The sequence below is a fragment of the Myotis myotis genome, unplaced genomic scaffold (assembly GCF_014108235.1).
Source record: "Myotis myotis isolate mMyoMyo1 unplaced genomic scaffold, mMyoMyo1.p scaffold_m19_p_8, whole genome shotgun sequence".
NCBI lineage: Eukaryota > Metazoa > Chordata > Mammalia > Chiroptera > Vespertilionidae > Myotis > Myotis myotis.
In genome coordinates, this window is record NW_023416390.1 from 90558681 (window position 1) to 90847038 (window position 288358).

Sequence of the window (288358 nt, forward strand, 5' to 3'; positions counted from 1 at the left end):
AATATGCAAATTGTCCCCTGAACCAGGAGTTTGACCAGGGGGTGGGGCTGGCCAGTCACCCCCCCCCCCCCACAGTCCCTCCCTGCAGCCAGCACAGCCTAATTGACCAGATCAGGGAGGGCAAGCCAGACCCCACCTGTGCATGAATTTGTGCACCGGGCCTCTAGTATGTATATGTACTCTGGTAGACAAAGCATGGTATCAAAAAATTTACTTGCATTTCTTTGCTTGTGAAGGTGAATATCTATTCACATGTATTTTTTTATATATTCCTCACTTTTGTGAGGACTCCACTAATTCTCTCAACCCATTTTTACTACTGTTATTTTCTTTTCTTACTGATTTATAAAAAAAAAAAAAAGTTTTAAATATTAAAGATAGTGATCCTTTGCTATCATATGTGAATCAATTATACACTACTCTTACTAGTTCACTATTTCATGTTTACTGTTACTTATGTTTATAATTAAGAAATATAACCTTTATACATAGCTATAACTATTGTTTTTCCTTTGTGCTTTTTACTTCGTCAGTCTTAAAAGAAACTTCTCTAATACCATAAACTTATTATTGAGTGTTTGTATGTTTGTGTGTGTTCCAGTCTAAATTGTACTTTTGTAGATATGGAATGTTATTTAACACTTTTAAATGTACAGTCCATCAACAATTTATTTTGGTGAAAATTATAAAGCAGATATAAAACTTTTGTTTTTATAAAACATTGACCTAAATATTTTTAAATAACAAATCCTTTTTCTAGTAGCTTAATATGGAATCTTTATTATAGTGTAAATTATTTTTAGATGACTCCGTTTCTAAATTGTGTACTTTGTCCTTTCCATTTTATTACTACCACTCTGCTTTACTACTTAATATATGGTTATAACATAACTTAGAATATCTCTAAGGTAAATATTGTCAAGTTATTCTTTTAAAATTACTTTATATATATATTATAGAACTTGTTCTTAAAATTTTTGATTAATTTAGGAGAGAATCCAAAAACACAGAATGCTTCCCCATTTTTTCTAATTTTCTTTATGTTCTTAGTAATTTATATTTGTCTTACAGTTCTTCAAAATTATTGTTTGCTTCCTCATATGAAATTTATATTACAGCCGGGGACTTGCATTTTTTATGACTTACTGCTGATAGAGACCCAGCCCTGATATATCTGTGGTTATATTTGGGTACTGTCCCCTTAGATGATACAAAGACACACATTTGCCCATCATGCAATTACATCTTTATTTCTAATACTTATATGTCTCTGACTTGTCAGGGAGACAATTATTCCACTACTATTAAGAGTTATTTCTCCTTGTTTTCCTATTATTTATGCTGTCAGAGACATGAACTTTCAATGATGAATAATATTGGCAAGGCCAGCTTATTTTATTTATTTATTTTTTGGTTTCTGACTTTAAAGCAATTGGTTCTACCATTTCGCTTTTAGTAAATATATCTGCTTCATTTTCTAAAGACTGTCTTAGCTATTCCTGTTTTATTAAGACTATAAAAACTGGCCTTAAATCTTAGGACAGTTTGAAGCTTCAGTCTAGATGTGATGTTCAACCAGAGACAACAGCCACCTCCCACAGGAAGTGTTTGAATGTCCTGTGAAAGGCGAGTCTGTCTTGTGGGTCACTTCCTTAGCAGAACGCCTTAGTAGGAATGGCCATGGTTCTGCCATACACAGCAGCATCCTGCTTGGCTGCAGTAGCTGTCCCTTGAGAGAGGGACAAGGATTGAGATCCTTATCCAGCTTAGTTTTCTTCTTGAATATATTAACATCATGGGTTACATTAATAAATTTCATGTTTTTTCAAAAGGAAATTACATTCCCATATGATATTGTAATTGATCATGACATGCTAGAATAGAATTGATAATATTTTATTTCAAAAATTTACATCTACAATCATAAAAGAGATTGAGCTAAAATTTTACAAGATCACATATGTACACATATGTATCTTATGAATTGAAAAATTCATAAGTCAGTGTTGTTTCTTCTTTTCCTATGTTCTCTATTTATTATGTTTTCTTGCAAATTTTCTTCTCTGGCTTCATTGATCATATCTCCCTTCATTCCCTTATGTATTTGAAAGATATTAACCCTGCTTTTATTCTGCCAACGGCTTAATTATGTATTTGTATCTAAATTTCTGAGTTAAGTTTTAAAACAAAAAGAATTGCATGGAGTCAAATATTTTACACTTTCTTCCTTCTGACACACAAATATAACTCAGAAAATGTTGATTGGAAAGGAGGAAAGGTAAAGTGTGTGGATGGACACAGGTCTGGGAAGAGACCCCTGGCAGTTATAGGAGATTGGTCAATGGAGGACATTAAGTTAGCCTCCAGTTTGCCTCTATCTACCCTCACCTCTAGTCCTTCATGACCAGTGTCTTTGAGGAGCCCATCATTGTTTTCAGCCTTGTGGGATGGGTTTCTTCTCATGTGAATGGATTATTTCAACAGAGGAAGGCACAGGAGCAGTTCTGTTCCCATGTGTTAGCTCATTCAGAGTGTGAAAAGAATGCTCATCGAACTTCAAATAAGGAAAGCATATGGTGAAGTAACAGCAGTGTTTTAAATCATGGACTGTTCATCCTTATCTTTATTCATTTATTTTTGAAATAATACTAATGCACATGTGTGTTAAAAACTACAAATGATAGTGAAAGTTGTGATTAGAAAATGTCTTTCTTCTTACTTGGACCATGGATTTATTTCCCTTAGTAAATCAGGAATTATTTTTAGATAAATAAATACACACATAGGAGGCACACACACCTATTTGCATTATAGGATAATAATATACAGGTAATATTTTCTTTCTTTAATAAAACCTACCTAATTCTTATCAACTTCTATAGAATATTTTGTCATTATAGTTGTAGCATAAAGTAATTAAACCATCCACTACTGTCAGTAAACATTAAAGGTATTTAATTTTATTTTCTATTAGAAATAATACTATGCTGGATTTTTTTCTACAATTATCTGGAGATTGTTTTCTTAAATTCTATCAAGAGAATTTTATTATTTAAAGATATGTTATTTCTGATTTTAGGAGATAGTCCTAACTTTTCTCAAAAAGGTTGCTCAAAGATTTTATTTATTCATTTTTTGTATCCCTAGTTCCTGGCATAATTATTGGAACACAGTGGGCATATGATTAAATTAATGGATGAAATATTTTATACCTATTTCTATCAATAATATTGATAGATTCTATGCCTGCCCAAATTTGTAATATTACCAGTCTTTCAAATTCTCAAATGGTTTTCTTGAACTGATCCTCATTATAATCAAAGATATATCATGGTGGATGCAATTCTACTATAAGGTCATATAATATTATCAAGACTCAGTGTAAAAATTTAAATAAAAATAATAAGGTCAGCACTAACACATATTTTACCATGTAACCACATTTAAGTAAAATTTTTCATAATATTTATATTTTCTACAAAATAAAGGTTACCACATCTAAATGTGCTGGGGGCTACATAAATTGGAGCCATCATTTGACTTCTATAAAACTTCATCTTCAAGTATTTGTTTAAGTCTAAGTTTTTGTTTCTTTATTCCCACTCTGTCTCATTGAAACTATTCCTCTAGCAAACAAGAAAAGATTTCCTTATCAGGATGCCTCTGACAGTGTGTTGTGAGGTATGGCTCATGCTTATTCTGTAAGTGAGGAAAATATGGCTTAGATTCACTTTATGCCCAAATGAAGCAGCTATTGAAAGATAGACTGAGATTCCAATTCAGACCCAAACCTGATCTTTCCTATGAAAGCCCACAACTTGTTTGGTTTTGCCAATATATTGCCCTAGTAATTCACTGCTGTGTTTCTATTATTTTCACCAATGTTATCACTTAATAGAAAGATTAGCTACTAAGTTTAAGCATTGTGATCATTCACTGTCCGTTTCACTCCTCAGCATCATAGAATATCAAATTTTGTGCCCTGGCAACTTACTTCTTCAAAACAAGTCCTTTAAAAATATGCATTTACATCTTGTTGTGGCTGATATAATATGGTTCAATACAGTTTTTATTAGATAAGTGAATGCCATTAAATTTGATGTTCTTATTTCAACATCATTGAGTTATCTAATTCTCAAAGATAAAATGAATTTTGTACTGATTTAAAATGAGCCCCTCCCCTCTTTTTTGAAATACCAAGTCTTGTTAGAAAGAAAGCTGGGAACTATATTTAAAATCTGACACTAGACCCCTTTTCTGTGTGAAAGTGAAATCCCTTTAGAGAGTGAAAATATGCCAGCCCTGGCGGAAGGGAATCTAAGCACTAAGAGCTTCTCCCTGCAGTGCTGAGAAATTTATACCACTTCCCTCCTAGGATGCAATTTCTGCCTCTAGATAGTTTGAGGAGTTCATAGTTAATCTCCCAAGTTCTCTTTTTCTCTACTATCCTATGTGCTTGTAAATGTAAGACTGGCTAAAAGACTTGGATGAAACTAGATAATATTACATAAAAGGGAGGTAATATAACAAAAACGACCCTTTTCTTCAAGAAATGGCTGATTTGTCACAGGAAACAAGGAAAATGCAAGATGAGACTAGAAAGTCTTGCACCAGAAGGTAAGGAAGTTCTCAAAGAATCATAAGGGTATGTGCGAATGTGCATCCCCTAGCTACATATGGGACAATTTGAGCACAGAAATAAATGATGGCATCAGCCCCAGCACCCCGCACTGCCGCCTTCTCCACCCCCGCTGCCTCAGCCCAGCTGCCGCCGCCACCGCCCCAGCCCCGCCAGTGGGAGAACTTCTGTGCTGGAGACACCCTTCTGGGGCAAGACTTGCTTCCTGAGGCTTTAGTGCTCACTGAGTCTGCCCCCTAAGTGTGTCCCTTATGGATCTGAGGAGTTGTAATCTGGATGGTCCCACTCTGATCACTGGGTACACTGGCTCTTGGATCTCTAAGGAGGTGCTAATTTAGCCTCTGCCTGAGGCTACCCAGCAGGAGCTATGGAGAGTTCTGTAGAATCCTCTTCTTTGTTTGGGGTTTGGAGGTGTCCAGATGAGGCCCAGCTGTGAAGCAATGTAAGCTGCTGCGGGGCCTTGGGCTTTCTTATGTAGGTTAAGGGTGATTGTTCATAATTAAAGTGATTAACTACCCGCCTGGCATTTAGTTAAGGGTTTTTATTCCCTCCCTAACTTCAGGGAAAAATCCCTACCTGGGGAAACAACCTTGGTTAAAACACATAGCGCCAAGAAGGTGAGCAAACATATTAAGAACAGTATGCCATATACGCCAGGTCCCTTGAAACATGCTGTGCAGATGTTTCTTCCCTGCAGTGACTGTGTCAAGCAGCAAGGATGGACCGGCTTCAGGCAGCCTTCCTGTGGTTCTGGATGATGTCCGTTTTGTCTTTTAGTTGTATTTTTGAAGTAGTTGTGCGAGGCAGCAATTTCCAGTGTTTACCTATGCCGCCATCTTGGTTCTCCCGGTACTTACTTTCTGCATTGCAGTTCCCTACATCAGAGTGCTCCCACATGTCTTGCTTTGTATTAGGAAATGACGTTGTGATCCATTTCACTACAATATTACAAAATGTTTACAAGAAAATATTAAAACACAAAAGGCAAGATAGAGCAAAAGAAACTGCTTCCTTCCCCCAAAAAATCTCTACTCCAGAGCCCATAGCACACAGGAGAATCAAAAACAAATATGCCCCAGATCACAAGTTCCAGAGGATTGGAGGGGAAAAAATGAGACGGAAGTGGTGGTATGAAAGGAAATGGACGTTTGCAGCAGAACTGCTTCAGTAACCAACCGAGCCTGAGTGAAATACCCTTTCTTGTATGCAGTGAATTCCAAACAGGCTAAACTTTAAGATATTCCTTCAACTGAAATTAGAAAATACCCTGACAATAAAAGTAGCTCTTTTGCCTAAGTTTCCTAAGAGCCTCTTTTCCCACGAACCAGTGATATGAACAGAAGTGTGTCACAGCAGCCCTTCCATTTCTTTCATAAAAGCTTCATATGCATCATCCTTAGTTTGTACTGAGATGGGAACAGTTGGACCAGATTTGGGGGCTGCTTTGGCAAGAGGCACAGTAGAATCATCCTTCGACTTTCTCTGTGGAGCAGCAGTAGCCCCTTTATTCTCCCGACGGACCCTCAGTGCGGTGGGCACGAATAGAGTAATCTCTGCCTTGGGATTAGTGATTTGTGGCTTGGCACTGATGGTTGCTGTGGCTTTCTTCTCAATGGTGGCTGCACTGGTGCCATCCGCCTTGGGTCGCTGGATCAAGTTGGGTGGAGCACTTAACACTCCTGGGTTTGGCAAGGGAGCCGGTGGGAAAATCCCAGGTGGGGCAGGTCCGAGTGGAAGCACCAAAGGTGGGTGCATCATGCCTGGACGAGGTTGAGGGATACCTGGAGGTGCAGGGGGAGGTAGCCTTGGTGGGGGTCCCCGAGGAGGAGGACCAGGAAGCAGACCTGGAGGAAGACGTGGAGGAGGGCCAGGGGGTCAGCCTGGTGGTGGTCCTGGAGGTAAAAGTCGGGGTAAAGGCCCTCGGAGTCCTGGCATTCTGGGTGGTCTCAGGAATGGAGGAGCTCCTGGAGGTGGTCCAGGAGGAAGGCCTGTAGGTGGTCCAGGTGGCCGTAAACTTGGAGCAGGAGGTGGTCCAAGAGGAGGTGGTTCTGGCATGGGAGGTTCTTGTATCTGAGAAGGGGGAACAGAGTGAGGGGGAGCTTGCTGCTGTGAAGAAGCAGATGTGCCATCAGAAAGAGATTCCTCTTTATGCTGCTTTTGTAACTGCTTTTCTGCTTCAGAATCTTCATAATCACCTTCATCATTGTCCGCTGAAAATTCCTCAACTTCTTGTCCCTCCTCGGGGATTTCCTGACCTGCTATTCGAAGCATCATGGCTTGAAGAGGAGTTAGCTCCTTAATGTTCTTCTTCTTCTTCCTGGATTTCCCAGGCATATCTGCAAATCGTACACTCAGACCTGACTTTTTTTCTTCATTGTTATTTCTTTCATTATCATCACGGTGCACAAATTCATCTCCGTCACTTTCTCCATCTGATCTGTCAGTGTCGCTGTCATCATGCTTATCTTGATCCATGTCCTCAGGATAGCCATCATCTCCACTGGTGCTGGAAACATCATCATCATGGTCCCGTTGAGCAAGTTTAGGACTACATAACATGTCTTCATCTCGTCCGCGAGGGGGAAGATCCAGGGCAAAGCCCACTTTATGGCGGCCATACATTTGCAAGACTTGAGGAGGACGTGGACCAGGGGGTGGACCCGGAGGTTTTCTACCAGGGGGCAAACGTGGAACACCATGCCCAAGAAGAGGAAGAATAGATACTGCCCTAGTTGGAGGTCCATAGGCTGAGGTCTTCTTAAGGATGGAGGGTGGTTGGGCACCAGGAAGTGGAATGTCCTGGATCAAGACGTTGGAAGGAGCATGAGGCATATCTGGCAAAGGGATACTATCCACTTCCACATGCTGAGCATTCTTCACAGCATCAAAATATTGGCTAAGTTGAGCCCTTTTCTGTTCACATTCTACTTCTAGCTTTCTCAATTCTTTGTAAATTTCTGGATTCTCTTTGTCATAGAGTCGTAGAATACGTTCAAAGGTCTCACGCAGCTTTTTACGCTTGTCTTTCAGCACCTTCTCATTTAATTGTGGCTGTTGCACTGGGTTAAACTCCATTTCATCCAATCTCTCCATGTCCCGGGTAATTTGTTTGGGATCCTTCATCTTCAAAACTGCAGCTCATACCATCATGCGCTGTTTTTTGTTCTTCTTTAATTCTCTCTTCCGGGCTTCTTTTCGGGCTTGGTCTGTGGGGTTCATAAATTTTCCACCCTTGGTGGATGTTGTGGATCTTCGTCCCATGTTGACAATCTGTATGGTTCACTTGTTTATTAAAAAAAAACCAAAGAACAAAACAAAACAAAAAAAAAACCACCAAAGCTACCAGGATCAACATAAGAATGTCCAAATGCTTCTGCTGGGCTCTGGGACTGTGAGATACAGGGGGGGCGGGGGGGGTGGGATTCTCGGCCTCTTTCCCTTCATAGGGGCCTTCACCGCGGCTCCGGGTCAGTTATACAACAACTGCCATCTTGAAACCTCGCGCCCCGCCACAGGCCCATATTTTTAATTATTAGCTGTATGGTCGGTGCAGGCCCTCTTCCAATTGCAGACTTCTGACTTCTTGTATTCTCACTTGGGAATGTGGCAAGCAGCTCTCAGGCCTCCTTTATAAGGGGACAAATCTCATCATGAGGACTCCACCCCCAGGACCTAATCCCCTCCCAAAGCTCCAGCTCCTAATCCCATTGGCTGGGGCAATAGGATTTCAACTTATGATTTTTTTTTTTTCAGATCATCATCATAGTTGGCTCTTTCCTAAACGTGCCTTAACATACAAAGAATGACCAGGTGTTGTTCATTTAAAATATCTTTTAAAGTCATTTCCCAGAATTACAGGGTAGATGAGTTAGTGATTAAAGCACTTTGGAAATAAAATATTATCAATGCAAATTAACATCATTAAGCATTCTTATTCACTGTATGTGCTGTTATAAAGAAAAGCTTAATAAACTCAACACATTCAAAAAAGAAAGTAACCTTTTCTGATTTTTTAATACTTTTGAAAATGTTTCAAAAGGTTTGCCATTCAATCAGGTCACAAAGCTCTGGGGGAAGTGTCATCTTTGAGGATAAGACTAAATATGATCTTAGCAATAAATAACACCTCTCAATTTTTTTAAAGTCAACAAGGTAGTTCGGAGGGAAAATAATTATTTCTTTTCTTTATTCCTTAACTTTAAAACTTAGTTTAATGTCATTTGCCATAAGATTCTCTTTCTGTACATTTAAACCCAAGGTACTTTTCTGATCATAAAAAGATAACATGTTTATACATTATCAGGAATTCAGAGGATCATGGGGTAGAACATTTCTTTATTAAAACACTCAAAGTTTAGGTCAGTGGGAAATAATCTTAATTAAAAAGTTGTACATTTTCTTTCCAAATGTCTTGTTTTTGTTTTTTTTTTTTAACTTAAAACTTTTTTGTTCAGATTATTACAGTTGTTCCTCTTTTTTCCCCCCATAGCTCCCCTCCACCTGGTTCCTACCCCACCCTCTGCCCTTACCCCCGCCCATGTCCTCATCCATAGGTGTACGATTTTTGTCCAGTCTCTTCATGCACCCCCCTCACCCCTTTCTCCCCCAAGAATAGTCAGTCCACTCCCTTTCTCTGCCCCTGATTCTATTATATTCACCAGTTTATTCTGTTCATCAGATTATTTATTCACTTGATTTTTATATTCACTTATTGATAGATGTGTATTTGTTGTTCATAATTTGTATCTTTACTTTTTTCTTCTTCTTCCTCTTCTTAAAGGATTCCTTTCAGCATTTCATATAATACTGGTTTGGTGGTGATGAACTCCTTTAGCCTTTTCTTATCTGTGAAGCTCTTTATCTGACCTTCAATTCTGAATGATAGCTTTGTTGGGTAATCTTGGTTGTAGGTTCTTGCTATTCATCACTTTGAATATTTCTTGCCACTCCCTTCTGTCCTGCATAGTTTCTGTTGAGAAATCTGCTGATAATTGTATGGGTACTCCCTTGTAGCTAACTGACTTTTTTTCTCTTGCTGCTTTTAAGATTTTCTCTTTGTCTTTTGCTCTTGGCATTTTAATTATGATGTGTGTTGGTGTGGTCCTCTTTGGATTCCTTTTGTTTGGGGTTCTCTGCGCTTCCTGGACTTGTAAGTGTATTTCTTTCAGCAGGTAGGAGAAGTTTTCTGTCAATATTTCTTCAAGTAGGTTTTCAATATCTTGCTCTCTCTCTTCTCCTGGCACCCTCATAATTCGGATGTTGGTGCGCTTGAAATTGTCTCAGAGGCTCCTTACACTATCTTCATATTTTTGAATTCTTTTTTCTTTTTGTTTTTCCGGTTGGGTGTTTTTTGCTTCTTCGTATTTCAAATATTTGACTTGATTCTTGCGATCCTCTAGTCTGCTGTTGAAACTCTGCATAATATCCTTTATTTCAGTCAGTGTATCCTTAATTTCTAGTTGGTCCTTTTTCTTAACCTCGAGGGTCTTACTAGATTTCTTGAAGGCCTCACTACATTTATCGGCGGTCTCAGGAAACTTTTTGAGGGTCTTACTAAATTTATCAGCGGTTTCTAGAAAATTCTTGAAAAGCCTTAAAAGTGTGGTTTTGAACTCTATATCCAGTCATTTGCTTTCCTCTATTTCTGTCATTTGTGACCTGTTTCTTTGTCTCCGCATTTCTTATGCTTCCCTGTGTTGCTAGAGTGGCTTTCTGTGCTAGGTGTTTTATAGGGCCCAGTGGCTCAGCCTCCCCAATTACCTGTGGTGGACACTCTTGGTCCTCCCCTTTGTGGGCTTTGTGCACAGATTTATAGTTAAGCCTGACTGTTGTAGGTATCACTGGGAGGAATTGACCTCCAGGCCAATTGGCTGTGGGAATCAGCTGTGAGAATCAGTGGGAGAACTTCTTTTTTTTTTTTTTTCATTTCAAAAACTTTTATTGGCATAAAAATAAGAATTGGAAATAAGTTGGCACCAAATAATTCACTTAAATGCATATTACAGTATTGGGGTCAAGAAACTATTTTATCCCTCTTTGCTGTTTTTCCCCCTTCTGCCCACTTTCCTGGGTGTTGGGGAGGTCGCTGACAACAGTCACAAATCCAGCGACCTGATGGGAAAGCACTGAGGCCCACACAGAACGTGTGGTAGCCTCTGTCACACACATCACAGAACATCATTTCCTCTTCATGGTGGGGCTGTGCACACACAATGCAAGTTTTATATTCCATGCACTGCCATGGGTAGGTCTTAATCATAGAAACAAGCTCCATGGTCATATCCAGGCAAGAAGGATGGCCGCTGTTCTCACACTGGGAGCAGTGTATAAGAGGTTCAGCCTTCCCTTTCTTGTTGGACTCCTTACCCTTCAGGCAAACTCCACATAGAGCATTGGGAATGACCTTTGGAGAAGTGCCCTTGTTCCTCCTCTTCTCGTCCCCACGCCTGTCCTCGGCATCGTCCAAGTCGCCCTCGCTGTCGAGCGCAGTCATCTCGGGATCCAGTGGCAGCTCATAAAGAGCCGTGTTCAATAGCAAGTAGCGCAGTTCATCCGGCGAGTACCTTTTGTAATATTCCTGAAACTGTCCAGGGATGAGGGCCACGGGGTAGGAGCTGACCTTGGTCCACTCTGTTGGTAACACCTTGTACTTCCCTTGAGACACCTGGATGACGTGTGTCTGTAAGTCGAAGTATGCCCTCCTCTCTTCCATGAGCTTCTGGTTCAGGCTGCTGTTGAACTCCGCTGCTTCCTTGGCAGCTTTCCTGATAAACTCGGGCACTTTGCTGGCTTTCACTTTCTGCCTATTCTGCTGCTGCATTTGCGAGTACTCTTTGTAGTGGTCCATGATGCGCTGGCGTTCTTTCTCTTGCAGAATAACTGAATACTCAGCATATTTTGCTGGATATTCTTTAATCATTAAATCAATCACTTCATCACTGCGTAATGCTGTTAAACCTAGGGTGCACTGCGTCTCCGTGATGACGTTCAGCTCTCGCAGGTAGAGTTTCTCCTTATGAGACAAATCTCGTCACTCTGGGTACTTCCGTTTGAAGGAGGTCACCCCCAGGTACTCGCTGACCTGCTCCTGAAGCATGCAGTACTCCCCCGTCTCATCGGGCGGCCATTTGTACTCGATCAAGTTTTCTGCTGGGTAGTAGCTAAAGCCGAGGTCCTGGCTGGAGGTCTCGAAGCTCCAGGAGCTGTCTCCAGAGCGCATCCACCTCCTTTTCCATGGCTGGGTCCTGTCATTTGAATTGTCTTCATTGTCATCCTTCAGGGACTGTGCCCTAGGGGTGGCCGGGTTGCTGTCGCACGGCTGCAGGGACAGGGCCGCCCAGGGTCCTGCCACCACCATCAGCCCCAGCGCCCCACACCACCGCCTCCTCAGCGCTGCCCCAGCCCCGCCAGTGGGAGAACTTCTGTGCTGGAGACACCCTTCTGGGGCAAGACTTGCTTCCTGAGGCTTTAGTGCTCACTGAGTCTGCCCCTAAGTGTGTCCCTTATGGATCTGAGGAGTTGTAATCTGGATGGTCCCACTCTGATCACTGGGTACACTGGCTCTTGGATCTCTAAGGAGGTGCTAATTTAGCCTCTGCCTGAGGCTACCCAGCAGGAGCTATGGAGAGATCTGTAGAATCCTCTTCTTTGTTTGGGGTTTGGAGGTGTCCAGATGAGGCCCAGCTATGAAGCAATGTAAGCTGCTGTGGGGCCTTGGGCTTTCTTTTGGAAGTTCTGTTTCTCTCTGACCCAGCTGCAGTTTGTTAGGTAGTTTTCAGATTGCAAAGGGCCAGGCCTTTCATATGCAAAAGCCTCTGCCACAGTTTGGGTGGGGCTGGGTCTCCAGGGATTAACAGGGTGGGGCAAACAGCTATGGCTGACACTCAGTTCTACCCTAAGAGGCCCTGAGTCTCAGTGTCCTGATAATCCCTGCATGCACCTCTGAGAGAAAGCCGCCCTCGAGTTCCACTTGCTGCCAGTCAGCCCAGTTTCTCCCCGTATGAGTCTGGGTCCCCAGAGACTAGCCCGGAACTGGAGTTCAGAGCAGTTGGGAGCTTGAGACTCCCTCCCGATTTGTTGGGGTCCAACCTCAACAGGTCCAGGGGTCCCCGAAGGTGTGGACGGAGTCGACAAAGAAGTAATGACATGGAGACAGCGTTCAGTTGATCAGCAGCCTAGCCAGGATCTCCAGCCAAATTCTGTCTTTTATTTTCTTGTGACATCTGTATTTATACCAGTTGATTTTAATCCTGTCGATTTCTATTCCAAAGGTTAGAGCATTTTCTATCTCCATTCCAGGGAGTAAAGATTATGTAGCTTAAGGGTGATTGTTCATAGTTAATGTGATTAACTACCTGCCTGGCATTTAGTTAAGGGTTTTTATTCCCTCCCTAACTTCAGGGAAAAATCCCTACCTGGGGAAACAACCTTTCTCGGAGAGGTGACCTTGGTTAAAACACATAGCACCAAGAAGGTGAGCAAACATATTAAGAACAGTATGCCATATACGCCAGGTCCCTTGAAACATATGCTGTGCAGATGTTTCTTCCCTGAAGCGAAATGAAATGGATGCAGGAGAGCCCATCTGTTATTGACAGTCTTCTGACTCTTAGCAGGCCCAGATTTCATGTCCATGGGCTTCTGTGAGTTCCACATCCTGAAAATAACTACTCTCCCCTCTTTTAAATTGTTAGCTGGGTTGAGCTGGGCTGATCTTTTTCATGAGTCTTGATTAGAACAGCCTCTGATTGCAGAAAAGTGTGGCTTCGGGTGGGATATTCTCTTGCTCCATAACTTTCCATTGCTAATTATTGCCTTTAGGTTCAAGTCCATTCCTTTTTCTAAAAAGCTCCAAATGCAGGCTGTAAAGGTTCAACTAGACAGCTGCATCCTTCTCTCTCACTTCTACTCAGGATCCAGCCAGGATCATCTCAGACCTGGTCTCAGTTAGCTATTGCTGTATAAAAATTCCTCAGGGCTCAGTGACTTGAAGAGATAAGCATGAGTTATAGGATCCTACTGAGTCTATAGGATTTAGCTGGGGGTGGGGGGTTCTGGCCTCAACTGAGCTCACTCCAGCCAGCTGGGGTTGGGTAGGTGGCTTTGGGCTTTGTCATGTATGGGAGGGTAGGGATCAACTGGTCTAGAATGGTCTGGCCTGGGACAGCTGGGCTGCTTGGTCTTTCTGTCATCCTCTAGCAGGCTGGCTTGGATTCACTCACATGGTGGTAGCATGCCCTCTGCACTCTTTAGACTCTGCTTTAGACTCTAGCTACAGGGAAGTAGGAGATGCCATAGTGTACCACCCAGATCTTTCTGGACAAAAGCTTCCTTCCTCAGGTGCTGTGAGTTTGGGCTGCTGATGACTCACCCATCAGTTGCTCTCTGGGAACTGCTCTCTGCTGAAGTTAATCACTTCACTCAGCATGCTCCCTTCCCATGGGCTACCTGCATTCAATGGTTAGTCTATGAAGGTGTGAAGCTCATCTCTCCTCACTCCACTGTGGAGCTGGGATGGGCTTGGAGCATTGTCCCAAGGCTCTCCATGGGTCAGCAGAGGCCTGTTTCAGCTGCATTGCAGTTCAGTTTCTCCCGGAAGCCCAATTCTCCTCCCTCAGTTCCCACAGGTGCTGTTTCTGAAGACCCTCCCTAGTAAACCCATCTTCATGCAAACCTTGGGAAACTCACCTCCAGCATGTGACTTTGTTACTGTGGGTTGAAAGAATTGGACCCACACCTTGAATGTTCACCAGCATACCACTAGGGACATGTCAACAAGCAGCTCTCCAGGGGAAATAGTTTTCATTTGTATGTTTGCCAATTACCATGGTGTAAATACTCCCACCATGACCTAATTCAAACCATTGAAGTCATTGAATGTGGAAGTGGGAAGAGATGTGCCAGATGGACTTACAGGTTGGCTGAAGCAAGTCTTTAAAATAGATAAATACAAGGAAACAGAGAACACTTATTAGATGTTTTAGTAGGATGCAATCTATAAATAGTGAAGGAATAAAAGAGTTAGAAAATCACTATTAGTAACTATCCTATATAATAAAGAGGTAATATGCAAATTGATCCTCACTCTATCACAGCATCACAAGATGGCTATGCCCAAAGCGGAGGTGGGGTTCCCATAACAAGCCATAATGAACAACAGCAGGGACCTGAGGGTGCTCTCCCTGCCTAGTGGTGCTTGATAGGAGACTTCAGGCAACACTCCCCACCCAGTGGGGTTTGATGGGGGTGGTGCTGGCCATGTCGGGATCTCACCCAATGGGGGAGGGGCCGGCCAGATCTGGGTCTGGGTCTCACGCAAATTCAAGGTGCATGTGGGAGTGTGGGGACTTAACTCTGGGTCCCGCGGGATGTCCCAGACTCTGACACAGGGAAGATTTCCATATACATTTTACTAATTTTCTTTAATCTCTGACACTTCTATTATAGAGAAAGGGCAAATAGCAATATTAAAATATATCCTCTAATTAATTCCCTTTTAATGTGCATGAATTTCGTGCACTGGGCCACTAGTCATAATAAGTACCATCAATGGATGCTAGATTTGGGTGTGAAATTTTGAGAAGTAAAAAGATATTTGTGTGGTCTGATAGTGTCATCTTACAAATTACTTGTAATTGCAAACAGAGAAATTGAAACTTTATAGATTTTAAACCTGGCACAAACCACTGAAACCAGGGCTCAAAGCTAACAGCTCCAGAACTGGGTCAAGTCTGCATCATGTGGCTCCTCATATAATGAAATGAAAAGAACCAACAGCAGAGCCAACAGCAAGTCCTGAGTATTACCACAAAAATTCTTACCCAAAACTGAACATCAAGAAATTAGAAGAAAAACACAACGGGGGAAATTTTTAAAATATAAATGATATGTTGATCAATATTAATGGCAAGATAGCCAATATAGATGAGGGAATGTTCTGATTAAAAGAGGCTAATGAGATATTGCAAGTCAGTGCAACACATTAATTGGGATCTTCTTTAGCAATAAAGCACAAAATTGGGACAATTAATAAAATCAGAATAAGTCTGGAGATTAGATAATGTTATTCTTTCTATGTGAATGTCTGGATTTTAATAACCATTGGTTTTATATAAGAAAATTAATATTTTAGTTCCAGGAAAATCACTCTGAAGTATTAAAGAATAAAGTAACATGACATTTTGCAACTTATGTAGATCTACAGAGTGTGCCCTTTGATTCTGGGCTGGGGTAGACTTCTGATACACCCCTGTCTAGACCTGCAGGACCTGTGAGGGGTTATGGAAACATTCCACAAGAAAGCATTTTACTAATGGTGCAGAGAACCCTCTGTACTTTTGAATACTTTATGCCCACACTTTCCTTTTTAATTTATAGACTTTGCTATTTTTCTGAATGGAAGAGGTATGCGGGCAGGATAAATAGCCATCTCAATGGTGATTTAAGAAAATTGACTTTATTTAAGAGAAGAGGCTGGGAGATAGGGTACCCAAAGGGAAGGGCTGCACAGCACCTAGCCAAGGGGGCATGGGGTCCCGGAGCTGGAGTTTCATCCTTATGCACAGTCACTGGCAGGAAGCTTTTGTGGTCGGTGGGTCTGGGAGCTGAGTTGGTGGAATGGGAATGCGAATCAAGTGTCATCAGGACAGTTTTCATTCCTTATATGGTCTGATTCCTTGTGTCCCTCAAGTTTTTCCTGGTCTTTGTCCTTCTGTGGTGAGAAGCTTATAAATGGCTATTAAAGCCTGGCCACAGTGGTTCAGTGGTTGAATGTTGATCTCTGAACCAAGAGATCATGGTTTGATTTTCAGTTGGGGCACATGGCCAGGTTGTAGGCTTGAGCCCCAGTGTGGGACATACAGAAGGCAGCCCATCAATGATTCTCTCTCAGCATTGATGTTTCTATTTTTCTCTCCCTCTCCCTGCCTCTCTGAAATCAATAAAATTATCTTTTAAAAACTAGCCATTAAGGATCATATTGCCCTACAGTCTGAACACTAAACACTTCCTATATAAGATCCTCCTCACTTTCCTATTTAAACCCTCTTTTTATGCTTAGGGGAAAATCATGAAGGAGAAAATACTTCGTTTTGTATTCTGAAAGAAGGGGTATGTGTTTAACTCTGCAGAAGGGTCAAATTTTACCCCACTTGCCACTGAGAAAGAACCACTGTAAATGTTTTACAAGAATTGAGTGCCTGGGGGGATTGTTCTTTTTTTGTTAATACATGTAATCCATTTTTCTCTAAATATAAAACATACTTTTGTTCTAGGCTTTTAAACATATCAGAAAAACTCAAAATGGTTTAAAGTGCTTGCAAAATGGCATTTTGATAATATAAGTGTAAATTAACTCACACTACTTAGCTAAATTTTTTAAAGTTACCTTTGATTCAAAAAAAGTAAAGTGAAAATATATTTGCAAATATGCTTGATGGCTCAATGGATCTTGGATATTTTGGAATTCAGTGGGAGTTGCTTGATGCATTCTTATCTGTCTGTGCCCAGCAACTGGCGAGATGCACCTGGAATTTCAAATAGATCTTTTCTCTTCAGAGGAGTCTTAACATGTCACTTCATTCACTATCACTCACATTCCTCACTATGCTATGAAGTGTCAGGAGAGAAGAAATGACATACTTACTGTACGTCTCTGCTTGACACAAAATCACTCTGATTTTGAAACAACAAACCTCTCCCCCGAATTAAGAGGCTCAGAAATATGCCATAGGGCTTTTGTCTAAAGACATTTGTAGAAGAAAAGTAGGAAGCTAATATTTATTTAATGTAAAGCATCTAACCAGAGATGTAAGGCATTTCCTATTTGATCCTAGCACAACATAACATTTCCTCAGGGCACAGATGAAGAATTTCAGGCTACAGCGATGATGGAACCTGCTCAAAGTCCAAGTGTTTAGAATTGATGAAAGGTTGAGGATGAATCTGTTTTGCATGACAAATGACTACTGTGAATTACATCATAGTGATTCTTGCCATCACGTTACCTGTAGAGGAAGTATAAAAGTTGATTTTAGTCTCTTCTGTCTCCATGACATTCTTTCCACTCCTTCAGTATTCTTCTCTGACAACCAGAGAGCAGGAATTTTTTCTAATTTTCTGAATGAAACTTGAGTCAGAATAGGATTTAACATCATCACATCTTAATATGTTACACTGTAAAAACCTGCGCTTTTCTTCATTTGTCTTTTTCATTTACTTTCACACAAAACACTTCACTTCTGAAACTTCTGGTCACCAAGGGTGTGGGGGATTTTCCCACACCAGCTGGGTGTCCCTATAACCCTCAGATACTACCTACCTGGAGATAGCATCAAATCTCACTAATTAAGAGCTCAGTTCCAAAACATGCAAGAAGTGGGTCACCAGGTTACATACGTCTGTCCAAATTGTTACAAATGGGAGGTTCCTGTGACTTCTTCCCCTTGGATTTGATATTTTGCTAGAACAGCTTACAAACTCAGCAAACACTTATGCTTACCAGTTTATTAAAGAATGTGACAAAAGGCACAGATAAACAGCAGGAAGAGGTACATAGGGTGAGTCTGGGAAGGTCCTGAGTGCAGGAGATTTTGTCCCTGTGGGTTTGGGGTGTGTCACCCACCTAATATGTGGATGTGTTCACTAATCTAGAAGCTCTTCAAATTCTATATCATTGGGATATTGTGGGAGCTTCCTCACTTAGACATGATCAATCATAAACTCCATTTTCACCCTCTCCCCCCTTTTTGAGGATGAGGAATAGGGCTGAAAATTCTAAACTTTTGATCATGACTTTGTCTTTCTGGTGACCAACTTCTATCCTACGAGGCATACAAAAGCTCACCCAGAGTCACCTCAATAAAGCAAAGACACTGCTCCTGATCTGATCACCTAGGAATCTACAAGAGTTTTAGGAACACGCTGTCAGGAAGAGCGCAGAGACCAATGTATGTATTTTTTATTATTTCATACTAGAGTCCTGGTGCACAAAATTTGTACATGGGGAGGTGGGTCCCTCAGCCCAGCCTGCACCCATCTCCAATCTGAGACCCCTCAGAGGATGTCGAACTGCCAGTTTAGGCCCGATCCATCAGTCTAAACCAGCAGTTGGGCATCCCTCACACAATCTGGGACTGCTGGCTCCTAATTGCTCACTTGCCTGCCTGATTGTCCCTAACCACTTCCACCTGCTAGCCTGATCACCCCCTCACAACTCCCCTGCCAGCCTGATTGATGCCTAATTGCTCCCCCGATGGCCCAATAGCCCCCAAATGCCCTACCCTGCAGTCCTGGTTCCCCCCCAACTGCCCTCTCCTGCTGGCCTGGTTTCCCCTAACTGCCTTCCCCAGGAGGCCTGGTCCCCCCAAACTGCCCTCCCCTGCTGGCCATATTGTGGCAGCCATCTTGTGACAACATGGGGGCAGCCATCTTGTTCTAGGACATGATGGTCAATTTGCATATTACCTCTTTATTATACAGGACTAGAGGCCCAATGCACAAACATTTGTGCACTCAGGGGGGTTTTCCCTCAGCCCAGCCTGTGCCCTCTCGCAGTCTGGGACCCCTCGGGGGATGACCACCTGCTGGCTTATATTGCATAGGATAGAGGCCAGGTGCACGGGTGGGGGACAGCTGGTTTGCCTTGAAGGGTGTCCCGGATCAGGGTGGGGGTCCCCGCTGAGGTCTGGCCAGCCTGGGTGAGGGGCTAATGGCTGTTTTCTGGGTGGTCACACCCTCTTTAGGGTGGGGGTCCCCACTGGGTTTCCTGGCCAGTCTGGGTGAGGGGCTGAGGGCCATTTTCAGGCTGGCCAAGCCCATTGGCAAAGGGTGCTCCCAGCCTCTCCTTTTTTTTTTTTTAATTCTGGGATTTATTTACCTTCTATAATTGTTGGCTTCAGTGGAGCTGAGAGCCGGCTCCTGCTCCCGCCAGTTCCATGGCCACAGCCGGCTGAAAGCAGGTATCTGGGGTTTATTTATCTTCTATAACTGCAACTTTGTTGCTTTTGAGTGGAGCTGAGAGCCGACCGCAGGCTGGCTTCCTCCATCACTGGAGCAAGCAAGCCTCCTGCTCACTTCAGCTCCGTGGCTGCCAGCCGCCATCTTGGTTGGGTTATTTTGCATACAGTCGCTCTGATTGGCTGGTGGGCGTGGCTTAAGGCATAGCAAAGGTATGGCCAATTTGCATATTTGTCTTTTATTAGATTAGATGTGTATTTAATAAGTATTTCATTTCTGACTTTGCAATAACTTAAAATAAAATATTAGTGAAGGAGAAACCTGGAGATAAAGTATTCTTGCTTCTGTCAAACTAATATATTCCAGCTTGTATTGAATGAATATTTAGCCTAGATATATACACTAATAAAAGAGAAACACCCAAATTTGTGTCACTCCACTATGCCCACCAGCCAGTCAGAATGACTATGCAAATTAACCCAACAATGATGGTGGTTAATTTGCATATGCAGGCACCGAACAAAGACCTAAGGCTCTGGCTGGAGTGAAGACTGAAGACTGAAGAGGCTTGGCTTCTCTGCTGCAGCCAGACCAAAGGCCTGGGTCCCAGGTGCCAGAGGAAAACCGGTGCCAGCAGCCAGGGGAAGGAAGGCTTATTGCGCAAATCTTTGTGCAACAGGCTTCTAGTTTATTATAAAAACCATGAAGAAATAACATTTTAATTTCTAATACTTTTTCTAATTGGTACCACAATTGAACTGAATATTTTAAAACTCAAGTGTGCTAATGTGGGTCATACTGAAAAATATTTAAGATTACATCACTGTCACAACCATATTACTTCAGAAATCTCTAATCACCTACACCCTGTTGATATGTAAATGTAATGTAAGCCAAAAAAATATAAAACATCTTAGAATTTGTAATGTAGTTTTGAGTGATCATTTCTGTATCTAATGGCAACTTTTAATAACCAATAGTTATTTGGAAATACTGAATTATGTTAAACATAATTTATTTAAGTAATCATAAATTTATACTGTTTAATTTATAATCCATTCATATAAATAATTAATTTTTTAGAAATAAAAATGTTTAATTTCATAGAAAAATCTTCTACTTATTTTACATTTTAAGATGCATCTATATTGCCTAACATCTGCCTTGTGATTTTCAGTTTGAACAGAAGAATTTGGACTATATAATTTAAAAAAAATATTTTCCAATTTTTAAAGATAATGTGAGGTCATCACTCTATTTTGAAAACTACCTACTCTTGAAAGAGCCTGTTGAGAAATCCATTTATTTATTCACAAATACATTTCATATAAGCAACAGCTCTATACAAGACACTATTTTTAGATAATTGAGAAACTGATTAAGAAAACAAATTTAGCCGAAACCGGTTTGGCTCAGTGGATAGAGCATCGGCTTGCGGACTGAAGGGTCCCAGGTTCGATTCCGGTCAGGGGCATGTACCTGGGTTGCGGGCACTTCCCCAGTGGGAGATGTGCAGGAGGCAGCTGATCGATGTTTCTCTCTCATCGATGTTTCTAACTCTCTATCTCTCTCCCTTCCTCTCTGTAAAAAATCAATAAAAAATATTAAAAAAAAAAAAAAAAGAAAACAAATTTAAATTTTTCCATGCATATTTTATAGTGTTGGTAGGTTTATAAATAAATGTGACTATTTCAATCCTTGATCCACAAACAAATGAAAGTAAGAGAAAAGAGAATACAAAGAGGTTGCCAAGGGCTAATATTTAGTTTTTAATGAGGTGACCTTTGAGTAGAGACTGACTATGTGGGTAAGCACACTTTGGTAAAAAAGTAGCACATGTAAAGAGCCAGAGATAGGGCATGCTTGGGATATTTAAACAATGGTAAGGAGGCCAGTTTGGTAAGGGGTACAGTGACTCCTCACTTTATTCAGTCAATAGATTATTGGAAACTGTGACTTTAACGAAACAGCATATAATGAACCAATTTTTACCATAGACTAATTGATGTAAACAAGGTTTAAGTTCCTAAGATGCAATTCTGATCACAAAAACATCAACAACTCCTGAATAAGACCCAAACCACTTCTAATATTAACATAAATGTGAGGTATTCTTACATGAAAGAGAAATTAATTAAAAAATAAGGCAGTTATAGCCCTAGCCAATTTTGCTTAGTGGATAGAGCATCGGCCTGCAGATTGAAGGGCCCCAGGTTCTATTCCAGTCAAGGTCACATGCCCGAGTTGCAGACTTGATCCCCAGTAGGGGGCGCGCAGGAAGCAGCCAATCAATGATTCTCTCTCATCATTGATGTTTATATCTCTCTATTCCTCTCCCTTCCTCTCTGAAATCAATAAAAATATCTTTTTAAAAATAAAAATAAGACAGTTATTTTACAACCCACTTATTCTAGTTTAGGGTTGAGGGTATCTGGAACCTATCCAAATAGTTGAGGTTGCAAAGTAGGAACCCACCCCAGATAGGATGCTCTTCCATTGGAAGGTGCACTTACACACACACACACACACACACACACACACACACACACACATACACACACACTGAGACAATTTAGACATGCCAATTTATGTCACATGCATATTTTAGGGATGTGAGAGGAAACTAGTATACCCAGAAGAGAAAGTGTCCCAGACATAAGCAGGATAAGCTGACTCCACACAGATGGTGGTTCCAACTGGAAATTGATATTTTCTTCTCATCAATATAATAATGAAACAATGTTGAATGAAGCATTATTAGAGGACCTGATGTAGTTGGAAGGGGGAGGGGGGGTTGTAAGAGATGAGATCCATAGGAAATAAGGGTGTGGTAATAACTGGTCTGTAGGCCATTGTAAGAGTCTATTTCTTTCAGTGAAATGAGACACCAATAAGAACAACATGTTCGTATGTTCTATAATTATTCTGGATGCTCAGTGGAGTATAGACTGTGAGAGATAGAAAGAAAATATGTAGGCAATTACAAACATGGCAAGAAATAATGGCAGATTAGACCAAGTGTTGCACTAATATATGTATACTAGAGGCCCAATGCATGAAATTCATGCAAGAGTAGGCCTTCACAGCTGTGGTGGCTGCCTTGATCCCTCCTTCACAGCAGCAGTGGCTGCCTCAGTCCTATCCTTCCCTCTTAGATGTGGCACCTGCCTCGATACCATGGGTGAAGTCCCGGCTTCATCCAGAAGGTCATCTGGAAGGATGTCTGGACAGCCATTTGGTCAATTTGCAAATTACACTTTTATAATTATAGATGAATATATGCTATATACAATTTGTATGCATATGTACATATATGTATATTTTTAATAGTTTTTTTAAAGGCTTTAGATTTGCTAATGAATTGGAAATACAGCAAATAGAAAAATAAAAACTGAGGATGATATCAAGGTTGATTTTTTTGGCATTAATGATGCAAGAGAAAAATGAATTTGCCACTTACTTTGGTAGATGAAATTAAATGAAACTGGTTTGTGGAAGGCTAAAATATTTTATTTTGTGTATGTTATTTTTGAGATTACATTGTAACTTGTTAAAAGTAAAATTCAACTGAGTAAATGTGAAGATCTAATTGACTTTATTAAGCAATTCATGAAGCAAACACCATCTCATGTAGCAACTAGAAGGCCTTTAGAGGGGTTTTACCAAATAGAAGGATTTATAGGCAGAGGAGAGTGTTTTTACCAGAGAGCTACCTGAGTTGGACAGGGCTCTTCCTTCCTCCACTTTTGTCAAGCTAGTGAAAAATAATTTAAAAGGGTGACAGAAAACAATGTTGAAGCCAAGCAAATGGATTTGTTAAGGAAGCAAAGTGAGCAAATTTATTAAGAATACACTTGGCATGTCCTAGCCTGTTTGACTCAGTGGATAGAGTGTTGGCCTGCAGGTTGAAGGGTCCTGGGTTCAATTCCAGTCAAGCCTGGGTTGCAGGTTCGATACCCAGTGGGATCATGCAGGAGGCAGCTGATCAATAATTCTCTCTCATCATTGACGTTTCTCTCTCTCTCTCTCTCTCTCTCTCTCTCTCTCTCTCTCTCTCTCTCTCTCCCCCTTCCTCTCTGAAATCAATAAAAATATATTTTAAAAAAACTTGGTATAAAGCACAAGTGAGCAACTCAGCTAGTCTGAGTGCCCACCTGGTGGGGGTTCAAGGATTTTATACTTTTTCCCACTATCAGTTTCCAGGTTCCCCTGCTGGATATGTTGGGCAACAAACTAGATTTCAGAATCTTCCTTTTACATTATTGTGGCTTTTCCCAGAATTTATGAGAACAGCTGATGATTTTTTCTTGGCAGGTCCCAAGGCTGCTAACTTCTTTGTTCACAGGGTAAGATAAATGTCCCCTTTTCCTTCCATTCTCTTCATCCTGCCCTAGTAGCTATTTATACAGCCTAGTAGATATCTATCCCCTCAAGTGAGACTATCCAAATGTTTTTTGGGGCTTTGAGGGTCGATGGTCAATTTTCATATCTTCTCCCCACTAATGAAGGACATAGGGCTGGTTCTCGGGTGGTATCACTTGTTCCCTGTCTGGGAAGGTAAGGGTTAGGGTTCTGTATAGATTTTTTTCAGCAGTCTGGTATAGGGGGTTGAGCAATATGTTCTAATATCCTTGTTGGACAACGATTTGTAGGCGCACTGCCTCTAGCCTGGAAGACACAAAACAGATAAGGGTATTGAAAAGACAAGGTCCAAAAAGAAGTAGGAGAAGCAGAGAAACAAGAGAGCCTAGAAATGGTAGCAGCCAAGATCTCCATGATCAAATGCTGGACAAGGAACTCCACCCTTGTTAAGCCTCAGCATAGATTTATTTGGCCTTGTCTAGAAAATACTGGGTATGATCCTATAATTGGCCTGTTTGCTTGACTAAAAACCAATATTCCTCTCTCTCTCTCTTTCTCTCTCTCTCTCTTTTTTTTTTTTTGGGGGGGGGGGACAACTGATGAGGAGTTGATTTGATTCTGGAAGTTAGAGAAGCTGTAATTGGGGTATTAAATTGAGCTAATTCAGAAGAGAGGTTAACATAGATATTGTTTGCTGAGACTATTCAAGTGGTCCCAGTGGCAGTTCCTGCTATTCCAACCAAGTTGCTGATTCCTATTAGAATGGGAATTAGGGGACCTCCTCTTTTAGAGATTGAAGAGTGGTGCTCAATAGAATGTGTATAGGAATTGTAGTGTCTGAAACAGATATAGGGGGCAAAACATATCCTAAAGTGCAAAGTCCTATCCAGTTGGTGGGCAGACTCTGATAAAGTGGAATATCCACACATCTATAATAATAAAAGCATAATATTCTAATTAGACCTAATAGTCAAATGACCTTCCAGATGAACCCTGGGCTGTGAGGGCTGAGCCCTTTACACAAATTTTGTGCATCAGGCCTCTAGTTAAATATAATCCCCTTTGAGGAGGGAGACATCTTGACATTTGATATATATTGAATTGGGTTTTATCCTTAAGAGTGCACTTCCATAAGTAGATATTGGCAAAAACCACTGTAGTTAAGGAGCTAAGACAAGGGATGTTACCGTGGGAAGCATTACTACTTTTGTCCTCCCTAAACATGACCTGTTGGGTGGTGTCAATAAAGGTGTTTCCCTGGGAATTATTATGAATGTGGGAGCAGTTGTCTGCTCCTATACTTCCCCAATAGGAATTGACCATTAAAGCCAGGTGGGAATAATATAATGTTTTTCCCCAACAGAATCCTCTAGAGAAATGGTCGGCAAACTGCGGCTCGTGAGTCACATGCGGCCCTTTGGCCCCTTGAGTGTGGCCACGAAGTTTCAATCGTGCTGTATGTGTGTGCCCACACGTGGTATTTTGTGGAAGAGCGACACTCAAGGGGCAGCAGTTTGCCAACCACTGCTCTAGAGTAATTTTGTCTTTGAGAAACATATATTTGGTGGAGAAGTAAGTTGAGACATGTATAAGGGAGGGTCTAATAAAGGAGAGAACTTTTGTAGTTGATGTATATCTGAACAGCAAAGTTGCAAGATGTTAGAGATCACATGGGTCAAGAAAATAAGGGAAATGACTACAGAGTAGGACCTGAGTTTTGAGTCCATTTTTGTTACTGGATACATATAATTCCTGGGACCCAGAAGGAGTCAGTATATGAATCCCTGCATTTGAGCCCAAAGTTGTAGAGAAACTAGACATGCCTCTCCAGGCTGGCCTATGGCCTGCAGATATATCCAACAAGAGTGATTGTAGGGAGTATTAGCTAGTAAGTTAACAGCAGCTTGTAGGGGTTTAATAAAAAGAGAGGTATTGGTTGTAGGTTTAAGACAGTCTGAAAGGGAGAGGATAGTCCATGGGATGATTTAAGTCAGAAGTCCTATCATTATTTATATTATGTAGTCAAGGTTTTCAAAAGAAATAATTCCACCCAGAAGGAAGTGAACAATTCCTCATGCATTGGTCTAGTTTTATAAAGGAAATGCAAAGAAGAACAATAAGCCAGAACAAAGGTAATTCAAGACATCATTATCAATCATTGCTTATCTAGAATTCTTAAAGAGCGGCCGTAGGTCTTCTATGGGTTCACTTGCTGTCTCTCGATTCATTTGTCTCTTGTTCAGTTGATTAATGAACCCAACTAGCTCTTCCTGGTGCCTTAACTGCCATGAGGGTGGTGAGGAAACTGGATAGGCTCCTTTCAGTTAGGGGTGAGCAGGGATGCAAGAATCCCTCTTTCCAAGTCTTTATCATAACTTTGGTTGTGGTGGTTGTAGGTAGTGACTCTAACCCAAGTTTTTTAATAGCCAAGTAGGTGACAGATTTTACAACCTGATTCAGCTCTTCATCTAACAAGAGAACAGCACTAATAAAGGGCCTTCCATATAGGGTCTTATATGAACTTAATCCTGAAAGTGGAGTTGGATTTCTCCTCATTCTTAGTGAGATTAGGAGTATTTGAACCTTGTTTTGAAGGGTCTCCTGGCACAGTTTTGTGATTTCTCTCTTTAGAGTATGGTTCACTCTTTCAACCTTGCCTAATGGCTGAGGCCTCCAAGCAGTATGTAGATGGCAGGCATTGCCTAGAGCTTTACTAACCCATTGGCTTGTATGCTAAGTGAAAGCTGGACACTGTGGTCACTTTTCAAAGATCAAAAGAAACCCAAATCATTTCAAAAGCTCCTTTAACAACATTTTAGCTACTTCCTGTGCCTTTTCTGTGTTAGTGGGGAACACCTCAACCCACTCCATAAAGGTATGTATAAAAACCAATAGATATTTGAATTCTTGACATAAAGGCATTGAGTGAAGTTCAGCTTCCAGTCATCCCCTGGGTAAGACCCTCTCCTTTGTATTGATTCAACTAAAGCAGGAGGTTGTCGTGAACCTTGAGGGTTATTTATAGCACAAAAAGGACAGCCTTGACATATTTATCTGACAGTTTTCTCTAGCCCATTCCCAGTAAATTGGTGTGAAGAGAATTGTGTTAGTTCATCTCTACCAAAGTGGCAATCTTGTAAGGCTTTAATAACTTTCCATTGGATATTTTGGGGAAGGTGCATGAGGCCTTCCTTCTAATACCATCTCCTTTTATCTTTGGTATATTCATTTTGGTCAGCTCAGTCTATCTCCTCCTTTGTGTACTGAGGTAGAAGGTTATTCAAGTTTATTGAGGGTATCAAGACTCCCAATATTGGGCTTTTTGTCGTGCCTGCAGTAATAGAAGTGTGCTCAGTGAGCTTATTTCCTATCATAATATCACTAGAGGCCCAGTGCACAAAATTCATGCATGGGGATGCGGGGGGAGGGGGGGTTCCCTCAGCCCAGCCTGCACCCTTTTCAATCTGGGACCCTCAGAGGATGTCTGATTGCTAGTTTAGGCCCAATCCCAGCTGTCAGACATCCCTCTCACAATCCAGGACTGCTGGCTCCTAACCACTCGCCTGCCTGCTTGCCTAATTGCTCCTAACTTTTTTGCCTGCCAGCCTGATCCCCCCTAACCTCTCCCCTGCTGGCCTGATTGACATCTAACTCCTCACCTGCCAGTCTGATCACCCCCAACTGCCCTCCCCTGCAGGCCTGATTCCCCCTAACTGTCCTCCCCTGCTGGACATCTTGTGGCAACGTGGGGGTGACCATCTTGTGATGCGAGGGTGTGATGGTCAATTTACATATTACCTCTTTATTATATAGGATATGTGCCCATTTGATACCCCTGACGGTGTATTTATGCTATTTCCTTGGGCAGTTGTACTGATTCAAGGAGCTTCAAGCTATTTCTTCCATATCCTATTGGGCTTTGTTTGGCATTTAAATGATCCCTTTCCTTCCAAATAGCTGCATGGGCATGCAGTAGTAAGAATGCATATTTAGAATCAATATACAGATTCAACATTTTTCCTTTCCCTAATTCCAAGGTTCTTGTTAGAACTATTAATTCTGCCAGTTGTGCTGAGGTTCTGGGTGGTAAATCTTGGGCCTCTTTTATTTTATGTGAAGAGACCATAGCATAGCCAGCATAATGTATCCTTTCTTACATCCCAAACCAAACATCATCTGGATGTAGAAGAGGTTGATCTTGAGATCTGATCTGCTTGCATAGACTTGATCTATGACCTCACAGCAGTTATATTCCATTTTTGAATTGAATGCAGGAACTAGGGTAACTTCATTCAGGACTGTGCAATTCTCTATTTTCACTTGAGGATTTTAAACCAAGATGATTTAATAACATGCAATTTTTAGTAAGCCAATGGAGCCTTTTGGTATTTAATAAGCATCCTATTTGATGAGAGGCATATGGGGTAATTTCTTGTCCTAAGGATATTTTAAAAGCTTCCTCTAAGAGCAGGGCAGCTGCCTTGACTCCCCCCAGATGGTGGAGCCAGCCCCAGGCATTTTGAGAAGTAGCCACATGGTCTCTTGGTAGGTCCCAAGGCCTGTATTAAAACCCCTAATGCAATCCTTTGCCATTCAGTGTCATACAATTGGAAGGTTTTTCAAAGTCCTGCAAACTCAAAGCCAGAGATTATGTCAGGGCCTTTAGGTCTTCTAAGGCCCTTTGTTGGTCTTTTCCCCATTGTGAGTTAGGTGATTCCTGCTGATTGCTTTCTTATAGGGTCTCATAAAGGGATCAGGCTTTTTCTCCATATGTTACGATCCATAGTCCACAGTACCCCCTAGCCCTAGAAAGGCCCACAGCTGTATTTGGGTAGTAGACTCAATAAAACCCAGGATAGCCTAGATTCTTTCTGGAGACAGAAGCATTCTTTTCCCAGGAGTTAGCACAAAGCCTAATATTTTACTCTTTGTTTGAGGATCTGAGCCTAATTTTTAGAGATTGTGTAGCCTCTCTCAGCCAGAAATGTAGGGTTTGCATTACATGCTGTACCACAGTTCTTCAGTAGGAGAACAGAGTAGTACGTAATCCATATATTTGATGACCTGTCCACCCCCTTCAAGTGATAGGTCTCTTAAAACCTCTGTCAAGGCCTGTCCGAGTAAGTGTGGGCTATCATTGACCTTTGGGGAAAAACTGTCCATGGAAGCCTCATTTCCCTGGCATCTGACCATTAAGACAATCAAGAATTGGCAATTTGGGCCTAATGGGATACAAAAGAATGCATCTTTCAAGTGGAATGCTGAGAACCATAGAGTTTTCCCCCAAGACTGTATATAGATTTGGCACCATAGGGCATATAGGAATTGCAACATCATTGATAGCTTACAAATCTTGGACCAACCTATATGTTTAATCTTTTTCCTAACAGGTAGGATAGGGGTGCTGCATGAGGAATTATAAGGAACCAGCCACCTGTAACCAAGAAATATTCTAATAATCTTTTGCAGGCCTTCTCTTGCTTTAGGGTTTATAGGATATTTCATTTATTTGGAAATTTGTTGGGATCCTCCAGCCTGATTATAGCTGGCTTTGCCCTATGGATTTGGCATGGAGTTCCCATGGCCCACATGGGGGTTAAACTCCTGGTCTATGTCTATATCTATTTCAGCTGTTCCTCTTTTTACAAGCAAGGCCATAATTGTAAAAAGTGGGACATTGTCTCATAACTAGTCACTACCCATAGGAAATTGAAAGGTTGTGTAAAGTATTTTCCCTTGGATTTTCTGTCTATCCCTTGTATAATGTTTCTGACAGAAGAGAGAAATGGCAGAAAGAGGTCAGCATAGAGAAGGCGGCTCCTGTGTCCAAAAGGAAATTGCCGGGCCTTTCTGCCACTTCAAGGGTTACCCTTGGCTCTGTCCTTTCAATTATGATGTTCTTAGGGGGAACTGACTGGAGAATAGGGCCCCTTCAGTTCATGGCCATCATGTGGGTAGGTTCTAGTCTGGGGACCTTCTGCCCTTGGGACATTCCCTCTTCCACTGACCAAATTTGTGGCAGAGGGAGCACAGTTTTTGACGAGGCCGCTCCCAGGGCAGTTATCCAGGCTGCCTGCATTTATGCCAATTGCCTTGTGAGAAGAAGCACTTTGGGCTTTCCCTTCCATGGCATCACCCTTTATAGGGTGGTGAGAAGTTGGGCCTGCCTTTTCTCTTTGTGTTTTTCCTTTTCTAAAGCCCTCTCTTCCTCCTCCCTATTATACAAAACACTGAAGATGCTACTTCTAACATCTCTTCCTAATATCTGGGGCAAATTGGGTCATAAATTTCTCTTTCAGAACAATAAGTTCAGCTGGATCATTAGGATCCAGGTTGGTGAACTTATTAAAAACTTCCCTTAGCCTCTCTATGAAGGAGGTAGTATTTTATTGTGGGTCTTGGTCAATGGATGCCAGTTTGTTATAATTAACAGGTTAGTTTTGGGAGGTTTTCATTCCCTACAAGTGGCAAAAGAGCATGTGATCTCTGGCCCATCTCCCATCCTCCAAATCATAGTCCCAATTAGTAAAAGAATATGGGATGGAACTCATTTGCCTAGTCCGTGGTTGGCAAACTGCGGCTCGCGAGCCACATGTGTCTCTTTGGCCCCTTGAGTGTGCCTTAAAAGTACCCTAATTAAGTTAATAACAATGTACCTACCTATATAGTTTAAGCTTTAAAAATTTGGCTCTCTAAAGAAATTTCAATAGTTGTACTGTTGATTTTTGGCTCTGTTGGCTAATGAGTTTGCCGACCACTGGCCTAGCTCAATGCCTTTCCTTAATGCTATAATTTTATGAGGTGGTCAGGGCTTGTTGGAATATTAGGTTAACATCCCTACAAAATAAGTCATACATTACGGTGAGCTTTTTCCATTGGATAAATTTGCCATGGTCATGTATAAACTCCCCAACCTCTCCTTTATGTCCATTTAGTCTTGTTTGCTAAATGGAACCTGAATTCTTATTATTCCCCCTGTCCTGGGGCTTCCCTGAAAGGGAAGAGTTAAGGTGGTATTCTTTGTTTGTCTTTGGAATTTATTGTTTTATCCTTCCTCCCACTGGCTGATTCAGTACCAGGTGGTACAGGTTTTGGGGCAGGTGGTTGTTGAGGCACCATGGGTGGAAATGAACATTCACCCTCAAGATTTAGTTCTTTCTTTGCTATGGCTCCTAAGAGTGCAGGATCTACCTTACAGTTTTTGCACATTTTAGAGTTATTCTTCTGGGCTATGAAGACTGGACATATGGTATTTCAGTCCACTTGCCCTGCCCAAAACAGAATAAGTTTAGTTGTGAGATTGTATTATAGTTTAGGCTTTCATTTCTAGGCCAAACTTGAGCATCTTCTAATTTATATTGGCCCAAGCTATATTACAAGAGTAAATTAATCTTTTTCTTTTTTAAGGCCTCAGGGTCATATTTTGTAGTTTTTAGGATGCATCCCAGAGGTGAATCTCATGGTATTGAATTTTGGTTTCCCATCTAAAAGAGAATAGAGGAGATCATCAGAGAGAATGGGCATCCTTGTTCCTTCTCTTATGCTGTTTCCACTGTCTGGAGAAGGCATCCCTTCTCAGGCATGGATTTATGAAATTACTAGTCTTACTCTGTAACCAAAATTTCTGGCTCAGTTGTTCATGGACTTGTTTACCCCATGCCCTGGGGGTGGCCTAGATTCCAACGTCCCTCTGTCTCACATGGATGAAATTCCCACTTATTTTCACAACCTCATGCTGTGGGGACTCCTTTTTTTAGCATTTGTTGTCCAAGGTGGGGAGTCCTGAATGGGGCTAGAGCCACTCCCTCCTCAGTGGCAACTTCCACAACTGAGATATCCTTACCAGTTATTTACTGCCACCCATGGGTATGGGACCAACCTGTTTTGTAACTCCACTTCTCGTATCAGTCAAGTGCCCTCTACTTTATATCCTTAGTTATAAAGGTTCTGTTCATGTGTTTCTCTTGGATGGTTGTTCTATAATTTAGTTTTTATTTTTATGTGTTTGTGGGAGGAGATGAGCAGTGTTTACCTACTTTGCCATCTTGACCAGAAGTTTCCTTTCTAGCTTACTCACAAATAGTGATGAATAGACAGCTATAAGTTTATGCCTATAGTTTTAGGAAAGATTTGGTTGTATAGAAAACTGGTATAGTCTCAGGGAGGGCTCATGCATTGCAGTTGGAACAAAGGTAGATTATATAGTTGGAAAGTTCAGAATGGAGGAAATGAATGTTTTCTTTCTTTTAAAAAATATATATTTTATTGATTTTTTACAGGGAAGAAAGGAGAGGGATAGAGAGTTAGAAACATCGATGAGAGAGAAACATCAATCAGTTGCCTCCTGCACACCCCCTACTGGAGATGTGCCCCCAACCAAGATACATGCCCTTGACTGGAATTGAACCTGGGATGCTTCACTCCACAGGCCAACACTATCCACTGAGCCAAACCAGCAAGAGCTGAATGTTTCCTTGTAATAGCTCACAGCATCTCAGTGGAGAAAAAAAATGTCACTACCTAAATGTGACTGTTGAGGAAGAAAGTCTAAAGGATTGAGAGAGGAAAAGGGGGCAAAAGTATTCCAGGAGAGCATGATATTGATAAACACAATGAGTGTTTAGAGGCTTGCTGTAGAGCATTGAAATGCCTTCTTGTAGCTGAAATCCATATATTTAAAGTAAAAAGTGTTTGGAGAAGGATATGGTAAATAAGTATACCTTCTATTTGTATAAAAATGGAATAAACCACTGGAAGATCAACATCTCATTTGGAGGAATGGATAGTAAGTAATTGTGTTATTATCAGGAAGGGGATAATATCTAAATGAGATTAATGTGACAAAGATTTACCAGATCATGAATGAAGGTGGTTTTCTCCTCATGACCTATTTTTCTTATACTGGTGATTTTCCAGCTTCTTTTATTAAAAAATAAGTAAATAATTGAGGCAAATATCAAGAAGTTATGGTATATTAAGGCAAAACCAACTCCTGGGTAAATTTTTCATCTGCAGTAGAGTCTCTAATAAGATAGCAGAAGTTTTCCAGTTTTAGGAAATGCAGGATGATATGATGAATGCTTATGTGTATTTAAATGTATCTGCACAGTTCTTCACACTACCAATGTCAATCGTTTGTTTCCTTGACTGTAAAGATAAAAGAGGTAATGAGTGTTTCATTGTTCACTAATTGTGCACTTTAATTAAGTCACAGGCAGCAATCGTAAATTGCTGCTTTCCTCCAGTGTTTGGGTATTTCAGTGCAAATAATCACACATACATCTGTTCTCACATAAAGCAAACTACTTCTGCTAAGAAAATAAACGGATGCAATGAGCATAAAAATCATCTTGGTGAATTTGGTTGATTAAAATTTTGCGGCTTCTGCTTTTTATATAAAGTTTCTTTAAACATTCATATCTATATGTTGGTTTTTTTAATGAAGATGCTGAATGTTTTATTATTAAACTTTCCTGTTTCCTTGCAAGGTTGCTGCTTCACTGTATAAAAATGGCACAAACAATTTATAACTATCTCTTGATAATGTTAAAACCATAAGCCCAAAATAGTGTCACTCAGGTAAAGGCTCATGGTATCAAACTTAGGTTTCATGCCTGACCTAATTACATTTCAATAATCTCAGTCAACCAGTCTGAAATGTTCTGGGTAAGCCCCAGCAGGTAATCTGTCTTGGGCCCTTTCCATCTCCCAAAGGAGCAGGACTGCATGACAGAACTCTTGTTTCCCTTCCACCCAAAAGAAGATGTTTTAGTCTAAAATTAATCTTTCCTTTTCTTTTTCTAAAGATGTCCCTGCTATATCCTTTGTCCCATAAAAACCTTATATTTTTCACAAGCCTCAGATTGCCTACTACTTGCTGGATGGGATGCTGCCTGATTCATGAATCACTTATTAAGGTCAATTAGATCTTACATTTACTTGGTTGAATTTTGTTTTTAATATCATCAGTATAATTCTATGCCTACAAGCATAAGGTTGTGAGGCAAAGATATGGAAGTTGTACTGCCCACACTGAGACCCCAAACCACTCTTTTCCAGAGGCTAAATGTTTTAAAAGAAATGTTTTAAAAATGTGTAGCTTAGAGTCACATAAGAAAAATGATGTAAATAGCTCCCAACGTTTATCCTTCCACAGAAATTTCAAAAAGCAAACAACACTGACAGGACCAACTCTGTCACAACCCTGGAAATCAGCCAAAAGTTCACAACAAACAAACAAACACTGAATCAACCAAAAGAAACTTGAAATCATTTGACAAACTTTGTGACATTTCTACTTGTCTTCTTACCACTTTGAGTAATGGGAGGCACATCAGACTGAGATTCACCCACACAAGTGGGTCTGAGACTATATTCCGTTTTTAAGTGACGTATGGGATAGCGCTCTCCCCCGACAACAGCAGAATGTGCACCTGGCCTATTGCACAGGGAACATTGTCCGGGCAGCTGTTAGTCAACAAAACAAGCTTACATTTATTTCAGGAGAATAAAATTCCACAAAGTATATTTTCTGGCCACACTTAATAAAAAGAAATAAAACTGGAGAATTCAGAATTCAGTGTTTTGGAGTTTAAACAATACACTTTTATTTTTTGTCTAAAGTTTTACATATGTCTCCTTTTTCCCCAATTGACCACCCATCTCCTCCCCCCCACCCCAATCTCCCTCCCCAGCTATTCCCAACCAGGTCACTCTTAATCACACAATAGGTGAAAAAGGGAGAGATACAAGAGAATTTAAAATATACATATAGATGAATTAAAATGAAAACATAAAGTACACAAACTTATGAGAAATCAGACCTCAGAGAGAAATTTATAGCAGTATCCACTTACATTTAAAAAGAAATCTCAGCCAAAACCGGTTTGGCTCAGTGGATAGAGCGTCAGCCTGCGGACTGAGAGATCCCAGGTTCGATTCCGGTCAAGGGCATGTGCCTGGGTTGCGGGCACATCCCCAGTAGGAGATGTGCAGGAGGCAGCTGATCGATGTTTCTCTCTCATCGATGTTTCTAACTCTCTATCTCTCTCCCTTCCTCTCTGTAAAAGATCAATAAAATATATTTAAAAAAAAAAGAAAAAATAAAAAAAAATAAAAAGAAATCTCAAATCAATAAGCTAACTATAAAACCTAGGAACTAAAAAAGTTGAAGAAAAACAAAACACAAAGCTAACAAAAGGAAGAGGATAATAAAGATTAGAGCAAAGATAAATGAAATAGGTATTAGAACATAACAGATAATCAGCAAAACAGAAAGATGACTCTCTGAAAAGATTAACAAAATTAAAAGCCTTAATCCAGACTATGAAAGAAAAAAAGAAAGAAGATATACTAAAATTAGAAATAAAACTGGGAACATTACCACTGACTTTATAGAAATAATAATAATAAAGAAGATTATAAAGCCCTGGCCAGGTTGCTCAGTTGTTTGGAGCGTCATCATGGACACCAAAAGGCTGTGGGTTCAGTTCCCAGTCAGGGCACATACCTATGTCACAGCTGGATCCTCAGATGGGGCATGTGAGGAGGCAACCAGTCAATGGTTGTCTCTCACTATAATGTTTCTCTCTTTCTCTCCTTTCTGCTTTCTCTCAAATCAATAAAAACATATTCTTGGGTGAGGATTTAAAAAAATGTATAGAAAAATACTATGAATATTTCTATTTCAGTAATCAAATAAGCCAGATGAAAAGGTTCTTAGAAATACACAAATTACAAAATCTAAATAAATAATAAATAGAAAATTTTATATTTTTTAAAGAGATGAATGATAGTTTTGAATTTATATTGTTTCTTTCCATGTATAAAAATATTTTTCCTACAAATAATATTGTGTGTGCATGTGTGTGTGTGTGTGTGTGTGTGTGTGTGTGTGTGTGTTGGAAGGCGTAAAGGAAAGCAGAATACTTTATCATGATTTTGCTTCAATAACTTTGGGGCATATTAAAAGTCCTAAACTCTGGTGCTTCCTCCCCCCCAAAAATTAAAAACTAAAAAGAATTAAAATTTAAAAGTAAAGTTCTTAAAAAGTGAAGCTCAGGTCCAGATGACTTTACTGTTGAATAATTTGCATAACAATAACACCATTCCTCTTCAAAATCTTCTAAAAAATATATTAAGTCATTCTATTAAGTCACCATTCCTTAATACCAAACCCCAATAATGATATTATAAGAAAATATAATTGCAGATGTAAAAGGTCTCAAAAAAAAAAAACAAAAAACGAACAAAAAACAAAAACACCTCTAACAAAACCACACAATGTCAGGTATTAAGTCCAGGTGTGTAATGTTGCTTTAATATTTTTTTAAAAATCTGTGTAATATTCTACATTAATCAAATAAGAAAAAGCACACACAGGACCATCTCAGTACATGCAGATAAAGCATTTGATGAAAGTCAACACTTTTTAAAATTAGGTAGATAGATAGATAGATAGATGATAGATAGATAGATAGATAGATAGATAGATAGATAGATATAGATAGATAGATAGATTTCAGAGAGGAAGGGAGAGGAAGTTGAGAGAATCGTTGATTGGCTGCCTCCTGCCTGCCCTATATCAGGATATGAAGCCTGCAGCCTGGCATGTGCCCTGACTGGGAATGGAACTTTGACATACTGGTTCATAGGTGGATGCTCAACCACTGAGCCAAACTGGCCAGGCACAAGTCCACTTTTCATGATAAAAACCTTAAATTAGTAATACAAGGAAATTTACCTACATGATTAATTACACTGATGACAAATTCACAGCTAACATCACACTCATGATGAAGACTGAAATAGTTCTTTCTAAGGTTAGGAGCAATACAAGAATTTCTGTTTTCACAACTGATAACCATCATTGTACAGGGAGTATTAACCATAGTGATTAGACATTCAGTATAATAAAATATATTTAAATTTGAAATGAAGGAATAAAATCATTTCTATTCACAGAAAACATGCTATATACAGATAATCTCAGATAATTCACATGACAATAACAAAGTCATAAAATCTGCAGGATACAAAATATGCAAAAATTAGTTGAATTTCTACACATCTGCAATGAACAATCTGAAAATGAAATTGAAAAGCAATTTCATTTGCAATGGCTTATGTTACAATTAAATACCCAGGAATAAACTTAGCTACAATAAATAATAAAAAAATTGCTTGCTGAACTATAAAACAATTACCGAAAGTAATTAAATAATAGCTAAATAAAAAGACATGCTTTGCTCATAAAATGGAAGTTTTAATATTGTAAAAAGGTCAGTGCTCTCCAATTAATGCAGAGATTTAATAAAATTTCAACAAAATTTCCATTGTCCTTTTATGCAGAAATGAAAGAGCCAATCCTTAAATGTGAATGTATTGTAAGGTGCAACAATTAGCCAAAAAGATATTGACAAGAAACAAAGTCAGAGGACTCACACATTACAACTTCAAAAATCACCATCAAGCTACAGTAACCAAAACAGTGTGGTGCTGGTATACAGACAGACATATATACAATGAAATAGATTTTAAAGAACAGAAATAAACCATACATCTGTGGCCAGCTAATTTCAACAGGGATTCCAAGATTAGCAAATAATAGTCTCCTTAACAAATGGTGCTGAGACAAGTGGATACCCACATGCAAAGGAATTTCTCCAAAGAGGATATACAAATAGCCAAAAAACACATAGAAAAATGCTAAACCTCATTAATTATTAGAAAATGTAAATTAAAAAATCACAATGAGGTAGCACTTGTAAGAAGAAATGGAAAAAAAATTCCTTTTGCAGTTGCAACCAAAATAATAAAATAGACAAGAATAAACTTAAAGAATGTGAAAGACCTATATACTGAAAATTTCAAAGCATTATTAAAAGAGATTGAACAAGACACAAAAAAGTGGAAAACTATTCCATGTTCATGGATTGGAAGAATCAACATAGTTAAAATTGCCATATTACCCAAAATAATACCCAGATTTCATGCAAGCCCCATCAATGTCATTGATGTCATTTTTTAAAGAAATAGAATGAGAAATCATCAGATTTGTATGGAACCACAAAAGACCTTGAATAGCTAAGGCAATGCTGAGAAAAAAAAGAACGAAGATAGAGGTATCATGCTACTTGACTTCAAGTTATACTACAGAACTACTATAATCAAAACAGCATGGTATTGGCAGAGAAACAGGCACACAGATGAATGGAACAGAATAGAGAGCCCAGGTATAAAACCGCATGTAATTTTCAACATAAGATCCAGAAATACACGATGGAGTAAAGATAGTTTCTTCAATAAATGGTTCTGGGAAAAATGGAAAACTATACACAAATGAATGAAACTGGATTACAGTTTGTCCCTATGTATAAAAATTAATTCAAAATGGATCAAAGACCTAAATATAAGACCCAAAACATTAAGTTACATAGGAGAAAATACAGGTACCAAACTTATGGACCCTGGTCATAGAGAACATTTTGTGAACTTGAACCCAGAGGCAAGGGAAGTAAAGGCAAAAATAAATGAATGGGACTCTATCAAATTAGAAAGCTACTGCACACTAAAATAAACTGACAACAAAACACAGAGCCAGCCAGCCAGATGGGAGATGATATCTGTAAACAGTAGTTCCAACAAAGGTTTAATTTCCAAAATATATAAAGAACTCATAAGATTTAACATCAAACAAACAACCCAATCAAAAAGTGGCAAAGGACCTGAAAATACACCTCTCCCAAGAAAATATATAAATAGCCAACAGATATATGAAAAGATGTTCAATTTCACTAGCAATTAGGAAAATGAAAATCAAAATTACAATGAAATACCATGTTACAGGTGGTATTATCAACAAGACAAGTAATACCAAGTGTTGGAGAGGATGTGGGAACCCTCATTCACTGCTGGCAGGAATGTAGAATGGTACAACCACTATGGAAAACAGTCTGGTGATTCCTCAAAAAATTAAGAATGGAGCTACCATACAACCTAGCAATCCCTCTCCTGGGTATATACCCACAGATGTTGAAATCATATATTCGCAAAGATATATGCACCCCTATGTTCATTGCAGCATCATTAATGGTGGCCAAGACAGGGAAAACCATAGTGACCCATGATAGAGGACTGGACAAAGAAAATGTGGTACAATACACAATGGAATACTGCTCAGCCATAAGAAAGAATGAAATAGGGTCATTTGTAACAACATGGATGGACCTTGGGAACATTATGCTAAGTGAAATAAGTCAGTCAGGAAAAGCTAAGAACCATATGATTTCACTAATATTTTGGATATAAAACTGAATCTCATGAACACGAACAGTAGTGTGGTGGTTGCCAGAGGGAAGGGGTGGAGGAAGAGGGACTCCTAATATATGGTGACTGGAAAAGACCTGACTTTGGGTGGTGGGCACATGGTATAATATACAGATCTTGTAACATAGAAACCCACCCTGAAACCTGTATGTTCATGTTGAACAATGTCACCCCAATCAATTTAATGAAAATAAATATTTTTTTGTTTGTTTTTTAATTATTGAATTCATTAAGGTAAGTTTGGTTAATAAAATTATATAGGTTTCAAGTGTACAATTCTAAAATACATCATCTGTATACTGTATTATGTGTTTACCACCCCAAGTCATTTCTTTCTGTCAGCATTTACCTTCCTCTACCTCCCCTACCCCCTTTTTCCTCTTGTAATCATCATTCTGTTGTCTGTGTCCATGAGTTTGTTTGTTTTTTGCTTAATCTTTTCACCTTTTTCACCCAGCTCCCCTCTGACAGCTATTTGTCTGTTCTCTGCATCTATAAGTCTGTTTCTATTTTGTTTGTTCATTAGATTCCACATATAAGTGAAATCATATGATATTTGTCTTTCTCTGACTGGCTTATTTCACTTAGCATAATACTCTCCAGGTCCATCCATTCTGTCACAAAAGGTAAGATTTGCTTCTTTTTTTTTTTATGACCAAGTACATTTTTTAAAAAGAAAATGAAATCAAATTCTGGATTATCTCTGATTACCAAAATTGAGTTCAATAGAGATTCTGCAAGTTTATCAAGGATAGTTTCAAACTAAATTTTACTTACCATTTTTCTTTGCTTATATAGATACTAGGGGCTCAGTGCACAAATTCATACATCTTGAAGGGAACTGTGGGCCATGAGGCTGAAAAAGGCCCATTTTCCATGCCCCTGACCAGCCCCTCCTGCCGTGGCCCCTGGTACCCTGTCTACTGTCAGCCCCTGCTCCCGCTGCCTCTCCCATGCACTGACAGCATTGGCCCCACTCACACCTGCTGATGGCGCGGGGCAATTGGGGCTGGTGCCAGCATCGGTTGCTGCCCTGATTGCCCCTCAGGAGGAGGGGGGTGGAGAAGCCCTCAGGGAGAACAGGGCTAGCAGCGGCTGCTCCACCTGCTGGTGGCACCAAGTGATTGGGATGGACACTGGGCACTGGCAGTGGGTGCGAAAAGTGGCTCTGGCGCTGGCTGTGGGTGTGAGTGGGGCCAGTGCTGGCAGTGGGTGTGAGTGCCAGGCAGGACCACAACATGTGGGAGCAAAGAATTTTCAGTAACCAGTAGGTGCTCGCCCCGATGACAGCGACCGGCGCCCTGCCTTGGTGTAGCACCCCTGCTCACCTGCTCCACCATCCTGCCATGGCCAATGCCCGCCATGTTCCACGCATGCCCCCTGGTGGTCAGCACATGTCATAGCAACTGGTTGTTCAGTTGTTCGGTTGTTCCGGTTGTTCTGCCGTCTGGTCTATTTGCATATTAGCCTTTTATTACATAGGATATATTAGAAATACATAAATACGTTGTGGAAAGAATTCTTTACAGCTGTCAAGAACACAAACATATACATATACACATCACTTTCTGAGCAAACTAGCCTAAATTTATTTAGATGCAAATATTTAAGTTGACTATAAAATCACTGAGAATAGAAAAGAGGTAGAGCTCCAAATAAATTACTAAGTCATATATCAATTTGAAGCCCCCAAAAATCAAATGTGTAATTTTTTCTTTTCCATTCATTGTATTTGTAAGCAGTGCATTTCATAGGGAGGAAGAAAAGGTGTTCTTTCACCACAAACACATCTCCGCTGCGTCCTCGACAGATGAGCTGTTCTGCATGCTGATGCCGACATATCACGGTGTGCTCACACTTGTCACGTTTTAGACTTCCTTTATGTCCACAGAAAACCAACCTATTTTGGTCTAGTACTATTCAGCTTCCATTTCTCAAATTGTAGTTCCCTGAAACTTATTTTTAATTTTATGGGTGAAGGAGTGTTGTCGCATTTGAAAGAAAGGATGGACAGAGGCTTCAGAGTTTATATAAACGTTTGTGTTTCCTTCGGAGCCTGTGATGCCCTGAGAGGCTGGCAGTGCATGCCGGGCACTCTTGTAGGGCTGCCGCAGCAGCCATCCTTCTGCCTGACCTGGGATTGTAGCCATATGAGTTGTTATCTGAACTGACAACAAAGGTGTTTTGTTTGGTTTTCGCTTTGTTGTTTTCTGTGCTGTTTTTTGTTTTGTTTTGTTTTGTTTTTTTGTGTTTTTTTTTTCCCAGAACACCCCTAAGATATATGCAAAGAACAATATTGTAAAGAATAAGTGGTGGTAAGAATAAGGGGGACAAGGCAGTGAAAATAGGAAACACACAGGATGTGAGGAGAGAAAATAGAAGGAAAATGCAGTGAGAAAATCACAGAAAGAAAAGAAAACATTGAAAAGAGTGAAGAAAAGAGAAATTATAGAGATTAATTAAAACATAAAAAGTAACAATACATTATGGTTATCCCACAGCCCCCTTATTTTCCATTGATTTTTCTTTACTGGCTCTTCTTAGAATTGTTTTTTCTTACTTTCTTTTTATTTTAAATTTACTTTCTTTTGCAAATATCCCCTAGAATAAAATACAATTAATAGTTTTGATAGAGAATGGTTATATTTTTCCCAACTTGCTTTTTTGTTTGTTCATAAAGCCAGGTTACATTTTCAGCTTTCTTTAGTCAGTGTGGACATATGACTACATTATAGCTAGTAGCGTGTGGAGGGAATAATGCGTGTCACTTCTGGACTGAAGTGGTAAGGCGTATGTATAATTTATCTGCTTATTCATTCCAAAACTATGCAGAAAGCAGAAAACTAAGACAAAAAGGGCCCATGAGCCACAAAACAGGAGACAAGTGATTTCCTAACAAACTACAAAACCAGAAATACCTATGAGATGAGATGAATTGTTATGTGATTATGAAATAAGATTTCCCCTATGCTGAGATGTGGGGATTTACATCTCAGCTAGAATTACCCAAAATCATACAGAAGCCAACATCCCAAAGCCCGCTACTCTGCACTGTAACAGCTCTCTTCTCTTTCTCATTTAGCATAGTTGCCTTGTTTACATTTGGACTTATGAGACCTCAGACTGGGCAGGGAGAGGATGACTCCCGGGGACAGCTTTTTAAATTGTTCCCAACTTCCTCCTACGCTGCATATGTGCACTAGTTGATGGCTATTTAAAAACACACTCCAAGGGCATGGATGGAACTGGAGAGCATTATGCTAAGTGAAATAAGCCAGTCAATGAAGGAGAAATACCACATGATCTCACTCATTCATGGATAATAGAGACCGTTATAAACTTTTGAACAATAATAGATACAGAGGCAGAGCTGCCTCAAACAGATTGTCAAACTGCAACGGGAAGGCAGAGGAGGGTTGGGGGGCAGGGAGGAGGGGGGTAAGAGATAAAATGAAGGACTTGTATGCATGCATATAAGCATAACCAATGGACATAAGACACTGTGGGGTACGGAAGGCCAGGGTACTGTCAAGGGCGGGAGGGGGGGGGAAGGACACATATGTAATACCCTTTGTAATACTTTAAGCAAAAATAAATAAATAAATAAATAAATAAATAAATAAATAAATAAATAAATATTATAATGATAGTGAAAAGGAAAAAAACACCTATCCTAACGTTATATAAATAGACACTATAGTTTAGCATAAAATTACATTGATAGCATCCTATACAGATTAGAAGATGGTTGAAGCACCCTCAATTTGCTGAGAAACAACCTTGATTCATAACAGACATATTAAAGAGAAACACATTTTTTGTTGTTGTTAAGCTACTAAGATTCAGGGTTATGTTTTTTTATTTTTTTAAACAAAGCATAATCTAGACAATACTTACAAATACAACGATCTACTGTACACTATAACCTTGAATTTCAATATAAAATCTAAAGGCAGGTTCATTTAGTTTATTTATATCTTTTTGTTCTTCCCTACATTCTGTTAGGAACAAAGCAATGTGTAAAATGATTCTCTCTCTCTCTCTCTCTATATATATATATATAGATAGATAGATAGATAGATAGATAGATAGATAGATAGATAGATATAGATATGTATAAAATTTAAAAACTATTGTTTTTTAAAAAATAAAAATAATTTCTTAATTTCATCAATCAAAAAAACAACAAAAAAATAAAAATAAAAAAAATAAAAACACACTCATAGGCATGAACGTGTGTGCATGCACACACACACACACACAATCAGTCAATTCATTATAGATTAAATGATTTTACTTCTTTTGCTATTTAAATGATATAGCTCAACAACATGTTTAAATTACTATTTGTCTTGGTGCCATAGAAATCCAAACATTTGCTTTTTACTCTGTTTATTTGATTTGGATTTTAAGCAACTTGATGAGCAGAAATTCTTTTTTTTATTAAACTTATTGGGGTGACATCAGTTAGTAAAATCATATGTTTTAAATGTGCAATTCTATAATACATCATCTGTATAATTCATTGTATGTTCACCATCCAAAGTTGAATCTTTTTCTATAACCATATATCTGACCCCCTTTACCGTTTACTAACTACTCACATCCCCCTTTCCGTCCTGTAATAGCCAAACTGTTTTTTGTATCTATGAGTTTTTTGTTGTTGTTTTTTTTTATGTCTTGTTTGTTCATTTGTTGTTTTCATTTTTATATCTCACATAGGCTGAAATCCTATAGTTCTTGTCTTTTTCTATCTTAATTATATTGCTTGGCATGATATTCTCAAGATCCATCATGTTACCACAAATGCCAGCATTTCATTTTTCCTTACGGCTGAGCAGAATTCCACTGTATATACAGACTACATCTTCCTTATCCAGTCATCTATTGAAGGATACTTCGGTTGTTTCCATGTCTTGGCCACCAAGAATAATGCTGCAATGAGCATAGGGGTACATATCCTATACTAATAAAATATAAACATGCAAATTGACCATACTTTCGCTATACCTTAAGCCATGCCCACCAGCCAATCAGAGTGAGAATATGCAAATTAACCCAACCAAGATGGCGGCCAGCAGCCACGGAGCTGTAGCGAGCAGGAGGCTTGCTTGCTCCAGTGATGGAGGAAGCCAAGCTTCCCTGCCTGCTGTGGCCCAGCTCTGAGCTCCACTAAAAGCAACCAAGTTTCAATTATAGAAGATAAATAAACCCCAGATACCTGCTTTCAACCAGTCATGGCCACGGAGCTGGAGCAAGCAGGAGCTGCCTCTGAGCTCCACTGAAAGCAAAAGTTTCAATTATAGAAGGTAAATAAACCCCAGATACCTGCTTTCAGCCAGCCATGGCCACAGAGCTGGATCGAGAAGGAGTGGGTTGCTCCTGGCGATGGAGGAAGCCAAGCTTTCTGCAGGGCTTCACTAAAGGCAACAAAGTTTCAATTATAGAAGGTAAATAAATCCCAGAATAAACAAAAAAAAGAAAAAAAGGAGACGCTGGGAGCTTACATTGCCAGGGTGCTTGGCCAGCGTGAAAATGGCCCTCAGCCCCTCACCCAAACTGGCCAGGCACCCCAGTGGGGACCCCCCACCCTAAAGGGCGTGTGACCAACCTGAAAACAGCCATCAGCCCCTCACCCAGGATGGCCAAACCTCCATGAGGTGAGGGTCCCCACTGGGGTGGACATCCTCCAAGGGGTCCCACACTGCAAGAGGGCATAGGCCGGGCTGAGGGATGCCCCGAGTGCACAAATTTTTGTGCACTGGGCCTCTAGTATACATATATCTTTACAAATGAATGTTTTCAAATATTTTTAGTAGACACACAAAAGACACCAAAAGAGGGGTTGGTAGGTAATACAGTAACTAATTCTTTTTAGGAACTACCATAATATTTTCCATAGGGGTTGTACGAGATTACATTCCCATTAGCAGTGAATGAGAGTTCCCTTTTCTCCACAACCTCTCCAACACTTGTTATTGCTTGTCTTGTTGATAATAGCCATTCTAACAGGTAAAACATGATATCTCATTGTAGTTTTGATTTCATTTTCCTAATAGCTAGTGAAGTTGAGCATCTTTTCATATATCTGTTGACCGTTTGCATGTTTTCTTGGAAGAAGTTTCTGTTCAGGTCCTCTGCCCATTTTGTAATTGGATTGTTTGTATTTTGTTGTTGGGTTGTATGAGTTCTTTATATGTTTTGGAGATTAATCCCTTATTGGCTATGTTGTTTGCAAATATCTTCTCCTATTTGATTGGTTGAATTTTTGTTTTGTTAATGGTTTTTCTGCTGGGCAGAAATTCAATAAGAAAACTCCATTATATTTCAAAAATATTTATTGTGATGGAAATATATCAGCAATTCAGTAAAAATGATTTCCTTTCATGCACTTCCAATGTAAAAAAAATATATATATTGTGTCTGAGATAAAACAAACCACTAAAGCAATTTAGTGTTAGCTCCAGTATAAGACTGGAGCTATAGTACTTTATCTAATTATCATTTAATGTTTGCTATTTATACGTGTATAATAAGATACCTGTCACTATTTGGAATTGTTGCATAACCCAATCATTTTAAATAAATTAAAGTTTTGGAGATTTTAATTAAAATATATTCAATAAGAATAGATAAAAGATTTAAATCCATGTAATTAAGTTAGTTCACACTAACACAGTAAGTGACTATTATTAGCCAATGTTTGGAATTGGAGTTTCAGTTTACATAAAACAATATTTATATATTAAGATAGTTTATAAATCTGTGGGGGGAATGAAATACAGGTAAATGGATACTTCTTCTATAATGTAATACATTAAAAAATTAGTTCAATTATCATGGTTCATTGAAAATTTGGTCCCATATAAATAAAATGTAAAATGAAGGTTTTCTACACTGTTTTTGTTTGTTTGTTTGTTTTTTTGTTTGTTTTTTAGCACGTAGACTAATATGTGTCCATACTTTGATTTCTAAACAGGAGAAAATTTAGTTAGAGATACTTAACTAATAACATAAGTGGTGTTTAAAAAATGGCTAACATCACTTACAGTTAATCTATATAATGAGACAATATTTTCCAAAGGACATACAACAGGGCTAGATCGAATACTTTGCCTTTGTCTTGCTTTGTTATATGTTGCATGGCAAATTACTATGGAAATAAGATCTCTATTTCTTTAGAGTTTATTTTCTTGTGCTGCTTCATCCATTCCTCAACTTGTAATCTTCCATTTGTGACAGCAGTGAAGTAGCTGAGGAAAGGATTTTGTGTTTGTAGATACAAGATAGGGATTTCAAATAAGTAAAATAAATAAGAAACATCATAGCTTAAGAATAACAATATAGGAAAATCCCTTGGAATGAAAGGTCCTATTAAAAGAGTCAGATTATCTTATAATTTGTCAAAAAGTCATGTCATAATAGGCTTGTTTATAGATTTTATTGGCCAAGCTAGTCAAGAGGTGGCATGATATTGGTATAATGTGTCAAAATCAGAAATATTTGGGTTCTAATCTCATACTTCTGCTATTTTAATTATCTAAATTCTTTTTTCTAAATCATCAGCAGAAAATGTGTTTATTGATTTTAGAGAGGGAGAGAGAAAGAGAGAGGAATGTAGATTGGCTGCCCCTTGCATTACCCCAACCGGGACTGAACCCACCACCTAGGTATTGCCCTGACCAGAACTTGAACCCATGACTTTTCAGTGTACCAGACAACTCTCCAACCAATTGAGCCAGGGCGAATTACCTACATCCAGAGCCTTAGCTTCATCACCTGAATCACAGCATTACTAAACTCCTTACTGAGACAATTTGTATATGTAAGGTACATTAATTAATAGTGGCCATTATTAATGGGATTCTTTTCTGCCATGGTGATGTGTGTAACATATAATTGTATTCCCCCCCCCCTCTGTTTAAAGAAAAGGAAATATGACCAAGTGTCATAAACCAAGATTATACTGTTCAGGAAGTAATTTTGTTGATATGCCCAGCGACTCTCTATTAATAAACATTGTAAAACCATTATGGCCAGACATTTTTCAAAATAAAGTAATCACATCAACATAGTCCTGCCAAAAAGCCCTAACTCCAATTTTGTGTCCATTAGGCAAAGTCAAGCAGAGTATAGTTTTTTTCCTATATTTTTATGTTCTATCTAATGGTGTCAAATTAAATAAATGTTAAAGTCAAATCTATAAAGTATGAATCTTATTTGTCTACTATTCAATCAGTTAGAAGTATTTATTCAACTCTGGCTAGGTGTGAGGTCTACTGATAGTTGCCAAAGGGGATAAAAAAAGGTTATTGTGAACCACTGTCCCTATAATATGACCTAAGATGTTTTATATATTGAAGACAGATATCATCATCCTCACATGCCCAGCATAGATACTTAGTACTCAAAGATTAAGTAAAATGACCAAGGAATGTCTGACACAAAATGAGGGGCTGTTATTGAGTTCAAACCCAGCATTATCTGACTCCAAACTGTGTCCTTCTATACCATCCACTCACAACCCAGGTGTAAAGCAATATATCTCCCCAAAAAGAGTTTATAATCCAGTAGGTAAGATACCTATATTGACACAAAAAAGATAACATTGCTTAGGAATGGCTTCGATTCAGGAGACATTTCAGAGGAAAGACAAAGATGATTTTAAGTCTGGATGATTAGTGAGACTTTATAAATTGAGTTTTGAAGAATGTGTAGGATTTCTTCATTGAAAGAAGATGTGGGGTCTGCAAGTATTCCAGGTGTGAAGAGGGGTTAGAGCATAGGTACAGGAAAGCCCAAGGTATGTTACAATGGGTAGTGAATAGAGCAATTTGATTTTAACAGCTATATATTTTGAGAAACTAGTTTAAAAAATAATACTGGGAACAAAAGCTCTGATTTGAATGTTTCTATTTTTATTTTAGGCCTTTTTGAGATTTTCTCTGACTTTAAAATTGTTATTTGAGTCCTCAAACAGTGTATACTTTATTTCAAAAATCAAGCATTAATAAAACAAGTGACACAAATGCAAAGCAACACATGACAACTTGGTCTTGCGTGACCAGGACCTGTTCCTTTGCACAACACCATTCAAATAAATCCCTAGTATATGGTGGTAATATGGCTGAGGCCAGGCTAATCATAACACACACTCCTTGTAATACATTGGCCATCCTGGGTGGCACAGAAAATAAGCAAGACAATAACATTACTTCCCTGGAACTGCTATGTACAGAGTGGGGATTCTCTATCCACTGAGATTGCTTTTGGCCACAAGGAAAGTGTAAGTGTAAGAGGAGAGAAGGAAGCCAATACAGAGGGGCGTGAAGAGGCAGAGTCAAGGGATAACAATGAAATGGGAGGGACACACACACACACACACACACACACACACACACACACACAGACAAACTATTTTTTAGGAACCCTGGACCCAGCGGTACTTAAAACTAAAAATTCAAATACATAAGCAATAATTTTCTTTTTTCCACTGATATAGTTTGAGCTGGGTATCTATTATTTACATTTTATAAGTGGAAAATAAAACCTATTTTTTAAAACTTATTAAGTTCTAATTGTGTAACTCAAGTACATATTTTAAGATACTTTAAAATAAAAACATTAAAGTGAGCAGTCTGGGAATTCTGACAAAGACAGGAGAGTGAACATCACACAATTCTACACAACTCTAAACACAGGGTGAGAGATAAAATATTTTTTGCCTGGTGGGCATGGTTCAATGGTTGAGTGTTGACCTATGAACCAGGAGGTCATGGTGCAATAACAGGTCAGGGCACATGCCCAGGTTGTGGACTCTGTCCCCAGGAAGGGGCATGCAGGAGGCAGCTGATCAATGATTCTCTCTCATCATTGATGTTTCCATCTCTCTCTCTCCCTCTCCCTTCCTCTCTGAAACCAATAATAATATTTTTAAAAGAAAAGTAAAATATTTTTAAATGTACTTAACAGATCACATAACCCTGATTAAAAAGGAGAGAACACGTGGGAGAATTTCTGTTCTTTAGCCATGAAGAAGAAATAAGATGTTCTAAAATTGCCCTAGCACTATAACAACTAAACAACTGGGGGAAATATAGGAAGCAACTATTTTTAGACATAACTCCACAAGCAGCACAGGGCTGTAATTCACAAGAAAAGGGAAAGAAACTTAATTAGGCAAAATACAGCCTAGATGTTCTGACTAGAGGTAATTTCCATACTACAGCAAAGGGCAAAGGAACTTCAAATCATGCTTGAAAATATCCTGGAATTCAGAAAACAACTTTTGTAATTTGTAGAGTCCAAGGCAACTGGAAATTGTGCAGAAGGTAGAGAGAACTAGGGAACTAAAGCTACAGAAAGATAAAGTTCTGCCCTGGCCAGTGTTTCTTGGTGATTAGAGTTTTGGCCCAAATAACCAAAAGGTCCAGGTTCGATTCCCGGTGAAGGGCAGGTACCTGGGTTGTGGGTAGGCTCATGCCCCAGGTTGGGGCATGTGGGGGAGGCAACCAGTCCATGTGTCTCTCTCACATTGACCACTCTCTCTGAAAAGCAATGGAAAAATATCCTCAAGGGAGAATTAACAAAAAAAAAAAAGAAGAAGAAATATAATCCTCCAGAAATCTACATAAGGGCCATGAGTCTTTCCTGGATACAATATGCAAATCCATAGTATGAAATCTCATAAGACTAAACAAAACAACTTCTAAGAAAAGAATAATTCTACGAATTAATAAGATGAACAATTCTTAAAGGTCACACAGGGCCAGGAATTTATGAATTTCCTTTAAACATATAGAGACTTCATGGAATATACAGTACCTTCAGTCAATGCTTTAAAAAAAATTAAATTAGCTCCAGAATACAGTCCACTCTAATTCTGCCCAAGACAAGCTAAAAACATGAACTTCAACAGCATTAAACTAATCCAAAAGCATCTTTAGAACCTACTAAGAAAAATCTAACACTTTTTTACTCTTCAGAGAAATACAAAAAGTATAGGATTCAAAATATAAAATTTCTAATATCCAACATTCAATCCAAAATTACTAAGTGAAGAAGAAGAAGAAGAAAACAGGAAAAAACCTCATCAATGGAAACTGACTTAGAACTTTCAGAGATAATAGAATTAACAGAAAAGGCCATAATGCAATGTTATGTTATGAAAATGATCCATATTTTTACTGATATAAGAAAAAAAAAAACATGAAGAGAAACAAAGGGTGCAAAAATAACTGCCTAGAACATGAGACATGAAAACAAAATACCTGTAGGGGGGTGGGGTCTAGAAGTGATCTAAGGGGGGAAAGGGAGGACGTGGTTAATACTTTCAATAATAAAGCTTTAACAAACTACTGGAAATGATTAATAGCAGTTTGCAAACTGAAGGAGAGAAACCCCAGTGAACTCTGAGGTTTTCTTGTTTTTTGGTTTTTTTTATGTTTTGTATCTTAATATGTTATCTCACATGGTAACAATACAAACTATCCAAATCAATTACAGAGAGAGGGAAAAAAAAAGACTTAAAACAAAAACAAACAAACAAACAAACACTTTTGGCCTGTGGGACATTAACAAATGATCTGCCATATCTAACTTCTTTGGACTGAATATTTATATCCCTCCCCCCAAATCATATGGTGTACTCTAAATTCAAAATATTATTTTTGATTTGAAGGTGGGGCCTTTAGGAGGTATTTAAGTCTGGGAGTGGAGCTTGCACGAATGGAACTCAGGCTCACATAAGGGATGACGAGACCAGTGCTCCCTCTTCACCATATGAATACAAAAAAATAAGAGGACTGTCTAAATCTAGAGAGCGATCCCCATCAGACAATGAATCTGCCTACACCATGATCTTCAACATCTGAGTATCTAAAATTGGGAAAAATAAATGTTTGTTGGCATCCACACTGACTAAAACACTAATCCTATCTAATAATAGACAAACATGGCAATTAACCAAACCTCCGACACGCTTCCCATTGGCTAATCAGCAGGATATGCAAATTAACTGCCAACCAAGATGGCAACCAGCAGCCACACAACTGAAGCAAACATGAGGCTTGCTTGTTCCAGTGATGGAGGAACCCAAGGTTCCCTGCCTGCCACAGCCAAGTTCTGAGCTCCAGTCTAAGCAACAATGTTGCAATTATAGAAGCTAAACAAACCCCAGATACCTGCTTTCAGCCAGCCACAGCCTCAGAGCTCTCAGCTCCAGTGACAGCTACAGAAGGTAAATAAATCTACACTAATAAAAGAGAAACATGGTAATTGGTGTACAACCGCTACCCTTTTCATTGGCTAATCAGCGAGATATGCAAATTAACTGTCAGCCAAGATGGCGGCAGGCAGCCAGGCAGCTTGAAACTAACATGAGGCTTGGTTGCCTCAGTGATGGAGGATCATTGGAGGAAACCAACGTTCCCCGCCTGCGGCTGCAGGCCTCTGAGCCGGCAGTTTAAGAAACATTGTAACAAATACCGCCAGACTTCAGCCAGCAGATTCGCAACATTGTATGCAAAGGCCAGAAACCTACTTTCACTGCGGAGGCCTAAGAGCTAGAGCCAAGCCTCAAGCTAAAGCTGGCCCAGAATAAAAAAAAAAAAAAAAAAAAAAAAAAAAAAAAAAAAAAAAAAAGGAAAAAAGGAGCGTTTGGGAGTTCAGTCACCCCCAGCCTGAAAACAGCCCTCAGCCCCTCCCCCAGACTGGCCAGGCACCCCAGTGGGGACCCCCACCCTGATCCAGAACACCCTTCAGGGCAAACCAGCGGGCCCCACCCATGCACCAGGCCTCTACCCTATATAGTAAAAGGGTAATATGCCTCCCAGCACCGGGATCAGTGGAGCCGTGAGGCCTCCCAGCACCGGGATCAGCATGACAGGGGGCAGTGCCCAAACACCCTGATCGGCCCTGCTCTGTGTGTGACAGGGTGCAGCACCCCAACCCCCACCCCCCCTGGCCCTGCTCTGTGTGTGACAGGGTAGAGCCATAACCTCCCCATCGGCCCTGCCCTGAGTGTGACAGTGGCAGCGCCCCAACCCACTGATCCGCCCTGTTCTGTGTGTGATAGAGGGTGGCGCTCCAACCCCCTGATCCGCCCTGCTCTGTGTGTGACAGGGGATGGTGCCCCAACTCCCCTATCGGACCTACTCTGTGAGTGACAGGGGGTAGCTCCTCAACCCCCTGATGGGCCCTGCTCTGTGAGTGACAGGGGGCAGTAGGTCGTTATCTCCCGAGGGGTCCCAGACTGCTAAAGGGCACAGGCCGGGCTGAGGGACCCCCCCTTCCCCCCGAGTGCACAAATTTTTGTGCACCGGGCCTCTAGTTTCAGAATAAAAAAAAAAAAAAAAAAAAGAGGCTTGGAGCTTCAATCGCCCGCCAGCCTGAAAACGGCCCTCCGCCCCTCACCCAGAATGGCCAGGCACCCCAGTGGGAACCCCCACACTGAAAGGGTGTGTCCAGCTGCAAACAGCCATCAGCCCCTCACCCAGGCTGGCCAGGCACCCAAACGGGATCCCCACCCTGATCCGGGACACCCTTCAGGGCAAACCAGCCAGCCCCCACCAGAGCACTAGGCCTCTATTCTATATAATAAAAGGGTAATATGACCCTTTTATTAGGCAAACTGACCCTAACAGCAGAGCGACTGGGAATGACTGGTCACTATGACACACACTGACCACCAGGGGGCAGACGCTCAATGTAGGAGCTGACCCCTGGTGGTCAGGCGCTCCCACAGGGGGAGCTCTGCTCAGCCACAAGCCAGGCTGATGGCTGCCAGCACAGCGGTGTTGGTGGGAGCCTCTCCTGCCTCCTCAGCAGTGCTAAGGATGTCTGACTGCAGCTTAGGTCTGCTTCCCGCTGGCAAGTAGACATCCCCCGAGGGCTGCCGGGCTGCCAGAGGGATGTCTGACTGCCATGTTAGGATCAATCCCCCGGGGATCGGGCCTAAGCCAGCAAGTGGTCACCCCTGAGGGGTCCCAGACTGCAAAAGGGCACAGGCCAGGCTGAGGGACCCACTACCCCCGAGTGCACAAATTTTTGTGCACCGGGCCTCTAGTCCTATATAATAAAAGGCTAATATGCAAATTGACCAAACGGCAGAACCACTGGTTGCTATGACACGTACTGACCATCAGGGGGCAGACACTCAAAGCAGGAGTTGCCCCCTGGTGGTCAGTGTGCCACTCAGCCAGAAGCCGAGCTCACGGCTGGTGAGCGCAGTGTTGGTGGCAGGAGCCTCTCCCACCTCTGCAGCAGCGCTAAGGATGTCCCACTAATCCTGGCCATCAAATATGAGCTGATGTGATGTGAATCATCAGTGTGCTTCCTCAGCTGATTTGCTGCCATGCTGCCGTGGGTTTGGAAGAGTTGTCTTTCAGATGGAGTAGTGAAAAGATGAAGAAAGTTTCCTGGAACACTTTAGAGTTTAGTTGAGCCAGAAATAAACCTGTGTTATGTTAAAAAAAATGCAATTTCAAGGTTCATACTATTGCAGCAGAACCAAGATAATTTGCAGTAATATGCACCTAAATGTCTAACAAGGGAAAGAGATTTAAATTAAATGTAGTCTATCCATGTATCAAAAATTAGAAATAATTATCTAGATGCATGTAATGTATAAATATTAAATTAATAGATGAGCAAATAAAGTATTTACCAAACAAATACATGCAATATACTCTAAATATTGTTTTATGGATATATAAAATGTATATTAAAATACAAGTGAAGTTAATCTCAGTCATTGGCTCTGGGAGTGAGATTTTATGGTAGGAGTCCATAACTTCATCTATAAGGTTTCATTTATTTTATGCAAAAATAACATGAAAACTATGGACATAGTATTTTTAACAAGAGATAAAAAATCCATAAAGAATACATAGAAATAACATTTCTAGGTATCTTTTACATTATTTTTTGTACTTTCTGCAGTGCTTAAATTTTGTGTAAAAATAATAGCATACTAAAGAGAAAAATAAATGGAAAAGCATAAAAGAAAACAACAACACAGTTAAGAGGTTAGTGAAAAGATTTTCATGTATTGATTGATTCTTCAAGCAATTTACTGAAAACAACTATAAGTCATGGCGAATACAAACCTCTGGTTCTTATCCCCAAGCACTCTGCTGTCAAGTGGGGTCCACACACATGAAATAACCTTGAAGAAGTGTCGTTCGTCATGAGTGTGTTATTTACAGAATGAGGTGGGAGCCCAGAGACCAACATTAAATTGGTGCTGTGGTTGTTCACAAGAGCACGTCCTGGAAAAAGGAGGCAGCCTGTGACGTCTGTGCTGTGGGAAGCTGGCCTCGGGGTAGAAAGACATGTCAGCTTGAAGTTGCATCTTTCAAAGACATGAATCTATGAGGTAAATTATTGAAGGAATTCCAAATCAGTCAATATGACCAGTGATGAGAGTCGTCCCTAAAAGCATTTACCCCCATCTTAACCTATTTGATTATTTTCTTTCCTACAAAAAAAAGTTATCTTACTAATAAAAGCCTAGGTGGTCCTCAGCCCCTCAGGAGTGATGCCCTCATGCCATCACAGGAGGGCTGCGCGCACAGCAGGTGCGCCCAGGTGGGTGGGCCTGGCTTGATGCTGCGAGTGCAAGGGCCTGGAGGGAAGTTGACAGGAGGTGCACTGGGGGAGTCCTGCAGGCGCTGGCCGTGGGACGGGACTAGGGGGAGTCACCTGCAGCCCCGTGGGGCATCGGCCATGCAGGCTAAACATCAGGGCAAAGGGCACCAACCACCTTCCATCTCCACCCCTCCTCCACCTCTCTCTTCCCTCCACCTCCCCCCAGGGGAAATGAGATTCAGCTCCAGTGTCGGGATAAACCTGGGGTAGTGGAAGCTGCCCACACTCCACGTCCACCCCGCAGCCTTGACCTGAGGTATGAACATGGCAGAAAACCTCCCTGGTTACTGCCTGGTCCCTGACTCTGAGCTTCTCCCCACACAAGAGCAGGGATTTCATTTCCTAACAAGAGCAGTGACCTCACTTCCTGAGGATGGAACCCAACAGAACCTGGAACCCTGGTAGCCAGGCAGCCACATTCTAAAACAGCCCCTACCCGGCTCATCTGATACAGACATTCCCACCAAGGCATCTTCTGATGTTTGCCGCAGACCCACCACCATGATAGGCAAAGAGCCAGCCACGACAGCTTCTTCCACCGCTGTCACCTCAGGCCTTTTTCACGGGGGAACCCACAGGTAACCCAGGGAGGCCCAGGGCAGTTTTCTTAAAACCAGGCCACCACTCATCCCCCTCACCAGCCCTGTGTCCCCTGGGGCCGGCACTGGGAGCTGAGGGACTCTGGGATTCAGGGGAGTCCTGCAGCCCCTTGGGTGCCGGCTTTGACCCTGCCTTCTCACAGGCACCATCACAGACTCTTAGAGGAGAGAGCCGGATACTCGCACCCAGGACTTGGCAAATAGTGATATTAAAATATTTCTTCTAATTCCCTTTCAATGTGCACAAAGTCATGCACCGGGCCACTAGTTTTAATATAAACATCCATTCTAACACCTATTCAACTTCATGGCAGTCATTTCCTACTGGGAAGAGCATTTTGGGGCCAGACACATGATTTGAACCTAGGACTGTCCTCCACTCCTAGCATAAGCTGCGGTGCATCCAAAGGGCTCCATCAATTTGAGCTACACAGCCAAATATAGACTTGTTTGACTAAGAAATATCTGACTCTGTAAGACAGTTTAAATCTTTAGTTGAGGGCTAAAGGAGACACAAATTCAGGAGAAGAGCTGAAATGTGCTCCAGGGAAGAAAAGCCAGCACTTACAAAGGCAAAACCCACATGCTGAAACAGAAGTAACTGCTCCCACTGGCTCCGTAACATGGTGTGATGGCTAGTTAAACACAAAGCTGGTCAAGACCGGTGATGAAACTCGGAGGTAACCAACACATGAAAACAAGGGTGAGGCACGTCCAAGGGTGTACTTGTACAGCCAGCACAAAGTCCAAAGGTTCAAATGTCCAGACCTCATCTGGGTATTGTAGTGCCTAAGTCTGATTTCCCCAGTGACCTCCCAACTCTAATTTAGGGCCCTCCATTTTAGATATTTCGGCTTATATCTTCCCCATTTGTTTGAGAACTTTTCTTGGAAAAGAGTGATAATCAACCATTCTAGCATGGAGTTAATCAGGAATGTCTGGTCCCTCGTTGCCAGGGAATCTCATTCCTGCTGTGTCATGACCTGCCTAGGAGGAAAGAGGTTCTATTATGGAAGAAATAAGCAGCATAGGGACAGCATTCACATCTGAGCACCAAGGAGGCCCCAGGGAAGTGAACCTTAGGCATAGTCTTCACCAGGAGTTGTCTTTATTGAGGATCTCAAGCTATTCTGCTGGGGAGGAAGGTTGATTAATTATCTCTACTCTTAAGCAAATGTTATCTGAGTTTTTACAAGAGACTAAAACCACTTGGTTGTATAAAGCATAAACAATTTGATGATACAGTACAGTAAGCAAGTCAGAACAGAAACGAGTAAAAAAATATTAAATCCAGACCTTAAAATAGCCTGGATCCAGTTGGGAGATAGTTGAAAATATTTAAGAAATTATATTATAATTAGTTACTAGCATTCATGGCAAAACAGGAATGTTCCTTAAGGGACTGTAAGAATTTAAGACGCTTAGCTTTTCTAATTTGACCTGGAAAGATATATTTAACCAGGTACAAGAAGGGTTCACTGTGGCACAAACTCCTTGGGCTGCAAGCAGATAATCAAAGGCCACTCTCTTGTTGAAGACTATCTGAGATAGAATGTAAGGATCTTTCTTGATCTCTGAAAGCACTAGAGGCTGAGTGGGCTATTCCTTTAACAGTTCTTCTTAGATTCTGCATAATCATATCTAACAGTGCAGTGTCGAGGCCAGCACATGAACCTATAATTCTAAGAAAGTGGCTGCCCTCATCTCCTGCCTGGTAAGTCATATCCAACAGAAAGGCCCCAGGAGCTATCATCATGTTCAGAAGGGTTCTCACCAGAGTAGTCATCTATTATTGATCAGACCCTTTTGTGAATGAGTCTTCAGAGTAGTGGCTGCAATTACTTCAAGAAGAGTAAAACAGATGTCAAGTGGCCCAGGAGACATTATCCAGTTAGTCTCCCACTGTCTAGGCAATCAAATGCCCACGGCTGATTTTCATATGTGCAAATGATAGTATTACTGTGGGGGCACACGCGTACCTGAGAGGGTTTGGTTATTTATGGACTCATTTGCAAGTCCTTCCTGGTACCTTTGTATTCTGAAAGGTGAACCACTAGGTTTCCACAGTATGGGCTGTGTGCTGCCATCTGGCCTTACAGAAGGGGATTCTACAATGGTAACACTTGCAATAGGTGCAGCCTACTTGGTGTCCAAGACCTCTATCATATGAAAAGGCATGCAAAAAGGGTGGCAAGATACCACCTCAATTGTAGGAGGTGCCTGGGGTCCACCAGGGAAGAGAGTGTATGCATATATGGAGACCACCATATAGGGGAAGTAGATGGGTGTTAGGTAGTAGCTTAACCCAGTAAATATCAGGAGAGTGTTCTGTAAAATCAACAGCAAAGCTATGGATGGTTGAGAAATTGCCAAATCAATTTCACCAAAAGTAGAGGTAGGCATCAAAGGACAAATGCAGCAGTCAGACAGGTTCACTGCAAAGGCCAAGGTTTAAGAATAGTGTATCTTAATATTTCTATGCCAAGCTTTCCCATTTCAAGGGTCAAAACAAGAATCAGGAAGTATTGCATAGGCAGAAATTAATGATATGAAAGATCATTCATATACCCTGGAATATAATCATTATGACATTATAACATAAACATAGAATTATGCATATCAGGAATCACTTTTACTGGCCTGCTCCCAGATGAGGAAGAAGCCATCTGTTCTGGATATTGTATGCTTCTTGTCTGAGTGATTGTCTGCTCTGGATAACAATCATTTGATGTTTCCTATAGGTTGGGAGTTCCAATCAGGCAAATCAGATGTGAAGGAGCAGCATAAATCCCTGAGTCAAAACCCTTGAACTTTGTGATACAGTGTGTGATACAGTGATTAGTTAACACTGGTAAGGCTCCTTCCAGTGAGACTAGCTGGAATCTTCATAGAGATATCTTTTCCAATAGACCATATTTCTGGCTTATAGGCCCTGGTGTGTGGTGATTTTGCCTCTCAGAAACACACTGGAAATATTTCTCTACAGCCTTGAATTTCAAGGGCTATTACAAGTTCTTCACAAGTCAGAAGCTCTCTTTAACAGGCCCAACTTGTACATTCTTTGATCTAGTCTCATATGTTTTTAGGTAATGATTTCAAAAGGAGAAAAGTGATGTTTGCCAAAGAGAGAAGATCTGATGTTAAGAAATACCAAAGAATGAACTTTAGGTTAAGTCATATTAAAAGATCCAACGAGGTTTGCCTATTGAGATTTTTTTGTTATTGTTTGTTTATTTTTAATTTGGGTCCTCTTCACTCTCTCTTTTATTTATTTACTAGAGGTCTGGTGCACGAAATTCGTGCACAGGTAGGGTCCCTAGGTCTAGCTGGCGATCAAGGCTGATTGGGGCCTTCTGACTGCCAGCAGAAGCCTTCCTTCCCCAGCTGCCAGCTGCTGGCCAGGGCCTTCCTTCATTCTGCACTGCCCCCTAGTGGTGATCACATGTCATAGCAAGCAATCGAACTTCTGGTCAAACTCCCAAGGGGACACTTTGCATATTAGCCTTTTATATATGTAGATTTGAGTCTGGTTACAATCTTGTAACAGGTGTATCAATCTTGTGTATATTTTCAAAGAACTAGCTTTTGGTTTCTTCCACCTTTTGTATCTTTTTAGACTCTGTTATGTTTATTTCTGCACTGATCTTTATTATTTCCTTCCTTCTACTCACTTTTGGAATTGTTAGTTGTTATTTTCTAGTTTAGGTGTAAATTTAGATTGTTTATTTGAGATTTTTCTTCTCTTGAGATAGGCCTGTAATGCTATTAATTTTACTCACAGAACTGCTTTCTTTGTGTTATGCAGATTTGGGTTGTTGGGTTCTCATTTTCACTTGTCTTAAGATATGTTTTGATTTCTTCCTTAATCCCATTGTTGACTTATTCATTGTTTGGTAACATGTCATTTAGTCTCCATGTGTTTGTGTGTTTCTCTTGTGATTGATTTCTAGATTCATAGTATTATGGTCAGAGAAGATGCTTGATGTGATTTTAATCTTTTTACATTTATTGAGACTTGCTTTGTAGCCTAACATGTGGTCTATCCTAGAAAATGCTCAAGTGTATTTGAAAACAAAGTATATTCTGTTGCTTTGGAATAAAATGCTCTAAAATTATCAATTAAATCAATCTTATCTAATGTGCCATTTAAAGCTACTGTTTTCTTGTTGATTTTCTGTCTGAAAGATTTACCTAGTGATGTCAATAGGCTCTTAAAGTCCCCTACTATGAATGTATTACTGCTATCATCTCCATTTATGTATAGCAATATTTACTTCAGATCTTTAGATGGTCCTGTGTTGGGTGCATAAATGTTTACAAGGATTATATACTCCTGCTGGATTTATCTCTTTATTACTATGTATTCTCCTTCTGTGTCTCTTATCACAGTCTTTGTTTTATAGCCTATTTTATAATATGTAAGTATTGCTGTCTCAGCTTTTTTTGTTGTTTTGTTTTTATTTGCATGAAATAAAATTTTCCGTCTCTTTATTTTCAGTTTGTGTATGTCTTTTGATCTGAAGTGGGTCTATTGTAAGCAGCATAGATGGGTCTCATTTTCTTATCCATTCACCTACTCTACATCTTTTGATTGGAGCATTTAGTCCATTTATATTTAAATGAGTATTGATAGGTATAAAGTTATTACCATTGTATTATTCATACTTATGTTCTTTTCCCCCTCTTATTCTTAAAGAAATCCATTTAGTATTTCTTGCAATAATGGTTTAGTGATAATGAACTCCTTTAACTTTTCCTTGTCTGGAAGCTCTTTATCTCTTCTTCAATTTTAAATTATATTCTTGCTACATAGAGAGTCTTGGTTGTAGGATTTTGCTTTCCATCACTTTTATTATTCTGTACCAATCTCTTCTTGCCTTAAAATTTCTTAAGAATGTAGCTGATAGTCTTATGCATGCTCCCTTGTATGTAACTCTTTTTCTCTTTGGCATTTTAATGATGATGTATCTTGGTGTTGGCCTCTTTGGGTTTATCTTGCTTGGGACTATCTGTGCTTCCTGGGCTTCTGTTTCTTTTTCCTTCACCAGGTGTAGACATTTTCAGTCATATTTCTTCAAATAGGTTATTAATCCCTTGATATTTCCTTTCTCCTTCTAGTACCACTACTGCATACATTCTTATGCTTAATGTTGTCCAAGATGTCTCAAACTATTCTCATTTATTTTCTTTTTTTTCTTCTTTTTGCTACTCTTATTGGATATTTTCTGTGATCTTATTTTCCAAATCACTGATTTGATTCTCTGCTTTATCTAATCTGCTGTTGATTTCTTCTGGAGTATTTATCATTTCAGTTGCTGTATTCTACATTTCTGACTGGTTCATTTTATGTTATGTCCTCTTTATGCTTGCTAACTCTTTAAGTTGTCACTGAGTTCTTATTTCCATCCCCTAAGTTCCTTTAGCATCCTTAGAGTCATTGTTTTCAACTCTGTATCTGGTAGATTGTTTGACTCCAATTAATTTTTTTTTTCTGGATATTATTCCTGTTCTCTCTTTTGGGGCATGTTTCTTTGTCTACCAATATTGGCTGCCTCTTTGTGTCTGTGTCTGTGCACTAAGTAGATATGCAATGTCTCCCAGTATTGGTAGGGTGGCCTTATGTAGTAGGTGTTCTGTGGAGCCCGGTGGCACAGACTTTCCTAACACCTGAGTTATGAACTCCAGGAGCGTTGCTTGTCTGGATTTTGTGTGCCCTCATTTGTTATTTAGCTTTGATTGCCGTTGGCTCATTCCCTAATTGAGTGTTAATCACCCCATTCATCCTTTCCTAAAGGTTGGGGATGGTGTGATATTGTCCAAATATCACATATTTGTTGTAGAATTTGTGCCATAAAATGAGTTCCCACTCACTATAGAGTTCAAATGAAAATTCCACAAATGGAAAAAAAGGAATATTTTAGTAACTGCTGTGGTTGTAGCCCTCTGGGAGACCCTCTACTCAGTAAGAATACCTACCATCATTAGTACATATATACTAAGAGGGAAGTAACTGGATAAAATTCATTTGGTAAACCTTAAAATTTTTGTATATCACTAAGCCTAATTATTTTCATATCCCCCCCACTCTGTTATAAAGAAAGAGAGAGATTTCCCTTGAAATGCTTTTGAATAATGCCAGTTATTTTTCAGGTTAAAAGCATTTTATTTAGTTAGTTAATTAGTTAGTGAAATTTGAGAAGGTTATCAAATATATCAAAAGTGTAAAACATCTCATCAAATAGAATCATAGGTCACTGTGAAATGGTACTTAGTTGTCATTGAAACAAATAAAAAATGAAAGCAAAATTTAATTCCTTTAGTATTAATATTTTTTTTTTTACCTAAGCAATCAAAGATCTGATGATACAGAGCACAGAAATCATTTCAATAAGTGGAACAATCATTAGCTTTAGGACAAAATTGCTTTCTTCTTCTCCAGTAAAAATGCATTTCCATCCCTCAGATCATCTTTTACCAAACACACATGTACAGCTCCCTTTTCATATACAACCATTTTAATCACCATAATATCCTCTTTGCATTTCACTCCTTTCCCAGGTTCCGCCTCTCAGCATCTTATTCAGGTTTCCTCACTATTGTCTATCTGGGGCAGCTTGTGCTCTCCTAGCCTTGCAAAATGGCACGTGCAGGCCACAAGTTTATCACTCTGCTTCCCCACCCTGTCTCTAGCCCAAAGCTAACAGAGTGACTCTCTAATCTCAACTCCACTTAAAGTTTTATTTAATTTGTCATTTAAGTTAACTTAGCAAACTTTAAGGTTTGAGGAGTCAAATAATTTTGAGAAAACTATTTGCTGAAAAATTCAACTAGGTACTCTTTTCCCATTTCTCTATAATTAAACCATTTGTTTTTAAAAATCATAGTTAAATTACTCCTGAAGATTTTATGAGACTTTAGTGATTAGCCATTATCTTGTCTCTTTCCTTTACTAACATATTTGGTAATAGAGAAAACCTAAGCTTATTTGACTAATAAGCCCAGGTAGAACAAAAGCTGTATGTGTGCATTATTTTGCAGCAGTGATAAATCTAAAGACGTGACTATTTTAATTAAGCCAACAAGCTTAAGCTAGCTTTTATTTACTAAAGATTAATACTAGATCACATGCATCTGAAAAGCATTTGGGTTAGTTTCTGTTATATTTCTTTGATTCATATAGTGCTCATTTGTTTTTAAGCTGAGTGAATAGGGCAACTTTACAATCTAATTTTAGGTTTACAAATTAATTTTGGACATATAGTCCATAGCTAGAAAAACAACATATCTATAATATTCATATATAGACACAAACATAAGACAGACACAAACAGAGCTCTCATAGCTTTCATTTAAAAGATTTTTATGTTTTAAATACAGCAATACAAAACTCAAAGAAAAATTGGATCCAAATTGTTTTTCTTTATAGCTGCTTTTAAAGTTAATCTGTCTTTTAGCAGCTCCTTCATATAAATCAAAGAATGATTCCATTGTCTCTAAGATTTTTAGATCCTCTCTTTTAAGGGAGCCATTTAAGGTAAACCTGTAAGAAAATACAAACAGAAAGTAACAGAAAGGAGCGTGCATATTAAATACAGCTGGGAAGCTCAGACTACAAAAGCAGCCTGGAAGGCCTGCGGTTAAAGGAGCCGGCATCCCTAAAGGAGCAAGTTGGTATCGGCGGTGACGACTGTGCGGACTCCCGACTCCTCTCCAGACAAACAAGACAGGGGGGAAAGAGGCCTCAGGAGCCCTTTTCACTTTCTCTTTTCCCAAGTGTCCTTTCACCCAGTTTAATTAGAGCCCTAAATGAGTTTGGAAGCTTCAAGGTACCTGTTAAAATAAGTGTACTATTTAGTATGTTTTATTTTAGAGCCAGGGTTTTCCAATTTAGTTTAAAAACCAAGAAAAAAGTTTGGCCTCAGCCAACATGGCTCAGTGGTTCAAGTGCAATTGGAGTTACCACATGAATCAGGGCCACCAAGGAGACAGCAATGATTCCAGGTCCCTTACTCAGTCTCACGGCAGCGCCAGAGGAAGAGGCAAGGTGCTCTGGATCCGACAGACCTCACACCATGAAATGTCAACCAGTAAAGATCTGAGGTGTGAAACAGTTTAAAAGTTTATTCCGGGTCTAACGTCCTGGAATTCAGGAGACAGGTATTTACGGGCAAACCTGAGATGTGCTCTGGGTTAGACAACAAAAGCCAGAGTTGCACAGGCAAAACCCGGAAACTGGAATAAAGGCTTTCCTCCTGGCTCCCTAACAGGGTGTGAGTTTTAGTTCAAGAAGGATTGGTCAGGTCTGGGTGGTGCAACTACAAGGTAAGTGTTAGCATGAAAATGGGGCCGGGCAGCAGGATCCAAAATGTACTTCTATGGCAAACAGGAAAAAGTCCCAGCCTCCTCTGGTTTTGGGGGTGTGTAAGCCTGACTTCCATAAGGGATTTATAACTCCATCTTAGGGCCCCCTGATGTTAGTACTTCATTTTACACATTTTGGTTCATGAATTCAATTTCAGAATGTTCTAAATAAAAATAATTTAACATAAGTAGAAATTATTTTACTTTACTAGTATATATGTTACCATAGACAGGCAGTCAGAACCCTCAGTGTCTCCCCCATTGGATAAGATGATGGCAGGGGAGGTTCTTACACTGAGCATCTCAAACTGGAAATATGAATGGATAGGGTCTAAGCACATGTAAACTGGAAATATGAATGGATAGACCCCAGTGCACCAAAAGCTAGCAAGATAATTGATTTAAAGAGCACCCCCCCATCCCTATAAGAATGGTGGGCTTGAGGAGAAAGACACATTGGTCTTTGAGACAAGAGTCCAGCATCTCCCAGGTCGCCGTAGCTCTTGAATGCACTTTTTTTTTTTTTTTTTTGCCTTGCCTCAGTGAGTTTGGCTTGGCTTTTGTTGCAGCAGGCAGCTGAACATCCATTTTGGGGTTTTATTGATAGTTTTGTGACAACTCCACCAGGACAGCGTGAACCTAGGGAAGCCCTGGAGGGCGCAGGCTGGGTCCCTGCTGCCTGTGACAGGTCTTCCCGGACCGCAGGACTGTGAGGATTTCCCAGAAGCTGCCCAGAGCTTCCCTCCGGGGATTTCCCTGCAATCCTTCTCAAGGCATTGGCTGCCTGAAATGCCTGCCTGGTGAAAGGAAATGGGTTTTTGAGGAGCAGGCGAATTCTATGACTGGGTAAGTCGAACCAATATGCACATTGGGAATTCGAGAATACCTGCCGCCTGGGCTCTGTGCCACTTGAACTTTGTGCCACTGGAGCTTTGTGCCACTGGGTCCGGTTAGGCAGCACCAGTTGGCAGGCTATCCCTGCCGCTTGGGGTCTGTGCTACTTGGGCTGCCTGCCATCTGGGTCCAGTTAGGATGGCTGGCTGTGTCGGTGGGCAGGAGGTAAGATGCTGAGACGTGCCTGTGAGCACTTGTTTGGAATAATGGAATTATGTATCCAAGTGTTGTTCATAAGTTCCACTTTCCCTGGGGTCTTTCTATGGTTAGGGTTTTAGGTTTGTACTCATGCCATCAGGGGTTGTTCTGTTTTGACTCCTGTTGAGAGCCCACTGGGCCGAATATTAGCAGATTGGTCCATGTACAACTGTGCTCCAATGACTAAGAAGGAATTGGTTTCTGCTGTAATACAGCTTGGCCTATGTATACTTTAGACCAGGGGTGGGCAAACTTTTTGACTTGAGGGCCACAATGGGTTCTTAAACTGGACCGGAGGGCCGGAACAAAAGCATGGATGGAGTGTTTGTGTGAACTAATATAAATTCAAAGTAAACATAATTACATAAAAGGGTACGGTCTTTTTTTATTTTTTTTAGTTTTATTCATTTCAAAAGGGCCGGATCCAGCCCACGGGCCGTAGTTTGCCCACGGCTGCTTTAGACTCTACAGGGAAATGGCCCCTCACTTACTGCACCATCGTATAGTTGGAATTGTTTTACCAACAGTCGGAGAAAAGGGAAAAATCCCTTATATTCAAGCATTTATGTCTTTACACAATAAGGATTCAGCAAAGAAAGGGAACAACCTACTGATGCAGAGAAGGAATTGGCTTCAAAACCTCTCCTGATAGTAAGACACAGGACAGAAAGGCAAATGAGGAAATGAGTTTCTTTAATGCCCTGAGCCCAGGGGAACCAGGACTAGCAGCAGGAAGATTTCCCTCGCCACCACCCCTTCTGCTAGGTACCCCTGAAATAGGGCCCAGGGGGGTGACAACCCACCCCTGTATGATGAAGGAATTATCTCCCCCTCAAAGACCTGGCAGTGTACCGAGTTTGGCCAGGGAGACTACTTATGCAGAACAGGGAAATTCCCTTCAGTGGTTCTCAACCTTCTGGCCCTTTAAATACAGTTCCTCATGTTGTGACCCAACCATAAAATTATTTCCGTTGCTACTTCATAACTGTAATGTTGCTACTGTTATGAATCGTAATGTAAATATCTGATAAGCAGGATGGTCTTAGGCAACCCCCATGAAATGGTCATTTGACCGCCAAAGGGGTCGCGACCCACAGGTTGAGAACCGCTGCCTTAGAGGCAATACATTACAGGCAGCATAAACCGGGAGGGCCAGCCCACTGGCTTCTGTTGGATTTTCCACTTCAGATTTACCGAATTGGAAGAATGTCCACCCCTCATATAGGGAGGATCCTCAGAAAATGGAAGATCTTATCACCTCCGTTTTTGCTACTCACAATCCAAATTGGGCAGATGTACAGTCTCTCCTTAACATCCTGCTAACGGCAGAGGACAGACGGGCAGTTATAACTAAGGTTAAGGAAGAGGCTCATCGCCTCCATGGAGAGAATCCTAGCGGGACCCTGAACCCAGCCATGGCAGTTTCCTTACAGAACCCACTGGGGCCTGAATGGCAGGGACCTAGCCTTCCTAGAACGTTACTAAGCCTGCGTATTGGGAGGGCTTAGGAAAGTAGTGCCTAAGCAAAAGAGGCTGGAGATGATACAGGCCATTCAACAGAAACCAAGTGAAGACCTTGAGAAAGGATCTATCAGGCTTATTGAAAGCACATTGATGCTGACCCACAGGCACCAGAGAATGTCCTGATGGTAAACATGACTGTTATCGGGCAAAGTGCCCCGAGATCAGAAGGAAGCTCCAATGTTTAGGCGGGAAGTAGGAATAAATCCCTCTCAACTGGTGGACGTAGCCTTTAAAGTTTACCGCTCCCAGGAAATAAGGAAATCGCAGCAGGTGGCTGTTTTCTTAGAAGCAGCGCTGGGAAGCCAGAAGGAGAGGCGGGGCCTGAGAGGAAGGTGGAAAGCCCTGCCAGGTGCTATTCAATGTGCCTGTTACAAGGAGGAGGGCCAATGGAGAAAGGACTGCCCAGAACTCAAAATAAACAATTAAATAAAAAGGATAGAAAACATCTCCAAGAAATGGTAGAAAGGGATTATGAATCTGGAGGCCCAGGGGGTCCCTAGACACCTCCCGATATAAAAAGTGCAAAAGAGATTTAAAAATCGCTAGGGAATGCCTTGGCCTGTGTTGTCAGTTGATTGGGTGACCTCCTGTGCTCCAGGAGGTTGCTGGCTCAATTCCCCGTCAAGAGCACATGCCTGAGTTACAGGCTCGGTAAGGGACAGCTGATTGGTGTTGCACTCTCACAATGTGTCTCTACCCGTCTCCCTTCCCTCTCTATAAAAATCAATAAACTAGTCTTTAAAAACAAACAAACAAGAAAAAAAAAAAAAAACTGCCAGAGGCAGTGAATCTACTGATCCAGATTGACAGGATGCACTGCCCAGGACAACAGAACGACGGTTCCCAAACAAGCCAGGGAAACCAACCTGCTGATAAACACCAGGACAAGCTGCCTGAGGGCCACCACTTCTTGGGGCTTTAATTCTCCACCTGAACTTGTCACAATTTAAACCCCATTGCACAGAATGAAACGAGGAATGGGCCGTGAATGGCGGTTCTCTAACACTGATCCTAATTTATATGGAAGAGCTACACTCCCTGAAGCTCTTGTATATCCTATCCTCAAGCACCTATAAGAAAGGACCCACTATGGGAAGATGCTGCAATGCACCTCATTAGACCACTTTTGAAGGCCCTCATTTACAAAGGACCACTCAGGAGATTAGCCAAGCTTGTCCTCTCAGACATGCACCAAACACAAATCTAAGACAGAACGAGCCCGGACTGCAAAGGGACTGCAATCTAAAGGGATATGCCCATTTGAGGACAGGCAAGTTGACTACACTGATGCCTAAAACCACAGGAAACTTTAATTTTTTAGTACTTTTTTGTAGACACCTTTTCTGGATGGGTACAGGCATTCCCCACTAGAACAGAGAAGGCATCTGAGAGAGCAAAACTTCTACTCAAAGCAATAATCCCTAGATTTGGAATTCCTTGTAGCATTCAAAACAACAATGGACCATCGTTCACTTCAGAAATCTCCCAGAAGATAGAATGGGAACTACAGATTCAATGAAAACTATGTGCATCTTGGAGACCCCAATCTAAGGAGAAGACTGAGAAAAAACACACAATAAGGAGATCCTGGCAAAGAATATTCTAGGAAGCACATTTGAAATGGGACCAGGCACTCCTTACGCCTTGCTCTGAGATTAGGGTAGCATTCCTAGACCCTTCCAAGTTTTTGTTTTAGAAACACCCTCTTTAGACTTAGCACATGGATCAAAAAGCAAGCAATATTCACATCTAGAACAAACACTAACAACTTTGCACAAGTTTGCTCATGCAGGTCTTTCTACTCATCTGACCAGCCCTGACACCTGTTCCAGCTGGGAAACCGAGTCTTTCTAAAGACCTAGAAGACTCAAGGTCCTGAACAGCAGTTAGATAAGCAATGGACCAGTCCTGATGACATCCTGCTGACAGCACACTCTTCCCTAAAGCTCAGAGGAATCAAGCCTTAGACTCACCACACACTGATCAAGTGGGTGCCACCTGAGGACTAGGCTCTGGCTGCTGCTGTTACTACAGCAAGGGAAAGCTGGGCCTGCACTCCCAGAGCAGACTTAGAATTCCTCTTTCGGAAAGGAACAGTGCCTCCCAAAGCTAAGTGGCAATGTTTCTTTCCTTTTTTATTTTATTTTTTTTAATTTTAGAAAGGAGAGAGAGAGGGAAACATCAATGTGAGAGAGAAACATAGATCAGTTGCCTCCCACAGTGACCCCACCAGGCATTGAACCCCAACCTGGGTATGTGTCCTGACCAGGAATTAAAACCACCACCTTTTGGTGTGTGGGACAATGTTCCAAACAACTGAGCCACCCAATCAGAGGAACAATATTTTTATTTTATTCTGCATTTCCTAGACAGTGGCTTCCTGGGCAAATCTATCCAGCTGCTGCATGTGACACCCCACGTCCAGCTCTGGATTAAATCATGGTGTCCTTAGGTCTCTCCAGTTTTGGACTTCTCTAAAGTTTCCCCGGCACTACTAGGCATAGCCCACCAAATACTTGATTTGTTATCTAAACAAGAGGACTGCCTTGGAAGCTCACCTGCAACATCAATGAAACATGAAGCAGTCTACCAGCTGTGCTTGTCCAGCAGCGCTATCCCCTAGACACCCCATACGCCGTCTTCCGAAGGCAGCAGTCCTCCTCCCTCATGCAAATGCTTCCCCCCATTCTTTTTTTTCTTTAATATTTTTATTGATTTCAGAGAGAAAGGGAGAGGAAGAGAGAGAGAGAGAAACATCAATGATGAGAATCATTGATTGGTTGCCTCCTGCATACCCGCTACTGGGGATTGAACCTGCAACCCGGGCATGTGCCCTTGACCAGAATCGAACCCAGGGCCTTTCAGTCCACAGGACAACACTCTACCCACTGAGCCAAACTGGCTAGGGCAGCTTCCTTCCATTCTTGACCCCTCTCTTCTTTCTGTAGATAGTAAGAACCTCTGGACCCAGGGAAAGGTAAGACTACACCCTTTGACAGCAAGATGATGAGGCCTCCATCCATTTGCCCTGTAAGATTACAAGGGTCCAGGGTTTTGAAGGGCGAAGTTGTTTCAGTAGACAGTCAGCCAGAGGGCCAGGAGCCTCCCTGATGGGCCAAGACTGGTCCAGGGGTGGTTCTTCCACTGACTGCACCAAAAGCTAGAAAGATGAAGAGACCAACCCAGGTGAGTCAAAAGCTAGCAAGTTAATTAGATAGGAAAGAAGCCCCCCCCCCGCCCTCGCTCCCATCCTTATAAGAATGGCAGGGGTGTGAGCAGGCGGGGGAGAAGGTATTTGAGACGGGAGTCCACCATTCTCTCAGGCCATGTTTCTCCTGAATTAAACTCTTTCCTGTTGCACTAGCACCGGCCTCACTAGTTTTGCATTCATCTGTTTGGTTACATATATGTATGAGATATTTACCAGCATAACTTCACTGTTGCAGACTAGGTAGTGAAAAGTCTTAGAAGAAAATAAATTTGTCTTTAAATATTGTTTTGGATCATTTTCTTGCTCTGTGATATTGTTCAGGTTATTTAGTTTTTTGAATCTCAATGTGTCCACAAAATTTAGGTTAATCATATATACCTTTAAGTTTAATAATGAGATTCTATGAAATATTGTATGAAATAAACTGTAAAACATTGGTGTTTAGTAAATACAGGAAATAAAAATGTGAGCTACCTATCACAGACACCTCCCAACTTTTAATAGAAACTGAATAATTTTCTTCAATATGTGTGGAAAAATAATAACAGTTGAAATGAACAATGCATATTTGTAAGCCAGTCAGGAATGATATCTGATAAAAGTAGAGAATTTTAAGTAGGTTGAATGCAGAGGTTTTATCAAGAGACAACCTGATGCTTTGAGAAGGCAATGTCTGTTTTTTGAGAGTTACTGATGCCAGTGGGATAAATAACATCCTGTTTCCAATTAATTAAAGAAGCTCTGAGCACTTTTTCTCATTTATGATAGCCACGAAGGCCGCCATTCTCCTTATCATGGTGCGAGCAGACACTGATGGCCGGCTGCTGCTGTCCTCAGGCCTGGGGAGGAAAGCAGCTGTTTTACCAACAGAGTTGAACTTAGGGCCTTGTTTATTCCCAGCAAAGTATTGCCTCCCTGAGGGAGGAAATTAGGTGAAACTTATTAGTAACGCTCAAAGACATTCTCCAACATCCCATAACCTTTCAACAACTTTAATTTCTATGGCATCAAATAAAAACAGTGTACTCAAAGACCTAGAGCAGTGATGGTGAACCTATGACATGCGTGTCAGAGGTGACACGCGAACTCATTTTTTTGGGTGATTTTTCTTTGTTAAATGGCATTTAAATATATAAAATAAATATCAAAAATATACATCTTTGTTTTACTATGGTTGCAAATATCAAAAACAATTCTATATGTGACATGGCACCAAAGTTAAGTTAGGGTTTTTCAAAATGCTGACACACTGAGCTCAAAAGGTTCGCCATCACTGACCTAGAACATATGCAGTCTACTTGCTTTCTAAAGAACAAATATGGGAAAATAGAAAATAAAAACTAAGAAAGGTAAATTTATTTCAAGGGATATTATGAGAGTTAACATTAGAAGGTGGCTGAGCCCTAACCGGTTTGGCTCAGTGGATAGAGCATCAGCCTGCGGACTGAAAGGTCCCAGGTTCAATTCTGGTCAAGGGTATATACTGTGGTTGCGGGCACATCCCCAGTAGGGGGTGTGCGGGAGGCAGCTGATCGATGTTTCTCTCTCATGGATGTTTCTGACTCTCTGTCCCTCTCCCTTCCTCTCTGTAAAAAATCAACAATATATATATATTTAAAAAGAAGGTGGCTGATAGAATATATCAGAAGATTGAGAAAGCCTGCTACTGAGGTAATTGAATTGCAAGTCGTTGTATATCAGGGATTGAGAAGATGAAAGAGATGCTAGAAGAGCTATCAAGCCACAGAATACATGTTGGGAATTTAAATGCATATTTTAAAGTGAATAAAGCCAATCTGAAATGGTTGCATATTTTATGATGACTATTGTAAGGCATTTTGGAAAAGGCAAACCATGTAGAGATCAGTGATTCCCAGGGGTTCCAGGTGATGGGGAGAGGGTCAGACAGGTGGGATATGATTTTTATGAAAGTGGAACTATTTTGTATCATCTGTAATGGTAGAAACATGCCATTATTCATTTAACAAATCTCACAGTGATATATGACAATCTCACAAAATTTACAACAGGTAGAGTGGACCCTATATAAACTATAGACTGTAGTAAATAATAATCCTACATAATAAAACCCTAATATGCAAATCAACTGAACTGGGGAACGACCGATCACTATGACATGTAGTGACCACCAGGGGGCAGGCACTCAACGCAAGAACTGCATCTGGTGGTCAGTGTGCTTCCACTGGGGGGGCACCACTCAGCCAGAAGCCGGGCTCACAGCTGGTGAGCAGAAAGCCTGGCTTCTGGCTGAGTGGCGGTCCCCCTGTGGTCTAAGCCAGAAGGTGGACATCTTTCCAGCCTGAGGGATTCCCCCCAACCCCAGTGAAGAATTTTTGCACCAGGCCTCTAGTGTATCAATATTATTGGAACATAAATTGTAACAAAAATACTACACTAACACAAATGTTATTAATTGGGGAAAGGAAGAGGGAACATGTGGGTATTCTACTTTCCACTCCATTTTCCTGTAAACCCAGAAACTGTTCCAAAAAAATCCTCTTCTTTCATTGTTGTTAATCATCACCCAAGGATACTTTTCCATTGATTTTTCTAAAGAGACAGAGAAAGAGAGAAACATCAATGTGAAAGAGATGCACTGATTGGTCGCCTCTGGCACACACCCTGACCAGGGCCAGGGGTTGAGTGAGGCTTCAACTGAGGTATGTGCCCTTGACTGGAATTGAACCCATGACCCTTTAGTCTGTGGGCAAATGCTCTATCCACTGAGCCAAACCTGCCAGAACAAAAAAAGAGCATTTTTTTTAAAGAGGTTAGAGGAATGCAGAACAGCAAATGTTATGGTGATGGTGATGATGATTTAAAAAAAAAAAAAAATACTTTGCAACTACAGACCTGTACATTAGATTAGAGGAAAAAAACAAAACAGTCAAAACAAACATTAACAATTCAAACAGCAATTGTTTAGAAAGTATAAATACCCAGAAAATAACTTATTATAAAAAAGAAACAAAATATCAAAATGAGAGAGGGGAAGGACATGTAATGAGAATAGAGCCATAGTTGTCTAATAATTATTCACCTTACTAACTATAGGTAAAAAGTTTTCTTACAGAACCTGGAAACTGGAGGATGAATCAAGGCTGTAAAAAGATAAGATGCCTTGATGGGCCCATAACTCAGAAATAAGAGTACATTTTGAGAACAGACAAGGACAGGACACACTTTGATTTGGTTGCTGTGCCCAGACCCCGACCCCCTCGGGAGTTTTTCTCAGGATGCTGGCCATTAGCGGGTCCCAAGAACAGGCTGAGTTTGTAACATCACAGAAGATTAGCCACCTTGTTATCTGATTTTGAGCTTCTGAAGACCAGACTGTAGACTCTACTCTCCTCTTTCCATGTTACATTTGTAGCTCACAGCTGCCTGTAGCTGTCTTCTCCCTTATGTGTATATAACCAGCCACTGGCAAGGGGAGTCAGAGCAGATTTTTGTAGGTGACCGACTGCTCTCCCACACTGCCGCCAGTATTGGAGTAAATGCTCATATATGATTCAGATCTGTCTCTGCTTCATTGGCTCAAGTGGTGACAGGCAGTCCGGACCCCTTGGTTGTCTGGGCACATAGGAGCATCTGGAAGTTGAAACACAGGGTCCAATATAATGGATCAAATAAAGAACAAATGAGCTTCAATTAATCTTTTGACAAGGTCACTGAGCCTGGCTAACTTAAAAATAGATGATACATGTAATGTTTTTCAGTTTTAATAATTTGACAAAATATATATAATTTTTTTCACGATTGAGAAATGGGTGAATTAATTACCAGCAGTATTAATAGTTAATGGATTTATAACAAATTTTAAAGTGACAACTCTGATTTCTGTTCTGTCAAGTAACAAAATGGCATTAACATATGAGACATCAAATAAATTGGACTAAACATATCAATCTAAATAGATACTGACATACTGGTGCGAGGGATATATCCAATAAAATAATATTCATTACAGATAAAGCAGACACATCATACCAGTATCCAGAATTCAGGTTTATTTGCAAAAAATGGGGCAATTGGACTCCATGGAAACAATAACTTAAAATGTGTGTGTTTGTGTGTGTATAATATCCTATCTAATAATAGACAAACATGGTAATTAACCATAACTCTGGCCCCCATCCCATTGGCTAATCAGCGAGATATGCAAGTTAACTGCCAACAAAAATGGGGGCCGGCAGCCAGGCAGCTGAAGAGAACAGGAGGCTTGCTTGCTCCAGTGATGGAGGAAGCCAAGGTTCCCCGCCTGCCGCTGCCGGCCTCTGAGCTGCACTCTAAGAAACAATGTTGCAATTATAGAAGCTAAACAAACCCCAGAAACCTGCTTTCAGCCAGCCAGGCCTCAGAGCTGGAGTTGCAACAGTGTTTCAATTATAGAAGCCAAACAAACCCAGATACCTGCTTTCAGCTTCGGAGGTCTCAGAGCTGGAGCCGAGCCTCAGAGCTAAAGCCAGCTCTCAGCTCCAGTGACAGCCATAGAAGGTAAATAAATCCCAGAATAAAAAACAAAAGAAAACAAGGAGAGGTTGGGAGATTCAGCCACCCACCAGCCTGAAAACGGCCCTCAGCCCTTCACCCAGACTGGCAAGGCACCCCAGTGGGGATGGCCACCCTGAAGGGGGTGTGACCAACTGCAAACAGCCATCATACCCTCATCCAGGCTGGCCAGGCACCCCAGCAGGACCCCTACCCTGATCCGGGACACCCTTCAGGGCAAACCAGCTGGCCCCCACCCGTGCACCAGGCCTCTATCCTATATAGTAAAAGGGTAATATGCAAACTGACCCTAACAGCAGAGCGACTGGGAATGACTGGTCACTATGACACACACTGACCCCCAGGGGGCAGATGCTCAATGCCGGAGCTGCCCACTGGTGGTCAGGGTGCTCTCACATGGGAGGAGCTCTGCTCAGCCACAAGCCAGGCTGATGGCTGCCAGTACAGCGGTGGTGGTGGGAGCCTCTCCTGCCACCTCAGCAATGCTAAGGATGTCTGACTGCAGTTTAGGCCTGCTCCCCGCTGGCAAGTCGACATCCCTCGAGGGCTGCCGGGCTGCCAGAGGGATGTCTGACTGCCATCTTAGGCCCAATCCCCTGGGGACCAGGCCTAAGCCAGCAGGTGGTCATCCCCTGAGGGGTCCCAGACTGCGAGAGGGCACAGGCCGGGCTGAGGGATCCCCCCCCCCGAGTGCACAAATTATTGCGCACCGGGCCTCTAGTCCTATCTAATAAAAGAGAAACATGCAAATTGACTGTACCTCTGCTATGCCCACTAGCCAAGTCCACCAGCCAATCAGGAGTGAGTATGCAAATTAACCCTGCTTGGGCAGGGCCCTCCGGCTCCGATAAAGCTTCTGCCAAAGCTTGGGCAGGCCCCCCCCCAGCTCCGATCAAGCCTCTGCCAGGGTTGTGCAGGGCCCCCCACTCCTCTCTGGCCCTGCTCAGGCCTCTGCTCCCCTGTCCCCACAGTGCCAAGGCCAGTAGGCCAGGGGTGGCCAGGGGTGTTCTGGGACTGAGGCCTCTCAGGGCCTACATGGGGGCCTGCAGGCTCTGAGCTGCCTGGGTCCCTAGGATGTTCCCGGGACCTAGGCCACTGGACACCTGCGTATACAAATTAACCCACCATCTTTGTCGGGTTAATTTGATCAAAATTTATAGTAAGTTTAAAAATTGCATATCCGTGGGGAGGGAATGGGAGTGAAGAGGAGGGTAGTAAATGGGGAAAAAAGGAACATCTGTAACACTTTCAACAATAAAGATAAATGTTTTTAAAATTGCATATGTTTTACATAATATTGAAGAAAATAATTAAGATTTCATCAATGGTCAGAAACACACTCCAGGATTTGAAATAGAAAATTTGGGGGCTCTATAAGATAATATAAAGCTTCAAGGGGTAGGAGGTCAGTGGAGAAAAGAAACAGTGATAAATGAAACCAATTAAAGATATTTCAACTTTGTGATAAATATGGCATTGACTACATGGCCGGGTAGCTCAGTTGGTTAGAGCAGTGGTCGGCAAACTGAAGCTCGCGAGCCACATGCGGCTCTTTGGCCCCTTGAGTGTGGCTCTTCCTAAGCCTTAGGAGTACCCTAATTAAGTTAATAACAATGTACCTACCTATATAGTTTAAGTAAAAAATTTGGCTCTCAAAAGAAATTTCAATCATTGTACTGTTGATATTTGGCTCTGTTGACTAATGAGTTTGCCGACCACTGGGTTAGAGTGTTATCCTGATACAACAAGGTTGTGGGTCTGATCCTCTGCCAAGTCAATAAAAGAATTAACCAATGAATGCATAAATAAGTGGAACAACAAATCCCCCCCAACTCTCCTCCCTTCACCGCTCTAACATTAATTGATAAATTAAAAAAAAAAAATTAAAAGTATGACACCAATAGGAAACAGAAAAGCAGAAGAAATAATGTTGTAAAACATAGCTAGAATTCCACAGCTTACTCAGATTTGAGTATCAGGTTTTCTTATGGCACATAGTAGACTCATGAAAGTTTATCATTCATTAACAATCACTTTACTAGTAAAGTCACTCACTTTAATTTAAACCTGTGAGTCCTCTGCTCTTTAATCTGATATCTTATGATACCTCTCATTGGTACTGGCTTGAAACTACTTTTATCCTATACATTAACCCAGAGGATAATAAAGAATAGCTTTATCAAGGTCACGGTCCTTACTAGAATATATCTTAAATTTAGTCTGTCTCCCTAATCTGGATATAAAACATAGTGAATTGAGGAATTGCACAATTCGTATTTCATGACTATGTCTTCAGATTTTGCCAATGAATCCTTGACCCAATGATCCCAAATATTTATCAACAATCCCACTGTGTTCTTGACTTAATGCACCTACATTTCCAGGCATTACATCTATAGAAAATTCACAAGGATTTTAGCATCTGCTAAAAAAAAATAATGATTTTTAATGACTAATATGATATTATTCCCCTCTCCTACAAAAAACATTAGCACTGATAGGACACAAGATTCCAATTAATTTTTATTTTATGAATGGAACTACTCATGGTCCAAAGATATTGTAGTTAGTGTGTGTATGTGTGTAAAAATTTTTCATGGCTCTAAATCTCAAGAGAAATGGAAGAAAATTGTAATAATTATCATCTCTTTTAGATATTTAAGTAAATGTGACTTGTGTTTTGTTTTATATAATGTTATTCATTTAATAAATATTGTGCAATGAACATTCATATTTGTATAATGAAAAAGAATGACCAACGATCCTTATAGCAAAATCATAGACACCTATATTTATGGATAGGTATAACTACAGGTATTGGAATAATATATATATAGATATCTGTAGCTATAGATAGTGACTTGGACACATTTGTGTCATATCATAGCTATATGACACAAATGCATCCAACTCACTAAAAGCAATAATTTTAGGCATGGGAATTTGGTTCATTTTTTAACCTATGTCTGATTTAGCTAAAATGTGACTATATTGCTAATATTAAATGGTGGATGAGTCTATGGATGAGTCTACCAAGAATATAAGAGAATTGTGCTGCTATCAGGCAAGAAAACACTATTTAGAAAATGCAAAAGCATTGAGAAAATAATATAGAAGAATCGTCTCTTCATAAGATCATTCTCTTTCACAAGATACATCTATCTATCATCTATCTATCTATCTATCTATCTATCTATCTATCTATCTATCTATCATCTATTATCTATCTATGTATCATCATCATCTGTCTGTCATTTATCTACCTCTAAAAGTGGATCTAGAACATTTATTTGTCATATAAGTAAACATTTCTATAGATACACAGGGTGTTAAAAAAATCCAAATGCACACTTAAGCTGCTGTTCATTTCTCACCAGAAAATGAAGGAGAAGATAAGTAGCCAGGGAAAAGCATAAAGGTGTTCAGATTCTGACCTGTCCCAAGCAAGTTCTGGAAGTGTTGAGACAGAGAGGGGAAATCTTCAGAATGCTGAGACCTTTCTCTCTGCGGCCGAAAGTGGGCCAGCACTTCCATCAGTGGGGTCATGGCAGCACTGACTTGTCACATGTCTGTTTGCCTAAGGCTTGGCCTTTACTGGGGGTGACCAGGTAGGCAAGACCAGGCAGTATAATCCAACTGAGGATGCCAGGTGTTCAGGGAAGTTCTGCTGAAGCTTATAAGGGTCTAGGCCAGCAGTTCTCAACCTGTGGGTCGAGTCCCATTTGGTGGTCGAACAACCCTTTCACAGGGGTCGCCTAAGACCATCCTGCATATCAGATATTTACATTATGTCTCATAACAGTAGCAACATTACAGTTATGAAGTAGCAATGAAAATAATTTTATGGTTGGGTCACAACATAAGGAACTGTATTTAAAGGGCCAGAAGGTTGAGAACCACTGGTGCAGTGGTCAGCAAACTCATTAGTCAACAGAGCCAAATATCAATAGTACAACAATTTAAATTTCTTTGAAAGCCAAATTTTTTAAACTTAAACTATATAGGTAGGTACATTATTAATAACTTAATTAGGGTACTCCTAAGGCTTAGGAAGAGCCACACTCAAGGGGCCAAAGAGCCACATGTGGCTCGTGAGCCTCAGTTTGCTGACCATAGGTAGGCCCTTGGAAAAGGCTTATTTAAGCAATTTTCAACAAAATAGAAAAAAGGCACACAAGGGGTTAAGTGTCCAAGTACAATAGATGGATAGATATGTAAAGAGATAGATAGATGAGAGAGAGAGATGAGAGAGAGAGAGAGAGAGAGAGAGAGAGAGAGAGAGAGAGAGAGAGAGAGAAACATATAGTTCTATCAATCTCTTCAAAAGCATAACTTGGCCCTTCAATGTATATGATCGGGTAATAAGGGCCACGGGTTATATTGAGGAGTATCTGTGGGTAGTCTTAGGTCAAATGCTGTTCTTAAATCAGACCATAGCCCAATTCAAATTCAGAAAATAAATAAGACAGCACTACACAATATATATGTTATATGATAATTATGAACTGGTGTGCATTCTGGATAAAGTGTTTATCTGAGAATCAATAAATATCAGTTTAGTTCTAGCAATAAGTAGCACATGCAAAACACAGAAATGTCTCACAATGTTTTGCGGGAAGCCAGTCCACCCTTGCTGCTTGACACAGTCGCTGCAGGGCAGAAACATCTGCATAGCTTATGTTTCAAGGGACCTGGCATACTGTTCTTAATATGTTTGCTCCCCTTCTTAGCGCTATGTGTTCTAGCCAAGGCAACCTCCCCAAGGAAGGACTTATGAAGAACTTGGACTAAGACTGTTGGCAATAAATTTGGGACTTGTTGGGCCCACATCTGCCCACCAGGGAAAGCACCAAAGCCTATACCCCTGGAGGTCCACCAACACAGGGCAGTCCCAGGGAAGGCAAGCAGCTAGTCTGAGAGGACATAACCTTTACTGGGTAGGAGAATCTCCTTTAGTCACTTCCTTGTAGTTTATCAGTACAGCAGCAACCTTGGAATAGCCCTTATAATGGAACACAGAGATTAACCTAGATAAGATTAAAATTAACAGAACTAGATAGAGACAGGATTTTTGTTAAAGGTTAGATAAGAAACTATGGAAATGAAACAAGGAACTCTAGAAGGTTACCCAAAACATACCATGATGTGATTATAGAGGCATGCTTATAGGATCAAATGGTATAAATACAGATGTAACAGGACAATAAAGAGAGAACCTGGCTATGCTGATCAACTGACTGCTGCCTCCGTGTCATTCCTTCTTCTCTCACTCTGTCCACACCTTTGGGAATGCCTGGACCTGCTGGGGCTAGACCCCAACAATGTTTTTGTTTATTGTATTTAGCAAGGCAAAGTTCAGTTTTTTCTCTGTAAAATATAGAGAAAGAACCAATTTAAGTAAAACAAAACACGATAATTTAGTACTTAAAACTTGGGGAGTGTATGATTCTGTTACTCTAAAATGTGATTTTTTTAAAGTCCAATCAATATATTTAACCTCTTAAAGCTTTAATATTTTATATGCTCTGAAAACATGTGAGAGGATGGACAATAAACATATAAGCAAATGAAGACAAACAAATAAAGGAATTACATACACATTTTATACCATGCAGAGCAGATAGAAAAAAAATTAATTTCCAATGCATATTAAATAAAGAAAACTGCATTTTTAAAACACAATGTATTACTGAAACAAAACACTAGTCTTTTTTTTTTTTAACAGAAGAAAATTATTCCTCAAGTCAAGCTAAGGGAAAATGTAGTGCTTTCAAACACTTTAATTTCCCAGATAAAAGTGTTGCAGGTGGCTCATTGAGATCTAATGGCAGCAATCCTGGCTGCTGTGGCTCAGTTGGTTGGGCCACATGGACCAAAAGGTAGCAGTTCAATGCCAGTCAAGGCACATGCCCAGGTTGTGAGTTGATTCCTGGTTAATGTGTGTACAGGAGGCAAACAATTGATGTTTCTCTTTCTCTCTCCTATTGTCCCTTCCTCTCTCTCTAAAATCAATAAAAACATATTTTTTAAAAAATGAGATGCCATTTTAAAAAATAGATCTAATGGCAGCAGTCTGGTATTCATGCACAACTTCTTCCAGTGAGAAGAGGAACATAACACATCCACATCATGGGTTAACCCTAATCCTTTTCAGAAGGATTGTGGGGCTGAAAAGCAGAAGCCTGTTGGAAGAGAAAAAAAAAAAAAAAAAAATATATATATATATATATATATATATATATATATATATATATATATATATATATATATTACCAGAAAAGAAAAATCAGGACAAATAGGAATAAGTGAAAAGAATGGTGATCTTATCCTATAGTCTTCATAGTCACCAACATGGAGATTATAGGAGTTTCATTTACCACTTAAACGAAGTACCAATAACTGCTTGGCTTGAAACAACACAGATATATACTATCTTACAGTTCCGCATGCCAGGAGTCCACATCAGTCTCACTGGGTTAAACTGAAGGGTTTGCAGTGGAACCATGTCCTTGCTCAGGACTCTGGAGGAGTCTCTGTTTCCTCACCTCTTCTAGCTTCTCAAAGTCGCCAGCATTCCTTGGGTTATGGACCCTTCCCTTCATCTCCAAAACTAGCCACAACACTTTGAGTCCTTCTTATGCTGTTATCTCTACGAAACTGTTCTGTGGTCACATTTCTCATCCTGACCACAGCCAGGAAAGGCCTCCTGCTTTTAAGGGTCCATGCAATTAGGTTGGGCCTATATAGATACATAGGTAACCTAGGATAATTTCCACATCTCAAGGTCCTTACCTTACCTGGAATTGTGAAAGTCCCTTTTGCCCGTAAGATACTATATTTTCAGTTTCCAAGGAAACCATTATTCTGCCTACTTCGGTGACATTACACCATATTATTTTGCTTAGCTCCATACTGACTTTACAGTCTCCATTTATCACTCTTCCTATTACCCACAGAGTGTTAAGGAGTAATCTTTTCACCTCATTCAGAGACACACCCACTTATTTAGTCACATTCACTCATTCAACACACCTGTCCCAAGCTTCCCACCTTGTGCTCTCAATGCACTTAGTAGCACTCATTCATTTATACATTCATTTCATTAATATTTGTCTCCTCCACTCGAATCTGGAGAATGAAAATCTTGTTTCTTTCATTTAGTGTTCTATTCTCAGTCACTAAAACAATATCTAGCAACAAATTTGGCTCAATGTATATTGGTTAAAAAATGAGTAGGTACACCAATATTTGTAGTACCAAAGCTATTTGCTAGGGCTCAACACTTACATACATGAAGGCAGGCAAGTGAAAAATCACCCAGAAAAGAGGAAGAATGAGGCCCACATGCTGGTGTTATGAGGGTTATTTACAGAAAGTCAGCAGGGCCTGTTCTCCCTGCCTGGAGTCACCTCAGCGCCCCTGGCCAACAGCGCCCCTTAGAGGACTTGTAACACATTGAAAAGTCAAGGAGGACAAAATTAACTCCAGGAGCTGGGAGGTAACAGCAGGAACACTTCAACTAGAGATGAGCAAACATACAATTCTGTTTTTAACTCTGTCACATACCAACTTTGCCCCCTTGGGTCTGGTTGTGTTTGCTACTCCAGAAAGGAATGCATCTGCAGGCACAGAACTGGAGGTGTCCCCAACCTTCGCCCCTTTTCAAGAGGGACTCTATAACGCTGGACGCAGTGATGCGTTCTCTGTGACTTGACTCTTACCATTTTACTTGGAGGGCAGAAAGCCAGAACTAGCCATGCAAGACCCAGGCCAGAGAGGGAAGAAGGTTGAGAAGTGAGCTCAGACAGATGATACGATGTCACTGGAGTAACAATCTTTCTCTGGGCTGTGTGTTTGTCTCTGCACATAATATACATATGCGCGTGCATCCGCTGGATACTAAAACTTTATTTTGTATGGCACCTCTCATACTGTGCCCCTAAATATTTAATAGAGTTAAATAATGCAGTTCCTAAGGAGAGTAACAGCAGGGGAGATTAAAAACAGTGACAAACAGTAAGAGTTATGTTTTGGGAAGAGTCTAAGAATGATCTCTTCTTTTCTACACTGACTTCCCAGAAAGCAGTCCTGAAGCCAGAACGGATCGCAGGCAACAGTACTTGGAGAAAGCACGGAGCAGTCCCTGGGGGTCAGGGCTGCCTCTGACAGCCCATGTGGCCTGGGCTGGGACGGGTGAGCCCTCTGAGCCTTGGTTTTCCGACTTGGAAAGTAGAACGATACGTCGTGGCAGTTGTGAAGATAAACTTGCGAAGACATGTACAATGGCTTTGCAGTATGTAGCATGCCAAGTAAATCCCCTCACGGGAAAAGGAAGTCAGGTGAGGAGGACAGGCCAAGAGGAGGCACGTAAGCCTTGAGGAGATTGGACTGGCAGCTCTGATGATGGGCAAACTGTGGGTTAAGATCGATTTCCATGGCAGCAAACCAGGAGATCAATTATTCCGGAGTTTAGAGTTTCCTTGTGAAACAAGAGGTGGAAGACAAGCGGTAATGTGGGGTGAGTGGGGATAAACTGCCCCGTTTTCCTCCGTAGCCTCTATTTTCTGCTGCTGCTCAACAGCACCTTCATGTCAGAACAGCGTTTCTCACAGCCTCCCTGGCCCTCACCAGCCGAATCCACACATTCTAGCTCTCATCACGCAGTTTTTAACTGGCTTGCAATCTTTTTATTACCCACTATTTCTTTTTAAAAATCTCTTTACTGTTGTGGCTCAAACCTCACCTCATTGAAGGCTTCACAGGTGTCAGCTCCTCCTCCAGGCTTCCCTGACCTCCGAGAAAGGTACCTTGTGTCTCTAGTCATATAATGCACTAGGCAGTGACGGCGAACCTTTTGAGCTCGCCGTGTCAGCATTTTGAAAAACCCTAACTTAACTCTGGTGCCGTGTCACATATAGAATTTTTTTGATATTTGCAACCATAGTAAAACAAAGACTTATATTTTTGATATTTATTTTATATATTTAAATGCCATTTAACAAAGAAAAATCAACCAAAAAAATGAGTTTGCGTGTCACCTCTGACACATGTGTCATAGGTTCGCCATCACTGACCTAGAGGACCAGTGCATGGATTCATGCACCAGTGGGGTCCCTCGGCCTGGTCTGCAGGGATCAGGCCAAAACTGGCTCTCCCAACATCCCCCGAGGGGTCCTGGATTGTGAGAGGGCACAGGCCAGGCCAAGGGGCCCCATCGGTGCACGATCGGGGCCTGGGAGGGACGCGGGAGGGCTCCCGGGCATGTCAGGCCTGTCTTGCCTAGTCTCAATCGGCCGGACTCCAGCAGCGAGCTAACCTACCAGTAGGAACATCTGCCCCCTGGTGGTCAGTGCATGGCATAGCTACTGGTTGAACAGGTTGAATAGTCGATTGGTTGGACACTCAGCATATTGGGCTTTCATTATATAGGATGATAGAAGTTGACCCTCTAGAGCAGCAGTTCTCAACCGCTTTGGGGGTCGAAGGACCCTTTCACAGGGGTCGCCTAAGACCACTGGAAAACACATATATAATTACATATTGTTTTTGTGATTAATCACTAGGCTTTAATTATGTTCAATTTGTAACAATGAAAATATATCCTGCATATCAGATATTTACAGTACGATTCATAACAGTAGCAAAATTACAGTTATGAAGTAGCAACGAAAATAGTTTTATGGTTGGGGGTCACCACAACATGAGGAGCTGTATTAAAGGGTCACATCATTAGGAAGGTTGAGAACCACTGCTCTAGAGGGAAGAGCTGAATCTTGTAGCTTTGACCATTTTTGCCTTGAGAATACCTTTTCCCTTTAAGCCCTGGTTCTCAAACCTCAGGGTACAGTGTTACTTTGAAGGCTATGTCTTTTGTTTTATATGTTGTTATTGATTGTAGAGAGAAAGAAAGGGAGAGGAGAGAGAGAGAGAAACATTGATCAGTTGCCTCCTGTATGCACCCTGACCTGGGATCAAACCTGCCACCTGGTATTTGCCCTGACTGGGGGTCAAAGAGCTGACCTTTCAGCACATGGACAATGCTCCAACCAACCAAGCCGCACCAGCCAGAGTTTGTGTTTGAAACACAAATGACAAGCACCAGAGTTTCTGACTCGGCAGGTGTGGGTGAGGTTTGAGAATGTCTGTTTATAATGAGCTCCCAGGTGAAGCCGATCCTTCAGTTCCTGGGACTACACTCTGAGTACACAGCCCCCGAAGATGCTCCCCACATGTTCCATCTCCCAACACTCATTCACGCCTCAATGGGCACGCGAGTGTGGTCCATGCAAGGACAAAGACCCTCCTCCATCTCCCTCTGGCATGACTGAGAATAAAGTGCAACCATGTTAAAGGGCAAGGGAAGCAATAAAACAGGAAAAGTGCACCTTGCTCAATAATTCAACTGCCCACTTTCAGCTTAGTTTCCCTGCAGGGTGGCTCCCAGCTTAGCTCTTGGTCGGTGCTCTTTACACAAAGGCCATGTCTTCTCTACAGGCTGGGCACCTCCAGGCCTGTCCAACACCTCCATGCGTGGGTGAGTGCCCTTTTACATCTGCTTCTACTCCCTGTTCTTTTTTTCAGCTCCTGCTTCTTTTCTTCATAACACCTACTACTCTGTATTTTTATTGAGATACAACTAACATAAAGTACATCGCACAGATACTTCACGTTCTATATTCAGTTGTTAGAGGCACCTCTCACCAATACCAGAGAGGTGGTACCAGACGGCCCCCTGAGCCAGTGGGAGAGGCTGTCCCCAACCTTGATCATTGTCTTCTCATAGAAGTGAATTTAAAGGAGAGACCTTGACTGCATTATGGAAGCCAATTTATTAAAGCATGCCCCTTTATTGAAAAAGCAAAGCAAGCAAACCTATGCATCTGGACTCTCAGCTAATCTGAAGAGTGTGTTGGGTGAGGGTCCGAGGCGTTATATGCCCTCCTGTCTATAGGTCTCAACATTCCTCTGCTGACTATTTTGGTGCAGATCAATTCTCAAGGGCCCTTTTATTTTACTGTGGCCTTCCCAAAATTCATGAGAAGCACCTGGCAACTTTATCTCGCCCAGCCTGAGGCTGCTGGCTTCTCTGCTTAGGGAGTAAAATGCCCCCCTTTTTCTTTCTTTCCCCTTTGCCCGCTCCATTTCTGCATTCTCTCATTAGGGAGGTTTTTAACCATTTGCTCTGTGTCCGCGGCTGGGGAAGATAATGGCTTGTTAGTTACAAGCTGGCTGCAAATTGCCCACACTGCTTGGCCTTGTTTTAACATGCCTGTCTCAGTGTCCCCATTCCTCCTGCCCTGGAGTCCATAACACAATGACATTAGGCAACTGTATGCTCCTCTATAGGCACTACCAAAAATAATAAATAGAACATTTTCACCCCCCTGGAAACTTCTGTCTTACTTATTTCCAGTCAATAGTAACCTCCTTTTTGGTGACTCTCTGATGTTTATTACTGTTTATTATTATTGCTTGTAGTTATATTTAATATGAATAATATTGTTATCATAGGTATTCTATTGTGCCAAAAAGGCTACTTTCTCTTTATGTGATATTTTCATACTCATCTCTGTGATAAGTTGCTTGAGAAATTGTGTAATTGCTATGAAGTATTCAACTATATGTAGATATAACAGAGTTTGTTTACTGTTCACAGGCAGAGGAATTTTCTTTCATATTTGAATCTATTGTGATGAAACTTGCTATGACCATTCTAGACCAGTCATTTTCTTGATGTATGTTTGTACTTTTGTTGAATAAATACTTGGGAGTAAAATCACTGTGTCACAAGGTAGATTTATGTTTAACTTTATAAAATCTTCACATAGTTTAAAATGTTTGAACTATTTTTGCCCCATGAGCAATGTATCAAAGTTCTAGTTATTCTATATTCCTAGAAATATTTGTCATTCATTTTTTAAAATTTATCCATTTTAGTGAGTATGAAATAAAATATGGTTGAGTATCTTTTCAAGTGCTTATCTGCCATTTGTATAGTTTTTGAGAAAAGTTTAAGTATTTTGCATAGTAATTATTATGTTGTCAATTGTTGATTTTAAAGATAAGATTCTATGTATATTCTGGACAAAATCCTTTTTCATATATGGCTGCAATATTTTCCCAGGTAGTAGCTTGTCTATTCATAGTTTTACTGATTTCTTTTGATACATAGATTTTTTTAATTTTGAGAAAATCTAATTTAACATTTTTTTTCCCTTTATGTTTTGTCTATTATTCTGTCTAGTCCATTAAATCTTTATTTAACATAAAATTGCAATTTACCCATTTAAATATTTAAAAGTTTTCTGATACTGGATTTAATTTTAAGTCTATGATCCATTTCAAAGTAAATCTTGTATATGGAGAGAAAAAGGTATTAATGTTCATATAAAAACACAAAAGACAACTTTTTTTAGCATATTTATATTTTTCCCACTGAATTATCCTAATTTAATGGCTGAACATGAATTGTCCATATATGTATGTGTGTATATATATATATATATATATATATATATATATAGTTCCTGGGCTTTCTATATTCTTGCAATAACAAATTTTCTATCTTTATGACAATGTCAAACTGATTTGATTATTATCTTATATAATAAAAGGCTAATATGCAAATCAACCGAACAGCAGAACGACTATTCACTATAATGCACACTGACCACCAGGGCACAGACGCTCAACACAGGAGCTGCCCCCTGGTGGTCAGTGCACTCCCACAGGGGGAACGCCACCCAGCCAGAAGCCAGCCTCATGGCTGCTGAGAACAGTGGTGGTGGCGAGAGCCTCTTCTGCCTCCGTGGCAGTGCTAAGGATGTCCAACTGCCAGCTTAGGTCCGCTACTCACAGAGAGTAGGCCTAAGCCATCAGTCAGACATCCCCAAGGGCTCCTGGACTGTGAGAGGGTGCAGGCTGGGCTGAGGGACCCCCACCCCTGAAAGCTCAGATTTCATGCACCAGGCCTCTAGTAGCTTTATATTAAGCTTTGAAATCATGTAGTTTACATCTTACAACTTAATTGTTTGTATTCAAAATGAGTTCTACTAAATCAGATCTTAGTTTTTCCAAATTATATATATATATATATATATATATATATATATATATATATATATATATATATATATATATATAGCAATATGCTAAATGTCTGACTATCTGACTGGTCACTATGATGTGCACTGACCACCAGGGGCAGACACTCAATGCAGGAGCTGCTGTGACACTCACTGGCCATTTTCAGAGAAATGGCACCATAGACCTGGTGCCCATAAAGCAACACTCGGCTTCCCCCAAGTGGGACACAGGCCCTGCCACCACCCCATAGTGACAGCCCACCAAATCACAGCCAACACTGCCAAGACCCCATGGCACAAAATGTGACCCAGCCCAGAAATGGTGGCTGTGGGTGCCAGGTAATTATGTGACATAGGAACACCCGGCTTTCTCTCCCTAGCGACTAGCCTCCTTGGAGTTTCTTCAGCCTAGGAACATGACTTGCTTTATAGCCAGGTGCAAACATTTTACACTTTAACCAAATGTCTATAAAGCATTTTCCCATGCTTCATCTCATTTGATCCTCACAGAAGTCGTGGAATAGGTAGATAGGAAACTTGGTGGAATCCTATTTTCTTTTCATTAGCTAAAAAAACGGAAATTTAGACACCTTACATACTAGACCCAACTGAAAAGAAGAAATGGTGTCCCTTGAAAATGACTTCAGGTTTTCTCACTGCACAGAATATAGTCAAACACTGCTGCAGTTAAATATTGTACCCTTGGTTCTCTTTGTTGTGATCTATAATAATAATCTGCTTTGTGTTGATATTTACTGCCATGTTGCTGACAATTATCTGAAAGAGAAGTTGGGGTGCTACACTGGGCTGGAAAAAGTTTAGCTAAATCAGAAGGTAGGTCTAATTAAGCACGTTTATTCTACATATATAAAAGGCTATGTTGACTCACACATGTGTGATACATATAACGCTCTCGCTGGTGCCAGTTGCACAAGTGTGTTTTCATCAGTCACTGTCGATCGTGAATTTGGTTGACACTTCTATTATAGAGAAAGGGCAAATAGCGATATTAAAATATTTCTTCTAATTACTTTTCTTTCAATGTGCACAAATTCGTGCACCAGGACACTAGTTTAAAAATAAAAAGCTGTGAAATTTTTGACAAAAAAATTATTTAATCTATAGATCAATCTGGAAATTGTCTTCAAATCCTTGACCATATTATATTAACCATTTGTTTATTTCAATAAAATTGTATAATTATTCAGCCTTAAGGGCACATGAAAAAAAATGCTAAGTTTCACTAATTACCAGATAAATTAAAGTTGAAACTACATACAATATCAACTCACACCTGTTACAATGGCTACCATTTTGGGCAAAGACGTGGAGAATAGGAATGCTTGTCCACTGCTGAAGGAACTATAAGTTGTTTCAGCTCCTATGAAAAACAGTAGGATGTTCCTCAAAAATGTACAAATAGAACTATCATATGATCCATCAATCCTATTTCTGGGTAAATATAAAAATAGTAAAAGTGGAGTATTAAAAAATTCTGCACTCTAATGTTTAATGTAGTCACAATAGCCAAGATACAGAAAAAACCTGTTGTAAATGGATGAAAAAAAGTAAATAAAAATGATGTGGTATTTTGTAGAATGACATGTTATTCAGTCCTGAGAGAAAAAATAAATCTTGCCATTTGGATGGAACTTGGGGGCATTATCCTACATGACATATGTCAGACACAGAAGGACCAACATCGTACGGTATCACTTATGTGTGGAATAAAAAATTCTGCATTTGTAGAAATAGAGGATAAAATAGTGGTTTAAATTGTATAAATGCACAGTTAGAAGATGAATAGATTCTGAGGATATAATGCACAGCATTTTGATTATTGTTAACAACAATATTGTATTATAAACTTAAAAATTGCTAAGAGACTAGATCTCAAATGTTCTCACCACAAAAAAAAAAAAAAAATTGATACTGACCTGAATTCATGGAGGTGTTCACTACAGCGGTAATTACATTGCAATATATAAGTGTATCAAATTAACATGATGTATGCCTTAAATTTGCACAATTCTAAATGCCAATTATATATCAGTAAAAAGAGTGCTTTATCAAATTTACAATTGTTTTGAAAACATGCAAATCACAGAATGTAGAATGTACAGACAAATCTGTAGTAGTTTCATAGGTGATATGAGAAATCATCATCTAAGTCTTTTAAAGTAAGCACATTTTGTAAATTTTTAATATATTTTATTGACTTTTTACAGAGAGGAAGGGAGAGGGATAGAGAGTTAGAAACATCGATGAGAGAGAAACATTGATCAACTGCCTCCTGCATACCCCCTACTGGGGATGTGCCCGCAACCATGGTACATGCCCTTTACTGGAATCGAACCTGGGACCTTTCAGTCTGCAAGCCAACGCTCTATCCACTGAGCCAAACTGGTCAGGATAGCACATATTTTTTTATACAAACTGTCAAACCTCAGAGGGAAGGCATGGAGGGTGGGAGAGGGGAGGGTAAGAGATCAACCAAAGGACTTGTATGCATACATATAAGCATTAACAATGAACACAGACAGTAGGGGGTGAGGGCATGTGCTGGGGAATGGGAGTGAGCTGGGAGAGGTCAATGGGGGGGAAAGGAGACACAGTAAAGAATTAAATTTCAAAAAAACTATTTCTCTAAAAACCACTATAGTTAACAGCTTCCTTCATCCCATTGCCTATTAACATTCCGACAAGCCGTTTCGTCCTTTGTAAGATAATATAATTTCTTAGTCTTCAAAAGAGAAGTAGAACACTAACACCCCTAGGCTTCTCCCCATTGTGCATGAAATAGGTGTGTGAATTCTAAAGTGAGATTAATGTTCTGGAGAAGAAAAAATTAGGAAGGTTAAGGCTATCTTGATAATGATGACCCTTTTTGGATCAGAGAAAGCACTCCTTTAAGATGACTTGAGTAATTCTAATTAGACAGGTAAAGAAGAGAATGATAGGGGAATATTTCTGTTTGTCTTTCTTGATGTAGATTTAAAACCACACTACAATGAATCAGGCTTAAACTTTTTCTTTCTTGAATGATCTATTTGTAATACACAGTTTCTTACCTGAAGCAGATGCCATGGCCTACATACAGCAAACATCAAAGAGTAACTTTAAAAAAAAATCTTTCCCATTGCCACATGGATCTGAACAAATTCCAAAATTACTTTCTTCACTGACAATGATGCCCAGCTGAGGTAAGGTAACTATAAACTATTTTGATGAGGAAATAAATTAAAGTTTGGTATTTTTGAGACACAATATGTTCAGTTTTAGTTCATACCCTACAAATCCCTTCTTTTATGAGAAAATGACACTGATCTCCAGATATCAGATTCTCCTTAAACCTGTTTCCTTACATCACATAGCAGCAAGATTCACCTGGTATCATCAAGTTATATCCAATAACTGGACTTCAGTTACATTCAATGAAAGTGACACTAGGAATCCACTGGGACCAATAGGAGCAGAGTTTACCCAAAGCGGCCTGGACTGTGCGCGACAGAACAAGTGCGGAGAGTGCCCTTTAGAGAGCTGACTGCTGCAACTCAGTCCATTAACAGCAAAAACACACACAGAGGACCAGGTCAGAGAGAAAACTTGTCCAGAAAAAAAGCTTCTGAGAAATGTAGCGAGGATAATGCCTCCGCCCCTTTTATTTTTAATGAAATCCAAACTCTTCCATCTGACAAAGAAGCCCTTTATTATCTACTTTCCTCTTCAGCTTCAGCGCCCATTAAAAAATGCAGACATGTATTCTGCACACACTCTCACCCTCCATAGTTACCGTTGTTGCTCCACTGGACCATCCTCCTGTTCTGGACTTCCTACCTTATTTAGTGTTCAAAGCTCAGCTCAGGCATTCCTTATTCTAGGAAATCTTGCCTGATTCTTTTGTGATTTTGTTTTGTTGTTATAGGACTTCCTATATGCTATGGTAGACTGATGTACTAAAAAAAGCATATGAAGAGCTTACCTTTAACATAGAATGGGTTCCTCCTTTTTTCCAGCAGGGTTGCTGAGGCCTCCATGAATTCCCTAACTCTGATCTTGACTGTATCTAAAAAGTCAAGTCTTTTTTTTTTTAACTGAATCAGTAGCCTGAGACTCACTGGAAATACTTTTTCCATAGCCATCCTCAGCATCCACATATCATCAATTCTTAGGAGAAAAAAAATTGAATAATATGAAAAATGAAAAATAGAAACAAATCAAAATTTAAAAGAATAAACTCAATGGATTGTCGGTGTATTCAATTGCCAGAAATAAGTTATGAGTTAACCTCCCAGAGATACCAACCAACAATAAAACACCACTTGGTTAATCCATTCTCACAGCTATTTGCAGTAATCTATCTTGTAGATTATGTTTAAGAGCTTTTTTAAAGAGTTTTTAAGAATAGATTACATTTTTTTCAGAGAGACTTTAAATACACAAATCACAATGGGACTCCCGGTAGACTCTTCATTTTTAAGGGAGAATTATTTGAACTATTGAAGGCGGTTTACTAAAGCAGATTACTGTATGATGAGAATTGCTGATTTCTAAGTTGAAATTTGAATCTGTTTTCAGTATATTTTCCTTAAAAAAAGAAAGCCCAAATTTCTTAACTATACTTTTTTATGCAGGAAATTTTGCATTACTAGCCATGAATGTATCTCTCAAGGTTGCTGTGACAAATGAATAAAAAATGTGGCTGTTTCTATATAAGATACAAATTTATAATAGTATCACATTCTCTCCCTTGGCTATAGAAAGACAAGAAAATATTTCAGGAAATTGGGAAGCAGACAATCAGATTCTGAATAAATTGAAACTATGTCTCAAAATAATCAGAAACTACCAAAAGGCCAAATTTAACAAGTTAAGATTTTTAAAATATCTTGATAAATGTTTCAATTGATTTCTTCTTTTCCTGGACTCGAGTTTGGTGGATCATCTCAAAAATCCCATACTCCTGTTGGATACTCTACTTCTGCGCATACTCCTGTTGGCACTCTACTTCTGAGTGTTTGCTAATTCTAAAACCAAGTTTTCTCTTCTTATTATTTCCAGAATAATGTAAAATGAGGGTAGAAAACTAAAGTGGTTGCAGGGACAAATACGGCTTTTATGTTTTCTTTAGACTCTTGAGATCGAGTTATACCAACAAGTAAGTTATGTCGCAACTTCTTAAAATTATTATTTTTCATTTTTAAAAGACTTCTTACAAAATAACTGCATTTTATCAGTATTTTTTATTTATTTGTTTAAAAATGTGAAGTTATTAATGATGATTATGGATTGAGAAATAAGGAACACATGGTATAAAGGTCAAATGCTTGAGATAGAGAATTATCTTCTCCTTTAATAACAACCAACTCAATAAAAATGACATGTTCTGCAGTTTCCAAGGTCAAATTAACCCAGCATGGGAGTGCTGTGTGCTTAGTTGGTTGAGACAAAAATAAGAAAAGGATGGCAATTTGGGTGAATAAACAATTTAAAAATAAGTTAAGTCAACCCTGGCTGGCACCATCCCATGTTTCATTGATTAATTAATGTTTTTTCTGCTTCTTTAATAGATATACTAAGCAAAAAAAAAATAATTTCTTATGATTAGACACATTTTAAAAAATTAAAATTAGCTTTGGTTACTATGCAATCCTTCTGTCACTTATATCATCTCTCTCTCTCTCTCTCTCTCTCTCTCTCTCTCTCTCTCTCTCTTTCTCTCTCTTTTATTAATACTCACCAGAGGATAGCTTTTCCTTTGATTTTTAGAGAGTGGGAAAGAGAAAGGGAAAGGGAGAGAGAGAGGGAAAAAGAGAGAGAGAGAGAGAGAGAGAGAGAGAGAGAGAGAGAGAGAGACATCAACACATGAGAGACACAGCTATCAGTTGCCTTCCACAGGTGCACTGCCCCTACTGGGGCCAGGAATTGAACCTGCAACCCAAATATATGCCCTTGACCAGGAACCCAACCCACAACCCTTCCGTGCAGGGGCCAATACCTCAACCACTCACTGACCAGAGCTAGATAATCCCTTAAGGATATAATTGTATCAACATTTGTTGATACAAGTTTCCTAACGAACAATGAATACTTACTTAGCAAATGCACACAAAAAATTTAGGCAGAATTTTCTAAATATCATTTCTCCAAAGGTTTCTTCATTCTGCTTTTATTTATTCTTATCCAAACTATGGTCTATTGTCCTTGTTTTACACATAATTCAGCTGAAGCTTGTGAAGTATAAAGCATTTCTAATACCACTGACATGTATAGAAGCTGGGATTTAAACCCAAAAAATCCAATTCCAAAAAAACTAATTCTTTACCATTACCTGCATGATAAGCATTTAAAATGCTAACTGTTTTTTATCACTGTCTTATATATAAGGGCATTAAAAAGTAGAGATTGGTTGATTTGTCCAAAGCCTCACAATTAAAATGTGCTGGAATGAACAATAAAATAAATTCCAGGGTCTTTCTATGCTACCACACAGCTGCCAACATGGAGAATGCTGATAACACAGACATTGCCCAAGACTCATGGTACCTCTGAAACTCACTGGTCACTATCCAAACATAGTCTCTGGGAATACAGTTTTTTGCACAGGTAAGCTCCAGAGAAAGGTATTATATTTTAAAAATCCATGAATGTAACTAGGTAAGAATTCTGGGATATAGGACTATGTAAGACTAGCGGTCCAGTGCACAAAATTTGTGCACAGGTAGGGTCCCTAGCAGCTGCTAGCTTCCAGTCAGGACCTCCTTTCCCCCAGCTGCCTGCCTGCCACCGCCACCAGTCAGGGCCTCCCTTCGCACCCGCCTTGATGCTGCCTGCTCACCTGCTCCACCATCCTGCTGAGTTCCAGCTCTCCTCAGGCCCGTTAGGGCCTGCAGCACCTCCACTGATGCCCACTGCCAGTACTGCATTGCCAACGCCCACCATGTACAATGCTGCCCCCTGGTGGTCAGCACACATCTAACTCCCGGACAGTCGAACTCCTGCCCATGGGGACAATTTGTATATTAGCCTTCTATTATATAGAACTAGAGCCGTGGTTCTCAACCTTAGCTGCACATTAGAATCACCTGGGAATCTTTTTAAAATCCTGATTTCTGAGCCTCATCCTCAGGAAATTTTTTCTTTGTTACTAATGTTGTGGCCCCACCCCATAACAAAGAAACAAAATTTCCGGAGGGTAAGGCCCAGAAATCAGGATTTTAAAAAGATTCCCAGGTGAGTCTAATGTGCAGCCAAGGTTGAGAGCCACTGGACTAGAGACGCAGAACATATAGAGCTTGGGATTCCCTGAGAACCTCGCCTCAGCCCTGGAAGGCATTGGCACCACATTGGTCCTGCAGCTGGGTCTCCAAGTGGACATTGCACCATTCTATCGAGTCATCTGCTTCAGGATGGGGGAAACATGTATTAGATGATCAGTGTGTTCCATGTGTAGGGCCCAATGCTGCATTTTATGTGGTGTGAAGAGTTTCTTGATCAGAAGCAGTGTTGTGTGATGTAACATGCCAGTGGATAAGGCTCTGTAAGTTCATGAATGGTAGTGTGGACAGCAACAGTGCATGTAATAAAGTCAAATCTGTATGCAGTGCTTATTTCAGTAATGACAAAAGTCTGCCCACCTCATGAGGAAAGAGTCGATGTAATCCGTTTGCCGCCAGGTTTCTGGCTGTTCATCCTGGAACAGGGTGCCCTGCACAGCAGTGGCTCTATGTGCATGGCAGATTGGAAGCTCAGCAGTGGCTGCAGCCAGATTCGCTTTGGTGAGTGGAAGGCAGTGTTGCTGCGCTGATGTACAATCTCCATTCCTACCCCTGTGGCCACTTTGTTCATAAGCCCAGTAGAGGACAGCAAAGGTGATTGGAAAAGGGGGTTGACTGGGATCCACATGATGAGGCAGCCTATCGGCTTGTTAAAATGTTCTGCTAAAATGGACACATATCTTAAAATTTTCACCCATTTAGAGAGGTTATTCATACACCTGTTCTCCAGATTTCCTTGTCACCAATTTTTCAGTCATGTTCCTGTCAAGTTCCTAATCATCTCGACAAATGGCCATAGCCATCAATATATCATCATGCAACTGACCATTTCTAATTTTAATCTAGTGAACAACCAGGTTCAAGGATCAAAGCTCTGGCCACTTGGTAGGTTTCCCTTTACTAATGTCCTTCAGGAAAGGGCTGTAGCATCTCTCAGATAGTGTTTGTATATCATGTGGAACAAACTTGTAGACCAGGTTCAACTTTTCTCTTGTTCTAGCCATCACCTCAAAATTAGCAGCTTTTCTTTTGTTGTTGCTCAGTAAATGTCGCTCAGTAAATGACCCATTTACTGATTGCCGGAGGGGCCATATGAACAACTTATACTTTGCCTTCAGAAGGGTATCTCCACACGCTGCCCTCCAGCAGGCCGAAGCAGTTTTTCTGAAGTAGAAGACCCCTGAATTATTTTAGGCTTATCCCCCCCTTTTTGAGATGCCAGTGTCTTCACAAGAAGGCTAAAGTGGTTGGTGCTTCTTTTTTACTGTACCTAATAAGCATAATGTCATCAATATGATGCCTTGTGTAATGGAAAGATGATCACAATACCTGTAAACAAAATTATTACAAAAAGTTGGAGCCTCAGTATGTCCCTATGTTCATCGCTGGCCTTGTCTGCTGAAAGCAAACCTCTTCTGATGATTTTTATTTCTTAACAGGGATGAAGAAAAGAAAGAATTGCCAGATCAATAACTGCCTACCAGGCACCTGGAAATGTGCCAATTTGCTCAAGCAATGAAACTACATCTGGTACAACAGCTGCAATTGCAGTCAACACCTATATAAGCCTACAATACTCCATTGTTATTCCCCGAGATCCATCTGCCTTCTGCAGAGACCAAATAAGAGAGTCGGATGAAAATGTGGTGGGATTTTTTCAAGCCCTTTTTTTTTAATTAAATCTTTATTGTTCAGATTATTACATTAGTTACTCTTTTTTCCCCCCATAACTCTCCTCCACCCAGTTCCCACCCCACCCTCCGCCCTCACTCCCCACCCACTATCGTCATCCATAGGTGCACGATTATTGCCAATCTCTTCCCTCACCCCACACCCCTTCCCCTCCCCCCCCCAAGAATAGTCCATTCCCTTTCTATGTCCCTGATTCTATTACAATCGCCAGTTCATACTGATCATCAGATTATTTATTCCCTTGATTTTTAGATTCACTTGTTAATAGATGTGTATTTGTTGTTCATAATGTGTATCTTTACCTTTTTCTTCTTCTTCCTCTTCTTAAAGGATACCTTTCAGCATTTCATATAATACTGGTTTGGTGGTGATGAACTCCTTTAGCTTTTTCTTATCTGTGAAGCTCTTTATCTGGCCTTCACTTCTGAATGATAGTTTTGCTGGATAAAGTAGTCTTGGTTGTAGGTTCTTGGTATTCATCACTTTGAATATTTCTTGCCACTCCCTTCTGGCCTGCAAAGTTTCTGTTGAGAAATCAGCTGACAGTCATATGGGTACTCCCTTGTAGGTAACTGATTTTCTTTCTCTTGCTTCTTTTAGGATTCTCTCTTTGTCTTTTGCTCTTGGCATTTTAATTATGATGTGTCTTGGTGTGGTCCTCTTTGGATTCCTTTTGTTTGGGGTTCTCTGCGCTTCCTGGAGTTGTAAGTCTATTTCTTTCACCAGGTAGGGGAAGTTTTCTGTCATTATTTCTTCAAATAGGTTTTCAATATCTTGCTCTCTCTCATCTTCTGGCACCCCTATAATTCGGATGTTGTTATGCTTGAAGCTGTCCCAGAGGCTCCTTACACTATCTTCGTATTTTTGGATTCTTTTTTCATTTTGCTTTTCTGGTTGGGTGTTTTTTGTTTCTTCGTATTTCAAATCTTTGACTTGATTCTTGCGATCCTCTGGTCTGTTGTTGGGAGTCTGTATAATGTTCTTTATTTCAGTCGGTGTATGCTCAATTTCTAGTTGGTTCTTTATCACAACATCAAAGGTCTCATTAGATTTCTTGAGGATCTCACTACATTTATCTGCGGTCTCACCAGTCTTCTTGAAGATCTCACTACATTTATCGGCAGTCTCACCAGTCTTTTCGAGGGCCTTATTAAGTTTATCGGTGGCTTCTAGACAGTTCTTTAAAGACCTTAAAAGTGTGGTTTTGAACTCTATATCCAGCAGTTTGCTTTCCTCCAATTCTGTCATTTGTGTCCTGTTTCTTTGTCTCGGCATTTTTTATGCTTCGCTGTGTCGATAGAGTGCCTTTCTGTGCCAAGTGTCCCAATTACCTGAGGTAGACACTCTTGGTGAACCCCCTTTTGGGCTTTGTGCACAGTCTTTTTGTAATTAAGCCTTGATTGTTGTAAGTATCACTGTGAGGAATTGACCTCCAGGCCAATTGGCTGTGAGAATCAGCTGTGTCTGCAGTGGGAGAACTTCTGTGCTGGAGACACCCCTCTGGGGCAAGACTTGCTTTGATGGGGCTTTGGTGCTCACTGAGTCTGCCCCCTGAGTGTGTCTATTATGGTTCCACAGAGCTGCAAACTGAATGGTCCCACTCTGACCTCTGGGCTTCCTGGCTCATGGATCTCTAAGGAGGTGCTAATCTAGCCTTTGCTGCACAAGTCAGGGAATCAATCTGAGGATTCTTCCAGCTGCTCGGTATGTCGATTCCTGTTATGCAACCTAGAGCTGGGGAAATAATCACAGGGTGGGTTTGGAGACCCACTGGAACCACAGAAAAATGGAGCTGAGCTAAAACTCAACCTTTGAAAGTTTCTACTCTGACTAGTGGAATGCAAGCTCTTAAGATGAAAACTACCATTTCTCCTAGAGACAGGATTTATGAATCCAGGAATCAAGAGGTGGACATGGAAGTGACATTACTCACTAGAACCTCTAGTGACTCAACAGCAAAATCGTTATTTACTGTCTCTGTGATCTGATGTTCTGCTGACTTAGAGGTCTTATCTCCAAAGAAGGAATATTACCATCAGGATACACCACAATGATTCCACTGAACTGGAAGTTCAGACTGCCTCCACGTCACTTTGGGTGCTTCATGCTTCCAGAGCAACAGGAAAAAAGGAACTTAAAGTGTTGTCTGGGACAGTTGATTCTGAATGCCCAGGAGAAATTGGACTGTTTCTCCATAATGAACTATATTTGTAGTACAGAAGATCCCTTAGGAGGTCTCTCAGTATAACTATGCCCTGTGATTAAAGTCAATGTAAAACTCAAATAATTCAACCCAGGTATAGCTACTAATTGCCTAGACCCTCCAGGAATAAAATTCTTCATCATCCCACCACATAAAGAACCATGACTAGCTAAGGTACTTGCTGAGGTCAAGGGGAATACAGGGTAGTAGGTAGTGAAAGAAGGTAGTTATAAATATCAGTTTCAAATGTGCTGGGCTGCATATCTGGCGCTTTGGCCAGACAGGTCATGCTGTGCTGTCTGTTCCTAAAACACATAGATAGGAAGGTACTGACATCAGGCCAGGCCTTGAGATATGGTCTCATGGCCCCTTCCCGGCACTCAGGCCTTCTTTCTCAGAAGGCCCGGAAGTCTCATTCCAAATTTGGGAGACAAAGGACTGGAAAAAGTATAAATAAAGAGAGTTTCCTCCATATTGGGGGCCCAGAATTTGAAAGACACATTTTTCTCTGGGACTAAAGAATTTAATAATAAATTTTAACTCCTGTAGTTGGCGCTGCAGTTCAGCCTCTGCTTCAGCAGGGTGCTGTAACTGTAGTCATTGGCCATGGAAGTCAGCGCTGCAGTTCGGCTTCTGCTTCGGAAGGGTGCTGTGACTGTAGTCAGCTGGCCAGCTTAATAAAAGCTCTTAAATTTAAATTCTGAGTCAGTGGTCTATCTCGCTGAGTGAACACATAACATTTGGAGGCCCCAGCGAGATCCCTGGCAGGAGTGAGAGGGACCCCTTATTTAGGGCAGGAGGCTCTCCCCCATTTATCGCCAGGCACACAGCGAGATATTCCACATCCCTGTGGGGAATGACTACCAAGGAGGCCTCCAGTCTCCATCCTGGGTTACAGGGAGGCAGAAGAGACTCCACCCGAAACTTTCAATTTGGAAACCGAGCCACCTGGACTCTCGAGAGAGGTAAGGAAGACCAGTCGTTAATCTGGAATTGGTACGTCCCATGGAAGGACCTATATGAAGGGCTGGACTCAGCGGTACTCCTGGTCCTGACCCGCGGCCACGATGGTGGCTGGGGTCCCTGGTTTGTGCGGCTTTAGGCTGCACCAGGTTTGTCTGTCTGGAGTTTGTTGACTTTGTTCTTTGTTGTCTTTGTCTTTGTCAAAATGGGTCAGGGTCAGTCGTCTTCATCGACCCCCTACTAGTTTGACCCACTCAGAGTGAGTGGAAGGGGAGCTTGATCACCTCCCGGGAAGCCATAGAGCTCCCTTAGGCAATTAGTCAGGAATTGGTAGAAGTCAAAAACTCAGACTGTCTGGCGTATGAATGTAAATGTGAGAGTCTGTGTGAAGCGAAAGCTACTTTGTGCTGTCTGGGTATACACGTGAGAGTATTTGTTATCTCTTTAGGTTGTTTATTTAAAGATGGGACAAATCCTGCTTTAAGGGGAAGACAGTAGAGAACTTTTAATTGCTTTTCCCTGAGGTATATTTTTTGCTGTGTTAGGTTAACATTTTAAAAGTCTAATGTTAATTTAAAGGTAGTACATTTTCTCATGGCCTGAGTAGGGTGAGGGAGAGGGACTGCTGGATTTTTATCATGTGGTCCTGAGACCTGTGACTTGCCTGCCCTTGCTGATAGATTTACAGTAGGTCTCTGTTGGGGACAGCATCTGCTCTGACTGAGGGAGGAAGACAGCCAAAAACTGCTTCTGAGCTGGTGTGAGATGGGGTAGTGGTGGTAGGATTCGCTAGATAGGGTGGTAGGCTCTCAGCCTGCTGAGATGGAGGAGCCCTGGGCTGGGGGACAGGAGGCTAGTCAGAGAAGTCAAAAGTGGTAAAAGAGGAGAAGGATTTGAGCCTCTGGGGCTTAGAGTAAAGAAGGGAAAATATAGGAGAGAGAGAGCAGCTAAGGAAATTGTTAATACAGAAAAGAGGGGGGCCGTCGGCAGGGAAAGCAGACCGGAAGTTTTGTTGATTTTTACTTATCTGAATTATGCTGGACTCAAGGCCGCAAGATGCTATTAAGCACAGTAAGTTTTTCTCTGCCCCGTTTTGTTCTCTTTAACCCTTCCAAGACTAAATTAGACTGATACAGTATACTTAAAATTGCATAAGGAAGGAAGCACCTGCTCTTAGTAATCTAAGAAATACTGGCTGTAAAGGATTGAGGTTTCTCAGAATAAGGAATTACTGAATAGAAGGTCTGAGGCATGGTTATGCATTTTAAAGGACATAGAAAGAAGGTTTAAAGGCTAATTTGAAAGTATGAAATTTATAAAGGTTGTGTATGTGATAAGAAGGAGAAGATAAATGTTGAAAGGAAATTAATCAAATGGTACAGGCCAGTAAGCCAGAGAGAGTAAATAATTTACATTCTGCCTCCCTAAACAGAGGGTAAATAGTTATGCCAAAGTACTTAGGGGGGGAATGATAAAATAAATCTAACAGTTACTGTTTTGTTATAACTCTGGAGAGTCCATAAAAAGGACTGACAAGGAAAATCAGAATATCTTAAGGCAGGTCAGTGGCTTTTTCTCCTTACGTAATTCCGCCGAAATTTGGCAATGCTAAATAAATCATGGCAATACATTTCTTTGAATAAATTCAATAAGACCGGTTTTCAATAGTGGTTTTATTGACCAGAAACTTTGACTGGAGTCTCATGTTTTAAAGAGCCCTGTCTGAGCTCTGAAGACTTGAAGCCAATAGGAGTGCTGTAGAGAAAGCCTGGTATCTTGCTTGGTAGCCCTGAAAATAGCTGGTGCTGGAGCATCAGGCCCATGCCCTACCATCACTGGCGGTTGGTCAGAGTAGAAGGGGAGCAAGGAACCCCCACGCACTCTGGGCCACAACAAGTAGGAGATCTATTGAGATGAGCCTTAAAGTAAGGAAAATGGGCAGCAGATACTGCAGGCAGGCCTGATGGCAGCTAGATGTCTTGGCTTCCTGGCCCTATGGGGCACATTAAGATTCAATCATGAAGTTCCAGCAAAAGTAGTCAGTTACCATTCTTGTTGTCTTTATGCAAACAATCAGGGCAAACTGAATACAGTAAATAAATTAGGATTTTAATAAACAAAGGGATAATTTTAAGGATAAAAACTCTCAATAGAGGTTATTAAAACTGAAATGTTTTCTTTCCTTCCCACCAGACCATTTGTTACAGTTTGTCTTTGCCAGGTCACAAGCCCACCTACTTCTATACCCAGGCCTCATCGTCCCTCTGACAGACAGCAAGGATCTCTTGGCTCTGAGAGAAACTTCTGACTCTCCTCAGCAAGAAGCAGTTACAGAAGAAAATTCAGCACCCATTTTCCCTGAAAGAATTCAGAGCCAGGATCCTTGAGGTAATAGAGTAGGCAGTTAGACAGACATGAGCAGAGCAAGGACGATGGGCCAGCTGGCACTGACTCCCCAGAAGCAGGAGGGTACTAGGCTGCAGATGAAGCATCCCGGGAGGCTGCCCTAAAACCAGTGTGGCCTCTACAGAGTCTCGCTAGAAAAGCTGAAATCCACAACTAATCGTTACTCAAGTTCTTACAGGCTTTACAGTCTACCCAGAAAGCAGACCAGAAGCACATCCGAGATGCTCTGCCTGTGTCCGGTTCATTACTTCCAACCTGGTGACTCTGTTTGGGTAAAGAAATTTGCCACCCATGGACTGACTCCTGCCTGGAAAAGACCACTCCCACGGCAGTCAAGGTCGACGGGATCCTGATGTGACTTCATCATACCTGGCTTAAGACAGCTCAGGGAAAATAGAGAGTCCAGGACTCTTCATACCCTCTAAAGATTACTCCTGCCTTTTATCTTATAAACAGGCCCACTGACTTTATTCGGCAAAGAATTAATTCTCCTCGGGGGTCAATATAACTCCCTCCCCAACAATGACCCAAAAGAGTCAATGATTTGACTCATGTACATAAAACCAGTGGGGAATGTGCTAGGCTGCATATCTGGCGCTTTGGCCAGACGGGTCATGCTGTGCTGTCTGTTCCTAAAACACATAGATAGGAAGGTACTGACATCAGGCCAGGCCTTGAGATATGGTCTCATGGCCCCTTCCCGGCACTCAGGCCTTCTTTCTCAGAAGGCCCGGAAGTCTCATTCCAAATTTGGGAGACAAAGGACTGGAAAAAGTATAAATAAAGAGAGTTTCCGCCATATTGGGGGCCCAGAATTTGAAAGACACATTTTTCTCTGGGCCTAAAGAATTTAATAATAAAATGTAACTCCTGTAGTTGGCGCTGCAGTTCAGCCTCTGTTTCAGCAGGGTGCTGTAACTGTAGTCAGCTGTCCAGCTTAATAAAGACTCTTAAATTTAAATTCTGAGTCGGTGGTCTATCTCGCTGAGTGAACCCATAACACAAACATGTGACCAACTACAGAAATAAGGACTATAATTTTTATAAGAATTTCTTTTATTGTTATATTATCAATATGTGTGTGCATAAATATTCTCTCTTGAGTAATAGAAGGTGTATTAACTTTATATTGTAGTATTTTAAGTATTGTTGTCTTTTCATTATAGCAGTTAAGTTACAGGATTTCAAGCAGAAAAGTAAACATCACCAATGGGCTTTGCATCCTATTCTTGAAAAATAGCTAGGGCATTTTTTTTTAAACAATAGTTGAATCTTGTTAGGCTGCTGTATGACCTTGTTATAGTCTTTATTTGGAGATTAAGTATGAGTGAAGGAGATACTTGTAGGTGTCAGTTTGACAAGGGGTAGACTTATGATGATTAATTTTATGTCAATTTTGCTAGGCCACTGTGCCAAGTTATGTGATTAAACAGTATTTTGGTTGTTTCTGTGAGAGTATTTTTAGATGAGATTAACATTTAAATAGATAAACTTTGAATAAAGCAGATTGACCTTCATAACATTGGCAGGCCTTATCCAATCAGTTGACAGCATGAATAGAACAAAAGACATGAACAGAACAAAAACTGACCTTCCACTAGTGAGAGGGAATTATGTTGGAGAGAGTCTTTAGACTTGAACTGAAACACCAGCCTGGCAGCTTTCTAACTTGAACTACAACATTGTCTCTTTCCTGGGTCTTCAGCCTGATGGCTTTGAACATGATCTAAAGCATCAGTTCTTCTCTGGATCTCCTGCCAGTGCAAGCTAGCATTTTGGATTTGCCAGCCTCCATAATTGCATAAGCCTATAGAAGCGCATGCACACACGCAAACACACACACACACACACACACACACACACACACACACATATCCCACTGGTTCTGTTTCTCTAGGGAATCCTGACTAATAGAGAAATTATGACAATCTGGGGTTATCTCAAAAAGCTCCTAAAGAAGGCATTATATGCATTAAATTTTAAAGTTGACAGGATAACATAAGACTCTCCTTAGAAGAGATACTTAAATAATACATCATTAATTGATTCGAAATTTTTATTGAATGTTTGGTTACAGAAAAAAACAAAAAAATCAAATCACTTTAAGTTATTATAATGTGGGAATGCTGAGAAAATGATAACTACTGAGAAAGGGTCTTGGTGGATAACTAAGTTCAAATTTGTAAACAGTACAGAGCGGCTGTTACTAAACAAGGGCCTCTCACACAAACTGCCTCTGGGAGAAGTCTGCACTGAGCTGCCTGCCTCTTCCACAGAACTGCCTGCCTGCAAGATGCTGCTACCAGCTGAGCAACCCTTATAAAAGAGTTAGTTCCTTGAATAGTATTTCAACCTGTAGGATTGAGGCTTTCCTCATCCAATTGGAGCTATGCTGCTAAATAGCCCCATTAACATCTTTAACCAATCAGAGAAGTTCCATTGTGACCAATCAGGACAGGGGGTTTTGAATCAATCAAATGGCAAGGATTTGGAGTCCTTACTTGCATGAGAATGGACTAATCAGGGGCTGCTAGCAGGGGCTTCTGTCTATATGTCAGCTATCCTCTGGCTACACTTTCCCTTTCCACCAAAGACTGAAGACTGCATTTCCCCTGCTGGAGCTGAACCAGTGAAGATGAAACAGAAGGATGTCTTCCCAGTGCAGGAGCACAGTGAACAGACTGGACAACAGCCTGGATGGGAGTAGGAGGTGCAGACTGCACAGAGCAGAGCTGGATAGCCAGAGAGCCGCCTGGTCCCAGGGCCACCAGTAAGTAGTGCTTTTCCACGGCTGTGCTGTGTCATTCTTAAGCTGTAATCATTGAGCTGTTCCACAGCTGTGCTGTTTCCACAGTTGAGTTCTTTGTACTCGTTTGCTGTCTCCACCTAACCCCAAGTTGTGGATGCCTATTGCTATTGAATTTGTGCCAACAACCATTGGTTGACAAATGTTACAGATACTTACTACATTTTAGCCCCTTATGAAGTAAATTATATATGCTCATTTCATTAATTTAATTGTTGTGGTAACACCTGATGGGTTTTCTATGGCCTGCATCTAGGAATAATGAAAAAACTTGATCTTCTGTCATTATTCTAGACCAGGGGTGGGCAAACTTTTTGACTTGAGGGCCACAATGGGTTCTTAAACTGGGCCGGAGGGCAGGAACAAAAGCATGGATGGAGTGTTTGTGTGAACTAATATAAATTCAAAGTAAACATCATTACATAAAAGGGTACGGTCTTTTTTTTTTAGTTTTATTCATTTCAAACGGGCCGGATCCGGCCCGCAGGCCGTAGTTTGCCCACGGCTGTGCTAGACAATGTTTACCATCTTTACTAATTCAAGTGTTCTGTTCATTGAGATGATGCTAAAACCTACCTATAATAATAAAAGCGTAATATGCTAATTAGACCGTACAGCTGAAAGACCTTATGGATCTCCTTCTGGATGAGCCACCGGAGCCGAGGCAGAGGCATTAGGGGCGATCAGGCCGGCAGGCAGAGTGGTTGTTATCAGGCAGGCATGACTTTCAAGAAGCAGGTGACAAATACAGATTAGAAATATGAGTTAGTGGAGGCGGGAGGTGGGGAGCAGAAGCCGCTGAGAGCCTTCACACCCAAGGCAGGTCTGCAAACTGTGTGAGGCGGAAAGGAAGGAGGACTGGGAGAAAGCATCTGGAGCTGCCGCATATTCCAAGAAAGCCAGCCAAGTGACTGGAGAGCCACAGCTTCCTCCTGAGCGAGTTTTGTGCGGCCTCAAATGGGTCTGCGTGAGGAGCCGCGCGCTCAGTCCCTGACCAGGGAGCCGGCCACAAAGGGGACTCCATGTGAACTTGGTGGCAGCTGCGAGAGCTGTCAGGTGACTGTGCTCCCCACAACTGAGCAGCGAGCAGCCCATTTTCATGGCCACCACAACGCTCTAGGTTTCAGCACATGATTCATACCACATGCTCGTTTCTCGACGTCTCCACATTTATCCCACATCTGCTCAAATCAATCTTTCTCTTCCCCTTGCACACTTGGATTCCCTGCCCCCCTCTTCTTTTCTCCTTTACTTCTCATTTTTTTTTGTTTTGTTAATTTCTGATAGTTTTGAATTGTATAGTTTTCAGAAAGAATACATTTTCTGAGTATACTTATTTTGAAATGGCTTTAGTATTGATGGTATATCTAATGATTAAAAATGGAAAATAATAACTGCAAAAATTTCTCAGTAATTGAAAGTAAAATTATTACTCCTTTTCTGAGGTGCCATAATTTCGCATCTGTCTTTACCTTTCCGTATTGATCTTACCTACCTGTTTGACCCTATCACTCATGCCCTCGTCTCCATTCCTGACCCTCTGCAACTGGGGAAAGAGCACAAGCATTGCTCATGTCCACATAGCTCCTGAGCGTCCAAACATACTCATTCATAAGGAAGCAATATGAAGAAGTTCCATCCTGTAGAAACCCAGTAGGTAAATCTTTATTCTCACACATGGACACTTGGGATATATGATAGTGCTATAATTTATCCAATCAACTTGCCACTTTCACTCCAATTGTTACTAAATTTAAATTACTTTTGTTTTTGCATTATTTCTTGCTGGCCCTACTAATGCATACGTTTTCTCCACTGAGATACTTTATTGAGCATCCTGTTTGGATTTGCCAGCTGGGATTGATTAATTACCTCTGCCAGGACATAACCTTTGTTTATGTTTCTTTTGTTGCTTCTATTTTTTCTTCTGCCTCCAACTTCAGGTAGGAAATACTGCTATCCTGCACTGGCCTCTCACCACCCACCTCACACACATGCTCCTTATCCCACTCCAGCTCCACTGAATGGACAGTTAGGCAGGATCTGTCACACTCTGTCTGATGAGGTTAATGAGATGCCCAACCACACTACGCTGCCATAGTGGAGATCATGGATTTTCAGTCCTATGGACCACAGTTTAAATACTACCTTTTATTAATTTGATGTAAAAATTCCAAGAAAGTACTAATGTATTTAAAACACTAACAAAATGGTAAAATAGAATATCAAACTCAGCGGTTAACTATGAGAATGAAATTTACATATATTGGAGACCATATAAATATATATATAATGAGGCAGATTATAGGTGTTTAATAAATTATAACTATTATTAATAGAAAATATCCTCAACCCCTGCTTACATATTTATAATTGGATATATCTATATGAGAATTCATTGGTAGCTGACATTGATGATCTTGATACTCTTAATGACTTTCTTTTTTATATACTACTGCATTTTTGTGTGTATATAGAATTATCCTTTTAAGTAGCTCCTTTGAAACTGAGTATTAGAAACAGGTATTTTAATTTTGAGCTGCTGATAAGTAAGCTCTGTTCTAGACTGAGAAAGGAACACAAGTCTGTGTGCCAAAGAATTTTTTTATCATGTAGAGGAAATCTTTTTTAAAAAAAATTAAAGCAGCACAAGGCATAATGATTAGAACATGCTGAGTAAATGCAATGGAATCAAAGGTTAATTTTAGTGAATTTACTGTAAAATGGTCAAAGAAGGCTTTAGGCAGTTATGGTGCATTAGAGACAGTTTGTTACATTTTCAGGAACTTTGAGAGCTAGATTAAAAATAGCCATTATAAAGGTGAAGGGATTAAGCAGGGATGGGAGGGAACCCTCACAGACACAACAGTGTAGTGCTTTCCAGAGGGAAAGCAAAGGGAAAGGGGGTGGGGAAGGTAGCAGAGGGTAAGTGGTGATGGAAGGAGACTTGGCTTGGAGTGGTGGGCACACAATATAATGTACAGATGATGTGTTAAGAATTGTACCCCTGAAACCTATAGAATTTTATTGACCACCTAGGGGCCCAGTGCACGTATTCGTGCACCTTGAAAGGAACTGTGGGCCACAAGACTGTGGTGGCACAGGGGCAGGTCTTGGCCCATCCTCCGTGCCCCCGCCCAGCCCCTCCTTCTGCGGCCCCAGTCCCCTCTCTGCCAGCAGCCCTGCTCCTGCCGCCACAAAGTGATTGGGGACCGTGTCAGCAGTGGGTGTGAGCGGTGGCCACTACCTCGATCGATCACCCCTCAGGACCAAGGGGAGGTGCAGAAGCCCTGAGGGGCAATCAGGGCCAGCACCTGCCGCTCACACTCGCTGATAGTGCCAAGCGACCAGGGCCAGTCCCAGGTGCTGGCAGCAGGTGTGAGCACCATCTTCAGTAACTACCAAAGCCTCAAACAGATGACAGCAACCAGCAACTTGCCTTGGTCTGGTGTCCCCACTCACCTGCTCCACCATTCCGCCATGGCCAACGCCCACCATGTTCCATGCTCTGCTGCCTGCTGCCGATGCCCGCTTTGTTCTGTGCACGACCCCTGGTGGTCAGCGCACATCATAGTGACCAGTTGTTTTGTTGTTCAGTTGTTCTGCCATTCGGTCTATTAGCATATTAGGGATATATATATATATATATATATATATATATATATATATATATATGGCCCGGTGCACAAAATTTTGTGCAGTCGGGGGGAAGGGGAGGCCCCTCCGCCTGGCCTGTGCCCTCTCGCAGTCTGGGACCCCTCGGGAAATAACGCCCTGCTGGCTTAGGCCTGCTCCTGGGTGGCAGAGGGCAGGCCCAATCCCTAGGTGCAGCCCCTGGTCAGGCTCAGAGCAGGGATGATTGGGGAGTTGGGGCGCCGCCCCCTGTCATGCACAGAGCAGGCCGGATTGGGAGCTTGTGATGCCACCTTCAGTCATGCTCAGGGTAGGGCCAATTGGGGGGTTGGGGCACCGCCCCCTGACACACTCAGGGCAGGGCAGATCAGGGGGTTGGGGAGCTGCCACTGTCACACTCAGGGCGGGGCCGATTTGGAGGTTATGGCTCTACCCCGTCACACACAGAGCAGGACCCGTGGGGGGGGGGGGGTGTTGGGGCACCGCACCCTATCACACACAGAGCAGGGCCGATCAGGGGATTGAGGCGCCGCACCCTGTCACACACAGAGCTGCACGGTGATCAGGGGGTTAGGGAGCTCCCCCCTATCAGGCACAGAGCAGGGCTGATCAGGGGGTTGGGGTGCCTTCCCCTGTCACAAACAGAGCAGGGCAGATAGGGAGGTTGTGGCACCACCCCCTGTCACGCACAGAGCAGTGCCAATCTGGGGGTTGGGGCGCTGCCCCCTGTCACGCACAGAGCAGGGCCCTTCAGGGGGTTGAGGAGCTCCCTCCTGTCACTCAGAGAGTAGGGCCGACAGGGGAGTTGGGGCACCGCCCCCTGTCACACACAGAGCAAGGCGGATCAGGGGGTTGGGGCACCGCCCTCTATCACCCACAGAGCAGGGCAGATCAGGGGGTTGGGATGCCACCACTCTCACACTCAGGGCAGGGCCGATGGGGAGGTTATGGCTCTACCTCATCATACACAGAGCAAGGCCCGTGGGAGGGGTGGGGGTTGTGGCACCACCCTCTATCACCCACAGAGCAGAGCCGATCAGGGGGTTGGGGCGCCGCCACTCTCACACTCAGAGCAGGGCCGATGGGGAGGTTATGGCTCTACCCTGTCACACACAGAGCAGGGCCAATCAGGGGGTTGGGGCGCCTTCCCCTGTCACAAACAGAGCAGGGCGGATAGGGAGGTTGTGGCCCCACCCCCTGTCACACACAGAGCTGCAGGGCGATCAGGGGGGTTGGGCGCTGCCCCCTGTCACGCTGATCCCGGTGCCGGGAGGCCTCTTGGCTCTGCTGATCCCAGTGCTGGGAGGCATATTACCCTTTTACTATATAGGATAGAGGCCTGGTGCATGGGTGGGGCTGGCTGTTTGCTCTGAAGGGTGTTCTGGATCAGGGTGGGGGTCCCCACTGGAGTGCCTGGCCAGCCTGGGTGAGGGGATGAGGGCTGTTTTCAGGCTGATGGGTGACGGAAGCTCCCAACCACTCCTTTTTTTCTTTTTCTTTTTTTAATTCTGGGCCAGCTTTAGCTCTGAGGCTCCAGCTCTTAGGCCTCTGCTGCTGAAAGTAGGTAATCTGACTCTAGCTCTGAGATTCCAGCTCGCTTAAAGCTGGTTTCTGGGGTTTTGCTTAGCTTCTATATTTGTTAAAATGTTTCAAACTGCAGGCTCAGACGCCGGCAAGGCAGGCGGGGAACGTTGGAGTCCTCCATCACTGAAGCAAGCAAGCCTCATGTTAGTTTCAAGCTGCCTGGCTGCCGGCCGCCATCTTGGCTGACAGTTAATTTGCATATCTCCCTGATTAGCCAATGGGAAGGGTAGCGGTCGTACGCCAATTACCATGTTTCTCTTTTATTAGATTAGATATATATATATATGTATTAGAGGCCCAGTGCATGAATTAATGCACGGGTGGGGTCCCTTGGCCTGGCTGGTGATTGGGGCCAATTGAGGATGGCCGGCGAGGGGGAAGGACCGCATGAGGTTGGCTGACTGTGGGAAGTTGGCTGTGGGAGCACACTGGCCACCAAGGGGCAGCTCCTGCATTGAGCATCTTCCGTCTGGTTGTCAGTGGACATCATAGTGACCGGTCGACCGACTGGTTGTTAGGTTGATCGGTCATAACAGTTGCTTAGGCCTATATATATATTACCCCAATATATAAATAATTAATTAAATTGCATTTTTATAATTCAGTTATAAACAAACATAACTTTCAGAGCTTATTACTTCCCAGTTGTTTTACTGCATTTTCTACTATCTATACTTTTAAAGTTGTTTGCATCCACTTTACCTCTGTACAGGATCTATAATAATAAAAGTGTAATATGCTAATTAGACCAGACATCCTTCAGGACTTCCTACTATCCTTCTGGATGAAGCCAGGGCTGTGAGGGAAGCCCAGGTCTTGGGTGCCAGAGAAGCTGGTGCCAGCAGCTGGGGGAAGGAAGGCCTACTCATGCACAAATTTTGTATATCAGGCCTCTAGTATAAAATATAATGGGTTACTGTCCCTCTCTTCCCAAATCCACACTCATTACCTTAGTAGCTTTCAATCAGCCCAGCAAAAATCAACCAAAGCATTTACTAAGAATTAATAGGCTATATGAAATTTATAAGAAACAATACCGTAAGGTTATAATAATAATCCTAATATATAAAAACCCAGGGTCCATAACAGCCAAAATGACCAAAGGCTCGGCCCACCGGAGGTCAGTACTGCAGTCAGTGCTGTGTTGCCACAGTGACCCAGCACTGACTGCCACAGCTGCGAGTACAGTAACCCAGCACTGACTGCTAAGGGGGCTGCAGATCAGGCCTGGAGTGAGGCCTGGAGAGAAAAGCAAGGTCTGATCCATAGCCTCCGTGGCAACTGTTGATCAGCCCTTCCCTCTATCTTTCTCTCCAGGCCTGGCCAGCAGCCGTGCCTCTTTTTCTCTCCAGGCCACTATGGGGGCTGCTGATCAGCCCTGCCTCTCTGATAAGGTCCAGAGATAGGCCCGGAGACGCTGACTGGCATAGAAACCAATCAATCAGAACCAAATCTGGGTGAGGTGTGAGGAGCCAATGGCTGCCTAGGAGGCAGAGCTTTTGATGCTGACTGGCATAGTAACCAACCAATCAGAACCTAATCTAGGTGAGTTGTGAAGGCAGAACCTAAGGTGGGGGCTGAGGAGGGGTTTTAAGGGCAACAGCTCTTTGGTGTAAGGTGCAAGAAAGTGGTTCAATTTTTTAATGCCTGGTTTGGCAGTATAGTGCATACATTTGGTTATCAGTCCAGATATAGGGATTATGTATTTTTGTCTGCCAAGAGCATCTCCTCCTGCTGAAAAAGGCTCCCTTCCCCCCCCCCTTTTAAGCAATACTATCCTATCTGATCTATTTATACTAATAAAAGAGTAATATGCTAATTAGACAAGGTCAACTGGCCATCTTCCAGATGTCCGACTTCCTTCCAGACAAAGCCATGGTGGTGGGGGCCGAGGCAGAGGCAGTTAGGGGTGATCAGGCCAGCAGAGGAGGGCAGTTGAGGGTGAGATCAGGCCGGCAGGGGAGGGCAGTTGGGGGTGAGATCAGTCCAGCAGGGGAGAGAAGTTAGGGGTGATCAGGCAGGCAGAGGCAGTTGGGGGCAAGATCAGGCCAGCAGGGGAGAGCAGTTGGAGGTGATCAGGCAGGCAGGCAGAGACAGTTAGGGGTGGTCAGGCAGGCAGGCAGAGAGGTTAGGGGCAATCAGGCAGGCAGATAGAGGCAGTTTAGGGTTGATCAGCCAGGCAGGCAGGTGAGTGGTTAGGAGCCAACAGTCCCAGATTGTGAGAGGGATGTCTGACTGCCAGTTAAGGCCCAATCCCAGGGTACATTAATAGGGATTGCATTGAATCTATAGATTGTTTTGGGTAGCTTGGACATTTTAATTATGTTAATTCTACCAATCCATGAACACATTATATTCTTCCACTTGTTTATATCTTTATCTCTTTTTTCAACATCCTATAGTTTTTTTTAATTCAAGTCTTTTACATCCTTGGTTAAATTCATTCCTAATTTTTTTTTATTTTATTTATTTATTTATTTATTTATTTATTTATTTATTTGCTTTGGTAAATGGGACTGTTTGTTTAGCTTCTCTTTCTGAGAATTCATTATTGATGTGTAAAAATGCCATCGATTTCTGGTTATTGTTTTAGCCTGCTACATTGCCAAATTCCTTTGTTAAAGCTAGTAGTTTTTTATGGTGGAGTCTAGGGTTTTATAAGTTGCCTATCAGAGGCTCCTCTTCTTCCAGATGCCATTTTTACACACTTCAGGAGGTGTAATATTTTAAAGAAACATGCCCATCGTGGTTTGCTTGTGTTGCTTTCATGGAGTTTTATGTTTGTTTGTCTTTTAATCAGAGATTTGCTTATAAACAAACACGTGGCATTAGCATTACTCTCTAATAAAATCCTTTCATATCAGGGTCCTTTGCAAAGTTTTTAAGGATCTTGATAAAGTCTGCAAAACATTCTGCTAAACTTCACTGTGAATGTTCTTGTGGGTTACTCTTTTTCTTTTTTTTCAGTTTTCTTTTCTCTTCAGTTATACATTTCTATTTCAGTTCTAACAACCCTTCATTAGTCAATTCTTCAGGAAAGACCTTTAGAAGTTTCCTATTGTCATCGCCATCCACTAACTGGTTAAAGATGTTTGCCATCTCAACCACAGCTTCTTGGGTCTTGCAGCCTCATTATCCTTTGCAAGTCTTTTAAATGCATGGGCCAGCCTCTTCTGTGTCATCTTCCAGATGCCATTTGTACACACTATTATGGCATCACTTCAAGCCCAGCAAGATTATATTGGCAGATGTAGTCACACGTGTTATACTATTGCCAGAATTGCATCTCTGTACCCCCTCAGTTGCAGGAATAGCCTGGACAAAGGCCTTAAAAGCTGCTATAACTCATTGATTTACTGGATGGTTCAATGAGTTGGTATTTGCAGGGAGAAACACTATTTTGACATTGGGATAAAAATCACCATTAAAAAAATGATGACCAGGAGCATTAACAACAATAAGCAAAATATTAAAAGGTATTTATTCTCCAAATAGTATTTCTTCACTTTGCTGGCATAACAATTCAGGAAGGTTTCTTAAAACAGAAGCTAGGTCATCCATGACTTCTTATTGCGCACGTAGGACACTAGCAGATGGTGCTTATTAATATGTTTGAGGCCCTGGTGTTAGCACAGTGACAAATCACAGAGGGTTTCAATTTGCACCCCATGACATTGCCCCCCCCCCCAAAAGATTGTCATCCTCTCCTTAAAAGCCTAGAAATTTGATAATGACTCATCCTCCCTATGGATGAAAGTCCTTTCAGGCATTCATTTCCAGAATAGTGAGGTTTCATCCATATTGAAAATTGTCTTTGGCACATAATTTTCCTCCACAATCAGTTTATCTTAATTTTTCAAAAAAAATTATATCTTGCAGATTCAACACTCACTTTCACATTATGCAATAAATAAATCTTGAATGGTTTAAACCACTCTGAGCCACCAGTAAACTCAACATTGTAACTGGGTTTGGCCTTTTCTTTAAACATTGGAACACATTTTTTGCTTTGGTCATGATTAGCATAGTGCTAGAGCAATACATGTCTGTCTTTAATCCAGGTCATCCGAAGTTTCTCTATTTCTGATATAGGACCTTCTTGAATTTTTGTTGGTCTCATTGCTTCAGTGGGGCAGATCCTTTAGCAGTTCCCATTTCTTTATTTGTGTGCTTCAGGATTATAGTTATGACCAAATGAGACATGCCTGGCAGGTGAGAAAAAACATTACTGATTGTTCACCTTTATCTTTCTTAATCACTTTTAATTTTGTTTTTATGTCAATCAGTCAACATAGCCTCTTACTGGCAACATTAACAGTGGATGGCAGTGGATGGTGTATGCTTAGGCACCATGATGAACAAACCAACATGAGATTAAATCAGGAACAAGATAAAATGATGCAATCAGCAGAGGTGCTAAATAAGATTTTGTAAAAGCTACTGTTTTACAACAAATATTTTTATAACTAGAAAGAGAACCTCTAAAATAATGATAAAAGTATAATCGTTATTATGAATTGCTATCATTATCAAGTATTTTGTACTTGATAATGTAACAGTCATTTGCTATCATTATCAAGTATTTTGTACCATATGTAATTGAATGATCCATGCTGGCACTGCAATAGGCTTGTTTACATCAGCATCCTCACAAACACGTGAGTAATGTATTGACTTACAGTGTTAGGATGGCTATGATGTCATCAGGTGATAGGAATTTTTCAGCTTTATCATCAGCTATGAGACCATCATCATACATGCAGTCCATCACAGACTCTAAGGTCATTATGTAACGCATGGCTGTCTTTTTCCTGTAAGATTTAAAACAGTATTTCTTTTTTATTTTCTTTTTTTTCTTTTTTTTAAAATATATTTTATTGATTTTTTACAGAGATGAAGGGAGAGAGATAGAGAGCCAGAAACATCGATGGGAGAGAAACATCGATCAGCCGCCTCCTGCACATCTCCCACTGGGGATATGCCCGCAACCCAGGTACATGCCCTTGACCGGAATTGAACCCAGGACCCTTCAGTCCACAGGCCAACGCTCTATCCACTGAGCCAAACCGGTTTCGGCTAAAACAGTATTTCTGTATACATTTATAATTTTGCTATATGGTTATTTTTAATCATCTTTTAGATTTTAATAACTATTAAATATATTCTTTAGCTCTGTTGATGTATTTATTTTATTTTATATTTTTTCTATTTTGTTAATTTCTGAACTTGGTAAAATATTTATATTCCTCTACATTGTTAGCTTTTTTTGTTTTATGTGCCTTGGTTTTTTTAAATATATTTTTATTGATTTCAGAGAGGAAGGAAGAGAGAGAGGGGGAGAGAGACAGAGAGAAAGAGAGAGAGAGACATCAATGATGAGAGAGAATCATTGATCGGCTGCCTCCTGCAGGCCCCACACTGGGTACTGAGCCCACAACCCAGGCATGTGCCCTTGACCAAATCAAACCTGGCACCCTTCAGTCTATAGGCCAATTCTCTATCCACTGAGCCAAACCAGCTAGGGTTTATGTGCCTATTAAAACAGATGCCTGGAGCATAGATTTCCAACTTTATTTTGTTTTGTACATGTATTAAAGACTATAAAAAACTGACTTAGATTTACACCACAAATTTTAAAGTATCATAAATTTGTTATCATTGGAAGTTGTTTTTACTTTGAATTTTTGTTTGCCATTATAAGTAATGCTATTATAACTATTTTTAAATATCTCCCTGTAATTGTGTGTGAATCTTATTAGGATACTAGGATACTAGTGCACAAATTCGTGCACCTTGAAAAGAACTGTGGGCAGCAAGGCTGTTGTGGACACAGGGGTGGGTCTTGGCCCATCCTCCACACCCCCACCCAGCCCCTCCTGGTGCTGTCCCCGGTCCCCTGTCTGCCAGCAGCCCCAACTCCTGCCTCTGCTCCCACCTCTGCCGCTCCCACTCTCTGACTGTGCTGGCCTCAATTGTTCTGTGCCATTAGCATCAGCGGCTGCGAGCAGCTGCTGCTGCCCTGATTGCCCCTCAGGAGCAGGGGGAGGTAAAGAAGCCCTCAGGGGCGATTGGGGCTGGTAGCCACTGCTCACACCCACTGACAGCACCAAGCAATTGGGACCAATGCTGGGCTCCAGCAGCAGGTTCCAGTGGTGGCTCTGGTGCCAGCAGTGGGTGCAAGCACGACTGGCATTGGCAACAGGTGCGAGCACCTAGCAGAACCGCAGCATGCGGAAGCAAAGACTTCAGTAACCACCACAGGCTCACCCAGATGACAGCGACCAGCGCCCCACCTTGTTCTGGTGTCCCCGCTCACCTGCTCCACCATCCCGCCACAGCTGACACCCACCATGTTCCAAGCTCTGCCACCTGCTGCCGACACCTGCCATGTTCTGTGGGCGCCCCCTGGTGGTCAGCGAACAACATAGCGACCAGTTGTTCAGTTGTTCCACTGTTTGGACTGTTTGCATGTTAGCCTTTTATTATATAGGATAGATCTAATTACATTGAAGATGTGTGCTACTTCAAACCTGTTAGTGCCACTGTTGTTTTTTTAAGTCTTCCTATATTACTCTTATAAACATATTATTTTAATCCCTCTTGCTTCATCTCCTAAAAAACACTTGATTTTGACATATTTATTACGTTAATTTAATTTATTTAAGAATGCATATTTTATAAGTAAATAATAGATGTAGTTTTGTGATATTAATTTTAATTGTCTGATTATTCGTAAAAGTTGGGAATTTTTATTTATTTAAAATGAAACTAATTATTTGCCTGATGTATTTCCTTCAATCACCCTCTTCAATTATGTACTCTGCTTTTTTCTGCTCATATATTTTAAAGACATAAACTCTTTAACATAATCAAAATAACTTATGTGGGAATATTTTATTAAAATTAATTTACAAAATTCAAAAACAATTTTCCAATATTTTATTACTGAAGCTTTAAAAAATTGTACTTTTAACTTCTATTTTTTAGCTCATGTAAAATTGATATTGTGTGGTAGTGTGCAGGGAACTGAGAATCTTTCCATGTGGGTAACTACATATTTAAAATGTATTGAATGATGAATTCTTTCCCTGTGGTCTACATTGCCACATTTTCCCAAATTATGTTTCTGTTTAATATGTTCCTGACCCATTAATATATGGAACTATACTTTTGACAATTTATTAATATTATTTTTATTACATTTGATGCCATGTTTTACTTTCTTGAGTTTATGTTGGCTAATATTTTTTCATGTCTCTACCTTAAATGTGTTAGAATTAGCTAGTCCATTTTTATAATAGTTTCACAATTGTTTTGAAGAAATTCATTAAAATTACTTTGACTAAATATGTTAATTAGGTGATAACTTACATCTTTATAAAATTCATTTGTTCTACCTATAAACATGCTACCTTTCTTCAGTTATTTATATCAACTCTAATGTTTTTAATAATATTTATACTATTTTATTAATCTTTATGCACATGTATTCTAAAATTTTTGCATAAGCACTTTGTCTCTTTGAAATTGATATCTGTTTACTTATGTTTAATCTGTTTTGTTGATTTTAATGAGAAAGCAAGGGAGAGGGAGAGAGAGAGTGAGTGAGAGAGAGAGAGAGAGACATCTATGTGAGAGAGAAACATTGATGGTTGCCTGTACTAGTATGTGCCCCAACAGTGTACCAAACCTACATACAATCTGGGAATGTGCCTCAACCAGGAATTGAACTGGTGACCTTTCCATTTAAGGCAGTGGTTCTCAACCTGTGGGTCGCGACCCCTTTGGGGGTTGAACGACCCTTTCACAGGGGTCGTCTAAGACCATTGGAAAACACATCTATAATTACATATTGTTTTTGCGATTAATCACTGTGCTTTAATTATGTTCAATTTGGTTTTTTTGTTTTTTTTTTAAATATATTTTATTGATTTTTTACAGAGAGGAAGGGAGAGAGATAGAGAGCCAGAAACATCGATGAGAGAGAAACATCGATCAGCTGCCTCCTGCACGCCCCCCACTGGGGATGTGCCTGCAACCCAGGTACATGACCTTGACCGGAATCGAACCTGGGACCTTTCAGTCCGCAAGCCGACGCTCTATCCACTGAGCCAAACCGGTTTTGGCAATTATGTTCAATTTGTAACAATGAAAATACATCCTGCATATCAGATATTTACATTATGATTCATAATAGTAGCAAAATTACAGTTATGAAGTAGCAACGAAAATAATTTTATGGTTGGGGGTCACCACAACATGAGGAACTGTATTAAAAGGTCTCAGCATTAGGAAGGTTGAGAACCACTTGTTTAAGGGATGACACTCGACCAACTGAGCCAGCAGCCAAGGCAATGGTATCTATTTAAAACTTCATGTCCTGCTATATCATTGTTAATAGCAATGTGGTTATTAAATATATTAATCTATGTCAATCAAGGGTGATGTTTTTGTATTTTCAAAGAAAGATAATGAGAGTATTCTTTCTATGTAAGAAATGGACTTACCGTATGACAGCTCTGAAACAAGGAATCACCCCCCACCCCCAGTGAAACTATTGAAAATAACTTTTAAAAAACAAAGTCTCTGGAAAAGCACACAACAAATAAAAAACACAACACCCGCCCAGGAAAACCTAGGAAAGTTCACCTAGGTTGGTCAGTGCATTTTAGCCAAGGCCGACCCAGCCCAGCTGGGGGAAAGCCCTCTCCAGGCTGAGCGCAGAGCAACGGCTGCTCTCCTCCGGGCCCAGGTGCAGTGTGTCCTCAGGAGGCCACGCTTTCAGCACCCCTAATGCTGCCTCGGCTGCCTGTTGCACAAGAGTCAGGGGTCACTTCTTTCTGGACTTTCAGTAGTAAAATGGGACCTCTGTTTTGAACAGGACACTGAGAGTACCAAGGCCCTGATCACTCCTGCCCAGCTTGGTTCCATTCCAGGAGAAGCAAGCAGTTTCCTTCTTGGCCCAGTGCTTAGCTCTTGAAAAGCAGAGCAGTAACTCAGAGAGAAGATGCTATTTTCTTCACCCCAGCACTAAAGCCTGCCTTGGAGATCTGGCGGGATGAAAAGCAGTCTGTATCACAGACATTTCCCAGTCCACTCAAAAATGTTAGCAATAACAAATGAACACAGCATGGGTGCTGGCTACAAAATTAATATAAAATCAATTTTATTTTTATTTTTTTCTATTTTTTTTAAAATTTATCTTTGTTGTTAAAATTATTAACTATGTCTTGTTTTTTCCCCATTGATATACATTGGCAGCAAACAAACTTAAAACTTAATAAACGAATTTATTTTATAATAGTGTCCAAAAGTAAAATACTTAGAAAAACTTTATTTCAATTTTTTAATTAAAATGCACATACAATATTATATTAGCTTCAGGTTTACAACAGAGTGATGAGAAATGTTTATAACTACAAATAATCCCAATAAGTCTAGTATGCATCTAACACCATATGTGCTCTTTATTATACTACAGTCCAGTCTGTATTCCCTATGCTGTACTTTATATCCTGTGACTTGTTTTGTTATTTTTTTATAATCCCCACCCTAAGATATGTTTATTATTGATTTTTAGAGAGATACAAAAGGAGGGAAATAGAGAGAAACATCAACGTGAGAGAGAAACATCAATTGGTTGCCTCCCACATGCACCCCTACCAGGAATCGAACCCACAGTCTAGCTATGTTCCTGACCGGGAATTGAACCCACAATCTTTTGGTGTACAGAGCAACACTCCGACCAAGTGAATCGCTTGAACAGGGCCCCTGACTAGTTTTTTTGGCTTGTTATTTATCTGATAGTTAGTGTATATTAATTCCTTCCACTTTTCCACTCACCTTTTTAACCCTTCTCCCATCTGGTAACCATCAATTGGTTCTATGTATTTATGAGTTTGTTTGTGTATTGTTTGTTCATTTATTCTGTTTTTGAGATTTCACATATAAGTTAAATCATATGGTATTTGTCTTTCTCTGTTTGACCTAATTCTCATTTAACATTATTTTTGAAAAGATCTTAAAAGTTATACTATCAAAACTATAAAATAGTCTTGAAATAAATTAAATAATATGTAACTAAATAGAAAATTATCCCACATCATGAATCAGAAATCTGAATATTGTGTGGATATTATTTTCCAAATAGAACTACTGATTCAACACAATTAATAGAAATCCCAGGTGGCATTTAGACAGATATTGGTAAGCAGAATTTAAAATTTATACACAAATTCAAGGGACTTATAATTTCTAAAATAGTCTTGAAAATAAAAACAAAGTTGGAAGATTCACATTAATTCAAAACTTACAATACAATCATAATTAAGCCACTCTAATACTGTAATTCAGTGTAATTGTTCAGAAATAATCATATATATATATATATATATATATATACTGTCAATTTTTGACAAGGGTCAAAGTCATTCAATGTGGAAAGGTAGACTTTTCAATAAATGGACAACTGGATAGCCACAAGCTAAAGAATAAAATTGAACATTATCTTATGCTTTTTAATAAAAATAACTCAGAATGAATAAAATAATTATATGTAAGAACTATACCATGAAACTATTAAAATATTTAAATATATTTTAATGGAAAAATATCGTAATAGAAATTTCTCTAAGATGCCCTACAAATGGCCAATACAGTCCTGAAAACAATGTTTAGCACTTTCTGACAGTTGTGAAATGCAAATCAAGGTCACAAATGGTATATGATTCTTGTAACAAGATGTTGGGTTCAATCTGATATCATTTTGTTGAAGATTATTGCATTTATATCCTTCAGGGATATTGGCCTTTAATTTTCTTTTAATGTGATATATTTTTCTGGCTTGGTATAAGGTTACTCTTAGCCTTATAAAATGTGTTTAGAAATGGTTTTTCATTTTGTAGAAAAGAGTCAGAAGAATTGGCATTATTTTTTCTTTAATATTTGGTATAATTCTCCAGTGAAGTCATCTGTACTTAGGCCTTTAATTTTGGGGAGGTATTAATTACTGATGTATAATTTTATAAAAAATAATATATATTAATTAATAAACTTAACCAAGTATATGCAAGATATTTTTACAGAAATCTATAAAATATTAATGAAAGAAATTAAGACAGATACAAACAAATGGAAAGACACCCATATTCATGGACTTAATATGGTTAAAGGGTTTGTATTAGCTAAAGGAATATACAGATTCAATGCAATCTCTATAAATATCCCACATATTTTTCACAGAAATAGAATAAAAACAATTCTACAACTAAAAATTAAAAAAACAACATTAATTGTCCAACCAATCCTATATTTTAAAAAGCTGTGAGAATTACAATTCCTGATTGTGAAATTACAGTAATTTACAGAGTATAGTACTGAGATAAAGACAGCTATAGAGACCAATGGAACAAAATAGAAAGTACAAAAATAAATACAGATATGACTGATCAGTTTATTTTTGACAATAGTGCCAAGAGTAAACAATAGAGAAAGAATAGTTTCAAAAAGAGTGTTAGAGAAACTGGACATCTACATATTTTTAAAAATGAAACCTATCTTTTACAGAACAGGCAAATCAACTCAAAATGGGTTAAAGACTTAAAATCTGAATTGATAAAAATACAAAAGTAAAACAGAAAAGAAGCTTTATGATATTGTTCTTGGCAATAATTTCATAGGCAACACTGGCTATACCAACTTAAAAGCTTCTGCAAATAAAGGTAACAACAGAGTGAAGCAGCAGCCTATGGAGTGGAAGTATTTGAAAACTATATAACTGGTAAAGGGTTGATATCCAAAATAATAAGGAATTCATTAAATTCAATAACAATAAACTAATCATTTGATCTAAAAATAGATGAAGGGCATAAATACATAATTCTTCAACGAAGACACGTAAATGGTCTATGATATATAAAAATGTGCATCATCACTCTTTATTGGTAAAATGCAAATATAATACCAGGGTTAGATATACCTCACTCCTATCAGTATGGAAATTACAAAAGAAAAAAGTACAACGTGTTGACAAAGATGTGAAGAAAATGGAATCAATGCACACTATTGGGGAAATGTAAAATGCTGCATCATCCATGGAGAACAGTATTAAGTTTTTTTTTTTTAATTTAAATTAAAATCATCATATAACCTAGCAATCTCATTATTTTGTTAATATGAAAAAAAATGAAATCAGGATATTGAGGCGATAGTAACACTCCATGTTTACTGTAGTGCTATTCATAGCAGTCAAAATGTAAAAGCAAATTAAATGCACAGTTACAGACCAAAGAATAAAGCAAAGCTGTTTGAAATAAGGAAATGACATCAGATTGTAACTTAAATCTATAGGAAGAAATAAAAATAAGCAGAAATGTTAAATAGAAAAATTAATATAACAAACTCTATAAATATAAATGTGTTCTTTATTCTCCTGGCTTTGAAAGACAAAAAATATATAGAGAAAGTAATAAGTTTAACTTTTTTGGTTTGTAACCTATATACATCAATCATGTAATGCAAAGAGAAACCATGCGAAAGCTGGAATGACTTTATTATTATCAGATGGAAATCAAAACAACAATGAGGTACCATCTCACACCTGTCAGAATGGCTATCATCAACAAATCAACAAATGACAAGTGCTGGTGAGGATGTGGAGAAAAAGGAACCCTCGTGAACTACTGGTGGAAATGCAGACTGGTGCAGCCACTGTGGAGAACAGTATGGAGTTTCCTCAAAAAACTAAAAATGGAACTCCCATTTGACCCAGTGATCCCACTTCTAGGAATATATCCCAAGAAAACAGAAACACCAATCAGAAAGGATATATGCACCCCTATGTTCATAGCAGCATAATTTACCATAGCTAAGATCTTGAAACGGCCTAAGTGCCCATCAGCAGATGAATGGATTAGAAAACTGTGGTACATTTACATAATGGAATACTATGCTGCTGTAAAAAAGAAGGAACTCTTACCATTTGCAACAGCATGGATGGGCCTGGAGAGCATTGTGCTAAGCCAAATAAGCCAGTCAAAGATAATGATCACATGATCTCACTCATTTGTGGAATATAATGAACAACATAAACTGATGAACAAAAACAGATCCAGAGACAGAGAAGCATCAATCAGACCATCCAACCTCAGAGGGAAGGTAGGGGAGAGTGGGGGTAAGGGGGAGAGATCAACAAAAGACTTGTATGCAAGCATATAAGCCTAACTGATAAACAGACACCATGGGGGTGAGGGCATGAGTTGGGGCGGGGGGGGGGCACATTTGAGGGATATGGACACATATATAGTACCTTAATCAATAAAGAAAAAAAAATCAAAATGAACTTTAAAACAAACAAATAATACTAGAGACAAAGAACATGTTGTAATGATGGGCAGGATAAAGTCATTAGATATATAAGTTATATACATTTTTGGACCTAAAAACAGAGCACATAAATACATGATTCAAAAACTGACAAAACTAAAAGGAGAAAAAGCAAAACTATTCAAGAATAATTGCTGGAGACTTAAATATCCACTTTCAGTAACAGGTAGAACATGTAGGAATAATATCTGCAAGAAAAAGACTTAAACCATTGTAAACAAGTAGATCTAACAGATTGCTATAGAACCCTCCACATCAATACAGAAATATATATATTTTTGACAAGTGCACATGCAATATTTTCCATAATTGGCTATATGCACAGATATGCAACATATCACAATAAATTTAAAATGATTAAATTTGTACAAAATATGATGACCAAACAATAAAATTAAAACAGTAGAAATAATTTTAGTATATTTACAAATATGTTGAAATTGATGGACACAAAGGGATAGATTAACAGTGTTATAGTCATAGCAGGGAATTTTAACACCATATTGACATCAATGGATGAATCTGCCAGACAGAAAATCAGTAATTAAACAGTGATCTTAAATGACACACTAGATCACATGGATTTAATTGATCTCTTCAGAGCATTTCATACAAAAGCAGCAGAATATACATTCTTTCCCAAGTGCACATGGAACATGTTCTAGGCTAGACTACATGTTAGGATACAAAACAAGTCTCAATAAACTTATGAAGATTGAAATCATCTTCTCTGAGCATAATGCTAAGAAAATAGAAATCAATTACAAGATAAAAACTGAAAAACACTCAAAACTATGGCAGCTAAACAGGGTACTAAAAAAAAAAAGGGTTAACAATGAGATAAAGGAAAAAATCAAAAGACACCATAAAACAAATAGAAATAAGACCACAATAACCCAAAATCTATGGGACACACAAAAGCAGTCCTTAAGAGGAAAGTTCATCCCCTTATAGGCCTACTTCAAGAAACAAGAAAAATCTCAAATAACTAATGTAAATTTACATTTAAAGGAACTTGAAAAAGTTCAACAAAGCCCAAAGTGAGTAAAAGAAAGGAAATTATAAAGATCAATGAAACCAGAAGATGGTCCATTGACAAGATAAATAAGATTGACAAACATTTAACCAGAATGTTAACTCATCAAGAAAAAAAGAGAATGGACCCAAATAAATAAAATCTGAAGTAAAACAGGAGAAGTAACAACTGACCACACAGAAACACAAGGCATTGTGAAAATATATGCCGACAAATTGGAAAATTTAGGTGAAATGGATAAATCATTAGAAACATATAATCTTCCAAAACTGAATCAGGAAGAATCAGAAAATCTGAATAGACTGATTATAAGTAATGAAATTGAAGCAGTAAACCAAACAAACAAAAACAACAAAAAAGCTCCCAACAAACAAAAGTCCTGGACCAGATGCCTTCACAGGTGAATTTTACAAAACATTCAAATAACTAAATCATTCTTAAACTACTCCAAAAAAATCAAGAGGAGGGAAGACTCCTAAGTTAATTCTACAAGGCCATCATTATCCTATTCTAAAACCAAATAAGGCCACTACAATGAAAGGAAAGCCAATATACCTGATGAATATAGATGCTAAAATCCTCAACAACATTTCAAACTAGATCAAGAAATACATTAAAAAGATCATACACCATGATCAAGTTGGTTTTATTCCAAGGACTCAAGGATGGTGTATAATATCTGAAAATCAATAAACTTGATATATTATATAGATAAAATAAAATAAAAATCAGATGATCATATTAATAGATTCAGAAAAAGAACTTAATAAAAATATCAAACCCATTTATGATTAAAAAAAAAAACCACCTCTCAGCAACATGAGAATAGAGGGGATATGCCTCAATATACTAAAGGCCACATATGAGAAATACACAGTCAACATCATACTCAATGAGCAAAAAATAAAAGCATGTTCCTTAAGATTAGGAACAAGACAGGGATGTCTGCTTTCACCACTCTTATTAAACACAGTACTGAAAGTCTTAGCCACGATAATCAGACAAGAAGAAATAAAAGGCATCCAAATTGGAAAGGAGGAAATTAGGAAGTAAAACTATCATTATTGGCAGAACACATGATATTATATATATTGAGAACCCTAAGTATTCCACCAAAAAAACTAGAACTGATAAATAATTTCAGTAGAGCAGTAGCATACAATACAAATATCCAGAAGTTAGTTGCATTTTTATACACCAATAATGAACTATCAGAAAGGGAAACTAAGAAATTCCCATTTATAACTGCATTAAAAAATACCTAGGAATGAATTTAACTAAGGATGTAAAAGAACTGTACTTGGAAAATTATAAGGCACTGAAGAAAGAAAGTAAAGAAAATATAAATAAGTTGAAGTATATACCATGTTCATGCATAAGAAGAATTAATATCATTAAAATGTCGATACTACCCAAAGTAATTTATCAATTCAGTGCAATTCCTATCAAGATACCAGTGGCTTCTAAACAGAACTAGACCAGATATTTATACGGAACCACAAAAGACCCAGAATAGCCAAAGCAATCTTGAGAAAGAAGAACAAAGTTGGAGGAATCATACTACCTGATATTAAACTATACTACAAGGCCATAGTTATTAAAACAGCATGGTACTGGCATAAAAAGAGACATATAGGTCAATGGAACAGAGTAGAGAGCCCAGAAATAAACCCACGCTCTTATGGTCAATTAATATTTGACAAAAGAGGTAAGAATATATAATAGGGTAAAGATAATCTGTTCAATAAATGGTGCTGAGAACATTGGATAAATATATGCAGAACATGAAGTAAGACCATTTTCTTAAACCATACACCATATGCAAGAATACACTAAAAATGGATTAAAGACTTAAATGTAAGACTTGAAACCATAAAAGTCCTAAAAAAAACATAGGCAGTAAATTCTTAAAGATTTCTTAGCAACATTTTTTATGATATGCCTCCTCAGGAAAAGAAAACAAACAAACAAAAAGTAAACAAATGGGACTACATGAAACTAAAAAGTTTTGCATAGCAAAGTAAACCATCAACAAAATGAAAGGACAACCTACTGAATGGAAGAACATATTTACCAATGGTACATTTATTAAGATCAGAATCAGTCCTTTTTAGGGAGTCTGTAGGCCTATGGTAAACATTGAGTCAATTCTAATGTACCTTTCATGCCACTATCTAGCTCTTGCGATCTAACAAGAGAACTGATGTTCAGACGGATGACCTGAAGACCCTCCAGTAATTTCAGGGAGAAATGAAATAATGTATGTGAATAATATTTCAAGTGAATGAAGGGAATTAAAATTATTTAGGTGATTAAAAATTATTTACTCAGAATATCTTTTCATTAGAAATATATTTTGTTGATCTCTTTAGATTTTGCTGAATCAATGGCATTAAATGTATCTAATATTATACATATGTATATGTATGTGTGTATCTATATATTCCAAATAATTGAAAATAATATGATACCAAAGGGTAGTATAGTAGATGTCAAGTGAGGCATTAGAGATGGTGTTATTTTTATAACACTTTTAAAGCATCCGCTGCACCTGCTGTCCATATGCGTCCTGTAATTCTGCAGCAAGTAGTGAGCCGCAGTGGGAGGTGGAGGAACTGCTCTGGGTCATACGTTACCCTGAGTGAAAATCACATGGGAGGCATGTCACCCCGTTATTTTACTGCACAAACAGAGAAAGACCCAGGGGATCGTCAAAACAGGGTAGCATTGCATTCATGTGCTAAATGGAAAGTGACAATAAAGAAAATAATTATGCATGTTTAATGACACAATAAATTTTATAAAATAAATAATTAAGAATTCACACTTCAATGTCTTAGAAATATTACAGTCTCTCAATTTCCCACCTCTTACCACACATCAGATTTTTAAGATCCTGAAGACTAATGCTACTGCTTTGCTATTACAGTCACCATATCATTGTCTATGAGAAATAGCTTTTAGAATAGATAGATCAGGTGATGTCAGAGAACACCGAACTGACAGATTGCCCCCCAAATATCTGCCCACCCACTCTGGCAACAGGCATCATTTTGAATCTTAAAGCCTATTCAGTTTTCCAAATTTACAGAGATTTCATCAGAATTAAAACATGATAGATTATATTGTCTTTAGTTCATTGTGTATGGGCTCAATAATTTCAACATTTACCTACTTTACTGAATCTTCTACCTTAATAATTTATATTTTAATAAAGAGAATTATTAAAATTATCAGTTTGGTTCAGACATATATTTATTCCTGAATAGGTAATTATTTACTTCTGTATCACTATAAATTAAGATAGCTTTTTTCATAACTAGATTATATAGACAGATAAATAAAATAAATATTTTGAAGAATATTTTAAAATATTAATCTTCATTCCACCTCACACATAAAATCTTTTCTCATGACTTTCTTTTTGCCATTCCAAATACTATAAATAAATTAGCTACTGATTTTGGAATAAGGGGCCCTAGTAGAATCTGAAAGTAAATGAGGCATACCTCAACATAAGTTTCAAAAGCATGGTCTAAATAATGACCGCATTTAGATGCACAGCTGAAGATAAACTTATTTTTCCGTTAGTACACGCCGGCACACAGTGGATGGGGGGAAAGAGGGCCAGGCAAATGGAAACTGCATGGAGGACCAATGAAGCACCTGCCCCGGGGAGGGCCAGGGTGCTGTGCAGGGCTCAGTCAGCACCCGGTTTTCTTTCTGGAAGCTGTTGGAAGAGGACATGAAGCATCCATTAATCGGGAACCTTGCAGAAGGGAATGAGGCTCCTCTGTTGTCCAAGACGAATTCCCAGTGGACCAGCCTCAGAGCTAATAGTGTAAGAGAGCAGAGATCTCTCCTAACAGAGGCCGGGCCTGAACACCTGCACGGTCAAGTACTGAAAGAAAAAAGGACCCTGGGCTCCATCTGACACCTTGGGACTGAGCCACCTGCTGGAAATCTCAGCCAGGACGGTGATGATGGACCTGCAGAGCAAGGGAGCCTGTTCTTTTTTAGACTAATAAGCAGTATGGTCATCTGAAACTTTAATTTTATCACTTCTTGAGCAGTGGGAAAATACTAGCTGAGAACCATCAACTGAAGGCTCAGGACCTCTAATGCTGGGCACTGTAACTGTCTTCTTTCAAACCAAAGGGTTGCCATCTTCAAACCAGCATGTCTTAAGTTGTTTTGTAAATCATATGATGTCCTCATAACATTCATAAAATATAAAAAAGCTGTTTTTGAAATGTCACTAAGATGTCCGTACTGGTTGCAACAAAGCTGAGGTGAGGAAGGGTCTCAGAGATGGGGCTTATAAAGACACCAGGCCCTCACTCTGCACGTGAGCACCTCTGCTTCAGATTACCCACGTTAAATCCCAGGGCAGACTACAAATCTAACCAACTATGAAAACCATGGAAATAATAACTCATGGATAAGATGTAATAAAATTCTCTTTAAATTTCTCTATAAAATGGAAATGACAAGAGTCCTACAAATTATCATAAGAGAACTTTATGGGTTAAATAAAATACTGGGTTCAAAGGGTTTTGAAAAGGCAAAGCTCCATGTTCATGTAAGTGCTTCCTTTCTGTTGTGTTCTCTAGGCCCCCTACTGGTCACTACGTGCTGTGACTGGCTGGCTTGGAATTGCTTTCGAAGTGCTCACAGTTTTAGTTTTATCTTATTTACTGGCAGATACTAGATGCAGATCTCCAAATTTCTAATTTTGAAATATGTCATTTAATTGGAGTCCCGTAGCTAAGTCACCACACACAGAAGTGCAAAGTCGTGTGTGTGTGTGTATGTGTGTGCACATGCATGCATGTAGTTTTCAAATTCTACATATACATTGCCATGCTACCTGGAGCTTTGAACTTTGAAGAAAAATCCTATGTGATACAAAATAATACTATTAATTCTTCTGCAGCAGTTGTCTCAATTGATCAGATTAGATGTCTAATGTACCAACATCAAGTATTTACTCCTCCAAATATTTGTTAACCTTGAAGACTTGATCTTATCTACAACTGCATTTATCTGTCTCTAAACACTAATCAATGAACCAGAACCCACAAACAGAAGAGGAGAGAGATTATGGCTTTCCACACATAGAAAATTCCATTTGGCAAATGTTTAAAAAAATACATAGCTCTAAGTGTTTCTGTGGCACTCTTCATAGAAAATAAACATATTAAAATATAAAATTCCCATAACTGTGTATGAAAAAATATATATTTAGGAAGGGGGACATACTCTACCAGCTAACAATCATTATGATGTTTAAATGAACCAATGCATACAAAGACATTTTGATATAGTCACATGCTGCATAAGGACATTTTGCTCAATGACAGACCACATCCATGATGATATCAGATTATAGGGGTGCTGAATTTCCAGTAAAAAATTGAACACCATGTGGTACAGAGGATTTTTTTTTTTAAATATCTGATGAAACCATATGGGGCTTGGCAATAGACCCCCTCTCACTTACAGCACCTCGATTCTGAGTGCATAGATTACATCCCAGTCAGCCCCTGACCTGTCAGGGCAGACGTGCCTCTCCCCACAGTGCTGTATATTAAGAGGGCACTACAGCCCTTCCAGGTCTACTTTGATGGTGCTCAGAGTACATGTCTGTAAACCCTAAGATCCTGTACAAGGACACAGGTCCACAGAGCTGCCGTAACAAGTACTAAGTGTCACTGTCACTTTAGTAAAAAGCATCCGTGATGGTGGTCCTTTGGAAATGCTTTCAGATTGTAATAATGTCAAACATAAATAAGTTTTATTTGTTACCAAAGAGAGCCCTTTGTGCCAGGGTCAATAGAACCAAAAACAAATTTCCACAGTAAAAATATTGAGTCCTCAGTTCTACTCTCTCCATGTTAAACACCTCTTTAAAAAAAAATCACAAAATTCCTTAATCTGACCACTGCTCCAACATGTGATAGACAAAACCGCATTGTCATGACAATCCCGATGTTCCTTATCTCTTCATCTTAATTTCTTATTCCTGCTGATCCTCAGGCTACTTTTCACTTCCTATTCTCACTATTGTGGTGATGATGCCTTAACTAGCTAGTTTCTTCCCAATATTTCCAAGGAATTAAGTCCACCTTCTATTCATGAAGCAGCCTAGACAACTTTGATGGTGTGTTTCTCAACCCTTTTAAAAGTAAATGGGGAGGGATTCTGGAACAGTGTGTATAAAGTCTCCAGTAGTGTACAGACATGTTCTAAGAGTTCACATTCACCACTGCTCTCCCACCCACACTCTCCCACCCTCCACTCTATCACTCACCCAGAACAACTTCCAGTGTTGTGAGTTCACTCATGCTAAGTGCCTACACACATGCATTACTTCTAAATCATTTATACTCTACTAGAGGCCCAGTGCACAAAAATTTGAGCACTGGGGGGGGGGGCAGTATCCCTCAGCCCGGCCTGTGCCCTCTCTCAGTCTGGGACCCCTCGGGGGATGGCCACCTGCTGGCTGGGCCTGCTCCCCAGGGGATTGGGCCTAAGATGGCAATCAGACATCCCTCTGGCAGCCTGGCAGCCCTCGGGGGATGTCCAATTGCCAGCGGGGAGCAGACCTAAGCTGCAGTCAGACATCCTTAGCGCTGCTGAGGAGGCAGAAGAGGATCCCACCACCACCGCTGTACTGGCAGCCATCAGCCTGGCTTGTGGCTGAGCAGAGTTCCCCCATGTGGGAGCACACTGACCACCAAAGGGCAGTGCCTGAATTGAGCGTCTGCCCCCTGGTGGACAGTGTGTGTCATAGTGACGAGTCATTCCCAGTCTTTCTGCAGTTAGGGTCAGTTTGCATATTACCCTTTTACTATATAGGATAGAGGCCTGGTGCATGGGTGGGGGTCAGCTGGTTTGCCCTGAATGGTGTCCCGGATCAGGGTGGGGGTCCCACTTGGGTGCCTAGCCAGCCTGGGTGAGAGGCTGATGGCTGTTTTCAGGCAGGCCAAGCCTGCAACTAAAGCTCCCAGTCTCTCCTTTTTTTGCTTTTTTATTTTTTTTTTTTATCCTGGGATTTATTTACCTCCTGTAATTGAAACTTTGTTGCAGCTCCAGCTCAGAGGCTGGCTGGCTGAAAGCAGTTATCTGAGGTTTGTTTAGCTTCTATAATTGCAACATAGTTGCTTAGACTGGAGCTCAGAGCCCGGCTGCGGCAGGCACAGGCAGGGAACCTTGGCTTCCTCCATCACTGGAGCAAGCAAGCCTTCTGTTCACTTCAGCTGCCTGGCTGCTGGCCACCATCTTTGTTGTCAGTTAATTTGCATATCTCCCTGATTAGCCAATGGGAAGCATATCAGAGGTATGGTTAATTACCATGTTTGTCTATTATTAGATAGGATTTTTACTGTAGCTTTTCTACTTTTAGATACACAAATACTTACCACTGTGTTCCAGTTTCCTATATATTCAGTATATTAATGGAATGTACATCTTTGTGGTCTCGGAGCAATAGACTATATTATCTAGGGGTTTTTAAGTAAACTTTATGTGTAGTAGGTGATACCACCTACGTTTGTGTAAATGTGCTCTATGATGTTTGGACAACATCAAAATTGCCTGATAACGAGTTTTTCCAAAATTATTTCCATCATTAAGTAATACGTGACTGTATATCATTCACTTTAAAAATGAAAAGTATTCATATTATGATTACTTCAGATCTAGTTATGCTGCAAAATAGCCATTTTCTAGCGTGCTCTTTGGATTATAAGAACAGAATTACAATATTTGTTAAATTATTAATTTATGATATTTAATTTATTTTGAGGCTATTTATCAAATCCAGTATTATAAACCTATGATGCTAACCAAGATTTTCTTTTAAAGACTTGGTTGTGCTACTGCACCATTTGAGTACATCCTTCCAATTTCAAATGCTCACGCACTATGTATGACCTATCTTTTGAGCTTCCATATAATTCATCATTTGATCTGGGTTACTTTTGATATACTTTTGGCAAAACTGTTAAAAAAACAACTTGAGAATATGTCCCAGATATAAACTGGGACAGTCCTGGGAAGTCATAGGCATGTGGTTTACTTAATTATAGCAGAAGGTTCCAGAGTCTGCTGTAATCTTTCTAAGGCTCTAGCTTGTATCAAACTCAGTGGTCTGGCTAAGCAAGTGGTGCTCTTGTAGCTAACCTTGGGAATACAGAAACCTGCCTTGGGAATACGGGACCAAAGGACCAAAGCTGAGGAGCTGCACCAACAACTATTAGTCTTCCTGAAAAGTCTTGCCTACTCACCAGTACTATTTTCAGTGACTGATCCAATCAATGTGTTTCCTTGAGTTTAGGCGCTTTCCATGATCAGTCACTTCATGAGTCTGAGGTGGTAGAGAGCAAACTCATTGAACTCCTGAACCCCATAGTTTTACTAACTCTCCTTAAAGCTACTCAGTAACAAAGTGACCACCAATAGGTCTCCCTGCTGTAAGATAAGAAGTAGTTTGGAGAAGGTACAACAATAGTTTCTTAAGCAGGATATTTGGGCTGCTGCAAGGTGACTAACTGCCCATCAGCAAAGCTAGCCTTAAATCTGGGCCAACTCTAATTAAAGGACTTGGGAGAAAATTTTTTAATTTTTTAAAAATAAATTGACCTTTGCCATGTGATTGGTTAATTCAGAAAATCATATTGTGGGCCAATTGCAATAGGCAAGTGCGGGTAATAATATGGACACATGTGGTTGTGAATATGGGGAGATGAGAGGAATAAAAGCATGTTGGGATTACACTGGGCTAGATAGTGTGAAGGAGTGAATCCTGTAATCACAAATAAATCATAGGATTCTTCCTTAGCCACCTGGATGGATAACGATGTCATTGAATATCATGGGGATGACTGAGGAGGAACACGTTTGGTAATGGGTAAACAAAATAAAAGTTTAATTTTTGAAATGTTAAATTTGAGGTGTCTGTGGAACACTCCAGGAGAAATCTCATATAACAGGCTCCCTATATTACTGGGAAGTACAAGGGAGGAAACGGGAATGGACTAATTAACCTGCAGCTGCACTTTATTTAGGATGTCTTACATCAGGGAGCCAAGATCCTTTTCTTACCTGAATTATCTCCAGAAACTCTTTTAATAAATAAGAAAATATATGTATGTAATCTCTGGTGGGGCAGCTGTTCCTAAGACATTCCACTATACATATTTATGTGAGAGGTGCAACTTCAGCTGCCTTCCCAATTACTTGTGCAAGAGTTACCAATAATTACAGTAAGCATCAAAAATTCAAAGCAAAGGTGGGTTTTAGGATAGCATGAGCACATAAACATCATTAGGGGATGGCTTTGAAGGCTTTTCTGTTTGATTTATTCACCTATCTGTCTGTCTACGGCGCTGATTAGTCAGGAACAGGAATGAAACGTGACAGCTGAAGTGCCTAAATATGCCCCTCTTTGTTCTCAGTAGATCGCTCCAAGAGAACCTGCCATGAAGAGGAGAGGTGACTCCCACTGCTGCACCTTTACATCTGGGATGAGGCTCACACTGAGGTGACACCTCCCCTAGGCTGATGCAGTCAGTGAGTGAATATGGTGGGAGCACCATTTCTTCCTGAAGAAGGACAGTGCATCCTGCAATCTTTGCATAGGGCACCGCCATCATCCTAGCCAGAACTTGCAGAGGTCTGCTGCTGTTTGAAATCCTCCTCATGTCTCTGTCTTCTCATAGATGTCAGTCCTGCACCTTGTCTGAAGAATCAATTCAACTTCTCCTGCTCCCTTCTACTTTATCATTCACATATAGATCAATGGAACAAAAAAGAGACCGCAGAAATTGACCCAACTCATTATGCTCAATTAATATTTGACAAAAGAGGCAAGAGCATATAATGGAGTCAATACAGTCTCTTCAATGGATAGTGTTTGGAAAACTGGACAAGTACATGCAAAAAAAAAAAATGAACCCAAACCACTAACTTACACTATACACAAGAATAAACTCAAGATGATAAAAAACCTAAATATAAGTCATGAAACCATAAAAATCTTAGAAGAAACCATAGACAACAAAATATCAGACATCTCTCATAGCAATATGTTTACAGATACATCTCCTAGGGCAGTGATGGTGAACCTATGACACGCGAACTCATTTTTTTGGTTGATTTTTCTTTGTTAAATGGCATTTAAATATATAAAATAAATATCAAAAATATAAGTCTTTGTTTTACTATGGTTGCAAATATCAAAAAATTTCTATATGTGACACGGCACCAGAGTTAAGTTAGGGTTTTTCAAAATGCTGACAGGCCGAGCTCAAAAAGTTCGCCATCACTGCTCTAGTCAGTGGATAAGTGGATAAAGTACCTTTACTATGCAGCGTTAAAAAAAGGATCTTTTACCATTTGCAACAGCATGAATGGACCTGGAGAATATTATACTAAGCAAAATAAGGCAGTCAGAGAAGGATAAGTATCACTTGATCTCACTAATATGTGAATCTAATGAACAAAAATAAACTGATGAACACAATAGATCTATAGACATAGAAGCATGGAACAAACAGTGTAATCTCAGAGGGAATGCATGGGTGAGGGGAGGGTAGGAAGAGATGAACTGGGGCACCTATGTGCATGTATGTATATCCCATAGACATAGACAATAGTGTGGCAAAGTCTTGGGAGGGGCAGGTGCAGGGAGGAGAGGGTCATTGAGGGGAAAAAGCCAGACATGCCCCAAAACAAAACAAAAAATCCAGTTGTTAAAGTGAATAACTAAAGTAAAAAAAAAAAAAAAAATGAGAGAAGTAAGTGTGTATAACACAAGGGAGAAGTTAGGGATGGTGGAGAGATGAAGCATGAAAGCCCTATACAACACACACAGATTCGTCATAAGAAAATAAAAATAAATTTGTGACAACAAAATCATTCAGTCAAACAAAATACATCTGTGGGCTCTGTGGTGCTTTTATGACTCTTACTCATGCCTCTCATATGTGACCTCTTTCAGGCTGAGATTGTCAATATTTTCCTATCAAAAGCCAGATGGTAAATATATTAAGCTTTGTCCGTCATATGATCTCTGTGACAGCCACTCAGTTCTACTATTGTAGTGCAAAGGAAACCATGCACAACATGTAAATAAATGAGTGTGGACATGTTCCAATGAAATTATATTTATGAAAAGAGCGATACCCAGTTTTGGCTCGTGAGTGACAGTTTGCCAGCCTTTGTAATAAATAAATCAATAGAATAAAAGTTACGGATTAGTGTTCTAGTTCAAATTGTTGTTCATGCCCCAAACTTTCCAATCGTGTACTTCAGTTATGTGACACAATTTATTTGTAAGTCATTTCTGCTCAGGTAGTGTGGATGTCTTTTAAATATTGGTCCACAGAAAGAACTATTATTTTTTAAAATTAATGGTCCAAATGGATTCTTTCCAGGAAAATTATTTTCACTCACACGCTGGGCTGAACAGAAACATCTACGAAGCCAGTTATTGGATTCTGTTCTCTTATCAGAGCTTATGATTGAGAGTGTGCATTTGTCTGTGGCTTCCATGTTAAAATGTGAAGGATCAATTTGGGACACACAATAGAGGAGCAAGGGAGCAGCAAAAGTTCACAGGATCGGGTAAATAAACCTCTTTTCAACAATATTGAAAAGTTAGTAAAACTGCAGGGGGGGGGGGGGGGCATAAACCCTGCAGACCTGTAAGAATGGAAATAAAAGACAAGAGCTTTAAAATAGGCACTTAACTTTAGCCATGAGGAAGCTGTCTGTGGTGTGATTTTTGTGTGATTGTTCTTTCGTGTTTTGTTTTGTTTTGAGTTTGGCTTTTAGGCACTCATTTCTATAGCAAGTAAATGATTGGTCTTGGAAAAGACTCATCTGCAAAATTTTGAGTGGCTCATGCAAACATTGATTTGAACAAATGGCTGTTATATTCATGCCTAACCTTCCCTTTACTCCCTCTTAAAATAAATAAATAAAATAAATAAAAACATGTTGCATGGATTAAGTTTAATTGTTCTTTTGTCAATTTGGATTAATATTTTCAAAACTGGAAAAGGCATTCTCTTTACTTCCTCTTCACTCAGTGAAGATCCCAGACTATATATCTGATAATATAAAAAGATCTGTTTTCCAATTAGGCAGGTTAATTATTTATTAATTTAGTTGTTTGACTTTTTTGCAATGAAGAGGAAATGGATTTTTATTGTACATTTCTTCTCACAAGGCAACAATGTGTTCTTTATAAGCAGCAAGAAATCTGTTCCAGCAATTTTTGAAAAAAGTGTTTATGCATATTTTAAATCATTAGTTAATCCAGGGAAAACTGAACTAATGTTAAGAAGATCTTATATTCATTGCCTTTAGCTATCACATTTTGTAAAATACTAAAGAAGCTAAGAATTTTTAAAAAGAACAAGTATCTTGAAAATGACTTATTATATGGAAAGACCTTCAGCTTTTGTAGACCTAGATACCTAAATAATTGTGAAACTTAAATTCAAATTACATTCTACTGTTGATAATGTTCTCGTGAGTGTGTTTGAAATGGATGGGCTGTTATCTGTTTCTGCCACATTCCTTCTCATTGTATAACATTCCATCCCCTAGCAACAGTTGCATGCCTTGTTACCTTCAGTTCTAGTTTATTCCATTGTTTACAGCAGTGAATGACACAAGTAGTGCTGCAATAGTGCGTCTCTTATAACTATTTTTAGTTTGATTCTTCTAATATGCATTCTCCACAATAAGTATGTCCTGTGTATATTTAAGAACAATCTCCTTTTGCCCTCATCCCCCGCTCTTAGTTCCTACTGTTGGGTTCAGGGTGAAGGGCAGCTCTATTGTTGACAGGTACATTCCATCTATCTTGATCACATCCTGACCATCTGGTGTATTTCCTCCTTATCCACCATCTTCCCTCCCCAGGGTCCTTACCCTAAACCACCCATCCCATCTAATCCTCAACATTTTACCTCAACAACAATAGCAACAGAAGGAAGAAGAAAAGAGGAGGGAGGTCCAAACCCTCAGAGGGCTACATAGTCAATGATAAAACGGTCCATGGAAACTGTGAGACCAAAGAGGTTCTGTAGGTCCGTTCCTAGTTCCAGGTGACGCAAGTTCATGAAGGTGAGAGCACTTTAGATCCCACTCCTTACATCAGACATAATAAACTAAACATAAGAGGCCAAAGGTAGAGGCAACAAGCATTTATTTGAGATTTATAAATTAATAATAGCTACTCAGGATAATACATTTTCAGGCAGAACCCAAATTGTATTCTAATTAGGAGAAGAAGGCAAGGGGTGTTTACCAGAAAGGCAAAGGTGGACAGTTACATCAACAGAAGGAAGGCGTTTCTATTGGTGCAGATGAGCCAACATAGTGACCCTGATCCTAAACAATGTTTTTTATTTTGTTTTGTTTATCGATTTATTCAGCCTAGTAGCCATCAGTCTTATACTCATAATATTTGTTTTCTTGTTATATTTGCAAACAGTTTTTTGTTTTTAAATGTTGCTATAGGCCCAGGCAAAAGGTATTTCCAGGATGGCAGCTTCATATTAATTTTAAAATGGATTCTCTGATTATTTTTTATGATGTTATGATTTCTATCGTTGTTTCTCCCAGAGGCTTCAAATTTTTCTAAGTCCTTGTCTCTGCTTCCCCTCTTGATTTTGGGTTTCTCTCTGTACTGCTCAGTAATGGCCTATGCCTTGCAATTCTTTCAGCTTCAATCCACTATTGTTGTTAGTGGTGAAATGGCTTCAGGTTGTTACTGGACCTGGGTTCAGCAACCTCAGGACTAGAGTTCTGGCTCAGAAAGAATTCAGAGGCAAGATTCAAATACAAGCAAAGAGTTATTTAGGAAGTCAGAGAGATAAAAGAAGTGATCTATGGAAGGGGTGAGCCACCTAGGCTTCGTGGGCTCCGGAAACAAGTTATAGAGACAAAAGAAGGGACCTTGGAGCTTAAGAAAAAGAACAGCAGAAAGAACATACCAGGGGGAAAAAAGAAGAAAGGCACCGGTGTGCTCCAGAGGGAAAAAGAGTGAGTCCTTTGTTTAAAGGGTTTTATCTGTTTCCCAAAGTCAGTGATATTAGGGGAAATCTCAAGGGAGGATCTTAATAGAATACTTATTGGCTTTCCAGGTGTATCCTTTCAGGTTTGTGGTCTAAAACTGACTGGTTGGCACCAGGGCTAGGGGTCATTAGTCATTCATTGCAGATGGTCCTGATTTAAGCCCTGGCATCACTGCCTGGTCTTAATGCTTTACTGGGCCTGGATACATCATGCTGAAACACAACTGAGGCCAAGATGTTATCTCTAGTTTGACCAAAACTCTGACTCTCAGGTCAGCCGAATGGAGGCTTTGTCCCTAAGATTATTTGATGTGGATGAGAACCTCATTCTTGAGGGCTTAAAGCTTAAGGGAGAGGTTGTGCGAGGGAGTCATATGAGGCTATTCTTCAGCCCCCCTGCTCTTCCTCTAAAGGGGTCTGCCACATGCCTATGGCATGCCAGGGGAGGATCCAAACTATGAGGTCCGCAATATGAAAGGTCGGGGATCTTCCTGGATGGTGTGGCTCAGTTGGTTGAGCATTATCCCTTGCACCAAGAGGATTAGCTCCAGGTTGTGGGCTAAATCCCCAGGAGGGGGCATTCGGCAGGCAGCCAATTAATGTCTCTCTCTCTCTCTCTCCTTCTCCTTTCTTCTCTCTTTCAAATCAACAAAAACATATTTTTTTTTAAAAAAAAGGTTAAGAAGTCTAAACTGCATGATCAGCAATATTCGAGGGGAGGAAAGTTCACCCTAGAGGTCCCAGCCTGCAATTGTCTCTTGCTGGACACTGAGGGACTCCTCCTGGGAGACCTTTCATACCTGGCCTATCATCCTACTCTGTTCACGTCTTTCTAACTGTCTATCAATCAATATGGAGAGGAATAACAGGCTAAGGAAAGTGCTTCCTAGCCTTTTAATTCAATCCTTTTTGTGTGTGGCCAGTGTCTTTCACCTCTTAATATAGGAGAGAGGCATGAAATCCAAACAAATAGAATGAAATGAAGCTATGTTAGACTAGAGATTGCTATTAGTCAACAGATAAGAAACTTGACTAATCAGTCATGAGATAAGATTACAATCAAGAGCTTGGCAACACCACAAAAGTTACTCCTACCATAAAAGAAAAACAGACCACAAACTCTCCTTTGTAAAGGTTAAAGTTAAACCCAACATTGTTTTTTCACCCTCAATTTCCCCATACTGGCAAATGTTTTCACGGACACTACAAACAGATATAAGCTCAACCTCTAGAGACAATTAGAGTCTCTCTCCCAGCTCTTTTGAGAAAAGACCACTCTTCTGTGAAGCGGCTTTTCTTGCTTGTCCTCTCTGCTCAGTAAACGCTAATTTCCCACATCACTCCAAGGCTTGACCTTGAATTTTTCTTCCTTGAAATCAAGAATCTTCTTGACTCAAGGCTGAAGACCCACTGAGACAGACCCCATTGACACTCACCCCTTTGGGACCCAGCTTACTTCTAACTGTTGCTGTTTCTTGTGCAATTTCTCCCACATTTCTAAGACGAGGGTGAGAATGAGAGTGATACCTTCCCTAATTGCTCTGTGGCATGATTTTGGAAAAGCTTTCCTCTGGAGTAACGGCTTTGTAAGGGAAAAGGCTCTAGGTTGACTTCACCAGGACTGCTCTTTCCTTCTTCCCAGAGTAAGCTTATTAAAGCTGAAGAACCCCAAAATCTGCCTGTCTAAAGCTGCTTTTTGGGTTATTAGTTTTAAGGTCTTTCTTAAGAAACAAAAAACTCAGAATCTCCCTTTCTGGCCCAAGAGATTCAGACAGAAAACTGCTTTAGGAAGATCTTAGGATGATTTCCTTAGCCCAAGACTGTCAAACTCAGAGGCAAATGAGGCATGTGGCCCACAGGCCTTGAGTTTGACATGCTTGCCTTAGCTGCCCCCTCATGATCAGTGCTCTCCCACAGGGGGAATGCCACTGAGCCAGAAGTTGGGCTCACAGCTGGTGAGCACAGGCTTCTCCCTCCATGGCGCTAAGGATGTCCGAATGACATCCTATGGGGAGTGGCCCTAAGCCGTCGTTTGGACATCCCCCAAGGGCTCCCAGAGGACTGTGAGAGGAAGCAGGCTGGGCTGAGGGACCCTCCCTCCCACACACACTCCAGTGCACGAATCTCGTGCACTGGGCCTCTAGCATTATATAAAAATTCATATGTATACTTAATACCTAAAATTATAATACCTTAAAATAACATATCAAATGATTGTTTGGACAGCTGATTGAAGAGAAAAAAAAATAGAGAAGTTAGCTAGCAATTATGGCAGAATACTAATATTCAGGTTGAAACGGCATAGATTGGGAAATTGGTTATTTTGAAACAGTGCCTGGTCCTTCCCAAGCCTGACGTAATATAACCCAAGCTTAACTAAAAACTCTCTCTCATCTATCTCTCTCTTTTCTCTGTGCTCCCAAAGTTGTTTGCAAGTTCTTTCTCTAGAGTAGCCAGAGAGCCTTAGCAGCTGCCTTGGGCCAAGGCTCCAAGCCTGAGCCTGGAAACAGACTGAGCTAGCCAGATGAGTGCAGGCACTGAACTGGACTGAACCAAATGGGCAGGATTTACGGACTCTGGCCTTCGCCATGGGCCTAATGAAGAACAGCTGGACTTTTCCAGGATGGACCAAGATGTGACACTGGGAACCCCAGGACAATCCTTTAATTTTGCTTGCATGCCTAAAGCTTATCCTCCCATACATGACTCCCTGGAATGATGTCCTTGGGATTCATGAAAGGGTCTCATTTCTACTGGCAGCATCTGGCAACCACGAAGGGATGGAAAGAGCTGTGGATTGCGGTAAGAACTGGTATCCCAGTGGCCCAGCGCTCAGTGACAGCCCAGTTTCCATCCGCCCACTTGAGGAGTCCTTTATGCCCAGCACTGCCACAGACACATGGGCTTGGCATTCTCCCTCACTCAGTCCTGTGCACAAATCAGTACTGTGGGTCCCTGTGGGGCAATGTGCTGAGGGGCGCCAGGGGAAGCAGAATGTGGGAAGTGCACAAGCACCTGCTGATGCTGTGAGTTCTACTCCTGGAGCACAAGACCCCAAGCATGCCCAGCTACCCCTTCCCCATCTCAGCTGCAAGTGTCTAGGTGAGCAGCCCAGAGACACCCGCAGCTGCTGCAAACCCAGCTGAGCTGGGTGCCACATGAGCATACATTCTTTACCTCCTCTCCACCTACATCCTGCCTTACTGGAGAAACGCTAAGGCCATTCTGGGGAGCCATTCCTGGAAATCTCATGCCTAGTGGCATGACAGGGGAGACATTACTAATGTTAGTCTACTTAGTTTTAGCTTTTCTGGGACATGCAAAATGTCTTCACATTTACGCTCTGGAAAATGTACCGGGGAGCCATTCCTGGAAATCTCGCCTCACTAGTGTGGTCTGACACTGTGCTCCTGCTTCCTACAGCAAACACAGGGCACCAAGTTCCCCCACCTATGCAGTATGCATGGGAGGTTTATATTAAGCCAATTGGGAATTCGTAATTTTAGGAAAACCTCTGCAAAAGGAAACTCATCTGGGCACTGAATGAATTGTTGTTAATCTCTCCCACAGCTCTTCAACCCTCATACTCAGGGGTATTAGCAATGCATGATCCTCCTGGAGAAGGCTGGAGATTTTGCCTGCAAGGTGCTATCTCTGCCTGGCTGGCACATCCAATCTGCAGGATGGCTTAACAAAGATGCTCTCTCTCACATTAAGGGAGACTGCCCCAATATTACTGGTCCTCGTGAAGGATCAGGGCTGTTGGAAATTAAAAGGCAGGGAAAGCTGATATTTGCCCAAATACTAAAGGCTACAGTCATTGGACAAGTTTCCATCTGAGGCAGCAGAGGTACTAGACACCCCTTGTACCTACAGATGTGAGCGTGGGAGCCTTTGGCAAGGCTGGCAAGGCCAAAGGCCATCAAAATCACCTGTGTGAAGTTAAACTCAACGAGCAGTACCTGATCACCACTGACTGTTGGTAAGACTCCACACCTGGACATCCTTATACTGTAATCATTATCAGGAAGGTCTCCACTCCAGCCAAGGGAAGGGAGAGGTGTGGGCTGTGGGGTGGACACCATGGTCAGCACGGGCAGGAATGCACCTTGGGATGCAGTAGCCAGTAAAGAAGGGGTCGCATGCCATCCTGGGCTTTGGTTGTGTGACTCAGGGCTGAGGAACACGGAGGATGCTCAGGCCTCCTTCACTACCCAATTTTTTCCTCTTTTCAAAGAAGAAAATAGTCTCTCCCCAAAGACAGTAGGAAACACTGTCTTATCCACAGGCTTCTAGAGACCCCTTTTTGATGCATCCTCGCTACCTGGCAGAAATTTATCTCTGGGTCCCTCAAGGAAAAGGGTTATAGATAATTGGGCTTATGAAAACTAAGTTTATACCTTTGAAATGCAAATACTTGGTCTCCTAGAATTCTTATCTGGACCATTTTTAAAAATGCAAATTTCTTGAAGGGAAATTTTATCAAAAGAGAAAAACCTTAACTTATTTCAACTCTTTCTTTCTAAATCAGTGAGTTTTGCTTTGTAATACCTGGAAGTCTTCTCGACTGACAGGTCCTACAGACTCAGAAACTGGTTGATGATTTGGTGTGTTCATTAACCTGTGTGTGTGTGTTTCCTTCTGTTTTCAGCGGGTGAAGGCCTCTGAACTTATTTACCTAACTGTTTATTTACACAGTGTAGCTTCACTTCAGAAGACCATCTGCATCACCTACTCCTAAAATGAAACTCAGTGGTCTGACTGGATTGTCCCGCTCTTGGGATTCGAAGGTTACGTTGGGGCTATATAAAGTGGTCTATCGGCTTTGCTTGAAGCTGCTTTCCCTTCTCTGCCCAACTGGTCTACTTCAGAGGCCTTCTTCAGGAGGGAAATTTTAGAACGTTCCCCTTAGCCTAATGCGGACTAAGTATCATAAACAAAAGGGTCACACACTCCCTCCTCCACTTTAATGTGGGACACTGCAAAACGTGTCGCTTGCTCTATTACTTCGTTTTTACTTCTCACTAGACCTTTAGTTGTTATAATTCTCAACATTTTTGGACTATACCTTTTTAACTTTCTTGTCCAACTTGTCACCTCTAGAACACAAGAACGCCCGCTTGGTTAGCAGTGCCCTCCTCTGGACAGTGCCATCCTCTCAGCATTGGGTATGCCACCTCCCAGAGACAGCACCAGGCGGAGCTGGGCTTTGAGAAATGCCTCTTGCCTGGTGAAGCCCCCCCTTCCCTTTTCCTCCCTTTTCCTTTGGCAAATAAGAAGAATCTCTGGGCCCAGGGATAGACAGGGCTATGTTCCTTCACAACAAGAAAAGGCTACAAAGGAAAAGATCCTCATCCATTTACCCTTATAAGATTGCAAGACCCAAAGCTCTTCAAGAAGGAAATATGTTAGCCTACGTAGCTAGATATTAATAAAGGGAGGGAGCAAAGGGAATGGCATTATGAAACATAATCAACTAGGACGCATAAGCCGGTTTCACTTGGAAGTCACAGCATTCATAGGCACCCCAGAGGATCACAGCATCACCTCACCAATGGATTGACACCCTTAGTCTTTCCATGTAGGGAAGGAGGACCACCTTTAAATATCCCCAGGGTACAACTGATCCATTTGTTCAGGCTATGGGTGGGGGAGGAATAAACAGGAAAAGGGAACTTTCTCTGCTGGGAGAAATCAAAATGATGCAAGGAAAGTTCCTTCTGCTTTGAGGAACATGCAGTAGAAACTACAATGGCAACCAAAGGAGACAGAGCCTAGCCTGGGAAAAGAATCTGATTGGTTATGGGAAACAGACTCCCAGAAGATCCTGCAAATGAATTGATTAGGGGGAGAAAACAGTGACAGCCTGGGAAGGATTGCGGAATTGATTGTTTATTTTGAAACATTGTTTGGTCCTTCCCAAGCCTGAGATGATATAACCCAAGCTTAACAAAGAACTTGCTCTATCTCGGTCTTTCTCGGTAGCATGAGCCCATCCTGTTGGTTCACTTCCACGTTCTCTCTCCGTAGCAGCCATGACGCCCTAGCAGCCGCTTGGGGCCTGGACTTTAAGCATAAGCCTAGATACAGCAACACAGCACCTGCCAGGACACAGCCAGAAACGGACTGAGCTGCTGGATGGGGACAGGGACTGAATGAATTGAAGGAATGGCACTGAACTGATGGGCACTGGCCTTTGTCTTGGGCTTAATGGAGATCTGTTGGGATTTTCTACACTAAGACAGATCAAGATGAGACACTGGGAATCCAGGAACAGTCCTTTAATTTTGCTTTTACCACTAAACCTTATATTCCCACATGTGGTTCCCTGAAATGCTTTCCTTGCGACTTCATGAAAGGGCCTCATTTCCACTGACAGCTGCAGCACTGGTAGACTGATTCAAAATATTAAGCAGGAAATAAAGTTAATATGACTTTTACCTCAAAATCTGTTTCTCTGTACATTTGGAAATATATACAAAGAAATCAGACAATAGAAAAATATTGAATTATTGTATATAGGTTTCAACAAAGACCTATGATGCCAAAAAACATATGAGAAGGTGCTCATTTTCATTTGTTATCAGAGATATAAAAAGGAAATGAAATGTGAAACCATTTTGCATGTTCCAGAAAAGCTAAAACTAAGTAGACCAACATTAGTAAATTTTGGTAAATATTTGAAGATAATGAAATTCTATAAAATTGAGAGTGAAAATTTGTATTACCGCTTTGGAAAATCCTTTGATGGTGCTTACTAAAGTAAATATATGCAAAATACTTTTTCATTTTCTGTTGTAAGTATGTAGATAACAGAAATGCATATGCATTTGTCCCACAAAAATACACAATATGTGTGTGCAATTGCCATGAAAGACAAAATTCAAATATTCACCAACATATAAGTTATGGGGGCTAAAAAAATTAATACTTTTACTCCCACCTTTTAAGTTCTTTTAGACTGGGTTAATAACTGAATTAACAGAGACTGATTAATAGGAGAAAATCAAAGTTTAAACACATCCACATGGGGAATTCACATAGACATGATAAATCCATGAAAATTTCAAAGACAATGAGGCAACATTGGGCAAATAAGACATTTTGAGACAAAAGAAAAAGGGGAGGAGAATGGGGTCTTATATTTCAGAAGTGAGAATGGGCAATTTATGGGTAGTTGAGGAAGAATGAAGCATGCATGGCAGGGAGCCCCTTGCAGGTGACTCAGAAGCAGTGGGGCACAGGTGCTATCTAGGTAACAGGCAAGTGCTGGAAATACTCATGTTTTACCACACTTAATTCTAATTAGGCTAAGGCAGCATGGGAACTCTGTTCTAAAGCAGGTTTCTCTGTATCTCTTGGAAAGAATAAGAGGAGGATCAAAGGTCCTTTCTTAATAAACAGCTTAAAATCAATGTCCCAAAAAGCATCTTCAGGGTGGCAGAATTTTGATTCCTTCAGTAGAAGAATTAGGAGAAAGTTTGATTTTCTGCAATTAAAAAAAAAAAATCAAAACATGTTTTAAGAACCAGAATGTAGTTGACTGTGTTGAATATTTCTGTGACTTTGTGAAAGGCACACAGAAACTTGAAAGTGTGGAGTTATTGTAGTTGTAAGAATGTAGGAACAAATAGAAAATCTTAGAGATTTTGCTCTAAAAAAATTCAGAATCTTTCATTAAATCAGATTAGGCCTCCCATTCATTGTGTGTTGTCAGTGAGTCCACATAAAGGAAACGTGCGTGTGGTTTGTTGCAGTTAGTTGATATCACTGAAGACCGGATTCCCAACCTTCCTGTCGGCCATGCCCCACCTTCGCATCTCTAAAATCCCGATGCCCCCGCCCCGTGACACACAATCCTTATTATTCAAAAAGTGAGCTCCTATTCACATGGAGGAGGCCTAAAAGGCCATTAACTTGGTCTGAACAAGCTTCCAAAGAACATGGCATCCATGAAAGAGAAATAAAAGAATGAAAGGACAGTTGAAGTACTGAGGACAAAATCACTAAGAAATTGTTTAAAAAATAATAATAATATGAAGTGATATAAAAATAGCAAATAAGTTTCAAAACTTATAATAGAGAACTAAAATGCATAAATATGTTGCAATATATATTTATATACTGTATATGAGGCTCCTAGAACCATAAGACATGCATAAAATCTTGAATTGCCCCCGTTAAAAATCAAATTACCCCCCTGTGGGATGTGGGCCCCACATTGGAAACCACTGTTGTAGACAAAGAAGGGACGTTCTATGGAACGTTATCTTAGAGGGTGATCTGATCATATCTCCCTAACTGGGCAGGTCATAGTGGTTAGTCATGTCCCAGGCATATCACTTTTAAGTAAAAGATGTATATTTGCTGTAATCAAGCCCAGTTTATTGTTTCTGGACATCTACGTTAACACACCTTTTGAGGCAAGGTAGTAAGAAGCTTGGAAAATTCCTGGGCAAGTGGAATGGGAAAACTGAGACAAGCAAATTAAACAAGTCCAAACAATTTGAACAGCTTGCAGCAGCTAGTGAATCACAAGACCTTCTCTCCCCTCACCAAGAAGACTTGAGAGCAATTGGTTTATACCCTCCTCCCTATCCCCTGGCCTGGGAGATAGAGGACAGAGACCCAGTTAATGCCATTTGTGCCAGCCAGACCCAAGAACAGATGCAGTCAGGGGAACAAATAAAACCCCATTAGAGCCAAGATAAAAGTAAAACAGTAAAGCACACCAAAGAATAATCCCAAACTCCACTCATTTTGATGCATCAGCATATTAATAATGCACCTGGAAAGTATCCCCTAAGATTCTCACCCACAGAAGAGGTAAAACCCCAAAACAAAGGATTGCAGTATAGTCCAACTCTAGAAAACAATCACACCCTGTCTTAAGCATGAACTTTTTATTTGCCCCTAAATTCTAATGACCAGCTTGAGATTTACAACCAGAGGAGCAGCAGGCAGTGGCAGCTCACCCAGGGCTGGTCCAGCCTCCAAGCCTCCTTTTTCCCTGTGAGCTAACAGCTGCCCCACCTTGGCTCACTTCTTTCCTATAATGTTTCTAGGGAGCCAAAGCAGATAATGTCTTAGGCTCTCTTCTATTGCTTCTTCTACCCAAGTCCTTTCTTTGTTTCACTGACCCCAGCTTTAATAAATGTGCTCTCAAAATCGCCTGGTCTCATGTTGTGAAATTTTTCCTGCATGGAATCAAGAACCCAAACACTACACATGGGCCTGAGGCAGACCTTCTCTGAGTCATTCCCTTTCCAGTAACACTTTGAAATAAAGACCATCAAGACAGCACAAAATCTTGTTAATAAATTTATAATTGAATCTCCTCCTTGATTTCTCCCACCTCCATGTAATTTTTCTTACCTTCTGTCTTTAATTTCAAATGCATAAAAAAGTCCACACACAAATCTGCATAACTGCTATTCTCCTGAGCATTTCAGAACTTGAAAAATGGCATATGTCAGCTTGGCTCAAATAAACTTATAAAAATTATCTAAATATCTGCATGATTTTTACATGAACATCACAATGCATTCTGGTGAGATCATCAGTTTAAATGCTAATAGAAGAAAGGTGACAAAAAATACACAATAATTTTGTTTTAAGCAATTGAGTTGTGCTCAGACATCTTATATCAGGGGTCCTCAAACTTTTTAAACAGGGGGCCAGTTCACTGTCCCTCAGACCGTTGGAGGCCGGACTATAGTTTAAAAGAAACTATGAACAAATTCCTATGCACACGGCACATATCTTATTTTGAAGTAAAAAAAACAAAACGGAAACAAATACAATATTTATATTTGCATGTGGCCCGCGGGCCGTAGTTTGAGGACCCCTGTCCTATATAATAAAAAACAAATATGCTAAATGTCCAGTAATCCATTCAACCAATCAAAGCGTAATATGCTAATGATATGCTAAGGCAACTCAACCACTCATTATGACATGCACTGACCACCAGGGGGCAGACAGTTGACTGGTAGGCCAGTTGCTATGACGTGCACTGACCACCAAGGGGCAGGCGCTCTGACCAGTAGGTTAGCTTGGTGCTGGGGTTCTGGCCAATTGAGACTGAATGAGATAGACCAGACATACCCTGGAACCCTCCCGCAGTCCCCCCTGGTTGGCCAACATTCCATGCCCCTCCCTGGCCCTGATCATGCACCAGTGGGATTTCTCAGCCTGGCCTGCACCCTCTCACAATCTGGGCTGAGGGACACCCCCCTGACTACACAAATTTCATGCACCGGGACTCTAGCCTATAATAATAAAAGCATAATATGCTAATTAGACTGGACGTCCTTCCTGACGACCTTCTGGACAAAGCCAGGGCTACAAGGGAAGCTTGGGTCCCAGGTGCCAGAGGGAAGCCGATGCCGGCAGCCAGGGGAAGGAAGGCCTACTCTTGCATGAATTTCATGCATTGGGCCTCTAGTATAAATATAATTAAAATTAATTAATATATGGACATTTCTAAAACATGTAATATAGAACACAGTATTTAGTCTATGTCAAAAAATAACTGGCATGTTTATTGATCATTTATTAATGAATATGACTAAAACTTTAAACTTTAACGGCCCGTTAATTTTTTTTATTTTTTTTTAGTTTTAAAAATGATGATTGGGGAATCTAAATCTTGTTTTATTTCTAATATTTAAAATTTATAAACTTATGACTATTTGTCTACTTATCTAGTTATCCTATATCAGTAATGGTGAACCTTCTGAGCTCGGCGTGTCAGCATTTTGAAAAACCCTAACTTAACTCTGGTACTGTATCACATATAGAAAGTTTTTGATATTTGCAACCATAGTAAAACAAAGATTTATATTTTTGATATTGATTTTATATATATTAAAGGCCATTTAACAAAGAAAAATCAACCAAAAAAATGAGTTCGTGTGTCACCTCTGACACGCGTATCATAGGTTCACCATCACTGTCCTATATAATAAAAGGGTGATATGCAAATTGAGTGAATGGTGAAACAACCAGAACACCTGTGGCCCCTCTCCCTGGCTGGCCCTGCCCACGGCACCTTGCCCCAGCCAGCCTGCTCCTGACGGCCCCCATTGGGACGGGACAGCTGGACCCCACCAGTGCACCAATTTGTGCACCGGGCCCCTAGTATAAGTATAAAAGATTATATGGCAAAAACATGTACAGCAAACCTGGTAGAGAGTTTTCACAAAGTGAATTATTAATAAACAGCTTATGATGACAGCAGACCAAAGATTATAAAATTAACATTTCTGTAGTCAGATTTTTTTTTCTATCCAAGATAGAGACTACTTTCTAAACCAACTTGTTTCAACACATTTTTCTCTCCCTTAGGATACAATAATGGTTTTTTTAACCTGTATCCTGAATTAGATACAGAGTTTTATTTTTACCCAAAGGCTTTTCATTTTTTATTTTGTTCTTGTGAACATGTATGTGATTTCCTAAATAGGAGACCATTACTAACGCATCAGAAAATCAAGAAAAAACATCTATGTCTTTGAGATTACCTGGTCTATGAGCCAAATCAAACATAAAGTGTTGATTATTTCATTATGATTCTGCTTTGAAAACATGCATCTAAATTTGTCTTCTTGCCCTACTCTTCCAATTTCTCAATGATATAACTTAGTTTTCCTAGATCATCTTGTGATTTATTAACAATGTCTGATGGACTTAGGAAACCTTTATTAATAAGTAGCATTTTTAAATTATTATGTTTCCATTAGCCAAGATAAACATAGATTTGCAAAATTGGTACGTATAAATACTCCTTTCACAATATATGTAACTTAAGAGAAAATTTAAAGATGAAATTTGAAAACTTTTGTTTCAAGTCAAGACTTCTTTTGCAAGATTAATTAATAAATTAATTAATTACTTTTTATGTCATCTGCCAACCTCTCTTCTGTGTCAATCATCAGCTTGCTGTTTATATATCTGGATGTGTTTCTGTCTTGTTTTATTTCTTCATTTATTTTTTCTTTATTTTAGTTCTTTTAGACTTTACCTCTAAGTGAGATTACACATATTTGTATTTCTCTTTATGACTTATTTCACTTGGCATAATACCCTCTATGTTCATTCATGTTATCTCACATGGCAAGATATTATCCTTTGTATTGCTGAATAATATTATATACATATATTCCACATCTTCTTTATCCATTCATCTATTGCTGAATATTGAGTTTGCTTCCATATCTTTGCAATTATAAATAATGGTGCAATGACATAGGGTGCATATATCTTTTCAAATTAATGTTTTTGTATTAATATTTGGAAAAATACCCAGAAGTGAAATTGATGGATTATATGGTAACTTTATTTTTAATCTTTTAACGAATCTTGATACTGTTTTTCATAGTTGTGGCAGCAATTTAACTTTCCACCAACAATATATGAGGTTACCTTAGCACTTGACATTTGTTAATTTATTGATGATAGCCATTCTGCAGGTGTGAGGTGCTTTCTCATTTTAATTTTCCTTTCCTTGATGATTGAACATTTTTTATATATCTATTGGCCACATGTATTTTTTTTTTTGCAAAATAATGTATATTTATGTCCTCTGCCCATTTTTAAATAGAATTGTTTATATTTTTTTGTATTTAATTTAATGACTTTTTAATATATATTTTGAATATCAATCCCTAATTGACAATTATCTTCTTCCATTCAGTAGGTTCTGTTTTTGTGATGATTTCCTTTACTGTGACAAAATTTTTAGTTATGTAGACCAAGATTTTTCTTTTGTTTTCCTTGATTGCATAGACATACACAAGATATTATTATTAAGAATAATGTTGCGCTAACCGGTTTGGCTCAGTGGATAGAGAACGTTGGCCTGCGGACTGAAGTGTCCCAGGTTCGATTCCGGTCAAGGGCATGTACTTTGGTTGTGGGTACATCCCCATTAGGGGGTGTGCAAGAGGCAGCTGATCGATGTTTCTCTCTCATTGATGTTTCTAACTCTCTATCCCTCTCCCTTCCTCTCTGTAAAAAATCAATAAAATATATTTTTTTAAAAAAAGAATAATGTCAAAGAGTTTACTGCCTGTTTTCTTCTTAGAGTTTTATGGTTTTATGTCTTACATTTAAGTCTTTAATCAATTTTGAGTATACATTTCTATCTGGTGAAATGCAGTGGTCTACATTTTTTTAATGTGTTGTATAGTTTCCCCAAGAGCATTTATTAAAGAGACTGTCTTTACATTATTAAATATTCTTGCTTCCTTTGTTCTTGATTAATTGACCATTTAAGCAGGGATTTATTTCTTACTTCTATTTTTTCCGTTGATCTATATATCTGCTTTTAGGCCACTACTATACTGTTTTGATTCTGTAGCTTTGTAGTATAGTTTCATATCCGGGACTTTGATACCGCCCACTTTGTTGTGTCTTAATATTTCTTTGGTTATTTGGGGACTCTTGATTTCATGTAAATTTTAGAATTAGGTGTTCTAATTATGAGAAAAATGTCAATGATATTTTAAGTGGGGTTGCATTGAATCTGTATATTACTTTAGGTAGTAAAGATATTGTAACAATTCAAATTCTTTTAGTTTATGAGCAAGGCATATATATCCTTCCATTTTGTGTGTGTGTCTTGTTCAATTTCTTTCTTCAATGTTTTTTAGTTTTTAGTGTACAGGTTCTTACACCTCTTTGGTTAAATATACTCCCAGGTATTTTATACTTTTTTAAATTTATTTTATTGATTTCAGAGAGGAATATTAATGGTAAGAGAAAAATCATTGATCAGTTGCCTCCTGCATGCCCCCTACTGGGGATCGAGCCCACAACCTGGGCATGTGCCCTTGACAGGAATCGGACTGGGGACCCTTCAGTCCGCAGACTGACACTGTATCCACTGAGCTAAACAAGCTAGGGCTATTTTATACTTTTTGATGCAATTATGAATGCAATTGTTTTATTAAATTCTTCTCCCTGTTATTTTCTGCTGGTGTATAGAAATTCAGCTGATTTTTGTACATTGATTCTGTTTTCTTCCATTTTACTGAAGTCATATTAATTCTAATAGTTTCACTTTTGATGGTATATTTAGAGTTTATATATATATATATATATATATATATATATATATATATATACATACACACACACTGAGTGGTCAGATTATTATGACCACCTGAAATTTGTAGACAAATTAGCTATAATTTTGCGCTAAAGTTGCTAGAGGGCCAGATCATTACAAACTTCTGAATAGCACAACAAACCTAAGTATCATTGCTGATCAAGTTCATCCTATCATGTTGATGGCGTATCCCAATGGAGATGGCTTCTTCCAACAAGACAATGCGCCATGCCACAGTGCTCATATTGTGCAGGAGTAGTTTCAAGAACATGAAGGAGACCTTACCTTGCTTAGGTGCCCCCCACAATCACCAGATCTCAATCCAATTGAGCATTTGTGGGACGAAGTGAAAAGAGCCATCAGGCAGCTGGTTCCACAACCATCAAATCTCACAGATCTGGACAGTGCTATTCATCAGGCATGGTGTCAAATTCCTCACATCACCTTTCAACATCTCATGGAGTTAATGCCAAGAAGAATCGCCGCAGTATTGAAGGTAAAAGGTGGCCCAACGAAGGACTGATGGGGTGCTCATACTAATCTGGCTGGTCATAATAATCTGGCCATTCAGTGTATATACAAGAGACCTGGTGCATGAAATTCATACATGGGGGGCGGGGGGGGGGTGTTGTATCCCTCAGCCCAGCCGGCACCCTCTCCAATTTGGGACTCCTCAAGGGATGTCTGACTGCCCATTTAGGCCCAATCCCACTAAACAGGCAGTTGGACATCCCTCTCACAATCTGGGACTGCTGACTCCCAACCACTCGCCTGCCTGCCTGATTTCCCCTAACCGCTTCTGCCTGCCAGCCTGATTACCCCCTAACTACTCCCCTGACAGCCTGATTGATGCCTAACTGCTCCCCTGCTGGCCCAATTGCCCCTAAATGCCCTCCCTTGCCAGCCTGGTTGCCCCTACCTGCCCTTCCCTACAGGCCTGGTCACCCCCAACTGCCCTCCCCTGCAGCCTTGGTTCCCCCCAACTGCCCTCCCCTGCAGGCCTGGTCCCCCTCCAACTGCCCTCCCCTGCAGGCCTGGTCACCCCCAACTGCCCTCCCTTGCAGGCCCAGTCACACTTAACTGCCCTTCCTTGAAGGCCTGGTCCCTCCCAACTGCCATCTCCTGCTGGCCATCTTGTAGGGCCATCTTTGCCCACATAGGGGCGGCCATCTTGTGTGTTGGACTGATGATCAATTTGCATATTACCTCTTTATTATAAAGGATATATTATGTAGGATGTAAATATAAATATTGTTTATATATTATTATAAAACATTATACTCTAAATATAAATATATATTATTATGTCATCTGCAAATAATGACAGTTTTACTTCTTCTTTTTTTAATTTGAATGCCTTATATTTCTTTATTAGAGGCCCATTACATGAAATTTTTGCACAGGTGGGGTGGTGTCCCTCAGCCTGGCCTGAGCTCTCTCACAATATGGGACCCCTCGGGTAGGGTCCCTAGGCCTGGTCAGTGATCAGGGAATATTGGGACTTTCCTTCCCCCAGCTGCTGGCAGCTGGTCCCACCCCCACCACTGCCACTGCTTTCCATCTGTGCGGTGTTGCCTCCCGTCCACTGCCTCTGGTCGCCTCTCTCTGCAGGTGACAGGTGCGGGGTGCAATCGCTTGGCTGGCCTGGGCATCCCTCTGTGAGGTGATCGCTGGCCGGCCCCACACACCCGCCACAGCATTGCTGGCTAGTGGCCTGGGCCTCACTATTTGGGGTGATCAATCACAGATCCCATTGATCGATCAAGGGTCTGTCATTGATCACCCAGCAGAGGGAGGCCCCGCCCATCTGGCAAGGGCTCTGTGATCATTCACCACACAGAGAGTGGCCTGGACCTCCCTCTTTGGGGTGATCAATTGTGGAGCCTCCCCATCAACTGCCCCACTGAGGGTGGTCTGGGCCTCCCTCTGTGGGGAAATCATGGGGCAACAGCAGAACTTCCCAACCAATCACATTGCACCTGTTTGGGCTGGCCTGTCGCCAGTGCATGTTATAGCATGGTCGTGTGGAAGGTCATCTGGATGGTCGTTCTGCTGTTCAGTCTTTCAGTAGATTTGCATATTACACTTTTATTATTATAGATTTTGTCTGATTGCTGTGCTTAGGACTTCCAATACTATCCTATCTAATAAAGAGGGAATATGCTAATTGACCCTCACACCATCGCAAAGATGGTGGCGGCCTCAGCCAATAAGGAGGGAATATGCTAATTGACTGCCCCGCCCTCAAAGATGGCAGTGCCCACAGCCACAAGATGGCAGTGCCCAGTCCCCTCAGACCTGCCAGTACAGTAGGCACGTGGCAAGGCAGGGCCCACTGCTCTGCGCACCTGCCTCCAGAGTCCCCCAGTCTCCTCAGCCCCCCAGCTGCCTCAGATGTTGGCTGCCCAGCCTCCCAAGGCGGCCTTAGGCTCAACTAACCAGGGCTGGCTGAGGCTTGAGCTTCCGGCAGTGGCAGCAGCAGAGGTGTGATGGGGCATCACCTTCCCCTCATCCCCGGTTGCCTCTCGTCCCTGAGGGCTTCCCGACAGTGAGAGGGGGCAGGCCGGGCTGAGGGACCCCCCCTCCAGTGCATGAGTTTTCATGCACTGGGCCTCTAGTGTTGAATAAAAATGATGACAGTGTCTATTCTTATCTTGTTCTTGATCTCAAAGGAACAGCTTTCGCCTTTTTACCACCGAGTATGATATTAGCTAAAAGTTTCTCATATATGGCCTTTATTTTATTGAGATTTTTTTTCCTCCTATACCCACTATGTTGAGGGTTTGTATGTAAAGGAATATTGAATTTTGTTAAACTTTTTCTGCATCTACTATGATGATTACATCATATTTATCTTTTTATTCATTAGTCATTAATACATTAATTGATTTATGGATGTTGAATAGTCCTTGCATCCCTAGAATAACACCACGTGGTCATTGTTTACAATCCTTTTAATACACTGAGTCCAGTTTGCTAATATTTTTGTTGAAAATCTCCCATCTGTTTATGAAAGATATTGGTCTGTAAATTTTTAAAAAAATATTTTTATCTGGTCTTGGTCAGGGTAATGCTGTTTCTATAAAATAGGTTTAGAAATGTTCCTTTATCTATAATTATTAAAAATAGTTTATGAAGAATAAGCATTAATTCTTTGAATGTTGAGTAGAATTCACCTGTGAAGCCCCATGTGTTTTTAAACTTTCATTTATTGGGATGTTTGTTTGTTTTCTTAATATTGCTTCAATTTTGTCACTAGTGATTGGTCTGTTTAGATTTTTTTTCTACTTGATTCAGTCTTGGAAGGTTATATACTTCTAGAAATTTACCCATTTCTTTTAGATTGTCAACATATAATTGCTCATAGTATTCTTTAACAATTCTTCGCATTTATGTGGTATTAGTTGTAACTTCCCCTCTGTCATTGATATTTTTATTTAGCTAAGATTTCTCCTTCTCTTTTTTTCTTAATTAATTTGGCTAACAGTTTGTCTGATTTATCTTTTCAAAGAACCAGCTCTTAGTTTTATTAACCTTTTTTATTTTGTTATTTTTATTTCTGTTCTAATCTTAACAATTTCTTTCCTTATGATTACTTTGGGTTTTGTTTGTTCCGCTTTTTCTTGTCCTTTTATGTGTATAGTTATATTATTTATTTGGAATTGTTAATGTTTCATTAACAACATTTCATTAGGTAAGCCTATACAGCTATGAACTTCCCATGTAGAACCTCTTTGGCCACATCCAAAATTTTGAAAACTTCTGTTTGCTTTTTTGTTTGTTTTATTTTGACACTTAGTTTGATTTCCTTTTGATCCATTGGTTGTTTAGTAGTATCTTATTTAATTTCCATATATTTGTATGTTTTTTTAGTTTTCTCCCTCTATTTCAGGGGTTCTCAACCTTCCTAACGTCACAACCCTTTAATAGAGTTCCTCATGTTGTGTTGACCCCCAATTTCATTTTTACAAATTGAACATAATTAAAGCATAGTGATTAATCACAAAAACAATATGTAATTATGTATGTGTTTTACGATGGTCTTAGGTGACCCCTGTGAAAGGGTCGTTCTACCCCCAAAGGGGTCACAACCCACAGGTTGAGAACTGCTGCTGTATTTGATTTCTAGTTTCATGCCATTGTGGTCAGAAAAGATTCTTGATATGATTTCCTTTTCTTTTAATTTATTGAGGCTTGTTTTGTAGTCTAATATGTGATCTAGTCTGGAGAACACATTGAAAAAATGTGTATTCAGTAGTTTATAGATAAATACACTATAAATGTTTATTAAGTTGATCTTGTCTAATGTGGCATACTAGATAAAAATTGGAGATACCAGTATAAATTCATGTTTAGCTTAATATCTACACTAATAAAAGACAAACATGCAAATTGAGCATACCTTTGCTAGTCCTTAAGCTAAGCCCACCAGCCAATCAGAGTGACTATATGCAAATTAACCCAACCAAGATGGTGGCCAGCAGCCATGGAGCTGGAGCAAGCAGGAGGCTTGGTTGCCCCAAAGATGGGAGAAGCCAAGCTTCCCACCTGCTGTGGCCGGCTCTGAGCTCCACTCAAAGCAACAAAGTTTCAATTATTGAAGTTAAATAAACCCCAGATACCTGCTTTCAGCTGGCCATGGCCATGGAGCTGGAGCGAGCAGGAGGCTTGGGTTGCCCCTGGTGATGGAGGAAGACAAGCTTCTCTTCTGCCTGCCCTGGCCGGCTCTGAGCTCCTCTCAAGGCTACAAAGTTTCAATTATAGAAGGTAAATAAATCCCAGAATAAAAAGGAAAAAAAGGAAAGGCTGGGAGCTTCCGTTGCCAAGGGGGTTTGACCAGCCTGAAAATGGCCCTCAGCCCCTCACCCAGACTGGCCAGGCACCCCAGTGGGGACCCCTCATCCTAAAGGAGGTGTGGCCAGCCTGAAAACAGCCATCAGCCCCTCACCCAGGCTGGGCAGGCACCTCAGTGGGACCCCCACCCTGATCTGGGACACCCTTCAGGGCAAACCAGCTGGCCACCAGCCATGCAACAGGCCTCTATCCTATTTAATAAAAAGGTGATATGCAAATTGACCCTAACAGCAGAACCACTGGTAATCACTGGTCACTATGACACACACTGACCACCCGGGGCCAGACGCTCCATGCAGGAGCTGCCCCCTGGTTGTCAGTGTGCTCCCACAGAGGGAGCTCTGCTCAGCCACAAGCCAGGCTGATGGCTGCCAGTACAGTGGTGGTGGTGGGAGTCTCTCCCGCCTCCTCAGCAGCACTAAGGATGTCTGACTGCAGCTTAGGCCTGCTCCCCGCTGGCAAGTGGACATCCCCCGAGGGCTCCTGGGCTGCCAAAGGGATGTCTTACTGCCAGCTTAGGCCCAATCCCCCAGGGAGCAGGCCTAAGCCAGCAGGTGGTCATCCCCCGAGGTGTCCCAGACTGCGAGAGGCACAGGCCGGGCTGAGGGACCCTCCCCCCCCCCCCCCGCCCATGTGTGCGCAAATTTTTGTGCACCGGGCCTCTAGTATGTATATATGTGTCATGATGTGATGTGATGAAAATGGCACTTGTGTGATCTTCTCCCCAAAAACATATTACCCCAGTAATCATAAGGGAAAAATGAGAGAAATCTGAATTAAAGGACATTCTGCAGAACACCTAATCAGTATCCCTTGAATCTATAAATGTTATAAAAATTAAAAATAAGCTAAGAGACTGACAGTCTACATGAACCTAAGGAATATAACTTTAGGAACCACTAGACTGAATTCTGCAACAGAAGAAAACAGGTATAATTAAAGAAGTATAAAAATGTCAGCATTAGTTAATAAAGTATATAATTATGATTAATTATTTGTGAAAAATGCACTAAGGTGATGTTAACAAAGAGAAAACTGGATGAGAGACATACAGGAACTCTGTTGTATTCTTGCTTTCTTTTTAAATCTAAAGTGCTTCTAAAATAGAACAATTATTTTTAAAATGCAACTGTTAATTATTGGCTTTGTGATCCTAGAGAAATTGCTTATCTTCTCAGTATTTCAGTTTTTCAACCAGAAAACTGGAGACACTTTTATAAAACTTATGGGACTGCAGTGGAGTACAGTGGAGCACATTTTTGTAAATGCTTTTTAAATTCATAATAATGGTGAGCATTTGGTATTCAAGAAAAAATGGAAAATGTTCATGCTTTACTAGGAGACTTGACATTAAGGGTTCCTAAATATTTTTTCAAAATGTGTTCATAAGGGAATATTCCACGTAGTACATGCATATCTCTAAGTGTGTGCGTGTGTACGTGTATAACTGATATTTACAGAGGGAAATTATAGGTCCCAATATAGGTCCAGTCCTATTATAAGCATATTTATTTAGAACAATAAGTGACATAATAACAAAATGCAAATGTTATAAAAATAAAAGAAATCTTAAGCTGTTTACTGGATCTACTCAAATCTACTTGTAGTTTTTCCAGAAACCACAGAATGACGCAGCATCCCTTAGTTCACACAGGAGAGCACTTAAGCAGATTTAACAAATAATTTGAAATAGAAATGAGGATTTTGTTATAATTGTTCTTCATGACCATAAAGACAATATAGAGTTAAAAAAAAAGGCAAGTCTATGTTAAGAAATTATTTTTCTTAGCTACATATTATAAAGAAGTGTAAAGGGAAAAATACTTAATGAGCTAAAATAGATATATTTTTATCTATACATGGAGAGAATGGGGTGTTCCAAGCTAACATTTGTGCTCTATTTTCTGAGCAAACAAATCCAGCTTCTTAATTAATCCACAAAATTAGTGGTTTCTAAAGCTTTGGGGTATAAAATATTTCTTTCTTTCTTTTTTTTTTTTTAAATATATTTTTTTTGATTTTTCTACAGAGAGGAAGGGGGAGAGATAGAGAGCTAGAAACATCGATGAGAGAGAAACATCGATCAGCTGCCTCCCGCATATCTCCCACTGGGGATGTGCCCGCAACCCAGGTACATGCCCTTGACCGGAATCGAACCTGGGACCCCTCAGTCCGCAGGCCGACGCTCCATCCACTGAGCCAAACCGGCTTCGGCATAAAATATTTCTTAAGTGCTTGTTAGAAATACTCCTTTTCTCTGCCACAGCCAGTTAGTTCAGTTGGTTGGAGTGTCTTTCAATACAGCAAAAGGTTGAGGGCTCAATTCCTGATCAGAGTCCATACCTAAATTGTGGGTTCCATCCTGCTCAGGCACGTAGGGGAGGCAACTGATCCATGTTTCTGTCTCACATTGGCATTTATCTCCCCCCCCCCCCGCCACCCCCATCAAACCCATGAACATATCTTCAGGTGAAGATTAAAAGAAAATATTCCTTGGCTCCTATCATCAAAGTTTATAATTTAGTAGGACTTCTTCAGCTCAGGAATCTGCATTTTAATTAAGTAACTTAGGAGATTCCCATGGTTTCCATTCTGACCTTCAGTAATAAAAATATATACATACGCACATATCCTAATATATATAAAAAGCCAGGTGCCATCACGACCAGATGGATGACCAAACAACAGGCTAGGGAGCTGAGGGAGTAGGAGCTGTGGGCCCCCAGCTGCCTGAGGTGTGGTGATGGGAGGAGGAAGCTGTGGGCACCGAATGACCAAAGGAATGATCCAGCTCTCACTGCATGGCGGGGCGGTGCTGCAGAGGCTGAGGAGCCTCGCGGGAGGGAGGCTGTGAGCATGGAGCTTCCCAGGGTGAATTAGGTAGAGGAGCATCATGGGGCAGGGGCAGTGAACGTGGAGGAGCAGGGTGGGGGCTGTGAGTATGGAGCTTCGCAGGGCGGTGAGGCGAAGGAGTGTGGCAATGGTGGCTGAGGCTGAGGAGCCTTGCGGGGTGGGGGCTGTTAGCGTGGAGCTTCGCAGAGTGGCTGAGGCAGATGAGCATTGAGGGGTGGGGGCGGCGAGCGTGGAGCGTCGCGGGGCGGTGGAGGCGGGGCAGGGACTGTGAGCATGGAGCTTTGGGGGAGGGGTGGCGGACTGTCGCAGGCCTTGGGCAGCTGAGGCCAAGGAGCCTCACAGGGCAGGGGCTGTGAGCATGGAGGTTCACAGGGCAAGGGCCATGGAAGTGCAGGAGCGATGCTGGGTGGCAGACATGGCCCTGATTACAGCTAGGCCTAGGGACCCTAACTGTGCATGATTTAATCATGCGCTGGGCCTCTAGTATTAATAGAATCCTCAATGAAGCAAAGAAAGATCAACAAATTCACTTTTGCTAAGATTGGCTAAGACTTTTCAGTAGTTACACAAATATAGATTCTACTAGGGGCCTGGTGCACAAAAATGCATGCACTGCGGGGGTCCCTCAGCCCCGGTCTGTACCCTCAAAGTCTGGGAGCCCTCAGGGGTGTCCAACTGATGGAAGCAGGCCTAAGCCCTGCCCCCCGATTGCCCCCCCCCCATCGTCCCTCTGCTGCTGCTGGCTGCCACTGCCCCCCCCCCCCAATCACTGCTCCCTCCCTCTGACCACTAGCATGAGCCTTGGCTGGCCTGGTGCCACCTGCTTGCTGGCCCTGCCCCCCACCGACCAGTCATTCCACCATTCAGTCTATTTTGCATATTATGCTTTTATTATATAGGAAGTATTTCCAGACTTGTGACCTTTTTGATAATTAACAAACTGTCACTCCTATGAGAAATCTATATATATAAAAGACCAGTGACCGGAACAGCAGAACGACCAGAACAGTCAGAATGAAAGGTGGCTGTGAGATGCACTGCGACAGCCAACCAGCCTGATCCAGCCCCCTATTGGTCCCCTCTGGATGGCCCGACCCCCAATCAGCCCCCAACACCCCAATTGGGGGCACGCCCAGCCACCAACCACCCGCAGCTCCTCCCCCCGACTGGCCTGGCCCGATGGGCCCCCATCAAAGGTGGGCTAGCTGGACCCCACCCATGCACAAATTTGTGCACCTGGCCTCTAGTCAACTTATATGTAGCAAAACCCACATAGAGATAGATGATGCGTTCTGAGAATTGCTTTCCAGAAAGAATGAGGGAATTCAGTTGTTGAAAGCTTGCAGTCTAAACTATATGGCATATGTGTTAGCTGGCCACACTACATTTATTATTTCCTTTACAGTCCTTGTTCAATTCAGAAATAATTTGGTGATTCACTTTTCTCCATGTGCTTTGCGGAAGCTGACTTTAAAGTCTCAAAGAAGGACATAGTTGGGACATGTGCCTGGATATATTTATGAGTAAACATGAGAGGAAAACTAGAGCACTTCAGATAGACTGGAATTCTTCTGCTTTGAATGTTGTTTAGAAGCACTCTCCTTCCTAACAAATGTGAATGGGAAAAACCAGACACTTCAATTATAAGTGGTCTAATACCAGGACCCACAGGGAAGCTCGTTTTAGGCTGCAGCTGCAAGGGAAGAGGTATACAGAAGGAAAATGAACAAAATAGAACTTTGAGAACACTGATGAACCACACAAGGTAATTCTAAAGCTTGTCTTACCTCTGAGCTTTCCCAATATCTACTCTCTTTGACATGTGACTTCGAAACTCCACTCTTCAAAACGTTGGGATCTATTTACCTTCTGCTTGGTTCTGAATTCAGCCATGCTGCTTTCTTTGGCCAATGAGATGTTGACAGCTGTGCCATTGTACAAGCTTAAAAATATACTTTAAAATATACAAGGTTTTATTCTTTCTCCACCATAAGATCGTGCCTAAGCTAGCCTGCTGGAGAATAAAGCACCTAGAGCAGGACCAAGGGGACTTACTTATTCTCACAGAAGCCGTTCCAAATCATCCACCAGTTAGATGGCCCCCAAATATGTGCGAAAGCCCACCAAGAGCAGCACACCTGCCTAATTGTACTCCACCCGAACCCATATGCATAGGAGAGCCCAGCCAAGACTAAAATCAACCAACCATCAAGCACACAATCACCCAGATTTATGAACTAAAAGAAAGCAGCGAACTTATAAACTAAACATTTACTTACATCTTACGCACTGAGTTTTGGGATAGTTGGTGTGCAGGACCATTGTGACAATAGATGACTATTGTATACATTGATACTAAAAGTGAGATTTTGCCAGAATGGAAACCTAACATAAGTGGCATTAGTTTGGGGACTAGGTAGTGAAGAAACTCTTACAGCAGTTGAGGACTGATGAGGAAACTGCCACAGTGGGGCTGGAAAAATAGTGATTCATGTTACATGGTAGAAAAATATTTGATAGCACTTTTGCCAATGGCAACTTAGAAGATAAAAACATGACCAAGGTAACTCGGCCACCTGGCTCAGTAGGTGAGCATTGAGCCATGAACCAGGAGGTCAGGATTTGATTCCCAGTCAGGGCACATATCTTGGTTGCAGGCTAGAGCATGCAGGAGGCAGACAATAAATGATTCTCTTTCATCATTGATGTTTCTATCTCTCACTCCCTTTTTCTTCCTCTGAATCTATTTTACAAAATTAAAAAAACAAAGAAACAACAACAACAACAAAAATGACCAAGGTATTAAATGTTATAAAGGTTATTCCCCAGCAGTATGCCGAACGTACATCTATCCTTTACTAGCTATGTAAGAGATAGATGAGAGAGATGAAATCAGAAAATAAACAATATTTTGCAAATCCAAATTAGAAGAAATACACAAGGGGTCGGAATTTGCCTTGGTGAAAAATAAAACTTCTTAATTTCCAGTTTCTTCACTGGCAACATAGTTTCAAAGTATGATGCCTCCAAGGAACATAGGCAAAATCAAGAGCATGACTGTTAGATTCTTATTAAAATTTAATGGAAAAAGGTGGCGCCTAGTGTTCTCAGGAATCTTGTCATGTAGAAGCTTGGCGTCCCTCCAATAGTAGTGAATAAATTAAGAGTGAAAGGCCTGTATAGAAAAGAAGTGAAGTATTGATGTGACTTTCTGATTCATTAAAATTGAATAGACTAAAATTTGTAAGAAACACATACAATTTCTGACAGTTTTATCAGAGTGGACCTGAGTTTAAAACACACTGAAAATTCTCAAGATGTTATTAAGGTCTTGGGGTCCTCAACGATTTGGCAAGAAGTAGGCTGAGGATTCTGTTCAAAGGGCACATTTTCTAATTTCCTCCTCTGAGGTAATGGGGTGTTCCAAAAGTAGATCCAATAGGCATGGCAAACAAGGAGCTGTGAACCACCCCCAGTGGACAGAACCCGGGCCTCACCAGAGAAGTGCATGCCAGAATGCGGAGACCGGCTACATTTGCTCAGTGGGATTTCAGAGTTATGATCAATTACTTCTCTTTATGTCATTGTCTTCCTCTTTCGGGAATGGGAATGTTTATCACCATGATCTTATCTCTGCTTAACAACTATTCTAATTATATTCGTGCATGAGTGTGTTGGGTGAGGTGAATGGAAGCAGCTACTTTGTCTTCTTGTTCGTAGATCTCCAAATCCAGAGGTCAAGGGGTCCTGGACTTAGAGCCTGGTGATGTGACTGGATAAGATTTGTGGGGTTCTAGGGTAACAGTGAGCATATAAGAGAGTGTGTACATTCATGATCACAAGAAGGACTAGTCACTAGGGCATATTGATTGCATACTCATTTTTTATGCTTCCCTGTATCCATATGTTTGCAGTATGACTTGTAGCTTCTCCCTTCAAGAAGTAGTCTATGACCCTGGCCCTTGTTCCTGAGTTTAGCCACATGGCTTGCTTTTTTTGGGCAATGAGATTTTAGCAGTATTGACTAAGGAGGGAATAGTAAAAACATTAGCTTGTTTCTGGGGTTTTGTTGTTGTTGTTTATTTGTTTGGTTGGTTTTTTATCTTTTGCCTTTTCCATGGGAAGTTGTTTAGACAAGCCTACTATAAGATGAGACACTTTGGCACAGAAACGTATTCCCACCTTTCCCACCACAGACCTGCTAGAACAGCTAATAGCCAATCAATCTCCAGACGTTAGAATGAGCTTAGATAAAATTTGAAGAGATGTCTTACCATCTGCAACTGACTCCAGAAAAATGAATGAACCCTGCTGAGATGAGCCAACCCACAGGAATGAACAAAATGACTGCTTACTTATTGTTAAACCTAGGAGAGCTAGGGAGGTATGTTACACAGAATTAATGTGGCAATAGGTACAGACCTTAAGAACTAGGTTGAAAGTAAATACTTGGAAAGCTTGTGTGGAATTGATTTGGGTATGGAAATATTCTCCAATTGAGAGCATGCTGAGTGCTCTTATTTTCCTGGCTCTGACATTAATAATGGTATTTGCATGTTCTCATACAAATATATTTACTTGTAGTTTCTTTCTTTTTTAATTTAGGACTTTCCTAATTTCTTTAAGGATGCATGATGCTTCTGCCGTGCTCTTGTTAGTACATAGCACTGTGGTAGGCTGATGACATAAGTCAATGATACGCTTGTGAGCTAACCCCAAGGACCTGAGAATGCTACCTTATTTGGAAAAAGGATCTTAGCAGATGTAAATAAATTAAGGATATCGAGATAGGGAGAGTGTTTTGGGATTCCTGGATGGATCTATAGTCATAAGAAATGTCATTATAAAAGAGAAGTAGAGGGAGATTATACTGTCCAGAGAGGACAAGGCAATGGGAGACAGAAGTAGAGATTCTTGTTATACAGCCCGAGCCAAGGATTTCCAAGGAGTCCAGCAGCTACTAGAAATAAAACAGGCAAGAGATGGCTTCTGTATATTTAACCTATACTCCGTCCAGGTATCACAGCATGGCCAGCACCTTGATTTGAACTTCCGACTTCCAGGTATGTGAGAGAATAAACTTCTGTTTCTTTAAACCACTAAGTTTGTGGTAAATATTATAGCAGCCACCAGAAACCAATCTATCACAATTAAAACAGGTATCTCACTGTAACAGTTTATTTTCATCTTTTTCTCATAATCCACCAGATTTAAAGTAAAGTAGATAAATCTCTCATTATTCTATCTTTACTGTTTTGGCAGACCTTACCTCAAAACCATACCAAAATAAAATCTGTTCAAGTAATTAACTATTTTTTAAAATCTTTGTTGTTGAAAGTATTACATATATCCCAATTTTTCTCCCCTTAAGCCCTTATAGTCCACCTCTGTCACCAACCCCAGGCCTCACCACCCTGCTGTCTGTGTCCATGGGTTAATGCGTATTTGCATACAAGTTCTTTGGTTGATCTCTTTACACCCACCTACCCTCCCCCACCTTCCCACTGAGATTTGACAATTCATTCGATGCTTCTATGTCTCTGTATCTATTTTGTTAATTAAATTCCATATATGAGTGAGATCAGAAGTTCATGTGATACTTGTCTTTCAATTTGTGTATGTGATTTATCACCACGTTTGGTGATTTGTGAATATTGTACCAGCCTTGCATCCCTGGAATAAATCCAATTTGGTCATGGTGTATGATCATATATATATATATATATATATATATATATATATATATATATATATGCCTAATATTCAAATTGTCCCCACAGGAGTTCCACCAGGAGACTGATTCCTCTATGACGTGCATTGACTACCAGGGGGCAGCTGGGGAAGGGAGGCCCAAATCAGCCCTGATCACTGGCTAGGTCTAGGGATCCTACCCGTTCATGAATTTCATTCACTGAGCCTCTAGTTTTAATATATTCCTGGATCCAATTTGCTACTATTTTGTTGAAGATTTTAGTATCTATATTCATCAGGGATATTGGCCTGTAATTCTTGCCTTATAAAATGAACTTGGAAATGTTCCTTCCTTTTGTATTTTTTTTTTAATATTTTGGGTAGGATAGGTGTTAGTTCTTTGAATGTTTGGTAAAACTCCCCAGTGAAGCCATCCAGAGCAGGGCTTTTATTTGTTGGAAGTTATTTTTACACTGCTTCAATTTCCTCAGTTGTTATTGACCTTTTCAGGTTTTCTGAAGTCTTGTCATTTCATCACTTTCATTTCAGATTTTAAGTATTTGGGTTCTCTCCATTTGTTTCTTGATGAGTCTGGCTAATCCAATATATATTTTCAAAGAATCAGCTCTTGGTTTCATTATTTTTTTTTTAATATCTATGTCCTTTATTTTTGCTCTAATACTTATTATTTCTTTCTTTCAACTTGCTCTGGGTTTTCTTCTTGTTCTCTTTCTAATTCTTTATGTTGTTGGGTTAAATAATTTATTATTTTTTCTTGTTTTTTGAGGTAGGCCTGTAATGCTATGAACTTCCCTCTCAGGACTGCTTTTGCTGTGTCCCAGAGATTTGGGGTTATTGTGTGTTCATTCTCATTTGTTTCCAGAAAGTTTTTTTTTATTTATTTCTTGACCTCGTTGTTAACCCATTCATTGTTTAATAACATGCTATTTAGCCTCCATGTGTTTGAATATTTTTTTAAAATATATTTTATTGATTTTTTACAGAGAGGAAGGGAGAGGGACAGAGAGTTAGAAACATCGATGAGAGAGAATCATCGATCAGCTGCCTCCTGCACACCCCCTACTGGGGATATGCCCGCAACCCAGGTACATGCCCTTGACCAGAATCGAACCCGGGACCTCTCAGTCCGCAGGCCGACACTCTATCCACTGAGCGAAACCGGCTTCGGCATGAATATTTTTGACAATTTTTTCTTCAGTTGTTGAATCATTTTATTCCACTGCAATCTGAGACGATGCTTGATAAGACTTTTTTTGTGTCATAACATGTGGTATATCTTTGAGATGACCCCTGTGAACTTAAGAAGAATGCATATTCTGCAGCTTTGTGGTGAAATGTTCTATAAATGTCAATTAAATCCACCTGATCCAGTGTGTCATTTAGAGTCACTGTTTTCTTGTTAATTTTTTGTCTCCAAGATCTATCCAGTGAAGTCAGTAGGGTCTTAAAGTACAGTACTATGACTGCATTGCTATTGATTATGCCCTTAAAGTCCTCCAGAAGTTTTTTTATATATTTAGGTGCTCCTATATTGGGTGCATACTAGGGTTATATCCTCTTGTTGTATTGATCCCTTTAGTACTATGTAGTGACCTTTGTTGTCTCTTGTGATAGCTCTCATTTTGAAGTCTATTTGGTCAGGTATGTGCACCAAAGTCTGCTTTTCATAGCCCAGACCTCAGCTTTTTTATAATTTCTATTAACACGGTAATTTTTTTTTTCCATCCCTTTACCCTCATTCTTTGTGAATCTTTTATTCTGAAGTGGGTCTCTTGTAGGTAGTATATAATTGGGGCATGTTTTTGTATCCATTCAGTTACCCCATGTCTTTAGATTGGAGGATTTAATACATTTACATTTAAGTTTATTATTGATAGGTACTTATTTGTTTCCATTTTAAATCTTTATGCCTATGCTTCTCTTTTCCCATGCTGTTGAACATCTTTGCCATCATAATTTTGAATTCTATTATCTGATAAGTTTCTTATCTCCATTTCAGTTAGCTCTTCTGGAGAATTATTTTGTTCTTTTATTTTGGGCTTGGTTTTATTTCTCTCTATTTCTTCCTCTCATTATAGCAGTCCCTTTAGCATTTCTTGCAGTGTTGGTTTGGTGGTGATCCTTTTTTTCTTGGAAGCTTTTTATTTCACCATCTATTTTGAATTATATCCTTGCTGGATATAGTAATCTTGCTTTAAGATTATTCCTTTTCATTACCTTGAGTACTTCATGCCATTTCTTTCTGGCCTGTAGAGCTTCTGATGAAAAATCAGCTGACAGCCTTACTGGACATGGGCCTGATTGTATTCTTCTTGCTTGGGACATTCTGTGCCTCCTGAACTTGTATGACTTTTTACTTCACAAGGTTAAGGAAGTTTTCTGCCATTATTTCTTCAAATATGTTCTCTATCCCTTGCTCACTTTTTTTTCTTTTCTTTTTTGCACTACTATCATGTGAATATTGAATACGGTTATGTTTCATGTTGTCCCACAGCTCCCTTTAGCTATCTCCCTGTTTTTGAATTGTTTATTTTTTTCTTTTTGGTTCCCTGATTGAGTGATTTTTTATACCCTGTCTTCTAATTCACTGATCTGATCCTCAGCTTTTCCAAATCTGCTGTGTATTCCATCCACTATGTTATCTATTAGTGCTATGTCATTCTTTATATTTACTATGACTTTTCCCATGCTGTGGAACATCTTTGCCATCATAATTTTGAATTCTATTATCTGATGTTTCTTATCTCCATTTCAGTTAGCTCTTCTTCTGGAGAATTATTTTGTTCTTTTATTTTGGGCTTGGTTTTATCTCCCCATTTTGGCTGCCTGTTTGGGTGGGTGACTATGTCTTAAGTAGATCTGCTATGCCACCAAATATCTAGTGCAGGACAGTTTTATACACTGTTTCTGACTGGCCCTTATTATCCTGTTTTTAGCTATCAGCAATCCACAGCTTGTTGCTCCCTTTGCTGGTGCTGGGTGCCTTTGAAAGGGACCAAAATGTGAAGCAAGTTCTGCTTTTCTGGCCTGGGCCCCAAATTAGATCAGGCAAAGACTTAAAGCCTCCAGGGACATGCCTCTGGCGGCAGTGGAACTGTATTCAGTCCTGATTAGTCTCAGGTTATGGACCACATATGGGTGAGCGGTTTACCAGCAGGGTGGGGCAACTACTTCTACCTGCAGTCTGGGTGTTGTTCTCAGTCTCCTAATGGGCTTCAGAAATTTCACAGGGTGGGGAAAGGGGTTTTCCAATAGGGTGGGGTAACTGTCTTCCCCCAGGCAAAAACCTTCTGGATAGCAAAGGTCCACCATAGAAGGATGCCCTGCACAGTGTGAGAGAATGACTCAGCACAGAAAACCTAGGGGTCTGCCTTCTTAGCTCTTACCCCAGAGCTCCTAACCTGGCGTCTGACCACACAGTTTCAGTCCACTCTGCCTTCCCTCTGCTGGAGCCAAGGGGAGTGTACATGAAATCTTGTGTGTTGGCCCTTTAAGAGGGTGACTGTATTTCCAGCGTTCTCTTTCTGGCAGACAGCAACCCTACTGTTTTGCACATCCAGATGCTGTATGGGCTCCTTTATCAGCTCTGGTGCTCTCTGCCTTGGGGCCCAACTTGGGGTTTAGACTCCAGAGTTCTCAGTGGGAACCTCTCACAGATAAAGTATCCCTTTGGAACTTCAACTGCTGCATGAGGGAGCCCAGCCAGCCCTTTTGCGCGTCCACAATTCCTGCCAATCTCTATGTGTACTCCACTTTCCATCCTTGGTTATCAGATTCTCTCCAGCAAGTCTTCAGTTGCTTTTTCAGGATGTTTCTTTCTGTATTTTAGTTGTATTTCCAGTGTGGTCCTGGAGCATTCAGTGTAGTGTCCATGCAGAGTCAATCCCTCTGAGCTCCAGCACCAGTGGTGGCATTGGGTGAACCAGGGTCCTATGGGGAGTCATCATGGCAGGAACTCGGGGGAGCGGGGCTTTCTCCCAGATAGAGGTGCTCACAGGGGGCACTGTTCTAGTGTTCCAACCTCCCTCATCACAGAGCTGATGCATGGAAGTGAAATAATTTGTAATGGATCTATTATTGAAGCTACCTTTGGAAATACTATATCTATAGATCAGTGGTTCTCAACCTACGCTGTACATTAGAATCACCTGGGAATCTTTTTAAAATCCTGATTTCTGGGCCTCGTCCTCCAGAATATGTTTCTTTGTTACTAATGTTGTGGCCCCACCCCATAACAAGGAAACAATTTCTGGAGGATGAGGCCCAGAAATCAAGATTTTAAAAAGATTCCCAGGTGATTCTAATGTGCAGCCAAGGTTTAGAACCACTGCTATAGATAATATTAAAAATATATCTAAACGTGCAATTCTTTGTCCAAAAAATGAGCATGTTCAAAAATTAAGTGAAGAAAATTTGGATATACTCAATAGAGATTTTCACACATATTTGAGTGAAGATTTCATTGATTCCACAGATGATGCTGAAAAGGAAAATTTTCCCATTGAATTTCTTAATAATATTACTCCTTCAGGAATGCCGTGTCATAAATTAAAATTGAAAGTGGTGCAATCATCATGCTATTAAGAAATCTCAATAGTAAATGGGGTCTTTGTAATGGTACCAGATTTATTATCAAAAGATTCTGACCTAACATTATCGAAGCTGAAGTATTAACAAGATCTGCAGAGGGAGAGGCTATTCTGATTCCAAGAATTAATTTGTCCCCATCTGACACTGGACTCCCATTTAAATTAATTCGACAACAGTTTCTTGTGATGCCAGCATTTAGAATGACTATTAATAAATCACAAGGACAAACTCTAGACAAAGTAGGCATATTCCTACCTGAACCTGTTTTCAGAAATGGTCAGTTATTATGTTGCTTTCTCTTCAGTTCGAAGAGCATGTGACGTTAAAGTTGTAAATACTTCATCACAGGGGAAATTAGTCAAGCACTCTGAAAGTGTTTTCACTCTTAATGTGGTGTACAGGGAGATATTATAATAAGTTTAATCACTTTATCAGTCATTGTTTGAATCATTGTTGTTTTTATATCATGCCTCTGTTGTTATATCCTTTTGTTACTGTTTATTTATTAATGAATTTATACATTATTTTCATAGACATTTTACTAATTTCCTTTCATCTCTCACACTTCTATTATAGAAAAAGGGAAAATAGCAATATTAATATATCTCCGCTAATTAATTATCTTTTTTAAAAAATATATTTTATTGATTTTTTACAGAGTGGAAGGGAGAAGGATAGAGAGTTAGGAACATTGATGAGAGAGAAACATTGATCAGCTGCCTCTTACACACTCCCCACTGGGGATGTGCCCACAACCAAGGTACACGCCCTTGAGCAGAATCGAAATTGGGACCCTTCAGTCTGCAGGCCGACGCTCCATCCACTGAGCCAAACCGGTTAGGGCAATTATTCCCTTTTAATGTTCAGGAATTTTGTGCACCGGGCTATTAGTCTCTTATAATAAAAGTGTAATATGCTAATTAGACCAGGCATCCTTCCGGACAACCTTATGGATGAAGCCGAGGCCAAGAGGGAAGTCTGGGTCCTGGGTGCCTGCTGGTGGCAGCAGGGATGCCTAGGTCCCAAATGCCAAAGGGAAGCCACTGTCAGTAGCAGTGGGAAGGAAGGTCTATTTTTGCATGAATTTTGTGCATTGGGCCTCTAGTTTAGCATAATTGCTCTCATATTTTTCTGTAAATATACTGTATTTTCCTTGTTAAAATTTTTGTCTATATTGCCAAACAATAAGTAAAGTGATCTGTGTCACAGAACAATAATCAAATATTAACTCAAGATATTGATGTATATATTGTCTGTTATTTATTTATTAGAATCCGGAGGAATTTATCTCAATTTTACTTTAAAGAAGTGTCATTTTAAATTAGGTCCCTCAACAAAAATAATATATGGATTAGCATTACTTTATGTCCATTTATGTAATTATTATTAAACAAATGACCTCAATAAATTGCAGATACCAATATAAATGACAGATTCATTGCATCAAAGAGAATATAGCCTAGCAGAGGAAACAAAAATAAATAGACAAAACAGGTTACATTTATAATATTACTAGATGCCCAGTTCATGAAAATTCATGCACTGGAGGGGGCGTCCCTCAGCCTGGCCTGCCCCCTCTCACAGTCCAGGAGCCCTCAGGGGCAGGAGGCAACCTGGTAATTAGGGGAAGGTGACACCCCATCATACCTCTCCTGCTGCTATTGCTGGCTGTGCAATCCTCAGCTGGTCCTGGTTACCTGAGCCTCTGGCCGGCCTTGGGCAGCTGAGCAAGCTGCCATCTGAGGCTTCCTGCACCTCGGGCTGGCCCTGGGCAGCTGGGGGCTGAGGGGACTGGGGGACTCCAAAGGCAGGTGCATGCCTGCCACCCCAGTGGCACTGAGGGGACTGGGCGCTGCCATCTTGTGGCTGTGGGTGCCACCATCTTTGAGGGTGTGGCAGTCAATTAGCATATTCACTCTTTATTGGCTCTGGGCGGTGCCATCTTTGAGGGTGTGGCAGTCAATTAACATATCCCCTCCTTATTGGTTGTGCGTGCTGCCATCTATGCTATGGCATGAGGGTCAATTAGCATATCCCCTCTTTATTATATAGGATAAATGTTATTATAAATGTAATCACAAGAGCCATGGAGACAAATAAGAGAGAGACCTTATTCTTATTGAAGGCTGAAAATAGAGCTAAAATTTTTTTCCCAAAATAATGCAAAACTCATTTTCAGTTTTGAAGGACCACTGGGATTTGGACATGTGATAAAGGATAAACCTTTGTGGAAGGTACTCTAAGCAAAGCAGTGTATGCTAAACTTCAGAGATTGGAGAACACATGGGACATCCTGAGAATGCAACACATATATGAAGCATAAAGAGAATGAGATCAATGAAGTCAGAATGAAAGAGATTTTACATGTGCTGGATGGGGTACTCATACAAACTCTCTGTTCTAGTTTTTGCAGTCTCTTAGACCAGCTCTAGGAAATTCTTCGATTACATGGAATATTCTTCTGGAAAAACTTTGTTCCTGGAGAATATGGTTCCAAATAATTATTTAAATACTGATTGATTTTTTCTTCTTTTTATCTCTTCTTTGCATGAAAGTATATCACTGAACACTGATAGCAGTGAAGCTTTCATTGAATTACGGATTTCATAGCTTACTAAGCAGTGCATTTCCTAGTGACTGCCAGTTACTAGGACCTCTTTCACAGGATCTCCTGGAAGAGGTTCAAGAAAACTGTAGTTGGTGAGTCAATCCATGTTAAAGGCTCAATAGCCAGATCCTTGGAAAAACCCTTATCAAAATAAAAATTATTGTTTCTGAAAGTTATAGCTCACATAATACGAAAAATTAAGTGCAATAAAATGCCAAACAATTGTAAAAATATTAATAACTTAGTATGACTATGTGCTTTTATATCATAGATTGAATTTAAAAACAATATGTCAAATTAAAGAAGAAACTAAATATAATCTAACCTGCAGAAGACCATGTGTACAGTTATAGTGCTTACATTAGAGAAGGGAGAGGCAGAAAGAATAAATATTTTGTCTTGAAAATGCAAATACTTTTCAAGTATTTAATGTGTTCATGAAATTACACATAAAATCAAACTAATATATACCAGATTAAAAAATAATGCTGAAAGCATCAGCTGCCAGAACCAGCCTTTTCCCTTCATAGTACAGATTCCACATCTGTGGCCTGAGCCCAAAGGATTGAAGACTAAACTCCAAATGCTGATCAGTTATTTTCCAAATGGTATCAGAAAACCATAAGGTTAGAAACGCACCATTTCCCACTGGATTACACACGCTGTTCTCCTGGTTTCTCCTTCAAGTTATGTTCTCTGGCAGCCATGACATAGTTTAAGACTTAAACCATCCCTCTGTTAATAACGTGTCTTGTGTCTGCAGCACAAGCATCCAAGGACTGGGTTTTAGTCCTTTCAGTCTGCGTAACATAAACAACAGGAATTAATGCTCACAGTTCTGGAGGCTGCAAAGATCAAGATCATGGTGCCACATGGTTGTTTTCTGGGGAGGTCGCACTTCCTGGTCCACAGCTGACAACTCTTACTGAGTCCTCACTTGGCAGAGGCGGCCAGGAATCGCTCTGGAGCCTCCTTCATAAGGACACTGCTTATGAGGACACTGTTAATTCTGTTTATGAGGAGTCTATCTTCATCTTATAATAGCCCAAAGACCCTAGAACAATCATCTTTGGTGGTAAGGATTCTACATATAAATTTTGAGAGAATACAAAATTTAGACCATAGCAACTGAAAAACACACAGACAAAATAAAGGCATAAAACAGAAGCTACTACTGAAAAATCCTGTAAAATAAAAGTGTAGTATGCAAATTGTCCCCTCAACCAGAGTTCTTCAGGAAATTCGACCAGGGGGTAGGCTGACTGAGGGAAGCGAGGGAGGACCCAGCCAATGGTGGCAGCAGGTGGCAGCAGTATGCTGGGAGAAAGGAGGGAGTACCCGACTGGCAGTTGGCAATCACTAGGGACCCTACTGGTGCATGAATTTTGTGCACTGGGCCTCTAGTTATTAATAATTCTCAATTTTATTAATGGTAGCTTTTTGATAAATGCATATGTTCAGCTGATATATTCTAGCCAAATATGTAAAAGTATCATGTAAAAATGTCAATGAAAATGAGAATGTTCTCTACTGTGAAATTGACCTCCAAAGACATACATTTTCAAAATAAAAAGAAAAACTTCCAGACTATTGTATTCTAAAGCAATGTGCCTTATAGAAAATTAGAGATACAACATGATTCAATTTATACCTTTAGAGACTTTCAAAGTTCTAGTACATATTTTACTGAGCATTTTATGTTTTTAATAAATGAAGTGCATAAGGCACCAGAAAACTAGAAAAAACTGTTATTCTATTTCAATTTTATAACTCCTCTCCCATTAGTGGTATAAGAGTTTATCTATAATTTGTAATGATACAGTACATCAATTCTAATAGAATGTATTACAATATTCACAATTCTCAAAGCACAGAGTAATAAAATGCCTTGCACTATAAATATAATTTTAAAATTTAAAATTTATACAGGATTATATACATAATAGAAATAAACCTCTTAAAATCCTCATACCTGGCCATTGACAAGCGAAAAAAACTTTTATATTGTCTGTGGTTTGGGATTTCATAATTAAGTTTAATATTAAAATTGAAACATGTTATTGATAGAATAGCTGAATCAACATGACTACAAAAAGTTCTGGTAAAATACTATCCCAGAGCATAAATGTAATTTACATGCATAAAATGAATAACTTAGCACAGCCCATTATCTTTTGGGAAATAGTCTATTTTATCATATTTCTTGAACAAGGCATTATATAATTAGTTAATGCCTCAAAAATAAGATTCTTGACTACTGATATTATAATTTTCAATTTGTGTGTTCTCTACAGAACTATGAAATAATAACATTTTTCTAATGGAAAATGTACTATAAAAATGTCAGCAAAAAATAGGGGAAAAGAGAAAAAAGTGTCCCATTGTGCAGAAAGAAAAACTCCAGGCAAGGAGAAAAAGAAATGTAATATTCTTAGCACTGTAGTTCATGGAGTCCTGTAGGCACTTTGTTGGTATGTTGGGTATAAAAACATCATATAAAAAAGCAAAAGTAAAGGAGAGTGATTTTCAACATTTTGTTCCTATATTTATGTCTACCATGTGTGTTTTTTTTTTCCTTTTCTTTTTTTGTTTTGTTTTGTTTTATGGTAAATTTGTCATTCCCAATAGTCTTGTTTAGATTCGCAGATAGTCATAACTTAACGATCAAGTCTTGCTGAATAAAGCAAGTCAGGGCTAGATAATTAATTCTAAAACATAAATGTTATACACCAGAACTTAAATGGCTTTATCCACCAAATTACTGTCTACTTTCCAACTTTGACAAGTGTCAGCTTTATAACATACCTCCCTTCTCAATGTTTTACTCATGTTAATATCAGGCAATGAAGGCAAATCCTATTAACTGTAGCTATGGACCTCGAACATCAGGTCCTCAAATAATGTCACTTTGTTCAACATCTCTTCATTATTACATTGATGAGATGCCACACAAGCTTGACTTTTGTTTATGTCAACTAGCCTATGGTAAAACTGACTTTGGTAAACACCATTTTTCTTAGAGTCACAGAATCTATAAATGACATTAAATAAAGGCTTATTGTACAAATTATTTAACAACTAGAGGCCCGGTGCATGAAATTCATATACGGGGAGAGGGGTGTCCCTCAGCCCAGCCTGTACCCTCTCCAATCTGGGACGCCTCGAGGGATGTCTGACTGCCCATTTAGGCCTGATCCCACCCAGGATCAGGCCTAAAAAGGCAGTTGGACATCCCTCTCACAATCCAGGACTACTGGCTCCCAACTGCTTGCCTGCCTGTCTGCCTGATTGCCCCTAACTGCTTCTACCTACCAGCCTGATCACTACCTAACCACTCCCCTGCCGGCCTGATCAGCCCCTACCCTGCAGGCCTGGTTGCCCCTAACAGTCCTCCCCTGCTGGCCTGGTAGCCCCCAATTGCCCTCCCCTGCAGGGCTGGGTCCCCCCCAACTGTCCTCCCTTACAGGCCTGATCTCCCACAACTGCCCTCCCCTGCACGCCATCTTGAGGTGGCCATCTGTGACCACATGGAGGTGGCCATCTTGTGTGTTGGAGTGATGGTCAATTTGCATATTACTTCTTTATTATATAGGATCAACTTCTCTATGTCTGATTGATGTCCTCTTAAAATAGTGCACATATGTACTTTAGAAGATTTTATTAGTTTTAATTAAAATAATACATATAAAACACATTGCCCAGGATGTCTGCATTATGGTGTTGTGAGAAGTCTTCTTGGTTTCTTCTCTTCAAGGTACCACAAATCAAACAAGTATAAGTCAACAAAAGGTTTCCTGCTCAACAAATAAACACATCTGAGAGATCTGTCCTTTGAGTCATCTAAATATGGGTATATGAAAAAGCAGGAGAGGCAGGACAGGGGAAAGTACAAAGAAGGCAGCCTCAGATGCAGTTTGCTGCTCAGCACGGCCTCAGCTGACTGTAGCAGTGGAGGATAGTGTGGTAGCCCTTATTCTGTAGCCCAGAGAAGTGGGAGGGACAGAGGCAGCATTCCAGCCTGAGTAGCTGGTGTAGATGTGGCCGAGCCCAATGAGGGTGTTAGAGACACAGTGCAAAGGTGTGGAGCTATGGTCTGGCAGCCACCATTCCCAGAGAAAAATAAAGCCCAGATTTGCAATCACACCTTCCCTCACCCTCCCTTCCTATGCTTGGCTCCAGCTGATGCATTAGCAGTAGAGATGCTAGTTGCAGCCCTGACTCAGCAGCTCAGAGGGGGTCAGAGGGGCAGAAGCACCCTTCAGTCCACTGGCTGACGCTCTATCCACTGAGCCAAACTGGCCAGGGCATCATTTAACTTTTATAGCACTTATGTACCACGCACGGTTTTAGCAGCTTTATGTATATTAACTTACCAAATTTTCAGCATAACTCTTTGAGGTAGATATTGTTAAAATCCCAAATTTTACACATAAGGAAGCAAAGGTTTAGACATGATTGGTTAGTTCCCCAATCACCTTACCAGTAGCAGGGCCAAGACTCAAAGAAACCCATGTTCTCAATCACCATGCAAACACTTCAGGAGCACCACTGTCCACTTTGTACATGTCAGTGAATGTTCTAGAATGAAAGATTCGTTTCTAATACCGACCTTTATCAAAGTGAACAGGTGCACCAAGTGTGTGCTACTGAGGCACACTGCTACCCCTCTTACCACCACCTGACATTTTCCAGGAAGCTATGTCCACCAGGAAGAGGTACCTTTTTTATAATATTCACAAAGGTCTCCTATAGGTTATAGTTTAGCTAGAAATGTGGATCTATAGAGAGTGGCCTAAAATCTTTGGATGGCATAGAATAGCAATGATTGCCAAAGTCCAAGAACACATTAAAGAATGTCAGAACACTAAAAAGACAAAGGGACTCTACTGTTCAGGTTATGACAAGCTGTGTGTTAATGATTATAACTGACAGTAATAAACACAGTTATGTATGATGCAGCATGAACTTATAACAACATATAAAGGGAAATTTAGTATGAAGTATAAAAATTTAATCCTGTATAATAAAAGCCTAATATGCTAAATGTCGGGTTGTCCCATCAGCTGTTCAACCAATCAAAGAGTAATATGCTGATACGCTAAGGCCACTCAACTGCTCGCTATGACATGCACTGACCACCAGGGGCAGATGCTCCAACCGGTAGGTGAGCTTGCTGCTGGGGTCCAGCGGATTGAGACTGAGTGAGATGGGCCCAACAGCCCTGAAGCCCTCCTGCGGTCCCTCCCTGGCTGCCCAGCCTCCGTCATCCCTCCCCGGCTGCCCAGCCTCCATCATCCCTCCCTGGCTGCCCAGCCTCCTTCATCTCTCCCCGGCTGCCCAGCCTCCATCATCCCTCCCTGGCTGCCCAGCCTCCTTCATCCCTCCCCGGCTGCCTAGCCTCCTGCGGTCTCTCCCCAGCTGTCCTGCCTCCATCATCCTTCCCCGGCTTCCTGCACTGGTAGGGTCTCTCAGCCTGGCTTGCACCATCTCACAATCTGGGACCCCTTGGGGGATGGGAGCCAGTTTCTGCCCAATCCACTCAACACAGGAGCTGCCCCCTGGTAGTAAGTGTGCTACCACAGTGGGAGCACCACTCAGCCAGGAGCCAGGCTAACGGCTGGCATATGCAGCAGCGACTCTTTGGCAGTGCTAAGGTGAGGGCTTCTGGACTGCACCAGAGGGTGCAGGCTGGGTTGAGGGGACCCACCACCCCCAAATGCATGAATTTGTGCACAAGGCCTCTAGTTATAATATAAATGGTGGTTAAACATTATCCTATCTAATAAAAGAGAAACATGGTAATTGGCATACGACCGATAACCTTCCCATTGGCTAATCAGGACAATATGGAAATTAACTGTCAGCCAAGATGGCGGCCGGCAGCCAGGCAGCTTGAAACTAACATGAGGCTTGCTTGCTTCAGTGACGGAGGACTCCAACGTTCCCCATCTGCTGCTGCAAGCCTCTGAGCTGCAAGCAACTATGTAACAAACATAGAAGCTAAACAAAACCCCAGAAACCTGCTGGGCTTCAGCCAGCAGGATCGCAACATTGTAAGCAAAGGCCAGAAACCTACTTTCAGCAGCGGAGGCCTAAGAGCTGGAGCCAAGTCGCAAAGCTAAAGCTGGCCCAGGATAAAAAAGAAAAAAAGGAGCGGTTGGGAGCTTCAGTCACCCCCAGCCTGAAAACAGCCCTCAGCTCCTCACCCAGACTGGCCAGGAACCCCATTGGGAACCCCCACCCTGAAGGGTGTGTGACCAGCTGCAAACAGCCATCATCCCCTCACCCAGGCTGGCCAGGCACCCCAGTGGGGACCCCCACCCTGATCCAGGACACCCTTCAGGGCAAACCAGCTGGCACCCACCCATGCACCAGGCCTCTATCCTATATAGTTAAAGGGTAATATGCCTCCCAGCACCGGGATCAGCGAAGCCACGAGGCCTCCCAGCACCGGGATCAGTGTGACAGGGGGCAGCACCCAAAACCCCTGGTCGGCCCTACTCTGTGTGTGACAGGGTGCGGTTCCCCAATCCCCTGATCGACCCTGCTCTGTGTGTGACAGGGTGCGGCGCCCCAACCACCCTCCCCCCACGGGCCCTGCTCTGTGTGTGATGGGGTAGAGCCATAACCTCCCCATCGGCCCTGCCCTGAGTGTGAGAGTGGCAGTACCCCAACCCCCTGATCGGCCCTGCTCTGTGGGTGATAGAGGGCGGCGCCCCAACCCCCTGATGGGCCCTGCTCTGTGCATGACAGGGTACAGAGCCCCAACCCTCCTGATGGGCCCTGCTCTGTGAGTGACAGGGGGAAATGCCCCAACCCCAGGATCGGCCCTGCTCTGTGGGTGATAGAGGGCGGCGCCCCAACCCCCTGATGGGCCCTGCTCTGTGCATGACAGGGGGTGGCGCCGCAACCTCCCCATCGACCCTGCCTTGAGTGTGACAGGGGGCGGTGCCCCAACCCCCCAATCGGCCCTACCCTGAGCGTGACTGAGGGTGGAATCATAACCTCCCGATCACCCTGCTCTGTGCATGACAGGGGGCGGCGCCCCAACTCCCCAATCGGCCCTGCTCTGAGCCCGACCAGGGGCTGCACCTAGGGATTGGGCCTGCCCTCTGCCACCTGGGAGCAGGCCTAAGCCAGCAGGTCGCTATCTTCTGAGGGGTCCCAGTCTTCGAGAGGGCACAGGCCTGGCTGAGGGGCCCCCCTCCCCCCGAGTGCACGAATTTTTGTGCACCGGGCCTCTAGTATACATATAAATACTAGAGAGAGAGAGAGAGAGAGAGAGAGAGAGAATATGCAAATTAGTCCAGGGCACCATAACTGATCAGACCAGACAGGAAGAGGTTGCGCAGCAAGTGGAGCCTGGAGCGGAGATGGAGACAGAGACAGGGGGCCGGTGACCTGCCACACCCCGGCTTGGGCCAGACCCCCGGAGCCGGAGTGGACACGGACAGGGACAGGGGTACCAGCCCACGGCGGAACACAGGCCCGGAGAGGAGACAGTGGGCCCGCCTCGCGCGGAAGCAGTGCGGCTCCCGGGGACACTGTGGCTCCCGCAGGCTCCTGCGGAAGCGGCGGGCAGCCTGCTGTGCACAGTACCGCGTGATGGGCTACTAGTTATTTAATAATAATTAATGCAACAGTGGTGATATATTATTTTTTCCTTTCAAGGTTGTGTATGTGTGCATGTGCAATTAGAGAGGAATAAGACTAAAAAGTGGTGGAGTCAATTATCTGCAGTAAAGAACAGGATCTGTGAGCACCAATGATAACAAAAAGATACATGGGTTTAAAAAAGACATGGCAAATGGCCACCACTGATGGTGGAGTACCAAGGAGTCTGACCATGAGACCCAACATGAATTCAACAATTGTTTCTTAACACATTGTTTGAAGGTAGTTTTTATCGCGGGCTAACAGGAGGCACAGGCTATTTTTGCTAATTTTTTGCGCAAATGGCAATGTTCAGTAAAAATACGATAACTTTAGTTTACATATTTATACGTTACCCGCATTCTACCGCTAGTCTATAAAAAACGTATTAATACGTGTCCCGTGCTCTACTACACTGGTAGAACGTATAAATACGTAAAACGTATAAATACATTTCCCACATACAATGTGTTAAATGAGAATCATCTGAGAAGACTTGAACCCTCATCAACTAGTTTACCCCTTTCTTTGTAATGATAAGGCTTTCTAGAATTTCTAATTACATGAATAAATAAGTTAATATACCACAGTGTACTATATTACTATGACAAGTTAGTAATTAAATTATGGTAAAAAAATCCAAGCTTCAAATATATGATAGAATATGTGATTAAAATTTATTTGATATAACAACTAAGACCTAATTTTTGTTTCTTTTGTTTGCATAAAAGTAATGAACATTTTATTACTTAGCTTAGAAAATTTTAATCAAATATCTCTACAATAATAGTTTAAGTTCAAGGAAATTCAATATGTTTAATTTTGATTGATGACTTGTACAGTAAAGGATAATATTTGGATTTTGATTTGAATAAATGTTATCTCATTAATCAATATATCAGTGACTCTTACCAGTTAAACAGATTTCTAATATAATTAAGCCAAATACGTGTAAGTGTTGTTTCTTTACACACACATACACACACACACCAAAAAAAAAAACACCTCAGGCATTAAGAAATCTGAACAATTAAAAAAAAAAATTATTGAGTTGAAGAAGACAAGGAAAAGCTTCCATGGACTTATGCTATGAATTTGATTTTAAGGCTGAATAAGGGTGAAACAGAAAAAAAAAAAAAAAAAAGAAAGAAAGAAGTTATTATAGGCCAAGGACTGAGGGATAAGAAGTTAAAAGGCCTAACTCTTGAAAATATAAGCCTAAAATATGTAGATGATGAAAAATTTGTGAATAGAAGTTGATAATGTGAAATAGGTGAGCAGTCTTAAATAATAATCTCTTTTCTTTTTATTTTTTGTAATTGGTTTCTTTGACTATACTAAAGGTGAAATTGGAACTAACATTTCTAAACAGATGATTTTAAGTAAAGTGCAGAAATGATTTCAACTGAGCACTGAACACACAGAGTACTTCGAAGGCCAATATAGTAATTGCCAAAATTGGGGTACAGTGCCTGAGCTTGGTTGGCAAAACCAGACCCCTAAGTACAAGACAAATCTGAACAGCATTGTAGCAGTAGCCTCAACAAATACATCTCTGTGTGGGGAAGGGATGGACAGACAAAAACCGCCCTTAGATCTGGAGCCAAGTGAATAGTCTTTTTTTTTTTTAAATCTTAATTGTTGAAAGTATTACATAGGTCCTCCTTTTCCCCCTAGTAATCTTTCTCATCCTCCCACCCTCTAGGCCCTCACCACCCCACTGTCTGTGTCCACACATTATAAAGTCTCCTATTACTCCTCAGAAAGATTTATCTTTGCTGCTTGGAGCTCATGATGGTCCATATTTAAAGGTACACAGATATATCATTGTGAGCCACCCTGGGAATTTCAGGCACCCCATAACAAACTCAGTAGCTCAGTAAAATAAATGTATCTCTTTCATCTTCAACTCCACAAGTCAGAGAAGATTGTTTTAGCCTGGGTCTCTATGTTCCTGTTGTGGACAATGGTTCTGTAGAGTGCTTGAGTTGATGAACTATAACTCTGAGGACTGTGACATTTTAACAAGAAACAACTCAGCCATTGTCTGCCTTAGAATAAATCTCTGCATGTAGGCTCAGGTCTTGAACATATGTCACCTCTGAGAAGGCTCAGGAGTCTCATGATATGGAGTTAATTAGGAGATAAAATGAATTTTTAAAAATTTTATTGTGGTTAGAATACTTAACATGAGCTTGACCTTATTCACAAATGTTTAAGTATACAGAGCATTCTTGTTGCCCACAGATACAATGTACAGCTGATCACTAGAGCTTATAACCATCTCAACTGAAACTTTATGCCTACTGATTGCCACCTCCCCATTTCTCCCTCCCCCAGCCCCTGAAAACCACCATTCTACTCTTTAATTCTATGAATTGACTATTTAAGATACCTAATATAAGTGGAATCATGCATCATTTCTCCTTCTGTGGCTGGCTTATTTCACTTAACATAATGTCCTCAAGGTCTATACATATTGTAGCATGTCAGAATTTCCTTCTTTTTAAAAAATATGTGTTTATTAATTAGTTTTTAGAGAGAAGGGGTAAGGGAGAGGGAGAGAGAAATACCGATATGAAAGAGAAACATTGATTGGTTGCCTCCTGGACGCACCCTGACTGGGGACAGAACCCGCAACCTAGGCATGTGCCCTGACCAAGAATCACACTGGTGACCTTTGATGCACTCAACCAACTGAGCCACACCGGCCAGCCCTGCTCCCCCTCCCCTTTTTAAGACTGTATAGTATTTGCTTGTATGCACATGCCATCAAATAAAAACCACAATGGCATATTATTTCACACCTGTCAGGATAGCTATTGTCAAAAAAAATAAGGCAAATATTTGTAAGGAAGTGAAGAAATTAGGACCCTTGCTAACTGCTCTAGAAAAATGGTGCAGTCACTATGGAAAACAGTGTGGAGGCTCATAAGAAAAAAACAAAAAAAACACACACACCAAATATAGAACTATCTTATGCCCCAAGTGACCCCAGTCCTAAGGTGGAAAGAGAATTGAAAGGGATAGTAGCACTATACCTATAGCAATACTTGTCAGAATAGCCAATGTGTAGAAACAACTTAAATATCTATTGAGAGATAAAATAAGTTTAAAATAAAATCAATTTGCCTGATCTCAGGCTCCAGCAAGCTTAGCTCAAAGAATGGAGAATTTCTTTTTCTCTCCCTCTATTTTCTCTCCAGAACCTTGTCTTTCAGCCAAGTTCCCCCATCTTATCAGGCAGAAATTTCACACTGTTGTTCCCGAGGCTGGATCGGGATAAGAAAACGTGTTCTGAGTTTAAAGTATTAAAAAGTAAGAAGAATAATTTTAGAAATCCAGTTATGATATTTGAAAATCAGACAATCTCACAAATAAACGTGTGGCTTACCTTGAAAGATTTGGTCACATCTGGATCCTTCCTGGAAGCAGTCGCTGAAGCTGAACAGTGGCTGCCACTGGAGACATAAAATAGGGGAGGAATCCAGCTCCCAGCCAGAACCTTACCCGTGACCCTTCCGAACCCAACCATCGGCGATCACAAGGTTTTCCAGGCAAGCCTCCTCCGGACGGGAAGCTGGCCTCCCCGCACCAGACGGGGTGCACAAGCAGTTTTCCAGAACTTGCGGCCGAGGACGCAGGTTTCCGGACTTGCTGTCTGACCTTCCATTCACACTTGTCTGCGCAGGCACCTCCACGTGGCAGCCTCTGCATGGGGGCTTGGCTCAGGCCTCTTCTCCACTCCGACACAGTGCCATTTGGCTCCTAGCCCTTCCCTCCCCCCCTCTGTCCCAACCCCCGCTGTAGTTCCCTGAGAAAACAGAACACGCAGAAGCCTGCACCTCTCCTTTCGCCTCTTACTTGCACTGCTGAGTGAGTAAAGGCTTGACCGTTGCTTCAGTTTGGCTCCTTGTTCTAACTGACACCCTCTACGCCTGAACTTTCAACAACAGAAACCAGGTTTGGCTCGACTCAGACCACTCCTGTTAACTCGCACTATCCCGGTGCACCCTGTTACAGCCCTGCCTGTTGTACGCATTTGACCTTGAATTCTTTCTTCTGAGCACAGTCCCACTCCCATTTCATCCAGGAATTCCTGACCACTCGGCCTCTAACAATCTCTTCAAAAACTGCGTAGAGTACTGCTTAATTTACCCATGATCCTGCGCCAAGAGGGTCATCAACAATCACACAAGAGCTTGACAAAGGTCAAGTATACCAGGCCTCACTCCAAACCCATAAAATCAGTCTTTGTTGTAACAAGATCCCTAGTGGGTGTATGTGAAATAGAATTTGAGAAACACTGATATTAACCATCATTCCATATCATCTGAATTCACATTTTCTTTCTTTTTTTTTAAATGTTTTCATTGCTTGCTTTAGAGAGAAAGAGAGAGGGATAGAGAGATAGAAACATCTATGGGAGAAGAACATCAATCAGCTGCCTCCTGTATACCCCCTATTGGGGATTGAGTCTGCAAACCTGGGCATGCGCCCTGACTGGGAATCAAACCAGTGGCCTCTTGGTTCATGAGTCAATGCTCAACCACTGAGCCACACTGTCTGGGCTGAATTAGCATTTTCTTTGTTTGTCTAATTCATTTTGTTATGGGACAGCTTGTCAATTAGACTTCAACCATTCCAGTGGCAGAGATTGTATCTGGGTATTCTTCTGCGGCATATTGTGCTAGATGAATTAGCAATGGTTGGTGGACAAAGAAATTAAATAGAAATCCTTCATCTAAAATAAAGTTGCTCATTATTTGGCATCTGTCTTCCAAAAAGCTGTACCATATTAGTGACCATAGATAACGATACAAGATGAACAACTAAGGGCTGAGCATGGCAGTCTCCGCAAATCCATTTCATTTCAGCCTGACCTGCTTTTTTTTAGTATGCTTTTGGGCCATATCCCTATCTCGAGACATTTTCAAGAGTCACAAGTCAAAGTTACACTTGTAATTAACTTAACTATTTGGTTTGGTTCTTATGCACCTTACTTTTACTAAAGAAGTTGCAAATATTCCAATCCCTCTACTTCCTGTTACCTCATGCAGGATCTTTTATTGTCCCACCAGTACTGAAACCCTACCCTGGGTTTTCTCAGGCTGGCATTTCAGCCAACCTCGGTAGCATTTTAAGTTTATTCTTAGGCTTATCAAGTATGTCTTATGTTTTCTGATATCAAAATACATACATATTAAACATTATATGGGTTGACTTCATTACAACTAAACTCTTCGGGAAGTTAGAAAGCTATGGCCTATAGCTGTGGTCGGCAAAAGGCGGCTCGGCAAACTGCAGCTCGTGAGCCACATGCGGCTCTTTGGCCCCTTGAGTGTGGCTCTTCCACAAAATACCCACTTCTGTGCATGGGCCACGAAGTTTCAATCGCACTGTATGTGCGCGCCCGCACGTGGTATTTTGTGGAAGAGCCACACTCAAGGGGCCACAGAGCCGCATGTGGCTCACAGGCCGCAATTTGCTGACCACGGGCCTATAGGATCAAAGCCTACTTTTCTAAATAAAGTTTTATTATAACACATCAACACACATGCATTTTCATACTGCCCATGGCTGCTTTCACACTACAGTGGGAGAGTTGAGTAATTGTAACAGAGACAATATTGCCCTCAAAATCTAAAACGTCTGTCTCTTTAAGAGAAAGATGCCAACTCTTTAATCAATTGTGTGAAAAACAAACAAACGACTAAACTAAGCTGTACATTTGGCACTTGGCAGACAGATGGCTATGTGATTTATTTCTCTAGTTTTTAACATGCCTGCAGACTTAGCATGAATGAGTGACATACCGAGAAAGGGGAATACAGGCACTGGCATTTCAAAGAAAGCAAAAGGTCATGTCATGTTTCTTTAACCATGATAAACAACCTGTCATTCATGTGACAACTGAATGTGTTTTGAACTCTGAGTTCTCAATTATTTTCCATGTGCAAACTTAAATTATACTTTCATGTATCACTGCATTTCTTTAGATTCTATCTTCAGAAATGTGTAGAATATTTATTTTATTTATATATTCACTAGTTTACTTGTCTAGGATGTGCCATGAGTACAATATGTCCATAACACTATGCTAGGTACTATACTAAACTAAATCAAACTACAGTCTTAAAAAATTGTTTACAATCCCTATAGGATTATGTGTGCAATTGGGCTACAAAATATAAATTTGCATTGATCGCCAGATTTGATTAAACGATCCTTCATTGTGAATGTCCATTTTCTGTGTACTTACTGAGCTAAAGTATATAATTTTGATATAAAATAGTGACTCCAAACAGGCAGTACTGATGTATTGATAGGAGGAAAAAGAGCTAAAAGGCAAAACTGTAAACCCCACTATCTGCCCTTAGTGACCTCCCTAGACAGCTTAAGATCAAACCCATGGGTAGAATTGAACATCATACATTGTTCACAACAGCAGAGCAGAGGTGAAAAATATCCTATATAATAAAGACCTAATATCCTAATTAGACTGGAGAGTGGAATGACCTTCTAGAACGATCTTCTGGAATGACCAGTGGGTGGGGAGCGGGAACATGGGGCTGTGAGGCAGCTGGGGCTGCAAGGCAGCCCCATCCCGTGAGGGCCGAGGCAGCTGGGCTGCGAAAGCCTACTCTTGCATGGATTTTGTGCATCGGGCCTCTAGTTAGATATAACTTGCCTGAAACCCTGATACCCTGACATCCTTTTAGGGATCTTTTAGATCAAAATACTAATGGAAAAGCTATTCCATTTTTCTGAAGAGACATTTAAAAGTACCATGAGTAGAGTGAAGTCAAATAAATTTCTTCAGATATAAGATCCAAAGAAAAGATAGCTAAGAACATAGCAAATACTACTATAATATGTAATACAGCATATTTTGCATAAAATGGAGCTTCAGTTAGAGAGATAATCAACCTACTTGAGGGTCAATCTCTACCCAATTTTGTTCTTCTTGAACTCCAATTTGTTCTCTAGACTAGAACCAGAGCAATGTTTTGAAACAAATGTTTAACCTCACTGCTCATAAAACACTTTTAGGAAAACTGCCAAATACTTATAATGAGTACAAGGCCCTACATGGTCTGGCTGCTGTCTACCACTCAATGTTTCTCTTGCTGTGACACATTCCTCTTTCTCTCTCTGTTTCTCTCTCTCTGCACACACAACATTCACACACACCTGAGTTCTTCTGGCCTTTTAAAATATTCTCAGATTCAGGAGACTTCTTCCAGGAAGAAATCCTCTCACATCCCTAAAACTAATTTTAACATGTTAGAGCAATCTTCACTTCCTCTGAAAGATTTCACTCATCTGCTTTTCCACATTAAAACAAATTAACTATATGAGCGCATGGTATCACACACTCCTCCTCACAGAACTTATCTCCACTGTTATTTCTCACTTACATGTGTGATTATTGAAATACCTTGGAGATTCCTAGATTGTAACCTCCATGAGGGATGGTTATTTTGTGGGTTTTTTCTAGCACTCAAGACCTAGGGGAGGCACAAATAATTGGGCACTGGAGCCCAAGGCTGGGGCAACTCTTATAATCACCCTTTACCATCTACTGGATGTTACACAAGTTAATTGATGTCTATAAACTTGAGTTATTCAATTATAAAATATTATCAATACCTTGTATGGATATTGATGAAAATTTATTATAAAATGCAATTATTACAGATGCATATTTAGTTCTTAAAGATTCTTAATGTTCATTAAAGTTCTACCACTACCATTTAATGTTATGACCACTAGTTACTTTTTCTGGGCAGCCTACACAGATATTTGTGTTGAAACTGAGCCAAGCATGTCATAAGAATGAGCTGGACTGGTGGGATTTACACTTGGAATTGACAGAAGGATAAACCTGATGTGCTTCTTCAAACATCATTAAATCAGCGGGCTTTTATTTGTAAATAAAAGAGTCAGTGAAATATTATATATTTTCTATTGACTTTTGGGTAAAAACTTATCTGGTCCAATTTTTAAAGCATTTATACAATTGTGAATTATATTTCTTGATTAATTTACTTCATTATCCAGGACTCAAATAAGAAACAGAAATTCCGTCAGTGGCAGGCAGCTGAAAGGAATTTGAACTTGTTAAATACTTTTGAAATCATCTGGAGGAAGTGCAGGCAACTGCTATAGGGAGGATATTACCCATTGTTTATCCATCTATATATAAGGTGTTTATAACATAAGACCTACAGGAGATAATATGAGAACATTTCTTAGGCCATTTATCTACACTTATTTATCTCTAGTTTAGATCAAATTTAGAGTTTGGCTTCAGGTAAGTTTAGGGTTATTTTATTTTGATAGAAACAACTAGATTAATTTATGTCTCAAGTACTTGATGTTGAAAATATGTTTTTATTATTTAACTAGAGGCCCGGTGCACAAATTCATGCACCAGTGGGGTCTCTTGGCCTGACCTGAGCCCTCTTGAAATCCGGGAACCTTCAGGAGATGTAGGACTGCCAGTTTCAGCCCGGTATCCACAGGCCTATCCACAGGCCAGGCTGAGGGACCCCACTGGTGCATGAATCCATGCACCAGGCCTCTAGTATGCATATAAGATCTTTGGTTGATCTCTTCCCTCTCCTCCCTTCCCTCTAAGATTCATCAGTCTGTTCAATGTTTCCATGCCTGCATGTTGAGCGTCTTCCCCTGGTGGTCAGTGCACGTCAGAGCTACTGGTTGAATGGTTGCTTAGGTTTTATATATTGAGATTATAATTGACATACAATATTATATTAATTTCAGGTGTACAATATAGTGATTAGACATGTATATAAATTAACAAAGTGGTTACCCCATAAGTCTAATACCAATCTAGCACCATACATAATTACTGCAATATTATTAACTATATCCCAAATGCTGTCCTTTATGTGCCCATGACTATTTTATAAGTGCCAATTTGTAATCTTTAATCCCTTCACCTTTTCCACACAGCCTTCCAGCACCTTCTAGTCTGTCAAAATCAATTTATTCTCTGTATAAGTTTGTTTTGTTTTTTAAGTTTCACATAGAAGTGAAATCATTTGCATTTGTCTTTATCTGTATGACTTATTTCATTTAGCATATACTCTCTAGGTCTAACCATGTTGTCTCATATGACAAGATTTCATTATTTTTATGGCCAAGTAATATACTTTTGTATTCATGACTCATATCTTTTATTGATAGACACTTAAGTTGCTTCCATATCTCAGTCACAGTATATAATGCTACAAAAATATAGGACTGCGTGTATCTTTTTCAATTAGTATATAGGATTTCTTCAAATAAATACCAAGAAGTGGAATTGCTGGGTCATATGATAGCACTATTTTTAATTTTTTGAGTAACCTCTGTACTGCTTTCCATTGGGCTGTACCAATTTACAATCCAAGCAACAGTGCAAGAGGGCTCCCTTTTCTCCACATCCTTCACAACACTTGTTGTTTTTTGATTTACTGATGATAGCCATTCTGACAGTTGTGAAATGATATTTCATTGTGATTTTATTTTGCATTTCTCTGATGATTAGTGATGTTGAGAAGCTTTTCATATGTCTAATGGCCGTCTGTATGTTCTCTTTGAAGAACTGTCTATTCAGGTCTTCTGCTTATTTTTAAATCTAATAGTTTGATTTTTGGGGTTGTTAAGTTGTATGAGCTCCTTATATATATATTTTTTTAATATTATCCCCTTGTTAGATCTATCATTAGAAAATAGCTTCACCCATTCAATAGATCGACCTTTCATTTTGCAGTTGAATCTTCATTTCTGTCGGCATTTTGATTGGAGGGATGTACCCCCAAACTCACTGGCGGCAAAGACAGCTGCAACCACTGTGGAGGATCAGCTGTGCAGAGGCTGATTACATCGCCCATGAATTGCACTACTTTTAGAAATGGTGGGTGGTGCTTTGACATAGTCTGAAGCTGCCCACAGTGTGCGCTGGCTTTGAGATCTCCTGGGAGATGCTGGCCAAGTTCAATGCCTTGTCTGGGCCACCTGGCATGAGCTACAAAGCAATCCGCATATGGCTGCTACTTGTTCTGGGCTTGGAGGTGCCAGGGAGCATCCAAATTGTGAGCCAAGGCCCCCTGCCACCAGTGCCAGACCAGGAGCTGCTTAGCCAGATGCACAGGGCACATTGAGGCCAGGTGCTACTTGTTTGGGGATTGTGAAACTTTGGGAGACTTTTGGGAAAGTCCGTGGCTATGATCCAAGATAGGCTGTTTGCATGGAAAAGCCACTGGAAATAGCTTGGGAGGCCTGCAAGTTGGGTGGGGTAGGGTCTCAGAGAATCAGTATGACCGGCCAAACAGTGTGAGTTAGGTTGGTGGAGACTCAGATATAGTGCCTGCCTGACAGTTCTGTGGAGAAGATGGCTCAGAAAAGGAACAATGGCCTCTGCCAGCACTTCTGTCCAGGAGAAAGCTGCCCCTCCAGCCCTCATGCTGGAGCCACACAGTTCTGTTCCTTTCCATATGTCCCTGGTACATGTAGAGCTGCTGCCCCAGGCTGGATCTCAGAGCGAGTGAGTTTGAGTCATTCAATGTACTGAACTGTGGCTCTGCATCTCAGTCAATCATAATCCCTGTTGATTTCACACCCAGAAGTGGGAACTTCTCTTCTCAGCACTGGCACCCTAGGCTGGGAGCCTGGTGTGGAGCTAGGACCCCTCACTCCTGAGGGGGCACCTTTATAGCTGAGATATCCCTCCTGATGTACAGCCACCACTCGTGGATGTGAGACCATCCTATGCCCAGTCTCTGCCCCTTCTACCAGTCTCAATGTGGCTTCTTTTTATATCCTTAGTAATGACACCTCTTTCTGTTCAGCTAGCTTTCAGGTGGTTCTCAATGAAGGATTTTTATACTTTAGTTGACATTTTAATGTGGTTGTAGGAGGATGCAATACCGAAGCTCTCCACCAATCCTGGTTCTCAATCACGACACAGTGGGTGTGGGAGTGGCCTGCTCTACGTCACTGCTCCTACCATCAAAATAACCTAGCTTATTTTTTTTATGTTCTTAGTTATAAGAATTATGTTCTGCTAATCTTCAGGTAATTCTAAATTATTATTGTTCTATAATTTACTTATAATTTTGATATGGTCATAGTAGGTAGTGAGCACAGCCTTTACCTACTCCACCATCTTGACTGGAAGTTGAAAATATATTTCAAAAATATTTTCAAGTGTATTTTCACTTCTATAAAGCAAACAAATATCGAGACATTATATCTCAATAATTTAATTTCCTTTTTAAAACACTTTTAAGAACTATCAGATAACTAAATCTGATTGAAATTTTGTCCTTTTTAAAAGTCGGGAGCACATTTTAATATACTTAAAGAACAAGTTATAAATGTACCTTCCAAACCGAACAAGTCAGTTTAGTCTCTGAGCTGACTTTATCCTCTGCTACCCCTTGGAACTCTGCTTTTTATATGCCACAGACTGAATTTCCTATTCTCTAGTGGACACTGTAGAATGTAATGGTCTCAAAGAAACAGTGAGAATACAAAATAAGAAATGCAGGGAGCAGAAAAATAAATGATCAAAATAATAGTAAATATTTATTGAGGTGTTCCTTTTGCATTTATGAAATAAACAGCAGTGAATTTGGGAAATAACAATCAAATGAAATAAATGTCCTTCATATTTGACAGATGAGAAACAAAAGTTAGTCATTCTTGTTTATGAAAACACGAAGGTTTAAACCTAGTTCTGTATAATGGCCTAAATACTACTTTTCCTAATATACCATTGATTAAAATTGTTCAATGGCCTTCACGCAGAAATATAAAAGGAGGCATCACACTTTAAAAAATCCATAACTAAGAACAGTAATTATAATAAATCCAATTAATGAAAATAACAAATATTGGAAAAATACTGGCATCTAGGCAGATATTACCAATGTGATTAACAAAAAGTATAGATAATTCCTATGGTTAAAGGATATTCTCTTGTAGAAAAATTATCAGCACTCAGCATATGTAATTTATGTGTAATATTTTTATTATGCCAATTTCAAAAAGTTAAATAAAGTCACAGTTCTGAAATAATTATGACATTTCAGCAGGCTACAATTCCTTCAGTATAAGGAATACTGAAGGAATTGTAGCTAACTTGACCTTTTTTAAAACCTTTTTTTTGAACCATTCATGTCACAAAGAAAAAGTTCAAATCAATCAATCAAGCACTTATTGAGAATCTGAAGAACTGTGGCATAAGGAAAAGACACATCAAATATGTGTTCTGCTTAATTTATATAAATAAAATCAGTAAATACAAACACAAAAATGCACACTAGTACATAAAGGCAGGTTATAATTTTTAAGTACTTTAACTATCATGGTATGGTAGTGACAGAGAAAGACAGATAACCAGAAAGCATATTTATTTGAGATCTTTTTCTCCCACTCCTTAAATGCTAGCAAGCTTTCAGGCACTGTTTTTATTATGGCCTCATTTTACACTCCCCCTCTTGTGTGAGTGGATTCAAGTTGCCAGCACATCTCCTGCGGCTCTGATGGAATAGCAACAGTGCCAGAGGTCCAGACTCTTGACGAGAGCAGCCCAGCTAGCTTACCCAGCTCTGTTAGTGAAGCAGTGAGCCAGTAAACCACAGCATCCATCACCACCACTCATTGCCTGACTTAGCCACTCAGCCCTGATGTGCCTTGAACTCTGCCCTCGCAGATTCTTAGACATGAAACCTTGTTGTATAGCTCCCTAACGACTGGTTCTACTTTCTTAGATATTCTGTGTAATATTTAACAACACAATAGGTTTCTTTAAATGAGTGGGTCTTCAATTTTGTGAAAATTCTATTTATGGTTTTAATTCTGCATGTGGTTAAAGTTCACAGTAGATTTTCCAACAACAGTAATATCACAGTGTAATTCCTTTAATTCCTGTTGACATGCTTGTGACTCAGAAACGTGTATCTTCAACCGGAATTCCATCCTGATTTCCTTTTAAAGGTCGCGTCTGATTTCTCTCTGTCTGGCCTCTGTGACACACTAGAAGTGCCTGAAGAAACAATGAGTACATGAGCCTTAGCTGCCTACATGACCTTGGACTAGTTCACCAGCTCTTCAATGTGGGTTCCCTCACCTGACATATAAGAGAAGCACACTGGCTCATCCCTATGAGTTCTTCCACTTTTGACATCCAGTAGTTCTATTTTTAAATAACCAACTATTTTAGTACTTTTTTTATCAAATATTAATATGATATAACATTTCTTCAGTAGTATCAGCATTATCTTAAACCTTAGCTATGATGATAGTAATGAAGTCTGAAAATAACATGAAGTAAGGAACTCTAAACATTTTAATAAGTCTCAGTTAAATAATAACAAGAGAACTAAAATATTGTTAGAGAAATTCACTGAGAATATTCTATTCAGATGAAAACTTTATGAGTCTTTGGGGCTTAACAATAATTCTTTCTCCCACAGTGAGGATAAAAATTGCTAACATCACATGTTGAGTTAAGTTATTAGACCATTGTTGAGAAAACATGTCTCATACTAGAAATGAAAATAGATGAGCTGCAACTTCATCCTCTTAGGAGTTTTATAAATGGATTTGGAAATGGCTTTGTCATATTTAATAGGCTTTGTTCATTTATGAGAAAGAAAAGGTTCAGTGGCCCATAGACCTTTCTACTTTACTATCACTCAGCGACCTACAGCCAGTGTCCTTCTGCCTAATTCATTCATCCTATCATCATGAATAAAAATACAGAAGTATTTTTTAAAAGATATCATTTCAGTGCTTACTATAAGGCATATTTAATAACTTAATTTTTATTTATTATTAATATCTACTCTTGCAAGCACTTAGAAAGTACTATGCTAGATCTCAAGAGAATTACAATCTAATGCAAGAAGCAACATACACGAAGTTAAATCTAAGGAAGGAAATGTTCCGATGTCACACGAAGACAACTGTCAGTTATTCTTTTAGGATAGTTATTGTTAAAATGGGACAAAATATGTAGAGGAGCCCCTAGAAAAACGTTTTAGGATAGTGTAGCGCAGGGGTCCTCAAACTACGGCCCGCGGGCCACATGCAAATACAAATATTGTATTTGTTCCCATTTTGTTTTTTTACTTCAAAATAAGATATGTGCAGTGTGCATAGGAATTTGTTTGTAGTTTTTTTCTTTTAAACTATAGTCCGGCCCTCCAATGGTCTGAGGGACAGTGAACTGGCCCCCTGTTTAAAAAGTTTGAGGACCCTGGTGTAGAGGATCCTCAAGAGGATCCTTAGCTTGTGCCTCTCAAGCTAAATTGAAGTAATAAGCACTGCATGATTGCAATCTATAACATTGTAAGAATGCAATTCTATTTTATGATATATAAGAAGGAAAGCTAACTATATTATACTAGAGGCCCAATGCACAAAATCAGTGCACTGGGGGGTCCCTCAGCCCAGCCTGCTCTCTCTCACAGTCCAGGAGCCCTCAGGGAGTGTCCTACTGATGGCTTAGACCTGCTCTGGGAGCCTAAGCTGCAGTCTGGCCTCCCTCTGCAGAAGGTGACCAGGTTGATCAGAGGAAGGTGCCACCCCCATAACCCCACTGCTGCTGCCACTTCTGGCTGCCACAGCCGCCAAAGTGTTTTTATCAACACAGACTCCAGTTCCTTCACCACGAAAAAAATGACAACTTTCTTTAGGCATTTTCAAAATGTGTCTTTCATAGGATATGATATTTCTTTCTTCCTTCCTTCCTTTCTTTCTTTTTTTCTTTCTTTCTTTCTTTTTTTTATCCTCACCTGAGAATATTTTTCTATTGATTTTTTAGAGAGCGTGGAAGGGAGAGGGAAAGACAGAGAGAAACATCAATGTGAGAGGGACACTGCATGAGCCCTGACATGGGCCCTGGCAAGGGAGGAACCTGGAACCTAGGTACATGCCCTAGATCAGAATCAAACCTGGACCCTGCAGTCCACAGACCAAGGCATTATCCACTGAGCCAAACCAGCTAGGGCAGGATATGACATTTCTTAGCCCTCCAGCAGTGGACCTTTGTTTTTTCATCCAGGAGTGAGGTGGAAAAACCCTAGATCACCTTCTGAATTCTTATTACCCAAGTTACCAAGAACAGTGCCAGTGGCATAGAGGGAGCTTAGCCAATGAGCAGTCAGAAAAGGTGTTTCCTCTGCAGCTCATGCGCAGAGGTGGGACTGCTGGCAAGACACGGCTGGCACACTCCCACCCCCGTCTCTGGGCCTGCTCAAGCCTCTGCCATGCTTGGGCAGGGTCCCCCAGCTCTGCACTGGGCCTGCTGAAGCCTCTGCCATGGCTTGGGCAGGGCACCCCGGCTCCACTCAAGACTTTAATGTGGCTTGGGCAGGGCACTCCAGCTCCACTCCGGGCCTGGTCAAGCCTCCACCACGGCTTGGGAAGGGCCCCCCCCCCCAGTTCTGTTCAAGCCTCCGCTGTGGCTTGGTCAGGGCCTCAAAGCTTCCACCTGGCTGCTCACACTGCCCGCTCTCAGCGGCCACCCCCTACCCCCCGGGGCTGGGGGACTCTGGCGGGGCTGAGAAGACTGGGCACCACCATCTTGTGGCTATGGGTGCCGCCATCTTTGTGATGGAGTGATGGCTAATTTGCATATTACCCTTTTATTAGATAGGATTTGTTATCTCAATTAATCATTACAAAATCTGCTGAGTTCTAAGATACTGTTAGATTAGAATCCTTCACTTGGTCAGCTGAGAGGTCTAGACCTTGCCCAGTGGACCTGCTTAAAGCTAATGGTCATGCTATTTGCAGAAATACTTGGGGTAGCAATGATGGAGTCACAGGAACCCAGATTCAAAACTGTTACCTACTGATGGACAGGGCTGTGTGGTGGCTAAGGACAGTGCCTCTTAGGCTTTGGGTTTGAGAATCACATAAAAAGCTTATAGAATTTCCCTTTTCTGGGCACCAATCCCCAGTGATGTTTTTTGTGTTCAATAGAATGAATTGGGGCTCATAAGTTTATATATCTGTCATGTTCCCTGATGACTTGAAAATGCTGATCTGAGAATTCCACTTTAGCTAACCCTGGTTTAGTGTGGTTTTTCAGGCCAATATAATGGGATTTGAAATTCAGCTATAACATTAACTACTTTTGTGGCCTTGGACCTCAATGTTTCATCAGCAAAATGGGATTAATCATAGTATTTCCATCATAGGTTATTATGAGAATCAATAGGCCAATTCATGTAAAGTGCTTACAAATGTGTCTATTGTGCCCACCGCCACCACTGTCATCATAGGTCATTGTTCATAGAGCTCAGTCATCAAAGAATATACCTGGTTTAAGTGGACAGGCAGACAAGAAACTAAAAAGAAAGAACATAGAACTAACTATAAAGTAAATAGCTAAATAGCTTCAGTGTTTTTTCAATACTGCTTATAATAAGTCTCAGTTAAATAATTGTGATAAAAAATAAATCTTGATACGTCCTATGTAGTAGTGATTCAATCTCGAAAAATAAGTATACAAGATGTTCCCTGAAGGTAGAACTGCATTCATCTAATCTTCAAGCTACAACTTTCCACACAGGCCTGACACAAAATTGACACTCATTGCTGACTATATTATGAGCCAGCAAGCTCTAACTTTGAAAAATCATTTTATCATCCAATTAGAATTTCTAAAAATAAAATAAAATGCTTAGCACACGCACACACACACACACACACACACACACACACACACACATCTCTATGAGGCACTGCTTTCTCCACATAATAAATAAAATCCCAGAGGCACAGAAAAGTTAAGTAACTTGCCCTTTAATAAGTAAGAAATATAGAAGAGCCAAAATCGCATTTCCTTTCTTGCTCTATTCTGCCAATTGCAGCCTGAATGTTGAATGTAGGAGTGGAAGTAATTTTTCTTTCTAATAATTGTGATTGCACTAGGAGATAATACAATTTATAGGGTATATGTTAGTGTCTTTTTTTAAGAATTCCTGAAACTATCTCATGTTTATTTCCATTGCTTAAGTGACCTTTTATCTATGAAGAATCCTGCTGTTGAAACTTAAAAAGAGTCCATAAAGACTGAAAATTTAAATAATTGTTAATTAAAAATTGTTGGAAAAAAGGAGCGCATTCAAAGGCTAGCAATTAATTGACATGTTCTTTGCTCTTATTAAGAAAATGGAAACCTCAAACTTTTGTGGTCTCAGTAAATGATAGTCCCTGTGAGTTCAAGCTCTAGCTTTTTCTGGGATTCTGGTAATTCTGTGTAGTCTATAACTTAGATAGAGGTGTAGTTATACATATAGATATTCCTTTTCAAATAAATTTATTTTTCTTCCCACTCTGTCTAGGAAAACTTTAGCTTTAGATCAGTTATGTAGATTAATGTAGATTGATTGCTTTATTTTGGTCAAGTATTCAGCATATCTAGATAAAACATAAATCTTTATTCTTTCTACAACATAAATAAGAAATATCCCCCATGAAGTGCAAAGCATAATAGGATCTAGACCTGTGAGTGGCCTGAGTAGTCTCAGTCCTATGTTACCATGGAATTGACAATCCCTGCATCCAGTCTTATCTTCAGAGGCACCTGTGCTTATCTGCGTCGTCACTAACTGCTCTGCTTTAGAAGACATTGCATTTCCTTTGCTAATGACAAGACCGAGTTGCATAGAATTAAAGTGCGATTTACCGTCCAGTCTTGAACTGAACAAAAGATGTCTACCTTCTCAGTCTTTGATCTTTCCAGGATACCAAACAGTAATTCATTCAAAACCCATAAAGGTCGTTTCATTCTTTCAATGCTAGTGAGTTATTTAACATCAGAGCTACAATTATGAGGCCACATTTAAGTTACTTGCTACAACTGAGCACAATTTATTTCTGAAAACGAGATATAGATTATTCATGATCCTCTTTTCAATTTATTCCAAGTTAGTACTTCAGACCCACGTGTTCCTTTTCCTGGGTAATCTGTAACAGTCTTTCCTGTCCGAAGGCAGCTTCCACCCCGTCTTTGAGGGCTCCTTTGCCTTGATTACAAGACAGCTGAGTTACCCAAACCCGCAAGTTATTATCCATAACCCTTCCCTCGGATTTTGTCAGCGAGCAAGGCCTTGTCTCTTTCAGTATTTAAATTGGCTTCATTTCAGTTTTTCCCACTTTTTAGAAATAATTTCCTCCACCAAATGCAGCATGAACTCAGAAAACCCTTTGGCTGTATATAGTAGCCTTCCAAGGAGTACAATTGGGTGGTTTGAAAAAAAATGTGCAGAAAACAACACAGAAAATTATTTAAGTTCAAAAAGCTAATTTAGTGGTATAACTAAAACCCTAGACTATTGACTCTCACCTCTAAATTCCTTCCAGTTCTGGAGTTAGAGCTATGTATCAAAGGAATTAAAATTGGTTTTCGCCGTCTCCCTGCCCCAATTATCTGCATGCTCTCATCACATCAAAATAGGATACATAATACATTACTTTTTAGTAAAAGCATGAAAGAATAATTATCAGTGAGTGAATAGCATGGATAGCATGGAATACGAGCACTAGCACTGCAAAGCTTCCTCTGGAGTGAGACAGGCACCCACAGTCCCACTCCTGTCATACAAACCATATGCTTCACATCCCTGGAAACATAGGGCATTGTTTCTGTTTAACAAAGCAACCATTTTGAGTCCTGCAAATGAAAAGATGTCCTAGACATAATTTGTGGACAGTTTTAGAAAAAGCATGTTATTTTTTTCTTTTTTTATTATCTTTCTATATATGGATTGATATAGATGTCAAAAATTAGGTCTTTCTTGCATATTTATGGTCCTTTTATTTAAAAAGGAATTGTGAAAATAAAACAAAATGATAACATGCAAAGGCTATTTATTCAGAGTTTGCAAGAGAATCAGCCACTATGACTATATCCTGTAAGATACTCAAAGGAAGACAGAGGAGGGGGAAAGTCTACAGGTAGGACCTAATTGGAGGCTGTTGGCATAGGGAAGCAGTAGAAGAGCTACATAAAAATTAGGTTCTTCTATTTGATCATATGACTGAGTGGGCGGCATATTTGCCCCTGATTGGTTCTAAGTTAGGAGTAGAGATAGATACTAGGAAAGTCATAAATTATTAATTAAATTCTAGAAAATGTGATCCAATTGTTGTAGGAGTTATTGTTTGAATTTCTGGATTGTTAGTAGAGACATTGTTCTGACTTCCCATCAGTCTGACTTACCACATAGTAGTCTGGCTTCCTGGACAGGTTATTATAGTTAATGTGTTGGCTTTTTGAGCTAGTTACTGTAGGTTATAGGTTGGACTTCTATTTTTATACATGGTCTATCCATTGCCCATTTGTATATATAGCCTCTCATAATAAAGAGTTATTCAATATTTTGAATTTTGGTTTTAATTTTTTATTTTTTTTAAATTGATCCTTGGAATGATGTCAGCATCAGAGCAGTGTACAATGCTCCTCTTTCTTTGTTTCCCATTTTAACTCAACTTTAGCAAAGCTCTATGAACAAAAGTGCCTCTGTGAGAGTTGTGGTTTCCAGCACCATATGCCAAGGGATCCAGGCGGAGTCTTACCCACCTGTGTATCAGATAACAAGCAGACAGACCTTAGCACAGGTTGTGGAACCAACAAGAGCCTGGGAAACACCTTCAGTCTCTTGGTTGCACTTAGGAAATATCTGGCAAACCCTAACTTGAGCAGACACTGACAGTCAAGAGAGCCTTTTTCAACATCCAGGTTTACTGAGGAGAGATTCCTGAACTCTGTTGGAGAAAATAAAAATAAAATAAGATTTTGAACAAATTAGAGTTAAACAAAAGTTACCGGTACCTCTCCTCCCCAAAATGGCATAGTGTGAGGCAGAACTAGCCAGCAGCACCTTCTCCCAGTAAGGAAAGGAGAGTGGTGAGTGATTAACCAGCTTCCCCAAGTGTATGAGATGCTGCTAATAAAATATTCTGTTATAGCTTCCAGAATATCTAGGGGGGATCACCATAAATAGGGGGAGGATGGAGATTGGAAAATAGGCAGATAAGAATATCAGAAAGCATTAAAGAAACATGGATACTGTTGACTGCATTCAGGTCTTGAGCAAGAGGTCTACTCAGAAACTGCTGGAAAATTCTAATTTAAAGATATGCCACCTGACCCATAGACACTCCCAGCACCCCAGTGCCAAACACAGTGATTACCACTCTCTGGCCAGCTCTTGGAGTGTGCTCCCATGGTGAGAACAAGAGGGAGTTCTTATAGCTAGGAAGTGCACTGAGAACACAGCACAGTGTCCACAAGAAAGGGAGAAACCACAGAATTGAGCTGCAGCTCCACTGGGGAAAACTACAGAGAGGTTTCAAACAGATGACCTGTAAACTGTCTACTCAAGAGAAGACATACAAGCTTATTATTCTATAGAATGGAGCTAGAAGTGTGAAGCAGGTATATCCACACAAAGTCCAAGAAAGTGCCAGATATAAACAGCATCAACATAAAGTATCTCCCACCTGAAGGCAGCTACCAAGAGCTGGAAGAGGTGACTATTACTTCAAATGTAAAAAAAGCAAAACAACAACAAAAAACTCCAAGAACATGAAGAATCAAGAAAACATGGCATCCCAGAAAGATAAAAATAATCACCCAGTTTCCAAACGAAAAAAAAAAAAACAAACAAAAAAAACATGCAATTTTGTAATTTAACAGATAAAGAATTCAAAGTAGCTGATTTGAATAAACTCAATGAACTACAAGAAAACAAAAAAAGACAGTTGAACAAAATCAGGAAAACAATACATGAACAAAATAAGATATTTAATAAAAAGATAGAAGTAATAAAAAAGAACCAAATAGAAAGTTTGGAGTAAAGAATTCAATGAAAATTACAAAAAAAGCATCAATATCATATAGACCAAGTAAAATATAGAATCAACGATCTAAAAGTAAAAACTTAGAAATAACATAATCAGAGGAGAACAAAGAAAAAAATAATGAAAAGAGGAATAAAAACTACATTATCTATGATTACACATCAAAGGAATATATATCAGAATTACTGGATTTCTGGAAGGAGATGAGAGGGAGAAGGGATTTGCAAACAATATTTCTGGTAAGAGGCCAATATCAATAATATATTTTTAAAACCCCATACAACTCAAGGAAAAATTTTATATTTAAAAATTGGCAATGGACATATATTTTTGCCAAGAAGATATACAAAGGCCAACATATACATGAAAAGATGCTCCAATTCACTATCTATAAAAGAAATGCAAATCAAAACCATGAGCTATCACCTCATATCTGTGAGAATGTGTTTATAAATAAGACAAAAAAACAACTGCTAGAGAAAATACAGAGAAAATTGAATGCTTATGCTCTGCTTGTAGGACAGTAAATTGGCACAGCCATTATGGAAAACATTATGAATCTTCTGCAAAAATAAAAATATAAAAGACTAGATCTACCTTATGACCTTTCAATCTCTCTTCTGGGTGTTTACCACCAAAATTTAAAAACATTTATTCCTAAAGATATATGTCCCTTTATGTACATTGTAGCATTATACATGGTATCCAAGACATGAAAAAAATCTGTCTTTTATGGATGATTAGATAAAGAAGATGTGGTACATATATACAATGGAATACTTCTCAGCCATAAGAAAGCAACAAAATGGATGGATCTTGAGAACATCATTCTAAGTGAAATAAGTCATGTGGAAAATGACAAGAACCATATGATTTCACTCATATTTGAACTATAAAACAGAAAGCAACAAATGAACAACAAAACCAACAAACAAGCTCTTAGACACAGACAATAGAAGGGTGATTACCAGAGGGAAATGAGTGTGGAAGGAGTATAAAGAGGGTAAAGGGGTTGTAATTTATGGTGATAGAAGGAGACTAAACTTTGGGTGGTAAGCACACAATGCAATATATAGATGATATATTATAGAACCGTACATATATATAGTGTTATTAGCTGGTGTTACCCCAATAAACTTAATAAACAAGAATAAAAGTATTAATAAATAATATAATAGACTAGAGGCTCAGTGCACAAAAATTTGTGGACTGGTGTGGGGCGTCCCTCAGCCCCACTTGTGCCCTCTTGCAGTCTGGGACCCCTCAGGAGATAACGACCTGCTGGCTTAGGCCTGCTCCCAGGTGTCAGAGGGCAGGCACAATCCTTAGGTTCAGCCCCTAGTTGGGCTCAGAGCAGGGCCGATTGGGGAGTTGGGGCGCCGCTCCCTGTCACACTCAAGGCAGGGTCGATGGGGAGGTTGCGGCGCCACCCCCTGACACGCACAGAGCAGGGCCAATCAGGGGGTTGGGTCACTGCCCCTTGTCATGCACAGAGCAGGGCCCATCAGGGGGGTTGGGGCTCCATACCCTGTCACACACAGAGCAGGGCCGATCAGGGGGTTGGGGCATTTCCCCCTGTCACGCACAGAGCAGGGGCCGATCAGGGGGTTGGGGAGCTTCCCCCAGTCATGCACAGAGTAGGGCTGATAGGGGAGTTGGGGCACCGCCCCCTGTCACCCACAGAGCAGAGCCAATCAGGGGGTTGGGGCACTCCCCCCTATCACACTCAGGGCAGGGTAGATGGGGAGGTTGTGGCTCCACCCCGTCAAACACAGAGCAGGGCCCATGGGTGGGTTGGGGAGCTCCCCCCTATCAGGCACAGAACAGGGCCGATCAGGGGGTTGGGGCACCTACCCCTGTTATGAACAGAGCAGGGAGAATAGGGAGGTTGTGGCCCCGCCCTCTGTCACACACAGAGCCGCAGGGCAATCAGGGGATTGGGGCACTGCCCCCTGTCACACTGCTCCAGGGTCCAGGAGGCCTCCCGGCTCTGCTGATCCCAGTGCTGGGAGGCTTCGTGGCTCCGCTTGACACAGGGGCAGTGAGGCCTCGCTGCTCTGCTGATCCCTGTGCTGGGAGGCATATTACCCTTTTACTATATAGGATAGAGGCCTGGTGCACGGGTGGGGGTCAGCTGGTTTGCCCTGAAGGGTGTCCTGGATCAGGGTGGGGGTCCCGCTTGGTGCCTGACCAGCTTGGATGAGGTGGATGATGGCTGTTTGCAGCTGGTCACCACCCTTTCAGGGTGGGGGTCCCCACTGGGGTGCCTGGCCAGTCTGGGTGAGGGGCTGAGGGCCGTTTTCAGGCTGGTGGGTGACTGAAGCTCCCAGCCTCTCCTTTTTTTCTTTTTTTTATTCTGGGATTTATTTACCTTCTATGGCTGTCACTGGAACTGAGAGCCAGCTTTAGCTCTGAGGCTCGGCTACAGCTCTGAGGCCTCGGCTGCTGAAAGCAGGTATCTGGTTTGTTTAGCTTTTATAATCGAAACTCTGTTACAGCTCCAGCTCAGCCGGCTGGCTGAAAGCAGGTTTCTAGGGTTTCTTTAGCTTCTATAATTGCAACAGTTTTTATTAGAGTGCAGCTCAGAGCCCAGCAGCAGCAGGCGGGGAACCTTGGCTTCCTCCTTCACTGGAGCAAGCAAGCCTCCTGTTCACTTCAGCTGCTTGGCTTCCGGCCGCCATCTTGGTTGGCAGTTAATTTGCATATCACCCTGATTAGCCAATGGGAAGCATGTTGGAGGTATGGTTAATTACCATGTTTGTCTACTATTAGATAGGATGAGAACTTCCCAAACCTTGGAAAAGACTTTGACATTTAAGTTCAGTGTTAATGATCACACACAATTATTTCAATTCAAAATGATGTTATCAAAGAAACATCATAAAGAAATTATCCAGTCAAAGACAAAGAGTGAATCCTAAACAGAGCAGAAAAAAAGTAATCAACATAGGATATGAGCAAATTTCTCAACAGAAATCTTATAAGTCTGGAGGTAAAGGATGACACATTCAAAGTGCTTAAAGAAAAATTCCCAGTCAAAATTATTCTATATGGCAGTTATTCTTCAGAAATGATGAAGACATAAAAACAAGCAATAGCTGAGGCAGTTAATCACCACTAGACCTGTAGAAAGGAGTTCTTCCACCTAAATTAAAAATTCACTAATTATTAACATTAAAATATATAACACATTGCTAAAGGTAAATATGTAGTCAGATTTCAAAAATTAATTTTGTAATATGACAATGTGTTCACCAGTTAACCGTAGTATAAAGGTTGATCAAAAAGATCGTTAATAATTACTATAGTGACTATAATTTGAGAATGAACATATAATATAAAAGATAAATTGACTTAAAAACATAAAAAGCACAGATTAAAAGGGTAGATCTTATGCATGCAATCAAAGTTAAGCTCTTAATGGCATAACATGTACTATTTTATTATAAACTAGAGGCCTGACACACGAAATTCATGGAAGGGGTTCTGCCCTCTCAGCCCTGGCTGCCTCGGCCCTCACAGACCCAGCTTTGTCCGGAAGGTCATCCGGATGGTCATTCTACTGTTGGGTCTAATTAGCACATTAGCTCTTTATTACGTAGGAAGGCTTTATGTAAGTTTCATGGTAATGGCAGCAGAATGCTCATTCTTCTCAAGTCCACATGCAATATTCTCCAAGATAAATCATACAAGGAACAAAAACACCTCAGCAAATTTTTGAAGATGGACATCATCTGAGGAGTACCAGTTCAATATGGAAATATAGGGGACTCCTGACCTCTCCTTCTATACTGAGTGATTCCTCCTACACATCTAGTAAAGGAGGAAATAAAAACCCACAATGATTTGGGAATGAAAGCCTGAGACACACTCTTACCATAAACCCCACTCCAATCACAGTCGCCCACAACCAGAAAAGAACTCATAAATGAAAGGATTTCCCTGAGGAGCAAAATGCCTGAGCCTATGTCTGACATCCCAACATATATAATTATCACCTGGTAAAAAGCTTGCTCTGAAGACAATGGGGCTTGCACCCCCAAGAACCACAAGGCTAAAGTGACCTGAGATTTCTTAATGGGCTCACATGGGCTCCCCATGGCTATCCCCCAAGGCACAGTTTAGTGGTGGCACCTGAAACACCCACTTTTCATGAAAGTGACCCATTTTCTTATCCCAAAAGCTAAAACCTGAAGGTCAGTATTCTAATTTAACCCATACCTAATATTCTACTGTAGTCTTCTGCAGAGACCAGGAAGGCAAGCAGGTGCCATTTTTGCCTTCTCACTCTGCTTCACTTTGTCACTGGTATCTCCTGGAATGAGACTGTACACAGGTCTGGTGCCCTGGGTTCTGTGGCTGCCACCCAAGAGATGCATGCCTTGATGATCTGTAAAAAAAAAGAGAAATACTTCTTAGCCTCTAATGATCCATAGGACACAGTGCAGAGGCAGAAAACTGAAATGTCCACTCTTTACAAAAGGGAGAATTATTTGCAAATCTGAAAAGCTGTGACATGAGAGATAGGCTCTAATTTAACACACACACTGGGAACAACTGGAATCTTGTGTACAGACCTGGTATTTTGGCAGCTGTCATCTTGCATTCACTCTCTGCCCAGCCCAGGGTCATTATTGTCTCCATAAAAGGAGCTGGTGCACACTTACGGTTCCCCAGCTTTTTTGGCTGCCCCCTAGAGGGCACATCCCTTGATATCCTGGCCCTGGTGTTAAGCAGGGCTTATGTTCATGGATTTAACAGGATGAGAGAAGAGAAAGAAACTCTTCTAAACTGGAAATAGTTCCAGGTTTAGAGAAAAGAGAGCAAGCACAAGAGCCCATCCCCCAGCCTTTCACTGAAAGAAGTGCATCAAATCCTTTAAAAGCTTCTGCCTGAATCTATTGCCGACGGAGTTCATCTCATTTGGGACACTGTAAGATTTTGGCACACCCTCGACTCCTGGGAACAACAAGAACAAAGAAGGCTTCCTGGACAATTACAAAAATGTGAGAGACAAACAAGAGCTAGAATAGGGTTGAATGACAAGCCTCAACTCCTACTGGGTACCATTCCTTCAAGACTGGGAAAGGTGGCTTTTCTTCTTCTTTTTTTTTAATCTAATGCACAGAAACAGAGAGTCAAGAAAAAAAAATCCTATATAATCAAAGCCTAATATGCTAAGTGTCCAGTCGTCTGGTCATCTGGTCAACCAATCAAAGCATAATATGCTAATAATATGCTAAGGATGCTCAACTGCTTGCTATGACATGCACTGACCACCAGGAGGTAGACAGTTGACTGGTGGACCAGTCACTATGACGTCTACTGACCGCCAGGGGGAAAATGCTCCGACTGGTAGGTTATCTTGCTGCTGGGGTCCAGCCAATTGGGACTGAGCGAGACAGGTCAGACATTCCCTGGAGCCCTCCCACGGTCCCTGCCTGCCTGGCCAAACTCCTGTGTTCCTCTCCAGCCCCAATCATGCACTGGTGGGGCCCCTCACCCCACCCCTTGGGATAATTATCACCTGGTAAAAAGCTTGCTCTGAAGACAATGGGGCTTGCACCCCCAAGAACCACAAGGCTAAAGTGACCTGAGAATTTCTTAATGGGCTCACATGGGCTCCCCATGGCTATCCCCCAAGGCACAGTTTAGTGGTGGCACCTGAAACACCCACTTTCATGAAAGTGACCCCATTTTCTTATCCCAAAAGCTAAAACCTGAAGGTCAGTATTCTAATTTAACCCATACCTAATTTCTACTGTAGTCTTCTGCAGAGACCAGGAAGGCAAGCAGGTGCCATTTTTGCCTTCTCACTCTGCTTCACTTTGTCACTGGTATCTCCTGGAATGAGACTGTACACAGGTCTGGTGCCCTGGGTTCTGTGGCTGCCACCCAAGAGATGCATGCCTTGATGATCTGTAAAAAAAAAGAGAAATACTTCTTAGCCTCTAATGATCCCCTTGGGGGATGTCAGATAGCCAGTTTCAGGCCAATCCCACCCAACACAGGAGATGTCCCCTGGTAGTCAATGTACTCCCACAGGGGGAGCACTGCCCAGCCAGAAGCTGGGCTCACAGCTGGCGAGCATAGCAGTGGTGGTGGGAGCATCTCCTACCTCCGTGGCAGCACTAAGGATGTTCAGCCATCAGTTGGACATCCCCAAGGGCTCCCAGACTGCAAGTGGGTGCAGGCTGGGCTGAGGGACCCACGCCTCGAGTGCATGAATTTCATGCACCTGGGCTCTAGTACCATTATAATTGGATTGTCAAATATCAAGACAAAGGTTCATCTTAAAAGAGCAAGAGAAAAACAACTTTTTACATACAAAGAAACTAGCATAAGCCAATCAGTAGACTTTACAAGAGAAACTTGGAAGACAACAGGGAGTGGCATAATATCGTCAAAGTGCTAAAAAAAATGCCAACAAAAAATGTTCTCCCCAGCAAACTTGTTCTTCTCAACTGCAGAAGGGATAAAAGATTTTTCAAACAAGCAAAAGCTGAGGGAATTCATCACCTCCAGATCAGCTATACAAGAAACTGTAAAGGGACTATTTTAAACTGAAAGAAAAAAAAAAACTAATTAGCAACAGGAGTACATCCTATATATTAAAAACTTAATATGTAAATTGACCAAACGATGGAAAGACTGATTGCTATGATGCACACTGACCACCAGGGGGAAGATGCTCAATGCAGGAGCCGCCCTCTGGTGGTCAGTGCACTCCCACAGGGGGAGCACCACTCAAGCAGAAGCTGGGCTCATGGCTGGCAAGTGCAGCAGCAGTGGCGGGAGCCTCTCCAGCCTCCTCAACAGTGTCAAGAAGCAGCGAGCAGGCAAGTGATAAGGAGTGAGGGGTCCAGGACTGCGAGAGGGATGTCCGACTGCCATCTTAGGAAGTCAGCAGGCTGACATCCCTTGAGGGTTCTCAGGCTGAGTGAGGGTGCAAGCGGGCTGAGGGACTCCCTTCTGCACCAGTGACTTTCATTCATTGGGCCTCTAGTGGAAATATAATGTCACTGATAAAGGTAAATATGCATTTATACTCAGAATAATCCAATGCTGTGCGGTGTTGGACTAACTACTAATAAATATAATATTAAGGTTAAACTATAAAAGTATTAAAATGACTATAAGTGCAATAATGTGTTAATAAACACATATTAAATATATAAATTTTCTCCCATAAAGTGGGTTCTTTTTTCATTTTGTTGATTATTTATTTTGCTGTAAAGAAGCTTTTTAGCTGGATGTAGTGCCATTAGTTTATCTGATCCTGAGTTTCTCTTGCCCTTGGAGACATATTGGTAAAAATATTGCTGCGCGTGATGTCTGATATTTTACTGCCCATGTTTTATTTTAGGATTTTTATGGTTTCATGATTGATATATTTAATAAGGGGTTAATTTCAAAATATATAAAGAGCTTATACAACTCAATAGCATAAAGACAATCCAATCAAAACATGAGCAAAGTACCTGAATAGACACTTCTCCAAAGTAGACATAGAAATGGCCAATAGACATGAAAAAATACTCAAGGTCACTAATCAACAGAGAGATGCAAATTAAAATCACAATGAGGTATAACCTTACACCTGCCAGAATGTCAATAATCAATAAATCAACAAACAATAACTGCTGGTGAGGATGTGGAGAAAAATGAACACCAGCTCACTGTTGGTGGGAATGCAAAATGGTGCAACCACTGTGGAAAATAGTATGGAGTTTCCTTAAAAAATTAAAAAAGAAACTTCCCTTTGATCAGTGATCCCACTTCTGGGATTAAATCCTAAGAGACCCAAAACACCAGTCTGAAAGAATATATGCATGTCTATGTTTATAAAAGCATTATTACAATAGCTAAGATCTGGAAGCTACCCAAGTTCCCACCAGCATATTAGTGGATTAAAAAAAAAAAAACATGGTATATTTACACAATGGAATACTGTGTAGCTATATAAAAGAAGGGTTTCTTACCATGAGATGTCATGGGTAGACCTGAAGAGTACTATGCTAAGCCAAATAAGCTAGTCAGAGAAAGACAAATATCACATGATCTCACTAATATGTAGAATCTAGTGAACAAAATAAACTGATGAACAAAATGAAACCAGAAACATGGGCACATGAAACAGACTGGCTGGTGAAGGGGTAACTTTATCCAGGGGGTAACTGGATAAAGAAGGTGAATGGCTTAGCTAAAGAACATATATGCATACTCAATGGGTATGGACAATACTTTGGTAAAGGCCAATGGAGGGAAAGGAGGAATCCTACAATAATGTCAACATTAAAAATTTTTAATAATATATATATACACATTTTGATATCAAAAATATAATACATGAAGAGTGCATAGTAAAAATTGTAGAGTGTAGAATGTATCCAAACTTAGTTGTTACCAACTTAAAATAAACTTATAACTTTAAGAGGTTTTATGTAAGCCACATGGTAAACACAAAATAAACATTATAGTAGAAGCATAAATGCAAAAGGTAAATAAATTCAGGCTTATCATTACAAAAAAATATCAAATAGTAAAGAAAGAAAGCAAAAATATGAATAAATAACAGGAACAAAAGAATTACAAACCAGCCAAAAATCAATTAACCAAATGGCAATAGGTTCAACCTACAAATAATTATTTTAAAACTAGAGGCCCAGGGCATGAAATTCATGCACCTGGGTGGGGTCCCTCATCCCAGCCTGCACCCTCTCACAGTCTGGCAGTCCCGCGATCAATTGCCCCTGCAAAAGGAGGCCACACCCACCCGCCTCTGTGCTGTGTCATTCTTCCTAGTTACTATATATTTTCTCATGCTGTTGAGCATCTTTGCCATCATAATTCTGAACTCTATGTCTGATACATTTCTTATCTCCATTTCATTTAGTTCTTCTTCTGGAGAATTCTCTTGTTTTTTTTTTGTTTTGTTTTGTTTTGGGGTTGTTTTCTGTCTCCCCATTTTGGCTGCCTGTTTGGGTTTGTGCCTATGTATTAGGTAGATCTTTTGTGCCTTTCAATATCTAGTGAAGGGAAGTGTCAAACACTGTTTCTGACTAATTAGATTATGCAAAGACTCAAAATCTCCAGAGACCCTCCCCTGCCTGAAGACTGGATTCAATCTTGAGTAGTCCAAGACAATCGTCAATGGGTGAGATGACAGGTTTCCATCAAGGGCAATTGCATCTTCCTGGAGACTAATTATTATTCTTAGTCTCTTATTGGTCTTCAGAAAGTCCACAGAGTAGGGAAAGTGGTTTTCCATTAGGTTTGCATAACCACCTCCCCTCAGGCAAAAACCACCTGGATAGTAAAGGTTTCCATGACAAAGATGTTCTCCACAGTGTGAGAGAATGACTCAGCATAGGAAACCGGTATATCTGCCCTCAGAATTCTAACCCCAGATCTCCAACCCTGGCTTCAGCTGACACAGCTCTAGTCCACACTGATCTCCCTCTTCTGAATCCCAAAGTGAGTTGCTGCACAGGATTTTTTTTTGCATTGGCCCTTTAAAGAGATTGCCTGCATTTCCAGTTGTCTCTGCCTAGCAAACAGCAATGCTGCAGCTTTTTATAACCAAACTAGAGGCCTGGTGCATGAAATTCGTGCACTGTGGGGGGTTAGGGTGTCCCTCAGCCCAGCTTGGACCCACTCCAATCTGGGGAAAGCGGTTTTCATTAGGTTAGGGTAAACTGAGGGCAAGGGATGTCCGACTGCACTAATAAATAACACAATGGAAAGCAAAGGAATACACAGCAGATTAGAAAGCTAAGGATCAGGTTAGTGAATTAGAAGATAGGGTAGAGATACTTTCTGATTGGTGTTTCTGTTTTGTTGGGAAACATTCCTAGAAGTGAGATTACTGCAGTGATGGCAAACCTTTTGAGCTCAGCGTGTCAGCATTTTGAAAAACCCTAACTTAACTCTGGTGCTGTGTCACATATAGAAATTTTTTGATATTTGCAATCATAGTAAAACAAATATTTATATTTTTGATCTTTATTTTATATATTTAAATGCCATTTAACAAAGAAAAATCAACCAAAAAAATGAGTTTGCATGTCACCTCTGACACACGTGTCATAGGTTCATCATCACTGGATTACTGGGTCAAATGAAAGTTCCATTTGTAATTTTTTGAGGAAACTTCATACTGGTTGCACCAGTCTGCATTCCCACTAGCAGAGCACAAGAGTTTCTTTTTCTCCACATCCTCACCAGCACTTGTCATTTGTTGATTTGTTGATGCTAGCCATTCAGACAGGTGTGAGATGGTACCTCATTGTTCTTTTGATTTGCATCTCTCAGATTATTAGTGACTTTGCACATGTTTTCGTGTCTCTTGGCCTTCTGTAGGACTTCTTTTGAAAAGTGTCTATATAGGTCCTTTGGGCATTTTTTCATTGGATTGTTTATCTTCCTTTTGTTAAGTTGTAGCCCTATGTTCATAGCAGCAAAATTTACAATAGCTAAGATTTGGAAACAGCCCAAGTTCCATCAGCAGATGAGTGGATTAGAAAACTGTGGTACATCTACACAATGGAATGCTATGCTGCTGTGAAAAAGAAGGAATTCTTACCATTTGCAACAGCATGGATGGAACTAGGGAGCATTATTCTAAGTGAAATAAGCCAGTCAGAGAAAGATAAATATCACATGATCTCACTCATTTGTGGAATATAATGAACAACATAAACTGATGAACAAAAATAGAACCAGAGACAGGAGCATCAAACAGTCGAGATCCTTGAGGCTACAGATCAGACCCTGCTTCTCTCTCTATCCAGGCCTCACCAGCAGCTGTGCCTCTCTCTCTGAGAGACCAGCAGTTCAGCCTGCTGTCAGAAGCCTGGGGTGCTTGCTGATCAGCCCTGACTCTCTGATCAGACCTGGATATAGGCCTGGAGATACTGGCTGGCATAGAAACCAACCAATCAGAACCCAATTTGCTGAACTGCAAGGAGCCAATGGCTGCCTAAAAGGTGGAGCCTTTGATGCTGATTGGCATAGAAACTGACCAATCAGAACCTAATCTGGGTGAACTGTGAAGGCAGAACCTAAGGTGGCAGCTGAGGAGTGGTTTTAAGGGCAACAGCTGTTTGGTGTTAAGTGTAAGTGGTTCCATTTTTTAATGACTGGTTTGGCAGTGTAGTGCATATGGCTGGCCATCAGTCCAGATATAGGGATTATGTATTTTTGTATGCCAAGAGCATCTCTTCCTGTTGAAAAAGGCTTCCCACCACATTTAAGCAATCCTATCCTTTCTAACCTATCTGTACTAATAAAAGGGTAATATGCTAATTATACAGGGTCAACCAGCCATCTTCTGGATGTCTGACTTCCTTCAGGACAAAGCCACAATGGTGGGCGCCAAGGCAGAGGCAGTTAAGTGCGATCAGGCAGGCAGAGGAGGGAGTTGGGGGCGAGATCTGGTCAGCAGGGGAGGGCAATTGGGGGCAATCAGGCAGGCAGAGGCAGTTAGGAGTGGTAAGGATGGCAGGGGAGAGCAGTTAAGGGCGATCAGATAAGCAGAGCAATTAGGAGTGATCTGGCAGGCAGGCAGAGAGAATAGGGGTGATCAGGCAAGGCAGGCAGAGAGGTTAAAGGCAATCAGGCAGGTAGTCAAAGTCAGTAAAGGGTGATTAGGCAGGCAGGCAGAGGCTGTTAGGGGTGATCAGGCAGAGAGGCAGGTGAGTGGTTAGGAGCCAGTGGTCCCAGATTGTGAGAGGGATGTCCAAAGGGATTGGGCCTAAACTGGCAGTCAGACATCCCCCAAGGGGTCCCTGATTGGAGAGTGTGCAGGCTAGACTGAGGGAACCTCCTCCCCATGCATAAATTACATGCACCTGGCCACTAGTATTCATATAATGGCTGTGCCAGAAGAGAAAAAAAAGTGAAAAAAGGACAGAAAATGTGTTTCAAGAAATAATGGCAGAAAACTTCCTTAAACTGTTGAAGGATAAAGTCACACAAGTGCAGGAGGCACAGAGCATCCCAAGCAAGAAGAACACAACAGGCCCACAACCAGACATATCATAATTAAAATGTCAAAAATTTGAGAACATGAGAGAATTTTAAAGGAAGCAAGAGAAAGGCAATCTGTTATCTATAAAGGAGCTCCCATTAGGCTGTCAGCTGATTTCCCAACAGAAACTCTACAGGCCAGAAGGGGATGGCATGAAGTACTCAAGGTAATGGAAAGCAAGGATCTGAAACCAAGATTACTATATCCAGCAAGGTTATCATTCAAAAGAGATGGTGAATTAAAGAGCTTCCTAGACAAAAAAAAAAAAAAAAAAGTCTAAGAGAGTTCATCACCACCAAGCCAGCACTACCAGAAATGCTAAATGGATTTCTATAATGAGAAGAAGAAATATATAGAGAGGGAAACCTAGGCATACAGTTTTAAAATGGCAAAAAATAAGTATCTATCAATAATCTATATATATAAAGAGGTAATATGCTAATTGGTCCTAACAGTGTCCTAGTCACGACCAGTCAATACATCCACGCAGGCAGGAGCTGGTGGGTGGGGACGGGGGCGGGGACTTCTGCACCCAGCAGAGGCATGCTCAGGCCTGCCCAGCACTAATGTCACACTGCCTGCGTGCGTCCCTGCCCAGTGTTGAGGTGAAGCTGCCTGCCTGCATCCCTGGCCAGGGAAGTGACACTGTCTGCCTGTGTCCCTGACCTGGAATGTGACACTACCTGTGTTCATTCCCTCCCAGTGCTGCGGTGAAGCTGCCTGCGTGCATCCCTGGCCTGGGACATGGCGCTGCCTGTGTTTGTCCCCGCCCAGTGCTGAGGTGAAGCTGCCTGCCTGCATCCCTGCCCAGGGATATGACACTGCCTGATGTCATGGTGGTACTGTTTTACCCACAGCATCTACAGGAATTGCTGCAAATTTACTTCTTGGTGGAAGAACCTTTCAGTCCCAATATAAATTACCAATTCCATTAAAAGAAACTTCAATTTCTAGATTCAATATAAAGAGTGAAGTTGCTAAAACCTTTAAAAAGGCCAAACTTCTCATTATTGATGAATGCACCATGGCATCCAGTAATGCTATAAACATAATAGGCAGATTACTAAGAGAAATTATGAATTTGAATGTTGCATTTGGTGGGGAAGTTCTCCTTCTCAGAGGGGATTTTCGACAATGTCTCAGTATTGTACCGCATGTTATGTGATCGGCCATAGTACAAACCAGTTTAAAGTACTGCAATGTTTGGGGATGTTTCAGAAAGTTGTCTCTTAAAACAAATATGAGATCAGATGATTCTGCTTATAATGAATGGTTAGTAAAACTTGGAGATGGCAAACTTGATAGCAGTTTTCATTTAGGAATGGATATTTTTGAAATACCCTGTGAAATGATTTGTAATGGGTCTATTATTGAAACTACCTTTGGAAATAGTATATCTATAGATAATATTGTAAATATATCTAAATATGCGATTATTTGTCCAGAAAATGAGCACATTCAAAAATTAAATGAAGAAATTTTGGATATACTCAATGGATATTTTCACATATATTTGAGTGATGATTCCATAAATGACGCTGAAAAGAAAAATTTTCCCATGGAATTACTTAATAATATTACTCCTTCGGGAATGCCGTGTCATAAATTAAAATTGAAAGTAGGTGCAATCATCATTGAAATCATCATACTACTGACAAATCTTAATAGTAAATGGGATCTTTGTAATGGTACTAGATTTATTACCAAAAGATTATGACCGCCGAAACTGGTTTGGCTCAGTGGATAGAGTGTCGGCTTGCGTACTGAAAGGTCCCAGGTTTGATTCTGGTCAAGGGCATGTACCTGGGTTGCGGGCACATCCTCAGTAGGAGATGTGCAGGAGGCAGCTGATCGATGTTTCTCTCTCATCGATGTTTCTAACTCTCTATCTCTCTCCCTTCCTCTCTGTAAAAAATAAAATAAAAAAATAAAAGAAAAATCAATAAAATATATAAAAAAAAAAAAGATTACTACCTAACATTATCGAAGCTGAAGTATTAACAGGATCTGTAGAGGGAGAGGTTTTTCTGATTCCAAGAGTTGGTTTGACTCTATCTGACACTGGCCTCCCATTTAAATTGATTCGGCGACAGTTTCCTGTGATGCCAGCATTTACAATGACTATTAATAAATCACAAGGACAAACTCTAGACAAAGTTGGCATATTCCTACCTGAACCTGTTTTCAGACATTGTCAGTTATATGTTGCTTTCTCTTCAGTTTGAAGAGCATGTGACGATAAAGTTGTAAATACTTCATCACAAGGGAAATTAGTCAAGCACTCTGAAAGTGTTTTCACTCTTAATGTGGTGTACAGGGAGATATTAGAATAAGTTTAATCACTTTATCAGTCATTGTTTGCATCACTGTTATTTTTATATCATGTTTTTGTTGTTTTTATATCATGTTTTTGTTGTTTTCATATCATGTTTTTGTTATTTTTATATCATGTATTTGTTGTTATATCATTTTGTTATTGTTTATTTACTAATAAATTTATATATTATTTTCATATACATTTTACTAATTTTCTTTCATCTCTGACACTTCTATTATTGAGAAAGGAAACATCTCACATGCTCAGTAGATTAATGAATAAAAATGCTGTGGTACATTTACACCATGGAGTACTATGCAACAGTAAAAAAGGAAGATCTCTTACTCTTTGAGACAGCATGGAGGGACCTGGAGAGTTTCATACTAAATGAAATAAGCCAGTCAGAGAAAGACAAGTATTACATGACCTCATTCATATGTGGAATCTGATGAATAAAATAATGTACAAAATAGATCCAGAGACAGTATGGAACAGACTGTATATGTCAGAGGGAAGGCAGGAGAGGTTGAATGAGGGAAGTGATCAATCAAAACCTTGTATGTACATATATGCATAACCCCTTGACACAGATAATAGATGGTCAAGGCCTGGGGCAGGGGGTGGGGATGACCCAGAAGACATCAATGGGGAAAAAAGGGAAATTATGTAATACTTTCAACAATAAAGATTTTAAAAAAATCATGGTAAATGTTGATAAGCAATTATTTTTTAATTAGCTTCTGAATTCCAACTATTATGTCAATATTTCAACACTAAAAATAAATAAATAAACAAACAAACAAACAAATAAACATCCAGAGATGACATTGAAATATTTAACAATTACTTGGGTAAAATAAAAAAATAAATTAACATCTATCTAGTAAAATAAGATCTATTAATAAAATAAAACCCATTTAAAACTTCTATTGTGTTTTTCTATTATTAAACCAAATACTATAAAATTTAAGTGTTTACCGAGGTGTGTAAATTGTATTGCCATTTTTAAAATATATATTTTTTAATTGATTTCAGAAAGAAAGGGAAAAGGAGAGAGAAATGGAAGCATCAATAATGAGAAAGAATCATTGATTGGCTACCTCCTGGACAGCCGCCTCTGTGTATAGAACTTGATCTGATTGTGAATCAAACTGTGACTTCTTGGTTTATAGGTCAACACTCAACCACTGAGCCAACTGGCTAGGCTATAGTGCTATTTTTTATTAAATCATTCTAATATTTCTAAATCACCTATTGACTTTTATAAACATTTATTAATTTGGGTTTAACTACCTAATAAAACCCCTGTATGAACCTTGATGGACAAAAACAAACACAAAACACAGAGCAAGTTGTCTTAATATCCTCCCTATTACATTGATATCAGGTGAAAGGATCCTACAGGTTGCCCGGATGGAAGGCGTACCAAGTGACCATGTTTTCTCCCTGATAGATTCAGCTCTCCTTGCTATTGCCAAACCTTGGTACTCTCACTGCTGTCCTTTATCCATAATTCAGAAGTGTATTTCCTTTCTGGGCACTAATCCATACTGGCTGCCACCTCTGATGTACAGGATCAGAAAAAGCAAAATGGAATGCAAAGAGGATAAAAAGGAAGTGGAAGGCAGCTATGTCCCTGTGGTCCAGTAAGTTTCCTTGCAGGTTGAGTAGTGATAACTGGATATGGTGGAAGGGGGTGGTGAGGGATGAGAGAGAGAAAAAGAGAGAGAGCAGAATTACATATGACCCAAGCTTCCAGCTTTCTGCATGAAGTAGATTCAACAAAATATTTCAAGTTGTTCAGTTGCATATAATTATATTCTATTGAATGGTTATCTTAACATCTATACTAATAAAAGGGCAATATGCTAATTAGACTGGAAGTCCTTCCTGACAAAGCCGCTGTGGTGGGGGCCAAGGCAGAGGCAGTTAGGGGCCATCAGACCTGCAGGGGAGCAGTGAGGAGCGATCGAGCCAGCAGGGGAGCAAGCAGTTAGGGGCAACCAGGCCAGCAGGCAGAGGTGGTTAGGGGTGATCAGGCAGGTAGGCAGGAGAGCAGTTAGAATAGAAGCCAGCGGTCCCAGATTGGAAGATGGATGTCCGAGGGGTGCCAGATTGGAGAGGGTGAAGGTCGGGCTGAAGGACCCCACCCTTGCACAAATTAAATGCACCGGGCCTCTAGTTGTCTTATAATAATCATTTGTTGAAGAATAAAGATAAGCATATATGGACATTGGTATTGAAAGTTGAGGATATAATTAATTGTTTCTATGGAGAGATGAAAACTTGTGTTTAAATTATCTTCTGGAGATAGTTGAGATGCGGAAATATGTATATTAAATCAAAATTATTTCTGGAAACAAAATTTTATACTAAAGGGAATCTACTTGAAATGATAGCTATTGTGCAGTTATAGAAGATCATTGTTTTTAACACTAAATTTTTTAACACAATAAACTATGTAGTTTTTTATCTTGGCAAAGCTATGTTATTAGTGTTTAATTTTTGTAAGCTTACCCCAATTTATTGCTGTGATGAAAAATAAAGAAAATGTTTAACCATTGTAAGTGATCATTTTTATTATTCAATTGAGTGATTAGGTATATATATTTTAGTAGGTATTTTGTAATTATCTGTTTTTAAATACTTTCCACACATATTTTTGTTGTTGTTCTTGTTGCTACAGTGTATTTCCCCCCACAATGTTTGAAGTTGATATCAGTTGTAAATCTATTAAATATGCAAGCACAGCAGTGTTTATTATTTCTGGAACATACACAATTTAAACTGAATTTTTTCATGGGATAATTACAGATTTCCATGCACTTGTAATAAATAATATAGAGAGATACAAGCTTCCCTCAATGGAAACTTTATACAAAATGAAACATACAAGTTGACCTGTGTATCAATAGTTTGTTTCTCCTTATGATTGACTAGTATTCCATTGTATAGATGTACCACACTATTTATCTGGACATGGACCTTTTTTGCGGGGAGAAGATTTTTTTGGATTACTAACTCATCTTCATTAATAGTAATCACTTTATTCAGATTTTCTATTTATTATTCAGTCTTAGCAAGTTGCAAGTCTCTCAGTATTTATTTTTTTCCTAATTTTCCAGTTTGTTTACATATAATTGTTTAAATATTCTCGTGATGTTTTGTATATCTGTGGTATAAGTTGTAATTTTTTATCTATTATTTCTAGATTTTACTTATGTGTGCCCTTTTTTCTTCTTGTTTATGTTTTCAATGAAGCAGTTATTAGTTTAGCTGATCTTTTCTATTTTTTTTCAGTTTCTATTTATTTTTACTCTATGTATTTGTTTCTAGTAACTATGGGCTTTGTTTGTTCTTCTTTTTCTCGTTCCTTTATATACATAAAATATACATTTCCTGTTAGAACTGATATTGCTGCATCCAAAAAAAAATTTTATATCCCCTTGTTGGATTGACCCTTTAATCTTATCCAATAAAGAGAAACATGCAAATTGACCAGACCTCTGCTACACTCACAAGCCTCGCCCACCAGCCACGCCCACCAGCCAATCAGGAGCAAGTATGCAAATAAACCCAACCAAGATGGGGGCAGCAAGGGAGCTGGAGTGAACAGGAGGCTTGGGTTGCCCCTGGCGATGGAGGAAGCCAAGCTTCCTGCCTGCCCTGCCACCCTGTGCTCTGCTCAAGGTTACAAAGTTTCAATTATATAAGACAAATAAATCCCAGATACCTGCTTCCAGCCAGCGTGGCCTCCACTCAAGGAGGGTCTGGGAGCCTGGGTTGCCTGGGGCTGTGGCCAGCCTGTAAACAGCCCTCAGTCCTTCACCCAGGCTGGCCACACCCTCATGGTGTGAGGGTCCGCACTGGGGGTTTGGCCAGCCTGCAAACAGTCATCAGCCCCTCACCCAGGCTGGCTATGCCCCATCAGCGGGGACCCTCACCTCATGGGGGCATGGCCGGCCTGAAAACCACCACAGGCCCCTCGCCCAGGCCTACTCATACCCCAAGGGAACCCCCACCCTGATCCAGGACAGGCTTCCAGGCAAACCAGCTGGCCCCCACTAGTGCACCAGGCCTCTATATATACTAATAAAAGGGTAATATGCTAATTAGACTGGGAGACCTTCCAGGAGACCTTCCTGATGGATGTTCTTCTGGACAAAGCCATGATGGTGGGGCCAAGGTAGAAGGGGTTACAGGCCAAGAGGAGAGGGCAGTTGTGGGTGATCAGGTTGGGGGTGGGGCCGTTGGGGGTAAGCAGACCAGCAGGGGGGCCAGTTGGGGGCAATAAGGCCATCCATGGGGGTCAGTTGGAGGTGATCAGGACAGCAGGGGGTGGTTTGGAGTGAGCAGGTCAGCAGGGGGGCAGTTGGCGGTGATCAGGCTGGCAGAGGGGCATTTGGGAGCAAGCAGGCTGGGGGCAGGGGGAAGTTGGGAGCCAGCAGGCTGGCAAGAAGAGTGGTTAGGGGCAATCAGGCAGGCAGGCAGGTGAGCAATTAGGAGCCAGCAGTCCCTAAAGGGATGTCCAATTGCCAGTTTAGGCCCAATCCCTATAAACCCGCAATAGGACATCCTTCGAGGGGTCCCAGATTGGAGAGGGTGCAGGCTGGCCTGAGGAACACCTCCTCCCCCGTGCATGAATTTCATGCACCAGGCCACTAGTTCTATCTAATAATAGACAAAGAGGGTAATTGACTGTAACTTCGCTACGCCTCTCATGGGCTAATCAGCGTGGTATGCAAATTAACTGCCACAAAGATGGAAGTTAATTTGCATACGTAGGAGCCCAGAGGCTATCAGCTATCAGAGCCTGCAATCAGAGCTGAGAGGTCCCCTGCCCAGGCCTGATGCCTCGGTCAGAAGCGTTAGGCCTGGGCATGGGCTGAGCCAGGATGGTGGGGAGCTGGGGGTCCCCTGCCCAGGCCTAATGCCTCGGCAGAGGAGTTAGGCCTGTGCAGGGGCAGAGACAGCGATTGTGGGGAGCAGGGGCTGAGCTGACGATTGAGGGAGCTGGAGGTCCCCTGCCCAGGCCTAATGATTCAGCCAGAGGCGTTAGGCCTGGGCAGGGGCCAAGCCAGCAATTGGTGTGAACTACAGAGGAAATACTTGCTCATTGTCTTAGCTCCCTCTATGCCACCGATAATATTCTTAGTAACTTAGGTAATAAGAATCCAAATAGGTGATCTAGGGTTTTTCACCACACTCCTGGAGAAAAAAAAGAAAGGTCCACTGCTGGAGGGTTAAGAAATGTCATATCCTGTCCTAGCTTGTTTTGCTCAGTGGATAATGCCTTGGCCTGCCCACTGCTGGGTATGGGTTCAATTCTGACCAAGGGCATGTACCTAGGTTGCAGGCTCCTCCCTGGCCTGGGCCCAGGTCAAGGCTCATGCAGGAGGCAACCAATCAAAGTGTTCCTCTCACTTTGATGTTTCTCTCTGTCTTTCCCTTTCTCTTCCACATTCTCTAAAAATCAATGGAAAAAAGAAAGAAAGAAAGAAATGTCATATCCTATGAAATACACATCCTGAAAATGCCAAAAGAAAGTTCTCATTTTTTTCATAGTGAAGGGACTGGAGTCCGTGTTGATGAAAACACCTTGGTGGCTGTGGTGACTGGCAGTGTCTGCAACTGCGGGGTGATGGGGCTGGTGTCTTCTCCTGATCAGCCTGGTCGCCTCCCACAAAGGGAGGCCAGACTGTGGCTTAGGCCAGCTCCCCAAGGGGAGCAGGGAGCAGGGAGTAGGACATCCCCTGAGGGCTCCCAGTATGTGATAGGGGGCAAGCTGGGCTGAGGGACGCCCTCCCCCCCTCCAGTGCACAAATTTTTGTGCACCGGGCCTCTAGTCTACATAATAAAAGACTAAGAGACCATTATGGCAAAATGACCAGAATGACTGTCGCTATGATGTGCACTGACCACCAGGGGGCAGACGCCCAATGCAGGAGCTATCCCCTCGTGGTCAGTGCGCTCCCATAGGGTGAGCATCTCTCAGCTAGAACCTGGGCTCACATCTGGCAAGCCCAGCAGTGGTGGCATGAGCCTCTTCTGCCTCTGTGGCAGTGCTAAGGAGCAGCGAGCTGAGTGGTAAGGAGCAGTGAGCAGGCAGGCGGTAAGGAGCAAGGTGTCCCAAACTGCGAGAGGGTGCAGGCCGGGCTGAAGGACCCCTATCTCAGTGCACAAATTTCATGCACTGGGCTTCTAGTTATTTAACAATGCCCTTCTTTGTCTTTTGTTATAATCTGTACTTTAAAGTCTATTTAGTCTAAGCATTTCTACTCCCGCTTTCTTTACATTTTCATTGGCATGGAATATTATCTTTATTTTCAGTCTGTGCCTATGGGAATCCTGATTAGAGTATGCTGAATGTTCAAGGCCAATCTGAGAGTGGGAATCCTAATCAGACTGTTGAAAGGTAATTTGCTATATGCAGGTGCAATAGCAAGGATACAGCAAACTATGCACTGCATAGGTGTGCCCTTCTTTAACCCAAGTATTGAGATCACTATTTAGAAATAAGCCTCCTTTGTCTAAGTTGGTATAAAAATATGTTATTGTCAAGCTAATGAGCAGCTGTTCAGTCAGGCTACTATGTTTGTATAGCTCCCATGTTGCAGAAAAGATGTAATGTTAACCAGCCAGTGTGTGGTTGCCTGCTTTATGGGACTTTACTTTGAAGAGCTGCTTTGTCTGGTGGCTATGGGAATCCTGATCAGAGTATGCTGAATGTTCAAGGCTGAATGTTAGCAATGACTACTTAATCTGCAATGAAGACTCTCTTATATGCCTACTAGAGGCATGGTGCCCAAAATTCGTGCACAGAGGGAAAGGTTCCCTCAGCCCAGCCTGCACCTCTCCAATTGGGGACCCCTTGGGGGATGTCTGACTGCCCACAGGGATCAGACCTAAACCAGCAGACATTCCTCTAGCAATCTGGGACTGCTGGCTCCTGACTGCACACTTGCCTACCTGCCTGATCACCCCTAACTGCCTCTGCCTGCCTGCCTGATCACCCCCAATTGCCCTCCCCTGACAGCCTGATCTCACCCCGAACTGCCCCCTTCTGCTGGCCAATTTGGTTCTGATTGGTTGGTTTCTATGCCAGCATCAAAAGCTCGGCTAGGCAGACATTGGTTCCCCACAGCACCCAGATTTAGTTCTGATTGGTCAGTTTCCATGCCAGTCAGTATCAGAAGATCCACCTCATAGGCAGCCATTGGTTCTTCACAGCACCCACATTTGGTTCTGATTGGTTGGTTCCTATGCCAATCAGCATCTCTGGGCCTATCTCTGGTCCTGATCAGAGATGCAGGGCTGAATAGCAGCCCACAAGGAGGCCAGGAGAGAAAGAAAAGCCTGCCTGCTGGCGAAGCTCAGTAAGAAAGAGGGAGAGAAAGAGACAGGCAAATACTGATCAACAGCTGCCACTGAGGTTGTGGATCAGACCCTGCCTCTTTCCCTGGGTCTCAGCCTTTCGGGCAGTCAGTGCTGGGTCACCAGGCTGCAGAGGGGCAGTCAATGCTGGGTCACCACAGCACCCCAGAACTGACTGAAGGACTTCCGGTTGGTCAGCCTTCGGTGATCGGTTGTTACAACCCTGGACTTTTATATATTAGGATGACTTCTCATATCTTCTCTGCCCAATACCTGGCATCCAATGAGGTCCAGTTCCTGGAAGGGGAGCTGAGACCCTACATTTGGCTTAGTCAGACAGGATAAAGGGGTAAGAACTCTCAGAATTGCTGCAGCAAGCAGGGTCAGTAAGAGACTTAGTCCCCAACAGTGTCTTTACCTTTAACGTGAGACCCATGTGCACAACATATAGAGGAGTCTTGTTTATTATATCTATTCAGCCACCCAATATATTTTTTAATTCAAATTCATCATTGTTGAAAGTATGATATATGTCTCCTTTTTTTCCCATTGAACTCTCCCTTACCCCCCGCCCCCAGAACATGTCTCTGCCCCCTACTCTCTGTGTCCTTTGGTTATGCTTATATATGCATGCATACAAGTCCTTTGGTTGATCTCTTACCCCCCACTCCCACCGTCCCCTGCCTTCCCTGATGATCCAGGGCCTGTTTGATGCTTCTATATCTCTGGGCCTATTTTAGTTCATCAGTTTATGTTGCTCATTATATTCCACAAATAAGTGAGATCATGTGATATTTATCTTTCTCTGACTGGCTTATTTCTCTTAGCATAATGCTCTCCAGGCCCATTCATGCTGTTGCAAAAGGTAAGAGTTCTTTATTTTTTACAGCAGTGTAGTGTTTCATTGTGTAGCAGCGGTTCTCAACCTGTGGGTCACAAACAATGAAAATACATCCTACATATCAGATATTTATAATATGATTCATAACAGTAGCAAAATTACAGTTATGAAGTAGCAACAAAAATAATTTTATAGTTGGGGTCACCACAACATGAGGAACTGTATTAAAGGGTTGCGGCATTAGGAGGGTTGAGAACCACTGGTAGAGGTACCACAGTTGTTGTTTTTTTTGTTATTGTTGTTTGTTTGTTTAAATTATTTATTATTTAAAGTATTACATATAGTATTACATATGTCTCCTCTTCCCCGCATTGACCTCTCCCAGGCCATCCCCAAACCTCAGCACATGCCCTCACCCCACTACTGTACCACAGTTTTTTAATCCACTCATCTGCTGATGGGTACTTAGTGTGTTTCCAAATCTTAGTTATTGTAAATTGTACCATGAACATAAGAATGCATATACTCTTCCGGATTGGTGTTTCTGAAGTCTTGGGTTATATTCCTAGAAGTGGTATCATTAGGTCGAATGGCAGTTCCATTTTTAATTTTGTGAGGAAACTCCATACTGTTTTACACAGTGGCTACACCAGTCTGCATTCCCACCAGCAGTGAAGGAGGGTTCCTTTTTTTTTCTGTAACCTCACCAGCATTTGTCATTTGTTGATTTGTTGATGATAGCCACTCTGACAGGTATGAAATGGTACCTCATTGTCGTTTTGATTTGCATCTCTCAGATGATTAGTGACTTTGAGTATGTTTGCATATGTCTCTTGGCCTTCTGTATGTCCACTTTCGAAAAGTGTCTTTTTAGGCCCTTTGCCCATTTTTTGATTGGATTGTTTATCTTTCTTTTATTAAGTTGTATGAGTTCCCTATAATCATTGAGAATAACCCTTATTGGAGATAACATTGGCAAATATGTTCTCCCATGCAGTGGTCTTTCTTGTTGTTTTGTTGATGGTTTCTTTTTCTGTGCAGAAGCTTTTTATTTTGATGTAGCTCCATTTGTTTATTTTCTCCTTAGTTTCCATTTCCCTAGAAACTGTATCAGTCAAGATTTTGCTATGACATATGTCTGATATTTTGCTACCTATAGATTCTTCTAACATTTTTATGGTTTCCCATCTTACATTTAAGTCCTTTATCCATTTTGAGTTTATTTTTGTGTTTGGTGTAATTTGGTGTATAGTTTTAGTTTTTTACATGTATCTGTCCAATTTTCCCAACACCATTTATTGAAGAGACTGTCTTGACTCCATTGTATGTTCTTCCCTACTTTGTCCAATATTAATTGAGCATAATGGGTTGTGTTGATTTCTGGATTCTCTGTTCTGTTCCATTTGTCTATATGTCTGTCCTTGTGCCAGTACCAGGCAGTTTTGAGAACAGTGTCTTTATAATACAGCTTGATATCTGGTATTGTGATCCCTCCAACTCTGTTCTTCTTTCTCAGGATTGCTGCAGCTATTCTGGGTCTTTTTTTAATTCCATATGAATTTTTGAAGGGTTTCTTATAGGTCTGTGAAATATGCTTTTGGTATTGTAATGGGGATTTCAATTAATCTATAGATTGCTTTGGGTAGTATGGACATTTTAATGATGTTGATTCTACCAACCCATGAACATGGTATATTCTTCCACTTATTTATATATTCCTCTATCTCTTTTTTCAATACCCTGTAGTTTTTGGAGTACAGGTATTTTACCTTCTTAATGAAATTTATTCATAGGTATCTTAATTTTTTTTGTTGCAATGATAAATGGGGTTGTTTTTAGTTTCTCTTTCTGTGAGTTCATTATTGGTGTATAAAAATAGGCACTGATTTCTGGGTGTTAACTTTGCATCCTGCTACATTGCCGAATTCATTTATTAAATCTAATATTTTCTTGTTTTGCTTTTTATGGAGTCTTTAGGTTTTTCTATGTATAATATCATGTTATCTGTGAACTGTGACAATTTTACTTCTTCTTTTCCAATTTGGATGCCTTTTATTTATTTTTGTCTGATCGCTATGGCTAGTACTTCCAGTACTGTGTTGAAGAGGAGTGGTGAAAGTAGGCATCCCTTTCTTATTCCTGTTCTTAGGGAAATGGTTTTAGTTTTTGCCCATGAGTATTGGTTACAGGTTTGTCATATAAGGCTTTTATTATGTTGGTGTATGATCCCATTGGTCCCACTAGGCTGAGAGTTTTTATCAAAAATAGGTGTTGGATTTTGTCGAATGCTTTTTCTGCATCAATTGATATGATCATGTGGTTTTTGTCTTTCAATTTGTTTATATGATGTATCTCATTTTTTGATTTGCATACATTGTACCAGCCTTGAATCCCTGGAATAAATCTGACTTGGTCACGGGGTGTATGATCTTTTCAATATATTACTGGATGCAATTCGCTAATATTTTGTTGAGTATTTTAGCATCTATGCTCATCAGGGTTATTGGCCTGTAATTCTCTTTCTTTGTAGTTTCTTTATCTGATTTTGGGATTAGGCTTAATGCTGGCTTCATAGAAAGAGCTTGGAAGTGTTTCTACCTCTTGAATTTTTTGTAATTGTCTGAGGAGGATAGGTGTTATTTCTTCTTTGAATGTTTGGTAAAATTCCACTGCGAAGTCATCCAGACGAGGGTTTTTGTTTACTGGAAGCTTTTTGATTATTGCTTCAATTTCATTGGTAGTTAACAGCGTATTCAGGTTTTCTGATTCTTCCTGTTTGATTTTGGAAGATTGTCTTTTTGTAGGTATATTTCCATTTCATCAAGGTAGTCCAATTTTTTGGAACAGAGTTGTTCATAGTACTTTTTACAATCCTTTGTATTTCTGTGGGTTTGGTTGTTACTTCACTTCTTTCATTTCGGATTTTGCTTATATGTGCCCTCTTTCTTTGTTTCTTGGTGAGCCTGGCTAGAGGGTCATCAATCTCGTTAATCCTTTCAAAGAACCAGCTCTTGGTTCTCTTGATCTTTTGTCTTGTTTTTCTGTTTGTTTGTTTTGTTTTGTTTTTGTCTCTGTTATTTATTTCTGCTATAACCTTAATTTTTTCTTTCCTTATACTTACTCTGACTTTTCTTGTTGCCTTTTTCCTAGTCCTTTAAATTGTAGAGTTAAATACCTTATTTCCAGTTTTTCTTGTTTCTTGAGGTAGGCCTAATGTGCTTTGAACTTCCCTCTTAGGACTGCTTTCATTGTGTTCCATAGATTTTGCGTTGTTTTTGTACAATTTCATTTGTTTCCAGAATGTTTTTATTTCTTCTTTGATCTCTTTGGTATTCAGTTCTTTATTTAATAGCATGCTATTTAGCCTCCTTGTTTATTATTGTTTTTATTATAGTTGATTTCTAATTTAATGCCATTGTAATCTGAGAATATGCTTGTTGTAATATCAATCTTCTTAAATTTGTAGAGATTTAGCTTGTGCCCTATTATGTGGTATATCTTTGAAAATGTCCCATGTGCACTTGAGAAGAATGTATATTCCATAGCTTTGGAGTGAAATGTTCTGAAGATGTCAATTAATTCAATCTGATCTAGTGAGTCATTTAGGCTTGCTGTTTCTTTGCTGATTTTTTGTTTAGAGGATTTATCCAGTGATGTCAATGTGGTATTAAAGTCGTATTTTATGATTGTATTGGTATTGTTCTCTCCCTTCATATCTTCCATAAGTTTTTTTCTTATGTATTTTGGTGCTCCTATATTGGGTACATATAATTTTACCATAGTTATATCCTCTTGTTGAATTGCTCCCTTTAGTTTTTTGAAGTGGCCCTTCTTATTTCTTTTTATGGCCTTCACTTTGAGGTCTAATTTGTCGGATATAAGTATTGCTACCCCAGCTTTATTTTTTCATTTCCATTTGCCTGAAAATTTTCTTTCCATCCCTTCACTTTCAGTCTGTGTAAGTCCTTTGTTATGAGGTGGGTTTCCTGTAGGCAGCAGATATATGAGTCATGTTTTCTTATCCATTTGGCTACTCTATGTCTTTTGATTGGATCACTTAATCCATTTACACTTAAGTTCATTAGTGATAGGTACTTGTTTGTTGCCATTTTTATTCTTTATGCCTGTGTTCCTTCTTCCCTTTCTATTTCTTCTTTTTATAGCAGTCCCTTTAGCATTTCTTGCATTACTGGTTTGTTGGCAATAAATTCCCTTAGCCTTTCTTCATCTGTGAAGCTTCTGATTTCACCATCAATTTTTAATGATATTTTTGCTGGAGAGAGTATTCTTGGATTCAGTCCCTTGTTTTGCATCACTTTGTATACTTCATTCCATTCCCATCTGGCCTGATGTGTTTCTGTTACAAAACATTTGATAGTCTAAATTCAGGGATGTTTTCTGTTATTTCTTCAAACATGTTTTCTGTTCCTTTCTGGTCCCCTATTATGCAGATGTTGTTTCATTTCCTGTCCTAAAGCTCTCTTAGATTCTCCTTTTAATTTTTGTTTTCAGTTGCTGCTGTCTTGGGTGTTTTTTTTTTTCCTACCATGTCTTCAAACTTGCTGATTCGGTCCTCAACTTCTTCTAGTCTACTGCTGAAGCCTTCCATTGTGGTTTTTCTTGTTGTTGTTGTTTTTTATTGTTTAAAGTATTACATATGTCTCCTTTTCCCCTGATTGACCTCCCACCATTGTGATCTTTATTGCAGCTACTCTAGTTCATTCTTCATTTCCTTTTGATTCTTACACATGTTGGTGAACTTTCACCCAGCCTTTTCAGCATCGTTATAACCATTGCTCTGAATTCTTTTTCTGACAATTTTCTTGCCTCCATTTCATTTATTTCCTTTTCTGGTGATTCCTCCTTTTCATTCCTATGGAGGTTGTTTCTTTGTCTTCCAATTTTTGCTGTCCCTTTGTATTTCTTTCTATATATTAGATCAAACTGCTATGCCACACAGAATTTTTTGGTTTGTCTTATATAGTAGATGTTTTGTGGGACCCAGTGGTGCAATTTCTCAGGCCTTCTGGGCTGGGTATTCTAGGGATGCTCCCTACATGAGATATTTTAGTTCTCTTGGTGTAGTTAGGTCTTGTGGTCTTGAGTGTTATTGTCCCATGTGTGGATGGGGTTTCCTCTCAGGGTGTCTGGTTATATCACTTGCTCTCTACCATGTTGTACCAACCATTGTGGAGGTGTTGACTGAACAACACAAAATAAAACTCAACAAGACATGACAGAAATGGAATAAAACATGACACTGATAACCCCAATAAAAGTGCCCACCAGAGAAAAGAGAATTAGAAAATCGAAAATGTTATAAAGAAAAGAAAAAAAGGAAAGAGAAAATATATATACGGGGATAAAACACATAAAACAAACAAATAAACCCCAAAATGCAAAAAAAAGGGGTGGGAGGAAACAGAATCTGTGCAGGCAGAACTTATATACAGAAAATAAGGTTAAATAATTGGATGAATAGAGGAAGGACCATGGTTCAATATAAAGGAGGTAGAAAGAGGATGAGTGGATAAAAAGAAAAGAAAAAAATGTTTTTTTAAAAAATATTAATTTATTGATTTATTCTGTTTTTGTGGTTTTTTTTATTTTATTTTTTTTTTAAGGAACATAGAGGAGAGAGCAGCTAGGATTGAATTTAGTGAGTGAAACTAATTAAAAAATTAGGAGAAGAAAAGAGCAAGGGAGTTGAGGAAAACGAAAGCATAAAAAAATGACTAGCAAAGAAAGAGAAAAGAGAAGGAAGTGTAGACTAGGTGCAGGGGAGTGGAAATTAGATACAGTGAGGCCTTGACTTACGAGTTTAATTTGTTCTGAGACCAAGCTCGTTAAGGATCTTGTTAAGGAGCTCGTTAACTTAGATTACTCTATCAACTCAATGTAAAAAAGTGGCTGAGAGACAGCTGGTATCTCAAAAAACTCGTTAGTTGGGACACTTGTAAGTCAAGGCCCCACTGTATATGCATGACCCAACAGAGACTACAATTACAATAACCCATCAATAAAGCAGATAAAGAAGTTCAATTTTTAACAAGGGGTAAAAAGAAAGAAAAGAGAAACATTAAAGTGAGGACAAGAGAAGAAAATACAGTATAAAAAAAGAAAAAGTAAGGAAGAAAAAGGTGAAAAAGGAAAAGAATAAGATACAATAAAATAACAATAAAAATAGAATAAAGAAAAAATACTAACAAAATAATTTTTTTTTTTTTTTTTAAATAAGAGCTGTTTCTGACAAGGCTTTAGGTGGCAGGGGGGAGGGGAGGGGGCGGTGTGCTGTATCACTTTCTGGTGTGGAACAGCCCTTCTTCCAGCCCAGTTCTGAGGGCTCTTTGGGGCTACTCAGAGGCTTTGCTTCCTTTGTAAAGCTCAGGATGCAGTCACGGTGTGGCAGGCTGCATTAGCTGCCTTGAGGCTTCTGGGAGGGCTTGGCTTTCCAGGAGAGAAATGGCCACCTATGTTTGGAGGGTCACGGATGTCTCAGTACCCAATTCCTGGTCACCTCTCCTTCCACAGCCTCTCTCCACACTCCACAAATCTGCACCTCTACCTGCACCACAGCCTCAGGTGAGTGTAATTGAAAGGTCCTATGAAATGGGTTTAGCAAATGAAACAAAGGCAAAATAGCCATGCAACTGTGAGTTTCTCCCCTCTTCTCACCCCCTGCCCCTCACCCTGGCAGCTATTTAGGCTGCCTCTCTGGGCCCAGCCTGTGGCTGTGGACTTGGATCCAGATTCCCCCACTGTCAGCAGCGCTTGGACTTCCCTTTCATAGTCAGATAGTTTGCTTGTCCCCAAGGGATGCAGCCTTGGTGCAGTGCAGCCTCTTCCTGACCCACTAGGCCCCTTGGCCACACGTCTCTATCCAGACCAGATCTCCAATCCTTCCATTCTCTAAGCATCCTCTTCCCTTCCTGGCTGTGAATTGTCTCCCCAGCTGTGTCTAATTCACTAATTCTGTGAGGATGCTCTCCAATTTAGTTTCTCCTCCTTTTCTGGCTCTGGGACAAGACTCAGGACACGTCTGCCTATTCAGCTGCTATTTTCTCCCTCCCACCCAATATCTTTTAATTGGAGAATATAGTCCATTTCCATTTAAAGTAAGAACGGATAGGGCTGTGCTTATTGTCATTTTGTTGTTTCAAGGCTGTTTTTGTTATTCCTCTCTGTTCCTTTTTTCTTCTCTTTCTCTCCTGCCTTGTGTTTTAATAACTTTTCTTAATATTATGTTTAGATTACCTTCACATTTTCTTTTTTTTGTATTTACTATATTTATTTTTACTTGTGGTTACTATGAGGTATATAATATCATGTGTATGTAACAGTTTTTTAAGGTGATAGCAAGTTAAATTTGAAAACATTTCAAAGGTTTATATTTTTACTCCTCCGCCATATTTTATATTTTGATGACACATTTTACATGTTAATAATTTATGTAGATTCCAACATGGTATCTGGAAGGAGCAGAGTGAGAGTGAGAGGTTGGGTGAGTGAATGAGAGGGCAAGTGTGCAGACGTGTGTGTGTGTGGGGGGGGTATGTGTGAGGGTCAGTCTGATGGAGCATGGGAGACCCTGAGGTGGGCGGTTCAGAATCTCCTGGCCCAGGCGCCACTGCTACTGTCATAGCCCCTCCCGGGCATGGCTTCTGCTTGGAGACCTTGTCATCTCCAAGGTTTTACAAGGTCCCCCTGGGGAGAAGGCTGCAGGGAGTGGCTAGGTGCCCAGCTTTTCCACCACCCAGACTCATCAAGGCCTGGGCCAAACCCATGCACACCTTGCTCAGACCTCATGCACCCACAAGAGCACAGCCCAGACCCTGAGCACCCAATGTGGACACCACCAGGACCAGCATGCTCATAGCAGACACGGGACACCCATTCCAACCCTGCGCTTTTGATGGGGACCCAGCCTGGACCCCATGTGACTACCGCACAGAGGCCACTGACCCAGCAAAACTCATGTCCCCACTGTAGACTTACACATCATCACTGCCACTGTGCTGTGCACCACCGCCCTGGAGCCCAGCTTCTCAGCTCCATTGCCAGGAATCAGGGGCAGGAACTGGGCTGAGGGCTTAGGCACGTGGTTGTAGCTTCCCTTGCCCTGGACTTGCCCAGGGAGAACTCGGGACCTGAGGAAACTGAAAAGGCTGAAAATCTGTGGGTGAGATGGGAGTCTCAGTGGCTGTGATGAGACAGGAGGCCCCAAGGGCACTGGCTGTGGAGATGGTGCAGTGGGTGCATAAGTGAAAGCCTGGGGCGGATGTGCCTGGATAGAGTAGCGCTAGCACCCTGGCATTGTGAAGCTTGGGAAGCTCCTCCTGGTCAGTGGGAAGAGCCTCACAGTGGGGCTCAGAGCCAGTCTCCAAGGGAGGTGTCTGAAGAATGCCCTGGCCGTGAATCTGGGGGACCATTTATTTCTTGGAGGAACTCATCTTGGTGAGCAGAAAGGGGACTGGACAGTAGGATCAGGAAAGATAATCAGCCCTGTCCACAGAGGGGAGGCTCCCTCTTTCCTGGCAAAACAGCTGCTTCTGACCTGACCTTCTGAGACCAGAGGCAAGGGGGAACAGACCGTGGGTGCAAATCTATGCCCCTGGAGGTGACAGAGGAGGTGCCGGCAAACCAGACAGAGCTGAGGCATTGGAAGGAGAGGAAGGGCCTTGCCCTCCCTTCTACAAACAATGGGCACCACCCCCAACATGAGTCTGATGAAGCCACCCCAGCCAAACCCAGGATACCCCCACAGAGCCCAGCCCCATGGAGAATAGCTCAGAACAGGGACCCTCAAGGTGTGGGACCCCAGGCATATCCAACCTCTGAGCTAAGGAGGCCATCTCCGCTGGGCTATTAGGGGTTTCAACCTATAAGACCTCAATCAGGTAGCCCAGGGCCAGGATGAGACAGTGACTCACAATTACCTGCACCAGAGAAGCTCCCAGGAGGCCCAGGATCGATACACCAAGGGACCGGATTCAACAACAACAGAGCAAAATCTAGTGAGCTCCACAAAGAGCAGACACAAAGGTGTCTGAATGTGTGAGTGTGATTGGCTTTATTTATTTATTTTGTGTGTGTGTGTGTGTGTGTGTGTGTGTGTGTGTGTGTTTATGTTTTTGTTTGGTTGGTTTATTCCCATTTTTTCTTTCTTCTCTTTTATCTTACATATCTCTAATTTCTCTTTCCTTTTATTCTATTCTCTTTTTATTTTTATTAATTTTTCTTATTTTATTTCTCTCTTCATTCTCCTTTTGTTCCATTTTAGTTTCTTATCTTCCTATCTATATATAAATATATTCATTATTACTATGTTTTAAATTCATTATTATTATTCTATTTATTTTCTAGTTCCTTTGCTTTTTTTATTTCTATACTAGTTCTTTTAGCTTTCTTTTTGCTTCCATACAGCCCCTTTTCTTCTTCTTTCTCCCTTCTTCATTATATCCCCTCTAATTTTTTTACCCGGTGTCTTTTAGTAACCTTTAAATTTTATCTTTGCTTTGCTTTCTCTTGTTTTCCCTGCTTAGTCTTTTCTGTTGTTGTTGCTTCGCATAGCTTTATTTTTTAAGTGTTTTTGGTTCAGTCCTGTTGTGTGTTGTTCTGTTCTGTCAGCACCTATATAACAGCTGGCAAGACGAGATTGGTGTTGAATCTCACCAGAGGTTCAATCTCCTTCCCACTAATGGGACATCAACAATAAAACACCAATCACAGCAGGAAAGCCCAAATGATGCACACAAGGGTCAGTCCCAGGGCATCCTACTCAGGAAATTAAAAAGACTGCACCACTGGATCCCTCAAGCCACTTTATACATAAGACCATCTAATAAAGATTGGGAGGCATAACAGTTCAATGTAATACATAGAAGCAAATACAAAAAGATAGCTAGAAGAGGGAGACAAAGAAATGATCCCCAAATGAAGGACAAGAAGAAACCTCCAGCCCTAGATGATTTTGCACAGTAGATAGATCATCAGCTTGTGGACTAAAGGGTACCAGGTTCAATTCCAGTCAAGGGCACATGCCCAGGTTGCAGGTTCAGTCCCCAGTAGGGGGTGTGCAGGAGGCAGGCAAGCAATGATTCTCTCTCATCATTGATGTTTATATCTCTCTCCCTCTCTAAAATCAATAAAAATATATATTTAAAAAAGGAATCTCCAGAAAAATAACTAACTGAAATGGAGGCAAGCAACCTATCAAACACAGAGTTCAAAGCAATAGTTATAAAGATGCTTAAGAAACTTATGCAAATTACAACAGCATGAAAAGGGAAATAGAGGCCATGAACAAGAACCAGATGAAATGAGGAATGATATATCTGACATGAAGAACACACTGGAAGGGATTAAATGTAGATTGGATGAAGCAGAGGATTGAATCCGTGATTTGAAAGACCAGGTAGAAATAAATACCCAATTAGAGCAGCAAATAGAAAAAATAAATACAAAGCAGGACGATAGCTTAAGGGGGCTTTGGGACAACATGAAATGTAACCATATTCGCAGTACAGGAATACCAGAAGGGGCAGAGGATGATCAAGTAACAGAGAACCTGTTTAAAAAAATAATGACTGAAAACTTCCCCAACCTGGTGAAAGAAAATGCCATACAAATTCAGGAGGCACAGAGAGTCCCAATCAAGATGAACCCAAAGAGACCCACACCTAGACACATCACAATTTAAATGCAAATATTAAAGACAAAGAAAGAACCTTAAAGGCAGCAAGATAGAGACAGAACATTATATACAAAGGAGTTCTCATTAAACTGTCAACTGACTTCTCAAGAGAAACACTTCAGGCCAGAAAGGAGTGGGATGAAGTACACGAAGTAATGAAAAGCAAGGGCCTAAATCCAAGAGTACTGTATCCAATGAGGCTACTTAATACTGAAGATGAAATAAAAAACTTTCCAGACAAAAGAGAGGTTAAAGGAGTACATTACCACCAAACTAGCAATGCAAGAAATGTTAAAAGGACTGCTTTAAGAAGAAGAAATAGAGGAGAGATAGAGGAACAAAGGCATAAAGAAAATAAAAATGGCAATAAATATATACATAGCTATAATAACCTTAAATATAAATGAATTGAATATTTCAGTTAAAAGACATAGGTGACTGAATTGTTAAGAAAACATGACCCATAAATATATGCTGTCTACAAGAGATCCACCTCAGAACAAAAGATACACACAGACTAAAAGTGAAGGGATAGAAAAAAATACCCTATGTAAATGAAAATGAATAATAAATCTGGGTTAACAAATCTCACTTCTGACAAAATAGACTTCCAAATAAAGGCCATAACAAGAGACAAAGAAGGCTACAACATAATACTAAATGGAATAATATAACAAGAAAATATAATCTTTGCACCCAATAGAGGAGCACCCAAATATATATTAAAAACAAACAAAAAAAACTCTTGATGGAAGGGAGAGATTGACAGCAATATAGTCATAGTAGGGGACTTTAACACCCTGCCAATTTCACTAGATTGATCTTCCAGACCAAAAAAAAAAAAAAAAAAAAAAAAAAAAAAAAAAAAAAAAAAAAAAAAAAATTAACAAAACAGAGGCCTTAAATAAGAAACTAGATCAGATGGCTATATCTGATATTTACAGAGTATTTCCCCCAAAGCAACAGAATATACATTCTTCTCAAGTGCATATGGGACATTCTCAAAGATAGATCACATGTTAGACCACAAAACAAGGCTATATAAATTCAAGAAGATAGACTAAATCCCAAGCATCTTCTCAAATCAGAATGGCATGACATTAGAAATCAACTACAATTTAAAAAAAAGTCAAATACATAGAGGCTAAATATGATGTTGTTATACAATGAATGTGTTACCAATGAGATCAAACACCAAATAAAAAGCTTCCTGGAAACAAATGAAAATAATCACATGACCACCCAAAACCTATGAGATACAATGAAAACAGTCTTATAGCATTACAGGCCTACCTTAAAAAACAAGAAAAATTAATAATAAACTATTGAACCCTACAACTAAATGAATTAGAAAGAGAACAGCAACAAAAGGCCAGAAGAAATAAGAGGAATCTACATTAATAAAAGAGAAAAATGGTAATTGGCGTATGGCGCTACCCTTTTCATTGGCTAATCAGGGCTATATGCAAATTAACTGCCAACTAAGATGGCAGTTAACTGCCAACAAATATGGCGGCTAATTTGCATATGTAGGCACAATGCAGGGAGGAGAAAGGGAAAGCAGAAAGAAGCCCCCTGCCACTGACAGTGATCGGAAACCAAGGGGGGAGCTAAGAGCTGGGGGGCAGGGCAAAGTCGGCCCTGGGGCCACCTTTGCCCTGCCCCCCAGCCATGATCAGAGAATCAGGCGCCTTTGCCCCCCTGGCCAGTGATAGCAGGAAGTAGGGGTGGAGCCAGCGATGGGAGCTGGGCACGGTCGAAGCTGGCAGTCCCGGGAGCTAGGGATCCCTTGCCTGGGCCTAAAGCAGAGCCCACGATCGCGGGGCCATTGCAGCTGCGGGTCCCCGCTGCCCGAGCTGGACGCCTCAGCCAGAGGTGTCCTGCAGGGGCAGGGGCAGGGGCGGAGCCCGAGCAATCGCGACGCCCCCCGCTGCCACTGCGGGTCCCCGCTGCCCGGGCCGGATGCCTAGGCCAGAGGCGTTAGGCCTGGGCAGGAGCAGAGCGGGAGATCTTGGCGCTGCTGCCGCTGCGGGTCCCCGCTGCCCAGGCCAGACGCCTCGGCCAGAGGCATTAGGCCTGGGCAGGGGCAGAGCGGGAGATCGCGGGGAGCTTGGGGTCACCTGCCCAGGCCTAATGCCTCAGCCAGAGGCGTTAGGCCTGGGCAGGGGCGGAGCCTGCAACCGCGGGGAACTGGGGATCCCCTGCCCAGGCCTGACACCTCTGCCAGTGGCCTCAGGCCTGGTCAAGGGGCAGATCTGGTGATTGGTGATCGGAGGGTGATGAGGGTCAACTCCCCTGCCCGAGGCATCAGGCCTGGGCGGGGGGCTGGGGGTCCCCTGCCCAGGCCTGATGCCTGGTCCAGTGGCATCAGGCCTGGGTGGGGGGTGGAGCCGGGGATTGGAGGGATATGATGGTCCCTTGCCCAGGCCTGAAGCCTGGGTCAGAGGCGTCAGGCTTGGGCGGGGGGTGGAGCAAGCGATCAGAGGGAGATGGGGGTCCCCTGCCCAGGCATGATTCCTGGGCCAGAGGCCTCAGGCCTGGGCGGGGGTCAGAGCCAGTGATCGGGGGGAGGTGGGGGTCCCCTGTCCAAGCCTGACACCTCTGGTGGAGGCGTCAGGCCTGGGCAAGGGGCCGATCAGGTGATCGGAGGGTGATGGGGGTCTACGCCTCTGGCCGAAGCATCAGGCCTGGGAAAGGGGCAGAGCCAGCAATCTGAGGGGTCTGGGGGTCCCCTGCCCAGGCCTGACGCCTGGGCCAGAGGCATCAGGCCTGGGCTGGGGGCAGAACCAGTGATGGGGGGAAATGAGGGTCCCCTGCCCAGTCCTGACAACTCTGTCAGAGGCGTCAGGCCTGGGCAAGGGGCCGATCCTGCGATTGGAGGGTGATGGGGGTCAACGCCTGAGGGCTCCCAGTATGTGAGAGGGGGCATGCTGGGCTGAGGGACAACCCCCCCCCCGCCCCCCCCCACACACACACACATATATACCCAGTGCACGAATTTCGTGCACCGGGACCCTAGTGAAATAATAAAAATCTGAGTGAAAATGAAGGTCATAGAGGCTAAAAATACTGTACAAAATATCAATGAATCTAAGAGCTGGTTCTTTGAAAACATAAAGAAGATTGATGAATCCTTAGCCAGATTCATCAAGAAACAAAGAGAGATGACCCAAATAAAGAAAATCAGAAATGAAAGAGGTGCTATAACAATGGACATCACAGAAATATAATGAATAACTATATGCCAACAAACTGGACAATCTGGACAAAATGGATGAATTTCTACTAACATATAATCTGTCAAAACTCAATCAGAAAGAATAAGAAAATCTGAATAGACCAATAACAACTGATGATATTGCAGTAATTTAAAAACTCTCAGGAAACAAATGTCCTTGGCTTGGTGGATTTACAGGAGAATTTTACCAAACATTCAAAGAAGAACGAACACCTATCCTCCTCAGACTATTCCAAAAAATTCAAGAGGAAGGAACACTTTCAAACTCTTTACGCAAAGCCAGCATTATCCTAATCCCAAAACCAGATAAAGCCACCACAAAGAAAGAAAATTACAGGCTAATAACTTTGATGAACACATATTCTAAAATCCTCAACAAAATAGTAGGAAATCAGATCTAGCAATATATTTAAAAGATCATACATGATGATTAAGTGGGATTTATTCCAGGGATGCAATGTTGCACAAAATTCACAAATCAACAAACATGATACATCACATAAACAAAATGAAAGATAAAAAATCACATGATCATATCAATAGATGCAGACAAAGCATTCAACATCCAACGCCCATATTTGATAAAAACTCTCAGCAAAGTGGGAATAATTGGATCATACCTGGACATAATAAAGGCCATATATGACAAACCTACAGCCAACATAATACTAACTGGGCAAAAACTAAAAGTGTTTTCCTTAAGAATAGAAACAAGACAAGGATGCCCACTTTCACCACTCTTATTCAGCATAGCACTAGAAGTCCGTTACAGTGATCAGACATGAAGAAGAAATAAATGGCATCCAAATAAGAAAGGAGGAAATAAAATGCTCATTATTTGCAGATGACATGATATTGTACATAGAACATCCTAAAGACTCCACCAGGAAACTACTAGACTTAATAAATGAATTTAGCAGGATAGCAGGTTTTAAAAACAATATCCACAAATTGATGGCATTTTTTATACACCAATAATAAACTCTCAGAAAGAGAAACCAAAAATATCTCATTTACCATTGCAACAACACAAAAAATAACATGCCTAGGACTAAACGTAACCAAGGAGGTAAAAGACCCATAGTTGAAAAACTGCAGGTCATTGAAAAAAGAAACAGAGGAAGGTACAGAGAAATGGAAGCACAGACTGTGTTCCTAGACTGGAAGAATTAACATAATTTAAGTGTCCATACAACCCAAAGCAATCGATAGAATCAGCACAAGTCCTATTAATATACCAATGACACGCTTCACAGAACTAGAACAAGTATTCCAAAAATGTATATGGAACTATAAAAGATCCACAATAGCTGCAGCAATCTTGAGAAAAAGGAACCAAATTAAAGGGATCACAATACCTGATATAAAATGATGCTATAAGACCATTATAATCAAAACAGCCTGGTACTGGCACAAGAACAGGCATACAGACCAACGGAACAGGACCAAGACCACAGAAATTGACCCAACCCATTATGCTCAATTAATATTTGACAAAGGAGGCAAGAACATACAATGGAGTAAAGACTATCTCTTCAATAACCAGTGCTGGGAAACTGGACAGACTTATGCAAAAAGATGAAAATAAACCACCTATTTACACCATACACAAACATAAACTCCAAATAGATAAATACTTGAATGTAAGCCATGAAATAGAGAGAGAGAGAGAAAGTGAAAATATTTTATGTATTACTTAACTTATATTTTTAAATAATTTTACTACTTTTGTTTTTTTACCCTTCTATTTGCTTTATGAGTAATTGATCCCATTTATTTATTATTCATTTACTTTGTCCAGTATGGTTTGAAAAAAAATAGTTTTCTTTTTTTTAAGATTATATTTTTCTCTTATTTTTTCAGAAGAATAATGTAATCCCACAATTTTCATTTAATTGTGCTCACAAAGAGAATAATGATAAAAGTCCTCTTTGGTTTGGCAACACTTAAAATCTTTTAAAATTTTATTTGAATATTTTATTATCACAACTAGAGTCCCGATGCATGAAATTCATGCCAGGGGCTTGGCCCTCACAGCCCCTCGCAGCCTCAGCCAGCCCTTGCAGCCACAGCTTCGTCTGGAAGGTTGTTCTGATGTTCGTTCTAATTAGCATATTAGCTCTATATTATATAGGATGCAAAATATCAAAATAATGATGCTCTGATATCTTTCTTGGCATGAAAATGTTTTCAAATGGCTTTTGTATGGTGTTCTCTTTATACAAATTATCTTTATAAGAATGTCCATTGTATTACTGGTACTTTATATCCATCAAAACTTATTGCCTTTACCTAACATATTTGAAAGCATTTTTGCTTTAAACTGATTCTAAAGAGCTGATGCTTGGCGGTTTGGTTTGCAGTCCTATTGCAGGCCAAATAGATTGTTCCATGTGCTATAAAATACTTTGAAAGATCTAATACAATAGTGTACCATAGGTTGGATTGCTCCTAAATCTGTCAATACAACTTACTAGTGAGATAAGCTAGGATGATCCACACTAAAATCAATCAATTTAGATTTGAATGAGGAATTATGCAATTTTCAGGGTCATTAATTATTTTCTCTCACAAGTCATATGGTATAATATTCTCTTCTGTATCTTGTGAGGGCTTGAAAATAAGCATAAAAATTTATAAATTTAGCAAATTTAACACAGAAATGTTTACCTCTTCACATAAGCAATATAGATGGTGCAAATCATAACAAAAAATAGAGATGGAGAAAAGGTGATGACATACAGAATAATAATAAACATTCACCACACCACCAGCAGCACTCACTTTGTCAGTAAGTATTCATGTGTCAAGTACTTGCTCACTGTTCTCTCTCCTTCTCTCAATAGAGAGACTAGTATATATCTGTACCTCACACATATATGTCTACCTCACAGATATATGTCTACCTCACAGATATATGTCTACCTCACAGATATATGTCTACCTCACAAATATATTTATAGCTCACAGATATAAAGTAAGTGTGATATATAATATAAGAATAAGTGCTGCCGGGGTCCGGCCCCAGCAGGTCCAGGGGTCCCCAAAGGTGTAGACGGAGTCGGTGAAGAAGGAATGACACGGAGACAGCGTTCAGTTGATCATCATAGCCAGGTTCTGTAGCCAAGTTCTGGTCAGGATCTCCAGAGAGGTTCTGCTTAGGATCTCCAGCCAGGTTCTGTGTTCATGTTGTCTTGCTAGGTTCTCCAGCCAGGTTCTCCAGGTTCTCCAGCCAGGTTCTATAGCCAGGTTCTGTCCAGGTTCTCCAGCCAGGTTCAGTCACCAAGTTCTAGTCAGGTTCTCTTGCCAATTTCTGTAGTCAGGTTCAGTCCAGGATCTTTTGCCATGTTCTCTTGCTAGGTTCTGTCTCTAGGTTCTGAGGCCAGTTTCTGTCCAGGATCTTTTGCCATGTTCTCTCCAGCGAAGTTCTTCTGTCTCTAGAGAACGTTCTGTGTAGGTTCTGTGCCTAGGTTCTATCTCTCCGTTCTGTGTTCTAAGTTCTGTATTCTAAGTTCTGTGTTCTAAGTTCTGCGTTCTAAGTTCTGCGTTCTAAGTTCTGTGTTCTAAGTTCTGTATTCTAAGTTCTGTGTCTTGCTGTCTTGTTACGTCTGTATTTATACCAGTTGATTCAATCCTATCAATCTCTATTACAAAGGTTAGGGCGTTTCTTATCTCCATTCCAGGGAGTAAAGATTATGTAGCTTAAGCATGATTGTTCATAGTTAAAGTGATTAATTCCCCCCCTGGCACTTAGTTAAGAGGTTTTATTCCCTCCCTAACTTCAGGGGAAAATCCATACTTGGGGAAACAACCTTTGGACTGGCTCCCGGCAAATTCCCCCTTTTTTATTTTTTAAAAGCAGGCATTAAAAAGAAAAAACCCCAAATGCTCTCTTGTATCCATTTTAAGAGTAGGATTGACGCTTTCCGCTATTACCTGAGTCCTGATCTATCACCCCAGGGAGAGCTTGCCAATCCTGCACTTTCCCAGGGTGGAAAGGCTGCAGTGGGGTTAAGGATAAGGCTCCTTGGGCCTACCTTCTCCCATGCCATTACATTTACCTTTCCTTCCTCAGGAAAGCATGGACATACTTCTTGTATAAAACGTTCTGTCTGACTGGGAGTAACCTTAATTCCTCTGCTAGCAAGCATATGTGTTAAAAGATCAATACAGAGTCTTTTTTCTTTAGACTCAGTATGGCACATCTTCTCAATCTAAGAATCAATACAGAGTCTTCTTTCTTTGGACTCAGTATGGCACATCTTCTCAATCTAAGTTCTGTACTATCCACCTTCTTACCCTACTTATCCTCTATAGGGGGGTCTGTAGCACCCTGGTGGAGTCCTATCCGTCCCGAGTGTGGGGGTTTTCAAGGTGGGGGGCTTACCTAGGGGAATCCTGTTCCAGGGGTTCCCAAAGGTGTGGACGGAGTCGGCGAAGACTATCCACCCTCTTCCTACGGTGGAGTCCTAACCATCCCAAGAGTGGGGCTTACCTAGGGGTCCCTGTTCGGGCGCCATATGCCGGGGTCCTGCCCCAGCAGGTCCAGGGGTTCCCCATAGGTGAGGACGGAGTCGGCGAAGAAGGAACGACACAGAGACAGCCTTCAGCTGATCAGCAGCCTAGCCAGGATCTCCAGCCAGGTTCTCCAGCCAAGTTCTGGTCTGGATCTCCAGAGAGGTTCTGCTTCAGATCTCCAGCCAGGTTCTGTGTCCATGTTCTCTTGCTAGGTTCTCCAGCCAGGTTCAGTCCAGGTTCTCCAGCCAGGTTCAGTCACCAGGTTCTAGTCAGGTTCTCTTGCCCATTTCTGTAGTCAGGTTCAGTCCAGGATCTTTTGCCATGTTCTCTCCAGCGAAGTTCTTCTGTCTCTAGTTCTGTGTTCTAAGCTCTGTATTCTAAGTTCTGTGTCTTGCTGTCTTGTTACGTCTGTATTTATACCAGTTGATTCAATCCTATCAATCTCTATTACAAAGGTTAGGGCGTTTCTTATCTCCATTCCAGGGAGTAAAGATTATGTAGCTTAAGCATGATTGTTCATAGTTAAAGTGATTAATTCCCCCCCTGGCACTTAGTTAAGAGGTTTTATTCCCTCCCTAACTTCAGGGGAAAATCCATACTTGGGGAAACAACCTTTGGACTGGCTCCCGGAAAAGTGCCTTACGTATGCAAGAATTAAAACTGCATATGTGTAACATATAATATACCTTTATATAATACAGTGGGGCCTTGACTTACAAGTGTCCCGACTAATGAGTTTTTTGAGATACCAGCTGTCTCTCGGCCAATTTTTTGCATTGAGTTGATAGAGTAATTTGAGTTAATGAGCTCCTTAATGAGCTCGGTCTCGGAACGAATTAAACTCGTAAGTCAAGGCCCCAGTGTATACACATATGATTTGTGAGAAAGCTGTTATAGCTCTTCAATATAGGAAACAGATGGGGAGGCAGAGATATTTTATCTTCTTCTATGATCACAGGATGTCTGATAGACATGCATTTTAATGCAATTATAAGGCCCAATGAATATTATGAAAGTATTCATGGCTTTTGTGTCCTAAACTCTTTGATAACATTGCTTAAAAGAGGACCCTAATTAATAAATGAGGTAATGATCCTATTCTAGCAAAAAATCTTATCACTGTCATTTATCATAATTCTAAACACTATCATGAATTCTAGTGTATTTTTTACTAAAAATAGTTTTAATAGTTAAAAGAATATCAAGAGAATAACATTTTATGATACATGAAAATTATACAAAATCAAACTTAAATTTGCATAAATAAAGTTTCATTGGAGGATAGCCATACCCATTGATTTACATATTGCATGTGATTGTTCTCATGTGACAATGGCAGAATTGATTACTTATGACAAAGGCGGTCTGGCTAACAGAGATAAAATATTACTTTCCCTTTATAACAAGTGTGCTCCCTGGAGCTACAACATGCTGACTTTCAAGAACACCAATTAATAGAACACAAAACTTGGTGAGGACTGTCATATTCAAACTAGGTCACACATGGGTCAGTAAAGATGGATTAACAATCTTCCTTTTACATTCCAATTTTTTTCAAGTTGTAGATGCTGCAATATGGTAGAGAATGCTCAGCTGTTTTCAATAATAGGCACGATGTTCCTGCTCACAGAAAACTAATGCATGTGTTTAGAAAACATGAAGCAAACTGTAATTAAGTAACAGAATGATGAAATATTTGTAAGAAACAGACAGAAAACAACAAATTAAGTATATTACAAAATAAACATATCACACTAAACATTATTTAAAATCTTATCAAGATACATATTATTTTACAATTTTCATTCTGGCTTGTTCATTTTATTTAATTGCATCATATGCTATTTGAAGAGGAAGTGATTATTTTTACTTGTGGCATTAAACCTTCATGTAGAATTAGCAAATTGAGAAACAATTTACATTTATATTTTCCTAGAGACCTTGTGCACAAGATTCATGCACTTGGGGGTGGGGGAGGGAGGGGGCCCTCAGTCTGGCCTGTGCCTTCTCGCCCACTGGGGATGGGAGCGGGCCTAAGGTGGCAATCAGATATCCTTAAGGCTGCAGCAGAGGCAGGAGAGGCTCCCACCACCACCACTGCACTCACCAGCAGGCTTCTGGCTGAGTGGTGCTCCCCCTGTGGGAGCACACTGACCACCAGGGGCAGATCCTGCATTGAGCATCTGCCCCCTTGTGGTCAGTGCACATCATAGCGACTAGTCATTTGATCCTTCAGTTGATTTGCATATTAGCCTTTTATTATATAGCATTAGGGGTAGTATATTGAATAGACATTACAAATGAAAACATACAATTATAAATATTGAGGGAGAAATAATAGTTGATTTGTATTTATTTATTTTTTATACTTCATTCCAATGTGATAAATATTGAACTTCAAATATATATATAAAATACCTGCAAATTAAAGGCACTATTTTATTTTAGGCAAACACAGAAGAATAAAAATTATTCAATTAATATTCTTTCTTTCTAAAGTGATAGGATCACTTCAATCCTGGAGTTTTATTAGTTTAATATCTGGATTATGTTTTTTTAAATAAATTGCCAGACTGAATTTTTGAAAAAGAAAAAATACATGGGAAGGTATAAATGATGGACTTAAAAAAGTAGTACTATTTTTCTTCAAAATTAGTATGTGGCTACAAAATAAAAAGGCAACATTTCTGGTTTCACTTTTAAATGTGGTTTGCAAGCATTTTAATCATTCACAAAAAGAAAAGGTTCATGCCACTCTCAAGCTGTCATGACAGTTACAAGTTAGTACAGAGAGGAAGAGACAAAGGTGGCATTGTAGAGGCGGCAGGTGAGGCAGAGGCTGCGCAGAATCAGGGTGAGCAGTGGTGGGAACCTAAGTGCAGACTTGTAGGGACCACGTTTTGTTTATCCATTCATCCGTCAGTGAACACTTGGGCTGTTTCACATTTTGGCTATAGTAAGGAATGCTGGTATAAGTATGGAATGAAAAAGTATCTCTTTGAATTTGTTTTATTTTGTTGGTACATACCCAGAAATGGAATTGCTGAATCATCTGGTAATATTTGTAAACAAAATTTGAGAAATGTACATACTGTGATACATTTTTTTGTTTTTATTAAATTTATTGAGGTAATATTGCATAGTAACATTATATAAATTTCATGTGTACAATATAATTTGATATCTGTACACTCTATTGTGTGTTTACCACCAAAAGTCTAGTTTCCTTTTCATTACCATATATTTGAACTCTTTACCCATTTCACCCTTCTCATCTCCTAACCCTCCAGTAGCCACCATTCTGTTGTCAGTATCTATGAGTTAGTGTTGCTTGTGTTATTACTTTTGTTACTTTTTTTATTTTATATTTCACATATGAGTGAAATCTTATGGGTTTTGTGCTTTTCTGGGTAACTTATTTCACTTAGCATAGTACTCTAATGATCCCTCCATGTTGTTGCAAATGACAATATTTTCTTTTATGGCTGAGCAGTATTCATATACAGCACATCTTTTCTACTTATTTATCTGTCAGTGGACATGTAGGTTGTTTTCATGTCTTGGATATTGTAAATAATGTGGCAATAAACATAGGGGTACATATATCTTCATGAGTTAGTGTTTTTTTATATTTTTTCAGGTAAATACCCAAAAGAGGAATTGCTGGGTCATATGCCAGCTCTATGCTTAATTTTTAAAGGAACCTTCATACTATTTTCCATAGTGGCTGTACCAATTTACATTCCTACGGGCAGTATATTAGGGTTAAGGAAATAAGCCAATCACAGAAGGAAAAATAGTGTATGCTTCCATTCATATGAAGTACCTAGAGTAGTCAAATTCACAGATGGAAAGTGGCTGAGTAGGGGCAGGAAGGAGTGAGGATTATCAGTTAATGGCTACAGAGGTTCAATTTGGTAAGATAAAATGGTTCTGAAGATGGGATGGTGCTGATGGTACAACAGTGTAAATGTACTTAATATCACTAAACTGTACACTTTTACATGGTTAAAATGGTCAATTTTCTGTTACGTATATGTTTCCCCAACTTAAAAAAAAAAGTATCAGAAACCCTGCTGTGAGTGAGGGAGGCCTCTGGAATTTATGGAATCCCTCTTGTTTGGGGATTCTCTGCCTTCTGGATTTTTAAGATAAGTGGCTGCTATTGCATGCAAATATGCACAAGGGGAAGCAGCTGCAGCACCGAAGTAATCTGAAAAGCGTCCACCTGGCCAACATGAAAGTCCACTCTGGTGCTGTTTGAAAATGCCTGTGTCTCTGGTTTACTCTCCAGTGTGTGCCATTACCTTTGCTATTTCCTACCTCGCAATCGGGACTGCCACACTGTTCATTGCGAAGTTGCTTATCATTGGCTGCCCAACTTAGTCTCCCAGAACCCATCCCTGCCTGACTTCCCCGGAAGATGAGCAGTAAGAGAAACCTAGACCCCTTCCAATTAGATATTACTGGCTATGGAAAGTGTTCCTTCCCCATCTAAATGCTGAATTTAATAGTTGTAATTTCACTTCCTTCTCTCCAGTGAGATCCTAGCTGCAAGTCATCCTTCCTCACCAGAATGTGTGCCCCTTGGTCCCCACACTGCTGGGAAAGTTGAAATGCATGTAGCCTTCCAGTTAATTGGCCCTGCACTTATACACACACAATATTAATATTTCCCTTCTTATAGTGACTCAGATTTGCAATATGTGACAAGCTGTCATTTCAGATGTAATGAGATAAGATCCTATTTTGAGGAAAAGCTCAAAAGTGTGGATATGATTTATTTCCCCACGGGAATACTTTCCCCCCCAAAGGGACATATGAAATATTTTTTGATCAACTTTTCCATTACTACAATCAAATGAGTTGAAAATGATAATGTACGAGATTGTTTGTGTTAGACTTTGACTTTAACCATCGTATTCATGGAGTCTAGGACAGAGCTTGCTGCCTTCTAAGTGCTATAATATGATGAATGCTATTAAATGCACTGCTTGCTCGATGCATGTAAATGTAAAGGGGATCGTAAAAATATGATTTTCTTCTTTAACAAAATGAAAACAGAAAATTAATATAACTAGCAACACAGTTACAAATGTGAACTATGAAATTAGTGATACAGATATTTTAAAAAGACATAAACCACTGGGAAAAGCAAAAATGATATGAACCCGGCAGCTAAAAGTGTCTTCATGGACATTTGAGAAGAAATGGATCAGGGACAAATTTTTGGTAATTACTTTGACGATTACAATGTGGTAAACATTCATTTAATCTGTCAAATGACTCTACCATTTCATCAAACCAAGATTCAAAGGAAGTAAACTACTAGTAACACTCTAAGAAAAAATGGTGAACGGTGGCCCTGGGCGGGTAGCTCAGTTGGATGGAGCATGCTTCTGATGCACTACGGTTTCTGTTTGTCCCTAGTCAGGGCACATACAAGAGTCAACCAATGAATGCATGAGTAAGTGGAACAACAAATAGATCTCTCTCTCTCTCTCTCTCTCTCTCTCTCTCTCTCTCTCTCATTTCTCTACCTTTCTCCCTCCCTCTCTCACAAATCAATAAATTTTAAAAATAATTTAAAAAGAGAAAAAAGTTAACTGTGTTAATATTATTCATAATTTTAATATGAATATTAACTAACATATCAACTTGAAATCTACCTCAGCTAGTGAATAATATCCTTGCACTAACAAAGTCCTCATTATTAAAACTAGCAACGTGGCATCAAGTCCAAGTATATATTTAATGTCATCAAATTTACAATGAAAATGTTGAGAGGGATGAATATTCATCACCTTATTATGGTAACTGAAGCCACTGAATCCAAACCATAGCTCAACACAAAACAGAGGAAGGCAAAATATTATAGGAATAGATGTGTAGCCAAATGATCATGACTTCTGCAAACATTCACTCATTTGATTTTACAATGTTTTATTCATTCACTTAATAGTTGACACATTCATTTTTTCATAAGCATATGCTAAGGAAGCACTGTATCCAGGCTCCTTTCTAAAGAAAAGCGTTATCAAGTGGAGAAGGATGGAATCCTCACCTTTGCTCTATCTCCTGTTGTATTTACTTTCCCCTGGGATCATTTAATGACACTTGTGGCATTCTGCAAAATGTTGTTTACCTAGTGTCACCTGCTGTTGCACAGAATCCTACCCTCTCTAATCAGGAGTGCTGGACCCAGGTACCTATACATACAAAAGGCAAGGCAACTATCCGACTGGTAGCTATGATGCACAATGACCACCAGGGGGCAGACACTCCGACCAGTAGCTATGAAGTGCACTGACCACCAGGGGGCAGACGCTCAATGCAGGAGCTGCCGAGCTGCAGTTACTTGGTAGCAGAGGTTCTCCGGTGACACACCCAGGAACCAGAGAGGAGGGAGCCTGATTTCGGGGTGCATCACCTGAGAACCGTCCTCTCGCAATTCGGGACCCCTCAGGGGATGTCGGAGAGCCAGTTTTGGCCTGATCCCCACAATTCAGGCTGAGGGACCCCACCTGCTGGAGGCACCTCGCTCACTCTGCAGACGCCCTTTGAGCCCCAGTACCACCCCAGGTGCAGCCAGCCAGGGAGGGACCATGGGAGGTTGGCTCCAGGGTATGTCTGGCCCATCTCGCCCAGTCCCACCCCACTGGCCACCTTCTAATTAATTTCCTTTCAATGTGCATGAATCCGTGTACTGGGGCACTAGTCTGCCTATAATAACATTTGGAGAAGTACTTTTTCTCTGTACTCCATCAATGTAATATTACGGATTATTTTATGTGTCTACTTGGGCCACAGGGTACCTCGGTACTTGCTCAAACATTGCTCTGGCTGTATCTGCGAGAGTGCTCGGGGATGAGATTAATATTTGACTCTGTAGATGTAGACAGCAGATCGCCTTCTTTAATGTGGGTGGTCCCCATGTGGGTAAAGACCAGGATAGAGCAAAAGGGCTGAGTAAGAGGGAACCCCTCTGTCTGACTGACGGAGCTGGAGCAGTGGTGCTTTCTGGTCTCTGGACACAGACTGAAACATCAGTTCTTGGGTCTCCAGCCTGCTGATTTTGGACTAAAACTTACATTATCAGTTCACTTAGCTCTCAGCCTTTAGACTCAGATGGAACTGCACCACCAGCTGCCCTGGGTGCCCAGCTTGCCAATTGAGGTTCTTGGGACTTTACAACCACCATAATCACGTGAACCAATTCTCTATAATAAATGTCTTACTGGTTCTGTTTCTCTGAAGAACTCCCACTAATACAGATGACAAAACTATACAGTAAAAATTACTGAGTCACACTGTGAAAATATAATTATACTAGAGGCCTGGTGCACAAAATCCATGCACAGCTAGAAACATATCTTTTATGTGTGAACTTGAGATCATTCTCAATTATGATTTAATGTGGTATAGCTCTGCATCTCCAATTCTATATTCTTTTTTTTTTAATTTTTACTTTTTTTATTGATTTAAGAGAGGAACGGAGGGGGAGAGAGAAATAGAAAAATTAATGATGAGAGAGAATCCCCCTTACTGGGGATTGAGCCCACAATCCGGGCATGTGCCCTGACCAAGAATCAAACCGTGACCTCCTGGTTCATAGGTTGAATCTCAATCCCTGAACCACTCTGGCCTGGCTCCAATTCTATATTCTGTATTCTCTGCAGATCTAGATATAAAGAAAATATTGCATTACTATTGGAGAGGTTTGTTACTTTGTAACTGGAGTTTGAGGTGGAGGTATATCCTTATTGCGTATAAATATGTGTGTCTTGAATCTTCCATTGTAAGATTACTATATTTTTATTCCAGAAATAATTATTTGGGGGTGGTACTTTTTAATTACTTTACATCAATATAACCTGGCATACATTTATTGGAGATCAATGGAAAATAAGATTATATAGCTAAGGTAGGGTAAGCTGATTAATGGTTTCAAATTACAGTAATTGCAAACATATTACAAACAGCAACAAACATTTTTTTTTTGCTTTAATTGCAACAGTAAAATTATATAGGAAAACTCTGTTTTGATAAAAATAAATAGTTCAGCACCAAGATTTCTGTGATTTTAGGCTAACACTTCAGCCTGAGATATTGTAGCTACAATATAACAGATAAAGCTATAAGGAAATTATTAAAAAAAATACATTTTAAAATGCGGAAGAGCTTTAAGTTAAAATACTTCTCTTTTTGAGATGACTAAACACATACTGTTCTGCTATATATTTGTATATTCACAATGACACACATTTGGAGAGGACATTCAATTTTATGGAAACACATAGAATAATAACTTCCTAAAATGTATCATAGGATGTTAAAGGCATAAGAGAAGAATAAAATTCCACAGTAACTACAAAATATTGTTTAAATATGTTATAGAAACCATGGTTTAAAAAATTAAACAAGTTTCATAGAGTTCTCAAAAGTCTATAATATACTTACATTACTGTGTATCTTCCAGATAGGGGTATTTTATACAGGATTTCTAAAATATGATTGAACACACAATTCTTTCTTCATGGAGCATCTTTCTGCTGTGTTCCAAAAAACATTGAGTTTGAAATTGCTAGCTGAGGAACTCATCATTTTAATATGTAGTGTCTTACTTTTCTTATATTTGTGCACTTGGAACTTGAAATGTACTAGGAACAGAATTTTCCTGACTTGTGCCCAAAACAAAATGTTACACAATTTCAGAAAAATTATAAAGAATTCTCAGTCCTAGACAGTTTTGCTCAGTGGGTAGAGAGTCAGTCTTTGGACCAAAGGGTCCTGAGTTATATTCTAGTCCAGGGCATGTGCCTTGGTTACAGGCTCAATCCCTGGGCTGCTCAGGGCACATGTGGGAGGCAAGCAGTCGATGTATCTCTTTCACATCTATGTTTCTCTCTCTGTCTCTCTCCCTCCCTTGCATCCTCTCTAAAAATCTATGGAAAAAATATCCTTGGGTGAGGATTTACAATAACAACAAAAACTCTCTGAAATTTTACATTATCATGTGATTATATATTTGTTTTGATTAATGTGGTATGTAAAAGGGACACCAGAGTTTACTTGAGACATAAATATGTGTGTGTGTGTGTGTGTGTGTGTGTGTGTGTGTGTGTGTGTGTATATATATATATATATATATAGTATGTATGTATATAGAAGCTTTTATAATCCTGGTTAAGAAATTCACCAAGAGTCATTTTTTCTTTTAATTAGGTCAGATTTATTGTGCTCAGACCATGTGCCAGATGGACTAACATAATGAAAGTTCATACAACAGATATGTCACTGTATTATTTGAATGTAAGTGAAGTATATTGACTAACCTAAAGCATCTGCTTATGGCTTCTCAACTTATCCTTATGTGACTAATCTATATAATAAAAGCCTAAGCAACCATTAGGGTGGAACTACTGGGATGACCAGTGGCTATGATTTGCACTGACCACCAGGGGCAGACGCTCAACATAGGAGCTGCCCCCTGGTGGTCAGTGTGCTCTCACAAGGGGAGCAGCTGCTCAGGCAGAGCTGGGCTCAAGGCTGGCAAGCGCAACGAAGGTGGCGGGGGCCTCTCCTGCCTCTGCAGCAGTGCTACGTAGCAGAGAGCAGAGCAGTAAGGAGCAAGCAGATGAGTGGTAAGGAGTGAGGGATCCTGGATTGCAAGAGGGATGTCTAACTGCCGGCTGGTAGGTGGACATCCCCTGAGGGGTCCGGGACTGGGAGAGGGTGCAGGCAAGAATTTCATGTGCAGGCCTCTAGTATAAATATATCAATAAATGTTACCCTACATGGGAATTAAGAAAAGTTACCTGAATCAATTTTGAATGATAGATATCATGGTTATATTGGGGCATAGAAGCTTCTCTAAAGGAAACCTTCTTTTTATTCTATTTCAATGTGCTATTCTCAGTGTCATGGGTAAGAATGGAACTTTAGAGTCAAATTGATCTGTGTATCAATGTGGGTTCTGCATCCTTTCAGTTGTGTGATCTTGGGGGAAGTGACATCCACTCTGAGCCTTCATTTAACAATCTGTAAATGTAGTAATAGTGTGTCATTCTTGACTAGTGTGGTGAAATCTTACATTTGAAGTGCCTACAATAGAATTAGCATATAGCGGATGTGAAATGTGAATGATGATTATGAAGAAGACAATGATAAATGAATAGCAATTAATCTCACCTTATGAAGAATAGATTGGAGAGAGGGATACTGGGCATGGAGATAGTGGTAAGAAATGGTATTTTAATTATAATGGGTAGAGGAAGATAAAACAAATTTGAGATATATCATGAAATAAGTTACATCTTCATTTAGTGATAAAAATTGTGAAGGCAATGTAATTACACACCTAGTTCATGACAAGCTTTTCACATGAAGATGTATTGGCACCAATGGGAGGCAAGTCACAGTCAAAGTCTCTCCAGATTCAAGAAGATTGAAATCATATCAAGCCTCTTCTCAGACCACAATGACATAATATTAGAAATAAACTACAATAAAAACAATAAAAAAATTCAAACACTTGGAAGCTGAATAGCATGCTATTAAATAATGACTGAGTTACCAAAGAGATCAAAGAAGAAATTAATGACAATGAAAACAAAACAATCCAAAATCTATGGGACACAATGAAAACAGTCTTGAGAGGGAAGTTTATAGCTCTACATATCTACCTTAAAAAAAAATGGTAATAAATCATCTAACTCTACAACTTAAAGAACTAGAAAGACTGAGCGGAAGGAAGGTGATAATAAAGATCAGAGCAGAAATAAATGACAGATACCAAAAAAAACAATATAAAAGATTAATGAAACCAAGAGCTGGTTCTTTGAAAAGATAAACAAGATTGATGAACCTCTAGCCAGACTCACCAAGAAGCAAAGAGAGGCCCCAAATAAACAAAATCAGAAATGAAAGAGGTGAAATAACAACAGAACCCACAGAAATGCAAAGGACTGTTAAAAATACTATGAACAACTCTATTCCACAAACTGGACAACTTAAAGGAAATGCATTCCTAGAAAAATACAACATTCCAAAATTCAATCAGGAAGAATCTAAAAATCTCAATAGGCCAATAACTATGGAGGAAATTGAAGTGGTCATCTAAAAGTTCCCAGCAAACAAAAGCTCGGAGCCAGACAGCTTCACAGGGGAGTTTTATAAAACATTAAAAGAAGAACTAAAACCTATCCTCAGACTATTCCAAAATATTCAAGAGGAAGGAACACTTCTAAGCTCATTCTATGCAGCCAGCATTACCCTAATACCAAAACCAGATAAAGACAACACAATAAAAGAGAATTACAGGCCAATATCCATCATGAACATAGATGCCAAAATCCTCAACAAAATATTAGCAAATCGGATCCAGCATTACATCAGAAATATCATACACCATAACTAAGTAGGATTTATCCCAGGGATGCAAGGATGGTACAATATCTGCAAATCAATAAATGTGATGCATCACATAAACAAATTGAGACATAAAAATCACATAGTCATATAAATTGTTGCAGAAAAAGCATTTGACAAAATCCAACACCCTTTCTTGATAAAAACCCTCATCAAAATGGGAATAGAGGGGACATACCTCAACAGAATAAAAAACCTTATATGACAAACCTACAGCCAACATCATACTCAATGGGCAAAAACTAAAATCATTTCACCTAAGAACAGGAATGAGACAGGGATGCCCACTTTTACCACTCCTGTTCGATATAGTACTAGAAGTGCTAGCCATAGCAATTAGACAAGAAAAAGAAATAAAAGGTATCCAAATTAGAAAAACAGATGTAAAAATATCATTATTTGCAGATGACATGATACTGTACATACAAAACTCTAAAGATTCCATAAAAAATTATTAGACTTAATTAATGAATTTGGCAATGTAGCAGGATACAAAATTAATACCAAGAAGGCTATGGCATTTTTATACACCAATAGTGAACTTACAGAATGAGAGATTTAAAAAACAATCCCATTTACCATCACACCAAAAAAATTAAGATACCTAGGAATAAACCTAACTAAGGAGGCAAAAGAACTGTGCTCATAAAACTACAGGACACTGAAAAAAGAGATAGAGAAAGACATAAACAGATGGAAGAACATACTGTGTTCATGGATTGGTAAAATCAACATCATTAAAATGTCGATACTACCCAAAGAAATTTATAGATTCAATGCACTCCCCATTAACATACCAATGGTATATTTCACAAACCTAGAATGAACTCTCCAAAAATTCATCTGGAATAAAAAAAAAAAAAGACCCTGAATAGTTGCAGCAATCCTGAGAGAAAAGAACAAAGTAGGAGGGATCTCAATACCAGATTTCAAGCTGTATTACAAAGCCACTATTCTCAAAACTGCCTGGTCTTGGCACAAGAACAGACATATAGACCAATGGAATAAATAGACAACCCAGAAGTCAACCCAAACCACTAAGCTCAATTAATATTTTACAAAGGAAGCAAGAATATACAATGGAGTCAAGACAGTGTCTTCAGTAATGGTGTTGGGAAAATAGGACAGATCATGTGACAGATCATGGTGCTGGGAGAATGAGACAGGTACATGCAAAAAATAAAATAAAAAAATGAAACTAGACCACCAACTTACACCATATACAAGAATAAATTTAAAATGGATAAAAGACTTTAAGACATGAAACCATAAAAGCCCTAGAAGAAGCCGAAACCAGTTTGGCTCAGTGGATAGAGCGTCGGCCTGCGGACTGAAGGGTCCCGGGTTCGGTTCCGGTCAAGGGCATGTACCTGGGTTGCAGGCACATCCCCAGTGGGGGATGTGCAGGAGGCGGCTGATCGATGTTTCTAACTCTCTCTCTCCCTTCCTCTCTGTAAAAAATCAATAAAATATATTAAAAAAAAAAAGCCCTAGAAGAAACCATTGGCAGCAAAATATCAGACATCTCTCATAGCAGTATGTTTACCAAAACATCTCCAAGACAATGGAAACTAAGGAGAAAATAAATAATGGGACTACATCAAAATAAAAAAGCTTCTATGCTGCAAAAGACACCACCAACAAAGTAACAAGAGAGTCCACTGAATGGGAGAACATATTTGCCAATGACACATCTGATAAGGAGTTAATCTCCAAAATATACAGGGAACTCATACAACTTAACAAAATGAAGACAAACAATCCAATTAAAAAGTGGGGAAAGGACCTAAAGAGACACTACTCCAAAGTGGGCATACAGAAAGCCAGGAGAATATGAAAAAATGCTCAGTCACTAATCATCCAAGAGATGCAAATCAACACATCAATGAGATATCACCTCACACCTGACAGAATGGCTATCATCAACAAATTAACAAGTGACAGGTGCTGGCAAGGATGTGGATAAAAGGGAACCTTAGTACACTGCTGGTGGGAATGCAGACTGGTGCAGCCACTGTGGAAAACAGTATGGAGTTTCCTCAAAAAATTAAAAATGGAAATCCCATCTGATTCAGTGATAACACTTCTAGTAATATATACTAAGAAACTGGATACACCAATCAGAAAGAATATATGCATTCCTGTCTTCATAGTATGCAATTTATAATAACTAAGAATTGGAACCAGCCCAAATGCACATCAGCAGATGAATGGATTTTAAAAAACAACAACACACAAAACAAAACAAACAAAACAAAAAAAACTGGTACATTTACACAATGAAATACTACATGGCAATAAAAAAAAAAGACCTATTATCATTTACAACAACATGAATGGACTTTAAGAGTATCATGGTAAGCGAAATAAGCCAGTCAGAGAAATATAAGTGTCACATGATGTCACTCATATATAAAATCTAATGAACCAAATAAACAGAATAGAGCCAGGACATAGAAGCATGAACAGACTGTTGATCCTCAGAGGGAAGGCAGGGGAGGGTGTTTTGAAGAGATAAATCAATGGACTTGTATGCATATATGCATAACCCATGGACACAGACAGTGGGGTGGTGAGGGCCTGGGGGGAGATGGGAGCAGCCTGGAAGAGCTTAATGAGGGAAAAAGGAGGACCTACGTAATACTTTCAACAATAAAGATTTTAAAATAGCTAATATAAAACAAAATATTGTACAAAAAACAAATAATTTATGTATTTTTATATTCAGTGCACAGGGAAAGAGCTTGATAAAAGCTTACTGAATTCAGAATAATGGTTCATCTGAATATCCTAAAATCTTATATAGTTACTATGACCTAGTTAGAACAATTAGTAAGACCTTATTTTTTAGACAAAAAAACCGGGGCACATAAAATTAATTATCATTCTTAAAGTTACAGATGACATGATACATAGTAAATACATGGCGTTAAATAAGTAACCTGTAATATCTAACCTCCTTTCTAACTAATTGCTTAGGAAACCTATGTAGAACCATGGTGATTCTACAGACACACCGATGCTAGGCAGTCCTAGGTGCCTGTGATCGTCATGGTGATTGGTTCCCCACATGCTCTGCAGTAACCTTGTTGATTAGTCTCACACAACCTGAGCAACCCCAATGGCCTCTTTAGTGCTTAGTTTCATTTTAATGACATTTTAATGACATTTTAATGCTAAATGGTCCAAAAGAACATACAGAGAAAATAGCAAGAAAGTTATTTCTTAATCCTAAAAATATAAATGAAGGAGCTGGACATTTTCGCTGTGTCTGCATATTACACATAAAAATGTGAAACGCATTAGACAACTATGAGTAAGGTTAGCCTAGGGCCATGGTCGGCAAACTGCAGCTCACGAGCCACATGCAGCTCTTTGGCCCCTTGAGTGCGGCTCTTCCACAAAATACCACATGCGGGCGCACATACAGCGCGATTGAAACTTCGTGGCCCATGCGCAGAACTCGGTTTTCGGCCTGGGCGAGTCTATTTTGAAGAAGTACTATTGATATTTGGCTCTGTTGACTAATGAGTTTGCTGACCACTGGTAGGGCAATGAGCATCACATTCAATCCTTCCAATGAACCTCGTATGATGTAATACTGCTTTCCTATAACACAGACCATCCAAATGTACTCTTTTAGTTGAGATGTTCGGCAATGCAAAGTGAGGCCCATTTAACTTTTGATGTTAAGGAATCTGTGTCTATAGTCACAGACATTAGATAAAATAGGAAAATTTAGTAAATCCTCTGGCATTTAGGGATATGTGAGCTTATGTTTTCAGCTAGATTTATAATCTGGTATTAATCCCATCTCGGTACAATTTAACTGATGCAGAATGCATTACAGATGCCTAGCCAGGTGGCCCCATTTCTTCTTAAATATCACTATCTACTTGGTGAATGAAATTAAATTTAATCTTTTCCTATATTCTTATAGTTTTACTTCTTTCTTGTATATTTGGAAAACAATTCCAACCTGATAGTTAAAAGAATAGGAAAAATAGTACCTAATGGCACCAAAAAATACACTGAATTTATAAAACTTTATACATACTGGTTTTACTATTGTTCAGTTGTTATTAGAGACTTGGTTGTTCGGGAGAAATTTGATACAATTTTTGTTTGGGCAGATGAATCATTTGTTTTTTGTTCAAGTCATGTCAGAGCTTTATTTAACTAAAATATGATAGTCAACAACAACATCCTACAATCGGGGCTATATGTCTGAGCGGTTACAACCATCCACTGTCATTGCTCTCTTGGAATCTGGTTTTCTGGTTACTCTCATGAGGTTTTGCTTCATGAGATTAAACATAGCAGCAACAGCATATGGCAAACCTAGAGAGGAACAATCTAGAAACAAGTCTGTCTAAACAGAGGATTACTTTAAACAGAGGGACAAAATCAAGGGCTCTAAAACCAAGAGGAAAAGGTGAATCCAGGGATAAGAACCTGAACTAAAGAGATTGGAATGAAAGCCTACCTCCCTTATTTTCTAGCTTGCCTTTTCTGGTTTTAATCTCACTACTCTAAGTCTCAGTTCTCTCATCTTTAAAACTGAGAAAATAGCATCCATCTCAAAGAAAAAAAAAAACATGTGGTGAAAGGGAAATTTCCTAAACAGCCTGTGTTTTTTCTTAAGTGGAATGCATTACTATTGCTAATGCTATTTGGGAAGTCTTCACAAGTAGGCAAAAAGGAAATCTTATGTCCAGAATTCTCAGAGAAGGTAAAGAAGGTGAAGGTTAGGTAAAAGTGTTTTAACCTCTGAGTTTGAGGAAATTGTTTGCTCTGAGCTCTTTATATGGCTATCAAAAGCATTTTTAAAGGCATGGAAAGTAAATAGTAAGGTATAACAATAATTTTTATTCTACCAAGGGAGAAGGGCTATACATATCTATATTTTCACTTAATGATAGTGAACATCACTTTTAGGAATATAAATGAGACCAGAATGAATTAGCATCCCGGTCTTGCTAATTCTCTTGTAATTCACACCTATTTTTTTTTCTGTCGTAAGGTAGTGATATAAGGAGATATGAAATACAAAACCTGATCCAGAGCACATATCAAAGTACAGTAACAATAACTAGAACCTGTGTATAATCCATGAGCCAACAAGCATGTAAGTACTGAGGCAATATTAAGTAAGGCAATGATCAAAGAGGAGTATCAGCCAGACATTCATCTGGAGTAGGTGAATCTGAGGTTCAATATTAGAGGCAGAGAGAGAACACCTAAGCCGAGTGCCATGGCAAGCACTTTAAAGCTGTTACCTACTCAATCTGTTTAGTTCCCAATAATGCTGGGTGTCCCACTGTCTATCACATTTTACTGAAAGCACAGATGCAGGCACTGGCTGGTAAGAGGTAGAGCCTGGATTAGCACTCTGGTTTATTGAGTAACCATGAGTAGCCCACCAGGGGAAAAACTGGGGGATCACATGGAAACAATTTGTTCCAATTACATGGAATAAAGGGTAAAATTAACCTGTATTATGAGAAATTTAATTGAGTTAGCCCAGAACTAAGGGTAAAATTAACATGTTTTATGAGAAATTTAATTGAGTTACCCAAGAGTTCATCTGACTTGGTCTGGCTAGAACAAAAATCTGAATTCAATGGAGAGAAATTAGTTTAGAGTCACAAAGAGATAAAGATAATGTGTAGAAAGTCCACTAAACAGATCATTTTCTATCTACGTATATTTCTTATTTCTGTGAATGTGTTTTTTTCTGCATTTTTAATATGTATTTTTTGTTGTTTACAGGTATCTCCCAGTTTCCCCCTCTCTGCCCCTTCCTCCCAGCCCCTACCCATCCCACAATCTTCACTACCCTATTGCTCATATCCATGGGCTATGAATATCTCTCTCTCTCTCTCTCTCTCTCTCTCTCTCTCTCTCTCTCTATATATATATATATATATATATATATATATATATATATAATATGCAAAGTGTCCCCTCGGGAGTTCGACTAGGAGTTTGATCGCTCACTATGATGTGCGGTGACCACCAGGGGGGCAGAGCAGAATGAAGGAAGGCTCTGGCCTGCAGCTGGCAGCTGGGAAAGGAAGGCCCCAGCTGGCAGCTGGAAGGCCCTGATAGGCCCTGATCACTGGCTAGGCATAGAGACCCTACGCTTGTATGAATTTTGTGCAGCAGGCCTTTAGTAATATATAAGTACTTTGGTTTATCTCTTCTCATCCCCCCAATCCCACATCAAGTTATGTCAGTCTGTTCCATGCCTCTCTGCTTCAGGTATTACTTTGTTGGTCAATTCATTTTTTTTTGGTACATTTTACAAATAAATGAGATCATATGATATTTATCTTTCTCAGTTTTGCTTATTTCAATTAGCATAATATTTTCCAGGTCCATACATGCTGTCCCAAAGAGTAAGAGATCCCTCTTTTTTTTATAGCTGCATAGTATTCCATAGTGTATATGTACCATGGCTTTTTTATCCATTCATCACCTAATAGGCACTTAGGCTGTTTTCAAATGTTAGCTATCCTATCTAATAATAGACAAACGTGGTAATTAACCATACCTCAGACATGCTTCCCATTGGCTAATCAGGGCGATATACAAATTAACTGCCAACCAAGATGGTGGCTGGCAGCCAGGCAGCTGAAGCGAACAGGAGGCTTGGTTGCCCCGGCAATGGAGGAAGCCAAGGTTCCCCACCTGTCACTGCCCGGCTCTGAGATCCTGAAGCAACAGCTCCAAAAGATACTATGTTTCAATTATAGAAGCTAAAAAATGGAGGTTAATTTGCATGTACCAGCTGTGAGCGAAGACTGAGGACAACATGGAGGTCAAGCAGTACAGAAGGGAGCTAAGTAGAGGCTGCGATGACAGAAACGGAGCCAAGGCTGAGGAGTTGGGAGGCGGGAAGTGGGAGGGCAAGTCCAGCCCCAGTGACTGGGATCGGGAGGGCAAGCCCAGCTGCAGCAGCTCGGAGCAGGAGGGGCAGCAGCTTGGAGGGGAAGGGGCAGAGGCTTGGAGGGGAAGGGGCAGAGGCTTGGAGGGGAAGGGGCAGTGGCTGGGAGTGGAGGGGCAGTGGCTGGGAGTGGGAGGACAAGTCAAGCCTCAGCCACTGGGATCGGAAGGGCAAGCCCAGCCGCAGGGGATGGGTGCAGGAGGGCAAGCCCAGCCCCAGCCACTGGGATCGGGAGAGCAAACCCAGCCACAGCGACTGGGATCAGGAGAGCAAGCCCAACCACTGTGGCTGGGAGCACAAGGGGCAGTGGCTTGGAGCGGAAGAGGAAGCGGCTTGGAGGGGAAGGGGCAGAGGCTGGGAGCGGGAGGGCAAGCCCAGCCCCAGCCACTGGGATTGGAAGGGCAAGCGCAGCCCCAAGGGATGGGAGTGGGAGAGCAAGCCCAACCACTGTGGCTGGGAGCATAAGGGGCAGCAGCTTGGAGGGGAAGGGGCAGCAACTGGGAGTGGGAGGGCAAGACCAGCTGCAGGGGCTTGAAGCGGGAGCGAAGCCCACCTCAGTAAGTTTCGCTCCCTTCTCTGCTTTGCTCCAGCTGCACAAAGCCCTATTCTTGCAGGAATATTCCTGCAACGGGCCTCTAGTCTATATATATAAAAGCCTAAGTGACCAAATGACCAGTCAACCTGTCATTATGATGTACATTGACCACCAGGGGGCAGACGCTCAATTCAGGAGCTTCCTCCTGGTGTTCAGTTCGCTCCCACAGAGGGATTGCTGCTCAGCTGACCTACGGGCACCAGATGCCGGGCTCACAGCTGGCAAGCACAGCTGGGGCAGTACAAGCCTCTCCCACCTCCATGGCAGTGCTACCCCTGGCTGCCTGCTGCTTTGCACACTACCACATCCCCTGAGGGGTCCCAGATTATGAGAGGGCACAGGCCAGGCTGAAAGACCCCACCAGTGCACGGATCTGTGCACCTGGCCTCTAGTTGTAAATAATCCTGCTATGAACATAGGGGTCATATATTCTTTTTGATTGGTGTTTTGGTGTTTTTAGGATATATTCCAGGAAGTGGGATCGCTGGGTCAAATGGAAGTTCTATTTTGAATTTCTTTAGGAAACTCCATACTATTTCCATAGTGGCTTCACCAATCTGCCTTCCTACCACCAGTGAACTAATATTCCCTTTTCTCTACATTCTTTTCAGTACTTGTTGTTTGTTGATTTTTTGATGATAGCCATTCTGACAGGGGTAAGGTGATATTTCCGTGTGCTTTTAATTTGCATTTCTTTGATGATTATTGACTTTGAGCATTTTTTCATGTGTCTCTTGGCAATTTGTATGTTCTCTTTGGAGAAATGTTTATTTAGGTCTTCTGCCCATTTTTTAATCTGATCTTTTTCTTCTTTTTGTTGAGTTGTATGAGTACTTTACATATTTTGGATATTAACCCCTTACCAGATGTAGCGTTGTCAAATATGTTCTCTCATTCAGTGGATTCCCTTTTCAATTTGATGGTGGTTTCTGTTGCTGTGCAGATGCTTTTCATTTTGATTTCATCCCATTTGTTTATTTTCTCCTTAGTTTCCTTTGCCCTAGGACAGTGATGGCAAGCCTTTTGAGCTCAGCATGTCAGCATTTTGAAAAACCCTAACTTAAATCTGGCACCATGTCACATATAGAAATATTCATAATTTTTTTTTGATATTTGCAACCATAGTAAAAAAAAAATTATATTTTTGATATTTATTTTACATATTTAAATGCCATTTAACAAAGAAAAATCAACCAAAAATATGTATAAAATGATCAGAAACAGAAAAACAATGTACATTTAGGAAAAAAATAATAATAAAAACAATGATAATCAAATGGTACAAAAACTAGAAATTAGTGACTTTTTTGGTGCTGAAGTTTGTCTGCTAATTCTTCGATTGCAAGTTCATACTTGGTGCACTTCAAGGCCAAGCAAGCGCCACTAACTTCATCTGTTAGCTGGTTTCTTTTGTTCATTTTAATATTATTTAATGCTGAGAACAAAGTCTCACAAAAATATGTTGATGAAAAAATTGTTAGCAAAGCCATCGTTAGATTCTTTATGTCGCTAAAAGTTCCAAGCACTCAAAATTTCTTGTTCATAGTTGCACTCTTCTTCATTATTCAAACGATTTCCAGATTTTCAAGTTTCAACCTTAAGACGACAAACACATGAGTCCAAATGCTACCTTGAAAATCTGCAAGTTGCATCTCTAAATTGTCAATTTGCATCCATTGGAAATCCTTTAATTCCAAAGTACTGTAAACAACTACAACCAGATACTTAATTATTTTAATGGTCTGTTCTAAGCTTCTAAATTGGTTGAATCTTTGGCTGAACTGTTCAAATAATGAGTTTACTATATTCTGGTACATAAGTATGGACTCCATTACAATCGTTGTAGTGGCCTTCTCGAAATACTTTTTTATCCTAGGAAAATATTTATAAGTTTTAGTTTCAATATCTCGCTTGAAAATTTTAAGTTTACTTTCAAAAGATTTGATGTATCCAAACATAACGTCAATACTTTTGCCAAAACCTTGTAATTTTAAGTTCGGTTCAATCATATGAACAGAGAGATCTGTAAAGAACATCAAAATGCTGACCCACTTATGATCATTGATCTGAGGAAAGTTTGCCAGATCCTTCTTCTCAATAAATACCGTAATTTCTTCATAGCACTCCACAAATCGCTCAAGTACTTTACCTCGACTCAGCCATCTCACATTATTGAACATCAGTAGTCCACTTTAGGTTGAATCAAATTCCTTTAAAAGTGCAGAAAATTCTCGCATGTGAAGAGGTTGAGAAGCTATAAAATTCACAATTTTTGTCACAACTGACATTAAATCATTCAATTCTGAGAATCCTGATTTGTCACGGAACACCTCCTGATGGATAATGCAATGAAAAGGTACAAGTGGATGTCTAATAGCTTCCATAAACAATTTCAGGAATCCCACATTTTTCCCCACCATATTTGGTGCCCCATCTGTTGTGACTGACAGTTTTAGAGATATCAATGTTTAGGTCATTGAATGTTTTTATAACAACCTTACATATTTCGTTTCCTGATGTACTTATTGGCACTGATTCTAATTTTATCAACTCTTCTCTCATTGTGAGACCATCAGAATATCTAGCAATAATGGCCAGCCGAGCATTTGATGTGACATCAGTAGTTTCATCAAGAGAAATCAAAAAATATTTAGAACTATGTAAGTCTTTTTTTAATTGATGTTTTACGTTTTTGTTAAGATCTATTATTCTCTCTTTGATAGTATTTCTACTGAGTGGTAACTCAGAAATTCTTTTAGTAATATCATCTTTATTTTTCATATTGTGAAATAGAGCTGGTGCACATCTTAGAAATGTTTCCTTAATAAATTCTCCATCACTGAGGGCTTTTCCATGCTGAGCTATGGAGTGAGCAATACAATAACTTGCTGATGTTAAATTTGTAGAGCATCTTACAAATTTAATGATGGACTTTTATTGACTTTTATAGAGGTGTAGCTGCCTAGAAATGTATTACTTCCTTTCATCGATACTTTTATTCAAGAGCTGACAATGATTAGTTTCAAAATGTCTCTTTACATTCCGCATTCTGCTTACTACCGTTTCATTACACAGTATGCACAATGATCTGCTGTTTCTGTCGACAATCCCGTACATCTCGGTCCATATGTCTTGAAAGGGTTGGCTACTGCTACTTCCACTTTCTTTATCATTCAATCTTTTTTTTTTTTTTTTGATTCTCCATCACAAGGCTGCAAAAATAAATAAATATAAATCACGGCGTTTTTTTATAAAAGATTGATAGGTTTCTTACCTATTAAGTTTTTGCAGTGTTGTTGCACTGACTCCTGGTGCAAAACAATTCAAAGATAGTTTGTATAACCAACAAATATATGGTGCTGTAATCAGTTATCTGACACGCAGAATGTCTCGTCGAGCACTGTTGCACTGTATATCTTTTTCTTCTAACCCTCCCACTCCTGTCTCCTAACGAACATGGTGATCAAGTGCATCCATTTGCCGAATGCACCCGAATGCACGGGAAGCTTACCCGAGGCACATGTTGACAATAACGAGGCCGTTTCCAGAATTGGGCATTTTGTCACTTGAATAAAAATAAAATGTCATGAGTAAAGATTAATCTCTTTATAGTGCAATTCTTAACCTTTTTATATTAATGTAAATATTGGAACAATGTATCTTGGATGTATTCACTATGTGTCTTTGCTACGCAACACCGATGTACATGTTTTCATCCGGTTTTAGAATTGCATTATTGATCATGAGTAACGTGAGTAATAATATTACTCGAGTGATGCCCAACTCTGGCCGTTGCGAGAGACAAATATTTGAATTATGCAATTTTTTGTCTCTGTCGATGTGTGTCACCCAAAATGAGTCCGCGTGTCACCTCTGACACGCGTGTCATAGGTTCTCCACCACTGCCCTAGGAGATGTATCCATAACCATATTGCTGTGTGAGTGTCTGAGATTTTACTGCTTATGTTTTCTTCTAAGATTTTTAAGGTTTCATGCCTTACATTTAAGTCTTTTATCCACCTTGAGTTTATTCTTGTGTATGGAGTAAGTTGGTGGTCTAGTTCCATCTTTTTGCATGTATCTGTCCAGCTTTCCCAGCACCATTTGTTGAAGGAACTGTCTTTACTCCATTGTATGTTCTTGTCTCCTTTGTCAAATACTAATTGACCATAATGGTGTGGGTCATTTTCTGGAGTCTCTGTTCTAACTCATTGGTCTGTATGCATGTTCTTATGCTAGTACCAGCCTGTTTTGGTTATAATGTCTTTGTAGTATAGTTTTATATCTGGTATTGTTATCCCTCCTACTTTGTTCTTCTTTCTTAAGATTGCTGCAGCTATTCTGGGTCTTTTATGGTTCCATATAAATTTTTGGAGCATTTGTTCTAACTCTGTGAAATATTTCATTGGTGTTATAATAGGGATTGTGTTCAATCTGTAAATTGCTTTGGGTAGTATAGAACTTTTAAGGATGTTAATTCTTTCACTCCATGAACATGGTATATGCTTCAATTTCTTTGTATCTTCCTCTATTTCTTTTTTCAGTGTTTTACTGAAAGCACTGCTATAGGCACTGGCTGGGAAGAGGCAGAGCTAAAGTAGAAGTCTTTTACTTGCTTGGTCAAGTTTATTTATAGGTTTTTTTATAGGTCTTTTACTTCCTTGGTTAAGTTTATTCCTAAGTATTTGTTGTTGTTGTTGTTGCAAAATTAGATGGGATTGCTTTCTCAGTTTCTTTTTCTGAGAGTTCATTATTGGTGTATAAAAATGCCATCAAATGGTAGATGTTGATTTTGTATCCTGCTACCTTTCTGAATTTATTTATTAAGTCTAGTAGCTTCCAGGTGGAGTCTTAGGGTTTTCTATATACAATACCATGTCATCTGAAAATAATGACAGTGTTCCTTCTTCCTATTCAATTTGGATGCCTTTTATCTCTTCTTCTTGTCTGATTGCTGTGGGTAGGCCTTCCAGTACTATGTTGAATAAGAGTGGTGAAAGAGAACATCCTGGTCTTGTTCCTGTTCTTCAGGGAAATGCTTTTAGTTTTTGCCCATTGAGTATGATGTTGGCTGTAATTTATAATATATGGTCTTTAACATGTTGAGGTATGATCCTTTTATCCCCACTTTACTGAGAGTTTTTATATAAAAAAAAAGAGTGCTGTATTTTGTTGAATGCTTCTTCTGCATCTATTGATATGATCATGTGTTCATCTTTCAATTTGTTTATGTGATGTATCACATTTATTGATTTGTGAATATTTTACCATCCTTACATCCCCAGAATAAAGCACATTTGATCATGGTATATGATCTTTTTAATGTATTGCTAGATCCAATTTGCTAATATTTTGCTGAGGATTTTAGCATCAGGGATATTGGCCTGTAATTTTCTCTTTGTAGTGTCTGCATCTGGTTTTGAAATTAGGATAATGCTAGCTTCATAAAAAGATCTTGGAAGTGTTCCTACCTCTTGAATTTTTTGGAATAGTTTGAGGAGGATAGGTGTTAGTTCTTCTTTGAATATTTGGTAAAATTCACCTCTAAATCCATTCAGTCTAGGAGTTTTATTTGTTGGAAATTTTTAAATTACTGCTTCAATTTAATCAGTTGTTATTGGTTTACTCAGGTTTTTTGATTCTTCCGGATTGAGATTTGGGATATTGGATGTTTCTACAAATTTGTCTATTTCACCCTGATGGTCCAGTTTGTTGACATATAGTTGTTCATAGTATTTGCTTACAATCCTTTGTATTTCTGTGGTGTCCATAGTTATATTACCTCTTTCATCTCTGATTTTATTTATTTGGGTCCTCTTTCTTTGTTTCTTGATAAGTCAGGCTGGGGATTCATCAATCTTGTTTATATTTTCAAAGAACCATCATTTAGATTTATTGATCTTTTGTACTTTTTTTTTTCTCTATATCATTAATTTCTGCTCTGATCTCTATTATTTCCTTCCTTCTACGTCCTCTGGGCTTGTCTTGCTATTCTATTTCTTTTTTATTTAAATATGCTATTGATTTCAGAGAGGAAGGAAGGAGAGAGAAATGGAAACATCAATAATGAAAGAGAATCATTGATTGGCTGCCTCCTGCACGCCCCTACTGGGCATTGAGCTTGCAACCAGGCATGCGCTCTTGACTGGAATCAAACCCGGGACCTTTCAGTTCACAGGCCGACGCTCTATCCACTGAGCAAGACTGGCTAGGGCTGTTCTATTTCTTATTCACTTAGTTTTAGAGTTAGATAGTTTATTAGTACTTTTTCTTGTCTCTTGAGGTAGGCCTGTAGTGCTATGAACTTCCCTTCTTAGGACTGCTTTTGCAGTGCACCATAGATTTTGGGTGGTTGTGTGTTCATTTTCATTTGTTTCCAGGAAGTTTTTAATTTCTAGCTTGATCTCATAAGAAATCCATTCATTGTTTATTACCATGCTATTATCCTCCCTGTATTTGAATGTTTTTGAATTTTTTGATTGCAGTTTATTTTTAACTTCATGCCATTGTGATTTGAGAACATGCTCGGTATTATATCAATCTTCTTGAATTTGTATAGAATTGTTTTGTGTCCTAACATGTGGTCTATCATTGAAAATGTTCCATGTGCACTTGAGAAAAATATATATTCAGTTGCTTTGGGGTGAAATATTCTGTAAATATCAGTTAGATACACCTGATCTAGTGTGTCATTTAAGGCCCCTGTTTCCCTGTTAAATTTTTGTCTGAAAGATATATCCAGTCATGTGAGTGGGGTATTAAAGTGCTCCACTATAACTGTAGCTCTCCCTTAAAGTCCATCAAGAGTTCCTTAATATTCTTGGGTGCTTCTATATTGGGTTCATATATGTTTACAATGGTTATGTTTTCTTACTGAATCATTCCCTTTAATATTATGTAGTGGCCTTCTTTCTTTTGTCATGTTGTTTGTTTTGAAGTCTATTTTTTGTCTGATATGAGTATTTCTAGTTGAGCTTTTTTCCCCTTTCCATTTGCATGGAATATATTTTTGCATCCCTTTATTCTCAGTCTGTGTGTATCCTTTGTTCTGAGGTGGGTCTCTTGTAGACAGCATATACATGGGTCATGTTTTATTATCCATTCAGTCTTTTGACTAAAGCATTTAGTCAATTTACATTTGAGGTTATTATTGATATGGTTTTATTTATTGCCATTTTTATTTTCTTTATGCCTTTGATCCTTTCTCTCTCCTTTTCTTCTGCTTAAAGCAGTCCCTTTAACATTTCTTGCATTTCCTGTTTGGTGGTAATGTACTCTTTTAACCTCTTTTTTGTTTGGAAAGCTTTTTATTTCATCTTCAGTATTAAATAGCCTTGCTGGATACAGTACTCTTGGATTCAGGACCTTGCTTTTCATTACTTCGTGTACTTCATGTCACTTCCTTCTGGCCTGAAGTGTTTCTCTTGAGAAGTCAGTTGACATTCTAATGAGAACTACTTTGTATATAATTTTCTGCCTTTCTCTTGCTGCCTTTAAGATTCTTTCTTTGTCTTTAACATTTGCATTTTAATTGTGATGTATCTAGGTGTGGGTCTCTTTGGGTTCATCTTGATTAGCTCTCTCTGTGATTCCTGAACTTATATGGCATTTTCCTTCACCAGGTTGGGGAAGTTTTCTATCATTATTTCTTTAAACAGGATCTCTGTTCCTTGATCATCCTCTGCCCCTTCTGGTATTCCTGTAATGCGTCTATTGTTACATTTCATGTTGTCCCAAAGCTCTCTTAAAGCTATTTTCCTGCTTTATAATTCTTTTTTATATTTGCTACTTTAATTGGCATTTATTTCTACCTTGTCTTCAAAATGGCTTATTTGCTCCTCTGTTTCATCCAATCTACTTTTAATCCTTCCAGTGTGTTCTTCATGTCAGATATATCATTCTTCATTTCTGTCTGGTTCTTGTTAATGGCCTCTATTTTCCTTCTCATGCTGTTGTAACTTTTACTAAGTTCCTTATGCATCTTTATAACCATTGCTTTGAACTCTATTTCTGATAAGTTGCTTGACTTCACCTCATTTAGTTCTTTTTCTGGAGATTCCTTCTTTTTTCTCATTCGGGGTTGTTCTTTGTCTCCCCATTTAGCTGTCTCTTTATGTTTGCTTCTATATATTTGATAAAACTGATATGCTTCCCACTCTTTGTGGAATTGCCTTATGTAGAAGTTGTCTTGAGAGGTCCAGTGGTATAGTCTCTTTGATCACCTGAGCTGGATGCTCTAGGAATGCCCTTTGTGTGCATTGTTTGGGCTCTCCTGTTGTAATTGTGACTTGATTGTTGATGGCCAGTTTGTGGGAGTAATCTCCCCTCTAACTTGCTGCTAGTGAAGTTCAACCTCAGTGGTGGTGTGCCAGCTGTCCAGTGATCTGGACTCCTTAGTCCAGAGGTAATATCTGCCTTGATTCTCACCCCTTGATTAATCCTGTTCTGGGGTCCTGGGCTGTACTTCCTTCCCCCATGGAGCTGGTCCTGCAGGTGTCAGCTGCAGGCTCTTGGGATCCTGCTCGCTTTTGCGTCACTGAGCAGTCTGGGATGGTATCTGCAGCAGGGATCCAAACTGCTGTTTCTGACTAATTAGATCATGCAAAGGCTCAAAGCCTCCAGAGAACCACGTCTGTCTACAGAAAGATTGGATTAGGTTTGAGTGTCCTTAAGCAAAGGTGCACAGCTGGGATTAGAGGTTTTCCAATAGGGTGGGACCATTGCTTCTGCCTGGAGTCTAATTGTTATTCTCAATCTCTTAATGTGCTTCAGAAATTCCACAGGGTGGGGTATGGGATTTTCCAATAGGGTGGGTCTGTCTCTCCCCCACCCCCTGCCCCCCGCCCCCCGGAAAAAACAACAGGATAGCACAGGTTTTCCTGAGAAAGATGACATCTGCAGCATGAAGGAGTGACTCAGCACAGGAAATCAGGGTGCCTGCCTCCTGAGCTCTATCCCTGCATCCCCCAATCCTGGCTTATGTTTATACAGTTTTAGTCCACTCTGCTTTCCCTCTGCCAGACAACAAAGTGAGTGGCTGAACTCAGAAAGGAAACTCTGGACACTGGCTCTAATTTTAGCTCTGCTAAAGCCCCAGCTACACTTATTCTATGAATGGACTAAGGGAAATGGGACTTTGGAAACCCAGGGATTTAAGTCAATGCAAATAAAAATCACTTGTCTCATGGGCATCTCAGGAAATTCTTTTTCTTGAGATATTGCAGGAATTCCACTCTCACTAGCAACCAGGAGAGACTAGGCCTTCCCCCATTAACATTTTCATTATTTATAACTATCTATGAGCTTCAGAAAAAAAAAAAAAAAAACATAACATATTTGCATTGACTAGTTCAAGTTTTCTCATCCATTAATCTACTATGTGGTTTCTATTCCCTTATTAGTTTGTCCACTTATTTATATGTGGTATGTTTGTAAATGAGTTGAGTTGCTTACAATAGTTTTTTATAAAAAAAATATATATATAATAATTCTCAGCTAATTAGAATTGGTGAAGAAATAATGAAATTTTAGTAATTTATATAACTCTGCCTTCCACTTTATCTTTGGTCTACTCTGAGATGCCCTGAGAAAAGACAGCCTAGATGGGATGTTGGCACTCTGTAGAAATTACTTTAATCTATTTTTTCAACTTTCTTAATTTGAAAGCAAAATTGAAATTTTAGAAAATCATCAGATAATATTATGTGTTTATTTTTTATTGCTATAACTATAAGAATTTATGAATCATAAAACATAGGAGTGAAACTTTCATCACCAAAATCACATTGGTTTATACAAATGCTGTCTCCCTGTGGTCCTCTCAAAAGTTTATTTTTAACTTTTGTGTGTTTTCAAAGTAGCAGTAGTATATCCTGCAGGTTTAATATAACCAGCAAATGTGCTTTGTTTGGTCTACACAATTTTATTTTTATTGAATTAATTAACATATAAAGTTCATATAGAACTCTGGATAGATATCCAAATCACTTTCTAAGACCTTGAGAGAAAATAGTTTAAATCAAGCTGCTCTTAATTTTAAAATACTTTTTAAAGGTGTGATTATTTAAATGAAAATGAATGTAGGTGCTACTCACTTATTACCAAAATAGTGAAACAGAGGAAACCTTTGGTTATGACTTGCTGCACTGTTGAGTTCCAGGGTTAATATATTATCAATGTTCATTGCTGGGTGAAACAAAGGGCACATTTTCCAGACAGGAAAGCAGAGCCCATGCCATGCAGGTGCCTGTGCCCTTAAAAGAGAACACCTGCCAACTTGCATCTGCATCTTTTCAGTCCTTTTGTCCTTTCACTTCTTAGAGTCTGAGCTTCTGTGAGAAGCAGTGTTATCCTGAAAGTATAGGCCAAAGTTAGAAACAACAAGCAGTTACTTGAGAATAATAATAATAAAAAAAAATAGCTGTTTGTGAAGCACAGATTTAGACAGATGCCCAAATAGTGTTCTGATTAGGAAACCAAGGCCATGGGTGTTTATGAGAAGGGGAAGGGGAAGATGACATCAATAGAAGGAAGGCTTTGCTATTGGTGCAGACGAGCTAACACAGTGACACTAATTCTAAAGAATGTTTTCAATGACCCATCTAGTAGTCATCAGTTTGGTAGTCATAATACATGCTTTCCTGTTATCTTTGCAAACAGTTCTTTGGGACACATGTTGCTTCCTGCCCAGTGCAAGGTTATTTTGCTATTTTAAAATTCCAAAGTCTTGAGGTGTAAGTCATGCACTTCCTCTCAGAGCGCAGCTCTGCTCCATTTTCAAGTGGCTCTGCTTAGATTATTTTTCACAACAGCTTTGCACTTACGTTCAGTTTTGCCTTTCATGCTTGTGGTAAGCATGTTAATGGTCCCCAAAGATGTTAATATCTTAGTCCTATAAGTATGTTAGTCTTAATGCCCTGTGCAAAGATAAATCAAAGTTGCAGATATAAATTTGCTAATCTTCATATGCTAAACTAATATAAAATTTAGACTATCTTTAATTATCTATGTGACTCCAACGTAATCACAATGATCTTTAAAAATTGAGAGTAGAAGGCAGAAATCAGACAAAGGGAATCATGAGAAAGTCTCAAGCATAAGGTTACAAACAACATGGAGGAAAGGCACATTAGCCAAGGAATATGGGTGGCTTTTTAAAACTGGTAAGAAAATGAATCAGATTTTCCCCAAAAGCCTCTGTAAAGGACCCAGTATTATACACCTTTATTTTATCTCAGTGAGACCAATGCTAGCTTTCTGTCTTAAATAAATGTAAGATAATAAATTTGTTTTAAGTCACTGCATTTTTAGTAATTTTCTGTAGCACCAATAGGACTCCAGTACAGGTTTTTCCAACTAAGGCAGAGTGCTACTATAACAAATAACTTAAACCATGAAAGAGGCTTTGGAATTTAGCAGTGGGAAGAGCCTGCAAATATTTTTGAGGAGCATAAGAAAAAACACATAGGTTAACTTGAATAGATATTAATAAAAGTATGAATATTATGCTGTGGTTGGGTGGCTCAGTTGGTTGGAGTGCCATGCTATATTCCAAAAGGTTGCAGGTTCGATTTCCAGGACGCATGCCTGGGTTGGGGGTTGCATCCTTGGTCAGGGCATATACAAGAGGCAACCAATCAATGTTAGAGAAAAGGTGACTCCTGTTATATAAAAGGAAAAGCTGAGCAGAATTGTGTAAAACAGACGTGTGTAAAGTGAAATTGGATTCAGCTGAGATTTTCAAGCAGCCTTACAGCCTGGTTTCCTCTTACTGCTTACAGTGAAATCTGAGAGAGAAGAGATTTAGATAAGAACATTTGAAACTAATATAACTGTAATATAATGTTGTGTACAAACTATAGTTAAATAAAATAGAACTGTTGAGCACAATGAAACTAGAAATTGATGATTTGGGAATTCTCAGCCCATCCAGGACACGGGAGACATTACAATCAGGAGATTCAGTGTCAGGAAACTGGCCCTAGAAAAAGCCAAAGATGTGGCTGGACAACCTTCCCCAAGATCTCAAAGAATAAAAAATAAAAAAGAGTATCCAGTCACACACACGCTGCTGCAGAAATTCAGCATGTGCCTCGCTGAGCCTCTCAGCAATTTAAGCAGAAACTATAAATCTGAATGGAATTATCTGTAGAGAAACATGTTTTGTTTTGTTTTGTTTTGTTTTTGCAATGGAGTGAATCCCAGAGAAATGCACAGAAGGCCCACACATTTCTGGAGGGCTGTGTGATAGCACAGCCTGGAGACGATCATGTATTATCTAGCTAAGCTCAACATAATCACTAGATCCCTTAAAGTAGAAGAGTGAGCGGAAGAAAACTGGACAAATGGCAAGATGATAAGCTAAAATGACCTGAAGTCGCTGGCCTTAAAGATGGAGGAAGGAGACATAAAATGAGTGTGGGCAGCCTGAAGTGATTCTCTAACAGCCACCACTGCCACACAATCTCTAACACCTTGATGTCAATTTGGTGAGTCCAAACAGCCTCTAAACTACAGGCTCCATTTCCAAAAAATAGAAGAAGAAAAAACATTTCCCAAATGACTGCTTAATGCCAGCATCACTCTGTACTTACAACATACAAAGGTAGCATAAAGAAAGTTACAAAGGAATGTATCTATACATTAGACACGAAAATTAGCAAAATATCAGAAAACCCAATTCAACTACATAAACACATAATTATTAAACATGGCCCCATAACATTTATTCCAGTTATTCAAGATTTTATAAAAATAAATAGTTCCATATATTTTTTTAAACTTAAAAAAGTAATCCACCATATTGAGAGGCTAAGGAGAAAATATCACATAATCATATCAATAAAGATGGGGAAGCCATCTAAATTTTATTAAAATTCAATACCGGTTTGGCTTCAGGGGTGGGCAAACTTTTTGACTCCAGGGCCACAATGGGTTCTTAAATTGGACCGGAGGGCCGTAACAAAAGCATGGATGGAGTGTTTGTGTGAACTAATATAAATTCAAAGTAAACATCATTACATAAAAGGGTACGGTCTTTTTTCTTTTTTTAGTTTTATTCATTTCAAACGGGCCGGATCCGGCCCGCGGGCCGTAGTTTGCCCACGGCTGGGATAGAGCGTTGGCCTGAAGACTGAAATGTCCCAGGTTCTATTCCGGTCAAGGGCATGTACCTGGGTTGCGGGCACATCCCCAGTAGGAGATGTGCAGGAGGCAGCTGATCGATGTTTCTCTCTCATCGATGTTTCTAACTCTCTATCTCTCTCCCTTCCTCTCTGTAAAAAATCAATAAAATATATTTTAAAAAATTCAATACCTATTCCTTATTTAACAAAAACAAAAAAACTTTCAGTAATCTATAAATAGAAGGGAAACTCCTTTAACTTGACAAAGAACATATACCACTTCAAAACAACAAAATGTAATGGGTGTCATGCAAAATATTACCAGTGTCATCTTAAGGGTAAAAAAAACTGGATGTTTTCTCTATCAGATTGTGAATAAGGATAGAATGTCTACTCTTACTAATATTATTGAACAGAGAGAGTACTAGAGATTCTACTCATTTCAGTAAGACAAGAAAAATAAATGAAAGCTATACATATTAGGAAAAAAGAATAAAACTGTGTTGAAGGAATATTCCAAGTATTTACAAAAAAAATATAAATAAAAGCCTTAAATCTGATAAATGACACCAGAAAGTTCACTGGCTACATGCTCAATGTGTAAGAAGCACACACATTTCTACGAACAATGAACGTGTAGACATCAATGTTAAAAATATAAAACCATTTGCAGTAACTTCAAAGTAAATGAAATCCTTACATATATGTCTATGTATACATAATTTATATTTAAATAATATCCAGGAGAATAAATAAAATTAATTAAGACATAAACAAAGGTACATAATTTGCTCACAGACTACAAGACTCAAAGTAGTAAAGATGTCAATATTCTTCAGGTTAATCTATAGGATTAAGACAATTTCTATCAAAACCCCAATAAGGATTTTTGTAGACATAGCAAATATTCCATAAAACTTACATTGATAGGTGAATAAAAACAATAAAGTGGAAAGAATCATTCTACTCATTATGAAGACCTATTTTATACCAATAAAATGAAGACAATATGGTTTTAATATAAGGACAGACACAACAGAGTAGAGAATATAGAAGTAGTTCAATGCAAATATGCCCCACTTATTTTGAGAAATGAACAAAAATTCAATGAAGGATGAATTACTTTTTTACAAAAGATGGTGAGGCCATTAGAAATCCATAGGCAAAACATGAACCACAATCTAAACCTCACATAAGATTAAAGATTAAGTCAAAATAGATTATCAATGTGAACATAAAACTATAATTATTTCATAAAAGTGATTTTAAATTAAGAAAATAAGAAAAAATATTTGAAATATTTGACACTAAAAGCATAATCCATAAGAGAAACAACTAAAACATTAAACCTTATCAAAATGTACAATTTTTCTCTGCTAAAGTCCATGTGAAGAAGATAAAATGAAAAGCAATATCCGAAACCGGTTTGGCTCAGTGGATAGAGCATCGGCCTGCGGACTGAAAGGTCCCAGGTTCGATTCCAGTCAAGGGCATGTACCTGGGTTGCGGGCACATCCCAGTAGGAAATGTGCAGGAGGCAGCTGATCGATGTTTCTCTCTCATCGACGTTTCTAACTCTCTATCTCTCTCCCTTTCTCTCTGTAAAAAATCAAAAAAATATATTAAAAAAATGAAAAGCAATAAATTGGGAAAATGTATTTATAAGCCATGTATGCCTAAAAGAATTAGTACTTAAAATATATTAAAAAAAACTCTAATAAGTCAACAGTAAACTAAATAGAAATCCAATTAGAAAATGGGCAAATGATATCCACAAATACATCTTTCAGGAGGATATACATGCTCGAGATGGTTTGGCACAGTGATTAGAGTGTTGGCCTAAGGACTGAAGGGATACGGATTTGATTCTGGTCAAGAGCGTATACCTCAGTTGCAAGCTCCATTCATGGCCCCTTCAGGGTGTATGCAGAAGGCAATCAATCATGTATATCTCACATCGAAGTTTCTCTCTCTGTCTCTTCCCTTCCTTTCCCCTCCCTCTAAAAATCAATGAAAAAAAATAGCCTCTGGTGAGGATTAACAAAAAAGGAGGATATACACAAGGCAAATAAATGCACTAAGAGATATTTAGCACCATTAGAGATCAGTTATATGGAAATTAAAATTCCAATGAGATATTTAGTGCACAGGTATCAGAATGACTAAAATGAAAAATGTGGTAATACTCCAGTGTCTGTTTCAACAGGCAAAGAACTTTAAAGTCATCCCCTTTTCATCCTTAAAATAAGAAGAAAAAAAAGCTGAAGAAACTGAAAGTGGCAAAGAATACTGCCATTCCCAAACAAGATGTGAGGACACAGAGACTCACAGGTAAGCAAGAGCACAAGCTGCTGAAGTTAGCAACTAGCAGCAACCCTTAACCAGCCTTTAATGAATTGAGGAGGCTGAGTGTGGACTACCCTCAAAGTCAAAATATCTTGGATTCTAGTTTTTGGAAGCTCTCCACATTTTTATGAGTTTTACCAGGGGCGGGGGCTACATAACAAGTTCTCATGGGAAAGATGGAAAAGAAATCCCCTTGTGATTCTATAAGAAGGCGAGAGCAACCATTCTGAAAAACATCCAGTGGCAAAGTAATGATTTTAAAAAATTCCCAAAGCATTATGTTTCTTTTATAACAGTGTGCTTTACAATGAATACTATCAGAGCCGTAGTGTCCCAAAGGTCCCTTAAAATATCCTCATTTTTTAAAAATTCTTTTTTCTTGTTGCTACTCTGATTGGGTGTTTTCTGCAACCTTGTCTTGTAAATCACTGATCAGACTCTCTGCTTCATCTAACCTACTGTTTGTTGCTTCTAGTGTATTCTTCATTTCAGATGAACTAGAACATCAGATCTTAAATTTAATTCATTCTGGAAGGCTGTTCGAGAAATGATTTGTTAAAAAAAAATCATTTTTCCCATTAGAAATGATGTAAAATGGATTAATTTGTTCCAGATCCCCAAATGATTCCCTATTTTAACCATTCTTATATGCAGCACATGTCCAATGTACTATTCAACATATAAACAAACACTTCTTTTCTTAAATGTATCAAACAACTCCCTGCTAGCCTTGAACAAATCGCTTTAAGCACTAGTTCTAGGGGTGCTTTCAGGGAGTCACTATGCTGCATCTTTGCCTTTTCACATATCACTGCCTCAGAAATGCAATCACCACTAACTGCTTTTCATTCATCCACATCAACAGTTTTTCTACCTCTTCAATTGCCTGTGATCACTGTTTCTTTCACCCCCTTTAACAACATTAGCATTCTAATGGCCTCCATAGGTTTTAAAATGGTGCCAAATGTTCATTTTGCCAGAAAAAAAAAAAAAAGCATAAACACATGCAAACAAAAATAAACCACAAAAATACAGCACCATTTCCTCAGATGTAAACAATGCAAGATTTAGTGGCTAACTGACTCACATTCTCTCCTTTGTTTGTGGCCTGAGAGATGCTTTTTGCCATGCTGATGCATCAGCATGAAAAATTTGTCAGGTCAAGATCCAAAATTTTGTTCAAAGACTGAGATATTTTTTTCTGTGAATAGCTTGGTCAAGAACCAAGGTGAGGTGAGGTGTGACTATATTGTATTTTTCTTACTGGTTATTTTTTATGGCTTCTATGTCTCTGTTTGTGCTAAGTATCTATTTAAATTCTCAGTGACTTTATCCATCCTTTCCCTAATTTCCTTAAGCATCCTTATATCCATTGTTGTGAACTCTATATCTGGTAGAACACTGACCTCCATTTCATTTAGGTCTTTTTCTGGAGATTTCTCCTGTTGTTTCATTTGGGGCATGTTTCTTTGGCTCCCTATTTTGGCTGCCTCTTTGCATTTGTTCCTGTGTATTAGGTTGATCTGCTGTCTACCAGTCTTGGTAGGGTAGTAGGTGTAGTAGGTGTCCTGTGGGACCCAGAGGCACTGTCTCCTTGATCTCCTTAGCTGGGTGCTCCAGGAAGTCCCTGTGTGGGTTATGTAATAGAGACTTGATTATTGGCCAGTGAGGTCAACTGTCAGGCTGGCTGACTGTGAGGATTGGCCCCAACTGCAGTGTATGAGCTGCTGTGTGGGTGCTGAGCACACAAAGAGGAATTTGCCTCAGCGGGGTCTAAAGCAGCAGTGGGCAAACTATGGCCAGCGGTCCAGATCTGGCCCGTTTGAAATGAATAAAACTAAAAAAAAAAGAAAAAAAAAGACCGTACCCTTTTATGTAATGATGTTTACTTTGAATTTATATTAGTTCACACAAACACTCCATCCATGCTTTTGTTCCGGCCCTCCGGTCCAGTTTAAGAACCCATTGTGGCCCTCGAGTCAAAAAGTTTGCCCACCCCTGGTCTAAATCCTGCTGAGATCGCTTTAGATGTGCCACTTGTGAAGCTTGCCGGGTCCTGCTCTTAAGTTGTCAGAAGCTGGCCACTGAGTGTTTTGGTTTTGAGGCTCTTAGGAGGGACTCTGGTGTGGGTCAATGTCAGACCTCTGACTGGATCTGCCCAACCTGTTTGGAGCCACAAAGTGATCCACAGCTTGTGGCTGTCTCTGCTGAGCCTGCTTGTGCATGGGAAGGGCCAAGTTGTTCACCAAATCTGTTTCCCACCAACACTGAGCCCAAGGGCAAATCAGCAAAAGCCCCAAGGCACCCTGAGATCTGCCTTTACCTGCCTCCATCTGTCTCTCCCTGCTGTCTGCCTATTAGGCTCAATCATTTAAAAAGCTTCCAGCACAGTCAGCACAGCTCAGTGGTTGAGTGTTGACCTGTGAACCAGGAGATTCAATTCCCAATCAGGGCACATGAATCAGGAGGTCATAGTTCAATTCCCAACCAGGGCACATGACCAGGTTGTGGGCTCGATCCCCAGTATGGGGCATTCAGGAGGCAGCCAATAAATGATTCTCTCTCATCATTGATGTTTCTATTTCTCTCTCCCTCTCCCTTTCTCTCTGAAATCAATAAAAATATATATTTTTTAAATGAAATAAAGTAAAAATAAATTAAAAATCTTCCAGTGATACTTGAGTTGCATTTGTAGGTTCACAGTAAGTAACCAGGTAGAAGCAAGTGATATTCACCAGATTAATACACATTCAAACTGGATGTCAGTGCTGTTTCTGAGGCCACTTAGAAAAAGTCCCAGAATTCTCAAATGCTAGCTGCCATCTGCCACATGCCTGCAAAACTCTGTGATAGGGTGGAGTCTCAGGGAGTAATATGGGAGAAGGCAGCAGAGGTTTTAAGGCCCCAACAGACCAATATTTGGCTGTGTGAAGAGAGAGTTCTGAACCAGTTAGACATGCATGAGAAAAATGATCCCAGTTCTAGAGCCACACAACTCAGTCTGTCCTGGATTTTGTCTAGATTTTCCAGGGACACTGAACTCAACAAGGCAGGGATGTCAGAACTGAAGAGGGTGGAACCACCAGAAACTTGGAGGGTCGGCAAGTGTTGCCTCGCCTACAGGGGGAGGCTCGGTTCCTTATCTGCACCAGGGGGAAGTCCCTGGACCTCGGGCAGAGAGCGATGTGTGCACACATACATGGTTAGGGTGGTGCAGCCAAGAGGGGGGTTTTATCTGCTCTTGACTTGCTTTCTCACTGTAAAATAAAAATAATTGCTGTTCTATAGAATTGTTATTCATATAAAATAAAATACCACATGAAAAATACATGACACATATTAGAAAGTCAACAAAGTGAAAGAATAAAAGAATGTTACAAACTGCACAGGCCCAGCTGCCAGGCCTAGCTGCCTGTTTTATCTCAACTCCCTAGGCTTCCCCCACTAGAGATAGGAACAGAGAGAATGACGCCCTCCCTAAGGCTGTTTCAGGAGATAGCCCCAACAAAGGGCAGGCTGAGTAAACCGGGCTTCAATCAACCTTGAGATAAACAGGTTGTGAAAACACCAGGCAGGAATGCCCTATCAAGACACTGAACCAGACCCCTTTGGAATCTCTTTGTTCTCCTCTCGCCCTCCTGCATGCCACCCCCCTCCCTGATGTGTGATTTTTGCATATAAATAGCTGAAAGACCGCTTGCTGGGAGCCCAAATCCTCTACTCCTGCGTGAGTACGGGTTGAGCCCCAGCGCGCGCTGGAATAAAGCCTCATGCCAGTTTGCATCAAGTGACGTCTCCTGCGGTTGATTGGGGTTGCCGTCGGCTGGTGGGACAGAGCGAGGGTCCCCCTGCGGGGTCCTCACACAAACTCAAAGACCTAAAGTAACCACAAGGATGGTCTGAAATTAAACTTTAACTAAAAGGAATTATGGTGGGTACTCATGTCCTAAGCTGGTATCTTCCCTGACAAGGTCAATCTTTACCTTAACTGAGCCTATTGTCCTTTTGCATCTACCATAACACATCATTGAAATGTCAGGGTAACTTGTAACTTCCCTTTATTCCAGACCCTTCAGGCCACAACCAAATGCCCTGGGCTGGAAGACAGAATACCACAGATTCCCTCATTGTTTTGTTATCATGTTAATTGCTGACTGTTAACTATTCTGCACCCACCTAAGTAAAGAAGTTTGTGTCTATCATTTTACTTTTCATCCAATCCCAGAGGTTTCCTGGCTTTGTATCATTTTTAAAACTGAATCATAAATTTGTGGTACCTATGAGGTCAAAACAAAAGTAAAAGTTACATAATTTACAAGTACCAAAAGAAAACCCACAACACATTTCTCAGAAACCAGATGTTTTCTTGGCATTTAATATGACAATGTAGGGGAAAATAAAAATGTTTCCTCTACCCTTCTTAGTTATTGGCTGAGACCCTCCCTGAGAACAAAGACAGGTTAACAAGAGAAAACAAGTAGAAGTTTATTATTTATAACCCATATATACAGGGAAAATACCCAGGAAAACTGAGAATTCTTTAGAATGCTTCAAGCAATCCCCATCAGTCCCTTCTTCTGCTAAAGACAAAAGAAAGATGTTGAAGAATGGAGGAGACAGCTTTCAGAGCTTATCAGAAACAGCGCAGTCAACAAGGGTAAAGTTGTTTTGTAGATTTAAGTCAATACCTGCTCCATTGGTAAGGCATTTTTGTCATTTAGTCCTTTCCTTCCTGATACTGGAGGGAGATACCTCTACAAAGGAGACTTCCCTTCCAAGTGTAAGTTTGCCTTATAAAGGGGCACCTTCTCTTTTCAGAGCTTCTCTTGCATTTGCAGCTTCTCAAATGTAATTAGTTCAAAGTTCTCCTTATATCAAAAAAGACAGTCTCTAGAGTGCACATTCTGCTGACCTTCAATAGTTCTCTCTCCCACCACCACCACCTTTTTGGATTTTCTCCAGAGGACAATGAGTCAAAAACGGATAATATTTGTGATTTTCTGAAGAATTAGAATGAAATATTTTACATGAATTACCACACACTCAACATAAGATTAAAAAAAAATTCTCTAATACAACTCAGGGAGAGTCATTTGTCAAGAGACCAAATGTCCCGGTGTGGAGAATTTTGCTCCCCCAGATTGGTCAGTAATAACACCCTGGCAATGCAAAGGAACATCAGTCGCTTTCTAACAATGTTAAGTGAACCTCATTCTGGAGAGGAAAAGTGGTATTATTAGGAGGTCCGATTTCCCTGACACTAGTGGTGTTCTTGGGGTACTGCTAACATGAGCACCTTCCAGAAGCCCCCGTGAGAGAATGCGATGTGGTACGACTCTTTATTTGCACAGAGTTACATTCCTCACTTTCACGTCCCATGAGCCAGTCCTGAAAGAGGAACAGCTGTGACTTCAGCAAAGCCAGTGTCCAGAGTTTCCATTCACAGTTGCAGGGGATGTAGTTCAGCATTAATTAGTTAAAATCTATCAGTCCATTGTGTGGAGCCCACCTGGCCCTGCCCACATGTGCAAATGCAAGGGAATGCCACCCCCCCACCCCTAAGCCCCTCCCCCAAGCCCCCCCCCCACACACACACACCCTGCAAAGGAGTCTCGAGAGGACCAAGGGACCAAAGGCCAAGAGAGCATGCTCCTTTGTCCAGGAGTTTAAAGATTCAGGTTTGGTGCCCTGCAGTGGCCATGCCTATTCTGGCCAGTTACCTGGGCGTGCGTCTAAACGGCCTTTGTCCAGTCCCTTCTCCCATTGATTAGCAGGGATCAGACTTGGAAGGTGTTAAGTTAGGAAAGCTGTACAAATGGCATGCCTGTATTATCTAGTATTCCCTTTATCTCTTTATTCCTTTCCTCTTAAATAATACCCAGATGATTATAACCGTATCCGTATGATTTAATATGTGTTAAATTGATTAAACAAAGAGGCAATTAGACTGAAGTAGTTGTAATATCATGGTGGTGTACATAAGAAAAAAAATATCTAAACTGTAAATGCCTCAAGATTATGAAATTGAAACCTAAGTACCACCAATCACAACCAGCCAACCATGCATTAAGCTATAGCCCATCAATACTGCCCTTGATTTGCTGTGGACTTTTCTTTATAAAAGTCTTTCCCTAAGCACCTGTGGGTGGAGTGCTCCTAACCCAGTCCAGTTTGATGCTGCCTGATCCAAATCAAATTTTGCTCAAATAAAATCTTCAATTTTTAAATATTTTCTATTTATTTTAAACAAAATTGCACTATGTTCTTACTGTTGCAGAAAGTTAGACAGACATTAGCAGAGCAAGGACATGAGGGCAGGACAGAAGGTCACCAGGACAGCAAGCCCCAGGTGCCTAGCAAGGGGCAAAACTAGCCAAATAAGAACCTGGCCCCCAAGGTGCCCTTTCCTCCCTTTTCATATTGTTGTTCATGTGGATAAGACCCCCTAACTTTTAATGTTGCTGGTCATGCTGCTTGGACCTTCCCCTGACCTTTTCCTCCTCTGGCGTGTTAAGGAGACCAGAGACTATCTCTAAGCACTAAGCCCCGGGACAGGGAGGTTCTGGCCCACATGAAATACATCTAGGCTTCAGTTGTGTTTTAGCTCCAGGCCCAGAAAAGGAGCAAAACCAGATAAGCAATGCCATGGCTAACATCTGGGACAGCTGCATTGACTAATGACTCCCTTCTTTGGTGCTGACAAATCAGTAGAGACCACAAAAGTGAAAGACAAAATACACCTGGAAAGCTAATGAATATTCTACTGGGATCTGGCCTGAGACCTCCGGATGAAGAGATCTCTCAGTGGAGCACACCTTGCCTTTCTCACTCCCTTCCCCCAGGCACACTTTCCTTGCCTCTCTCTCTCCTAAGCTCCAAGGGCCCTTCTTTTGCCTCTGTAACTTGTCTCCTGAGCCCTTTTCTTTGGTGGCTCACTTCTTCTATCTCTGGGACTTTCTAAATAAACTTTCTCTTATAGTTTGAGTCTTGACTCTGAATTTTTTCTTAGATAGGACTCCACCAGTCGAACACCTGATGCTGTTTTACATATTAACACGACCAAAACCCAGATCTACTGCCAGCCTTTCAAGTCTCTTTGTTACTATGAACTGAAACAGGAATTTTTGGGGTAAAATAGGAGAGGGGTTAGGAAATTTTAGAAATTAAGGGGACCATGGAAGAAGCACAGGGCTTAGGGGAGCTGAAAAGCTGCAACAGGTACATTTCCATAGAATGAGGGAGCTGGGAACAGCAGAAGGTCCACATTTACAAAATAAAGGGAAGCCCCTCATCCAGAGGAAGAAGAAGAAGGCCCAAAGGGAATAAGAAAACGATAAGGAAGGAGGGGGGAGAACCTCACATGTCCCAGGTGAGGTTCAACCTTTGAGCTCAGGAGTTACTATAGTAACCAGTGAAGGGAATAGTGACCAATCAGAGGGGACTTCAAGGCACAGGGACTTACAGCCTTTTTAAACCATGGAAACAGGAAGTCGGTGGGACTCTTTTTCCTGCCCCTTGTGGGAGTCTGTTCTTTGAGATTCTTTCCCCTTTCCCAGATAAGAGACTGTACTTGTTCTTCAATAAAATCTCCAGCTTTGATATACCACCTTCAGTCTGTGGATTCATTCTTCGACTCCAATGGACAAAAAATCCTGGTGACCATCCTGCACAGGCGACACTGCGTGTTCTAGTCCAAAAATTACGTTTCAGAACTACAAATAATTCTGCTTCTAGCCAAGATATTTTTTATAGTAATTGGATAACCTAGAGTGAGGTCCTATCTTAGATAATGCATTTAAGTTAAGTTTAAAATGTTGGAACGTGTATATATATATATATATATATAAATGACGATAATGACCGGTCGCTATGACGCCTACTGTGGCCAGCTAACAACCCGATCAGGGGGTGGGGTCCGCTGGCCAACCTCGAGGTCCCACTCCCTTGCTGGCCTGCCCCTGATTCTCTCCCACCCCGATCAAGACTGGGGCGGCCGGCCAAATGCCCTCCCTCCCCCCCCCCTCGGCCTGCCAGTCCCACCCCAATCAGCCCACCCCACCAGGATAGGCCAGAAGCCCCTCCCCCTGGCCAGGCAGCCAGCCCACTGATCGCACCCCCCAGCCCCAACAGGGGGCCGGGATGGGTGGCCAAACTCCTACAGCCACTCCCTGTGGCTGGCCATATCCCCGATGGGCCCCCACCACCCTGATCGGCCCACAGCCCTTCCCCCTGGCCAGCCCTGCCCCTGATTGTCCTACCACCTCAATAGGGGGTGGGTCCAGCCAGCCAACCTCCGGCAAATCATCCCTCCAGCCAGCCCCACCCATGATTGCCCCCCACCCCAATGGGGGAGTGGTCAGCCAGCCAATCTCTTGCAGCCCTTCTCCCTGCATGGCCCCACCCCAGATTGGCACCCACCCCCCAATCTGATCAGATGCAGGGCTGGCTGGCCAACCACCTGCAGACCCTCCCCCAGGCTGCTGGCTCCTGATAAGTCCTCCCCACCCCATTCAAGGGTGGGGCCCATTACCCACAGACCACCCCCCCATGGCCAGCCCCACCCCTGATCAGCCCCAAACACCCCCATCAGCCTGCGGCCCCTCCCCTCAGCCAGCTTCACGCCAAATCACCTCCCCCCCCACCAATCAGGGGTGGGGCTGGCCAGCCCACCTCCCACGGCCCCTCCCCATCATGGACCCTGCCCCCAATCGCCCCCCACCTCAATTGTGGGTGGGGCTGCCAGCCAATTGCCCATAGCCCCTTCCCCCAGCTGTCCAGGCCCTAATCAGACCCTGATGAGGGTGGGCAGGCAATCCAACCTCCCACTGTCTCCTCCTCCCAACAGGCCTGGCCCTGATCTGCCCCAAGTGGGGCCAGGCCAGCTGGACCCCACCCGTGCACGAATTGGTGCACTGGGCCTCTAGTAGTATATATTTTCCCCTGGTTTATTGATAGTTAAGGTTCTTGTTATGGAATAAGGAATGCCTATAAATAGTTCAATGACTGAGAGGGAGGTATGTTTGTGTAGATATAGATATAGATATATATATTATCTATTTACTGAAGAAACAATCAATGTTGAACAATATAGAATTTACCTTGATGAAATTATCACAGTCAGAGTTATTTATGGCATATTATTATATTATCCCTTATATTCTTTTTACATAAGGGTGCTACCTATCTCATTATGTTGTGAGCTCTCTGAAGCCTGGAATCATGCTATGCTTTGCACACTTCAAATTTCTCAGCACATATTAGACACTTAATACTATTAAAAAGAGTTTGAGAACTTGACCCTTTGGTCTGGCCTCACATACATTGTCATATTTTTCTTGAACTTTTTCTTCTATTTGGTTGCTCCATAATAAATGCCTTATTACTACTCACATGAGGATTTTTATGTGAAATTTAGTCATATGGAACATTTAAAAGAAAATTAGTTCTTTTGCCCTTACAGAATGAGTTCATATTTAACTTCTGTGCTGTAGATAGAAATTTAGTTTTATGAACCAATTAAAGGATAAAATGCATGGTGAGCTTTTTGCAGCACTTAAATATTGATATATGATTTTCTCTCCCAAGGCAAAGCAGAGGAAGCCATAGCAATACAATTTTTTAAATGTAAGTGAAGCTCTTGTCTGAAAACTTTTTACTATATAACTTGACTCAATTGACTTGATTTCTCAAACTGACACAGGCTGTAGGTTAAATAGAAACAGAGGACTGAAATCTCATAATAATATTGAGTTGAGTCAGAACATCACAGCCTTGAATTTCAGAGTTCCTTTTATAAAACTTCATATTGATTAGTTCTACAGTGTTTCCATTATGATCACACACAATAGCTCTGGTCATTAAGGAAATCAAAACTTTTCCCAGTTCACATAATTATGTGTACATAGTTTAGACATCCAAAGCTTGCCTGGGGTATGCACTTTCCAACACCTGTGGACCCTCAGAGAGTAAACATAATTTATTAGAGATTAGAAATAAAATAATGGAAAGGACTTATATTTTTATTAAGCAGTAAAAAAATTTTGAAGGTGGACTGTGACATGTGAAGAAATATACTGTATTGCAATCATTAGAGTAACTACTAAAACACACACAGACACACACATACATAGAGGTGCAACTATAAAAACAATATTAGATAAAATAAAATATTTCAAACAAAATTTCTAATTGACCAAAATCAATTATAAGAAACAGTCAAGTGTAGAGCAGATGAATCACATAGGAAACAAACACTGAACTTTAACCAAAACACATCAATAATTATAATATAAATGGACTAAACACTGCACCCCAGAAAACATATAAGGATGGATGGAAAATTAAAAATTAATTATGTGCTATTTAAAATAAATATATATTAAAACAAAAAGATATGGATAGGTTGAAAGTAAAATTGTGGGAAAATATATACCATGAGAAAACTTAAACACAACACAGTTAATTTTGATTATGTTAATATCATATAAAATATTTTTTATGAAGACAAGCTTAGAGATGAAAAGGTCCTGGTCAGTGTGGCCCAGAGGTTGAGCATCAACGTAGGAACCAAGAGCTCATGGTTCGATTCTGGGTCAGGGCACATGTCCAGGTTGTGGGCTCAGTTCCCAGTAGGGGCATGCAGGAGGCAACTGATGGATGATGTTTCTCTCTTATCCATGTTTCTATCTCAGCCTTCCTCTCTCCCTAAAAATCAATAAAAACATATTTTAAAAAAGGAAATTCCTTAAAAAGTAAAGGATTGATCATTTAATTATAAAAGTATGATAACTTAAAAGTATGCCACCTAATAATAAATCTTTAATTAATAGTGAATTGATAAAATTAAAAGTAAATAGGTATCAACAATCATAGTTCAATTTTCCAATACCTCCTTTAATATGGTAAAATATATAGAAAAGTACCAGTAACACTACAGAAGTTTTTGTTTCTCTCTCTTTTTTTTTTTGGCTTGTTTGTTTAGTTTCATTTCTCCATTGATTTTTAAAAGGAGTGGAAAGGAGGGGGAGAGACAGAGAAAGAAACACGATATGAGAGAGACACACACATCAATTGGTTGCCTCCCGCAAGCACCCAACTGGTGTCAGGGATTAAGCCTGCAACCGAGGTATGTCCCTTGACCAGAATCAAACCCAGGACCCTTCATTCTGCAAGCCGACTCTCTATCTACTGAGCCAAACTGATGAGG

The 288358-nt window shown here is 40.4% G+C and overlaps 2 protein-coding genes across 2 annotated transcripts; both read right to left on the reverse strand.

Moving 5' to 3' along the window:
• Nucleotides 1–5986: 5986 nt before the first annotated feature.
• Nucleotides 5987–7934, reverse strand: LOC118661682 (WW domain-binding protein 11-like). The gene is given in 1 exon segment (XM_036319969.1): nucleotides 5987–7934. A coding segment is annotated over 1 exon segment (1914 nt). The 5' UTR covers nucleotides 7901–7934.
• Nucleotides 7935–10584: 2650 nt separating this feature from the next.
• Nucleotides 10585–11996, reverse strand: LOC118661695 (PHD finger protein 10-like). Its single transcript, XM_036320005.1, is given in 2 exon segments — nucleotides 10585–10721; nucleotides 10724–11996. Coding segments are annotated over 2 exon segments (1329 nt in total). The 3' UTR covers nucleotides 10585–10665.
• Between the last annotated feature and the right edge of the window lie 276362 nt (nucleotides 11997–288358).